The 286,813-nt window shown below is 48.1% G+C and overlaps 4 protein-coding genes and 3 non-coding genes across 17 annotated transcripts; 3 read left to right on the forward strand and 4 right to left on the reverse strand.

Moving 5' to 3' along the window:
• Nucleotides 1–563: 563 nt before the first annotated feature.
• On the reverse strand, nucleotides 564–9,901 carry PPP1R15B (protein phosphatase 1 regulatory subunit 15B). 2 transcript variants are annotated; one of them, XM_074977600.1, is made up of 3 exons: nucleotides 8,776–9,899; nucleotides 8,023–8,118; nucleotides 564–3,694 (listed from the first exon to the last, which is right to left on the reverse strand). In XM_074977600.1, exons 1-3 carry the CDS (start codon nucleotides 9,544–9,546, stop codon nucleotides 3,482–3,484), a joined length of 1,080 nt encoding a protein of 359 aa, XP_074833701.1. In that variant the 5' UTR covers nucleotides 9,547–9,899; the 3' UTR covers nucleotides 564–3,481. The 2 variants fall into 2 exon arrangements, with proteins under 2 accessions (XP_074833701.1, XP_074833700.1); XM_074977599.1 differs by having other exon boundaries at nucleotides 8,023–9,901.
• Nucleotides 9,902–11,747: 1,846 nt separating this feature from the next.
• Nucleotides 11,748–11,853, forward strand: LOC142002074 (U6 spliceosomal RNA). The gene has a single exon (XR_012642614.1). It is a non-coding gene; the product is annotated as a U6 spliceosomal RNA (small nuclear RNA).
• An 8,024-nt stretch (nucleotides 11,854–19,877) lies between these two features.
• On the reverse strand, nucleotides 19,878–91,807 carry PIK3C2B (phosphatidylinositol-4-phosphate 3-kinase catalytic subunit type 2 beta). 5 transcript variants are annotated; one of them, XM_074977410.1, is made up of 33 exons: nucleotides 91,533–91,806; nucleotides 69,309–70,329; nucleotides 64,601–64,701; nucleotides 63,043–63,197; nucleotides 61,480–61,600; nucleotides 55,919–56,030; nucleotides 54,840–54,919; nucleotides 54,520–54,583; nucleotides 51,575–51,721; nucleotides 50,709–50,742; nucleotides 49,627–49,822; nucleotides 46,101–46,223; nucleotides 42,627–42,794; nucleotides 41,604–41,715; nucleotides 39,659–39,801; nucleotides 36,028–36,216; nucleotides 35,425–35,518; nucleotides 35,216–35,310; nucleotides 34,782–34,962; nucleotides 34,123–34,230; nucleotides 33,467–33,559; nucleotides 31,695–31,824; nucleotides 30,372–30,508; nucleotides 29,564–29,733; nucleotides 29,063–29,219; nucleotides 28,487–28,596; nucleotides 28,073–28,274; nucleotides 25,941–26,065; nucleotides 25,010–25,127; nucleotides 24,050–24,131; nucleotides 23,251–23,357; nucleotides 22,563–22,691; nucleotides 19,878–22,054 (listed from the first exon to the last, which is right to left on the reverse strand). In XM_074977410.1, the coding sequence occupies exons 2-33, from the start codon at nucleotides 70,239–70,241 to the stop codon at nucleotides 21,866–21,868; spliced, it is 4,905 nt and encodes a 1,634-aa protein (XP_074833511.1). In that variant the 5' UTR covers nucleotides 70,242–70,329; nucleotides 91,533–91,806; the 3' UTR covers nucleotides 19,878–21,865. The 5 variants fall into 5 exon arrangements, 4 of the variants coding, with proteins under 4 accessions (XP_074833511.1, XP_074833512.1, XP_074833514.1 ...); XM_074977411.1 differs by lacking the exon at nucleotides 91,533–91,806 and adding an exon at nucleotides 90,945–91,049; XM_074977413.1 differs by lacking the exon at nucleotides 42,627–42,794.
• A 5,768-nt stretch (nucleotides 91,808–97,575) lies between these two features.
• On the forward strand, nucleotides 97,576–97,648 carry TRNAK-UUU (transfer RNA lysine (anticodon UUU)). The gene has a single exon. It is a non-coding gene; the product is annotated as a tRNA-Lys (tRNA).
• A 257-nt stretch (nucleotides 97,649–97,905) lies between these two features.
• On the reverse strand, nucleotides 97,906–97,978 carry TRNAK-UUU (transfer RNA lysine (anticodon UUU)). The gene has a single exon. It is a non-coding gene; the product is annotated as a tRNA-Lys (tRNA).
• Nucleotides 97,979–99,207: 1,229 nt separating this feature from the next.
• On the forward strand, nucleotides 99,208–130,373 carry MDM4 (MDM4 regulator of p53). Of its 6 annotated transcripts, none has more exons than XM_074977303.1 (11): nucleotides 99,208–99,338; nucleotides 104,576–104,682; nucleotides 109,907–109,981; nucleotides 112,589–112,722; nucleotides 113,861–113,910; nucleotides 117,419–117,486; nucleotides 118,276–118,375; nucleotides 119,603–119,763; nucleotides 120,412–120,549; nucleotides 121,091–121,171; nucleotides 123,836–130,373. In XM_074977303.1, exons 2-11 carry the CDS (start codon nucleotides 104,608–104,610, stop codon nucleotides 124,388–124,390), a joined length of 1,437 nt encoding a protein of 478 aa, XP_074833404.1. In that variant the 5' UTR covers nucleotides 99,208–99,338; nucleotides 104,576–104,607; the 3' UTR covers nucleotides 124,391–130,373. The 6 variants fall into 6 exon arrangements, 4 of the variants coding, with proteins under 4 accessions (XP_074833404.1, XP_074833407.1, XP_074833405.1 ...); XM_074977306.1 differs by having other exon boundaries at nucleotides 118,279–118,375; XM_074977304.1 differs by lacking the exon at nucleotides 99,208–99,338 and adding an exon at nucleotides 99,784–99,931.
• Nucleotides 130,374–166,743: 36,370 nt separating this feature from the next.
• On the reverse strand, nucleotides 166,744–168,912 carry LRRN2 (leucine rich repeat neuronal 2). Its single transcript, XM_074977607.1, has one exon. It carries the CDS (start codon nucleotides 168,910–168,912, stop codon nucleotides 166,744–166,746), a length of 2,169 nt encoding a protein of 722 aa, XP_074833708.1.
• Nucleotides 168,913–286,813: the final 117,901 nt, after the last annotated feature.

Here is a 286,813-nt window from a genome sequence, read left to right on the forward strand (position 1 = left end):
GTCACTTCACTGTTAAAACACAAACACTACCTATCTTGACTAGGGAAGTAAGCATATTACATTCAGCATTGAATACAAGGAGAATTACAACAAACAAAATGTATTACACAAATCTGATCAAGATAAAGTCATCTCTGTTCCAAAAAGGGACATACTCTTGACCACATGCAGCCTGAATCCTAAGCTTTGTTTTGGCATAAAGACAGACATTTCAGCTATAGAGGATCCCTTACCATGAGTAAGAGTTACTGATTTGGAGCGAAGACTGCCAACTTACATCACTCTTTTTCCCAAGCGCTCAAACCTCTGATCAAGCACACAGCAGCTTGGTTTAAGAAATAGCAGCATGAAACTGCTCATATAACAAGCTTGTTAAGGAAAACAAAGCACTGTCTTTCTCCTTTACAGCAGTAGCGCATCAAACTTCTGTATACATTTACAGATTTATTGGACCACATCTGTAAAACAAGGGTACAAGCTACACAGAGCTGTTCAGTAGACCGATTTGCAGTTCCTCCCCACATACCTCATACAAGAATCTTCAAAGAAACAACATGGCAATATCTTGCAAATATCTTTATTTCAATTTACAGATTAGTTCTGAATAATTGTATTATATACAGAAATATAACTTCAGATATAAAAACCCAACAAACTGGATACAATCAAATTAAAATCTGTATAAAGCCAATTTAGAAGGTTGTCAGGCTTACCTCTTTAAAAGTATATAAAAATAAAATCTGATGATTACAGTTTTGATTTAAAGTTTAAACTTTATGGGTGTTCTTAAGTGAACCACTTACACACACAACAAGCCTTCCATATCCTTCAGATGCATTTTAGGGAAAGGAAAGAAAAGACTACAATTGGTTTGCTTTTGCTTAAGAGATTTTTATCTTTCCAGCTGTCTATAACTGAGTTTAGTGCCAGAATCCCCCTTTCCACTTTGCACCTGCTAGTCTGAAGGGACAATTTAGTTAGAAATGGTTAACCATAGTTATGTACTTCAAAGACAATGTTTATTGTTATGATGAAGATACACGGAAAAAGTTTGAGGTGCCATCAGTTTAAAAATTAAGCAGAATCCTTATACCTTAAACAGATTAGAATTAAAATTGATAGAATTCTAGTCTAATTTAATTTTACTTGATTAAGAACAATGAAAATGCAGTCAGTCATCTTCACTTTCTAGTTCCTTTCTTGTTTGCTCATTATTGCATCAATATTTGTGTTTCTACAATGCTTTCACATGATCTCAAAACACAAACAGCAAAGAATTCAAACTGCACACAACCACTGTTAGGTGGAGAACAATCAATTTTAAAGGGAAATAAAACAACAAACGTGAGGGAGACTGGCAAAGCTGGGAAGTGAACTGAACCTCATGTATTTTAGCCACACCTCCATATCTCACTGTTTACCTTGCAAGCACTATAGGGAAACTGGTGTTTTTAAGAGTTGATGCCATTGGATTTTTTTAATCAATGGAAGCAATTCTACTATCTTAACGTTTCAGAAGTTTTTACATAACCCAATTTTGAGTTTAAACTTGAGAGCAGTTCTTCAATTGCTAGAAGCTGAAACATTATTCAAAGTCTACCAAAAAGAGATTGCACCAAGACACTAATTTAAGGCAATCTGCAGAAAAAAAAAATCTCGTTCATGCTGGCTAAACAGGGATTAAAACAACAAAACAAGGTTGTTGTATAGGCTTTTCAATAGCTAATTTTACAGCCATTCAAGCTGGTCAGATAAGCTCTACAATAAAAGTAGACCTTTAATTTTACATGTAGAAAGTGTCTGAGTAAGTCAATCTCATTCAAGTAAATCAAGATTTCTGTTTACTACGAAGATGTATTTGAGGCAACGAGTTTATAACAGTCAGGAAGCATTTCTGAAACTGCACATTGAGACAGTCACAGTGAAGGCCAAGCAGATTACATGAGATTTTAAGCTCTGAATGCTTTGTGAAAGACACAATGTGAAGACATGAATGGCAAAAACCTTAGATGAAGTCTTCATTTGATAGTGCGTACACAGATTTCTTGTGCAACAATTTGGAGTTAGACATCCCTCATACAGACCAGACAATTACATCAGTATTTTCCTGAGCCACCTCTATACCAACTGTACATGACAATAGATTAAATGAACCACACAGCAGCTACTGCTGTATTCTGTTTTACACTTTAATAGGCTGATATTTGAAACTTCATCTACATTGCAGTATCTTTGTGTTTGGAGTTTGGTAACAGCCATTCAATATACTTCAGTTTTGCCAGAACAATTAAGACTTTACTACTAGTTTAAAACAATAGATAGCTAATGGCTGAAATAGTAAATTTAGATTATGACTAAAGAAAGCATTTTGCTTGAATTTTTCCTTAACTGTTAGTTTCCACATACACAATGTTACACTATTAGTGAACTGAAAGTGCTGAAGCATGGTGGTATTAATACTGGTTTTCAGTAAAGGAAGTATGTACAGGGTGTAGCTTTAGAGCTTGATGACTTGGTTCAAAGGATCAAGATCTTTATGTATGCTCCTGATAGAACTGCCAGTAGCCCAGCAGTTACTCTTTAGTTATTCCACTTTTCACTGTCCTGAGTGGATCAAATGACACAAGCCGTCAAAGTGAAAATGAAAGTATTACTGGCACTTGCTTCCCCATGGCAATCTAGGCTCAGACTGTCACCCTCAACATCAGTATATGTACTATATGTTGTATACACTAATCAGGTTAGCAGAGCTTTCCAGAGATGTGAAAGAATGTGGGCCTAGCACACAAGTTTGATAAGTAGCAGACAATAATTTGATATTGAGACAAATAAATACAAGACCAAAAGTACAGGCAGTTTTTTCAGCTCTCCTGTAATCCAAATTTATACCAAAATATTTAAATACATAATCAAAAGTGTTATGTAACAAAGAAAACCTTATAACTGAACTCTTAAGACACAGACTGTTAATACAATTACCCAGAAAAACAGCAAATCTGTTTTACAAAAGTTAGGAAAAAAAGACAACTCAACTGCTGCAACTATGAATATAAAACTTTAAAGCAGAACTGTAATCACTGGGTTTTGAACCCTATAAATATTTCAGACTTGTTTTTTCCAAAGTGCAAAAATTGCAACTTAATCACCCTTTTCCTTCATATGGCAGACAGAAGCATTTATGGACTGAATTTTACCTGCACAGTTGAAATACAAACTGCTTTTAGATCAATACAATCGTACCACTCTTGATGAATAAGATTTCTTCCCTTTCCATATCAAATCAGGACATAATTAGGCTTATTTCATTGGCTGGACATTAAATGTGGAAGTGGTATTAAAGTTATGCTTGGCTTGCTTGGCTCCCTGTTACAGACCAATGCAGGCAGCTGCCACTTTTCAATTTTAAGAGGAAGAAACATCTCAAGATGTTCCTGAGTTTATTACAGAACAGCACAGCCACAGTGCTATTAAATTTAGGGGACTAGAAAACATCAAGGATTTTATAGTATGTTTCCTGAAGTCTATTAAATATCCTCTGTCTATGCTCTACAGTTAAGCAGTAACCAATAGCATCTTCTGTTTCTTGAATTCGTTTCTGGAACCTGCATCCATCCCGTGCAAATTCTTCCCAGGGTCCTTTCCGGTCTTCCTCACTGCTTACATAATACTCAGTAACTTCTTCAAGGAATGTTACCTGAAAGAGAAGATATTTATTAAAGGAAGGGTGCTCAACCTTTTTCTTTCTGAGCCCCACCCCCCCATACCCTCAACATGCTGTAAAAACTCTGTGGACCACATTTCCTACAAGTGTTTTTCTGCATATAAAAGCCAGGACCAGCATTAGGGGTAGCAAGGAGGACAACTGGCCAGGGCTCATGCAGCTAAGCTGCTCAGGTCTGGGCTTCAGTCCCTTGTGCGGGGCTTTGCCCCCACCAATCTAATGCCAGCCCTGTTTGGCAGACCACCCTGAAACCAGCTCATGGTCCTGACTCCTGATTGAGAGCCACTAAATTAAAGCACTGGACAATGTATACAAAGCGATCACCATATTGGCATTTGCAGTTACCATTACCATATTTTGCCATGATGGTTCTTAAATTAAGAACTGTTCCAAAAAACCTAATGAAAACATAATTCAGTGTTGACTGGCTTGTTGACTAGAAACACAATAGGTTGTAACAGGACTTTTTACACATGGGTATATTCTAGTTTCTCTGCACAGGTAAAAACAGTATCTCATTATGTGCCTCTTAGTTTTCCAACAGTCTTAAAATTGAGATCCCAGCTACCTGTCATTAAAGACCCATACCTGTGTTCAGAACAGGGATGATTATTCCAAGATTCTTGTAAACTTGGACGACAGTTAGCCCTGCTCTACATTATAAACTTGTTAGTATAACTACACCACTTGCATTCCCAAGCAAAGCCATTATATAGGTATAACTCCCAATGTAGACAGCATTATGTCAATGCAAGGGATTCACCTCTCAGGTAGGTGCAGCTGTTACAGGAAAAGCTCTGCCATCAGCCTAAGTCTTCCATGGGCACAACCACTGTGCTGATAGTGCTTAAGTGTAGACAAGCTTTTATATTTAGAACCCTGCATGAATATAAAATTGGTATCCTCATTTTCACCTGCAAAAATGATCTCAGGATATCTGCAGATATGCACATATTTGCAGGGTTCTAGATTCAGAATACATATCAGCATCCATATCCACAAAAACAAATTGTGGATATCCACATCCAGATATAAAGCAGAGATACACAGATTTGCAGATCTCTAGTTATAGCCTGTAAAATGTTCAGAAGCTATTGTTTGCATCTCTCTCCACTACCCCCTCCTCCAAAAATATTTGGCCAACATCGCTACTTTGGCATGCTTCAGGAGGAAAAAGCACTTCTATAGCTTAACAAAAGGCACAAACATCTAGACAAATTTCCAGGGCAAATAGATTATGTATTCAAATAAAACCACAATTGTGGTGGCAATGTGGGTCTGTTACATTCTCAATAGCATTTTACAGTTTAATTTTAAAGCTGTATAATTTGCTTTAGTCAACTAGCCACTCACCCAAAGAAGCACCTTATTTGCAACCTCAAAAACATTGAGTCTTTTGCCAACTGCAAGTTAAAGTCATGCAAATGCAGTGACATACTTTGTGGGGTGAACAGCCACCAGTGGCAGCCACCAATATAGCTAGCCTATGGAGTTACCCCATGTGAACAGGCGAAGGGGATATAGGTAGAAGCACAGCTTATCTTTGCTTGAAACAAATGTAAAACACAGTTGCAGGCTGTATCTTTACATAGCTACACTAATGTTCTGATACAGCCACTCCAGTAGTGCCAAGATTGAAATCCCACATGCATGAGGCCTTAGTTTTACACTTCAAGACCACTGTATACAGAACTTCCAGGAGATTTCAGTTACAATTGTCACCCCAATCCCATATCTATCTCAACTTTAGAGAGGTAGCCATGTTAGTCTGTCTCTTCAAAAACAAGTAGTAGTCCTGTGGCACCTTATAGACTAAGGTATTTTGGAGCATAAGCTTTCGTGGGCAAAGACCTGCTTCTTCAGATGCTGGCTTTTTGTTGCATCTAAACTTTGGGCACTGGCAGTAAGATAAAAGCTTCTATATATAGTGCCCTACTGGGCTATCAAAGGGATCATACAAGGACTGATCCAAACATGCCATCAAGTGTAGTCTAGAAACTCAATTTTAGCCTTACCTCCCCCAGTGGAAGTCAGGTCTTTACATTAATTCAATGGAGCATGTTAACAGATAACCTGTTCCCCTATAAATTAAAGTGACTTCAAATTTTTGATACTTTAACATACAACATTTTATTCATTTTTCTGCTGAATTAAAGACTATATTCTGCACATTGCCTTGAAAAAGACACCCTCTGTCACTTATAAGCAATCTTTGGGTAATAGATCAGCCATACCTAATTAAATATATGCTTTCAAATAAACTGGATAGTTACATCAGCCTGTCCCTTTGTGGCCTACTAATTTCATCCCTTTTACATCAGGCTATGACACCCCTTGGGTACAATTACCAACTTTTGTAATATCAAGCTAGATATTGCATACAGTTCATTGTTCATTCACTGTGTTACTAGGAAGGATTACACAAAGGGGTTGAAAATTTGGAAATTACTACCACAGACAAGTAAAATAATCGAACTTCAAATTTCATACAGTCCAATAGAATATTTTTAAAATCCAGTATGTGACATACAGCAATAATCTGAACAAAAGAATATGAACCTTTATACACGTGCACCAAGCTCTTTAGAATGCCTACACCAAGCTTTAAAAATAAAGTACACCCCAAGAACAAAGTATCTACATGGGAATTAGTTCACACATCGATACACTGATTGCTAAACCAAGAATTGCTCATATACAGAAACATTCCTGCTGCAATTGCCACTAGCCACTTTGTGGATGTGCAAGCTATTTAGTGTGCCTGTGTGCGCACATACACTTTTTAAAACTAGAACCCTTCCAGGTGGATGCTGACCTTTGGCTTACAAGTTGTCCATTACATTTTGCATGCTTTCAGCATTACATGAAATGAACTGTGAACCAAATAGCTGCTTCTAAAAACGAAAGTGGTTTTCTAGAACTTTTTTTTCAGTCTCATCTCCTCCCTGTTCCCACCACAGAGAAAAGTCAGTGTTAGATTTGTATGTCAAGTTTTTAATGTTAATCTGTTGCTGCAACTCAGCTAGTTTTTTATAAATGCCGCTATACCAAAATTGAACAGTTTCAAATGATAAAGAACAATTTACAATGAAATGTGAACAGAACCAGACCACTGATATGCAAACATGTACCTCAAATAACTGTAGGAAAGTTCATGTACACAGCAAGTTACCAGTGCATGCTCCAGGCCAGCTGATTCAGGCACATCTTGTGAGATTGTCAAACTGCTATGTAAGTTCAGACTCAGAAGCCAGAGCTTTGGGATCCCTAAATGACACAGTCACACACAAGTTGGAGTCAGCCGATGAGTCTGGATCTGATTGGAGAGCAGTATTAGTGTTTTAGGTCCCCATTTTTCTCATCTTCAACAGTAAGCTAGATGGGGACAAAGGCTGAGCCACTTTCTGCTAAATAGGTGAAATGCTAAATTCCCATGATCATGGTAAAGGGCTAACTATGAGCCTAAAACTATGTGAAACAGCTCTAGTTTATGTATCTCATTACAACAGCATCCACAGAAAACTACCAACTTCAGGTACCCCTCTCCCAGCAAATTAGCAGTTGCAAAAATTTTGCTAACATCAGGGAACAGGAACCCAAGTTTAGCAATAGCTTGTCTATTCAGCATCAAAACACAGAAAAAGCAAGGAAACCCAGCATTAAAATGAAAGGTAAGTGCCAGAACTCAGAAGATTACAGAAACAATACTTTGCTAACTCACATCATACTAACGCATCAAAAACTACGTACACTCAGATATTAATTTAACAATTAGCACCTAAGCTTGCTGGGAGAGGGATCTTCTACTTGCTATGGCTAAGTGCTACCACCACTGACCTGAAATGAAGAAAATTTCTCCATGTGTGTTTGCATACTGTCCTAAACTGTGGAGCCCTGATCTTAAGTGAGGTCCCCAAGTACTACAGTAGAACCTCAGTTTGAGCATCAGAACTACAAATTTACTGGTCAATATAGACCTCATTTGGAACCAGAAGCACATCCTCAGGCATCAGCTTAGACCAACACACTCACATTAAATATAAGCTAAGAAAATACAGAGTAACTTTCAAACAGGATTTGACAAGGTAAGGAAACTTTGCTTGTTTCCTTTAAATTAAGATGGTTAGAACCAACATTTTTCTTCTGCATAGTAAAGTTTCAAAGGCATATAAACCAAACGTTCACCTTTGAAAGAACAATTTGGTCAGTTATAAATAACCTCCAGTCCAGAAGCGCTGGTAAAATCCAAGGTTCTACTATACCCCGCATTACATCGTTAAGTACATAAATATGAAATATACCTTTTTTTTCTTGGTAGTTGCATGCTTCTCTCCAAAAAGAATGCCATGCTGTATGGTATCTGTGACCCCACAGTTATGGTTTTCCAGCAGCTGAACCTGACAGGTGAATAAGAGATTGCACCGTGAACTGACCAAACCCAGCCCTGATGCTGCTTCTAAGTCATGCTTCCCTTTCTTTTTTGCAGTCTGAAATGGGGCCTTGAAATTGAAAAGATTATAGGGATCATCCGAATTACAGAATGAGTTCCAAAGTTTCAAGTTATCTTCTTCATCTGCACTATTACACTCCCATTCATCTTCCTCTCCAGAACTGAGGACAGGAGATCCTGGAAGGCTTTCAGCCCATGAAGAATCCTCCTCTACATCGGACTCGCCAGCCAGATCCTTCTCTGAATTATTAACAGCAGTTTGAATGGCAGCTGTGAAGTTCTGAGGGTTGTAAGGATCCAAACTGCAGAAAGAATTCCAAAGGTGCAAGCTAGCAGAGTCAGAATCTGAGAGGGGCCCCTCACTATCAAACCCATCATCATCATCCCCCTCCCAGTCTTCCTCACCCTCTGAGCTTTCCTCTCCACTGGACGTAGCCCTGATAATGAAGTCTATCAGTTTGTTAGCACAGGCAGGCCTAGATGACAAGGGAAAGTCTTGCTCTATATCAGAGTCATCTTCCGCCGGGAAGTTCTCTCTCTCGGCTGTTCCCCTCTCAGGGCTCCCTACTTCCTGTTCTACGGGGCTCCCTCCACCTTCCCCTACCATATTGTGTTCAGGCAACTCCCGGGGGCCCCTCGGCTGCCAGGCATCGCACAGGTGCTTTAGGTCCTCTTGGCCGTTACCCTTCCGCTGCTGCTCCTCCTCCAGGCTGTGGTAGCCATGGTCCGGCTCAGGTACGGGCAGGAAATTAGTGGCCAGCTGTCGCTGCTGGAGAAATTCCAGGCGCTTGGTGCGGAGGTGCTGGATTTCCGGGAGCCCCTCACGGGATGTGGGTCCCCACCAGCCATCCGCGGGGAGCTCGGCGCTCAGCGGCTGGGGCAAGTGGCTCTTGTCCGTGCAGCAGCCTTGGCTGTAGTCGGACCCCAGACTGCCGCTGGGGCCCAGCACGTAGGAGACCAGGTCCACTTGCCGGACGCTGAGCCGCGTCAGGCCGGTCCGCAACAGCCCCGCAGTCCACAGCGGCTCGGCGAGGTCCAGGCTTCTCTTCCGCCCCACCTCTGGGGCGCCGTCTGGCCAGGGCAGCTCCGCGTCGGCCCAGCTCAGCGAGGCGCTGGCCTCGGACAGCAGCAGCAGAGGCGCGGCCGGCGGCTTCCCCGCCGCGGGGCACAGAGCACTGCTCAGGCCCTGGCCGGGCAGCAGGCGGTGCAGGAGACCGGGCAGCGGGGACAGCAGCTGCGAGAAGAGCCGCACCCAGGAGAAGGGGGCGCTAAGCTGAGGCTGGGCGGCCGCGGCTGGAGCCGGGGGGCAGGGGCCGAGCTTCAGCCAGGGGAGCCCTAACCAGGAGCCGGCCTGCTCCCGCTTCCTCGACTCCATGACGGGACCTCCTCAGCACTTTCCACGGCCCGGCCGCTTCTCCGGCGCCGGAATCCAGCTGCTGCCTGCAGAAGCTCGGGCTCGGCTAGCTGCGTGGCGGCCTCCTCTCCGGCAGGGCTCCATCCTGCGGCTGGCCGGCAGTCCCCTCAGGCGAGCGACGGCACCATAGAGCCCTGCCCGCCCGAGGAGCCGCTCCGGCCCAGCCGCCCTGAAGCGGCACGAAGAACAAAATGGCGTCGGAGCCGCGAGAGCGACGGTTAAACCGCCCACCCGGCGCGAGACCAGCACTGGCGTGAGAAGCGCGCGCCGCCAACTCCCACTGACCTGACGGGACGTTGGCAGTCGCAGCGATCGAGGGACGGGACCGCTCTCGTAACTTCCGGGCAACTGCCTCACCGCCCCTGGGCTGTGATTGGCTTGAGGCCGGACACGAGCCCCGCCCATCCGAGCCGCAGTGCCTCCCGCTCCCTGCAGGGGAGTTGCATCAGCCGGGAAGTGAAATGGGAGAGCGCATGCGCTGCACAGCCACCGCCCCGCACGCACGGGGCGTGAGGGTTGTCTGTTGGCACGGCAGCGACCCCTCTGGACAGCCTGCGGGAACTGCAGTTATTACTGTCCAGTGTGCAGCACCTCCTAGCTGCATCCTAGGCACTCCCTTCCTTCTGATTCTACCTGCCGCTGGTTTCCCTGGGGAGCTGCGCTGCAAGCTGCCTGCTCTCCTGTATCCCCAGGCTGCAACTCCTTGCCTTGGGGCCAGCAGGGCCTGCAATGCACAGCTGTGGCACTGACCACTGTGGCGCACAGCCTGTCTTGGCCTCTCATTGTCAGGGGTCTGTCCCACTTGGCTGGGATTCCTTGGGCTCCTGGGAACCCCCTTAAAAAGCAGAGTTGAGTGCGGTTCCCTCCCCTGTTGCAAGTAATGGGGTCACCAGGTAGCTGCTGCTGTAGGCAGGGTCTTCAGATACATGCTCACTGTATTCTCTTGAGCCCATGTCTGGTCCCTTGCTACTCTCTGGCTCGTTAGCCTCCATGCTGGCGGTACCTCTTTGGCTTACTCCTATACTGCAAGTATCAGAGGAGTAGCCATGTTAGTCTGTTTCTGCAGAAACAAGAGAAGTCATGTGGCACCTTATAGACATGTTTTGGAGCATAAGCTTTCATGGGCAAAGACCTGCTTCGTCAGGGGCTTTTCCACCAGTGACCGTGGCAGGACATGCTGATTTTAGCCTGCAATCGTAGCAGTTAGAGTTAACGTTTCTCAAAGAGCCACCCATTTCCCTGAGCTGCCTTATTACAGATTTCTGGCAAAGCCCCATCTGTCCTGGGGATCAGCTAGTGTGTCACAGCCACTTTGCTTTGGCAGTGGAGCAAAACATTGGGAAGAGGGGGTGTGTATCTTCCCAACATTGAAGAAGCCTTGTTCTCATGGAGGGACAGCCACACAGTCTGGGAAACACTGCCCTAGAGGCTGCAAAACAGACTGGTAAATAGAATCTGGAGAAAAGAAATAGCCGTGCTCCACTGTCTGATTGCAGTGGAGCCGAGATTACCTTTGTGTCCTGCAGTACATTCTGTAATCTCAGTTTGAACAAAGAGGAGTCCTGTGGCACCTTAAAAGCTAACACATTTATTTGGGCATCTCCTTTCACGGGCAAAGACCCACTTGGTTAGATGCAATTTAGCTGCTCCAAATGATCAGATTTTCATCTCCTGCTTTCTTGGGGGAGTTTGTTCCATAACCAGTGAGGCCATTATTCCTAACATTCATCTCAAATTTTCTTCTTATCCCACTTCTATTTATACCCCTTGTACTGCTTAGAATTTGCAGCTCTTCATAGGCTTATGAGAACCTCCCATCTGAACTCATGTTCTGCAGTTCAGCCAAGCTACATTGATTAGTCCTTTATCTTAAATCTATTGACTCCTTTATTTGTAGATGTGGATAAAAGACACAGTGACCATGAAATGAAATAGAAAGTGTGTGGAAAAAAAAGCATCTTGTGGCAAGTACTGTTATCAGCTAGGATAGGGTGAGGTGGCTCTGCACACAGTGATAAGAAGCTGGTGGCCACATTATCGAAGGGCACATTCACCAAGGCTGTAGGGATTAGTGTGAGCAAGTTGCAAGAGGTCCACCCCACTCAGTCTTTTAGGATACAGCTGGTTAAAGAGAAACAAGAAGAAATTGGGAAAAGGATCAGATAATTTCCCTGCAGCACGTATACTAAAATTGGAATGACACAGAGAAGATTATCATGGCCCCCGTGCAAGGATGACATGCACATTTGTGAAGCTTATTTAATTGGCTACTTGGTCTGTCATAGGCGTACTATGGGTGTTTTGTAAAAAAACAGGAAATACCGTATACAAAGATAAACTGTTCAGTGACATGCCAGGAGACTTTGGCTCTCAGGGACAGAGGTTGCAGATATAAAATGGCAACATTGTAAATGAAAAGACAGCCACACTGAGGTTTTGCTGAGCTTGAGGAAGAACTAGGAAGCTGGGAACTCAGGAGTGCATGGAGCTCTTTCTCACTTGAGACAATATGTAGTAGAAACTGCACCTGGTTATCAGTGACTGAAGGATGACTGCGTACTAATTAATAGTATCTAGTACTTTTAAGCAGTGTTGTACAAAGGACAGCTATAGTTATTCCTGTTTTCAGGTGGGGAAACTGAGGCACAGGGCAGTTAAATGATTTGCCAAAGGACACTCAGTGGGCCAGATCAGGAACACTGGATTTTATGCACCATGACTAGTTGTTTTTGCAGCATCCACCGAGGTCCACAGTGAAGTCAGGCATTGACTGCGCATGTATTCTCTCTGCATGCTGCACTGGCTCAGGCCAGATACCCCATACAACAGGCCCTGATCAAACTGCCCCAAAGATTACAGACTCAGTTTCTGTAGGAAAACCCCGTTGTCAGATTTATTGATTTAGCTTCCCAGACCAGTGCCGACAGTGACAGCAGGACATATATGACTGTGACAATAGATGTGGTTCAGTGAATGGCAGGACTTTCCATTCTCCCCTCTCTGTCAGACAAAGACACAAACCCCGTGACCCCTCTTTTATACACTTACACCAACTAGTTATGTATTGCCTTTCCGACAGTTAGTTACCACCCTTTACTTCATCCATGTAGGTCTAATGAAAACATCTCTATCCATCATCCTGCCCTTGTCTTTAGAGGGGTCAATATGTCTTTGCATCATCTTTGGCGTGTGCATTTATACCACAGGGCTGTCATGGGGAAGTTCTGGCTCCAATTGTTGTTAGTCTCTTATGGTGGGTCTGGGAAGACTAGACCCGGAACAATGATTGAGAAATGTAGTTTTATGATTGAGCCTTGGAGGCACTCCCAAATCATTAAAATAGATGGATGATATGGTATTTATATTAGTAGCATGTATAGAAATATATGTGTAACATGTATGGGGTCATATGACACTGCCTCATATCCAAGCATAGCAATCCTTTTCCAATCTGGTGTTGTGGCAATCTGGTGTTTTTCACTTTGTTTACTTAGCAATACATTTCTATTACAGCAAATACATTTATCACCCAATGTTACCTCTAATTTTTTTCATTCATGTGTGGAATAAACTTTTATGTGACCCAGGGCGTGTGCCATAGTGCACCACCAAGAAAAACAAAAACCTATCTGGGGGCACTCTGTTAATCAGCTGGGTGACATCTGAATCTCTACTGAGTGGCTGCATAAGAGCTCAGCTTATAAGGAACACTGGTTACCACTGGTAGCAATGTCAGAAGTAGGCCGTGTGTGTTGAAATACTGGGCTGCACATTCCTGCTGTGTGTCCCATAATACAGGAGAAGTGAAATAGAAATTTGGAGTAATGACACTACAAATGAGGTTTTTATATATACATTTATTGGCTATAGTTACTATAAGGAACTGTGCACCCACTTTACAGGTTACCCTTATTGCTGGTTGTCACCCTCTGATAAACTTTGCTGGACAGGAAACAGGAAGAGCTAGCTTCTCTGCCACTGGTTGCATTTGCTCTGATTGTAATACACCCCTACTTAACACAGGCACAGCAGTTTCTTATACAAGCTACCTTCCAGCTAACCTACTGAATGGACTGTAGCCAATTTATCACGTCACTGTCAGGCTCTGGTGTTACACAGACAATAAACAAGATTGTTTTGAATAATACGTGCCTTCGTTAGGATGCATTTGTTGACCCCAAATTGTGACTAGTGCTAAGAGGGGATTTGTTTACATAATTTGTAATTACTGAAGAAGTGGATCTTACCCACAAAAGCTCATTACTGTACCTAATCAGTAAAACTGTGAGTCTTTAGGTGCTACAGGACTGCTTGGGGGTTTTTTTGTTTGTTTTTTTGTGAAGCTACAGACTAACACGGCTACCCCTCGGAGACCAGTGTAATTGCTATGTAACAATTTGTTTATCAATTTGTTTTTTTCCCTTGCCCTGTTGTTTACTGCCATTAGTTTGTTAATTTTTACCTGTACATCGGCAAAACAGTTTAGCACAGTTATACACGCTCTGAATGGTATACAGAAATAAAACAGTTGCTTTTACCCAGTAGCCAAATTTATCCATATTTCAGTGCTAAAGATTTAAAGGCACTCACTTTGCTGAATATTATAGACAACTTAAATGACAGTTTTACACACATTCCTGCTTGTGGTTTTTAGCTGTTTTCCTTCTGAATTGTCCATCTATGGTATAGTTGACCAGTCCGTTATTTATAAAGCATTTCATTTTTCTTTTCTAGTTGCTCTGGGTTTCTTCCACCTGTGCTGCTGTCTTTAGGATGTGATATCTTCTGGTGTCTTTGGTCTGTGAGATACAACTTAAAACAGCTTAAGTTAGTTATCATAACATTTCAGTTGTTTATTTAAATTTCTCTTGTTTTCTGTAGTGTAAGATTAATATGAAGAGTAATTTAGTTTGCTTACAGTGTAATAGGGACCAATTCTTTTATAACACACACTATACTTTTGCAATTGCTAGGAGACAATCATTTTCAGATGAAGAACATTATTGATGTTACAGTAAATATAATTTTAGCTGCTAAAATAGATGCTCACAGTCTTCTGTGAAAAAGTGTATTGCTTTACTGTGCTCTGCACTCTGTTTAACAAAAAACAGTTACAAGTAACAGATTTTCCACCTAACCTTTTCAGAGTTAATTTGCTTGTAATACTAGTTCCATTTTTGTTAACCGTTCAGAAGCACAAACTTTATTAACCCCTCCTTTCTTTTAACATGAGAGAACAAATAGTAAACCAAAATTAATTTTAAATATAGGTCAAATACCTAGAAATTAAACTTTCAGGACACGTAGTTGTGTTTGGGAGGCAAAGGTGGAAACCTATTCTAATTGTTTGGTTTGCTTTATGCCTAAATAGTTATTTTTAAAGAAACATTGTTATAACTGTGTTTAATAGTGCAAACAAGATTATAAAAACCCATGTCAGAAATTGACATTTTGTTAATGTTACCTTTACCCGAATGTTCCGGTTGCCCCTTATATTTTTTCTTTACATTTAAAAAAACCTGTCATTCATAAAAGAATTTTGCGTGCAGTTGCATTACTTGTTAAGGCAAAAATGTGTTGTATGTTTAAAATTTTTGAAATTTGCAAAAATCGTTTGAATTCCTAATTGGTTATACCCCAAATCATAATCTTAAAATAGGTATAATTTATATCTTAAAAGTACAAAATTTTTGTTTCAACAACATTAAAAACAAAAAAGCAGTCATACAACATGCACAGTATGCATCACAGAACAACATACATGATATACAATACAAAAAATGTTCAATGAAAAACACATGGCACCAGAATTTTACTTATAACTGTACAAGCTATGGCATTAAGAATTTAGTAATTAAAGCAATACCTTTATAAACAGAAAAACAAAAGAGTTAACAAGCAGATTATTACCATTTAAAAACTTTTAATAAAACTTGACAACAACTAAGTTATTTTTAACGCTGGTCGTATTCATTTAGTAACATAAGGCATTTTCCTGTACTTTATTTTAAAACTCTGCTATATGGAAATAAAGCAAGCTCCTATTTCAATATTAGACAGCGGTTAAGATTAGAAGCAGTCTGTATTTCTATTGCTAGGCAACCATATCTTCAGTAAAGTTAGGATTACTACCAGCTGTTGCATTCCTGAAGGGTTCAAATAATTAATTTTCTGGATTTATTTAAAGTACAGCTGTTGCCTTGTTTTCTTTTTGTTTTGTTTTCAGTTCCTTTATATTTTGGAAGTTTCTGGTAAAACTAAAACTTTTAAAACAAAGACAGTGTGTAGAAAAGGAGAGATACCTGAGCAGAGAGAAATTAACTCTGTCAAGTTATTTTAAAGCACAGGCATCCACAGCAAGCTCTAGCAAACCCAAAAATGGATATGAAGGAAAACGTAACCAGTATGTAAGAATGTTCAAGAAAGGTTATATTAGCACTCAGCAAGGAGTAAGGGCTCTGTGGGTTAAAGGCGTTGGGAACCAGAATCCCTGGTTTTTATCCTCTCTCTCAAAGAACAATAGGGGACCTAAATTTATTCCCCTAATGTCTGCATGCCAAGTGGATCCCAGGAGCATTCTTGCATACTGTAGTTAACTGGTTTTTGGCTAATGCTTTAGTTGTAGGCGCTTACCTACCTAGTCTCGGTTTTTCACATGGAAATTTGTTTTTTTTATTCATCCCCCCTGTGATCAAGTCACATTTCTCCTCTCCTAATAAGCTCTGTGAACTGTTCCATTTTCCCCTTTATCTGATTTAGCAATCCAGTGTGAGTATTATTTGCTATTTTCCCCTCTTGTGCCCTTACTTCTCCTGTTCTGACAAAAGGCACTTATCTAGGTCTCAGTTTAAGGTTCACCAGAAGCTGGTTTCTCATCATATTGTGATGGGGGCAGTGCAGTAGCCCATTTCATTTCTTAATTGTGCTAAGGCCAACTTTTTCCATTTCTGCCCCCAGTCTTCAGGCACTATATAGGTACCAAGAGATACAAAGACTGTGTGAAGGCCAACATTGCTCATGCTGGTTTAAAACCAGATCAGCTAGAGCAGCATGCAAAAGACGGAACAGGCTGGCGTGCTCTCGTACGACAAGTGTATGACAACTTTGAAGAGCAGCAATGCATACGCCTCATTGATGCTCATGAGAGGAAGAAAGTAACAGCAGCAGCCGCACCAACACAGCCAGGACAATTCCTCTGCCCCCACTGTGAACACCCATGCCATTCAAAGCTTGGACTCCTCAGCCACATGCGAGTCCACAACCGATGAGCCTGTGCAAGCTGAAGATGTCATTGTCAGACACAACGGACTACCTCCAGATAGGTACCTGAAGCACATTGTTGGCTACTAACATTCATAACAGAGGACAGCAGGCCTCTTTTTGGCAGATGCTTTCTAGCTGTTTCCAAAGTTTTATTCTGTTCCTGTGCTTGTCGTCTCTGGACAGCTTGTAGCTCTGCAAGGACAGTGAGACCATTCCCGGGCTCTGTGGCTTCTCTGTTTCTGTTATTTGTCCTCCCAATTTTGTGGTGTGTGTCTTAACCATTAGTTTCCAATATTTCTTTAAGGCTATAGTCTCGGCCCTATCCTTACAGATTCTATTCCCTGTTCCTTCCCTGCTATCCCTTTAAAATTCATATGGATCTCTTTTGCTGGCAGCCCAGCGCATCCATATCTTCTTAAACTCTGCAGGAATGTGCAGAGAGAGGCTAAGGGTGTTCCCTAGCTCGTAGCTTTCTTCCAGGTTAGATCATGATGCCTCCAGCGGACAGCTTGCTTACTTACCAGATGAGCAGTCAGGGGCACTAGTGACGTCTCTCACTGGCTGCATGTGTTCACCCTGTATGCTTTACTGCTTCAGGTCACATAGCCCATACAGAAAACCCCAAGGACCACAAACTCGGTAGCTGTAGCAAAGGCACTTGGCCAGATTTGTTGGCCAGAAATGGTGTTCCCTGTGTTTCTAGTGGTGGTGCACATTCTCTCATGCATTGGTGCACATAACAAAATTTATTCTACTGATGGATGGAAAAAAAGTTACCTGGAACCCTGGCCACAGTGTGTGATCCCTTGCTCCCTGGATTAATGTCTACAGCAAGTCTGTGACAAGGGACACAGCTCAGTGAATGACAGGACTTGCCCTTCCCCCTGGCAGGCCCACTGAGGAGGGACAAAGGGGACAGCTGCCCAGTGCCTGTTGCTTCAAAAGGGCTCAGGGATCCTGGCCATTTCTACACGAGCAGCAGCAGTGGGATCCCCAGATAAATAGCCACCAAAGCTCTGTGCGGTGCACTTTGGGTAACTTTGAGGCCTGTCATGGCACACCCCTTCTGAGAGCACACAGCCAGGACCCATGACGTCTTGCCCAGAGGTTAGGCTACTCTGCTGCCCCCTCCATCCCACCCCTCCGCTGGACAAAAATGCACACCCCGTGACCTCTCTTTTATACATGGATACAAACGAGAGATGCATTTCCCCTCCAATGTGGTTAGTTACCACCCTTGTACATGAAGTTTCAGTGAAAACATCTCTGTCCCTGAGCCTGACCTGATCTGATCTTTAAGAGGGTCAGTGTGTCCTTTGGTGCATGTTTACACCTGTGTCAGGGTGTGTTGGAATGCATTTACCGGACTGCTTAGTGATTAGGGGGTACTCAGCCTCTCTGAAAATCAAGCCAAAGCTTTCTCACCTTGAGCACCTAGAAATTAAGGTACAGCCTTATCCGGGCATGCTCAGGACTTGCTGGACAAGGGGCAGTCCAGGGCTTCTGCACCCAGAGAGCTCTGCACCCCAGGGCTGCTGCAGCCCCAGCCTCCTTCCCCAGCCAAAACTCAGCACTTCCACCGACAGCGTTCTGCCTCTGCACAATGAGGAATAAGGCCTTTGTCGACAGTTTCTGTCAATGAAAAAGCCACGTAGATGCTCTGGGGGGCCTTTTGTCAACAGCCAGGGCTTCCACTTCACCAGGCAGCCCTGTTTGCTGAGCTTCCCGGTTGCCGTTCTGTCGAAAGAGGAGCAGCTCAGCCTGGCTGCTCTCTGTCGACAGGGCAGAACTCTCTTTCGATCTACTTTTGTGCGTGACCGTGATTTGTTGAAAATGTTTTGATGGACGATCTCTTCTGACAGTAACTTCCGGCGACAGATCACTGTAGCGCAGACGTAGCCTTCCAGTCCGTGGTGGAGAACATATGTGCTGTAGCATGTGCCCTAACAGCCCCAAGGTTCCTCTGCATTCCAGTGATATGTGGGGAACGTGCTGTAGCTGTGACGGATGCAGAGGTGTAATTGGAGGTTGGGAAGTTTTAAGAAGGAGGAATGTTTGTATGTGGGGTTGGTGTTGCTGTAGCAACACTGTATATAATAAAGCCGCCTGAGCAAACACAGTGGCCTGTGTGGGCTTTTCCATTCTCCACCCAGCAGACCTCGTAGGAAATGGATACTGCGAGTGAACGTCTACGTCCCAGTTAGAGAGCTTTGCTCCTTCCACCTCTGCTCCACACCCTATGTAAGGTTGGTTCTCTTTTAATATGGCTTCGGTGGCGGAAGCTTTTTATATTTTGCTTTAGTGCTAGTGAGCATTGGGTTGACAACTCAGGGGACTGGCATCCTGTATGACAGAACAAAGTGCCACAGGGCAAGATTTCCTCCCTGGGCCCCCCTCAGTGTGCCGCAACTGACAGAGGGATGAAAAGGGGGATTCGGTTCCTGGCCTTGCTGCTGAGAATACAAGAGCCAGCGCAATGGCAGTTATGCAGTAGGGACATCTTCCCACTTGAGAATGGGTTTAGACCAGTGTTCCCTGTAAACCGAGCACCTGGGCAGCTGCCCAGGAGACAGTCGGGTGCTGCCCAGCTGATTAGCAGAGCGCCCACGGCTGGCAGTGTGTGTTTCTGCTGGTGGAGCACATCCACACATCTCAATGCACATAAAATTTATTCCACACATGGACAGAAAAAGAGAGGGAATTTTGGTGGAGACCCACCTAAACCATATCACCAAGGCAAGTAGGTAGCTGTCTCTGGTTTCACCCACAACTGACGGTGTTTGGATTTGATGCCACAGAGGCAAAAGGCTCCATACCTCATTCCCATTCTCGAGCACATCCCGGTAACACGGAGAGACGAGGCGTCCACCTGCCCTTAGCTGGGCTGCAGTGCAGCACAGCTGCTGTCTTGCCAAGCAGCAGCCTGGCCAGTTTAACCAGGGAATGCGGAGATTGCGGCCCAACCGGCAGATCCACTCTTGTGTCACCAGCCGTGGGGATTCACCACGCAACGGGTTCTTCCATTGCATTTCATTGCCTTTTATTTCAATGCCACCATTTTACAACAGAGTGAGATACAGGTATTGGAAAGGTGCCTCTCTAGGAGCCCGAACTACATCCCAACACAGATTATGGGGGAGAGAGAGCTGACTGAAGAACTTGGCTAAGTTCAAAACCATCTCCGTAGTGCACCTCTCTCCAACCCACCTGTGGACATTGAGAGACGCCACCCTCAGATACACCTGCATGGAGGGAGGGAGGGGGGAATCCTTTCCTCATCCCCAGCTTATTAAAACCCACTCACCTGACTAAATACAATATTAAAAACTTTTAATATAAAGGTAAGTTCATACTCTCGATCCTGAGAAACATTTAGTCTGTTTACGTAATTCTCACTGTAAACAAAGCCCCATTGACCCTCGGGAGGGAGGAAGAGGAGGAGAATAGGGAGGAAGACAGCTTGTGGGGGGGTCATCTCTGTATCTCTTGACCTCTGCAGTTTAGCACGACCCCACAATTCTGCCTAAGGACGGAACCCTCTCTCCCCTCTCCGAGGCCAAGGGAAAACGCGCACCCTTTGAAAAACGGTTGTAAAGGGGAATCAGATCTTTACAAATCAAACAAGGTGAAGCAGCAGGTAGTTCCTTCCCCCGCTATGGAGACGCGCACAAGTGGAAAGTAACAAAAACAAATGGAACAATCATATCTTCCGCCAATGTTTGTCTCCCCTGAAAGGCTGATGAGGGGAGGAGCAGACCCTCTGCTGACACCTACCCAGAGTGGAGGAGTCTCAGTAGAAATGGCATCCGTATTCAATTCCAGCGTAATTCTTTAGCCCTGCTTTGACTGGCCTTGCACAAGCTCCACCCCTTTTGGTACAGGTGGGGTGGCGCGCCAAGTGACCAGCTCCTTCATGTGGAATCTCAAGCTCGGAGGAGCAATGTCCAGAAGTCATCCAAAAGATACATACGATCCTTTCCCACTCTCACGTTTTGACTGCCTCTGCTCCAAAGGCAGAGCACAGCAGAGCTCAGCCCAGCCCCCTCACACAGTCTCTGCTGCGCTTCTCTCTTGGAACAGTTCAATCCCGTGAGCAGGAGAGAAGGGAGAAAGACGAGACCAGGCAGTGAAGTATGGTAAAAATTGTGCTCCTGAATCCCCAGCACCACCATAAGGCCAGCATAAAAGACCTTGGGGAATTCAGGAGAGCGCCCTTGGAATCACAGTGCCTACTGCTGGAGTTTTCCCAGGCAGAAGGGAAGATAACCAGCCTGGTGGTTCGCAGACTTGTAAGCCCTCTGGCAGGAATCCAGAATGGGAGGCTCTACACTTGTACACATTACACAGCTCTCCTTTGGAAGCAAATTCTCAGAGATGGACAGAGGAGGCAGCCTGGATCCCAGCACACCACCTCCTAACTCCACGACAAGGAGCGTTTTATCTGCTACTTGCAGCCTCTGCAGCCCTTCCCCACCCTCCCACCGACATTCCCATGGATATATACAGTCTTTCAAGATAAACTCCCAAGGGAATGTCCAGTAAGAATCTTACTGATGACGTATCCCTCTTCCTGCTGCACCCACAGGTCTCTTCTCATGAAGGCCTCATGTCCTATCTGGACACAAATTACTTTTCATTATTTTTTAAAAATAAAACTCTCAAAGAAATAAAACATGTCCCTGCTATTCCCTGCCACTTCCCCCCGCCCCAGTTGTTGCTCCCTTGACACAAGGTAAAATTAAAAAAAAAAAATCTATTGCAGCCTTTTGAAATCACAACAGGATCTCCTATTGCGATGCTGAGTTCCCATATCTATGGGGAAAACCAAAACAATCCCTCCCCCCGGCTTCCCAAACGAACACCTTCATCCGCAGAGAGCGCGCTTCTCTAGCTCCTGCTTGCAGAAAACAAAATCCATCTGGATCCAGGATACAACTCCTGGGACTCTCACTCATTCCCACGGCCTAGCACTAGGCTGGCATGGTTCCAGAGACATGGCTGCTGCTGGCCGCTCTCCTCACATGGTCCCTTGGCTCCTGGAGCCCAGCTCAAACCAGCCCATCTTCTCTCGGGTCAGGTCAAGGTCCCGTAGTTTAATGCAGACCTCCCCGAGAAGGAAGTTCTCCCAGAAGCTTTCCTCGCTGAGGACACTCAGGCGGAGTTCCCGCTGCTGAAGGTCTCCCTTGGGAATCCCGTCATAGACAAGCTGCAAGACAGAGAATGGGGAAGTCCCTTGCTGGTCGGAAGGCAGCCAGGAGAAGGAAGTGTTCGGCGACAGAATGGGGGCATTGCTACAGCTACCCGACTCCTGTGCCTCAGCCAGGCTCTGGAGGGAGAGCATAGCTCAGCCTCCCTGACCCATTTGGGGCTTGGCCTCTGCACCGGTCTGAGAGGTCAGCTCATTTGATAAGGTGCTGAATGTTCCTCAGATATCAGAGCTCTTTGGCCCCTACTGACTCAAGCAATCCAGCCAGTACCCTGTGGTGGCAGGCAAGTGGATTCCACCCTGTGCTCCCCACCCTGAGAGATGATTAAGATTCACTTAGCTGGCCTCTAGATCGAACCAAATCCCATCACAGTTCAGTGCTCTGTCCATGAGCTTGATAGGGCCTGGGTCAGTCCTGCCTCACTCTCCTCTACTATAGTCACTGGGCCAATCACCTCCTTACTAAGCTAAGCATGTCCGAGGCAAGCCAACGGGACTCGTACGGTACCATTTCATTGTAGGTGGGGTTGCAGGTTTTCCGAGCCACTTTGGTTTTTCTCTTGGTGGTTTTCTGGGGGTCGGGCAGGAGATAGATCTTGACGTATGGGTCAGGGTCATTCCCGTCCTGGAGGGGCTGCTACAAGAGGCAGAGAGCAGACAAACCCCAGTCATTTCCATGGCAGCGGAACACAGAGAGGCGCCTGCATGGCAGGTATAGCTGCTGTTGGCAGGGCAGAATCCCGCTGCCGCTGCCCCCCCGACAGTGCCCGATGTAACACCCCCCATTGCAGGCCCCACCGCTCCTGTGCGCCACCCCTGCTCTGACTCCTTACCCCTTGATCCCAAACAAGGGGGCCGAGGGGTTACCTGGGGCCAGTCAGCGGGAACTGCGGGGGCGCACCACTTCCCACTGCTGTGGAGAAGCGAGGTGTGCGGGGGACTGGAAGGGTGGCATGGCATGGCATGGCGCGGCGCAGCAGGATGGGCCAGGCTGCCGCTCCAGCTGCCCGGCTGGGGGCAGAGGGGAGGCAACCTCTGCTGCATCTGTCCTTGGCCTCAGGAGCCACCCTCCCACCCATACATAGGTAATTTGTGGCAGCTTCAGGGAAGCCCCCAAAAGTACAGGGCTGGGGGTGGTCACCCCAAATTATCCTACAGATGAGATGGCTCTGGCTGTTGGGATACAAGGCACCTACCAGGCCTCGGATGTGCATCACCATGATGAAGAGCTTGTTGTTTTTGTAGGAGATGGAGAGTTTCACCTCCCCGCCCACCTTCCCAACGGGCCGAGACCAGGTGGCATCTGGAAAGAGGCAAAGGACAGAGGTGGTCCACAGTGAATACCAGCACAGCACCGGGGTGATCTGCAGACACCTGCATGGGCCAAAGACCAAGCAGGGACACAGCTGGGCAGCAGCAATTCTCAGTCACAGGCCCGTTTCCTTGGAAGATGCATATCAGACATTCCCCTCACAAGAGGCTCTTTTCCCCTTATGAAACCACTACTTGGATTCTCCTCCTCGTGCACCATCAGCTGGGGTGAGGAAGGAACTGATCACTCTGGGTTTTGGTGCAGGCTGAACCTCTCTAATCCAGAACTCTCTTAACCAGCAACGTCTGTACTCTGGCATGATTTTAATCAGCTGGATGACGCTTATCAGGGGTGTGGCCGAATTTCCTGTGGTCCCATAAAGTTTGTTTCCCCCAGGCTGTCAGTGTTCTGTGCTGTTATTTAGCTGTAAGTGACCCCTGAATATCTCCTAAGAGCCCAGCCACCAGTGTAAGTGTTGGTAATGTGCTAGGCAATATTGACCTGCAATCCAGCAAATTCTCTCGTCTGGCACCAGTCAGGCCTCCAGGGTGCCAGACGAGAGAGGTTCAACCTGTACAGCACAATATAGATCCACTGCGGGGAAGTGTTGCACCTTCCCTTTGACACACCCAATATTGGCCTCCATACCAGACTGATGGGCCATTTCCAATGAACAGTGATACCTGCGGGCTTTGGAGCTGGATTGGTGCCTGCAGCCTTCTCATCCCGTGGGAGGGGGTGGAAGAATGTATACACAAGATCACACTGCAAGGCAAGAAGAGCACAAGTCTGACTTGCATCACACAACAGAGGCTCTTTCTGCTCCATCTGTAGCATGCCCTGCTTGCTTCAAAGCAGCACAGCACCTTCCAGACTCTCAGTCCCCCAGCCAGAGGAACCACTCGCCACTTGGACGGGGTGTTTGATCTTTGAAGCACTTTACAAACTGGAATGAAGTTAAGATTTACAACTCTCTGGGAAGAAAAGCAAAGTCCTGGCCCCCATTTTAGAGGGAGAAACTGAGGCACAGAGTGAGGACTTGCCCACTTCTCAGTAACACAGTCTGGGAAAGAGCCCAGGAATCCTGTCTCTTCGTCACTTACTACACTCAATAGCACAGTTTCCCAAACTTAAACCATTCGTGTACCCCTTTCGGGGCTTCGGCCTTATTGGTGAACCCCCCTACAAGCAGTTATCTCCTGACTTTTAGTAATTTATTTGCTGCTGCGTACCCTTTGAAATCCTTTTGCATACCACCAAGTGGTACACGTTCCGCACTTCGGGAAACATCGCACTAGACAATACTCTCACCTAGATCCAGGCCCACCAATGGGCTGAGGGGGGGAAATGGGGCAGCTGCCCTGGGGCCCGGCATTTCAGAAGGGCCCAGAGCTCCAGTAGCACTGAAGCAGTGAGGGACCCTTTGAAATACTGCAGAGTGCTGTGCCACCATTCCGTGGCTCTGAGGCAGTGTGGGGAGGGCTGGGCTGACTGTTCCTTCTCCCATTGGCCCTGCCCCTTTTGTGTGCAGGGAGCCAGGTCCTCCTTGCTCCCCACAGCTGCTTAGAACTCATCCCTAACACTGGGTATTCCAGACCCCTTTCTCCGCCATGGACTGAGAGGTAGTGGGAAGAGACCCTTACCTCAGCCACCTCAGGCGCTGAGTGGATCAGATGCCAGATGTAGCCGTTCAGCTCCTCTTTCCTCCTCTCGGCCATTGCCTCGCCTCGTGACCGGCTGATCACAAACCGACTGGGGAAACTGACCAGTTGTGTGTGTGTGTGAGAGAGAGAGAAAGAGACAGAACAATGAGCAAGCCCTCAGTGGAAGGCAGCAGAATGCACTGCTGATGCAGTCCTGCCTCTAAGCAAAGCACTCCTACCAGAGACAGCCAGAGGAGGTCATGGGCAGCCTGAGGCACATCGCACCACTGTGGTGCTTAGTCAATTGTTTCTCATCCACAGAATCTACAGGACGCTCTGGGCCAGGCTGGATGGGTGCTGGCAGGGAAGACTGGAGGATTGACTGGGTCAGGAGCAGGGTTCTATGGAAGCTGGGTGCTTGGGCGGCCACCCAGGAGAGATTCAGGTGCCTCCCAGCTGACGAGGAGAGTGCCCACAGCCACTCTCAGTGGGCAGCCTGCGTTTCTATTGGTGGTTCAGATCTGCACATGCCTTGGTGCTCATAACAAAATTTATTCTGAACATGGGTGGGAAAATCAGAGGGAACCCTGATCAGGAGTCCCTAAAGCCAAGAACAGCTGCACCCTGACAGGTCTCTCTCACACCAGGAGAATCAAGGAGAGCTCAGCCTGGAGGATGCTATCCAGGGCCAGGGAGAAGGGTAGCAGGCTAAGTCAAGTGACACTGACGGAGGAAAGGCAAGAAACAGCCTGGGTGGGGAAAAACTAGAGAGAGACTTGCCCTTGTAGGTGCTGCCCAGAGGCAGGAAAAGCAAGCAAGGTAGTCGTGTCCCCTCCTAGCAGGCACCGGCCCCAACCAGCTGTTCAGTACTCAGCCCCATTTCTCTGTGGGCGGGCCAAGCCGGAGGCAGGGAGGAGGGCAGCAGGGCTACCTGGGCAGGTGAGAGGAAGGGAAGATGAGGCGTAGTTTGTTGTGTAGCTCCTGGAACTCCTCAAAGGTACGCTGGATGTAGGAGACATCGCCAGGGCTCTCCCGCTGCACCTTCACAATGTACGTCTGCAAGACAGGGAGGCAGAGCCTCACTCATACCAGTACAGATTGGGAATCGCGCAGCTAATGCCTGGGTTAACTCAAAAATCAGACCCATGGTGCATGCCCCTCAATGCAGGGAACCTGGCCATCATCTCAAGTTGCAATGGGGGAGGTGTAGGAACTCTCTCACTAGGAGGCTCCTTCTCCTTCAACAAGGAGAAGTGTCGAGTCCTGCACCTGGGGCGGAAGAATCCCAAACACTGTTACAGGCTGGGGACCGACTGGCTCAGCAGCAGTACGATGGAAAGGGACGCAGGGGTTATGGTGGATGAAAGGCTGGATCTGGAGTAAAGAGTGTGCCGTTGTAGCCAAGGAAGCTAACGGCGCCCTGGGGTGCATTAGGAGGAGCATTTCGAGCAGATACAGAGAAGTAGTTATTCCTCTTTATTCAGCACGGGTGAGGCCACAGCTGGAATACTGTGTCCAGTTTTGGGCCCCCCAGTATAAAAAGCATGTGGATTTGCTACAGCAGGTTCAGCGAAGGGCAACAAAAATGATTAAGGGTCTGGAGCACAAGACCTATGAGGATAGGCTGAGGGATTTGGGCTTGTTTAGTTCACAGAAGAGAAGACTTAGAGGTGATTTAATAGCAGCCTTCAACTTCCTGAAGGGGAGCTCTAAAGAGGAGGGTGAGAAACTGTTCTCAGTGGTGTCAGATGGCAGAACAAGGAGTAATGGTCAGAAGTTGAAGAGGGAAAGGTGTAGGTTAGATATTAGGAAAAACTACTTCACCAGGAGGGTGGTGAAGCACTGGAATGCGTTGCCTAGAGAGGTGGTGGATTCTCCATCCCTTGAGGTTTTTAAGTCCCGGCTGGACAAGGTCCTGGCTGGGATGACTTAGTGGGGGTTGATCCTGCTTGAAGCAGGGGGCTGGACTAGATGACCTCCTGAGGTCCCTTCCAGCCCTATGATTCTGTGAGGCTGGTGAAGCACTGGAATGCGTTATGTAAAAAGGTGATGGAATTTCCATCCCTAGAGGTTTTAAGTCCTGGCTTGACAAAGTCCTGGCTGGGATGGATCCTGCTCTGGGCAAGGGGTTGGACTCAATGACCTCCTGAGGCCCCTTCCAGCCCTAGGATTCTGTGGTTCTGTGACATTAGACAGAGGTGAAATGGTCTTGTTCAGCATCACTTCAGACACCCTTCATGGCTGGGGAAAGTTTTCAGGAACCTGTGTCTGAAGGGAGGCACAAAGTCAAGTATCTCTCAAGGCCTTGTGAAAGGGTAAGTGCAGAGCGCTGGGTTCTAATCCAAGTCAGGAAAGATTTCTCCAGGCAGCATGAGGCCCCAGATTTCCTTTTCTGCAGCAAAATGGGTTTGCTGCCTTTAAATCATTCAATCACCCTGGCAAGGCCAGAATCAGGAAAACCTGACAACAGCTTTAATTTGGTTTGTGTCTCTGCTCAGGGTCATGCTTACCCATACAGAGAACATACAACTGCATAGGGCACCCAAAATTTTGGGGCACCACTGTATCTTCATGTCCACCCACCCACCTCTTCCTATCCCTGTGCTGTAGCTCTAGTTCCTCCAGAGAGGAGCTAGTTAATTTCAAAGTGACAGACCTGGCCAAAGCTATTAGCAGAACCTGGGAAAGAGCCATTCAAGTAGTAACAAAGACATTTAACTGGCACGTGTTTACCCCTGTCTGCTTCTGATTTTACTGGATCAGTCAACAGGACATTAGTTTAAAATGTGCTTTAAAACTATGTGTGTTGCTGAAGATTATAAAATCATCTCTCTAAAATGTCATCCCTGCTCTCCCAGCTGCCATCAACATAGGGGCAGGTTTAATAGTACTGTGTAGGGTCCCATAAATCCTAAAGATGATGGTGTCTCTGCCCCTGGAAAACCACTGCATGGCAGGAGACGGGGCCTTCCCCCAGACCCACCCCCAGCACAGAATCCCTTTGCCAGGTCTCTGATCCATCCCCCGGCCCCTCTTTGGCAGAAGTCAAGCTGCAGCACTCACATAGCCCTTGCTGGGGTTGAAGACCTTCTCGTGGCGGCAGAGGAAGACGTCGCGGATGCGCCCGGAGGTCTTGAGCGTGTGGACGCGGGGGGCGAAGGAGAGCATGGGGCGGGCATCAGAGCCGGTGAACTTCATCTGCGCCAGGTTGTGGATGAAGAAGTTGAGTTTGGTGGCCACACTGCCCAGGCTGGACTCGATCAACCTGCAGTGAGGGAGGGCAGCATCTCAGTGAGGCCAAAGGCAGCTGCCATTCATAGCACAAGGACCATTCAGCCAGGGTTGCTGGCTCATTTCCTAGGAGTTGGGGGCACAGCCACTGAAAGCCCAGCACTGGCGGCCCCTTCCTCCTCTCCCTGGTGACAGAGAGGTGTCTCCTTCCCCTCCTGTCCCCCAGCGCCAGCTGCCCCCTTTTACCTGGTGAAATAGGTGGTGGCATCAGCCTCGGAGTCCTGCGGCCGCAGGGCATCGTAGACATACTTGAGGTCCTCGAGGTCAGAGAGCTCCGGAATACCACAGGACAGCATCTGGAGAGCAGGGCAGCCAGGTCAGTGCCAGACTCCCAGAGGTGGGGAAGGAACAGGGACAGCGAGATGGAGCCGCTGATCCTGGGGCTTCTGAGATAAACATGAGCCATGTGTGGCCAGGATGTCTTGGTCAGCACCCCGGCAGAGAGGTAAGGGGACCTCCTCCCTGTAACACACATTCTTGGTGCATGGGATGTTCATAGCTCTGCCAGGTGGCACCCGAGATCTCAGGGTAGGGGGCAGAACCAGAGGGGGCAGCTACAGACTCAGAGGGGGAAGGGAATTTCCCAGCACTAGAGGTGGCAGGCATCTCAAAGCTTGGTCACGCCATTGCAGCAGCTGAGGATGCCACACACAGGCCTGGATGTGGAGGAGCACCTGCTCCTTGGAGGCTGGATGATAGTGAGACCCAGTGAGAACAACACCCTCCCTGGGCCTGGACTGGAGCAGCCCCTGGGGTTCTCACCAGGCCCAGGAGGTTGAGGAAGAGGTGGGTGTGCTTGCGGATCAGGTTGTACGCCTGGCAGCAGAGATCCACAAAGTCATGGAAGCGGCTGGAGGGTTTGTCACCGCCGTTGATGACATAGGCCATGTCCGAGGTGAAGACAAAGGGGGCCCGGTCCCTGCACGGGGGAGAGACACACACATGCCCAGATCAGCACAGTGGGTCTGGGGTTGAGCAGACAGATGGACTATGGGACAGTGAACAGACAGGTGCTCCAGTCTGGCCTGCACCCATTGCAACACACCCTGGCACAGCTGGAAACAGCTCGGTCCTTTAGTAGTTGCACAGCAAACTTTCCACACCACTCTGCAAACCGCAGCCCTGTCGTCTTGCAGACACACATTTGCCCCAGCACAACAGTTGCAGAGGCAGGATAGCTGGTCCAGAGCTAAGCTCTGCTCCAGGGCTCATGCTATGGGGCCAATCCCACCCCTGAGCCAGGCTCCTTGGGGTGACACCCACCTTTTGATGTTGCCAAACATCTGGGCATGGCCCAGGAACCTGCCGAAGTCAATGTGGAACATGTGGCCGGTGGTTTTGAGCATGATGTTGTCGTTGTGCCGGTCACAGATTCCCAGCACGTAGGTGGCCACGCAGCAGCCAGCGCACGAGTAGATGAAGTTCTCTACTGCCTGGGAAGGGAAAGAGCAGGTGAGGGGGGAAGAGCTAGAGAGACTTTGAAAGGAATGGAGAGTAGAGGGAGACAGCGTGGGAATATTCATCCCCTCACCTCCATGGAGGGCAAGCGGACACTTCAGGTTACCCAGCTCCCTCTACCTCCTTCCACCAGGAACTCACTTTAAGTAACAAAGCATTAAAAATGCTTTACACTCGAGCTATAGGTCCTACATTTTAACAAATCGGCGGGTACAGATTCCCAGCAATGCAGGGCTGGATAGGACCTCAGGAGACCACCTAGTCCAGCCCCCAGCGCAGAGTCACGACAAGGAGAGTTAGACCGTCCCTGACAGGCGTTTGCTCAGCTTGCCCTCACCTGCAGGCTCCAACCAGGAGCACAGGTGCAGCTGGCTGGCTCGGTTTATGCCAAAGGGCGAGACCAATTTTACTTACGGAAGGCCCCAAACAAGGCAAAGCACTTGCATGAGCCAGGCTCACGATGCGTCCATTGGCTGCTATGTGGTGGGCTTACAGGCGGTGAAGCATTGGTGGGCGCATTACCCCACGCTGCAGAGCCTATCTGCCTCCCTCTGGCCCTGCTTCCTTCCCCGCCAGAGGGACTTGTCACCCTGCTGCTCTCCCGCTCCCTTACCTTCTCATACTCGTCCTCCTTGGGGTTGTGCTTCTGCAGCCAGTCTGCCAGGGGCCGATCCTTGAAGGAGCCGGTCACCCCATGCTCCACCTGGATCTTGCGCAGCGTCTCAGCGTTGGGAATCATCTCCACCATGCCTGGAAGTGGACGCGGCAGGCACAGGGTCAGCAAGCACAATCTCCATCCGGTCTACCCATTCAAACCCTGGCCCACCGCCCCAGAGGGCAAAGGGAGATCCCCGCTTGTGTCACCAAGGGCTTGGCGCCCCTGAGAGGTCACCGTTTGAGCCAGCTGTGACTCATTTGCAGGCCGCACTTTGAGATTCTGATAGCAGATCCTCAGCAGCTGCACCGATCCAAACCAGCCTCTGGAAATCAGGCTGCAAGAAACTTCCACGGCATCTGCCTTTGATGGGAGAGATGTACTGCAGCCCCCCTGGATGGGAAAGGCTCTGGGAAGGCAGGACAGGGACGAGCAAGATACATCCCTATAGATTTAACTGGTGGGGAGAGAAACAGGAGGCCAGAGGGGTCTAGGCTGGCATGTGGACTGGAGCTCCAGCCAGGGATTATCCCCGTTGCTGGTAAATGGCCCAGAATGGCTGGTGTTGCAGCAGGACACAGCTGGTGGCAGGTCTGGGCTGGTCATTCCTGTGGCAAGTCTGGGGTATCTCTACCAGCTCCCAGGGCACAGTGGCAGTGAGCGTCCATGCCTGGCTGCTCTAAGGGAGATGGGACATTGAGAGCCTGCTTGGAGATGCAGGGAAACGAAACTGTGAGTCCCCGCCTTGTGGTAAGCCAAGGCATTCAGCTGTGTCAGGTGGCTGCTGTGACAATGGCTCGGTCGGGGATGGACAGGCCAGCACCGATGTCTCAGGACTCTGCAGACGCTGGGTTTCCAAGTGGAGTTTACTACCCGCTGTGTAGCTTTGGCTACTGAGGGACACCAAGCCACCCTGCAGCTGTCTGCCTGTGGGATGCTTAGGGGCGCACGCTGCAACAGGTCTGGTGGACTGAGCCATCATCATTACCCCCTGCACCTGCTGACTGCGCAGCCATCATGGAGGGATGCCACTGCAGCAGCATATGCCCTCGAAGCACCCGTATCCCCTTCCCCCGCATGTCAGAGCCAGCATCCGCACTGCAGTGTAGACATACCCAAAGGGACAGGCACTGGGCTCGTGTGCTGCTCCTCCTAGCTCTGCAGCCAGGAATTCCCCATAGTCTCCCCCTGCCGAGGACACCAGAGCCCCCGAGGAGAACTGCACCCAGCAGAACACCCGGGGGGGAAGCAGGAGACAGTCACACTCAGGCTTTGACTTACCCCGGCCCCGGCCGGTGGAGAAGCAGCGGAAGATGACCATGCGCATGTCCAGGCCCTCCTGCACCCAGATCTTATTCATAATCCGGATCATCTGCAGCGTCAGCATGTCCTGCCGGAGGTCGTCTCCACACTAGCAGCCCGAGGGTGGAAGGGGCATGGTCATAACCGGGGCGTTTCCAAGAAGCTAACAGGTCACTAACTGTTTTCTCTGGGGCTCCCTCTCGCAGGGGCCATCTCGCACCCTCCCCACACCGAGGTGCCTTTCAGATGTAACCAGGGCACTGCCAGTTCTGCCCCTACCCAGCCCCGCCATCACAAACCCCAAGGTGTAGGACTGGTCTCTTCCACGGTGCAGTGGGGGCTGCTCAGGACTCTCTTTCTGGGGGGCCATGTAAGGATATGGCCTTTGTCTGTAGCCACATTGGAAGGCCTGAATCCGGAGGCCTTGATCTAGAGCCAGACTGGAAAAGCAGCTGCCATGGACTGAAAAGCAGGGCGTCACATCCTCACATCCCATCCAAAGTGCATTAAAATAGGGCAAAACCAGGCTGTTAAGAAGGGGACCCTGTCCTGATAACCCCCCACCAACACCAGATAAAGCAGCAGATCTCAGGATGGTTAAACAAAACTTAGTTAAACAAAACTTAGCCATTTCATTTGGCAAGAAACTACTTACTCATAGTTTGGGGTTGTGGAATCCTCTTTCTGTGACTATGGTCCTCACTTTCCTACTGTTTATCTGTATGATCTCTGTTTGGGTTTTAATGGGTTCTGTCTGCTGTACAATTAATTTGGCTAGGTGTGAATCGACTGAGGTGGTGGGGTAGGATTGGTTAGCTAATTCTGCTACAGGACGTTAGGACTGGTTAGTAAAGGTTTAGCAAAATCATTGGCTAAGCATCACCCAAGTGTCCCTGTAGGAACTGGGGCCCAGAAGGACGTTCTTTGGGAACCAGCTCAGGACACTGCCAGACCTCACCCCTGTGCCAATGACACTGGAGAAAGAAGAGTCCCCCAGATGGACTTGATTCTGACTCGCCATCCAGACTAGTTCATCTGCCTTGTTGGGAGCGCTGAGCACTGTATGCTGAGCATGTGCGTGGGTTTTGTTACGGTTGTTGATAAGAAATAAGAGGTTAAGTAGATGGTACTGTGTAAGGCTCTTTCTCTGGCGACAGAACCTGCAAACCCGCAGAGTGTAAGGTTCCTGAGCCCTAGCGTGTGTGAACGACAGGGGATTTTGTGTGGGTAACAGACCAATGTGATTGTGTGGGAGCCTGGAGAGAGTGAATATGACAGGAGAGGTGCTAACAGTGGGGTCTAGCCTGTGGAATAGGGAAGGGTGCAACATGGGACACAAAGCTGCACTGAGCCTCAACCTGGGGGAACAGATTGCAGGCAATGACGCTGCCCAGGCACTACACAATCCAATCGGCTTTTTAAGCCTTTGGCTTCTGGGGCAGGGACTCTGTGGGTGAAGAACTGGCCTCAAGTGCCTTCGGCCGATGGCCTCCAGAGAGCCTGCCTCAAGAGCATTGCTAGATGACCTGGGGTTTGTCACGCAGCCCTGCCTTGTGGAGCAGCTGGTTCCCAGCACAGCTCAGAGACCTTTGCTCCTTGTTGTTTGACAAGCAGCTGGAGAGAGGCAAAGTTAATACGTGGCAATGAGCTCCTGCCTGCTTTGATCCAGAAGCCTTAGCAATGGCTGTTTGATCAGAACCGCCTGTGCTGGAGGCAGACACAGACCCAAGGAGATAAGCAGCAGGACTCACCTTAAAAATAACGCGAATGTTCTCCCCGAGGGCGTCCACATTCTGGAAGGAGAGCTTCAGAGGCACGGCATTGGAGTTGAAATAGGAGCAATCCTGCCGGCAGGGAGGGAAGGAGCAGACTGTCAGGAAGAACCAGAGCTGCTGGGGGTATGAACCTCCCTGCAGGCCTGAGCATCCTAAGATCGTGATCTCAGTCTTCCTGGGGACACGGGCCCCTGCTAGTCAATTCCCCATCAGTAGGACAGCAGTAACTCACCCCCTGCAGGGATCAGCTGCTCTGGGCCCTGGCTATAAGGGATGTGCAGAGCCAGCTAGATCGGCACTGCAAATGGGGCAGGCAGAGGGCTGGACGCACAGTGTTGAGGTAGACAGAGATGGGTGCATGGGATAGGGTGCAGATTGGGAGCCCAGCGGGAGTGCTGGGGTGAGGGGAGAAGAGACAAAGGGCTGGTGGTCAGGAGCACATGGGTCCTGGGTGCACAGAATGGATGCTCCTTGCAGAGTAGGTAGCTGGGAGGGAAGAACTGATGGATGGAGAAAGTGTAGGGTCTCCTCATTGGAATCCACCACTTCGCCACTGGGGAACCTCCCCCTCCACAGCAAGGGGACCAGCAGCCCAGTCCCCGTTCCCTTCTCACCCCGGCTCAGCCACTCACCCGCGGCACGATCCCTTTCACCAGCAGGCTGGGGCTCAGCGGCAGGCGGCAGGAGCCACTGACGCTGAAGAACTGATTCACGTCCGCCAGCCCCTCTTGAAGAATGGCCTGCCAGAGATGTGGGGAAGGGTGGGCCCAGCCTCACACGCACATCCCCTCCCTCTAGCTCTGCCAGACCCCTCGCTCCAGCACCAACACCCCCAGGGAGATCAGCTGTCACTCCACAGCCCCTTCCCAGCAGCAGCCTCTCACCCTCCACCCTCACTCTCCCCCCAGAGGAGCAGCTCCAGGCAGGCTGGCCTGCTCGCCTGCAGCTGGAGGGACCTCAGGGAATTATAGGCCAGGAGCCTGGGAGAGCTTTGGCACGTGGGTCAGGTAGAAAAGGGCCCTCAGTGGGGATGGGAGTCGGAGGAGTCGGAGGAGGAGGAACAAGGCTCCTATCTCATGGCCCTTCCACAAGCAGCCGGCACTCCTGCACGGCTCCCTGCAGCACCTTCCCCGGGGAGAGTCGGGACTAGAGCAGCTGGGAGGTCCCCCGCGAGCCGGTGCTCTGCAGACCGAGGAGAGCTGTCTGTAACCCAAGCCAGCAACCCCTTGGGCTCTGGTTCGTATTGTCGGCACCGCCCCGGCCCTGCCAGAGGCAGCGGCTAAGCACTTACCTGTCGTGAGGACGGAGCGGCCTCCCGGACCTGCTGGGCCAGCTTGGCCAGGGTGTTGACCAGGCAGCACTGCCGGTCAAACTCCTCTCGCAGGCCCCTGCCGCAGCAGCAGAGCAGGGCCGCCAGCAGGTACTGGTAGCGGATGCTGAACTGGGAGTCCTTGAGGCCGTCCTTCAGCAGCCTGGGGGAAGGAGGGTGGTGCGGAGAGGTCAGGACTGCAGGCTGGGGGCTCCAACCTCTCTCCCCTACTCTCAATGGGGCTTGTACCTCAGGGGCTAAGCAGCAGACCTGGGGGGACACCCCATGGCTGATAATGTTAGCTGTGGGATGCCCACTCTCAGGCAGCGCCCACCCCCGCCAGCCCCCAATGCTTGGGCAGGCCCCAGCTGAGTGCTGACCCCTCCCCAAGGCCACAGCACCCACACCAACAATACCAGAAGAAGTAGTGGGTGATCCTCAGGTCGCAGATGGCTCGCTTCATAAGGAACCGCACCAGGGGGCTGTCCAGGTAGCACTCATATTTCAAGGCCTGGGAGGGGAGAAGCCAGGACATTCCTCCGTCAGCAGGCAGGACGGACGGACAGGCCTGCCTCTCACTTTAGGCCATGCTCGGCGCATTGGGCTGAATGACTCAGTGACTCACCTGCACCAGCTGTGGCAGGTAGTCCAGCAGCTCCGCATCTGACATGGAGTCGATCCAGTGCACAGCTGTCCTCCTCACCTCCTGGTCCGGGAACCTACGGCCACAAGCCACATGTCACTGGGAAAAAGCCACCCTTCTCCACAAGAGCCCAGTCCATGGGCCTGCAGACAGACCACCAGGGTCCCTGCAGAGGCCTTGTGCTGCTGTCTCAGCCTTCCCCGGGGGGTCCTGGGGAAAGCAGAGCTTCGGCCTTGCACAGGGAATGGCACAGAACAGAGACGTCAGAAATACCCTGGCCCTCTCCTCCACCCTTTTGTTTTTGGCAGGGGGGGATCAGTTTCGGGGTTGCCCCAGCTCCCCTCCTGTCCTCACTCTCAGGCAGTGGTTGTGGCTGCACTAATAGCCAAAAGGTTGTGTGTGGGCGACAGCCTGTCTGTGACCACCTGCCCCCAGCATAGTTTCAGCGCTGCGTGGGGTTCTGTGGTTCACAGGACCCAGACGCATCGTAATGCAGCCCCCGGCTCAGGGGCAGAACCCACGTCCCCAGTGAATGACGGGGCGAGGACACGAAGTGGTGTCCGCCCGTCACACATCCACCCTTACGTTGCATGCAAGAGCCCCAGGGCGTCCTGGTGGTTCATGTAGGTCCATTGCTTCAGCAGGGCGTAGATGTCCGGCAAGCAGGCCCACTCCCAGCTGGGGGCACTGGTGAGCAGCAGAGGCAGCGAGCCAGGCTGCTCATGGCAGTAATAGCGCTTCTCCCACAGTCGCTTCCGGTCGGCGTCCGTCAGCCTAGGGCAGCAGGAGTCGCACGACAGAGCTCAGTCCCTGGGAGAGCCATGTGTCTCCATCCCCCCCTGCACCAACAGGGCCCAGAGGAGGGTGCTTTGCCCAGGGTCACTGGGCCCTGTACACAAAGTCTGAACCTGATCTTGCTGGAACAGGGACTGGCTCTAGGTCTCTCCGGAGGTGGACAAGACATAAAAGGCCATTGCACTGAGTGGCCACAAGAGAGCAGTGAAGTCACCCAGGACAGCCACTTGGGTGCCTCTGCAGCCTGCTGGCGGGGCTCCCTGTGAGAAGACTGGAAAAGAGCTTGAAAATTCCTCTCTTTCACCAGCAGAAACAGGCCATTAAAAGAGATCAGCTCCCGCACCTCGTCCCTCTGTATCCTGGGACCAGCCTGCATACAACCCCACTGTGTAGCATTGCCTGACTCAGTCCCAAGTCCTGATCAGGCAGCGGAAAACTGATGGATTCAGGGGGCCAGCACTCCTCTATTTTCTTCCATCCATGGGCAATATAAATATTCTTCTGTGCACGAGGCATGTGCGGATGTGCACCACCCATAGAAACACCTGCTGCCGGCTCTCTGCTAATCAGCCGGGCAGCACCTGAATCTCTCCTGGGTGGCTGTCCAAGTGCTCGGCTTACAGGAAACAGGTCAGCGGGCTGGCTGGAGGCAAGGGGCATGGATTCCTCCTGACACGGGCTGATTTTCAGTATGCACTGAAACTGGGGAGGGTGAGGCAAGGAGCATTTCAACCCCTCTCCCTGAAAGTCCTGATCAGGCTGCCTTTCAACCCAGAGTCCCGGGGCTGCACAGGCGTTTCCATTCCTGTGAGTGCAGGGAGCGAGAGTCACTTGCTCCTGGGCTTGGCTGTTACAACACTGGGAGGTGCACTGGCAGAGCGGGTGGGTGCTGCTGAGGGCTGGAGCAGCAGGAAGGAAGATAGGGAGCGAGAGGCACTGGCGGAGTTGGGCGTGTGGGAAGCCGACTTGCCCGGCTCCCAGGCCCAGCTCCATTCCCAGACACTCCCTTTCGTGACTCCTCCAGGGCTGGCCTCAAACAAACAAAGGCAAAGGAAAGTGAAAGCACTGCCTGCCTCGGGGAAGGTGGGAAGGACCCACCCTGACAATGAACCTGACGAGCTCTGGAACAGGCGGGCCGTGCACTGCCCTTCCAGAGCACAATGCCAGGAAGGGCTGGGGGCCTCCTGCCAGCTCTGAGCACTGCACCCTTTTCCTCCAGGGAGTGTTGCCTTTCAGGCCAAGAGCTACATCACGTGTGGGGGGCGACCACGTGGCCTGGCTTGGCTGGCAAAGCAGCCGGGAGAGCAAGGCCCTTTAATCCCACTCTGTCCAGGACAGGAACAGCCCTGGCTGCAGCAGTCAGGCCAGCAGGAATGGGCTCCTACACCTCTCCCCGCCCCATCTCTCTCCTCTGCCACAGCGGAACCTCCCAATGCCCCCAGGAGTCAGGACTCAGGGAGTCCTTTGCAGGGGACAGGGTGGGCCATGGTGTTTCTGGGTTGGGACCCAGAGCGGGAGGGACGAGGCTGGAGGATTGAGCTGGGCCACACTTGCCCCTGTTTGGAATTTATTGCTCTTCTAGACCCAGCTGTTTTGGGAAGCTCAGCCCTGCACCACAGCCAAATCCACCCCACAGCTGGGCGAAGGGGTGTAGGTAGAAAAGCCTCTGCAGACCCTGACGCCTCTATCTCCCACCACAACTTGTCACCGTCTCCTCCTGCTCCCACCACTACCAAGTTCTGTTGCCTCTTTCCCTCTCATGTCTTCAAACCCCACCCTACCCCAGCTGTTCCCAGCTCGCCAGCCTCTTGCCTGCCTTCCCCACCCACCACTCATGGGCCTCGAGCAGAGCAGAAGCCCTGGGGGCGTTGCAGAAGGCCCAGCACTTTCGCTGTGCCAGGTAAGTCACAGGTAGTAAGTATCATTGCTAAGAACAACCAGGATGCTGAAGCAGAAACTGTGCCCAGCCCAGGAGCAGCTGGCAAAGAGTTGGGTGCCTGTGGGTGCCAGCAGGGGCTGTTCTCTGCCCCAGCAGCAGAGAGCAGGCTATAGGGAAGAAGCGGCAGCCGGTGACCTGGATTCAGCATTTCTTCTGGGATTTGGCCTTTGGGGATAGGGCTTCCATGGAGGGCACACCAAGGCAGGGCAGGTGCCGGCAACCCACGCCTACCTGAAGCAGGGAAGGGAGTGAGGATGCAGAAGGGCCTCTGAGCTTCGGGAGGAATCAGCTCCCCAGAACAACAGGGGTGGGGGGCCGGAGAGGTGAGGAGGTGGGGGTGTCAGGGCTCTGTGGTGCTTACAGATGGAGAACTGGAGGAGGCAGGAGGGGAGGTGGGCCGGGGGTTGTAATGATGGGTGGTGGCACCCCCAGCAGGCCATGCAGGGCAGTTGGCAAGAGGGACGAACACCCTGGAGCACACAGGCGGGGAAGACGGAGGGAGAGGAGGAACCTTGCTTGCTGTGAGCCTGATCCCAAGAGACTCACTGGGACCTTTCCCTTCCCACTGTCCCTCAGAGAAGAGGGCAGGTACCACCCCTCTCCCTGCCCCCCTCCGGGGGATCCTGCACTAGGGCTGAGCTCAGCTTGCAGCGAGCTGCCCAGCATGTGGCCAGCAACACTTAATGCTCCCTTTTTACAGACAGGGCTGCAGGGCTCCAGGCAGAGGCACAGGGCTGGGCCAGCCAGCTGCCCTAGGCAGGGAGCAGGGCTGGGTGCCTGGGAGGAGGCTGAACAGTTGATAGCTGGAGACACCTTCCTCCTGCACTCCTCTGGAGAAAACAAACAGTTTCTTCCCCCTGGGCCATCTGCCTGAGTGCCAGGCTGGGGCGCTCAGGGGAAGGAGAGAGAAGCAGCCTGCAAACAGCTGCCTTTGCTCCGGGAGCGTGGGGGCAGCAGCCCATCCAGAAGACTCTCTCTCAGCTCAAACCCCATCCCTGACCTCAGCCCTGGCCTGTCCCTGGGGGCTGCCCAGCTCCTTGTGTGGTTCTCAGGACCAGCAGTGCCATCAGTGGGGCCCCAGCCTGCCAGAGACAAGGGTCAGGCCCTGACCTGCCTCCCCTCTAGTTCTGCTGCTGCCGGAGGGCTCCTGTGTGGTGGGGCTGGCCTGAGAGTCAGAGTCCCACCTAGCCATGGGCCCTAACCCACAGTGTGCTATGGCACAGGGAGTTTTTCTGCTGCTTTCAGCTCCCGATTGGGGCTAAGAGACCCTCCTCCTGCAGAGAGACAGACGTCGGAAGACAAAACCCAACAGAGATGCACCCACGCCAGCCAGCCCCCGTCCCAGATTTCTACGTGCAACTGAGTCTTTGCACAGTGCCCAGTGGCAGGCTACAGCCAGGCCAGAGGAGATGGTGAGAGCATCTCAGCCAGGTTCACACCCCCGCATGGTGCACGCATTCCCCAGTGAGCACAGTCTCTCACCAGTACAGCGATTCCTTCTGCATCACCTCCTTCAGCTTGTGCTGGTCCGCCTCGCCCAGGCTGCCAAAGTCGTACTTGGGGCTGAACTCGGCAGCCGGGGGGCTGGTGAACGTCACGTTGAAGGTGGAAGCTGGGAAATCGATCTGCGGGGTGGGAGGAAGAGCGGTTCAGAGGTCACCCAAGAGGCGCTGGGAATGGCAATGCCCGCTCGCCCCGTGCGTCTGCCCCGCAGTTGGCAGGGCGCCCCAGCTCCCGGGGCTCTGAGCACTGTGCAACGGCCGTGTATGCGCTCAACTGGTCACTGCAACGCTCATCACCAAGGCTGTGAAACTCGGCACACCCAGAGGGGGACGTGAAGCCTGATAAGGGCAGGATTGGCCTTGTGTCCGCCTCGCAGCCAGGCTCTCCCAACCCCGTGAACCACAAACTGGGAAGTGCTGGGAAACTTCCGGGCCAGGGGCACTCGGGGCCGACAGGAATAAGGATTTGAGAGATAAGAGGATCCTGCTCACCCCACTCTGTGCAGTGTCCCCCCAGCTGACTCACCCCGGCCCCTCCCAGCGTTCCCTACCACGGAGTCAAAAGAGCAACTTCTTCCTCTCCCCTGCAGCCTGCGGCATGTTCTGGATGCACAGGTGGGAAAGGGGCACCCAAGGGCACAGGGCAGGCTGCCCCCTCTGACCGGCGTGATCAGACCCCGAGTCCCACTGCACGGCAAGCGACCAGCAGGGGCAGGGAGATGGAGGACCAGTCCTCACAGCCTTCCGCTGTGCTGAGACATTACTTGCCATTGGGCTGTGTCGGGGTAAGAACATCCCCTCCTGCCTGGCCTGGCCAAGTCCCACTTTCTGCCGTGGCTCTAACACACTCGCACTGAGCGCTGCTTCACCCCAAGGCTGAGCTGGGACAAAATGGGCAAGTTTCCATTCTGACCTTTCTCAGAGAGCAAGAGGAGGTGAAGCTTCCCCAGCCCTGGAAAGCTGCAGCCTCGCCCTGCCACTCCTCCTGCCTGCAAGAGAAGGGCAGCTGGGGCAGGGCTGGCGCCTCCAATGACAGGTCATGCGGGCACCACTCCCCACTCGCTCTGGCTGATTTTCAGTTAAAACCACGATGGATTTGTCCTGGGCTTGGGGGAAGCCGCAGCCCCTTGGACGTGCATCAAGGGGATCTGGGCAGAGAAATGGCAGCTGCCGTGCGGGAAAGAGCAAGCACTAAGCAGAGGCCGAGTGAGCAGGGAGAAGGCCAGCTGGGCGCTATTTGCACGGTAATCCTCTCACTTTAAGGCCAGCGCCAGCAACCTGCACGGAAGACCCAACCGGAATATTTGTCTTCCACCCCTGTTTCTTTCTGCTCCACTGACGGCTCTTTGCATGTAGGGCCGACTGCTGAATCTGCCAGCCCTCACAGGAACAAGTTGAGCGCAGAGAGAACACAGGTGCAAGCAGGTGGGAAGCAGAAAGGGAACAGCCCTGGGGAAATCCCAGAGCAACTCTGGACCAGCCAGGAGACCTTGAGGGCTGATGAACTGGTAGGTTGGTGCTCCTAGCCCAGGTGGTACAGGTACGTTTTGCTTCTGACTACTGACTTGGGAGGTGCCCACAGTAAAGCATGCACTGCGACGGGGACACCCTCTCCACCTCCCTGAGCAGGTCTTTGGCACAAGCAAAAGGACTGGCTCCCCAGGCTCGGCCCCAGGTTTCATGCACAGCCCAGCGCACCTTGGGACAGGGGTTTTCAAGAGTGGCCAACAATGGGAGATGTCCAGCTTCAGCTCCCTGGGGCCTGATCTGCAGAGAAGCCTCCCGGCTCTACATGATTTCAATGCCCAGCGGCCTCTGAGAAACAGGCTCTGGGCAGCTGCTATTGGGTCTCCCAAAACCGAGGGCTCCAAAGCCCCTTCTCCCTTGGCAGGTTTCTGGCTGCGCAGGTCGGGTTGGATGCTCACCTGCAGGATAACACTGTCAGGCTGGTTGAAGTTGGGGGCACTCGACCTGGCACTGGAGTTGTCCTGAGTTGCTGGCCACAAGCCCAGGAGCTTCCGTCCGCAGGTCAAGACCCTGGAGAAAGGAAGACAAGAGGGCAGGGATGGGCAATAAGGCAGAGGCAGTTTGCCAGGGTTAGCCCCAGGCGCCCCTCCAGTGCTTTATTTACCTGGGTGCCCAGAGGCAAGGCTGCTCACAGCTCCCCTTGGCCACAGATTGCCGTTCCCGGCCAACGGGTGCTGGGAGAAATCAAACAGACTGGCACACTGCTTTCCTCAGCTCCCATTGGCTGGGTAAAGCAATCCATGGCCAATGGGAGCTGCAAACAGCCTTACCTATGGACATACAGGTAAATAAACCCTCTGCTGGCCTACCAGGAGCTACCCCAGGTAATCCACAAAGCAAGAGCACAAGCCAGTGGCTGGAAGATGAAGCTGGTCAATGCAGGTGAGAAATAAAGGGGGAAATAAGGTGTAACTTTGTAACCATTTACCAAAGGCTGGGAGTCTGCTGGATTCTGCACCATCAGCAAATTTTAAATTGCTCTTCAGTGTTTTTCTGAGTGACTTTCTCTGGGGATTACCGGGGGCCAGGTGTCTGGCCTGGCTCGTACAGGAGGTCAGGGTATGTGAGCACAATGGTCCTGTCTGGCTGTGGAATCTATGAATCTAGAGCCTGGGGCATCAGGACCGGCTTTGCTGAGGCTGAGAAAAAGGAGAGGACCTAGGGGGTTGGTCTCCTGACTAGAGGTGGCTTCACTGCCCAGCCTCTCCACGGGGGGGAAGCCTGTAGTGAGTTGGGTTTAACAGGGTGACACAAGGGGCAATTCAGTGACTTTGAGGCCAGGTGGGTGGGGCGCTGCCGGCACCAGGAGACCCCAGGGGCTGGGTATCACAGCAGGGTCGGTGCCTTCACTAACTGCCCTCCAGCATGTCCTTTGTGCCCTGCCTCTTGCCCAGAAGGTGGGGTCGGGAGGGAGCACGTACTGCCTGAAGTTGAAGAGTGGGGTGGTGACCCAGCCCAGCACCTCAGGGACCCGCCGCTGCTTGTTGGTCTCGGATGAGCTTCCCGGAGGCGGGATGGGCACAGCGTAGAGGGTGGCGCTCAGCAGCGTCTCCCGCGGTAATCGGTTCACTTGGATTGGGAAGCAGATCCTAGAAGAAATCACCCGGAGAGCTTGAAGTTGGTGCTTTGGCTTCTCAGCCAGGGGCTCCCTGTGCTCTGTATCAGTGTATGGGCCCTGGTAGCGCCTCCCAGCCACAGGGCACCAAGTGCTGTGTCGGGTCTACCCAGCAGCTGAGTGGGTGCCACCTGGCGCAGGCAGGCAGACACGTCCGCAGGGGCCAGGGAGCAGCTCACGCGAGCCAGCCCACCCGTGTTAGCTCAAGCAGCGCAAATGCAGCCATCCACCCACACTGGCTGCTGCGTAGATGCACCCCCAGCTGCACTCAGCACTCCGCAGGGGGAGCTGCCCTTCCCAGTGCTGGACGGGGCCTGCATGGCCCTTCACTGGTCTGGATCCCAGAGCCCACCCCGAGACTGCAGAGCAACTTCTGCTCCACCGAACTTCAGAGGGACTTCCCGGAACTGAGCCTAGGAGCCGGAGAGGGAATGTTCAAGCCCCACCCAGAACCAGTGACCCCAAACCTGACCTAGTGGTTTCCCTGCCACCTCTCTATGCTGCCCACTCCCCATTACTGCCATGTCTGAGCACCTCACACATGCACAGGCCAGACCCCCAGCCGGTTTAGGTCGCTGGACCACCCTGGGCTTCATTGGAGCTCTGCCAGCTCACACCAGCTAATGATGGCCCCCTCACTAACACGCCTGGGATCTCCGTTGGGCAGGCAAGGAAACCGAGGCCCAGAGTAGGGCTGAGATCGGCCCCATGTCACACAGAGAGCCCCTCAGAGAGGGGAATCTGGGGGCCCTGCTTCCTAATCTTGTGCTAGCCCCACAGGCAGTCCCCTCAGGAACAGGGGCTGAGAGAGGAAGGAAGGGGTTCCAGACAAGCTTTGAAGTCACAGGGAGACGAGGGAAGGTGGAAGGCAGATCGGTTCAGAGAGAGCTCTGCTGAGCTCCCTACGGTCACTGCGACCCTGGAGAGCAGACACTGAGAACTGCCTTGAAAAGCAGAGCAAAGGCCCAACAGCAAGTCATGAAGCCACCAGGGAAGACAGCCACGCTGCACCCTTACCTAGGAGGTAGGAAGGGTCTGGGAACATTAAATCCCCCCCGCATGGCTCCCAGTTGTGGGGAGGGAGACGGCCATGGGTCCTAAGTAGGATGCAGCTGGGTGGCTGCATCCCTTTTATCTCTCTGGTCTACAGAGGGGAGAAGGGGCTTGTTCCCCCTCCCTAGGGATTCCTTTAGCTCCGGCAGTGGGTGGGAAGAGTGGAGGTGGATGAGCTTGGCTGATCAACAGCCGGGTGAGCCCTGCAGGCCCCATCTGAAGGCACTGACCTCCACTCTAGGGCATGCCTGCAGGCATTTCTGGAGGGGGCAGGTGTGGCTCTAGGGAAGCTCTCACACCCCACCTGCCTAGTCAGCCGGCATCTTAGTGGGTTTCACCCTGTCCTAGAACACAGACATCAACTGGGTTCTTTCCTCACGCGGGCCCACAGGCTCTCGTTTCATCTCTCCCCAGCCCCTCCCCTTCTTATTCCCCCTCCTACTCCCCACAACAAGGTCCAGTGGGGCCACTGATTGGACACCCCTCCAACCCCAAGAGTCTGCCACTGCCGCTCCAAAACTGCCCAGTGTTGGGGAAGAGGACACAGACAGACAGAGACACACTAACCTTGTCTTAGCTCCTTTGCCCAGCCCATGCAGTCACTTTACAGGAAGGTGCCCCCCGGAGGTCCGGGAGCCAGACCTGCAGGGCTAGCAGAGCCCTGGGGCACGCTGCCCCACAACCGATCCATGGCTACAGAGGGGGCAATGCTGGCCGAGGCAGCTGACTCCCCTGGCTGAGGTCAGCCAGCAAAGAGGGGATATGGAGGCAGCTCAGTACCCATCTGGACCCAAAGTTTGACCCCCCAACACACAGCTTTCAGGGGCAGAGATCCACACGCAGAGGGTCTTCTAACAACACCCCTCCATGCCGGAACTCCTGCGTCTCTCTCCCCTGGGTCCTTCTCCAGGGACAGGTTCTTTCTAAAATTATCCTTCTCCCCTCCCCTTTGCCGGCTCAGTACAAATGCCCTTGCAGCTGCTGGGACTATTTTTGGATCAGATCCCTTTCCCGCAGAGCAGCCGGAGCCCCCGGAGCAAACAGGCCCTGGGCACAGGGTTAAAAGAAAAGACCACGAGCAAGAGTGGAAGCAAAGAGAGCTCGCTTCTCCCAGGGGAGTGGACACTCCTCAGAAGTTATTTCACCAGGACCTCACATGTTTGGCATGATGTGCTACGTACTATGTCTCCTTAGTCGCTGCAGGGCTCAGCAGCCAAATCACCCAGGATCCCAATGCGAAAAGCCAACAGTGCTGCAGGGCCCTGCTTAGTCATGCTGGTAGGTGGGTCCAATTAGCTGTAATGCACTGGGGCTGGGCGTGGCTCTGGGTGCTCAGAGGGAGACTCCTAGGAACAGTTGGCTGGGGGCGGAAATGGGGGTTCATGCGGTGTTACTGTGTTAGAGTTACCAGCAGGGAATGGTCCAGAGCAGGACTAGGTTTGGAGACTAAGGGCCATGTTTTCTCAGACTCTTCTATCTAACCTGAGCACCAGGGTCCCCCTGGGAGCTGTGGGGTGCTGAGCATTCTGGGACACCTTGTTCTGAGCTCTCTGGCAGTGCTGGAACCAAGCTGGGTGTGTGGTTCACTGAGCGTGAGGCTGGGACTTGCACCGGTGTTCCCTGGAAGCCAGGCGCTTGTGTGGCGGTGCAGGAGAGAATCAAATGTTGCCCAGCTGATTAGCAGAGCGCCCCCAGCTAGGTTTGGCTTCTGCTGGTGGTGCACATTCACACGTAAAAATTTATTCTGCCCTGGGATGGAAAAATTTCACCCTGGGATGGAAAAGATTAGAGGGAACAAGGACTTGTACGTTGCAGAAGTTATTTCACAAGGACCTCAGAAGCCTGAGCTCCTGGGGGGAACAAGTCATTGGCATGTGATCTGGGTTGGACCTGCCCCATGGATACCTCCCTGGTGCCCTCTTACATTGGCAGCACCTCTAGGGGTTAAGCCCCGCTGCCGTTCATGTTTCTTGAGCGGCGGATCCCTGCAATGCCCTTGCTTTCAGGCAGGTGTGTTAAAAGGGAGCTGTCGTTCCCCTGCAAGATCTGGTGAGGCATTGAGCAAGCATGGAAGTAGGACAGCTTCTCCTTCCCCATCCTATTCCACTGGCCCAGCTCAGCTCTAGTCACTTAGCCATGTGTTCAATCCCGAGGAGACTGTGGCCAGCCCCCCTCCCCTCCTCAGGCCAAAGGGTGCAGGTCAGAGGGAAGCAGGGAGCTGCCTTACTGCTGGTCCCAGATGATGAGGTGGAAGAGGTACTTGTACACATGAGCCTTTCTGGTCTGCAGGGGGCTGCAGAGGGCCTTGCCACCATGGGTGAGGGAGCAGGAGAGGTAGAAGTCTTCGTAGCTGCAGTGAGAGAAAATCAAAGGGAGCGATAAAGACAGGCCTGCAAGTTTAGCAAAGAAGCTCAGAGGGTTCATCTCTGCTCTCTCCAGTCTCTGTAGCATGTCTATATGAGCACTGGAGCCTCAGGCATGAACCCACAGTGATCCTGTCTGCCATGCAGGCACAGGCCGTGCGGAGCCTGCTACCGCTCCCCGGAAGTGCCACAGGGCACACCGATCTCTTCCCACTTCCACCTCCCTGTCCTCCAGTTCCTCACCTCTTCCTTTGTGGCCCCTCCTTCTCAGCCCCTGCCCCTTCCCTCCTCCCATCTCACAGTGGCACACAGGCGCAGCGTGTGCAGGAAATGGTTGGCTTTATTCCACACCGAGTAGACGACAGGTGAACCCGAGCCTCTAAAATGTACTTGACAGCTTTCCAGGGGACCCACTGGGATTGTTTAAGCTGGGGGCAGAACTCACAGGAAGAGGCAGAGATCTGTGTAAGTCTCTCTCCAGACTCAGTGCCCCACTGCCTTGTACCCCAGGGAGTCCTGAGTCTCTGTGTCTACAAAACGCAACCAGGTCAGACTTCTCCACTCACTCACATTACGGGGGAGTTGGCTGGTTGCTTTGCATAGGGGGTAAGTGGCACCACCAACTATGAGGCAAGGGGAGAACCAGGCCTTGGATCCTTAGCCTGACTCTGGAGCCACATTCTCAGCTGGTGTGACACTCCATGAAAACCAGCAACCCCAGAATCTGGCCTGTGAATCCGTGAAGCTGGGCTCAGAGATCTGGGGAGGCCAGCTTCTCCCTGAGGGTTTCTGGAGCTTGCCTACGGGGAGTCAGCAATACTGCCCAAGCTCTTCTGCTGTGGTCTGCAGCTGGACTCAAGAGGCCTGGGCACCTCCCTGACAAGGAAAGACAGTGGAGGCTGAAGGGGAGAGGTGATGCTGAACAAACAGATTTGGATTCACCACCACCTTCTTCTCACCCCAACTGGTTCATCTGCCCTGAGATCAGATACACACCTCCCCCAAGCCGGGGGCTGCATGTGAGCTCAAACTCCATGGCCCCTTTCAGCCCAGTCTCCTCATCAGAACATTTCAGCTCTGGCCGAAAGGCAGTGGTTGTGGAGAGGAGGTGGTGGGGGAGTGGGGAGCCCCCTTTCTCCACTGTCTCTGTCGCTCAGCCAGGGGATCTGCCGCCCAGGCTGCTCTCCCTTTGGGAAAGGGGTGGGAAGCAGCAGAGAGAAGGCCCAACTCCTTCCAGACGGCCGGGTCAACATATGCCACTGAATGCCATAGCATGGGGGTCTCCCAGCACAAGGCAGCCCTGTGACAGGTGCCAGGCGTGGATCTGGGGAGGGCCACAAGGTGACAAAGGTCAGGGGATGCCTGAATTTCTCAGGCTACTGCCTTTGTTCAGAGTCAATCACCAACTGGAATACATTAAAGAGGGGACAAAGGCGAGGGGTCCCTGGAGGGGTGGCTGCTACGGTTGCCTCCTCCTACCCGCGATGGCCACCCCCTCCTTCGGGGGCTTGTGCTGCTGAAGCTGCAGAGCTCTGTAAGGCAGTCGGCTGGAGCCAGGAGTGTGGTTTACCAATGGGTGTCCTCCCTGCGTTGGGTGAGACACACGCCTCCAAGGCCAGGCTGCTAACAAAGGAGCATCTCCCGCACTCCAGCACCACGTCTCATTGTCCTCCTCTCCAGCAAGGGGGAAAAGCCCAGACGGCCATTGGCTGACCAGGCACCAGCCCTTGCTAAGAACAGGCCCATCTGGCCCAGTCAAAAAGGCTGCAGCGGGCGTGAGTGGAGGAGGCGGGGGGAGGGACTGCAGTGATGGGAGCTCTTGCAGAGCATTCCAGTGCAGCCTGCACAGACAGGGCTGGGCTGGGCTAAGGCGAGCGCTGCAGAGTCTGGCTGGGCTGGTCTCCCTCCCTGGCTTTGCCTGCTCTCCACAGCCTCTCTCGCTGACTCCTCTCCCTGCAGCAAGGGGGAAAGCTCAGCTCTCCCCACCCCCACCAGCACAGCACCAGAGGGCTGAATGCCCGGGGGTTCTGGCATGCCCAGCTTTGACCCTGCCTAAGCCCACGGACCGGGTGCATTCTGTCCCCATCGCCAGTAAGGAGGGGGCAGTCTCTTTTTGCCTCTGCAGTATGGCAGGGAGGAGACACCCGTTCCATGAAGGAAGCTTCACTGCAGTCTTTCCAACTCGGACTGAACCCCTCAGCCAGCTCCCATCCTATCTCTGAAGGGTCTACCCCAGCCGCCTGCTGGCACTAATACACCCCCCCATCAGGGTGCTCTCGACAGCTAATATTGGCCTTTCCCAGCTCTGAATGCTATGGTCCATTGCAATGCCAAGGTGCTGACATGGGCATTGTCCTCCAGCCTTCCCTGGGAGGGCCGTGCACATTCCCAGCTCAGCACGCTGGCCAGGGTGAGAGTAACATGCTGTGTTGGGGGTGGTGGTGTAAGACACACATTGTGTGTTCACTGTAGCCATGTATCTCCAGTAATGCCTAAGCTGGGGTGCAGGTTATGGAACGGAGCTGATCAGTGGCCCTACGAGTGGCCATTGCCAGAGGACCCAAAGGCAGTTGTGCTAACCTCTGCAGGGAAGTCCCTAGTTGTCCAATACTCTACAGGTTGAACCCCTCTAGTCCAGAACTCTCTCATCCAGCAACATCCATTATCCGGCATGACCGTAATTTGCCTGAAGACCACTTATCATGAGTGTTGCCAAATTTCCCACGGCCCCATAAAGTTTGTTTCCAGTCCTGGCTCTCAGTGTTCTGTGCTGTTCTTTAGCTGTAATTAACCCCTGAATGTCTCCTAAGAGCCCAGTAAGCAGTGGCAGTGTTGGTAATGCTGCTAGACAATATCAGCTTCCTGTGGAGTGGCAAATTCTCTCATTCAGCACCAGTCCAGTCCTGAGGGTGCCTGACTAGAAAGGTTGAACCTATACCACAAATGGAGACGTCTTCCTGACCTCTAGTAATCATGCCCTGGAGCATGAGGACCAAGTGTTCTCATAAATTATGCTAAGAGACTGTGGTGCCACCTCCATTTGTGCCGTGTCCCCTCCCAGGCCTGTAGCAAGCTCTTTCCTGTGCTGCCTGTAGCATTCCAGCCTACCAGATGTGAGAGAGCAATGAGGACCTGGGAGGGTAGTCAGCCCAGATCCCCTTGGTCAAACAGGTAGGGCAGAGAGGCTTAGAATGAGTGTAGGACTGCATACACTTAACACACCTTTGCACGGGGCAGCTGGCACAATGGCCTCAAACCCCTGACCTACAGGGAGAGACCGTCCTGGCTCGGTGGCCACAGACCAGATGGAGATGTAACTTCAGACAAAGAACCCCACATCTGGGCAGGGATCACCCCCAATCAGCCTTCCATGCTGCCAAGCCCACGTACCTCGCTGCCCAGGTGATCGGGATGCGGTGTGTGGCATAGACGGTGAAGGAGAGGGGACAGGTGAGGAGACAGGCCTCCTGGCTCAGATGGTGCTTCCTGTTTCCATGCACCGCCGTCTGGAAGTCTGCGTTGAAGGTGTTGCAGTAAAGCTCCACCAGGTCCAAGATGGCAGCCGTCAAGGTCTCCACGACCTTCTCTGCAAGGAAGTGCAGACAAGGCGTGAAAGGAGGATACTCTGGAACACCCATGGTGGGCTTTGGCAGGGAGGTCTCCAACTGTGTTCCCTGTAAGCTGAGCACGTGGGCGACCTCCCAGAAGAGACTCAGGTGCCACCCAGTAGATTGGCAGACAGCCACAGCCGGCAGCGTACATTTCTATTAGTGGTGCACATCCGCACATGCCTCCATGCACAAAACAAAATTTATCCCACACGAGTGAAAAAATTAGAGGGACTATTCGTCTCCAGCACTGCCAGACCACACTGGAAGCTCCAGTTGCCTCTATCCTGCTACCGATGGCCACAACTTACATGCCCCGCTGCCTGGTGACATGCCTACGGGCCCAAACACATTGTGGGGAGCTTTGGGGGAGCTGATGAAGCTATCTGAAGACAATCTGACTCTGCCTGTGGATCAGTGTTTTCCTAAGCTGAGCACTTGTGCAGCTGCTCAGGAGAGATTTAAATGCCACCCAGATGATTAGCAGAGTGCCTGCAGCTGGGTTGTTTGTTTCTGCTGGTGGTGCGCATACACTCTGGCCTCAGTGCACATAAAAATTATTCTGCACATGTATGGAAAAAAATCCACCCACCAATGGAGAAGATTAGAGATAACCTTGTTGTGGATCTTTCTCAGGGAGACCAAGTAGGGGGCAAAATCCTGCTGAAAACTGAACGCTTCAGGGTTTTTAGTTGGAAACGCTGGGGTGGGGGTGGGGAGGAATGACAAATCCCCTCCTCCCCCAGGCCATTTTCCCCAAAAAGTTAAAAAAAAATCCTGCCCCACTCTAAATAGGGGGAGAGGGGTCTGAAGGTCAAAAGCCTCAAGAACTCTGCAGCTGAATGAGCAGAGAAGAGCAATTACCCCGGTTTTCCCTCACAGCCAGCACTTTTGGATCCTGTGGAGAAAAAAGAAACCAGAAGAGCAATGTTAAGGTTATTCCAGCAGCTGGAAGCAATCATCCAAGCCAGCTTCTTTACATAACAGCGTCCCAGAGCCCTTCCATTCCCTGCCACTCTAGCTGCAGCCAGTAAGGAAATTCAGCCAGGGTCTCAGCTGCTCGGGAATGTTACACGTGGGATCTTAGTGAGGGGGGGTAAAAAATGGATGAAGTGGGGCCAGATTCCCTTTATCTGCACCCCACTGCACCCCATTGCCTTCCTGGTGCAGAAAGCCAGGTTCTCACACATGGGCTCTTTGCTCTGGAAGGGCTGCTCTGTTAGAAGTGCAGAGGTGCCCTACAGCTGAAACCCAGCCTCGGCCTAGGACACATGAGCCGGTTCAGCTGCGCAATTCCAGGCTCAGTGGCACTCACTTCTGCAGGAGGGAAGAACAGTTCTCTCTGCTGCAGGAGTCAGTACTCTGATCTTGTGCTGCGCAAGATCCCGATCCCTAGCCCGTGGCCGCTGATCATGGCTTGGTTGGCTTTGACCTCTGTGGGCCCAATCCAGTGTCCTCTGAAGGACACCTGGTGACTTTGGATCAGGCCCTAGGAATGCAGCCTCTGGAAGTCCTGCTCCCCCCTCTACTATTATGCAGGGCTTTGCCAGACTCAAGAGATGAGACTCCCGCCCTTCCCCAGGGAGATTATTCCATAGCTGAGGAAGGTTTCCCCAGCTGCATGCCCAACTCCTGCTCTCACATACAGATAATGCCCAGCCTCAGCTTCCCTTTGCCTTCACCCCTTTTCTCCAAGTTCAGTCCCCGCCCAGAGGCTCCTGACTTCTTACCTTCTGGATCTTGGGCTGCATGCGAGAGGGGCAGGCTGGCAGCTGGTTCAGGGCTCCAGTGATTTCCTGAGACTCCACGGCAGCCAGGGCATTGCAAATGGCCATGACTGACTGGATCACCCGCTCGGCTTTCAGCTGGAAGTCTCCCTGGAAGGAGCAAACTTCAGGCTCAGGCTCCACTGCACAGAGCAAATAACTTGACTGCTGGGGTAGGCTGACATGAGCGCTACCTCATGGGCTTACAGCAGGAGCCACACGCGTGCCTGTGATTTAACCACCTTTGTTCTGGATCTTAGTAATTGTACCTGTTCTAGAGCTGCTTCCACCAGGGGATCTCAAAGCACTTGACTTAACCCTTGCAGCCACCCCAGCAGGTAGCTACGGTCTATCTTCATCTTACAGAGAGGGAACCAACGCGCAGGGCGGTGAAACGACTTGTGTGAGCAGAGTCAGTGGCAAAGCCATGGGTAGACCCCAGAAGTCTGGAGGCCTGTTTCTCTGCTCTGTCTCGTAGTTGGGGCTCACTCTTCTAGATTGATTTCAGCCTCTTGTGTCTGTGAAGCTGGGCTGGAACACACTGGCTTTGTTGAGGGATCCCTGACTGGAAGGAGGAGGCAGAGATCCAATTTGCTGTGAAAGAAGCTAGGAAAAATTCAGGTTCAGATCCAGGTCAGCAATCCTTTTACAAGGGTGCCCAGGCCTTCTGAAAACCAGATAGGCTTATTGGCTTTACGAGCCTCAGGGTTAGCAGGAAAAACCTGCATGGGCCTGACAGGCAGACACGCACTGGGTCACAGACAGCAGGACTGAAAAATCAAGGAAGCAACTAACCCCCCTGCCCCAGGCCAGAAAGCCTCCTGAGGCTTTCATTACAGAAAGCTGCTGAAAGCAAAGGGCTGGAAGTCAGGAAGCTTTGGCCCCATTCCCATGAGCCACTCCTTTCTTGTCTTTGTACAATGGGGAGAACGCTGGCCCACATGCGACGGACTCTCCGAGGTCTGTGCATGGAAGTTGTTATGCAGTGCAAAGAACTGTCAGAAGCACCAGGACTGGCATAGAATCACAGAACACTGGAACTGGAAGGAACCTCAAGAGGTCATCGAGTCCAGTCACCTGCTCTCACAGCTGACCAGGCACCACAGATCATCTCCAACATATGCTGATCCAACCTGCTCTTAAATATCTCCCATGTCATAGATTCCACAACCTCTCTAGACAATTTATTCCAGTGTTTAACCACCCTGAGAGTTAGGAAGTTCTTCCTATTGTCCAACCTAAACCTCCCTTGCTGCAATTTAAGCCTGTTGCTTCTTGTTCTTATCAGAGGTTAAGAAGAATCATTTTTCTCCTTCCTCCTTTTAACACCCTTTTAGGCACTTGACAGCTGCTATCAAGTCACCTCAGTCTTCTCTTTTCCAAACTAAACAAACCCAGATCTTTCTGTCTTCCCTGATAGGCCATGTTTTCTAGGCCTTGAATCATTTCTGTTGCGCTTCTCTGGACCCTCTCTAATTTCTCCAAATCTTTCTTGAACTGCGGTCACAGTGCTCCAGTCGAGGCCTAATCAATTCAGAGTAGAATGATCTCTCGTGTTTTGTTTACTATACTCCTATTAACGCATTCCAGAATTATGTTTGATTTTTTTTGCAACAGCAACACACTGTTGACTCATATATTTAGCTCGTGGGCTGCTATGACCCCTGAATCCCTTTCTGCAGAACTCCTTCCTAGACAGTCACTTCCCATTTTGTATGTGTAAAACTGATTGTTCTTTTCTATGTGGAGTACTTTGCATTTATCCTCATTGAACTTCATCCCATTTATCTCAGATCATTTCTCCAGTTGGTCCAGATCATTTTGAATTATAACCCTATCCCTCCAAAGCACTGGCCACCCCTCCCAGCTTGGTGTCGTCCACAAACTTTATAAGCATGCTTTTTAGGCCATTATCTGTCCAAAGCAGAGACCAGCCACACTCGCACCACTGCTCTTCACACACAAATTTCACTGGAGGAATGGAAATTCTGATTAATAAAACAGACAAGTTGTTGCAACTCTGTGTGTGTGTGCGCGTTTGTACACTCTGAGACCCAATCTACACAACAAACGTTTCCCTGGCATCACTGTTGATCAGGGGTTTGAGAAAATGTTGCCTGTGACGGACATGGCAAAAACCCCCCATATAGATGCAGTTACACTGGTGAAATGGGTGTATCTTATTTTGCTCCAGGAGGCTGGAATAAGCTATAACAGGAAGGTGCAGTTGGGCTGGCATAAGCGCTAGCCACACTCCAGAGCCTGGTCTACACTTAAACTTAGGTTGATGTAGGTGTGCTGGTCAGGGATGTGAAACAGCCACATCCCCGACTGACACAGCTATGCTGCTCCAGCACCCAGTGTGAATGCAGTGGTGTTGACGGAAGAGTGCTTGTGTCGACCTAGCTACCATCGCTGAGGGAGACTGAGTTGGTACAGTGATGGAGAAACTCCTGTAATCTTAGACATGGTCCAGGAGCTATTAATGTAGCTACACCAGCAAGGTCTTCTGACTGTGGATCTGGACCGAGGTCAGTTCCAGAGTGGTTTATTTCAGGTTAGTTTAACCAAAATAATGGCTCCCTTAAGCGGGAATGTGTGTCCACACAACCCTTGTGCACTGATTCAATGAAATCAGGTCCAAAACCTGTCAAATGGGTGTAACTTTCTCAGAAGGACATGGCCGAGATTACAAACACAAGCTAGCCTGCTATAAGGCAGGTGTAACTGAACAAGTGTGTCGATACTGGGGCTTGTGCTGACTCCGCTAACGTTCTTTTGACAGACGATTTAAGTTAAACTGGAATAACTCCTATGTGTAGACAAGCCCAGACCAGCCTCTCACCCCAACTGCTCAATTGGTGCACTCTGTACCAGCATGGGTCCTGTCCTGAGCAAGCCACACTCACCTCAGCTGTGAGGAAGGCATCGACCTCATTGTGGAAGGTGTCGAAGAGGAGACTCAGGGCCTGCCTGGAGAGGAAGAGAGAGGACAGAATTCAGCACAGACCCAGGAAGACAGCGATGTAGCCACAGAAGCATCTCTGCTTTGTTTCTCGTCCCTCTCACTTGAACAGCGTTCCCGTACAAGCCTGGGAACCAGTGCAAGTGCATTGCTGCCTGGATCTGTGTATTTTCCTCCATCATCCTGCTCAGCACACACCATCCTCCCCCAGCGGGGACTGTACAGGCTCCCTCCGCACACCGCCACCTCTCCCCTCCTCTTCACCTGCTGATGGTCTGCTTGATCGGTCTCTCCTGCAGGTGAATGTAGTGGTTGAGCGTCGAAGGGCTTTGGTCATCATTCACCTGTAGGAGAAACAGAGCTGTTCAGCTGCTGCTGATCCGTGAGCATTAACTCCTCCTGATCAGGGATGCTGGCTCTATCTAGTAGCACTCTCAGCTGATACCAGAAAGACTGTCTGACCTCTGCAAAGCCACTGAAGTCATTAGAGATACCAACCTCTCTCTGAAAATGAAGAATCATTGAAGATCTCAACTGCTAAGTCCATGCCTGCTGAGAAGCACACAGGGGTTCCTGGGCTTGCTGGGATCATGGAGGAGGGCCAAGGATTTCTAGGCAATTGTCACTAAATTATCATAAGGGACAACCTATGCTGACAATAATCCAGGAATGTTTCCTGGCAAGAGCTCTGCAGGGCTGGGGAGAAGTAACCCCAGAGCCCTGTTGGGTGGTACATTTGAAACTAGCATGGGCAGATGCAAGGGACAAACAGTGGGTAGAGGATGAAACAGATGCAGCTACTGGGTCTTTTCCATGTCTAACATTCATGGCTTCCTCTAAGAGTCATGCCAAGCAAATCACTCTGGACACCCATCAGAGGAGCATTTGGGAAGTATTCAAAGATGCACTGCTGGAGTGTAGAAGCTGGATTCCTGAAGCAAGCCCTGGGTGCAATGGAAAAGACAGGGTGCAGGGAACTTTTAGCTGCGGGTGAGCAGGGTCAAGGTGTCATCGGGCAACCAGCCCCAGAGCTGTAACCGCTAGATGGGAGCTGGTGATGCAGCAACTTGCAAGGAGCATCTTGTTCTTTGGAGGAAGGTTTAGTTGGACAGGATGGGGATTTTGAGGTCATCGGGGAACATTTTCAAAAGCACTTCAGTGACTTAGATGCCTAAGCTCCATTGTAAAAGGCAGCCATCATCTCTCCCTAATGGCGTCACAGTCCCCCCCACCAAATCAGCAACCCTGGGATAGCCTGCAGGGGAGATGAATGCACCAAGCAGTAGCAACAACATGCATCGGTTCAGTGCGTTCTCAGTTCCCCTGCGAGAGCAGCTGCTCACCGTCCTGGCAAGGTCGCTGCGCACTGCCTTCCTCTTCATCAGCTGCAGCCGGATGTCGACGTCAAACTTCCTGCAGTGCTGGATATATTCGTGGCTGCCCAGGGCATGTTTGCTGAAAGGAGGAACAAAAAGAACAGCTGTGATTCGAGATGCCACTCCAGCCTGCAGCATGAGCTTAGAAGAGAAAAGCCTGGAAATGCAAGAGCTGGGTTCCCTCTCCTTTTTTTAATTCATAGGTGGAATAAATTTTATACGGTGCACCAAGGCATATGGGTATGTGCACTGCCAGTAGAACACATGCTGCTGGCTGTGGGCGCTTTGCTGATCAGCTGGGTAGCACCTGAATCTCTCCTGGGTGGCCGCCCAGACACTCAGCGCACAGGGAACACTGTGCAAGACTGCCTTTTTGATAAGGATCTTCAGGCCTCTAGGGGTTGAAGCACAGCACTGGGGAGCAGGAGAGGCTGGGTTCCAAATCCAGCTGTGCCATCGTATGGCTGGCTTAGGCTGGGCAAGTCACTCTTTCATGCCCAGTGCCTTGGTTCTCTCCTCTGCCCCTCTTTAAAGTAGACATGATGGGGATTAGCTGGTACATTCTACAGTTAATAGAGAGGCACTTGTCCTCCCAGCTCCTCACCCAGTGCCCTGCTGAAAGGGTGAAAAGGGGAACTTCCCCAGTTAATATACACCATGGGGATGCAGAAGGTCAGATGATGAAACTGATCCTTCTTGTCACATATGGGCAGCCAGAGAAGCACCGCATAAATAAGAGCAGCCTGGTGCTAACTTACAGGGGCGTTGGGCAAAGCTCTACAACACAGGACGCCCCAAGGGGGAACTGCCAGCATCTCTGTGAGACTGGGAAATACAAACTCAGTAAGACAAACCTCAGATATAACCAAACTCTGGGTCCAGCTTGGACCAGCTGAAGGGCCTTATCGGGAAGCGACAAGAGCTGAAACACTCTGGAGGCAGCTGGCAATGCAGAATCTCCCTACTAGCTGCAGCAGAGAATCAACCATTGCAGTTTTCACAAGCGCCCAGGAGCAGAGTGCCAGGTGCACAGGGAAGGGGAAGCAGAGGTAAAACACCTGCAAGCTCAAGGGCAGGATGGCCTGGAACTAGGAAGGTGCAGGAGGGAGTGTGCAGACAGGGGCATGTGGGGGCAGTGCAGGTGCAGACCCAGAAAGCATGTCAGGGAGAGAACAGAGCTTTATGCTGCAGTTTGCAGAGCTGCCCAGGGAACACAGACGCCCCGTTCCTATTAAGATGAATGGGAACCGGAGACTGAACTGCCCTCGGCAACTCTGAAAATCGCAGCTTGATTATCTAAGCTGGTTAAGACCCCTGGCCTGGCACTTCAAATATAGAGCAGGGCAGGAGGCCTGCAACTCCTGCTACCTGGGCACACTGGCAGCCCAAACCTTCCTTGCACTCTGCCACAGTCCAGAGACCCAGCTGGCCCAGCCCTCACCTTGAACTCCTCAGCCAGAGGGAACAATGCAGGAGTTGGGGGAAGCCGTAGCAGGAAGCCCCTTCTCTCCCAGGCTGCTCCAGCAGGAAGCACAGACTGCATCCTGACCTGTACTGTGCACAGAGCTGGTGCAACTGCCATAACATAACCAGGCAAGGTCTGGGGGATGGGCTCGGAGGGCTGAGGCTGGGATATCTCAAGGCCTGGATGGGAGGTTGTGGTTGGGGTCACTGGGGCAGAAGTTCATGTTATATCAACTTACCCTGGCTTAGGAGGGACCCTTCACAGGGCGTCTGAGAGAGAGGGAGAGGTGGGGAGCATCTTTGCTCTGTCACCAAAACACGCTGTTCCCTGCCAAGTCATTGCAAAATGCATGCAGCATCATAGCAATGAGCAAGGTATGTTGCACAGCGGAAAAAAGGACTAGTCTGAATGCACCTGGGCTGACACTGGGTCCCTGTGACGGTTGGTGCTGTAGGTACACATAAGATACGCTCCCTGTCCTGAAGAGTTCACAAGCTAAACAAACAAAGAGGAGGAGAAAGAAAATGTTGTATGGATGGGGAACTGAAGCACAGAGAGGGATGAAGTGACTTGCCCAAGGTTGCCTGGGGAGTGACTCTGTGGCAGAGCCAGGACTGGAAACCCACTTCTCATCAGAGCTTTCTCCACAAGACCCATTCTCCTCCCTCCCTGGAGCATAACTGGCATCAGACACCTTCTTATGCCGGTGCAAACATTTTCAGCGCTGTCGCTCTCTGCTGCCCGCTGCATCAGACTGTGCTTTGGGTGCAAGGAGAAGAGAAGAATCTGTCTTCTCTCTTTGTAACCATACACCAGATCCCTTTAAAAAATAGCGGAGGAGGAGCCTGCAGATGACAAGTCAGGAATATTATTCCATCATCTGATGTAAATTACTTTTTCCGAGGGAGGCTGTTTCTGGTTAAGGCTCCTTCTCTACAAAGGAAGACAATTTTTCTGCGGACAACGACAGCGTCAGAAGAAAAAGCCCAGCGGCTAATGAGAATTTGCAGCTCATCTGAGTCCCTTAGTTCAGGGGTGGACTGGTCTTGCCAGCACTCAGCTGGCAGTTTTCCCCTCGAGGATGGCCAAACTCCTGCTGGACACAGGCCTCTCCAGCAATCCATTGTGGCTCCAATGGCAATCAGAGGAGTTTTTCTATAAGGTTGCATTTAAAGCTATTTAAATGTTTGGTAAATCTGGCTGCTGAGTATGCATGGTTTGCATACAGACCTCTCTAAGACAGACAGACAGACACACACACAAATAAGATATGAGGCTTATTCCTCAGCCATGCATGAGCTCGGTGCAGATAGAAAGCAGGGCGAAGGTGACTCTCAGACGAAGGGCTGTTTTAAAGGGCTGGTGCGACCAGGACCATTCTGCCAGATGGGCAAGACATGCTAGAGCACAACCTTGCCCCCTGCCCAATCTGAATCATGCCAAGTAAAGGAGCCTACCAGGAGATTCCCCTGCGCAAGGCAGACTTCCCAGCAGCCCCCTTAGGGCCCAATTCTGTTGCCAGTCAAGTCAATAGCAAAGCTCCCGAGGACTTTTCTAAAGCAGAATCAGGCCCCTGAGACAGCTTGTTCCGGCTTATCATGTGCCGTTTCCAGGAGATGTGTTACTTGTGACAGAGAATGAGTGGGACAAAGAGAGAGGGTGAGATCTGGAGCTTCTACATCTGTATGACTTTGCATCCAGAGAATATCTTTCACCCTAAAGGGAGCTTTTCATGTAGCGTATCTGCAGAAAAATAAAAACACTTCCTCCATCCATGAAATGCAGCCACCTCTGGAGCGGAGGCAAGGTAAAAAAAAAAAGCCGGGAGAGAAGCTTGTACCAGGGCAAATGGCTGCGATTACAAAAAGCACCAGGTGGTATTTAGTGCCTATGAGTGGCAGACAAGGACCACGGCAGTAAGCCTTCCCTGTAAGCTGAGCACTTGGGCAGCCACCCAGGAGAGATTCAGGTGCTGCCCTGCTGATTCGCAGAGCACCAACAGGTGGCATCCTGTTTTTCTACTGGAGGTGCACATCTACTCATGCCTTGGTGCACATAGCAAAATTTATTTTGCCCCAGGATGTAAAAAATTAGAGGGCACCCTGGCAGTAGTACTAGATTCCTCTCCCTGGGAAGGATGAAGGATGATCCTGCTGTCTGAAACCTGTGGTTTCAGGGAGTCTAGTAATGCCAAACCTGAGACTTAGCCCACCAAACCATTCACATACACACTCATCCCTCCCTTGCTGCGGAGACAGACAGCCTGCGGTTAAAGCTACCAAACAGCCTGCCAAGGCTGCAGAGGAGCAGGAAATAGCCTTGAGAGCAGAAAGCTTTCATTGCTTTCCATGCTGGAAAGCAAACCGAGCTGGGTGGTTTGTTCACTTGGATCTGGTCTCCTGCACGCTCCAAGCCAAACTCGGCTGAGGACTCTATGTGGTTTAAAAGTCTGTTCACTGACAGCCCAGCCGGGATAATAGGGGGTTTCACTGGCCAGCTCGCATTCTTCATCATCATTACTATGCCGCAAGATCTGAGGAGGCAAAACTAAAGCCACCTTAAAGTCCCACCAGCTGACACTTACTGGTGATGAATGACAAGTCGCATGACCTCAGGCACTGGCCCATCAGTGCCCTAGTGTCCCCCTGAACATCCTTGTTCAGCCAGGAGCTCTGAACACACAGGAGTAAGAGGACACCAAAAAAAAGCCAACCTGGGGAACTGCAGATAGCCCGGTGGCAAGGAGCTTTCCCCACCAGTTCATTGTTGGGCCCTGCTACAAACTGAAGGCCATTTGAAGGCCCATGTGAAATCAAGACAACAGAGCTCAGGTCTGCTCCCAGAGGACATGTGTCCTCTTCAAAAAAATGAGCCACTGGTTTTAACTGGCCACCCCAACAAGGATAGAATGGGCCACGGACACTGAACAAAATCTACTCCTTCCTAGGTGTGGTCCCAGCAGGACAGACACGACAGCAGGGCAGCATGGGAAACACTGCATCCACACTTGTCCTCTGGACATACAGGGGTATCAGTCATGCTGCCACCTTTCCCGATAAGATTATTTATTATCTATATTGTGGGAACCCTGAGGAAGCCTAGCCCCTATTGTGCTGTGTGCTGTGCAAACACAGAAGAGAGACTGCCCCAGGGAACATACGCTCTCTTAGCTCCTTAATCCCCACTGGTTTCATTTTACCTCTGACCTCACTCCTGTGCTTGCATCTAGCTGGCCTCCATTCTCATGGAGACAGAGGCTTTATCATTTCAGAAGTCCCCAGATTTCACATAGGCTTACCCCCACAGCTAGGCAAACGTATTCCATTAAATTTCCCCCTCCAGGGGTTATTCTTGTTCTTTGTTTTCAAACAAACCCCTGCATTTTGTTTGACATTTTGCAGCTTTCCCATGGGAGGCAGTACCAGCACCTTTGGGGCAGGGGGTGTTTTATAATAAAAGCAAACTGTTTTCAGCAGGAATATTTGGCCAAACCAAAGCTTTTTCTGGATTTCCTTCCCCCACCTCCTCCAAATTTACCTTTGCCCTGCTCAGTCAGCCACAGCTGGTGACCTCTTCCCAGCTGCTTAAAAAACAAACTCCAGAAATTAAGTTCTCGGCTTGATTGCCTGCCCCAACCACTTTGCTGAGTATCAGCAGGCATATTCAAGAGCTTTTCTTGGCCACTCTCTGATTTTCTCCAAACATGAACTCCCCTGTGCCTGGGGTCAATGGGAGTTACTTATATCCTGCCACAGGAGGAGAAGGCTCCTGCATTTCTTGGCAGGAGAGTCAGGGAATGGCATAATACCCGCAGCTCCTCACATGCATTCAGATAAACCCAGCTGTTGCACAGCCGACTGGGGAACCTGAGAGGTGCTGGGCCCGAGAGCGAGTGGGGGTACATCATTTGGCTGCGCGAAGGTAAGACATGTGAAAGAGCAGAGAGAGGAAGACGTTCGGGGGCACCCCTTTTCCTGCCTAGATCACAGCCAGGATTCGGTCGTGCTCTGCTACACCCGACGCTGGTGCAGCCGGGCAGGCTGGCCGCCCCTTGCTCACTCACTTCTGCAAGAACTCCTCCAGGCCACAGAGCTTGAGCACAAAGTCATCCACGTCAATGCCGAGCAGCTCGTCGTATGTATAGCACAGTGTCTGGTAGATGAGCAGGTCCACCGTGGAGGAGCCTGGAGAGGGTACAAACCCAGTGGGCTCAGTCTTGGGCCCAAGCCCACCGACAGGAGTTGGGGGGGAAAGGAGTCAGTCGCTTGGGGCCTGAGCCCTTTAAATCGCAGATGGAGAGCTCCTGCTGCGTTCTGTGCGGCTTTTGTGGCTTCCTGAGGACGCAGGAGCACTGTGCTCCAGGCAGGCTGCCCCTGTCCCTGCCTACTTCTGCCCATGGTCCCACCCCTTCTGCCCTTGGCCCCACCCACTTCTGCCCTTGGCTCCACCCCCTCTGCCCTTGTCCCTGCCTACTTCTGCCTGTGGTCCCACCCCTTCTGCCCTTGTCCCCACCCCCTCTGCCCTTGGCCCTAGCCACTTCTGCCCGTGGTCCCACCCCTTCTGCCCTTATCCCCACCCACTTCTGCCCTTGGCTCCACCCCCTCTGCCCTTGGCCCTAGCCACTTCTGTCCATGGTCCCACCCCTTCTGCCCTTATCCCCACCCACTTCTGCCCTTGGCTCCACCCCCTCTGCCCTTGGCCCTAGCCACTTCTGTCCGTGGTCCCACCCCTTCTGCCCTTATCCCCACCCACTTCTGCCCTTGGCTCCACCCCCTCTGCCCTTGGCTCCACCCCCTCTGCCCTTGGCCCTAGCCACTTCTGCCCGTGGGCCCACCCCTTCCAGATCAAGGAGCCTCCCCACACACACACGTTGCCCATGGATCTGGGGTAGCTGTCGCCTCCCCTGATTGGGCCTCTATTCCCTGAGGCTCCCCATTCCACCAACTTCTGTCTCATGAATGACAGAGACTCGTCTCCTCACAAGCCTGCTCTGCACCTGGTGGAGTCATGTGAGGAGGTGTGTGCTCCCTGCCCAGAGCCCTGTCCCTTCATGGCAAGGCACCGAACCACCTCTAACCCATGCAGCAGGCTGTCACCGAGGGCCACCAGTCAATGGAGACACTCCAACTAACTTCCCCGGGCTTTGGGTCAGGCCTGTGATTTAAGGCTCAGCCTGCCCTCCGCACAGCCAGGCAAGCGTGTTCAAAAGAGGAGCGGAGACCTGGGTGCACGGGTAATGATGGAGAGTGAAAATGAGCAGAGGCATTTGCACCTGGATCTCAACCCCCTCTGGCCTCCTCAGACGCAGCATGTGGTGCAGCCCCTCGCAGGGGCAGACAGAAATTCAGTGCCCAGGGTGTAAACAGGGCCCATCTCTAGCACACATCTGCCCATGGGGGCAACACAGCTGCTCTCCCCTCTGGGAGAGGAGCCGCAGTCTGTCGGCTCACGTCTGTCCCACAGAAGCTGGATTAGCGAAACCACCACTTTAGCCACCAGCGGCAGCCGTCTTAGCTCCTTTGTTGCAGTGGGGACTGGAGGAGGGCGGGTTCTGCAGAGCACAAGGATGCCCTGTTCACAGGTGGACACAGAAAGCACCACACTTACCACCCAAGAGGGGACTTACAGTCACAGGTGAACGTGAGCGGCTCCTGAACGCTATCACACACCACAGTCACCTTAAGGCTGACACCGTGGCCCAGGTGCTCAGGACTGAGGTTGACTGTGCTCCAGACAAAGCCAGTGAGGGCGTAGTCCTGGGTGCTGTAGCCAGATCTCAAGCTGCAGGCAGAAGGCAAGGGGATAGGAAGAGGAGTTAGAGACGCCCGCCGCCTGGCACCCATCTCACAAAGGGCTCTCTCTCTAACCAGATGGTAGATCCTCTCCTGGCCTCTTCTCCTCCCTTCACAGCCTTGCTCCAAGTGATCTCAGCTGCTTCCATGGCTGACACCAGTAACTCCCACATCTTCCTCTCCCTCCATGCTGTCCTGCATCTCAGCCTGACTCTCCAATATCTCCTCTCGGGTGTCTCGTGTCCAGCCAGAGCCTCACATGGCCCAAACTGAGCTCTACCCCCTCAGGACCGTGCCAGCTAAGTCCTCGCACTCCCTCTTTCTCTGTCACCATCAGCACCACCTTCCTCCTAGCAATTCAGGCCTGTAGCTCAGAGTGTGGTGGGGGCAATTTTGGACTCCCCGCCTCTCTCCAGCGGAGACACCAAGCTCCATCACCTGTTTTTCTTTTCTCCCATTGTGCATCCTTGCAAGCCAGCCCTCATGCATGGAACGCCCTCTCTAGATGAGCCTGCCGAGCCACCTCCCCCTCCAGACGTGAGGCTGCCCTGCCCATGGGAAATTGCCATTTGATCCTAAGTCCCCCCGCCAGGGGAGATGACAGATGTGCTTGGCCCCTGGGCAAAGGAGGAGGGAGGGAGCAGCTCTTGGAAGAGGCAGGGCCTTGGGCCAGAGGGACAGGGCTGGGGACAGCCAGCACTCAGCGCTGTCTGGCACTTGCCACCCCTGGCTTTGGAGGTGATTAGAAGGGTTCCGGCTATTGCTGCTGCCACAGTAACACCTGCAGCATCCAGGAGCCCTGGGCCCTTCCTGAATTGCCAGGGCCCAGGGCAATTTCCCTCTTTGCCCTCCCCACATTGGCTGGCCTGTCCCCTACCACCTCCTCTTTTTCCCTCTCCTACAGCCCGTGGCAACATCTCTCGTTAGGGAGAGGAGCCTTGGATGCTAAGAAGATCTTAACTGTCCCTCTATAAACCTCCCCCCAGCCCCAAAAGGTTAAACAGAGTGAAAAAGGGCATCCCTATGTTTTCTCCCTGAAAGCCTCATTTACCACTGTCAGCCACAGCCAGAGCGCCTCCCCCACTGCGGCTTTGCCAAGGATTCCAGTCACAGCCCAGCACAAATGGGCTTGTGTCTCATCACTCGCACCCCAGTAATGACGCTTCTCCAGCGCCTCTGCAGAGCTGCCAGGCAGCACAAGCAGCAGAGGAAACAAAGCCTATCTTCCTTCTCCCAAGATCAATTAAGCCACAGTAATTAAAGCCCCAGGGTACGTCCGCCACCAGCACACTGACAGACCCCAAGTCATGGCTTTGGGCTCTGGGACAGGCTGGCTCTGGGGAGACCCCAGAAAGGCAGCTGGAATGTTTCTCGATCCCTCCCAGTACTTACACATCCAGCATGTGGCAGAAAGCTGCCACCTCTTCATCCCTCTCCTCGGAGACCTCGAACAGCTCATAGCCGTTAGCTAAGGCGTGCGGTTGGGAGGCAACCTGACGTGGAAGACAGCAAGAGATGCAGAGATCGTAGGAACAAGGCTCAGGAAAACCGCAGCCATTGGAGTGGAAGGGCTCCAATTTCCCACTCCACTCATCCATTTCCAACTCACCGTGGGATGCTCCTGACTTTCTGTCCCCCATAGCGCACATTGGGTGTGTCTTCATTGCCATCTAACCTCAAACGCATGACCAAGACACAGTCCTTCTGCTCAGCTGAGCATAACCAACTGAGCTCTGCTCCCCTGCCGTCCTGCCCGGCACCCATGCTGGCACTGGTTCCAGTGCCAAGAGACACAAAGACTTCTGGGTACGAACCCCATAGTTCATAGCACCATGACTCACTCAAGTCATGCCAGGGTTGCTTTCTCAGAGTGCTGTGAGGCAGCTTGGCTGGCCCTGTCAAGGATTGTGGGCAGAAAGGGAGAGAGGCCTGGCCAGCCAGCCACACGCAAACCAGATGCAAGCCACTGTGGTGTTACTCCAGTCTTGTTATAGAGAGAGGAGCTAATACACTTATAATACACTAGGGCTCTCTCCTTTTACTAGAGAATAACATAAGATGCTGCATGTCCGGGGGGAGTGTAGCAACTAGTGCAGATTGAGATGTTTTCATTGTATAATTTTAATAGTTAAATGAAATTGGCTTTTCAACCAAAATTTAAGTTTCTGTAGAAAATTTTCCTTTGCATTCAAACTCTGTTTTTCCAGTTACAAAAAAAAAAAAAAAAAAAATCCCTGCTTTCAAGAATTTATAATCTAAATGAACGAGATAGGGAATGATGCAAAGTGACTTGCCCAAGGTGATGCAGCAAGCCAGTGGCAGAGTCAGGAATCGACTATAAATAGCCCAGTGCTCTCCCCCGGACCATGTCGGTAGAAATAAAGTATATTCAAACATCAAAAGCTAACGAAAAAACTTCCTGGTGTGTCAAACAATGAAATGAGGAAAATCTCCCCACTCTCCCACCACCTCTTTAAAATCTCTCTTCCCCTCCTTCTGGTATGCCAGCTGGGCCTGCAGCAGTCCGCAGAGTGCCATGCTCAGTCTCGCGCTGTGTGCGCACGGGTCTCAGAGCTTCACTCCCTTGTCCTCAGCCAACAATGGGCCCACTGTCAGAGCAATTAACCCACCCAATAGTGAAGGGGAGGGAGAGAAAGGGAGAGAACACAACAGCCACTAAAGACCATTTTAATGCTCTTTTCTAATTAGTTTCTGGCTCCAATGAAACAGAGAGTGACTTACATAAACCCCACCCGCAGTCGCCAGCTGCATCTTTCACTGACACAGGAGAGAGGGCAGTCCTGCAGGATTTTGCAGGGAAGGCAGCTTCACTGGAATTTGTATCCCTCTGGTCCTGGAGGCATGGATCTCGGTATCACACCCAAGAACGACCCTCCCTCTGAGACCGAAACACACACACCCCATGATTAGTGGCTGATACATGTGTTGGCCTACGGTGGGCCCAACACAGAGCCTTGGGAAGGAATGTGCTGCAGCCTCCTTTGCAGCAGAAATCCAGTGAGGGCAGCACTGGGAAAATATATACAGGTTGCAACTCTCCCATCCGGCACCCTGAGACTGGACCGGTGCTGGGCAAGAGAAGTTTCCAAACCACAGAGGTCAATATTGTCTAGTAGCATGACCAACATTTTCATAGCATACTGCGCCATTAGGAGACGTTTAGGGGTAAATTACAGCCAAATAGCAGCTGAGAACACTGAGAGCCAGGACTGATGGCTAGAAACAAACTTTATGGGACCGCGGGAAACTTGGCCCCATTCATGATAAGTGGTCGTCCGGCTAACTAAAATATCGCTGCATTATGGATGCTGCCAGATGAGAAAGCACCAGATTAGAGAGTTTCAACCTGGATATGTGAAGAGAAAGAAAGCTAGGTTAGATCTAAGGGCTATTTTGGTATCCTCCGCCCCAGCAGGAAAGCAGTCACATTGCTGCTTACAAGGAGGTTCCTCCAGGCTTTTTCCTGAGGATCTCGTGACATTTCACAAGCTGACAGACTCACTGCCGGGAAGAGCTGATAAAACAGTCAGGGCTGGAGATATAGCCCCTGCCTAGCTGGGGAAGCCTTTGCTGGACATCATTTTTAGCTTGGACTTTCTCTGCACTTTATAAATAGTACGAGCAGTTGTGATGTCTGAGGCTGCAGTTCAAGGAAGTACATAGACACCTGTGTCACAACAGGCCACCAACGAGCGGCGATGTATAGGCAGCGCCACAGTGCCCTGGTCAGATTTAGTTCAGGATTTGAAAGACAAAAGCTTCGTTTGTTGGGGCAGCAACCCCAGTCAATAGGGATGGATTCCCAAAAGAGCTGGAGCAAATCCGAACAGGCACCTGAGGCCCGAGAGCTAGAGACCTACAGCTGAGTCTTCAAATCAAGGTCCAGAGCGCTAGAGGTTAATAGCAATTTCGAAACAATAAGGATCCTGGGATGGTGCGAGGAAAGGGTTGTCCCCACCGGTGGTGGTGCACCTGGGTTGTGGGGAGAGCAGGTGCAGATGGGGGACAAGGGGTCTCAGAATTCACAGGTGTCTCCTAGACCTGTGCTTGTCAAACTCTGGCAAGGGAGGGTTTGCAAAGACCCAGCTGATCGTAAAGGCTCTCGCTCATCTTCTCTCTTTCCAGCTGAAGGAAACATGTCCCCCCTGTTGCTTTCTGATGCCAGCAAAGGCCACAGCTGCCCCAGGGAAGTTAGGCAAGGACTAATGGTGGGGAGGTGGGTGATAATGGGGGGGAAGGGAGGAGATGATGAGCCAGTTCACAGCAGGGAAGCTTTGCTTGTGCCCCACAAATTCACTTGGTGGCTCTGGCCACACCCAGAACTGCACAGTGGGAGCTGAAAGGAAGGAGAGAGAATCAGTGCTTGGAAAGGGGGAATGTGCACGAGGTCTCTCGCATCTGGGCGGATCGTTTCATAGCAATATCACAACCAGCTGCGGACTGGGCTGTCAGGGATTTGCATAGCTTCTCCCCTGCTGCCACCAGAGGCTAATTTCCTTGCTGGGGTCTGCGCTCTGGGAGGGTCGAGGCAGTCTCATGATCCAACACCTCTTTGGCAATGTGTTTTCAGAACAGGATCTTACTGATGCCCACGGCGAATGGGGCCTGAGCCAATGCACAGACATCTTTAATAGAGATGCAAAACAGCACATTGGACAAGACAGAACAATACAGAAGCCAGAGTGAAGCTGGCTTCCTTACAGCGGTCAGGGGACAAAGAGAGGGATAGACACATGCACAGATTTATTTGCACACTCTGATGTATTTGTCCACAAGCGCAGGCTGCCTCCGTACAAGACCACACCACAGCTCCTCTACCGTGCCTCGCTTGCCTTCATTACATCCGCTCCCTGGCAATCTGTTCTAGTAGGCCTGGCATCAGCCGCGTGCAGGGCTTCTTCACAGACATATCATGAGCCCTGATCTGCCAAGCCAGCACCTCCCACCCCACTCACCCCTGCAAATGCAGTCCTGACTCCTGCAGCCCTTTGACTCCTCTCCCACTCCTGCTCTGCCCCGGCCAGTGTTCCCTGTAAGCTGAGAGCTTGGGAAACCACCCAGGAGAGATACAGGTGCTACCCAGCTGAGTGGCAGTGCGCCTACAGTGAGCTGCGTGTGTTTCCACTGGTGGTGAACATCACCATGTGCCATGGTGCACACAACATTTATTCCACCCTTGATGGAAAAAATTGAGGGAATGCTGCCCCTAGCCCTTCAGTTTGGGGATCTACTCAGCAGCTCTCACTTCTGGGGTGCTCTTTCCAGTTCTTCCAGTGTGGTCTCCCACGTACACCTGAACAGACCCAGGCTTAGGGCATGGTGAGCAAGGCAGTTGCCTTCAACCCTGCACCTTCCGGGTCCAGCACTCCAATTGACTATAGCATCCTCCACCCACCAGCAAGCAGGGTTCCCTCTAATATTTTCCATCCATGGGCAGAATAAATTTTGTTCTGTGCACCACAGCATGTGCAGATGTGCACCACCAATAGAAATGCATGCTGCTGGAGGGCGCTCTGCTAAGCAGCTGGGCAGCACCTGAATCTCTCCTGGTTGTCCACCAAAGCACTCAGCTTACAGGGAACACTGCCGGACAGGCCCCACTGCCAGCATGCCGCCTTGGGCACCACCCGCCAGGTGCGCCCCGGTGGGCTGCTTCTACAGCCCTCTAACGTGATGGTGAAAGGGAAGAGGACCCTTCACAGGTATGTCTGTACTGCACACTAAGCTTGGTCTTTGTGCCCAAGCTGGTTTCCACTCACACACAAATCAGTCTGACTAACTTGAGCAGGCCCTCCTGCCAGGAATTGCCAGCTCAGGTTTACCATGCAGTGTGGACTCTCAAACATGCTTGCAAATGCTGAGTCCACAAGCCTGGGGTCCCCAGACCAGGTTTACTGTGCAGTGAAGATAACCTCGTAAGGCCACTCTAACAGAGGTGTAACCCATTCCCAACAGGAGCCCAGAAGTCAAGCTTAGGAAGAACAGTTGTGGATGGGGAGGAGCAGCCTAGAATCAGGACGGGGGTTCACACCTCCTCCTCTCTGCCCAGCCTGTAAGAAGAAAGCCAAAAGCTTCTTACCGGATCCACTGAGACCCTAGGGTTCTTGTTGGGTGCCACATTGTTCTGGTTCCCAAACTTAGAGATGTAGGTCCTTGGCGGGAGTTGGGGTGGCATGGTCTTGCTCCGTGCCACTGGTTTTCCAGTGGTCTCCTTCTCGAAGATGCTCCTGCCTTCCTTCCAGCCCCAGCTGGAGTCTCTCAGCAGATCCGTGTCATAGGTAGATTTCAGGTTGAGGCGGGTGATGGCGTTGTTGATGCCATCGTAGTCCATGGCGCCATAGGGGTCTTTGTCTGAAATCCTGCGGCCTAGCAGTTTTCCATCGGCCAGCTCGTGGGCCGAAGAGAACATGTTGATGTCTCGGGGCCGGGGCCCTTTGTAAGACAGTGTGGAACTTTTGAGGGAAGAATGATTCACCTCTGAGGAGCTCCAGATAGAGAGGCGAGGGGGTAGAGGAGGAGGGGAGAGCTTCTTGGGGGAGCCATCTTGGCATGAGGTCCCATTGAGAGGTTTGCTGAGGAAGTCTTCCTCTGAGCCATCGAAGATGTACAGATAGTCACTGGTGAGAGGGTCCTGCAGCCAAGGCTGGCTCTCTGCCTCAGCGGGTGGGGCCAGTGAGGTAGTGGTGTTGGTGCCCGGAGCTCTAGAGCTCCCTTGGACTGAGGAGGAGTTGTAATTAAGGGTGGGGTCTGAGCCAGAGAGGCCTCGCATTATTTTGATGCTGTGGCAGTCATTCCTGACAGCAGGTTTGTTGTAATGCACAGCTGGGTCATCCCAGGAAATGAGGGACCGGTCAGTATTTTGCTTGGCCTGACTCTCCTCTTTGTCCTGCCTCAGGCGGGACAGAGCATCATACTCCATCTGCAGGGCTTCAGCCAGAGCCAGCTCCTTCCGGCTGATCCCCACTGACTCCAAAGACTTCCAGTGCTCTCCATTGCCTCTGGTTGCAGACATCTCTCAGGGGAACAAGTACCAGGGACCAGCTGCTACTTCCTCCCGGACTCAGGCGTTAGGATCAAAGACATACTGCACCACCAGTGACCTGCAAGGGAGAGAGACAGTCAGCATACCAGAACACTGACTCCTGCTTCACAAAAGGCCTATAAGGACCTCACATTGATATTGTGCCTCACTTGCAGACGTCCTGAGAGCATTCACTTGCCCCGTGGCAGTAAGTGTATTCAGCAGAATCTCAGGGTTACTCAAATTCATTCACTTCCCCTTGCATCCCAAGTGTTGTCAAAATTAACTGACCCCATGAACCACAGGGGTGATGTCGGATGGAAGATTGATGAGTGGAGGGGAGCCCTTGGGTGAGGCCTCCTAATGTACTCTGGGGCTCGAACTCTGTGGATTCCAAACTTTACATAAGAACAGCCACACTGGGTCAGACCAAAGGGCCATCTAGTCCAGTGTCCTGTCTCCTGACAGTGGCTTATGCCATGTGTCCCAGAGGAAGAGAACAGAACAGGGAATCATCCAGTGATGCCTCCTCCCCTGTCGCCCATTCCTAGCTTCTGTCAAACAGAGGCTGGGGACACAGTTCTGCCCATTCTGGCTAATAGCCACTGCTGAGCCTAACATGCATCAATTTATCTAGCTCCTTTTTGAACCCTGCTAAAGTCCTGGTCTTCACAACATCCTCCAGCCGGAGTTCCACAGGTTGACTCTGCTTTACATGAACAATTACCGCCTTTTGTGGTTTTTAACCTGCTACCTGTTTATTTCACTTGGTGACCCCCAGCTCTTCTGTTATCAGAACAAGTAAGTAACTTTTCCTTATTTACTTTTTTACATGATTGAGACAAAGAGTGTTGTGTGTATCGCCTGCAGATGGATTTCCCTCTGCACTGCAAGCTCCTTGGGGTAGGATTGGTCCATTACTCTGCACCACACCTTGCAAGATGCAGCCCTACTCTCAGGCCAAGTGTTTTTATATTGACATAGTTGTCCCGAGGAAAAATCCTAGGTGGGGACAAGACATGGGCTGCTTTTACCTCCATGATGGAGCGTAAAGGGGTGACTTGAGGTAGAAACTACCGGGGCTCTAGTCCCCACTACCTTCAGGTAAAATACACCTTTTGTGCAGTCAAGACACAGCCTTCCTTGGCCCCCTCGCACTCCCTCCATACAAATAACAATCAAATGGCTGAGTAGAAGGCTACCTGATTGTCATTGATCATTGTGGCTCTGCCACCATTATGGAAACCCACGGCAACAGAAGGGAAACATAACAGGGTCCCAGGAGATTCTGGGATGGCATGGTTTCTACTAGTCAGTGTAAACCATGTACAGCGTAGGCCCTTTACATTGCTGTCAAGTCACAATGGCCACTCAGGGAATTCTGTCCTGTGACTTTAGATGTCACTCTAAACCCTTTGTCCAGACCACTGAGTCCCATGCCAGTGGAGTTCCACTCTTTGTTCAGACAACCTAAACCCTTCGGCCAGGGGGGATATTTCCCAGCAGAGATTGTTCAAAACCACCCAGGGGATTAGGACACTCAGTTCTTAGTTGTATTAATGGGTTGAATTATCTCAGCTCATTTTGTCCATCTTGACTGGAATGAAGCAAGCACACTTGTGATACTCTATATCAGTGTTTCTTAACCTTTTTTTAAATAAAATACCCCTATTTCAAAAAGAAAAGAAGTTATAAATACCCCCAGTATCTACAATTTTCAGACACACAATTATTTTACTCCACCACTGCAACACATTTGTTTAAACAACTTACTCATAACTGGTTGGTTGGAACAAATTGCCTATAGGCAACAAACTTGCCAGCGGACTTATGACTGTGCAAAAAGGATAAATAAAAAAATTAGATGAACATAAAATTAGTCCATTCTTTTTTATTTATAAAAAGGGTGAGAAACACTGAGTTAAAATACTCTCTGGGAGAGCTGTGTGTATCCCTGGGGTATACATACCCCTGGCTGAGCACCACTGTTCTGTATGAACCAAGACTAACCAAAGCCAACAGCTCATGCACGACAAACACCCTGGATCGCAGGGCCTTGAAAACACAACATTGACTTTGCAAAGTGCAGATGTGAAAGAAGACAAAAGCTGGAGGGTGGGGGCAGTGACATGCAAACCACCTTCCTCCTGCTCGGCCCCAGTCCTAAACATCTTGACCACAGAACCCTATAGAACACAGCCAGATTCCCCATTTCCTCCAGCTGATCCAATGCCCTGGCGCTCCACTTTCAGAACTGCAGACTGCCGAGGTCCTGGCCGGCCAACCCAACATTGCTCAGAGGCGGGAGATTTACCTCCTCCTTCCCTTCTTAGCAAAATAAATACCTACATGGATGTTAAACAGGCAAGCAGAGCAAGACCAACACCCCAAGAGATGGGAGACTGGCTAGGTCAACCCCTGGAGCTGGTGGCCAGCTCTACATTTTCGCTCTGCAGTCGAGAGAGTCCAGCTCTTGATCTTCATAAGGGGAAAGGCAGAGGATCATGAACAGAGAGAGACCACTATAAAATAGAGCTGTTCTTTAGCCACACACTCCCAGCCCTGCAGGGAACAGCCTCTGTGGGCAGGTTACCAGAGTTCTAAAAAGGGAGAGTTGGATACTGCCCCCTTTAGCCTGACTTCAGGGGGCTGGCGAGGAGGAGATAATACATTACAGTTGTGTGCGGGGGGGGTCCATGTGTGCGTACACACCTCTACCAGATGGAATCAGAGATGATCAATTGTGGGTCCTACCCTCATACTGCTACTAGCTACCAGAGAGTCTCTTCTCACAGCAACAGAAGGGGGCTGCACTTTTGGACCAGGACATTCAAATTCTCTCTCCATTTCATGAAGACGCCCAGTACATGAGGAATTAGGACCCGTTACATTAGTTTGCTCTGGATTATAGAATACCATGTCATTGGATGCTCTGAGCCTCTGACTGAGTCATTCTAGCTAGTAAAATCCACCCAGGTCCCATGCCCTTTTCCATGCTGGGATGCCACATAGCTAACCATTGCTTGAAAGGCGGGTGTGCCAGTGAGTCATGGGACGGTCACTCTGCTCGTCAGGCAATAGGAACAGTGAAATGTGTGTGGGGATTTTATTCCCCTGGTTAGGTTGCATGTGTCTCCTACTACCCTGTGGCAACCCAAGATGTGTGCCTCAGCTTCCCTAATGGGTGATAAATGCATAATGGTGATGGGAGTTTCGTTGTGATGACTTCTCACATAGACTCAGTGGCCCTCGTGCCCTTTGTAAGCTATGCAACCAGGTGATACCCTTCTTCCCGAGAAACAGGACCAAGGACGAAAGAGGGGCCTGGCTGGTTTGAATTTGATCTGGGCTATTGAGTGGGGCACTCCTCTTGCCCCTGGACCTCACCTTTCCATTGGTAAAACACACACACCCCTCCCCCGAAACAGAAGATGGCAACAGCACAGTCACAGCGTCAATTCATTTCAGGCTGATGGGCTTTCTACAGCTGAACCTTTCTGGTCCAGCAATGGACCACAGATGTTGCCAGACCAGAAAGCCATGATGGCTGGGAGTAGGGGCTGACCAGGAGTGTGGAGGCAGAGGGGCCAGTGGGCTGGCGCCTGGGGTCAGGAGTATGGTCAGGACCAGCAGCCCTGGCAGCTCCCACCCCCAGGAGAGGCTAGAGGCCAGCATCAGAAGGGCCAGCATCAACTTCCCCTGCTCCAGCAAACTCCCTTGTTTGGGACCAGAATGGTCCTGAGCGCACAAGACCAGGGATCCAGCCTGCAGTAGGTGTAGGTCCACTGACTTCAGCAGAGGGACTCGAGTTAAGAAGAGAATCAGGCACAAGAGATTCACTGTCTCTTCTCAACAGGAGGAGTCCACTCCCAAGCCTCCTCCCTGGTAGTCAAGCAGAGCCCCAAGCACATTAACATTAACAGACTGCGCTGAGCATAGGGACTGGCTGGCACTGGAAACAAAGCGGCCACCCTTCTGTGGGAGCCAAGCTCTGAGCACATGAATTGGAGGCAGTAAAAAAGCACCACTCCCTCTGCCCTGAGAAACCCAGCCAGCCAGCCGGGAACAGCAGTGAGGAAAGGGGGCCAGACGTCAGCAGGAGACAAACCCAGGGACAAATTTACAGCAGAGACTGAAATGAGCTCACACCCTGCTCAAACCACATGGCTGGGTGGCGTCTGACAGGACAGGCAAGGGTAAGGGAGATCTCCCTCCAGACGCCCCAGCGCAGCAGTGAGGTCACATCTTGGAAACACGCCCCAGAGCTCCTGAAAAGCAACCAGAGGGGAGGACAGGAAATCTGGCAATTCCAGTTTCCATATACCCACGGTGACAGGGACAAGCATGGGGCTAATCAGCAGTCTGGGGACATGGGGTGATTACAGGAGTTACAAACTCTGGTCAGGCAGACGTTTGGAATGAAGAGTTGCATCAAAGACAATGGAATGGAGGTCGGGGCAGGGGACAGGCTGCACAGACCCAGCGGGCAAGTCAGCTACAGTGCTGGGCACTGCCTGCTCCTGACTGAGACCTTGTTTCCTGACACACAGAGACTACTTGATCCCCTCGCCACATGTATCTCAGAGCGTTGGTTTGTTCCCTCTGCCACCTACATGTCACAGTCCTTTGTCCCCGTAACATGCCACCAAGCGCAGAGCCGCTCAGGCCCTGCGTCACATTTCAGTTTTTACATTCCACAGACGTATTTTCTCACACATGACAAAATAGTATTTTTTTTGTCAGAATGTAACTGAATTGCCCGTCACTTTGCATTACATTAGACAGGTTGGTGGGTCCCTGCAAATTCCAGGGATGAAAAGTGGGGGCTGCCATAAAAAGTTTGCTCACTCCTACCCTATGCAACAAGGACTGGAGAACCAACACGCTCCTTCAGCCAGTAACCTGGCACTGAAGAGGATCATCTGAAAAGTGAGTGATGTAACCAAGAGAATGGAGCAGACAGTACCCCTTTGCACCCTGGACTCCACTGGCTTTCTATAAAGGCTTCTTTAAAATGGTTTGTGTGCCAGCTCCCCTGTGCTGCTGAGTCATAAGCAAAGCACGCTGATGCAAACCCTGGGTTAGTAAGGTCAGCGTCAGAGCTACAGACTTTCTGTGAGAGCTCTCTATCAGGCAGCATGCACATGGGTGCAGGCAGCATGCATAAAGTCAACGGCAACTGAAAAGCCTGGGCTAACTCCCTCTGTGTTCTGATGGCCCCAACTTGCCTCCTGGTTACCCTCCAGACTGCAGCTGAAGCAGCCTTTCATATTTATCTGATGATTCCCTGCGCAGGCTCAGCAGCATAGGACAGAACTCGGGGGGCGGAGGTGGGGGAAGGAAGGGACTGCTCCGAAGTCCAATACATTCGATACAAGAAGCTCCCTGCAACTTCAGCGGCCTCCAGACCATGTCCTGTGACTCAGTGAGATACCGCAAAAACAATCAAGAGAGGAGAGGCTCCTGAACATGGTAGTCACACCTGCCCTTCTAGCAGAACGAAATGGCCCCTGCTCATGGTTTCATTACTTTGCCCTGGAGTACAGCCAGTTCGGAAGTTTATGACAAATTGTTTCTCATCATAAAATGCCAGTTCATCAAAACTGAAACTTTTCCTGGGAAAGGGTCACTTCTGGTGATGCTTTTGACGTAAGAACTTATTTGCAAAACATTTTGAAATTATCCAAGTGTTTTAATAGGGAATTATTTACTTCCAAAAAGGGATTGTTCTGAGCAAGTGCTTTGGCTTGCATTGTAAACCAAACTTAATGAGGACCACAAATTAGACTAGCGAATGATCACAACAGACCCTTAGGGCTTTGGAATCAATGAATAAAATGAAAAATTCCAGACTTCTGGTTCCAAATGACTTTTTAAAAAATAAAATTAAGCTAATTATAACATCAGAACTTATCAAAATGAAACATTTCTACAGATCCAAACAAAGGTGGATTGGATTTTCCAGATTTTCAATTCATGAACATTTTCAAGATTTTGCCCTGTAGAACTGATTCAAGAAAGGAAAATGTTTCAATACCTCTGAAGTTTTCCCCGGATCAGAAAACCATTGCTTGTCACCTCAACTCTGGTGGCTTTTCCAAAGCACAGGGAGTGGAATTAGGTATTTGAGGGCTTCTTTTAAAAGTCAGCCCTGAATACCTAAAATTTACCCCTGCACAGAGGGCCAAAGTGAGGCCTAAGAACAAGTTAAGCGTCCAGCATAGTGGTGCTACAGTCTGGTGCTGGTAAAGCCCTCTGTAGAGCTCATCTTTCAAAAGAAGGTGGCTCCGTCTAGAGCAGTGTTTCTTAAACTGTGTTCCACAGAACACTGGTGTTTCATGAACAACTCACAGGTGTGCCAGAACTCTTTGGGAAAATACACTGACCATATCCATTTTCTGTTATTAAACCCAGATACAATGCTACTTCTTCAGTGCTATGACATCTGATTAAATTACTTTGTTTTGTTTTCACTGTGAATTATGCTGTTTGGTTTGGTTTGAGGTTGCTTTAGGTCTGACAACAACTTTTGTTTTGAAGAAAACATTCAGAGGTGTTCCACATTAAAAAAATATTATTGTTTGGTGTTCTGGGGTGTCAAAAAGTTTAAGAAATACTGGTCTAGACAGGCAACCACTAGACACAGGAATTGGCTCCTCTTCTACTAACTTCCCTGATTACCCCATGGAAATGTCTAAGAGTTCTGCACTGCCGCAGAATGGACTGGACAATCTAATAGGTTTTTGCCCTCCTCCCAATTCCATGTGTTCTCTCCAAGTCTCAACTCGGCTGGGAACGCCTGTCTTTTTTCTCGGTCTTCTTTGCCAGTTAGGTAAGCATCCGTCTGCATTTCCATTAGAAACCCTCCCTCTACCTAGAAAGCTATTTAAAAATTATACATCAGTCTGAAATTTGGCTTGTGAGATCTCTGCCGAGGAATGAAAGAAGCTGGAATCAAATGGCAAAGGAACACAGAAGAACAATTTTTCCTTCATACAAACAGTAATTAAAGGAATAGATTTCTGACTTTAAATTTCCTGGCATTTGTCAGGATCACATCAAATCCAGAAGTCTTGTTGCAGCTTACAACTAACAGATTTTATGGAGCATAAGCTTTCGTGGGCAAAGATCCACTTCGCTAGACTTTGTCTACTACATGTGTCTGACGAAGCAAGTTTTTGCTCACAAAAGCTTATGCTCCAATAAATCTGTTAGTCTGTAAGGTGCCACAGGACTTCTTGTTGTTTTTACAGTGGCCAATGGCATTCTTAAAACAACCCTTAGGCAAATGTATACCCTGGAAAGGTATATGGTTAAACAGACAGGCTGGGGAAAAGAGAGAGGGATGGGAGACTTAGGGTGGGGTTTCCAAAGCCCATCTCTCAAGGCCTGGATTTGGGTGGTATTGATCAAATTTATTTCTCAAATATCAGAGCAACTGGTTCAACCCACAACTTTCCACAGCTGAAAACAATTAACAGCTGCATTTAGTCTGAGAACAAAAATACAGGATTTTAATTCAACAACAACCACCCCATCTGAAAAATCATGAAAAATATTTAAGTGGACTTGGAGTTTAAACATTTTGGACCAAATCCATTCCTGGTATGAACTGGTGCAGCTCCAGGGACATTAATGGAGTTATGTCCACTTGCCGCTAGCATGAATTTGGCCCTTAGTGTTCAGAATTCTAACTGCAATTAGAAAAGATTTCTTTGGATCACCTGGGTAGGGTGGAGGGGTGGGGACAGAATTACTCACTGGAGCTTTAAAAGAAGTTTATCTGAGTGCTTGTTGGCACACAAAGGTTGTACCACTTTAACTACACTGGTGTAGCTAGAGCAATGGAACTGCCTGAGTATGGATGCAATTCTATTGGCATAAAAATGTTTTTACAGGTTGAACCTTTCTAGTCTGGCACCCTCCGAACCTCACCGGTGCTGGATGAGTGAATTTGCCGGATCATGGGAGGTCAATATTGTCTAGCACATTGCCAACGCTTCCACTGCTGGCTGGGCTCTTAGGACACATTTAGGGTAAATTCCAGCTAAATAACAGCACAGCACACTGACAGCCAGGACTGGTGGCTGGAAACAAACTTTATGGGACTGCAGAAACTTGGCCACACTCATAATAAGTGGTCATCCAGCTAATTAAACTCATGCCAGATTACAGATGTTGGTGGACGAGAGAGAACCAGACTAGAGAGGTTCAACTTGTACCAGTATAGTTTATTCAGGGGTGATAGTAAGTACTGGGACTCACTGGTATGCAGCTTGGGACAGATGGGGTCCTAGGCAAGGTGGGGGGCAGCTCTGGGCCTCTGGAAGGGGATGGCCCTTAGGTGGGAGGGGCAGGGCTGAGGACCAGATTCCTTCAGCCTGCCCTTCATGGAAACCTGAAGGGCTCCCTTTGTGGTAGTGGTGGCTGGGAGCCTCAGTCACTTTTAAGATGCTGGACCCTGGGGCAGCTGCCCCTTTTGTTTCCCCACATCCCAATTGGTGGTAAGTTCCAGCAGCAAAGAAAGCACTACCACAGCATCGCTTTCATGTTGGCCATGTTCAGACCAGTATAGCAGCCACTTCTTGGCAGTACACTGTACTGGTCTGTACCAGCCCATTTTCTCCTCTGAGCTTCTTCCTGTACAGGAAGGGGAATGAGCTATGCTGGTATGAAGCACCTTTATAACAGAAATGCTGTGTCCTCCCCACAGGGTGTACTGAGAGGATTATTCTTATTGAAAAACTAAATAAATAAATCAAAATCATCTCTGCTGATAATTCTGCCAGTACAAAAATTGGGGCAGAGATGAAGTCTAAGGCTCTTGTTTACATTATAAAAGTTTATTAAGCACCAGCTGATGATGAAGAAAAACATGTTTACTGAGGTTTCCAAGCTATTGAACAGAATGGATATTTACGAGATGGTTGTTAAAAGCCAATGAATTGCTGTCTCTTACAATTCCCTGATTGAGTGCAATACAAAATAGCATGTAACAAACATCTGTATCAGCACTGAGGCCCCATCACAGTAGGACCAGTCACTGCCCTGAAGAACTTACAGCTATTTTTCCCCAGTTATATAATGGGGATATTTATAGTAGAATGCTTTGAGATCCAGTGAGGAAAAATGCTCAGTAAGCAGTAGATGATAATATTACTTCATAGAACCAATGTACCCTCTAATTTTTTCCTTCTATGGGTGGAAAACATTTTGTTATGTGCACCGAAGCATGTGCAAATGTACACCACAAGTACAAACACACACTGCCAGCTCTGGGAGGCTGTAGGCTCTCTGCTAATCAGCTGGGTGGAACCTGAATCTCTTCTGGGTGGCCACCCCAGGTACTCAGCCTATAAGGAACACTGACAATAACAGAAACCCGCCTAAATGCTGGGCCGGTAACCATATTTGGTACCTCTCAGGTGAAATGGACCTGCTGCCAGGCTAGAAAAGTGATGGCTTGATCCTCATCACATTTAAGGAGGATGGTGTGGGGGGCAGGAAACCACATCCAACCCTTCTATTGATTTTAACAAAGAATGCCAAGACCTAAATATTTGAAGGTTTTTTGCTCAAGGGAAGGGAAATTTCATTTCCAGCACCAGCTGCTGCTGAACGCAATAGTGTGAGAGATGAAAACCAAGGAAAGGGGATGTTGCTGCCAGGCTGCAGTTAAGGGGGAATTTTCCTTTCCAGCCCAGGGGATCCGCTAGAAGCCAGAACTTTGGCTGCCAGTCAGAGAATACAAATCCTGCCTGGCTCACATCTGGCTTATTACTGGCCAGCCGCAGAATGGGCTCAGTTTCTTGTTATTTCAGATACAATAACCAACATGCCCTCTAATATTTTAATATAGAGGAATAAATTTTGTTATGTGCACCAAGGCATGTGCAGATGTGCACCACAAGTAGGAACTTTTTCTCTGACAAGTTGCCCCAGCAGGGCTGCTATCTCAGTAGTACCTGACTATATGATCCAACGATATCGTTTCACTATCAGCAGCAGGCTTTGGATCAGGCCCATACCATAGCCATGCTGGATAGGGCCCACGGTTCATGCTTCTGCTTGTCTTCTACTTCTGATCATGCCCACCATCAGCTACTCCTGAAATCCCTCCATGGAGCATTAGGGAATAGGCTTCCCAGATGGGAAGCTTTCTCCTGATCCTCCTCAAGTTATTGGTCAGGTTAACCCTGAAGCATGAAGGTTTCTATATTTTTTTATCCAGTTCGGTACAAGTGGAAGCATTGTTATTATTGATAGAAATGTCTAATGCAGGGAGTGGAGACCATAAGATGCAATTTAGGTGGCAAACAGCAGCTCAGAAACTGACACCCATTGGCATGAACCATTTGCGGCAGGATGTCAGATAACGAAAGCATCAAAATCAAGGGGCTGGATTTTCCAAAGCGCTCTCCCCCATTGTTCCCACTGTACATGGGTTCAGGGGGAGGACGGATTCACTATTGTTCTCAGCAGCAGGTGCTGGGGGTGGAGCCCTTTTGAAAATCTGGCCCTCAGACTGTTTAAAGGTAATTAGCAAATGGAACAAGGAGAGGATGAATTGTCTAATGAAATGTTCATAATTCACCCAGATCCACAAATATGTTTGGCCATGAGGTCTGCATCACAATGGACCCCTCCCATGCCCCGGTCTGCAGATGGATCCGTAAGGCACATGATACTGTAAATTGCCAGACAGATCCCCTCCAGGGTTGACCAAGGTCATCGGCAGAGGAACTTGGTGGGGAGGCAAGGAGGCAGACAGAGCCAGGCTGAAAATTTAAGGGGAGGGGGGTGGAGAGAGGCCCAGCCCCCTTTTTACTTTGCTATGCATGGCTGAACCGATTGCTTGGCACAGCTGGTGTGACGCACAAGAGGGAAGCCTGAAAGCCTGAAGGGGCAGTAGGCCCTTTCAGCCACCCCGAGCAGAGAGTTCACCTCCCACACCACTCCGCTCTCTCGCTCTCTCACACGCTCAGAAGGGATGGTCTCCTTCCAGGCCGCCAACAGCTCCTGCAAGAAGATTTACAGAAAGATCACATAATGCTGATTAAAGATCCCGGATCTGCAGCCCGGGGGACCGGTGACCTCCGGCTAGGCTCAGATACAGCACAGATGGCTGTGGGGCAAACTTCCCCACACTGCCCTCTGCCAACACGCCTGCGCCCTGCTCTGCAGGGAAAACGGATGTAGAGGGGAGCGACCTCTCCACGGCCACCAGGCATGGCCGCAGCTTTGTTTCTCTAATGTACTTGCTTGAAATTCTTGGAGGGGTGAGGGGGAGTGTCACTGTTTGTCCCCTGCCGAGTTTCTTCCATGGGGCTCACCCCATGGAAATCATTTTCCTTGTCCCCTGCTTTAGCCTGCCTTCAAACTAGGGCTCTACACAAGGACAGGTACAATTTTAAAGGGCTGGGACAAACTTTTTTTTCACCTCTTTTTGGCCTTTATGAACACCCTGCTAGCTGCACCTGCTGCATTAGCGAGTCCATTGTGTGCCACAGCATGTCTGCCTACCAGAGTGGATTATGGAGGTGCCGCAGGGGTCCCCAGAATGGCAGCAAATCCAGAAGAGCAGAGGTGGGGTCACAATCAGAGTGACATTACCCAATTCACCAAGCAACCCGGCTCCTGGCCAGACTGCCGAGAAAAAGGGAGGATGAGTTTTGCCCTGTCCAAACTGATGCACATCAGAGATTAAATAAAGGAGGGATGTGGGGTGAGGACAGGGGAATCCATCTGGTTTAGGGACCATGCCTCTGCACAGGGGAAGGGTTAAACCAGCCCAACTGCAAACAGCCTGCCATGTGCCTGCTCTGCTCTGCTCTGCTCCCAGCAGCTGAGCACCACCTGCTCCACCCGGGGGGGAAGGGCCAGGGAAGCCAAGCAGAAAATTGTGCTCAAGACTGTGGGAATTCACAGCAGAGTGAACTCTCTAGCTGTGAGTCGTCCCCACATCCCCACTCCCCCCGGCTCAGGCCTGGAGCAGATGCAACCCAGAGATCGGGTGGAGAGACAGGCGCTGGGGTAGGCAGTATCAGCTGAGCGAGGAAGAGGGAGTCAGTGCAGCCTCATCTGCTGGGAAAGAGACCCTGGATGCCTGAAGATGCATGTGCAACGTGGGCTTCCCTTCCCCCAGCTTTTCAGAGGCAGCCGGAAGCATCTCAGAAGGCATCAAACATCCAAGGTCAAGGAGGCAGAGCAAGCTCAGGAGGAAGGCCTGTGGGATCCAGGGAGGTGGAGGCTATGCCTTTAAAGGGGAGACAATTCATACTCATTTATAAGCAGGCAGAGGGAGGAGCAGGCCTGAAAAAGGCCACAGCTCCTTCAGGCTGTAGCTTCTATCCATCCTGCAACGTACCGCTTCTATGCAGATCTCCCTCCAGGGCCGCAGCTCAGAGCTGGCTGCCTTCTGCTTGGACTAACAGTTACTTCATTTACAAGGTTTGTTCCCAGGGTGCAGTAAGCCTCTTGGCTGGCAGCACTTTCCAATGGATAGAGCACCATATGACAAGGCAGGAGAGCTGTGGGCTAGTCCCAGCTCTGCCACTTGCTTACTGTATGACTTTGGTCAAGTCACTTCACTTCTGGTGTCTAAACTGTGAGGTAGGGTGTGTGCATAGTGGAAATGCTTCCTTGGTCTGGCTTGTCTATTTAGATTGTAAGCTGTTCAGAGCAGGGACTTTCTCTTACCATGTGCACATACAGCACCTAGCACAATGGGGCTTCAGTCTCTGGGTTCTCCTGTCATATGAATAACTGGAGGATGACCCCAAAGTAAAACAAGCTCTGTGCCCTGGAGAACCATGCCCTTCCACCAGCCAGAGAAGCCTGACACAAGATGGAGACCCAGCCTTAAATGATTGGAGTCATGAACATCTGTATAGGAAGGAAGAAAATCTCTCTCTCCATATTTTAGAAATGAGCATCTGTCTGTCTCTCTGTCTGTGTGTCTGTCCGTGAGTCTGCTTGTTCAAGAACTCCTCCTAAAACGTAAGCATAGGACCCCCAGATTTGGTATGCAGCTTCCTCTTATCCTAATTTAAAGCAAGGCCAGGGTCTGGGTGTGCCAGGACAGGGGAAAGTGCCTGGGACTTGGTTATTTTTAAGAAACAGCGAAAGGAGGGCTCTGGTAGCAGGGACAGCCATTCTGGAGAGGCCAGCTGCGGAAGGGCTCTGGCTGTTCCTAGCCACCTGACCTGGTGATCCTCCCTGCCCCAAGCAGCCCCAGGGAGCCTCTGCCTGACCAGCATGGCACCCTGCAGCCTTAGTGCTGGCCCAGGGAGTGCTGAAGGGTAGCCTGAATGCTTCCTCCACCCCCATACACACACAGTCCCTGGGAAGACGCTGGCAGGAAGAATGTGCCCAACCCAGGCTGACCCAGGGACAAGCCTGAAGGCAGGATGTCCAGTCTCCTTCCTGCCCCCCATACTACCAGAGCCCTGCCCTGAAGAACCCAGGAAGTCTTCTAGTAAATAAATAAGTAGCAGGCGCTTTCAAGGAAAAAAAATTATCCAGGCCCACAGCTGAACACAAAGGTGTTTAGCAGGGCGAACTCAGTGCCCAGTTGGCTTTTCTTTAGAGACTGCCTGTATTTCATCTGCAGCACACAGTGAGACACATGCATTGGTATCATATGGAATAGTTCCACCACTGGCTCTACAAGAGATGGATTGTGAGGGTGGGGTGGGAGGGAGGGAGACAGAGGGAGAGGAAGTGGGGGCCTGGGCCTGATCCAAAACTCAAGGAAGGCAACAGAAAAAATTCCCGTTGATGGATTCAGGGTCAGGCCCTGAATGGGAAGAGCAAAGAGGAGTGGAAGAAATATCAGTGGAAGGACTGGGGGTGTGGGGAATAACAGCAGTGTCTGGAGGACTTGGGGGTGGAGATGGTTCAAAATGCTCCATCAGACTGCTGGGCAGAAAATGACTTTTACAACAGCAGGGAGAATTTCACATGAATAAGTATCTCTTCTTGGCTTTTCACCAAAGTTTTGTCAAGTTTTGGAGGGTGTTTTTTTTAAAGAAACCCCAAATATAAAAACATTCCCATGTCTAGCAACAAAAATTAACAAGAAATAAATCAAGTTTTCAGTGCAAACTCCAGGATATGTGAGGAAAATGCCAGTGAAAAGGAGAGTTTTCCTTTCTGCCCAGAATTCTGGCAGTAAAATAGAAAGATTTCCGAGCACCCCTCCTCCCAACAAATGCTACACTCCTGACCAGCCCTCAGGGCCAGGGACACCCTGGAACATCTCTGTGCCAAGGCCCTGCTCAAAACTGGGTCAGAGATGTGCCTGGAGTTAAGTAGGATTGTTACTAACTGGCTTGGTGGCACAGAGCTATTTTTTCTCAGTCCTGCGCCGTTACGCTGAAAACACAGAGGGAGGCTGCTGTGTTAGAACATGCGGTACAGTCAGCACTTGGATTTTACAAAGTCCAATGACCATTTATGCCAACTAGTTTTCCCCGACTTGTCTGGAAGGGAGGAATCATCACATAATGGAATGAACACCAGTGAAGAACCAGCTGATGCCCCTTCCTATTCCGATGCCATTGGGATCACTTTGTCGCAGGGCAGGGGGAGGACAAGAAGAAATGTCATGCCCCAGGCTGCAGCTCAAGCCCTAGACCTGCTGTGCACACTTTGCAATGCTCAACTTTTGGAATTTTTCGACTTTGGAGAACACCTCAGTCAATTCACACAACCGTTCAAGGGTGGATGGCTGCACCAGAACTTGGGTCAGTTCTCCAGCTCTCCATAGTCAGACTGTGTCCACTGATCACTGCATGGTTGTAAATTGCGCATTCCTTCCCCAGCAGTGAAACTACCAGGATCTGCCCCAGGGCCACATGCCCCATGTCTGTTTCTATCAGAGCTATTTAAACAGCCCTGATCCCTGCAGCTATCTAGATGCTAATTACTAGTGTAGCAACATCTCTCAGCAGATGACAGGAACCGGTCTGTGCTGATGAGTAATGACGCTTCAGAGGCTCACAAGAGTGTGAAATGGATCAAGCCTTAGCAGCTCTCCCTTGAGACCCTAATACCTTTTCCCTCTGGCCTACTTTTTGAAGGCAACCATGGATTTTCAGGGCCTCATTTGTGACACCTGACAACATATCTGCTTTGCTGCAGAGGGCAAGAGCTCTGTACCTAGAAAATCAGGCTCCTTCAAAAGGTCTCATGTAGCCCACACAAAATCACTACCTGCCCTTTGGAAATCTTAGCTCACAGCTTTAGTCTCCCTGCCTTGAGACAGAGACCTCTGAGTGCTAGCCTGCAAGGTGCAATGCCCTCCCTGAAGCCAAGAGGCATTGGGGTTGTTTTAGCAATGAAGGGTCCTGTGGCACCTTATAGACTAACAGAAAAGTTTTGAGCATGAGCTTTCGTGAGCACAGACTCACTTCATCAGATGCTGGTCTTGGAAATCTGCAGGACCAGGTATAAATAAGCCAGAGCTAGGGTGGGGATACAACCAGAGCCTTCCACTGGGGACAATGCTATGCTAAAGCAACCCAGAGATTCTCCTGCATTGCTCTATACACACACACACACGAACAGGCAGGCAAAAGACAGCACGGTTTGCCTCCAACCTGTAGCAGTATGTTTCTTCCTCTTTAAGCCAATATGTTTCCTATTAATAGTGGTGCTGAGTTGAGTTCAATCCCAAGCCCTCCCTGGAGAAGGCAGGCAGGATGTGGATCTGCTGATGACATAGGCTCTTCAATCATTTCTCTACGCATTTCCATGCTGAGGAGGAAATCCTGCTGCGGGAAGGCGGGTGGCTGGTCGTGACAGGATGGGGAACCCCTGCGCCATGCAGAGCCAGGGATGGGAGGCTTCCAGAGCACCTGGACTGGACTCTGCCTCGCTGGCAGCTGAGCAGCTCCATGTGATCACAGCCAAACAAGCATGATGCAGAGCAAGGGGCAATTGTGAGTTGGCACCTCTAGGCAACAGCTTCAGGTTTTTGTAATGTATAGCCCCACATTCGGCCACTCCTTTATGGGCCCCTTTGTAACTCATAGGGTAGATGGAATCTGCAGCCTATGAGGTACAAGGTCTGCCTCCTCCTGCTGCAGTGAGATTCCATCCCAGGGCTGAAGCCAATCCACATAGCAGAGACTCTACGAAGTTCTACCCATGGGCTCTCTCCATTTTGTAGCACAGTTAGGAACTTATGCCACCTACCATTGTGACTAACAGGAGGTGCAGCTGCAGGGCTTCATAGCTTGAAGGCTTTCTGACAACATGCCTCTCTCAAAAAACATGCTCTAGCTCAACTACATGCTATGGGCTGGGTGCAGGGTTCCCCAGGGGAAGTTCTCGGTCTCAAGTTATGCAGAAGTGGGATTAGATTATTAGAAAAATGGAGATCCCATCTGGCCTTCACACATGTGAATCTAGACACAGGGCCATCTCCTCTCCCGTGTGGGAGCCATCCTGGGAGTGTTTGATGGTCTGACCGCCCTCCACAATGGTAAGGGCTCAGTTCTGTGCTGCACAGGTACAAAATGCTGCACAGATAGGTGCAAGGTCTCGTAGTCTGGGCCAAATATCTTGTTAATATAACGGCGATCAGGCAAAGCCAATTTTTCCCTCTGTGCCTCCCTTCCTTGCAGTGTAACCCTGCATGCTTGCAAGCAAGGGAGCAAATACCATAGAGGATCTGTGATTTGCTGATGTTCAGTGCAGAGGGCTAAGAAGAGCAGTTCCCCTTCTGCAGCCTCCACTTGCACCTGGATGCAACAGAGCCTGCTTGGCACGTCACACAAATTTGATAGGTCAAGACCTACAAGGCATCAGAGCTGTCATTGGGCAGGGATGGCTAGAGTCAGCAGAAACAGGGCCTTGGCTCCTCTCAGCTTTTTCTATATGTCAGTGATCTCTCATCTCTCTGTGCCCAGGTGCACTGGGTCTGCAGTGCTGCTCGGCGTCTGACTGCCCAAGCAAGTCAGAAACCTTCTGCAAGCCGCCCACTCCCATTTCCTGCGCAGAAGTTTCCGCTGTGTAGCTCAGCGGCATGTGACGATTGATGCCGCCAGGGAAAGCACCTTCCTTTGATTGCAGCCTCAGGCCAAAGACACATCTGAGGGCCAAGGCACAAAGACCTCAGGGCCAGCTTCTTGAGGGATCAGCACTTAGCATCAGGGCAGGGGCTCCAAACCAGCTCTGCTGTGGTTGCGATGCATGTAGCCAGATTGTCAGAAGAGCTCAGCAGGCTGAGTCCTGAGACCTACCTTACCCCTAGCTAATCTTAAGCAATCAGATCTGCCTGAGCCTCGGTGTACACACACACTCCCTCCCCTCCAGTGGTATTTCCACTCTATGCATGCCTGGGAGTCTTGTATCCCTGCTCACAGCCCCTTTGATAGAGTGGAGTCATTCAATGCTCAGGAGGTGTACAGGACAGAAAGGCTATTAACTGCTTTTGTTATGTGCGTCAAGGCATATGGGAATGTGCACCACCAATGGAAACACAAGCTGCTGGCTATGGGTGCTCTGCTCATCAGCTGGGCAGCATCTGAATCTCTCCTGGGGGGCCACCCAAGAGCTCAGCTTACAGGGAACACTGAACATAACCTTTAGCTCCCCTCTGGAGCTTGCTGTGACTCTGAGACTTTGAAAGTCTGATGTTGCTTAGACACAGGCAGAGTCCATTCCCCGCCCCGCCCCGCGCCACCCCACCCCACACAGAGATTCCCTCATCCCTTCAGGAAAGAGCTACCTGCAAAATATCAGCTCTCTCCCAATAACATAAGCCCATCGACAAGGAAATAACTGTTTTATGCTCTCTGCAGGGGTTACAGAGCCATGTCACAGAGCAGTTTGCACATCACATAGAAGAACTGGCTCTGGGCAGCACTGAAAGTGATGGAGGGGTTGAGCCAGTTCTCATTCCATCCCTCTCTGGGCTCCCCACCCTTCTCTGAGTGTCTGCAAATACCACTGCCCCTCTGGCACAGACAGTGCTGGGCCAAGGAAAGGGCCTGGGAAAGGGAATTATGAAGCTGTGTGGCACAGCTAGACCCAGACAGAACAAGTCACAGCAAGAGTGTGAGAAAAATCAGCAGGAGCCAAGCTTAAACCACAGTTACAGATTGGCAGAGACAGTCCCTTCAGTTGTTCTCTCTGATCTCCATCTTCAGGCATATTTCCTGCTTGCACTGCCCGAGTGGGACTCTGCCACGTTCATTGCCACAGCTGAAGAACTCTCAGCTATCAAATCCTTCCTGGTTCTCTTGGGTTTGGTGGTGGCTGCAGGGGTCGGGACCCTGCACAATCCACACAGGACTTCCGACATCCCAGGCCCAAATCGGACCAACCAAGCCGACCAAGGGCTGGATGCAGGTTGTTATGCCTTAGCAATGCTGCTCTAAGCGAAGGCCAATGGGAGCTGTTCTCATTAACACCAGCGACTTCCTGGCTTTGATGCTCTTACGCCTATAAACATCCAAGGTAAAAGAGTGAACAGTTGGCCTTGCAGCCTGGCCATGGGATGGTCCATTTTGGGCCCATTGTGTGTACAATAGTGTGGATTTCCCTTTCAATTTCCAACTGGTTACTCTGGCTCAAACTGGTGTAAGTGACGGGGGAGCAGGCCTAGATGGATTCCGTATTATGCATGCACACACCAGACTGGATGCAGTGATGCTGGCACAGGTAAATTACAGAAGGCTCGGTCTCAAAGGACGGCAGGGCCCTACTTCTGCCAGGGAGAGCCCTAGCTCACAGCGGGTGCCCCCTAGAGCCCCATCTATCCCACCAGTGGATGCTGTTGAGGGTTACGTTGCATTAGCATATCCCATGCTCCCTGGAAGGAGAAGGGTGAGGCTGCATGCCTGTCTACCGTTACAGCCCCTACCTCCCTACCTGCTACCCCTGGAACTCTTAGTCAAGCCCACGGGAGAGTGACTAGCAGCATACTCTACAGTGTTACACATACACACAGATGTAGGCACTACAGGCATGTAGATTCTATGGACAAACCTGATCTATCCGTAGAGAAATATCTGATGGGAGTCGGGGGGTTGTTCTTCTGGTTGCCCACTGAAGCACACGACCCACAAATGCTGATCCCACTTTACCTTTTGTTTAACATTATCCATTCCTGGGAAGGTGCTGAACATGTGCTCATCTGTCCAGCTATATTGGTGGGGCTGGAAAGCCTGGTTTGCCAATCACTTTTATCTAATAGCTACACTGCTATTATTGACATAAAAAGCAAAGATGTATTTATCAGATCACACCGATGTCAGCTTGCTGTAGCATAGATCCTGCAAACAGTTGAGCACACACTTAGCTTTCGCCCTGTGAATAGCCCTATTGAATCCAGAGGGTTACCATGAAGCATGTGCATAAGAATTTGCAAGAACTGGGCATAGGGTATTTATTCTATTCCAAAGGCAAGAAAACATCACAGTTTATTGTGACACAATCAACATTGTGACAAGTGCTTTCTTTTGCACAATCCGATGTCTAACAGATGCATACATGCTAAGAAAAGGAGCCTTTCTGAACAGAGCTAGGACTCTGATCTACGCCCCTGGTGAGTTGGAAGAAACATATATAGACACTGCTCCAACCCAGCAGAAAGCTGGAGCAGCTGGGAGAGTCTGGCATCATTAAAGAGAACAGAAAATCTAGAGCTGGATCTCTCTATTGCTCAGATTTTGCTGACAGGCAACTTTATAATTTGATGTGGATTGTTGTATTGTCTTGCTAGTAAAAATAATGCCACTTCTTCAGGCTGACTGAACATTTTAAAGGGCTAGGTTCCAACAACTTGTTCTCATTAGATTATTTGGTGCGCTCTCCCAAAATCCTCTTTTATTTTGCTATTATTTTTGGGGTTTACAGTTATGGAAAAACAAGGCTGGGCTTGATTTTTTTGGACTGTGCGCAGGAAATGAGTCACAATAACCCAGTTTTTTATTCAATTTAGCACCAAAACTTTCTCTTAGTAGGTCAGGTATGGTTTATTTTTATGAGGAAAAATGCAAGAGTGGCTCTTTACCCAGGGATTTTGCTATCATTTTAACCAGGCCTATGGTAGAATCCATATAAATTACAGATAAACCAGGCAGGCATCTGATGAAGTGGGTCTTTGGCCATGAAAGCTTATGCTCCAACAAATGTGTTAGTCTATAAGGTGCCACAGGACTTCTCATTGCTTTTACAAATAAACCTGTCTTTCTACACATACAGTGCATAAATAATCTCCTTTTATCTCCCTTAAATGCAATAGACAAACATTCGTTTCATGCAAATGAGGACTGGAATGAAAATTATCCCAGAAAATCTTTTCAGAGGGTAGCTGTGTTAGTCTGTTAGAGGTGTAAACTTTCATGGACTGGCCCATTAAATCTTCTGCCTTAATACATTTATTAGTCTGCAAGTTGCCACAAGACTCCTTGTTGTTTATGCCGAAAATAATGTAATTAACCAATGGGAGACTCCAATAAGGAGTGGAATTGTACAAGTTTCCTAACAGGGACCAAATTCCCATGGTGCTTGCACATCACCTTTAAAAAATGACACACAAAAACAGATCCCAGACCCTACAGTTCTTTCAAGACCACCATGCACTTTCCCACTTCTTGGAGGAGTGTTTTATTCCTGGGGCATAGGAACCAGGAAAATCTTAACAAGGAAAAAACAAACAAACAGAAAAGATGTTCTCACCCCCGCCTTCTAGGAAAGCCACAGGAGAGGGGAAGACACAGGCGCAGGATCTGCACTGCTTTGTTGTGAAATGTCTCTCTTTTTTTGCGACCCGGTCTCCCTCCTTTCTGCTGGGAGCTCAGACGGCCTGGTAAGAAGGCACAATGCCAAACAAATGTCTCCAAGGCGATCCTGGGCCCGCTGCTCCACAGCTGGGGTGGTGGGGGTGGAGGAAAATAAAAGCCACTTTCGCTTCCTATGAATAATTCTCCCAGCCAGCTCCCCAGCTAGGGAAGGAGGTGGAAATAAAACCTTGGATGTGCGTCCCACCCCCACAAGCATTCCCCTGCAGCGGGGATCGGTCAGTCCGTCCCCTCCCCCAGCAACCTGCTACCGACTTCTGCCTTTGGCTGCTACATTGTCTCCAGGGCTGGGACTGTGGCGGAAGAGCCTTTTCTTCCTCTCGGTATTGTTGCACCTTCAGTGTTTCCATTTTTAAACAATTCCTTCCCCGGGTTCATCTCAAGCGCTGCCTAATAATCCCTGTTCGCTCTCTCCTAGTCAATTTCACGTCCCCCTCCCCACAGCAGCCACCGGTCAGTTTCTTACCTGCTGTTTCCACCGCAATTTCCAGGGCCGAGGAGGAAAGATTGCAGGGGTACTGCTGGGGCGTTCGTGCTCCCAGTTACTCTTCCTCCCGGGGATCTCTGTAACACACGCTCCCCTTCTCCCAGGGTACGCGTCCTCCGCCTGCTCTTGTCCAAAATACAGGCGGGTGCCTCTGCGAGACGAGCGAAATGAAAGGCGCCGGTGCAGAAAAGCGTCCCCACGGCAGGAAACGGTGAAGTCCTCGGACTGCAAAATCCTCACCGAGCAGAGCAGAGCAGAGCGAACTAGGCACAGCCAGAGAGCGAGCGAGAGATGCAGCCTGGGGGAGACAATAGAGAAGAGGAGAAAGAGGATGTGCCATCTCCTGGAGACCTCGGGCATTGCACCGCGGAAAGCTTTTTTTTTTTTTTTTTTGGCCAGCCACATGCACGCTGACTGCCCTCTGAACCAGCTAAAGGCAAATGAGCTTCCTAGGGGCAGGCCGCCCCCCTCCCTCTCTTTCCTACCCCTTTCTCACTGCGCGTGGGGTCTTGGTTAGATATTGTCCTGCAGGGACAGAGCTCTGCTGTTACCCAAATGGTGCTGCAACCTTGTTTTCTGCTCCAAAGATACTTGCCCCAATATCAGGGTCCCTTGCATTTAAATCGCAGAGGTGGAAAACAAATTTAGATTGGTGCTGTCTAAAACTGCCTAGTTTCACTAGTTCTCTTACTGCTCTCAGTCACCTCCATAGCACCAAGGATGGCAAAACACTTTACATTACAGGAGTACTCCAGCCCCAAGGCCCCTACAGTGAGTGCCACACAGACATACCCCTCCTCTATTATATATCAGAGAGCATGTGTGCACCTGTCTTTCTGTGTCTCTGTCGATCTGTGAGTCCCTTTGTTCAAGAGTCCCTCCTAACCAGGGATTGTGGTATGCAGCTTCCCCGATCTGAACCTGAAGCAAGGTCAGGGTTGGGTTGTGCCAGGAGAATGGGATGTGCCTGGAATGGGATTGTTTCTTGTCAGACAGAAAGGGAGGGATGCAATTGCAGGGGCAGTTATACTAACGAATGACCACAGAAGGGCTGAGAGCACAGGGCACAGCTAGAGCCCAGAATGATAACAGGGGGTGTGGGGAAGAGGAATTGCCTCAAACCTGAGGAGCAGCTGCTCACTGGCAACATGGCCCCTGCCAGCCTGGGGAGCAGCTGCCAGATGTCCTGCATGGCCCCTGCCACCCCAGGCTGGCCCTTGGGAGAAGCTGCCAGGTGCCCCCCAGCCTTGAGCAACCCCCCAGCAACTCCCAACCCCCTGTCCTGACCCCTGCACTCAAGCCTCCTGTCCTGTGCCTCTCCTCATACTGCAACCCAGACTCCTGCACCACTCCACACCCCTGCCCTCTGCCGTGAGCCCCATGGCACCCACAGCCACAGCAGGCCCCAGGGCAGGACAGGAGAGGGGGCTCAGCTCCATGTCCATGTCCCAACCATGTGCAGCAGCACTGTCACAGCAGTTCAAAGGGGCTCAGCTTGAAGCTCCAGCTGCCATCACTGCCAAAGTAGCAGCAGTGACACCAGGGTTCTGGACTCCTGTGAAATGCTGGGCCCTGGGGCAACTGCCCCTTTACTCCCCAATGATGGACCTGCTTGAGCCCCTCCTCACACCCAACCCTGACTCCTGCATCCCCCACACCTTCAGCATCCAGCCCTGAGCTCCTCCTCATCCCCCCATCCCTGACTCCTCCAGGCTCCACAGCCCCAGGCGCCTACACTTAACCTCCTCCCACCCCATGAGCTCATAACTAACTGGGCATTTATTGGCCTGATCTCACTCCCAGCCCATCTGAGTTTACAGTCATAAGCTCCTTTGATTTATGGGCTGTTTGCGGTCAGCACATCACCATCTTATTATTCTAAGTGCTTTGTGCCTCTTCCAGTCTCCCAAGACATCTTCCCACACTCAGCTCATCCTCTGACTATGATGTCTCTATACTTTTGTGTACTCCCACACTGCCCCTGATTTGCAATGGCTTGACTTTCAAAACAACAAGAAGTCTTGTGGCATCTTATAGACTAACAGATATTTTGGAGCATAAGCTTTCGTGGGCAAAGACCCGCTTCATCAGATGCATCTGATGAAGCAGGTCTTTGCCCACGAAAGCTTATGCTCCAAATTATCTGTTAGTCTATAAGGTGCCACAAGACTTCTTGTTGTTCTCGAAGCTACAGACTAACATGGCTATCTCTCTGACTTTCAAAGACTCCCATTGACTTCAGTGGTGCTTGGGGGTGCTCTGTACTTTATAACCATGAGCCGCTCTCCTAATTAGGCTCTACAATTGTCAGAACCTTGGCTTAGCTTTTCAAAAATGCTCAGCTCCCCAAACCAGAACCAGATTCTCCAAAGCTCTGGGCTCTTGGCTGGGCCTCTAATGGTGCAGATCCCCTGTGCTGTTGTTCTCAGTGGGAGCTGCTGTGTCCTTTTGAAATTCTGTCCACTACGTGCAGGCACCTAACAGGGAGCTGAACGCTTCAGGAACTCTGTCCCATTGTCCTTATAAGCATTTGGTCAAACACCTACAGCATGCTGGGGATTGCCCATAATTACAGCTTCTTCATGTAAGAAAGACTCTTCCATGAACTAAGACCACTTGCAGACAGTTCTAAGAGGTGTGAGAGAAGACCAAATTGTAGAAGTCCACAATTAAAGTTGTAGTTTTATACCTAGGACCTTTCACCCAATGTTTGTATAGCAAGTCACAGTTCCAGTGACTTTTTAAATAAAATATCTTTCCTTCCATGTAGCTAATAGTGCAAAAAAAAAAAAATTCTGGTACTGTCTGCCCCCTGATGGAGAAAGGTAGCAATTGCATTGGGGGAAAAGAAATACAAATATTGGTATACGATCTCAGAAGGGTAGCTGTGTTAATCTAATATTGGAAGAGTCTGACTTACTCTGTGCTTGACTTTCACCCTTTCACTACAGCACCATGAAGCTGATTAATTATGGCAATGTACTGATAAAGCTCTGAGGTCACTGTTCTCACTGCTGAGGTAAGACATGAGAAGACACCAGACCCATTAGAAATGAGCTAGCTACCCATCCTTTTCCTAGGGTGGGATAGTTTCCTGCAGTTTATTTCTCAGCACTTTATTCAAATTAGGTTGAAATACCCCAAAAGATGTGGCTTCCTCCCACCTTTGAGGAAATGATGCCTCTGGGTAACACAGTTTGTCTTTCACAGATTCAGTGTCATTTCCCTTTACTTAGTTCCATTCCCTCTGCCAAGCTCACTTTGATTGTCCTCTTTGGGCTGGAGATTGCCAGCCCAAAGCCAAAGGGGATTGGATTATTCTAGCTAATAGTCCTAATATCCACACAACATGTCCCCTTTTGTTAATTTCCTCATGCACAGCTCACCACCCACCCTCATCCCAGATTCCTGATTCTGGAAGTCTGCGGGTGAAAGGTGCTGTATAAATATAAAGCATCAGTATAACCCCCATGATACAAAAGCTTGGTTTATGTTGGGAAAGTAGGTCAAATTTAGGTGACATAGGTTGATTTTCTAAGCAATCAGCTCACACTAAAGTGTCTGAAGGGCCCCTAAGGTCGATGTTTGTATTCCTGGTTTTCACAAGGAGCGAAAAGCCAAATTTAACCTTTGATGGTTGACCTTACAGTAGTGCAGAAGGAGCATTGTGAGATTTTGGCCTCTTGGAGGTGTCCCACAGTGCCCCAATGTGACCACTCTGGCCACCACTGTCAGCTCTGCTGCTCTCCAGGGGTACGTCTACACTGCAGAGTTATTCCAGAATAGTTTATTCTGGAGTTATTGTTCTAAAATAAGCTATTCCAGAACAACGCATCTACACTACAGGGAAGCCCCAAACTAAGGAAATCTTCTTCTGAAACAGTGTGTCCACACACATTAAAGCCTATTTTGGATTAGAGCTCCTGGCACTGTAGCTTTCTGAACAGACCAGATTTCCTAAAGATGCATGTGTCACACGCTTTTTGCTGTTGCATTCAAAAGGGTGGGGGAGGTGACAAGTGCTGACCACAGACACCCAGGCACTGGGACAAAACCCCACAATGCAAGGGGGCAGCAGGAACTGTGGGATAGGTATGCACAGTGCATTGCTTGCACAGTTGAAGTAGCCAACCCCAACGGGGACACATTCCATTGACTTCATGCGCCTGTGTCCATGCACCTTCAACCTTACAAAATCAGGTGCTACAAAATCGACCTTAACAAATTTGACCTAATTTCTTAGTGTAGACGTATGTTGTGTCCATAACTCACATGACTGGATTGGATCCCAGAGAAAAGCACCTCATTGCATTTCCTTACACCTCTTACAACCCACTCTCCTAATCCAAGACACTCCAAGCCCAGTGGCATTTAAGCTGGTCAAGTCCCCCTCCATTTAGTGAAACCCTGATTTAATCACATGAAAAATAAACCCTACCTCCCTAGGCACCCCATCCCTTCTGCTTAAATAGAACCTTTTGCTGGCATCCCATGGAAAACCACCCAGTCTGGGGTAAAGCTGAAGGAAACTTGGCTTGTCTCTGCCCATGGTTGTGCTTTTGATGGGCCTAATTTAAAAAAAATATGATTCAGCATAGTTTAATATTGATTTATGCACCTGTAAAGATATGACTTACATGTTGTGCATCGAAGAATTCATCAGCATCTGTTCCATGCACTGAAGATGGAAATTCCTATGTGTTGTATTTTCATTGTTTTAAAAATGCAAAGATTTTAGAGAGTCAGGGGCTGCAGTGGAAAAGAGAGCAATTTACAGGGTTTTGAAGCGACCCCAGGAGATTGAGTCCAATCCCCAAGGCCCAGTCCCAACCAAATCATGCCAACCAGGGCTTTGTTAAACTGGGATTTAAAGACTTCTAGGGAAGGAGATTCTACCACCTCCCTGGGTAACCCATCCAGGGCTTCACCACCAGCCTACTGAAGCATTTTTCCAACATCCAACCTAAACCTCCCCCACTGCAGCTTGAGACCCTTGCTCCTTGTTCTGTCATCCATCACCACTGAGAACAGCTTCTCTCCATCCTCAGTAGAAACCCTCTTTTCAAGTAGTTGAAAGTTGCTATCACATACCCCTCACTCTTCTCTTCTGTAGATTAAATAAACCCAACCCCTCAGCCTTTCCCTGTAAATCATGTGCTCCAGCCCCCCATCATTTTTGTCCCCCTCTGCTGGACTCTCTCCAATGCATACACACCTTTCTGTAATGGGGAGCTCAAAATTGGACACAATAGTCCAGATGGGGCCTCACCAGTGCCGAATAAGGTATGTTTGTTATGGAGATATTGATTAGCAGCAGCTGTATATTGATGCCTTGTAATTATACAGCACCTCTCATCCCCAGGGCTCTCAGGGTCAAGCACCAAGGACTGGAGGGGGAGGGAAAAGGGATTGGAAAAAGTGCATCAGGAAATTATCAATGGGGAGAGGTGATACAGATGACACGAATGGACAGTTATGAAAGTTACAGCAAACTAAGACTTTTGAAAGCAATCAGAAACCTGCGGCGTCGGGATAATCCTACATCTGTCACTGCAGAATTTCTTACCCCTTCTTGTAAGGCAGCTGGTGCTGGCCACTGCTGGAGGTACGTGGCACCTGGATGGAACAGGCATATAGTTCCTTTTGGGTTTATGGCAAGCCCCACTTATTTCCAACGTGCATGAAAATGCAGAAGCTGGAACTGCCATAATGAAAGAATATGAATTAATAGTAAGCACTGAGTAGGTACCAATTTTCATACTCACAGCACAGTGCAAATTACAGCCGCATCCTGTGAACACTTCCACGTTAGGAGCCCTTGGAACCAGTCATTGCACGTTTAGGGCCTCAGCTGCTTTTCACCGCAGAAGCCCGAGGGCCTGCTTGCTGGCTCGCCGAGACATGAATCTACTTCGAGCGGGAATTGCTGAAAAAGCTAGTAGAAATGAAGCAAGTTTAAGAAACCAGGGGAATGTTTGCAAAGAACCATGTAGGACGCATGACAAGCTCTCTCTTTAAGAGCGCCCGGATAGCTCAGTCGGTAGAGCATCAGACTTTTAATCTGAGGGTCCAGGGTTCAAGTCCCTGTTCGGGCGCATAATCTTTTTCACATCCGCAGGTAAATGGGGCGATTCTAGGGAGGGGAAGCAGAGCTGTAAGGCTACAAATCCAGATTTTTAAAGGACAAATGTCCTTGCACAGAACCGGGGGATGTGGCAAATCTCTGCACAAACTCAGGCCAAAGTGGCAGTGGAACAGGACTGCGGGGTTGCAGAGGCTGCCGCAAGGAGAGACACAACAGAAGGTGGAGGAAAGTGGCATCAGAGATTGAAAAATTAAAAAAACTAGGATTCGCCCGAACAGGGACTTGAACCCTGGACCCTCAGATTAAAAGTCTGATGCTCTGCCGACTGAGCTATCCGGGCTCCTTGGGGGAGGTGGCTGCTGGAGCAACTAAAAGAGCTCAACGGAGCTCAGTCTTTTTTTTTTTTTTTTTGCAAGAGGGAGGAGTAATGGCTGCTGACGAGTCACGCAAAGAGAGGGAAAAGTGCGCTACAGATCTCGGGAGGAGGAATCAACTCTGCAAGGGTGAGGGGGCAGAGCTGCCCCAATAAACCCTGCAATGGAAAGCGTGTGATATTCCAGGGCGGTCCTCACAAAAAAAGCTCGTGGCAACCCTCTATAGCATTCAGCCCTACTCCCTGCATTGCTTTGCACCGTAGCTGGGGAGAGGGACAATCCCTGTGCACACTCGAAGTGCATTCATTTGCACAATGGCTGTTAGGGGGCACGGATCCCTGCACACATCGGGGTGCTCTTTTTTGCACAGTGGCTCTGAGGTAACCGATGCCTAGACATACTGTAGGTGAAAGGCTTTTTCCAGTGGCTGCGAGGGCACACATCCCTGCACACACTGGGGTACACTGCGTTGCACGGTGGCTGTGAGGGCGCATCATCCCTGCAGGCACTGGGGTGCACTACTTTGCACGGTGGCTGTGAGGGCACACATCCCTGCACACACTGGGGTACACTGCGTTGCACGGTGGCTGTGAGGGCGCATCATCCCTGCAGGCACTGGGGTGCACTACTTTGCACGGTGACTGTGAGGGCACACATCCCTACACACTGGGGTGCACTACTTTGCACGGTGACTGTGAGGGCACACATCCCTACACACTGGGGTGCACTACTTTGCACGGTGACTGCGAGGGCACACATCCCTGCAGGCACTGGGGTGCACCGCTTTGCACGGTGGCTGCGAGGGCACACATCCCTGCAGGCACTGGGGTGCACCGCTTTGCACGGTGACTGCGAGGGCACACATCCCTGCAGGCACTGGGGTGCACCGCTTTGCACGGTGGCTGCGAGGGCACACATCCCTGCAGGCACTGGGGTGCACCGCTTTGCACGGTGGCTGTGAGGATGCACGGCTGAAGTTGTGCCCACTGCGGTCCGCTGTTCTGCCTGCGCCACGCTCTCCGCCGGGGCTGCCTCACGGTCCTCCAGCGGCGTGGCAGCGCTGCGACACCACCCGTCTCCCCTGCCACCTCTCCGCTACGCGCAGGCTTCCTCCTTTCTAGGCCTGGCTTCCGGTGTGCTCTATGGCGGCAGTCCCTCTGGAGAAGTCTCCCCACGCAGTCGCTGCGGAAGTGCCCGCGCCGCCATGTTGGCTGGGAGGGGAAGTGGAGGCCTGGCCCCCCACTAAGATGGAGGAGAGGAGCCTACTGGGGGCCTAGGGCCCCCTCCGGCCGCAGGGCGCCCTGGGGCCCATGGAGCAGCGCTAGGGTGAGCCCGGGGAGCGGCCTGGAGGGGCGGGGAGGCCCTGAGGCCTAGCCCTGCTCGCAGCCGGCTGGCTTGGGGGCCACAGGGCCTAGGCTGGGGCAGGGGAGTTGTGGCCTAAGGGCAGCAGGGGGAAGGGGCAGCAGACAGGGCGAGAGTTGCCCGCCTGGGGGACAGGCCCAGCTTGGGGAGGTGTCCCTGCCAGGGGAAGCAGGCTGTGCCCCAACGGGGCTGCGCAGGGAGGGGAGTGGAAGGCAGTGGAGGGGCGCCCCTGGCTTTCTGGGTGCCCTGCAGAGGGCACTGGCGCACAGCGCCTCGCTCAGATGCTGTTGGTGTTGACTAGTTAAGTTGGACGCTTTCACCGTGATGAGCTTGTGTGTGGGACCAGCTGTTCATGTAAAAGAAAATGTCCCACCTGACAGCAATCGTCCTTGTTCCCAGAGCCAGCGCACGGGTGTTTGGACTGTGGTGGTTTCCCCTTAAGGCAGAGGTGGTTGGCACTGTGCTGCTGTTTGACGTGAGTTTTGCTGCAGTGATAAAGAGTGTGGCTCTGTAGGTACAGTGCCCCTTGGGGTAGGAACACCTTTCCAGATACTAAGGTGTGTTTCTGAACCTTTTAAAAATATTTATATGGTTAGATTCATTTTCTAATGGTCCATTTTAAGGCACTTTTAAAGTTGTTTGACCACATGTGGTTTGCTGTTAGCTGATGTTTGCTATGCCTGTTCCATCAATAAAACACAAATGATTGTGTTTGCCATTTGCTTGTGTGTGTTTGTTTTGATATTTCCCACCCCCTTTTTTACTCTACACCATCACATGCCTCACACTTACCTAAAGCATGACTTGGTACTTTTGACAGCCTTTGGAGGAACTGCTGATAGGAACATGTCACTGCCTGATTAGGAGGGAAAATTAAGGCGGGGGCGCGCGCAGATCTGTACGTCATTGGATGCGCCGAAATTTTGACGTTGGATGCTGGCACGCCTGCCCAGAAATGAACGCTGGCAAAAACCCGTCTGTAGTTTAGGAACTAGCCATTCTGCTAAGTGCAACTTAAAAACAAGGAAGCATTTTAGGAAGGGATTCATAAGGATTAAAAAAAGATGAGATAAAGAATACAGTTTCATAACTATCTTGTTGTAAAGCCTGTGTGTGAGAGAGTGGTTTTTAAAACGTGATCCTCCCCACCACTTCCTGGAGTTGTCTTGGACTTCTGAAAATGATCAACAGAAATAGGCAACATGGGGCTAAGTTTTTGAAAAGATGTTCCTCAGGCTTATTTAAAACAAATTGAAATTAAATGTATTGGAAATGTCTGGTCATTTGTGTGTTGGGTCGATGAAGCAGTTTCTGAATATGTCAGAGTGAGATTAGCGGAAGGAAAATATGAAGTCCAGATCTTCTTTCTGAAAGGGAACAGGGACAGATAGGTGAGAGAAGTAAGGGGTATAGTGTTAAATAAGGATGTAGTAAACAGATTTGAAGACCTTTTTGTGTCTGAGTGTGAAATGTTAACTGTACTGCTTTAATCTTAGGCTTTTTTTTTTTTCGGCATGTGTTAGCATGTATTAGGATTCTATTATTATATTACTGCCTGTGGTGCCCCACAGTCACTGGGTGGCAGGCCAGGACTACTTATCTCTTGAGAACTCTGTGGACTAGGGTTCAAGACTTTTGCTTCTTGATATCCGCCTTGTTTTGCTAATGTGCTGCCTATAGTGAATCAAGTTCCTTTGTATATAAGTAACGTTTAAACAGCTCACTGGAAGGTAGTAATTGTAGAAAAATGTGAATGCAGAGATGGTTCAGCTGGCTTTACAACCTTCGGACCTAGTCTAGACCTGGGGAACAAGGTTGGACAGTGAGTGGATTAAATGTTAGTGACCGTCCTTCAGTACAGCTGCCACTACTGCTGTTGCACAGGTGGAAGTTGAATTGGGGGAATTCTTAGCAGAAAAATCTGGCCTAGACATAATGAATGGCCATGTTTCTAACATATATAGGTGGGGAGTTGAACTGGTTGACAGATTTACAGCAAAGCTTGGTTATAGTGAAAGCTGGCACTAAAACACTGTTCTGAAAGTGGCACAAAAGTACCTATTTGCTTCAGTGTATTGTAGTATGTAAACCTCTGTTCCAGTAAGCCTATACCTGCTTACCAGCAATTTCTCCTGCGGAAGATGTGATTCAGTACAAGGGGATTCCCTGTACTGTGTCTCTGCTGCTTGGACATATGTAGTTCTTGGCTTCAGTTGCTTTTTCAGTGTCTTTTAAATGAGGCATAGAATGCCTATGGCACAGCAATGGTTACATTAGTTACAAAGCTGTAGCTGATAATATATGTGATATATAGACAGTTTTTGTGATGACCTTAATAGGTGTACCTGATAAAGGAAGGACCTATTTTTAAAATCTAGAATTTCTATTTTAAATTTTTCTATTTAGAAATCTCAGTGGTGATTGAAACATTGGGTGTAAGAGATGCTGTAGAAAACATCTGCAAATGCTTTAGAGTTATACACACCTAATAGCAAAAGGAGAGAGGAATTAAGCACTATAGTGCAAGGTAGTAGTGATTCTGGGGACATGATCCTTTGAGCATGTTTGAAAGATACTAGGAAAATAACCCCCGAGCAAATATAAATGTTAGTGCCAGCCACAGAAAACTACTTCTCTGTAGCTTCCAAAGCCCTTTGTGACTTACAAAAGTGAAAGAAATAGGGATAATCTTAGCATATGTTTTCTTCCATCCTCCAAAATGGAGGCATCAGGGTGCATTGCTTAAAGCACAGGACTTAAATCAGAGAGACCTCTAGGCTATTCCTCCTTGCTTTGCCACTTGCTACGTATGTGACTTCTGTCACATCACTATGTCAACATCAGTTTTAAAAATCTTCAGTTGTGTGCGTGTGGGGGGGTACAACACTGTACTGTTATTGCAGGTATGGTGGGGGTGTGGTCTAGTGCAGTATTTTTCAAATTTTTTGATAAAAGGGACTGCCTTCCTAAACTTTATCAGAGAAATTGCAGGGACTGGCGATGATGGGTTGTAGGAAAACACTGTCTAGTGGACTCAGCATTAAGCAGGGAGTCAGGATTTGTGGGTTCTCTTCCCAATGTGGCCACACCTGCTGTCCGCTTTGTCTGTTTCCTCCCAACCTTGTCTATAGGTTGAAAGCAATTCAGGACAGGGACTCTCTGGGGTGGTGTAGGTTGGTTGGTTGGTTGGTTTGTTTGTACGTACAGCAGCTGGGACAACGGGGTTCTGATCTCAGTTGTGGTTTTGAGAAGCTACTATAAATATGAAGAATAACTTCAAAACCATGATCTTGTAACTACTTCCTACAAGTGAACCCTTTGCCTGTGCAAAAGCTCCACTGACTTAATATAATATACTTTGTATATTTGAAATTTGATGTCAAAAGTTATTTTACATGTTGTGTTGTTAATCTGGGTATTTTAGAAACAATAGGGACAAGCAAAAATAAAACTTAGAGGAGAAACCTTTCACCAATTCATATTAATCTTCAGTAGTAATCAGTTTCTTTATCATACAGAATCCTTTGGTTGAGGATATAGAAAAACAAGTCTTTCCTGATACTACTTGCAGTAAGTCTCTACAAGTCCCCGCTGGTATAGTAGGACATGTTACCAGTAACAAGTGGTGTCTGGGTTATACAATCAAAGATTATGGTTCTGTGATTTTTTTTCTTTGACTCTTTGAATCCAAGTCACCTTGCTAGGATGTCTGTTGTTTGTCCAAGTAGTGTGGAGATTCAGATGACTTTTAGAAAGGAATCACTTGTCACACTGCCCTTTCAAAGGGAAAAACACATTAGGATAGGACTACTGCAGACATGTTTACAAACAAAAACCAAAAAGCAGTCCAGTAGCACTTTAAAGACTAACAATAATTTATTAGGTGATGAGCTTTTGTGGGACAGACCCACTTCTTCAGATCTTAGCCATACCAGAACAGATTCAATATTTAAGTTACAGAGAACCAAAAATAGTAAGCAAGGTTGACAAATCAGAAAAATATTATCAAGGTGATTTCACACCACTGAGCGGAGTCAAGTTATTTTTTGATTCTAGACTAGCCAAAAGGTATGTGTGTTCTCTGCAGAGTTAGGATGTCTACAGGTACAGTCTGGTGAAGGTGCTTTATGGTGTTTGGCATAAATAAAAAAGCCACCACCATGACCTGCGTTAGCTATGTGTAGACACAGTGTTGAGAATGGACTGAATTCAGGAGATGTGGGTTCTAGACCCAGCTGCGCTAGTGGCCTTGGACAGGTGCTTTTTCTTGTGTCTCCTTCTGTAAAGGTTAATAATCCTAACCCTGACTAAATAGGTATGCTGTCAGAATCAAACCTCATAGCTCCATACACCTCTGAAGGCACCAAAAAGGGAGCTAACTGTTGCTTTGATCAAAATCTTCCCCTCCCAGGCTTCTGTAACAGCTGTGCATATAGAACCTATTTAGAACTTGGGTGTGGTTTGGAGTAAAAGGGGATGGGATCACCAATGACCATTGGAGCTTTTTGTTCAGAAGGTGTTTCCTTCAATTTGAAGTGGATTATAAATTACTACTAGCATTTAGTTATCCCTCCCACTGTGTACCTCCCCTTGCTGACTCATGAAGCTGTTTGTAAGGATTGCTAATGGGGTTAAAACAGTGACTTAGCTGTTACTGGCCACTTTGAGTCATTAAGAACTTGCCTCAACATGTCACAGAAGACTTTCAGTGAACAGGCAGGTCACAACAGAGAAAACTGTCTGGGATTCGCAGATGAGCGTGGGAATACCTTATCCTAGCACTCCTCTCCCAGTGAGCAGTTTCCTAGAGCACAGTGAAAGGGGGCATGGGAAAGTGGCCCCAGTATAAATCAGCCTCAGATATTTGAACAGAAATTGTGAATTTCATAAAAGCAAATTGAAATCTTGCTGCTTGGTTTCTGAAAGCTTTCTGTCTTAACTGCTCTTACAAGGCTACCTGTCCAGGTAGGTGGACAGCTAGATTTAACTTACCTATGGGGTAATTGGTTTTGAATTGCTCAGGTTATTGTCAACCCATAAAACAATTGCATGGCCTGGTGCAATATTTTTATTTTTTTATGTCACTTTTTAGGATGTACATGCAGGAGAGAGTGATTTCCTAGAGCTTCTAAGAGGTGGAAGTAGTTCAGCTTAGGAGCTCCTGATTCTGATTTGCTACTAAACCAATTTTGTTGTTTTAGTTTATACTGTAGACAGCTACTTCACTGCCAAAATGACATCTTCAACCTCTGAACAGTATCCAGCATCTGAGAATGCCTGCAGAATCACACTTGGAAAAGCTAACCAGGTAATTGCTTGCCCCGAATTCTGACTCATGGTTTTCCTCTCTTCTTGTAAAAAAATAAGGCCAGTGAAACCCTAAGTACCTTTGACTTCCTGGCATGTAGCCTTTTGTACAGGGTGGAATGAGTGGTCTCCCATCAATCAGTGGTTTGTGAATATTAACCAGCGGTGCCACTGGTGTGGATGAGAGATAGGTAATATAGGACTTATCTTTGAAACAGCGGGGGGAGGGAAGTGAGGTAGGTTAAACTGGCCACACAAGAAAGTGGATGATGATTGTATTCCCATGTTTCACACCTTTCTTAGGCTATGGCTACATTAGTGCATTTATAGCCACCCAGCTGTACTGATGCAACTGCACCTCTCTGTAGGATCTCTTGTGTAGTTTGCTCAATGCTAGTAGGAGAGAACTCTGCCATCAACATAATTCATTTACCCTCAAGAGATGGCAGTAGCTATTGGTCTGCAGAAGAAGCTCTCTGCACATTATTGTTTATGCTAGCATCATTTGTGTCACACAGGGAAATGGGCTGTCTACACCACCCGAGTGGCATAACCTTCAGAGTTCCGTTTTAAAAAACTCTGGACTCTGTGTAACTGTTGAATGCGTTTCCTCAGAATATGACAAGACACTCATTTGTTTAACCTAGTTTGTAAAGCCAGTAACATCACTCTTTCTTGGGGCTATCTTGAGTGAACACTGACCATGTACTGTTCCCCATACCAATCTTGTCCCAGGGCATTGGTGGAGTGAGTGCTTGTGTGTCATAATATGACTGCCTTAGCAAAAATATTCAAAGCCAGCGTGGCAATTGTTAGTATACAGTGTGGAAATGTGGAGAACTGGCACTGCATGAACATGTTGGCTGGCCGTCAAAGAAAAATCTGCAGTGTGAGCTATGGCTAGAAGAATGCAGTCCAGAAATTTGAGTGGGTTCTCCAAGACACGTATAAAGCTGTAGCTTGAACTCTCTTTCATTGACAACCGCATGAATCTGGCCAGAGTGGGGAAGGGAGGCTAGGGGCAGGGAGTGTAAATTAGCTTCTGAAGTGGCTTGAACTCCCCCATATACTTCTTTTATAAATGGTAAAATCCATGTGAGTCCCATGTAGAATTGATTAACATGCTTCTTTATTCAGCTCATTCTACTGAAAAAAATTGTAAATAAGCAGACTTTGTTAGTGTAGAAATATTGGCTTCCTACACCCATTATCTTGAGGAATATGGAATGACTTAACATTCTCATCTCTATTTTTGGCTTCTTTGTGGAAGCCAAGGTACTGTTTTAAATAGTCACGTTAATGTAGGCTCTTTTTGCTAAACACAAAGGAGAAGGTGGGGGAGCAGTTACTTAAAATGAGACAAATTCATGACAGGAACTCTTCGCTTGGGAAAGTAAAACTGTCTTGTACTTGCTTTAATTGAGCTCATAAGAACACACTTTCTTAGTGCTGGCACAAGCTTTTACTTCCATTTAGCTTAAATTGTAAAGTCCGAACAACACGCCCAGATTTATGGCATGAGTTTGGATGTTCCTTGCTCTGTTTGATTTGGCTTTAAAAGGTGAAGGATTTTGTTTTGTTTTTTAATAGAGTGAATCTATCAAGGATAACGATGTGAGAGTAGATAGCACAAATTAGTTTAAAGCAGAAAATTTGAAAACAGTGCAGAATGGGATGAGTTCCTAACGGTGGAATTCTTGGCTAATTAGTTGGTTGACAGTAACCAAATTCCTCTTACCTCAGGCAGGAAACAGAGGACCACTCTCATCTGGGGGCTAGGATGTAGTGTGTTTGGAAATTCTGAGTGGAGCCCCTAGTCCCTTCCAGGAATTGGAGGCTCTTTATTAATTGTATTTATATAGGAAGGGAGCTGAGCTATCACTTGACACAGCTGAGCGCACCTTTGGTGCAGAGAAGATAAAAGGGTTCCATCAGGGAAGAGGTTCATTGGTGTGCTTCAATGGAAGCAGCCTTTGGCTTTGTCTACACTTCTAAAAATTAAAGCACAGCCATGACAGTGCTTTAAAGTGATAGTATGACCGAGGCAGTCTCTCCCAGTCCTCTGTAAACTAGGGATTCTCAACCTATGGGTGGCAATAAGATTTTCTGAGGGTTGCGGGCTGGGCTTTTAAGGACCCATCTTCAGCTCCTGAGCTGACCCTCGTGGCTCCCAATCCCTGTTGTGTGGTGCTCAAATGGAGTTCAGTTTACATGATCTAACAGCCTGTAGGAGGGATGCTGCCCAGAAACCAATTGAACTGAGTACCATTTTAGCCTTTGGGGAGTGACCTGCAGAGCCCAATGGGGGTCAGCAAAGCAATAGAACTCACCTGTGAGGTAGGTGGTGGGGCAGCGTGGCTTAAGTTTAAGCCTGGTGGGCAGCAGCGGGGAGCTGGTCAGGGCTCTCCAGCTTTAAGCTGCCGGACAGCTGGGGATCCCCCTGCACCCGGTTGAGGTCCCACAGCTAGCGCTGCCAGCCAGGGATCTGCGCCCCAGCTGGCTGCAAGCCATGGGACAGCAGGGGATCCTCCTGCACCTGCCCAGGGTTCCGCAGCTGGTGCCACCAGCCAGGGTTCCATGCCCCAGCCGGCTTCAAGCCATGGGATAGTGGGAAATCCCGTGAACCCATCTGGGGTCCTGCGGCTGGCACTGCAGGCCAGGGCTCCGCACCTCAGCCAGCTTTGAGCTGTGGGATCCCCCCCCATCCCCTGGTCAGGGTTCCTGCGGTTGATGCTGCTGGCTGGGGCTCTGTGCCCCAGCTGACTTCCAGCCGTGGGGCTGCGGGGTTCCTACCCCGGCGGGGGGGCAGTTGGAAATCTTTTACGGGACAGGCAGCCCTGGCTGGAGATTGTATGGGTGGCTCTGCCTGTCCTGCATAAGATTCCAAAAATTTGGCAGCCCTTGCTGAGAGGGGATTAAGCCTGGGGGGCGGGGGGCATGTTTTTTCATACCTCTGAGCCAGAAACTTGCAGCGCAGTAAAGTGGCAGTTGGCAGCGTAGACTTAGCCTTTGATAAGTGGTCAGAAAACAGTAAAGAGTGTTGCATACAAAAATCCTTCCTGCCACAAAGTGAGTGGAAGTAACTGGCTCTTTGTATTCTAACCCATGTATGATCTCTTCTCTTCTCCATCTGTAGTGTGGGAATAGAGCTTGTGTGTGCAACAAGTACAGAGAGCTCCTACCTACCCCACTACCTCTATATGCTTGTGGAATAGCAAGGTGCCACAAGCCTAATGAGAAGACTGGACTGGACCGGACCAGCGGTTCTCTTCATCTGTAAATCCTGTTGTCTTTCAAAAATATCATTAGTCTAACAGAATCATTGCTTCCAGCTGATCTATTTGAGCAGAAATAACTAGACCAGGCTAGAAAGAGCTGTTCCCTGCCAGTGTTTTTTTCAGAAGTTCTGTTTTTCTAGCCGTCTGAAGCCATTTCAGACATGGTAGGTGAAAGTGGCCATAGTCTTTTAAAAGACTTCTCTGGCAGTTGCTGTGGCATTATTGTAGTCCTAATTGGCTTTTTGCTAATGCTGAAAGAGAAGGAAAGAATCTCTGGCAGACAGAACTGCCGTAAAAACCGCAGTTTGTGTGCCGAGGGCCATATTCTGAAGGCAAATATATTGCCACTGTCTGCCTGTGCACACCGATGACTTTTTCTTTTGAGATAGCAATATGTAGTCTTTATCCAACATCAACATTTCTTGCTAAAGTTAATCAGTGAATGTTTCCAAAGGAAAAAAAATGCCACTGATCATGCATATAATCCACCCATACCATCCTACATTTTAAATCCATCACCTGTTGTCTCCTGATATTCAGTACTAAAGGATGCAGCGGGTGAATGGGAGAAAAGTTTAGTGTAGCAATATTGGTTGTTATGTATAAAGCACCATAACATCCAGCTGCTAATTTGAGCAATCAAGTTGGGGCACCTTGACATTTTTGTGGAGAACAATACTGGGTTATGCTGTGATGTGTCTCTCTGAGATTGTAGCTGTGTTCTTCCATCCCAAGTGCAGAATTTTGCTCTGGACCCTGTTCCTACCCTCCCGTGTATCAACCTAGCTTAGTGTTCCCTGTGAACTTGCTGAGGGTGCAATCCATCCCCTCATCCAAGTCATTAATAAAGGTGCTGAATAAAACCAGCCCCCAAAACTTTGGGGCACTCCACTTAATGAGCTGTTGAGTGTGATGATCTAGCCATCTTCATATCCACCTTATTACTGGGGACTGATAACTATTTAAAACTTGCCAGTGCTTTTTTCTGACATTAATAGCTGTCTCATCTGCTGAGATTTGTTTGGGTGTGTGTGCAGCGTGGATGTAACCAAAGGGAAACTACACTGAAGTAGATTCATGTTCATACTTGTTTGAGTGTGCGCCTGTGACAAGGAGTCCCACTACACCACAAATTAGTACAAAATTCATAATTCTGGTGAGGGATTGGGTAGAAGTTTGGGGGTCTACAGAGTGCAGAATCAGTCCTTTAAAGCTACTTAACTTCTTATGCTGCACCTTGTATTTTTCCCCCCTCACAAGTTCACAATAGCCAGATATTTCCTGGGTCTCTGCAGAAGGGACCTGGTCTATTCCTCCCATTCAGTGAGCCAGATTCAAAGCTGGTGTGGCCACAGCATTATCACATGTCTAGCTAGTCAGCCTTTAAGAGGCTTGTCCTCTGCTAGGGACTGATTCTTCAGTCCTTACTAATATGATCAAGTCAGTGGCGCAGTACAGATGACTGCCATCTGCAGGATTGGGCCTCCTGTTTTGCTGGCTGTGCTAGTATTTTATAAAGATCAATATACAGTAGAGAAACTGCATTGACTGAGTTTCACGTATAACTAGTGAATCATTACAGCACCTGATGAGGTTTGCGTGGGTAGGCCTGTATTTGTTTCAAGCAGGGCTTTGAATAGCCAGAAGGGTCCATCTGCATGAAGCTTGTTGTCACATACAGCACTGTCTTTTCTTTAGGAATACCTCAGCTGCAGATCATTAGCTCTAGAATAATATAAATGGATCTTTGGGATGGTCTCTCAAAGTCTGTGTCCCCTTGGCCAACATTTCGCTGTGGAAGCACTTGTCTGGACTTGCTATAACAATTGCCAGGAGATTTGCTCCCAGAATTTATTAGTGACATAACTGATGGCTATGGACTAAGTTTTGCTAAGAAGCTCACCACATAATTTAGCTCTGTTTAAAACTATGTATTCTCTATCTTAGGTACGACCGAAACTGCCACTCCTGAAGATTCTGCAAGTAGCAGGTGCACAAGGTGAAACCTTCACATTGAAGGAGGTGAGCCCAGCACTCTACTCTGATAGTTAAACCAAGAAAGTAACTGTCGTATTGCTCAGTTAACAGATAATTAATGGGACATCTTGTGAATTTCGCATCCAGGACCTTGAAGATGGAAAATTATTCTATTATGAATTATTGGTGTTAAGGTAGTGCCTAGGGCCCCTCTGCTTTGGGCACTGTGAAAGCACACATGCATTGGAGTAATCCCTAGCAGGCTAGAGAGAACCCGAAGTTTTGTATAAAACATGCTACACCACAGTACCTAAAAGGCACTGGGTTAGGCATTGGGGAAGCTGGGCTTTCTTAATAGTTCAGCCACAGGTGTGGGTTGCGGTCAAGGCCTCCTCCCTCAGGCCTCGTTCTTGCAAGGTAGTTGGTGGGGTTGTTGCATCACAAAAGTCAGTGTGGCTTCAGGTGGACATAGGCCCTGGAAATCAGTGGGTGCAGAATTGGGTCCTTGAACTCCCTGTGCCTCAGTGCTTCTCTCTGTAAAATAAAGCTACCTTATACATGGGGATATGGAACCGACTTCTTTGAACATAATGACTGAGATCCTCAGAAGTGCTTAGGCTCCTACTGCCCATTAAAATCAATGGGAGTTAAGTGCCTAAATATCTTTGTGGAACTGGACCAAAGTACTTTGTGATCCTTTAATGGAATACCTGTGAGAGTTCAAATTATGAAGGAAAATTATTATAGATTTTGTGAATCCAGGCACCGCTTTGAGAGAGATGTAATGGATAGGTGCACTATTGAGAGATTGTCAGGAACTTCTGTGCAATTGTTTTACTATCATTCATTGCTTGAAAGTTCTTAAATTCTACTTCAGTAGATATTTCCTCTTATGTTTCTTTTGAAATGTCACTTTAATCTAAAACACCCTCTGAATTCATTTAAGATTAAAATGCAAAATGTATACAAGATTAAAAAAATGACACTGGCTGTGATTTACAGGGGTATCCTGTCAGCTGAGAATTAAATGCGGCAGTTTTTCATTATGAATGTGTCAGATACCCCTGCAGAGCCGTGTGACTTATTTTAAATGCTTATGCATTTAAACAACTTATTTAGAGTCAATTTTTTTTCCCCCACAAACAAGTTGAGAGCTTTAAATTGAGAGTTTTACGCATAGGTTGCTACAGTACACAGAAGTCAGTGTTCTCGTAGTGAATAGAACCACTGCAAGCAACTTCTTCAGTTGCATTTATCTTTGTTCAGGTATCTCATTTTGCTTGTGTTATGCATAAACAATTCACTGTTGGATGCTAACTTGAGTTCACCTAAATATCCTTTTTGTAGCCAGTTCTGTGGCCTTAGACTTTAAGTGGTATGATTCCTCTGCTAAAGAAAATTTTCTTTCCTTCTGTGTAGTTCTAATGCAAAGAATCTTGCTTTTATGATCTTTACTCTGCCTGTGCCAAGCGGTACCTGCCTGGACCAGGGCAGTAATTGTGGGTTCTTCCACTTAACCAGTGATATTTTGGCCTCTCTTCGTACTCAGCCACTACATTGTCATGCCCTTCCACTTGGGAGAGAAAACACAGTTGAAGACACACTCTGGTGGTTACAGAGAAGTACCAGCTGTGCAGCAGGGGCCTGCTGCATCGCCACTAGCAAACAAAGAAAGGGTATTTTCTGAATAGCTGGTGTGACTATGTGGGGTGTCAGCTGAGTTATTGTCCCAGCCGGCTGGGTTCCATTTGGCTAAGAAGGAGCTTGTGAATAGATTATAAATAACTTCAGCCTCATCCTGTTCTCTGCTGTAGTCTGAGACAGCAAATAGGTTTCTGTTTTGTTTACTGACATTTTAAGTGGCTGGGATTAATGAAGGCATGTTGGTGGGTAAAATCTTTCCATTTAATTCGATACAGAACTTGGAGTTATTGTAAATTGGCCAAGACTACGCTTCCCTTTTTTGATGGATCACTTGGAACTTAGTGCTTTGATTAAATGCCAGCGCCAAATAAACTGCTCTTGAATTTACTGGAATACTTGTTCTTATAAAGTGCAGAAACCTGCATCTCATTTTGGGAAACTCTGTGGCACCATCTTATGAAAGAGTTTGAGGGTGCAGAGAGAAAATGAGGAATAGAAGGTGAACTTCATTCATTTTTTAGAGATGCGAAGGGACCTCTCCTTAAAACAGCTTGCCAGGGTACTCTGGCAAAACTTTTATTTTTTTTTTAAAAATCTGCTTAGATCATGAATCTGGCTCAGATAATCTCCAAATTGCACTCTGATTCAGAGAACAAGTGTAGCCTTGTGGTGTTCTGGGGTTTGGGAAATCTGGATTCAAGTCCCAGCTTTACCACTGACTCACTGTAAGGCTTCGGACATTGTAACATCCCCTCTGCGCCTCAGTTTCCCCATTTGTAGAATTGTCAGTATCCCCACTGCTTGATGTTCCTCTTCCTGCCCATTGTGCTGAATAGAAGGCTCTATAGAATGTCTGTCGTAGATAAAGAGGTGGCTCTTCAGTAGCACTGTGCCCTGTCAGCTAAATGGAAGCGTAAAGGAAAAGAAGGAAATGAAGCACAAAGCCCTGGAAGCCTTCCTGGTAGTGTCAAGTGAGGATGTAACTAATATTATTTTACCTACCCACAGGTCATGCATTACCTGGGACAGTATATAATGGTGAGGCAGCTATATGATAAGCGGCAGCAGCACATGGTGCATTGTGGAGGGGATCAGCTGGGAGAATTGCTGGGAATGGAGAGCTTCTCTGTGAAAGATCCAAGGTAAGAAGAGATGTGGATTTGCAGTGTGCTCACCAGGGGTGGTGTGAGAGTGTCCACCATCCACCATGATTAGGTGTTGCTGAGGGAGGGGCCCAGCTACAACATTGTTCCTTTCTGTGACATAGCTGAGACCTCCATGGTCCACTAGGTTATTATTAGTGCCCTGTGTTGTCATTTGGCATGCCTGGATTTGATGTCTGGTTGAAGGAACAATTCTTCGCTGTCTGGGTGTGGTTGGACTAGTTGGCGTAACAGGTCTTTCCTATCTCTGAGTTTTGTAATTCCCAGTGTCTTGTTTCTCAGTGCAATAGGGGCATGGACTGGCGTGGAGGCGGCGTCTTCTGCTTCTCTGGCTGTTGGAGGAGAGGGATCGAGTTTTATAATCACACCCTCTGTGGCTTTTATTGGAGGGAAAGTTTACCTTGCTGCACTTGTTTGTTTGGGGAGAAATTTGTGTGTTTTAGCAAAGGCTTTGCCTGCTCTTTTCCAGTTGGCCATCTGACCCTGGGAAGGCCTCATACTAAACTTGTGGCATGAATTCACTTCTGTGCTAGTAAAATGACTGATGTGAAACACCAGACTACACTGGGGCTTCACAGATTACAACTGGTTAAGCAAGAACTCCTGAATTCAAAAGACAAAAAACTTTGATATGGAGAGATGTAACGAATAAGAGAGGAAAACAAATGGCCAAGAAGAGGTTATCTTTTATGTAACGTTTTCAGTCTCCTAAAAGGGGACAGGTGGCTAGGAAGGGGGAAAACCCAGTGTGTTTTCACACAGTGATTGTATTAGATGAAGGCCTGTTCTATATGATGAGTAAATCTGGGCTGATAATGTTTGTACTGCTTTGGGGGCTCTTCCAAAGAGGGAGCACCTTTAAATTACAGTTCCTCAGAATTATGTCACGAGGTTTGAGTTCTTCCTTTACTGAGCCCTCTCCTGGTTATATTGCCCATTTAGAGAGCTACACTGGGTGCCTACAAGGAGGTTGTTGCTGCTTTATGCTGTTGCATAGTGGTTACAATAGGGAAGATATTAGGAGGCTTCACGTAACACGGAGAACTAAGTAATAACAAGGAGAGGCTGTCTTACCCTTTGCTGTGATTGTACTCACTGGTCCTCTTTTTCTTGGCAGCCCAGTTTATGACATGCTGAAAAGGAACCTGATTTCCGCTACTATTACAGGTAGGTTTCTCCTTGTACAATCAAGTGTATTCAGTACAGTGTTAATTTAATTTGGGTAAGTAATGATCTGTAGGAATGAGAAATTTTTCTGGAGTGAAAAATTGCGTGCAGCAGATACAGTCGCGTGTATGTCTGCAAACAGTTCGTGTGGTTGGAAACCAATTAGCCCTTTTCCTGACATGCCAATATGTGGCTGGGGATAGACCTCGAAAAGTAGAAGACAGTTCATATCCAGAGCGCATCCTGGAAACTGACAGGGTTATATGCTAGGTGTGAGTGAACTGGCTTGGCTAAAAATACCTCACTGACAACTTAGCTCATCTCTCCACCTTCGCAAAAGTACAATTAACTGCTGTGTGGCTCCCTACTGTTGCTTTTGTCTATACCAGTGGTTGGCAGCCTATGGCCTGCAGCCCACGTGGCCCATTGGTGTTCTGCATGTGGTTCACAAGACCTTTCCTTTGCTGTTGCCCATGTGCAGGGTTGCCAAATGTTGCTGGTTTCCATCAGCATAGTTTTTTCCCCTCCTGGTATTACTAAAGGGACACACATGTAAAGCAATGGCATGTGAAGTGAGGTGCGCTCTGATTGCATGCAACATTAACTATGAGAGCTGCGTGCTCCCTCTGTATGCAATCATAGGGCTTCTGTGGTTCACTTGACACACCCTGCAACTTATAGGTACACAAGAGCAGTTAGCAAAACTACCCTATTCCAGGAGACTATCTTGGTTATGACAGTCTCGTGGCCCACTTGAAATGAAGGAGGGCCACTCGTGTGTCCTACCCCCTAGTCCAGGTTGCCCATCACTGGTCTGTACTTTGTGATCTTAGTTAGGACTATGCTTAGGAGGTGTTGGAATCTGACAGAATGACCTGTTACCTTAAATAATGGAGTTTAGTGTCAGAGGTCTGGATAGCTGCCTGGCCTGTTCAACATCACCCTTACTCTGTCAGTGAATGGGGAAAGCTTATCAAATCCTCCACATAAAAGAAATTCAGTCATGAGTTCAAACAAATGTTGCTGTTTTTAACCTAGTCCCTTGCGGTTGTTTTCCAACTTGTCACAATCTGCCAATTAGCATAGCTGTTAATGTCTGCTCCATAGAGAATTCATACGGAAGTAGCAAGGTGGTGGATCATGAGCAAAGTTCATTGATAGAATTGAGGTCAGATGCTGTGCTTCCCAGAGCTCTAAGCAGTTTCTTGCCAGGAACAGTTTTCAGAAATCTGTATTTTGCCGAAACAAGTAGCGGTGGTTGCAGATTTGGAGGCCATTCCAGAAATTGTGGCCAAATACAGTATACTTTTCCCTGAGTTAGTATGCATCACTGCTTCTGGAGATAATGCGTCTGTAAAGGAGAACCTGACTGAGCACCATCTAACTGCCTATCTCTATCTGCAGAATAACTCTGAGAGTGCTAATTTCTATGGTGCTGAATCCCTGGCTTATACCTGAACAGCATATTTGAAAAGCAAAGGTCCTAGGTTAAACTATCTTCTGCTAGCTCTGTCCCCTGTGCTGGAGGTGTGTGAGTGCCTTTGTTCGTGTGTGTGAGCTTGCATTCGTTCGTTCTAGTCATAATATAACTATTTTTAAACTTGTCCAAGGAAACGGTGTTCCTTTAACGAGTCAGTCACTGAGGTATATCGGCACATGTTTGTTTGTGTGTGTGTGAGTACAAAACGAAACAAGCTTGGCAGACTTGGCCCCTATTTTATGTGCACACTTGTGGATTCACAAATGTCTAGGGTGAGTGCTTGTGGATTTAATTTTTTTCTCAGCACATGGCAACTGGAAACATAGTAAGATTCCATAGCCTGTCCTACTTCCTGTTCTCTGTGAGCAAGTGATATTCACTGACCAGATTGCTGCTTCTCAGTGCCTCACTCTGCAAATTATCAAAGCCAGTTCTGTAAACTGAATTTACTGCTGGGAAGGTTGACTGTGGGATAAGGACATATATAGTGTTTTTCATCAGTAGATCTCCAATTTCAGCCTGACTGTTCCCTGTATGCCAGAGTCATACATCATCTACTCAAGGGTACTTCCTTGAAATTTCATGTTCAGGGTTTCTATTGATGCTGGCAAAGAAATTTTTCCAGTATGAAAGATGTTTTTCCACTCACTGAAAGAATCGTGTGGTTTATATATATAATATTTATTAATAAATGAAATATGTTCAGACAGAGTTACACTTCATTATAAAGCCATTCTTCCTCTTTTGACGCTGTGGAGCCACAGCAATTATGGATGAGCAAGCTGAATTCTCTCTTGCTTCAGGCGACATCAGCTAATTTCTGATTGCAGAATCTTTACTGCTTATGATGATGGAAGAAGCACAAGAAAACAGCTGGATTTTCAGATTTGCTTTGTTGGTCGTTAGAAAAATCAACCCTGGGCTTGTAAATAGAGCATATTTTATATGGATGTGAGTGTGGAGAGGGTCTGGCATCAAGCAACATCATTTTGCAGTCACTTTTCTATCGATAATGGCACTTCATATTATCTTTGTGTTTGTGTTGTGAAGTGCAACAGGCATGGAAGCCTGATCTTGCTCCCCAAGAAGACAGCGTTGCCATGGAATTAAAAGGGAGTGGGAGCAGTCACTGTAATTGCTTTTCCTATCACCCATTCTGCTCGTTTAGTCTTTTCTAAAACACAACTCTTCAGTTTAGTTAAATCATTTTCATTAACGTCATTGTTTTGGCTATAAGCTTTGACTGTAAGGGGCTTTTTTCAGGGGAGATGGTTAACCTTTGGGAGCAGTATATTTGTTGGCATTAAATTATATCAAGGACATGTACGCTGATATTGAATGCCTAGGGAGTAGCCTACCAGGCAGCGTTCCCTGTAAGCTGAGCACTTGGGCAGCCACCCAGGGGAGATTTAGGCGCCGCCCACCTGATTAGTAGAGAACACACATGTGGCAGCATATATTTTTACTGGTGGTGCACATCCTCCTATGCCTTGGTGCACAAAACAAAATTTAATCCACCAATGGATGGAAAAATTAGAGGGAACTCTGCTGCCAGGATATGGACCATCCCTCTTTGGTCTAGTTGCCTCTTCCTCTTCTTCAAAAATCACACCTCCCCACAGCTAGTCTCTGTTTCCAGTGAAAGAGAGCTTAAGAGACCTTCATTAACTTTCTGCCTGCATCCTGGCCTCTTGTATTAGGGAGCAGGCAGCTTGCAGGGTCAGGGCAGGCCAAGTGAGAGGCATCAGGATTCTTACCTCCAGTCAGCTATGATCTTCCAATGGCCAAAGTCACTTCCTGCTCCTTAGTCCAATGTCCTCTTCATCCAAAACAAAGAAATAAGCAGTCTCCCTATAATAGCCATTTGGGAATTGACCTGCTGCGTAAGCCACCAGAATCCTGTCTTTGTAAAGTGTTGCACACCTGTCTGCCAACTTTGGCTCGTTGGTTGCTTGCTGAGGGCCCTCTGTGTCGTGAGAATGGTTATTACCAGGGAAGGTTTTTTCTTTTGTTTTACCTGCCATATAGATGCTGCACAGACTCTTGCTCTCGCAAAGGATCAGAGCGTCGATAATCCAAGCCAAGACCAGCTGAAGGTAAACCCACTGCCTGGTGGTTTCTTTTGTTGTACAGAGCGGCCCCTTCTCTGTACCTGTGCATGGTGGACTGCCAGAACTTTTTACTGCTTGACTGGGAGATCTTCGCCTTCCTTAAAAGTTCTTGGGAGTCCACAGACCAGGGACAGAGTGACCCTTCTCTGTTCTCTTCATAACAGAGTTCCATTCTCTGGGCGCGTTTCTCTGGGGTGTAGCACTTCTTGTCCTCAGTCCCTCCAGCTTGCATTGTCATTGGGGGTATTGTGTGCCTTTGTGTGTGTGTGTGATTTTGTTTCTCCCATTCTCGGAAGAACAGCTAGCAAATGATTGAATTTCCTAAAAGCGTCAACTGGTTTTGCTTCGTGAGGTCATTTTTGAAAGCTTCCAGGCAGAATCTGGAAACCTGGGAAAAATCTTTGTCTAGTCCTAACTTTTTTGGGGTATATGCATTGGGATTAATACAATCCAATATGGGAAGTGCCTATGCAGTCACAAATGTGGGGACAGTGGGGATGAATATCACAATTTTAATGCATTAAAGATGGCAACTTTTGTTTTCTTGCCAATCTCGAGATTTTTCCTGGGTTGAAAATACTCCACATGTTGATAATAGATCCATAGTAGTTTTCTGGGAAGGTTAATATTTTGTGTTATACTCAGAAAGACCTTTTCTTCTATGGAGCCCTTTTGTGTTGCACTGCAGCTGGTGACTCAGAGTAGAAGTGCTACATCCCCTTGTCTCTATAAGCTCTGATGGGCTAATAGGTGTCTTTTCTGCCTTCCTTCAAGCAGACTAGCACAGAGGGAAGCCCTGACATTGAGGAAACAGAGGACAAAACTGGTGCTTCTGCTTTGTCTACCTCACAGCTCAGATATGGAAACTATGAAGGTGAGTGCAAGTTGTTTCCCACTCGAGGGGCAAACACAAGCCCACCTGTATGTTGTGAATACAACACAAGGTGCTCTGCATGGCAGGAGCTGATTAGAGTAGGGTCTTTGGAGACTAATAAAAATACTATTGTGGAAAGTAATCTTCCGAAGTCATGATTTTATGTGCAAAGAAATAAAAGAGAACCATAAATAGCTGCTGTAGGTATTATATAATGTATCTACTGTTTTGCCCAAATACTTAACCTTATAAATAAACAAACACTTGGAGAAAATGGCAGGTTAAAGCCAAACAGCATATCTATCACATAGCAATGCCACAAAAATCTTAGGGTATTTTAAATGCTGAAATTACACTTGTATCAATTTATCTTCCGTGGGAACTTTGTCTTTAATTAATTGTAATACACACTGAGCTGTCTGCAGTCAATACCCACAACCTTATCAGAGAACTGACTGGTAATAGCAATAAGTTTTGCTGTATTTTTCATCCATCCTCAGCTAGAAAATTCCTCTCTTGACATTTGTTTTGATGTCTCTTGAAGTGTTCTTGCAAGTTCAAGAGCATGTGTATTACCTAATATGGTGGGTTTGTTTTCTTTTTCCCTCATTCTCCCTAGACGTCAGTGGGTCTGGTATTTTCAAACTTTCCTCTGTTTGCAGGCTCTTTTGGCCCAAATGAGGCTCGGTAGATATTTACCTGATTGTTGGTAAAGGCAGTCCCTGTCTGTACCTGCAGGCCTGAATAAAGAGCTGGAGTGAAAGTTGTTTGGCAATAAGGCCCTTCCATGAGTTTGGGAACAAAACTTGGAATCCATGGGCTAGAGTGAAGCAAGGAGTGTGAAGAATGGTAGATTTTATATGTGCACCTGGTTTCGTGAGCATCTCTGTGTAGGGTGTGTCACTTTGAATCTGCAGCGTTCAAGGAGATGATCCAGGGATTCAGTGTGTCTGTAATCCATGCATGCACACACATGTGTAACCTATAAATAATGCATTAGTCTGCAAAGCAATGTGAGTGTTCAAAAGCATCTGTGGTGCAACATCCCAGTGTGATGCTGTCATAAATACAGCCAAGGGGTTATTAACCTGGCTCAGGCAGAAAAGTATAGGGCTTAAGATTTTATAATACACAGTGCAATGGACTTGGTTGAGGCTGGGTCCTGCCTTGCTGGTCTGACAAACCACATGTGCCTGTCATGACTTACATTCCACTTGGCTTCTGCAGACAAAGACTCAATAGAAAACCTCACAAAAAGCAAGAAACCCAAACTGGATCTGGTATTTGAGGAGTGGGACGTAGCTGGCCTTCCATGGTGGTTTTTAGGAAATCTGAGAAACAACTACGAGTCCAGAAGTAACGGGTCAACAGACATACAAACCAATCAGGTAACTGGACAATTTAAATAGCGAACGATGCAGTGTATTCTTTCCCCCTCCATTCTGTGTGGGTCAAGTTAGTACTCCTATAGTTAGTTCCCCCTGCTACAGACTCTATTCAGGACTTAAAACTTTTATCCAGACATCCATCCAATTAAAGGCCTTTTATGAAGGTAATGTTTGTTTTGGAGTGCCTGGACAAAATGTCCCCGTTCACCATTGTTTTCTTCACTCATGCATGGGCTGCCATTCTGCAGGCCAGAGTGTTGACTTTATTTCAGGGATGCCATGTACAAACAGCTTGTGAAGGTCGTTGGGATAAAAGTCACTAATGGAAAGATATGTGTAAGTGTGGTGGTTATCCTGTGTGAACGGTTAACAAGGGGACTGAATTGCAGAGCTGATCAGAAATGGACGCTTGTGAAAGTTTGTTTCCATTTTCCAGTGTGTACTACTGCATTGCTTGTCACCCCAAGAGTAGCTGAGTGAGTCTCTGTGTGGGGAGATGTCTGATATAAAAGAAAAGGACTGTATTAGGGCTGCAGTTATGCCCCCCTCACTCTTGTTGAGAGCGCTGGAATTCTATATAGTGAGACCTGTTTAATCGCCAATATCCTGATGCATATCTATTTTCCACCCCCTATCCCTTTCTAATAGGACATAGACACTGCCATTGTTTCAGATACTACTGATGACTTGTGGTTCCTCAATGAATCTGCCTCTGATCAAGTCAGTGTTGCTGTCAAAGTGGAGACAGTGGATTGTGAAGAAGTGGGGAAAGAGAGTGATAAAAAGGTATCTCCTGGTGATACACAGTATGGCTGTGCTAGTTGATCTGATTTATGTTGCAATCATTTGCCATTCATTTTTCTTTGAAAACAGGCAGTCCAATGACCAGCCAATTTTCTAAGCCTTACGTAGTAAAGAAGTCTGCCTTTATAGACTGTGATGGGAAGTCCACTAGAATCACTTTTCTGAGAACCTGTCCTCTATGGGGAGTCCTTTACCTCTGCTCTTTTTGACCTGTTGAAATCAGCTTAAAATCACATTTCTGAATTTTTTCGCAATCATTACTACAGCGGCTAATTGGAGATTCAGCACGGAAAAAGAATTAAAGGAAAAATATTTTTCTTATACTTGGTTGTGAGCACTTTGTGCGCAGTCAGTTTCACAATTTAGGCTTGATCCTGCAAGATAAAGTCAGCAAGAGCAGTCACATGGGTAAAGTTATCCATTGGCATATATGAAGGGTGCAAAGAAAAATCCATAAACACATTTTTAAAAAGTCATAAGTGAGATTTGTGTACAATTCTAATAATTTATTTAATCTTCCCAGGTAGTTGAAGAAACTGGTAATGATAACCTTGAGGATTCCCAGAGCCTAAGTGATGACACAGATATAGAAGCTACTTCTGAGGTACTTATCCTTCAGTTCAGCATTCCACTCTGAGGCTTTGTCTACTCTGGCAATTGAGCAACAAAATCTTTGTCTTTACAGGTGCCAGTGTAAACAAAGCAAACACCGTGTCCTCTTTCTCCCCTCATTCCTCTCCCCTCCCTTGTTGTGCCCAGGGATTGCCAGCCCACGAGAATTTCATTTACAGACAAAATGGGAAAAATGTACAGACAGACATTTTTTATGGATGTAATTTTTATACTATATTAAGACAACATAAATGTCCAAAAGTGACAAGTACTTGTTGTCATTCAGACATCACAAGAACAATATGCTGTTTAACTCACTTTCATTTAATTAGTCAAGTTGCCAATGTGCTGAGGCTAACTTGGCAGGATAATGTAGCTAACATCACGTGGATCATGTGATTCGTGTTACATCACCTCAACCATTGACATAAATAAACAATTGAAATGTCCAGTTTCCACTGCTCCGCAGTAAAATGGCTGAGGCAGCACAGAAGAAATTTAATTGCTATGGAATAGTTGCTGTTTTTTGAAATTTATTGCACGTTTACGAAATTTACAGATACCTAATTTTATTTACAGACACATCCCAATTTTGGCTGATTTTTTGCAGACTGTCCATAAATTTATTGACAATTGGCAACCCCCATTGTGCCCCTCCCCTTGCTCTCTGGCAAGGCATGGAAATCTGTTCCCAAAAGTGCCAACAGTGTTTACACCACAGCGAGGTCATTAAAAGCTGTGTTGTGTAGACACACCCTGACTGTGCTGTGTTGTGTTAACCTTTCAGAAACAATGATAAGCACTCTGTAACCAAAAAATGCATTCCTTTTGCTCAGTCACCTGCATGAAGTTTTAAAGGCATGTACTGGAAAAGGTGTCTGTTTAAATATTGACAGCAGGTTGGAACAAAATGCCCCCCTTTGTTGGTAGCCTGAAGAGTGGTCAGGTATTAAATGGGCCATGGAGATGGAAGGTGCCAGTTGCAGAGCAGTCCCTTCAATCCAGGTTTAGGCAGTTTTGCTGGGAGGTGTGGGAGAGAGTTTGCCTCTGCCAGTGATGAAGCTGGTCACTGACTAGGTGATTCAGGTTGACTGTAACAGAGAATAAAGGCCCCTTACACTTCCAGAATAGCTCTTACCAAGCCAGCACTAAATTAATTAGAATTAAAAAAAGGTTTTTATGGGAGGTGAAAGATATAAATATGAGTGTGTGCGCACACTTTCCTGGGGCCAAGTCTGTTGTGCAGTCTGAAAGGAAATCTGAGTATTATTGGTGAAGGTTCAGAAGTATAAACTAAGCCCCCTGTAGCCAATGAAATAGCCCGATCAGAATTCTATATTCCAATCCATTCCACTGGTTCCTGAGAGCTCAAAGCCAGCTGCTAAACTGCTAATTGCTTCATGGTGGTCCCTCAAATGGAAGGAGAATCTAGTTGTCACTTTAATCCGTTTGAGGTACATATGTGCTCCCTGTCACTGTAGCATCTGCGTGTATTTGTCCTCAATACCCCTCAAAGTTAAGGTAGTGCTGGTACCAGCATGTTGCAGGTGGGAATCTGAGGCAGAGAGAGGTGAAGTGGCTTGTGCAAGGTGACAGAAGGTGTTTGTGGTGGAGCAGGGATTGAACTGGGGTCACCCACAACTGAGTTAACACTTAAATTTCCCCCTTCAGTTTCTGTGCCACATGGAAAAGTATTGTCCCTTTTGACTCTTCTCCTAGAGGCATTCTTCCTAGTATATCTTATCTGACACCAGATCGGTCTTCTGTCATCTGTGTGCTTTTTTTCACCAATCCTAGCAGGCTTTCTTTTGAAGCTTTTGCTGTACACCAGCAGAAATAGATTACACTGCATCTTGCAGAACCAAAAAAAAATTTGAGCACAGTTTTCTAGATCATGCTGACTTGATAAATTGGGTTGTCCCTGGTGTAGGATAGCTGAATTATGGCTGTAAACTTGAACAGCCATTGCTTTTGGTATAGGAGGTAGTCAAGTAAGCCACTATCAATTGTGTAGATCCACTAGATGCTAAATAATTAATAATTCTGAGAAACTTACCTCCCTGAATTGGGTAAAAGTATCTACCCTTGAATTCAGGGTGGGGCACTTAAAATTCAATAAATGGCACAGAATGAGAACTTTATTTTCCTCTTCCTTATGAGTTGGGAGGTGTGAGAAGACAAACTCCTGAGCAGAGAGTATGAATCAGTAGGTGTTATGGGCAAAGTGAAATGCTTCTCAAGCCTAGTTTGCACTGTGTGGTGGATCGATGCAATCCATTGGTTGTTGATTTATCACGTCTACTGTAGATGCAATAATCAGTCTCCGAGCTTGCTCCCATTGACACTGGTACTCCAAAACAAGAATAGTAGCTGGCATCAACAGGAGAGCAGTCACTGTTGACCTTACCCCACAAAAGATGCTACAGGAGGTATATCAGCTTCACTTATACTTTTTGCATAGCTGAAATAGATCAATGGTGCAGGTAACTGTAGAACTTGAGGCTCTTCAAGTTGTCGCTTTCTGTCATGCATCTGCCAGCCTTGACTCAGTGACATGCTACTATTTTTGATGCTGTGTCCCCCATATAAATGAAAGCAGCCTTAGTAAGAATGCCCCGACCCACCATTGATCATGTCCATTCTGTTCATTCTTTAGGACTGCTGGAAATGCACTAAATGCAAGAAGTTTAACTCTCCAGTCAAACGGTACTGTTTCCGCTGCTGGGCCTTACGGAAAGACTGGTACTCGGATTGTCCCAAACTAGCTCATTCTCTCTCTCTGTCCACCATTGATACTATTCAAGACAAAAAGGATGATGAGGGAATTGATGTCCCAGATTGCAGAAGGACCATGTCTGCTCCCGTTTGCCGATCCAAAGACCTGTATCCAGTAGAATGCAAGTCTCTTGTAGACCACGGCAGCTCTATGGAGTCCTTGGGTTTGGAACAAGAATGCAAGGACCAGGAGCCACAGTTGCATTTTAGTGAACACAAAAAGGAGGAAGAAGTAGAATGCCAAGACAGCATCAAAAATGTATTAAATCCTTGCCTTCTATGCCGGAAGAGGCCGCGGGATGGGAATATTATCCATGGAAGGTCTGCTCACCTAGTGGCTTGCTTCAGATGTGCAAAAATGTTGAAGAAAGGTCAATCACCTTGCCCAGTGTGCAAAAAACAGATTCAGAGGGTGATCAGAATCTTCATGGGATAGCGGGGCTACTGCAAGGTGCTTCAGGGATTTAAATAGTAGTGAGTCAGGGGACAGCTGCCACAAGGTTTACGTTTTTAAGGTGCTTCAAGGGAGGCTAACTCTAACTCAGCTAAAGAAGGGTCCCCAAACTGGCTGTGCAAGTTGAGGAACCCCTTTAATGGCATGAAACAATGGTCAGTTTTTAGCGTAGTTTTTAGCATCAGTTTACATTGCCTAGGGCCTGATTGTCTGTCAGTAGCATCTGCCCCAGGTTTTAGAATTTATAAATCCTTTACTTTCTAAGATCTGCAGATGATGATGTCATGTCTTGTTTCGTAACTGATCCCTGCTGAAGTCAGAGGGTTAATAAACAAAATATGTAACTCTGGGAGATGGTGGTGGGGTGGGGGGTTGGGGGGTGTTAATGCTCTGCAATAAGATAAACTCCATGCAGGACTTGCAAGTAGAAAGCACATGGTGGGAGGAGAGTGTATCTGTGTAGACATATGTATGCTGGATTCTCCAAGGATCAGCATTCGTAAGAGTAGCAGTGAATGGGGGTTCCAACACTTGTGATTCTCTGCCGTATTTTGTAAGATAAGGTTGAGAGACTCCCCAAAATCCCTAAAGAAAGACAAACCTCACCAACTTTTAATCAATGTGTAAAAACCACCTTGATAATTTTAGAAGCCAGGCAAGAGCAAGATGTCCATTCTTGCTTTCTCACCAGATGTCTTTAATTTATTGTTCACTTTAGATATAGTTTTGGGGGCTGGTTCCCTAGCAGACCTCAATGCTAATTGACCTCTGCTGTGGATCTGGCCTTAGATTAGGCATGCGCTTGCAGCAGTTGTGCATGTCTATGGGAGCATTCTGGTGTTCATCATTAGCTCCTCACACCTCCAGCTGTTTTAACTGCGTATCTACCTTTTTAATCTCCATTTGAGGAAAGTCTCCATTTAATGTGCTAGAGAGATTTACTAATGTGCAATTTTGAAAAATACTGCCTTTCCTGTTCGTGTACCACCTGACAGCTGGTTTAAGCTAAGGAACTCTGTTGCATGGTGTTAGTCAGATCTGGACCCTCTTCAATTTGATTTAGTTTCTTATATGTTTTAGCGCTTCTGAGAATCCTTCTGTGGCATTCTTATCTATACAGTGCAATAAAGGGTCCATCAGCCGTTAGACCTCAACTAGAATTAATAGTTTTGAACTTGAATTAGAAGAGCGCACATCCTAGAATCTGCCTGGATCTTTCTGCACCCCCATCTGCTGGAAGGAGATCCAGGAGCTGGACATCTGTGACAGTTCCCTCAAGAGTAGCATCCCACATTGTCCCTCGTGGGGGTTGGTCAGAGTTAGCCCATGTGGAGAAGGCAGTGGGGTACTTGTCCTCAAACCTTGGGGATCTGTGGACAAACGGGTCATTCACATTCCACTGGACCCCCGTATTGGAGACTCCCAGTTACAGCCATTTACCTGGGGGACCACTGAGAGTTTCAGTAACTTTCATTGAGAAGGTGGAGAATCTCTGTGCCACCCTTTTCCACTCTCCTCGGGCCGGCCCTATCTCTGTCCTGTTCCCCAGCGTGGACCTCAGCTCATATGCATGTGCCTCTGCAGGGTGTGAGGGGAAGAGAAAATGATATGTAGAACTCTAATCAGGTGTGAAGCATATATATATGGGCCTTTGTGCTTTCCTGACCTGCTGCCATTTCCCTTCTCTCTTGCAGAATTAGTCACCGATGTACCTCACTATTTAGAAGAACTTACTCATCCCCATACCACTTCAAAACACACTCCTTTCAGCATTTTTGTTTCCTACTTAAATAAAAACATATAACATGAAGAGGGCAGACCTCTGGTAGTCCCATTTGGCCCATTTCTGTTTGTCCACCAGAGGATTGCACTCTGCATTATGTTATCCAAGACTTTGCCCAGGCTTGTTTAAAATAGCTCTTGGGTGGACTCTGTCACTTGTGTTTTAAATGCCAAGAAAGGTGCATTCATTTTAGCATTTCTGACATCCCAGTGTTCTTATTTCTACATCCATAGAACACTCAATGTGGGGTTGTGTCTTCTGCTGGGAAGATGATGCTCTCCTCTGAAGAGGTGGATTCTTTGATCTACAGATGTTTTCCCTTTCCAAATATGAAAATCCAAATACCCGCCTTCTGCTGTAAAGGGTCTGTCCAGTGCAGGTTGAGTGGAGGTGTCTACTGCTTGGGCCACATAGACTAGCCTGACTTCAGCATGTGATTTTTGGGGAAGATTTTTGCCTCCCCCTTCTTATCCATCACTGCTAGTCATTGCAGCTTATGCTGTACATCAGTCTTATTGCCCTGAGTTTGAGGGTACACAGTTCAGCTGGCTCTGAAAAGCCTCAGGTGGCTTTCCATAGTCACAGAGAACAGTAGTTTCTTCTGTCTCCATTCCTTTTTGATGTAGGTTTTTTTATCATAGTCTAACTCCATCTCTCTAGTAGTGAACAATGCAGGTACAAGCCACCCACAAGGTTCCTTTGAGCAGCGCCTAGCTGTCTGCTGCTGAAGCAGTTCTGATCTTCAGGCGTTCAGATGGGAAGGAAAGAATGCTCAGTAGTGACTGATCAGTACCCTCTTACCCATGCGGTATGCTGTGGGGGCAGTGGCTCTCCTCTGACTTAATCTTGACCCTGGGAGGGAAAGGATATCTTTTCCATGGTGGTAATCCATGCTTTTCGTCTTTCCCTTTTCATTTGTGGTTTTTTGTTAGAAAGCGCTACTTCATGGTGTAGGCTGACCCAGCCCCAGTACTGGATGTGCTAGCTGACTAGCAGTACATCACTAGCTATAAGTAAGACTAAGCAGAACTGGGAACCATTCATTCCATGCCACTAAATATTTGATACTCTTTCAGATGGTTCTGAAAGCTATTTTTCCTTCCCTTTTCTCCACTCAAATTATTTTTTTTAAAAAAACAGTCTTCACCATATGTACCTAAACCCTTCCTAACAAGCCAGCTGTGCTTTTCATATCTGCAGTGGCAGGTTCGCAAAACCCGACAGCACCAAAATGACGCTTAATTTATTATTTTTGTGTAGACACATTGGGGAGACGGGCGATGTGTGAAATCAGCTATCACTGCCAAAAGTACGCCAAACTTAGTTGTTGTTCTGCAGGTCTATTGACTTGATGATGTTTTACTGTGTGATGATTATTATGCCTATTTTTATTGGCTGTACGTGTACAAATGGGATGAGTTTTGCTTTTAAATCACAAGTTAAGTCGCAGCACACCCAACTGCAGTTTCGCAGTACTGTTTTGTAACCCACAGGCCAGGCCCCCTGCTGGTGTAAATCAGCATAGCGCCAGTGGCAAGTCAGCAAAGTAATTCTGACTTGCACCATTTGGTGTTCTGGCCAAATATCTGAAGCGCAATTGTTGTTTCCTTGCTGAATGGTAATTCAGCTGAAGCTGACATGCCTTAGCCTGCCTTATGGCCAGAATAGATATAGCTGGGTTTCCTTGCAATAGCACAGACTTGGGGAACGGTTGGTGACCAGCTAGCCGCCTGGATGTTAGTGTGCTCAGCCAGGGAGACCTGAAAGGTTGCCTTCTGGATACTGTGAATTTTGTTTTCCCACTTGCCGCTAAAGCAGTGCATTGTGGTAAGTGTTCTGTTTGAATAGTGCAGACCCACTGTGTTACGATGTTGACCAAAAAAACCCCTAAATACACTTTATTGGGTCAGGTGGGGCAAACAGTACCCTTCCTGAAACCCTGTTAAGGTGTGTAGTATATGCAAAGCTTCAGCTACGTGCCTCTATTTTATGGCTTAGTGTGCTAAGGTATCTGAGGGGAAATCCCCCTGTGTCAAAGGAAAGCTGCAATGAGCCTTAGGCAGTTCAGAGATCTATTTTTATTATGTAGCAAATACAAGAGTGGTATTTCAGATGCATCAGCTTCTTTTGTATCCCAGTATAACTATTTCACTTAAGGGTGTGGTCCCTCTTCCCCCCACCCCTGAAATAGTTGTACTGGTGCATTGTCTAGGGCAGATCAAGGTATACCAGTATAAAGGTACCTTAGACAGATGTAGCATATTCCCCTCCCCATAGATACTTACACCAGTGAGATTGTGTCCATGCTAGGAGGATTGTACTGCTATGTAGCAGTATATTTAGAGTGGTACAGCCTTTCTCTATGGACAAGCCCTAATTGAGTCATACCTGCTGTTTTATTAAGTTTTTCCAACGGGAAGTCTGTTCTTAGGCTTTGGTTGCAGAGGCAGAACCCAAAGTACAGTAAAAGTGATGTTATCCAGCCCTGTACCAATCAGAACGCTCTATGACCTGCCATTTCTCATCTTCACTGAAAATCTAGTTTACAGTGCCTTTGGCATGGGGCCAGCAGGCTACGTACCTGGCTCCACGTGGCACCCCAGCAGCAGAGACATAGCCCTGCTGCTCCTATGTGGATGAATGGCCATAGGGGCTCTGTGCTCTGGTTCTACAGATGCCATTGGGTAGAAACCATGGCCAGAAGGAGCTGTGGGGGCAGCACCTGCAGGCAGTGTGCAGAGCCACCTAGCCAAACCTCTGTCTTGGAGCAGCAGGGACATGCCATTGCTTGTGGGGAGTCACCTGACAGATCCAGCAGTTCAAAACCCCTCCTATACCCCAACACCCAGCCCTCCTCCTGCAACCCAAACCCCTCATTCCTAGGCACAACCACAACCCCATGTGGAGCACTCAACTCCCTCCCCTTTCATGCAGGCTGAGCCCCTCATTTCTGACCCCACTCCAAAGCCTGTGTCCCAGGCCAGAGCCTGTACCTTCTCTCACATCCCGTCTGGCATCAGCCCTGAGCCCCCTACCACACGCCGAACTCTTAGCTAACCAGAATATTTGACCGACACCCCCTATTTCCCCAACATGCCAGATGCAGCTTTTACTGACCGACACCCCCTATTTCCCCAACATGCCAGATGCAGCTTTTACTGGAGCTCAGTAACATGCTTAGCTCTTTGGGGCTATAGATCTCAAGGCGCTTTACAAAAGGAAGTCAGCATTTTGCACAGGGGAAGCTATTACAGGCCCCAGAAAGTTCGCTGCCTAAATCCAGACTTGGGTGCTTTAAATCAGTGCTCTGTTTTTTCTGGCACTGCTGCATACCTGGATCTCTTACTGACCTGGATCTCCTACTGATCCATATACCCTTTAAATAGTCAATATTTCTGCAACCTCAACTATTTAGATCAGTGTCCCTTTTTCGAACCCAGGCTGGAAAGCATTGGCCAAGGAGCTGAACACGGGAGAGCAGTACAGCTGTCTGAGGTTCTGTTTCTGAAAAATAATTGGGTAATGTTATGCATGTTAAACTACCATTAATATATTTTAAAAACAAAACTGCTTTGAAAATGATTCCTTCTCTACATCCCAAACCATCATTCAGCTTTCCAGGTGGCAGCTTCCCCTTTCATTCTTCACTGTTGTGTTCAGATCACTTACAAATGATTGGTGACAGTCTTTCCCTCTGATACTTAGTAAAATGCTACAAGAATTAAGGTTCTGTGCAGAGCAGGCCTCCATGCAATACTCTTGTATAATCATCTGAGAAGGTGTTTGAAGATGACTGAAATATGGAGGGTGGAGGGAAGGGTAGCATGAACGTTTTATGCTCTTACATAACAATAAAAAGAGAGCTGCTCTTCCAGAAAAGGTAATTTCTTACTAAATCCCCAAAGCTGCTTTCCCATTTTGTTCTTAAATATATTTTCATTCAATAAAAGTAAAATATCTGATACATACATTCTCTATTTGCAGCATAAGGCTCACTAAAATCTATTGTTTTATATTTGCACTGTTTTACAATGCTTGTGCCCAGCTAAATTAATGATTTGTTTGTTTCCCATGCAAAATGTAATTGAAGTTTGAAATCTCGTAGGAGGGTAACTTAGGGTTTAGTTTTTAATTTGTACTATGTTCTGGCAAAGCTTAAATAAAACCTTTGTACCCAGTAAAGCAACCATGTTTATTTTGCTTTGTATACATGTGCAGTTTAATGGATCACAAAGAAATCCTCAGCAGCTCAACACCTCCTTGTTTTCAGACTTGTAGGAGACTGAATGAGATGATCTTGGAAACAACTGGACTGGACTAGAGTACCATTGATACAGTAAACTCTTTCATATCTGGCATTCTATCGTCCGGAACTTTCAAATAACCAGCATTTTACCCAAAAATAAATTTTAGTTGTTTTCCATAAGTACAGCATAGTGAAAGTAAACACAGATAAATCCAGCAAATGCACTGTAAGTTTACAGTGTACAATACTACTGTTGTTGGTAAATAAAATACTCTGCATACATTTGTTTTTAATATATAATCTTGTTTTTCTTCAGTGTTGTGCATTGCTAGGTATGCCTTTCTATTATCCAGAATATCCAGCAACCACCTCCCAGCGCCGGGGTTGCGGGATATGCGGAATATGAAAGAGTTTACTGTACGACAGAGGTCCTTATGGCTGATTGGGGCAGGAGGTATGGTCTGGATTCACATCTCAAATTGCAAACTTCATTGATACTGTGGGCTTAGACCAGATGAAAAGCTAGTCCTGAGCTGTCTGTGATGGAATGGATTGTAGAGAGTGTTTTGCTGAACCTGAGATGTTGGCAGCACTGTCCCTTTAGAAAAGGGTGGGCATGGAGGAAGCTTAGATATCTGGAAAGAAACATGCTCGTTGATAGAACATGGCAGTGTAAATTTCACGTAATGAGGTATCGAGCTGTTTGCTGAAGGGCACCAGCTATTAAAAGCTATAATATTAGGAAACCTTAGCTTCCAAATTTACAGCAAAGCTGGCTTCTACGAGGTACATGGGCATGCGTGTGTGTGTGTGGGGTACATGCATGGGCATAAGTTGAGTTGTGCAGTCCACTCGATTAGGGTTATTATCTCCTATTCCTGGGGGTGTAACTGAGAAACTCAAGACAGCATTAGCTGTGCTGTGGTTTTAGTAGAGTCACAAAGGGAGCGGGTGGCATCTTTTTGTGACCATTTTCTGCTGGTGAGAGAGAAGAGCTTCCAAGAAGAGCTCTGAGTAGCTCAAAAACTTCTCTCATCAACAGAAGTTGATCTAGTAAGATGTTCTCTTCTCTGTCTCTGCTACCCTGGGACACATGACTGTAATACCACCAGTGTGCTTGCATTGTGACATGACTTGTGGTCGCCTCCCTGCTGTAGTTTGGAGGCATTCAAGAAAAGACTGTCCCTGTTGGAGGACCTTAGTTTAAGGACCAGCAGGCGTCAGGGAAGAGGAAAAGCAAAAGCAAGAGGGACTTCATACACGTTCACTAGTCGCTGGCCCAGGGGCAGATGCAGCTTCATAACAGCAAACTAAATGATCTCTTTAAGAAGAAGCGGGGGTGGAAAGCAACTGGTCATGGGTGAAAGGTTCAGGAATTAAAGAACTGGAGACAGTTTTTTAGTCAGGGCACAAGGATGGGACATGGAAACTTAACCACACCTTCCCCTGCTCTGTCCTCAGTGAAAAAGATCACTTCCTGGGGGATCAGAATAAAGTTCGCTGCCATTTAGTCATTGTCAGGAGCAAGCGCTGCAGTCTTTTTTTCCCCTATGAATGCTTGTTGGTTAACATCTAGGTTATGACAACCAACCATTTCAGATGTGCCACCCAACAGCTGTCAGAAGATAGTAGTTGTGCTCACAAACTAGTGATTTACAGGTGAGTGCCTCTGGCTGTCCATACTCAGTCCATTTTCATGGTCTGCTACCTAATGCAGCTTTATCTGCACTTGGCCAAAAATGTCATAAAGCTGCTTGCAGTATAAAGCAGGCGGTAAAAACCCAAACCTTGTAAGGAACTTTTCTGCCTACCTCAGGGTGCTGATCAATAGGACAACTCCTCACAGCCGCAAGTGGCTTCTGAGCAAGAGAAATGGCAGTTTTACATGACTGGAGAAACATCTCTGTTTTCCTATTTGTCTAGCATTATAGGCAGCTGCACGCACAGGGCGGTTACAAATCAGTGTGCAGAGCTGCCATTGACATTTCTGCATGCAGATTTCAGGCAGTGTGTGATAAAATGGAATAGAGCAGTGTTTTTTGAACTATGTTCCATGGAACACTGGTGTGCCATGAAATACTTGCAGGTGTGCCACAAGCATCTGACACTTTCCATGTCGTACAATGATGGGCTATATTTTCTGTTATTAAACCAGATACAGTGTTACTTCTTCATTGCTACGATACCTGATTAAATTACTTCATTTTGGTTTTGCTGTACATGATGTGCTTTTGTGGTCTGACAACAATTTTTGATGAAAACTTGCATAGGTGTTCTGCGGTCTCAGAGTTTAACAAACACTGGAATAGGACCACCCATAAGTAGAATTACTCTCCTTCTCTGCTGTTGCTTCTGCACTTCCCTTCTTCAGGCAAATCATGCTGGACAACTACTGCTTCTCCTATATACCTGCACTGTGTTCTCTTCCCTGTTTGCTCTCCTCTTGCTGTGAACTATACACTTGTCACCAGTGACTGGCTACTTGTAAACAATACCCCCAGTAGCCCTTACTATTCTTGTTCTCCCTCCATTAGCTTCCCTGACTAGAGGAACTGTGCTGCAGCACTTTATCACTTCTCATACACCTACAGCTGTCCAGCTGTTTAGACCAGGCTTGCCAGAGGCTGGGAGAATCTATTTCAGTGAACCTACATCAGTTTTGTTAGCCATAAGCTCTGTCCTGCTGGTGAGGTTCCCTTCTCTGCACCAGGTTGAACAGCAGCTGCCAACCATGGGGACGCCGTGTGGATGAAACAAACCCTTTTCATGTCAAATGAAGCTAGAAAATTTATTAGCGTAAAATGGAATTTTCACCTTGTTAAGTAGATCCAACCAGTTCCTTTTGCTGTACTCATGTTAGGAGCAGCAGAACTGGCTTTTAATCCTCTTTACAGACAGGACCATCAGACTCTTTTGGGAGAAGTTGTTTATTTGTAGAGCTTTGCCTGTATTAAAAAAAAAACAAAACCCGGTCTCTGCATCTGTAAAAGTGATCAGCCTGCACAGATATAAAGCAGGTATCTGCAAATTTGCTGGATTCTAGTGACAAAATTCATATCTGCAAAAACGAGCCATGGTGTTGCAGGTCTCTAGCTATTTGGTATGTTAGCAAATGAGAGGAGGCATATGGAGCGTGTCAAGCACTGGACTGGGACTTGGGAGACATTGGTTCCTTTCCTGCATCTCCTACTGCTGTGCCTCTCTTGCTTACCCTCCCATCCTTTCTGTCACTCTTGTCTGTTTATAGTGCAAGCTCTTTAGGGAAAGAAACTGTTTCACACTGTATGTGTGTACAGTAACCAGCACAAAGTGTCCCTGAGCACTGTTGGAGCCTCTAATTTAAGACAAATAGTGATTAATAACAATGGCGTAGTGCAGGAAAGCTCACTTAAACTGCTTCAAAGCTGCTTGTAGGTACATTGCAATGGAGCAACTGGCTTTTTTCCAATCAGTGTCTTTGCTCTTTATTTACACTGGTGTAACTGAGGGCAGAGTCTGGCCCGTTGAAATGAAAGCATTGTCTATGCTGGAATATTGCCGAAAAGCCCCATGCTGGCACAATGCATGCACTGCCACCCACTCAGCAATTTGTAAAGCCAGTGAAAGCTGACTTCATCCCCAGAACTGAAGCAGCCCTCGTAAGCTAACAGCAGCTTGTCCTTACAGCCTGCCCCTCAGCTCGCTGAAATGGGCAGCAAAACAGTGTTCCCCATAAACTGGCTCCTTGTGTGGCTGTTCAGGAGCACCCCAATGCCACCCAGCTGATTAGCAGAGCACCCACAGCTAGGTTTGTGTTTCTCCTGGTGGTGCACGTTCACACCTCCCTCAGTGCACAGAACAGCATCTATTCTGCACTTGAATGGAAAAGATTAGCACCAACATTGGTGGCAGAGCTCCCACTGATGTCATGGAGGCCTTTAGCTGCTTTCATCACCTTAATACAGGTCTGTAGATAGGCCAATGCAGTGCAGAGTCTTGGGTCACTAGCAGAGCGTGTTGGCTTTGGGCTGACTGCTGTCTGAGGACAACTGGTCGGGCCAGCATGCCAGGACGACGCGAATTGGGGAGGGGACCGTATTCCATCCCTATTGCTATCTCTACCATCAGCATGGAAGACTCCAGAGGGAAACAGAGGCAAAAAATGGGAAGGAAGAGACTGACCGGGACTCTCCCTAGTGCCAAATTTAGATTTTGTTTTGTTTAAAAAAAAAACAGGAAGACCTCAGTGCAATAGGAAGGTTTGGTTTAATGCTAATTATTACAGTTCTAAGGCTGGGATTGAAATCTTTCCCAATGGTATTTGCAAGCCCAGCACGGAAGTAAGTAAATAAAGGTTGCTCTTATTTATAATTGTGTTTTGCATTGAGCTCAGGCCCCATTGTGCTGGATGCTGCACAGACCCATAGCAACAGACCACCCCTGCCCTGAAAAGCTTGCAGACTTGGGCAAGACAGGCAGAGGAGTAGTGTACTAATCTTATAGCTGGTAGCCAGAGGCACAGAACAAGTAAGTGACTTGCCTAAAGTTGCACCAGGAATCACATGCCTACATGATGGTACACCGGAGTAGGGCTCAGGAGACCTGGGCTCTGTTCCTGGCCCAGACAAGAGCATGCTGGACTACCGTGGGCCCCTTTGTGCTTCAGTTTCCCCTGTAAAATGCAGCTAGTGCTGCTCCTTTGGAAAGCATTTGAGTTGGGATGAAAACCACCACATAAAAGCAAAGCATTACTATTTGCTAAATCTTTATCCACAGCCTTCATCATGCAATCATCCTTCTGCTCTTGTCTAGCAGAACAACTGATTAATCTGTACCACTGTCCAGCTGGTGTGAACTGAACAACCTGCTGTACGAATGCAGTCTTGATGAGATTCTTAGAACAATCGCCGTAAGCTCAGGCAGGTGTTAGTAAGAGGAACGGCAATGTGTTTTCTGAGGGAAAAAAAAGATTTTTAAATTGCTAAAATCCCCATCACTTTAAAATGGATGTAGGAGCGGAGACTGGTTCAGCAGAGCCAGTGCCAGATCAGCACAGGGTTTAAAAGGCAACAGCAGGGGCCCCCAGATTGATATAATCTCTGTAGAAATTGATCCATCCAGCAGCTCTTAAACTTTGCACAGTGCTAGTATGGCAAAATGGCACACAGGCTGGTGGGTATATTGATGACTGCTAAAAGCTTTTGGGTCAGCAGTCTCGCCCTGTGCCTCTGGATGGCCAAATTAGGGTCTGTTCAGTGAAATTTAATGTAATTCCTCCACATTTGTGCCAGCATAAAGCTGGGCTTGAGAATGGAGTGTAAGTCCTACCTTAAATCACATATGAAATATGGTCTGGTAGCCTTGTTCATAGCACCAACTAGTTTTGCTGCTGGGCATTATAAATACACTACTTCAGATTGCTGGCAGTCTGGCCTGAGCATTTCAGTATTATAGTGACTCATGGGACATGAGCTGTTTGCAAATTGGACAAAAATTGTGTGTGTATTGCGGGGGGTGGGGGGGCACTGAGCCCTTGGAAATCTGGCCCTAGCCCACTCTGGGCCAGGCCCTCAGTTCACTCTTCAGGAAAATGGGGATTTTTTCCCCCCCTCTTTCCTGCTCTTTCACTGATCTATTCAGACAATAAGCTCTTCAGGGTAAGACCTATCTCTTGTCAGGCTCCTTTACAATGTATAGTATAACCAGGTCCTGTTCTCAGTTGGAACACATAGGTGATATTGGAGTAGAAAAAAAATAACTCCATTGTGCGTGTTTGCTCATTGCATGAAGGTTTTCCTGAGTGCCCCCATGCTAAGCAATCATTCCAATCAATCCAGACCAGTGCTCGGACAGGCAGCTAGTAAACAGAGGGTGTGGCACAGACAGTAGAGAACCTGAGCAAAAAAATCAGGGGAACAAAAGACACTTTTGCCTCTTGTCTTATTTCATACTCCCAGCTCTATTGACAGCTGTGAGATTCATGTTGACACCACCCCCCACCCCCAATTGGTTTTCTGGTTTGTGGTGTCAGCGAACACCTCTTTTAGAGTGCAGGTAGTTTGTCAGAGGGGTAGCTGTGTTAGTCTGTTTCTCCAAAAACAAGAAGTCCTGTGGTACCTTATAGACTATATGCATCTGACGGAGTGGGTCTTTGCCCACGAAAGCGTATGCTCCAAAAAAATCTGTTGTTCTATAAGGTGCCACAGGACTTCTTGTTGTAATTGTGTGTGTTAGTGAACAGCAAGTCTTTGTGTAGATGCTAAGACGAAAGGAAGGTTGTGTTCTGTTTGCCTAATTTAGACCTGCCTCAAAAACCCAAATCCCTGTACCCTTAGAACTAGAAGTCGGATATAGCACAACTGCTTAGGGATGTTATCAGAGGGATGGAAGGTGCAGCCAGCAAAAACTGAACTACCCCAGTTTGCTGCACTGGTGACGTGCTCATTAGATAGAAAGGGGTCGTTTATGATAGGACTTGTTTTATCACAAACCCTGCCCTGGTGCACTGGCCTTTTCTAATCCATCAGCGAGGGATTTTATCTGTAGCCAGAACCACCAGCAAAAATTGTCACACCGCAACATGCTTCCTGGGAAGTGGCAAACTAATATGGTTTGTGTTCCAGTGACTCCAAGAAACAGCTGCTTCCTGTTGTGCTAGGCAGTCAGGCAAACTGCAAGAACCAGGCCCAGAGTATAAAAGAGAACCAGAAAAGATACTAGAGGAAGAACTATTTCCATTTTCCAGGTAGGGAACTATCTGACAGATACCTGAGGGTGATTCATCTTGCCCCCTAACCCCCTATTTTGGCACTTACAAAGCTTGAGACAGCTGTAAGTCTCAATGAAAGCGATGCATGCATGTGAGTGAGAGACTGGGATGAGCGTGCTGGGGGGGATGAGGCCAAGTGAACTGCAGTCTGACAGCAGGTATAGAATAACATAATCCAGGTTGTGAAAGGGTCTCAAAGCCTGAAATGTTCATGTGCCTGGAACAGAACAAACGCTTCTTCTGTGCCAAGGGAGAGAGTGCAACCGCTGCAGTAAATTTCCCTCCAGCAAGGTTAGTAATATTAAAGAGATTCTCTTACTGGAGGGGAGGCTAAAAATTTTGGGCTACTGTAAAATCATTACAGTCTAAATTATAGTCTTCTCATCACTCCATCCCCATGGCTCAGTCAGCAGGAAAATAAAACTATGCTGCCCCTCCTGCTGAGTTGACCTTTGCATCTTCTGTGTCTTCACTACAAGCCAAATTCTGCAGCACTTAGCCAAAGTGCCACTGAATTGCTATTGCTAGGTGCGATCAGGGTCCTCTGGTTCTAGGTGCTGTACAGATGCACAGACGGCCCCTGCCCTGGAATGCTTATAGTAAGTGAACAAATCTAGGACTTTGGAGCTATAGAATCAATTCCTCACTCTGCCACCAACTTTCATCATGACCTCAGGCAAGTTACTTAATCGGCCTGTGCCTCAATTTCCCATCTGTAAAATGGGGATAATAATCTTTTCTCTAGCTTGTTTATTTACACTGTGAGCTATCTGGGGCAAGGACTGTGTCTTAGGCCTGCTCTAAACTTAAAATAAATAAATAAAAAAAACCAGAATGACTGAGCTGTGCTGCTTTGGGCTGCAAAAAATTAGGCACCTTCAGTGCCACGAGTAGGTCAACCTCACCCTTGGCGTAGACTCTGTTAGCTACCACTTCTCAGAGAAGTGAATTAACCACATCAGTGAAACAATTCTTTCTGCCAATGTTGGAGGCATTTATGTGACAGTACTGCAGCTTCATAGCTGTGCTGCTGTGATGTAGGCATACCCTGGCTCTGGGCTTGTGCTGCACTGTGCATAATGGGCCCCAATCTCAGCCTGGTGAAGTTACCGTAATAATACTAACTTGCAGGTGCAGATTGGGCACCAGGTGACTGTTGCTGGCAAAGCCGGAGTCAGTTGATGCCGAAGGCTGCATGCCTCATTTGAGTGCTGAGAAATAACGCAGCTGGAGTCAGTCTGGTCACCTGGGTGTTAGAATTGGTGCAACAACAGTACTAGAACTATAAAGAATGTGTCCCCAGTGTTTTCACTTTATTGAACACGTGAAAGTTGCTGCCTGCTTTCCTCTCACAACAGCTGTCTCCCACATTGCAAGGTAATATTTGAGCCTGTACATTGTCATTCTCACGCAAAGGCTACGTCTGCACATGCTGGGCAAAACTTTTGTTCAAGGGTGTATAACCCCCACCGGCACCCTGGGAACACCAAGGTTTTGCCTTGGCAAGTTCTTGTGTGAATTCTGCTTTGCTAGCCGGAGCGAAACTTGCTCCTTGGGGTTGGGAGTAGTTTGTTAACAAAATTGCCAGCAAAAATTGCCACATACCCACAAAAAGCTGCGTAGTATAGTTGTACGCCAAATCAGTGTTTCTTAAACTGTTCTGTGGGACAGTTGTATACCATGAACCAATTGCAGCTTTGGGGGGGCGGGAAGTGACCGTTTGTAAAAAATACACCGAAGATATCTGTTTTCAGTTATTAAAACCAGATACAAAGTTACTTCTTCAGTGCTAGGATACCTGATTCAATGACTTCAGTTTGGTGTTGATGTATGTGTGGTTGTTTGGGTTTTTATTTTATTTTTTTTTAAGAACGTGTTCAGAGGTGGTCTGCATAAAAATATTATTGTTTGGTGTTGTGGTCTCAAAAAGTTTAGAAACACAGCTCTAAATCACCAGCCAGGAGAGAAGCACTGTCTCCTGTGAAATGGTCTCCAGCAGGAGACCTGTCAAAACCAGTGGAACACCACAAGACAAAAGACTTTGCTGTTTCATCCACCATAAAGAGAAGACATGCAGGTGAATTCCTTCCATCAGCTGAACTGACAGCTCAGAGGAGCTGCAAAGGGACTAAAAATCCCTGACAAGGGGAAACTGTTGGTGGGCTGCTTAGAGCATCAAAGGTGAGGTTTTCCAAGGTGTAAGCAAGAGATCCCTGGAGATCAGCTTGAGTTAGCCGTAACGGGCATACAGCTCTTGCTTACTACACAAGCCTGTTACCTTTGGAAACTTAAGACTTTGTGTGTGTGTGTGTTTACCTGCTTTAACCTTGTAAGCAACACTCGTGTGTGTGTGTGTGTGTGTGTGTGTGTGTTTACCTGCTTTAACCTGGTAAGCAACACTCATTTCCTTTCCTGTTCAAGAATTGTTAGCTAGTGTATTATGAGGTTGGCTACAAACGTTGGCTTCAGTGTGAGACCCAAGGGTTGTCCCTGCCTCTTAGCAGTCTGCCCTGAGGTTGGTCCTTGAGCCATGACAAGGCAGTTTGAGAATGAAGGAACCGAGCGACCTCCAGACAGTGCAGAAAGTGAGGGTCTGTTAGTCCCACTCTCCTTTCCCTTCACAGTTGTACGGCAGCCCTCCTGGTTTCCAAAACTTCCCCTGCTCTCCCAGTGTTCGATCTGAGAGCTGGGGTCATACTGCAGTCCCACGGCATTCAGTGAGCACTCCCTGCCCATGCCACTAGCAATGCAATCAGGACCCAGGATGGTGCCTGCTGACTTGCCCTCAGTCTTTCTTTCTAACTCTTTCCCTAAGAGCTGCTGCTGGGAGGTATGAGTTTACTTCTCTTTGCTGGCAGCAGGATGTTTTATTTATCTCCTCCGTGACTTGATTGGGATTGAATGTTCTATAGGTGCCACTTTCATCCATCTTCTTCCCTTCCAATCTGGGTAACGTAATGACTGTGTCCAGATTAAATATTTACCATCTTGTCTGTACTCACTCGATTCCCTGTTCCCTTCCTCTTTTAATTAAAGATGAACTAGGTGGGCATCGGTACTTCTTCTGTGCCTTCAAACCAGCCTCCCTTCTTCGGTTTCTTTTTTTAAGTGCTTTGTTATACTAGCTCTGGCGGAGCAAGCCATAAATTAGGTCTGAAAAACACACACACCTCTCTTGCCTTGACGAATCTGTGCCGAGCTGAGCCATGGAACATCTAGATAATGTATAACTGGCGCAGCAGCAGTCTGCTGCCAAGACGGTTATCCCAGCATGGGCCCATGGTAGGGCTTTGCATTCTTCAACACACCTGTCTGTCCAGCAGTGTTTAGGGGAGGGGAGGATCAGATTACAGACAATCATCCTCCAAGGCGTCCGGAGCAGACTTGGGGGCCAGACTTTCCTAAGAGCTCCATTCCTAGTAAGGTACCAGAGCAAGTGATTTAGGAGGAGAAGCTGAAGGATTTAGGTTTATTTAATCTACAGAAGAGGAGAGTTGATAGCAGCTTTCAACTACCTAAAGGGGGATTACAGAAAGGATGGAGAGATGCTTCTTTTCAGAGCTGAAGGAATGAGGAGCAATGGTCTCAAGTTGCAGTGGAAGAGGTCTACAGTGGATATTAGGGAAAAAACTATTTCCCCAGGAGGGCAGTGAAGCACTGGAACGTTACCTAGAGAAGTGGTGGACACTCTGTCCCTAGAGACTTTTAAGTCCCAGCTTGGCAAAGCCCTGGCTGGGATGATTTAATTGAGTGTGGTCCTGCTCTGAGCAGGGGTTTGGATTTGATAACCTTCTGAGGTCTCTTCCAAACCTATGGTGCTGTAAGTGGCTAGATGAAGGGAGCCCCAGCACCCTGAGCTGTTCTGAAAAAATCGGTGTCACAGCAGCAGTCACTGGGCACAGCACACTGGACAGCACTGGACAGCCCCTGAGAGCCTCACTGAAGCAGGAAAGAGTCCAGGAAGCCTAGCTGACTGTCTTTTCACGTATGTGTCCATTGCGCCTCATTATGTCCCCCCGCCCGCTGCTCACCTGTGCAGAATGACACTGGATAAGAGAAATTCATGCCTTATGGGGCAACAGAGGCGTCAGGGCTGATCCAGCCCCTCACCCCAAGAACTAAGCTGGGGTGGGAGAACTTTTTGCAGGGCCCGTCCCCCGTCATTCCACTGGGCCAGAAGGTGGCACTGCTGCCCAAGCACCGCTTGACAAGGCAGTGCTACCATGGCAACAAAACAGGTCTCCCGTCCCCTCCTCTGAATAATTGAAGGAAGCATAGCCTTGGGGTATGTGGGCTGCACCGGGGTAATGGAAGTCACACTCCCAGGATCAGTGGCCTACCACTTCTAACTCAGATAGGTCCATTGTACCTGATACTGAACTAACATCGAGAAGTCCTGTGGCACCTTGTGGCCGATCTGATATTTTGGAGCATCAGCTTTTGCAAGCAGATGCATCTGATGAAGTGGGTCTTTGCCTACAAAAGCTGATGCTCCAAAATATCTGTTAGTCCATAAGGTGCCCCAGGATGTCTCATTGGTTTTTGCAGATACAGACGAACACGGCAACCCCCTCTGACAGTGAAATAGATAGCCATCAACTTAGGGCACTCTCACAATCTCTGGGACTCCTGCCAGGGTATTTCCAGAACATAACATGCATCCAGCCACACTGCATTTGTACACCAGCCTAACCAACCCCTAACATGACGCTCAAGCCCAGTGTGGATATCCATTTCAGCTTTATGAGCCAACATACCAGCTGAAGCTGTGGCCCTTGCAGTGTCTACTCTAAGCATTGAGATGTCATGGCAGCTTTTTTTCACTGCTTAGTTCAGTGTTTTCACCCCCCCCCCAGAGCCAGGCACCCAATTCAAAGTTTGCTTGATTTGTTTGCGCCCATCCCGGTGGCAGGTCTGCCATTTACAGAGGGCGTTGAGAAAATAAATGGGACAACCGCCCCAGGGCCTGGTTGTTCGAAAGAGTCCAGGGCTCCTGATGGCTGCTGCTGGTGCAGGGAGGCTGAACTGGGCTCCTTCTGCTACATGCCCTACCCACCCCACCCCCTTGCCAAGGGGTCCAGCAGTTCGCTCGCCCACCCATGTAAATATGATCTGTGCCTCCATCAGGACCAATGGTCTCGCTAATTTTTTTCCATTCATGTGTGGAATAAATTTTGTTATGTGCACTGAGTTATGTGCAGCTGTGTGTCATTAATAGAACCACATGGTGCTGGCTGTGGCCGCTCTGTCAATCAGCTGGGCGGCACCTGAATTTGTCAAAGGTGGTAGCCCAAGCACTCAGCTGCCAGGGAAAAACTGATCAGGACCATTATAATTACCCCCGATGGTCTTTTTACAGCAGGTTAAAAGGGCACAGCAATAATTCTGGCAGGCGAGGTCTTAAGGGCTTGCTCCTGCACAGTGTCAAACAATGCCTGGAAAGATGCTGTGGCCATTTCAACTATTAGTGCTGCCTTTGCAAGAGGCATCCAGCTGATTGCAGGAGTGGCCCCTATATGCCCATGTATGTGGCTCACAGAACTGTGGGTAAAGAAGTAGCAGCTACAGGTTAAATTCTTGTTCCTGTCCAAGTTAAGAAAAAAGTCCCTCTTCCTTCTGTGGTCCTAGATCAGGGTAGCATTGTATGAGGCAGGTACACAGAGGAAGATGCCAGCCCAACACAAAGAGCTTACTGATTAAATAGGCAGGGTTGCACGCAACATGGAGAGGTGACAAGACTCGGTGAAAGGAAAAAAAATTGCAGAACCAGCAACAGAACCGAGGTGCACAGTCCTGACTCACTCTAGTGTGTTAACCACCAGTAAATTCATCAGCGAGTCCCTTTGGATTTGTTCCGAGAGGGAGCCATAGCTGTAAATAGGTAAAAACAATGTAAAAGCCCAACAGATTTATGTGGGCATAAGCTTTTGTGGATTAAAGAAAACACTTTGTTAGATAGAACTAAGTGGTTTTTAACCCACAAAAACATATGCCCAAATAAATCTCTTGGGGTATGTCAACACAGGGGAAAGGTGGGAGGAGGGGCTGGCTCCGGAAGGCATGGAGCCAAGGGTGAAAGGTATGGGGCTTAGGTCAGTGAGCCCTGGCCGTCCTCATGTTCCCTCAGAGCGGCTTGCAAACCAGTGACACCGTGGTCCACGGTGTTTCTAACAGGCCCATCGGTGGGCCTGCCGGTGTGGCTGAGCCCAAGCATTTAAAAATCATGCATAGGGTCCCAAATAATTATGACCATCTTAAAACTGATGGGATCTTAAAAAGAACATATAAAGGATCTTCTTTGCCTTCTGCCTTTTGACACTTCAGTGGTCATGTTTTTTCCAACTTTTCTCCATAAACTAGAGGGCTGGGCATTTCCTTTCATTCTGAAGTGAAAGATGAGATGCTGCTCTGTTCACAACTCCAGGAACCAAGGATTTAAGAAACGCCCCCCCCCACAACTATCCCATGACCAATGTTTCCGCCAATCAATTCCATCCAAGTGTGGAATAAATTTTCTTCTGCACACAAAGCAGGTGTGATGTGCACCATCAGGAGAAACACAAAACCCAGCTGTGGGCGCTCTGCTAATCAGCTGGGTGGCATCTGAATCTCTCCTGAACAGCTCCACAAGTGCCCAGCTTACAGGGACCACTGCCCATGACACAATCAGGCATTTCCTTTCCCCTCTTTGGCCCTTTTGTGCCTCTTCCTCCTCCCTTTATAAAATCCGTGTTTCCACCCTGGGCTCCCTCTGGGGCTGGGTCAAATCAGAGAGCTGCCAAGCTCCCAAGAGAAACTCAGTGGTAGCAGAGCAGGCGATCTCCCTCCCGATGACTGATGCTGCTGACACCAGCCGATGGACCAAATGGCAGGCGCTGCCTTCTTCCCCTAAATCTGAAATGCAGAACATATGGCTCAGCAGATGCAGAGGGGTCTCTGGAGAGCTTTCATGCTATTAGGATTAATCAAATGTAAATAGAAAGAAGCGGCTTTTTCCCCCGCGCTGCTACAGTTCCATTCTCTTCCTTCTTCTTGGGAGGGTTTCGCCTCTGTGGATGGAGTCTCTCCATGGCACTGTAGCACAGGCCAGGGCACCCTCTCTCAGAAGGTCCACTTTGCACTGAGGGACTGCCAGGCTGCGAGGTTTTGGGCGGGGCATTGCAGTGCCTCTTCTGGCCCTTGAGAGCATGGCTTGTGCCAGTGAGGCTGTGCCATACCAGGAGAATCCTGGTCTGAGAGGTTAGAAGCACTTCAGGGCAGAGACGATCATTTTGTTCTGTCTGTGTACAGCACCTAGCGCCACTTCTCCACAGAGAGTGAATAACAATAATGGGTTCAGAAGGCCGGCTTGGATGCCCCAGGCCCGTTGGTTGGGTGCTGAGTTCCCGTGGCTGCACACAGGCCTATACAGCCGAATGATGGTTGTGCCTTTCTAATTGCCCCCTTTGTGCTTTCTCCCTCACTGCTCTCATGTTCCCACAGGGTTCCCTGTAAGCTGAGCGCTTGGGTGACCACACAGGAGAGATTCAGGTGCTGCCCAGATGGTTAGCAGAGCGCCCACAGCCGGCAGCGTGTGTTTCTAGTGGTGGTGCACATCTGCACACAGCTCAGTGCACATAAAATTTATTCCTAGCAATTACCAATAGAAAACATGCTGCTGACTGTGGGTGGCAGTGGGCACTCCACTCATCAGCTGGGCAGCCCTCTGAATCTCTCCTAAGCACTCAGCTTACAGGGAACACTGGGCTGGGACTCAGGAGACCTGCTTTGAATTCCTGGCTCTTCTGAAACAAGCCTCCCTGTGACCTAGAGGAAGCCCAGGACTCAACAAGTCATCTGAGTCACAGGCAGCCCTGTCATAGAGTCAGCTCCTATTTCCTGTGTGCATCCTGTCAGTCTAGCAGGTAAGTTCTTTAGACAGGTGCTCACGGTGTACATGCACATCCCCCAGCATGACAGGGCTCAGATCTCAGCTGGGTCCTCCAGTCCCTACTGCAGCACCCCACCACCAGCCCTGAGTTTGAATCCTGAATGTGGGCCTGATTTATTGAGTGAGAATTTCCTCATCTCATTCCTTGGTCCATGGGTGTGACACCTTTGAGAGAGCATAGCAATGAAGCAGCTATACAAAACCACAGGCTCTCCACAGCTGCTGCTTAATATTTTTAATTAGCAAACTTTTTGGCTTATATTTTTTTTGAATCAATATTTTATTAGGTAGGGAGCTGGGGTAATTTTTGCTAGTGGCATCTTTTTTCCACATGACTGCAGCCTGTACTGTTAGGAATAATTAACTTTTTGCGATTTACCTTTAGTGAGCTAATGAATCTTTAACGCTAACTGGGAATTTGATACTGGGAATTTAGTTAATCTCAAAAACTTAAAGAATTGTGAGGGGGGAGCAGAGGAAAGATAAGTGGGAGGAAAAAAACCCATAAGGAGGAGATGGTTTGGGGCTAAGTAGTAATGAAATTCAACTGATACTGCTTTAGTGGTGAGAAATATTTATATACAAAGGAAGATGTGTCCTGATGAAGAACAACAAGGGAGCTGGCTGTCAAGTAGTTACATACATTCATATCTCTTTCCTGCATTAATTAATCATAATTAATAACACTATAAATTAATAATAGTTTAGTAATAAGGAATAGATTACTCAGTTGAGAGCCAATGGGACAGATTAGAGCCAGCAGTGCTAATAAGGCAGTAGGGGGCACTCTTCCATTTGGATCAGCACAGGGCCCACGGTTCCAGCCAGCATGGGGCAGCTTTGTGCTACTGGAGGTTTCAAACAAGAGCACTAGGTGCTGTAAAAAGCCAAGCACCCAGCCCTAGACAGTCTGTGCTCCAAAGAGTTCACTGCCTTTGACTAAAGAGACACCTTGGGGAGGTCTGTGGGTAGAATTGGCACAAACTTTCCACTAGCTTTTCAAAAGAAGAAATTCAGAGCACTAACACCCCTGCTCTGGGCTTGTGAACATATGATTATTTTTGTCCAATTTGCGAAAATGAAGGCGGGGGGGGAAATCCTTCAATTTTCCAAGCCTGCCACAATTTTGTCATCCCCTAACTCCAGACACAATAGCAGCGGCAGCAGCTCAATACAGCAGGACGGTATTTCCTCAGAGACTCCGCAGGTGTTTTGCAGTTTAAAGACCAGCAACAAGCAACGACCGCCATAAACCTTGCCTCCTGCCTGCCTCTCATTAGCTGTGTCTACACGTGCACACTACTTCGAAGTAGCAGCACTAACTTCGAAATAGCGCCCGTCACGGCTACACGTGTTGGGCGCTATTTCGATGTTAACATCGACATTAGGCGGCGAGACGTGGAAGCCGCTAACCCCATGAGGGGATGGGAATAGCGCCCGACTTTGAAGTTGAACATCAAAGTAGGGCACGTGTAGCCGATCCGCGTCCCACAACATCGAAATAGCGGGGTCCGCCATGGCGGCCATCAGCTGAGGGGTTGAGAGACGCTCTCTCTCCAGCCCCTGTGGGGCTCTATGGTCACCGTGTGCAACAGCCCTTAGCCCAGGGCTTCTGGCTGCTGCTGCTGCAGCTGGGGATCCATGCTGCATGCACAGGGTCTGCAACCAGCTGTCAGCTCTGCAGATCTTGTGTTGTTTAGTGCAACTGTGTCTGGGAGGGGCCCTTTAAGGGAGCGGCTTGCTGTTGAGTCCGCCCTGTGACCCTGTCTGCAGCTGTGCCTGGCACCCTTATTTCGATGTGTGCTACTTTGGCGTGTAGACGTTCCTTCGCAGCGCCTATTTCGATGTGGTGCTGCGCAACGTCGATGTTGAACGTCGACGTTGCCAGCCCTGGAGGACATGTAGACGTTATTCATCGAAATAGCCGCTATTTCGATGTCACTACATCGAAATAAGCTACTTCGATGTAGGCTTCACGTGTAGACGTAGCCATTGTGATTTAAGAACAGTAACAGATTCCACTTTCCAAATTTCACTGGCAGGACAATTCCACAGCCACCCACCAGGCATTATCAGGGATTACGTAAAAAGAAAAACAAAAAGCCTCTCGCTCCAAATGTTCCGACAGCAAACTGCTTTCCAGTCAGCGAGTGCACCATTCAATTTCAGAAGCTGTTGGGTCAGTGGGTCTGGTGCCCAGCTGAGCCAGGAAGCAGTGGAAACGGCAGAGAAATTTTGTGTTTACATCCATTAGTCATGACAGATGGCAGAACAAGGAGCAATGGTCTCAAGTTTCAGAGAGGAGGTGTAGGTTGGATATTAAGAAAAACTATTTCACCAGGAGGGTGGGGAAGCACTGGGATGTGTTACCTGGAGAGGTGATAGAATTGCCATCCCTAGAGGTTTTTAAGTTTGACAAGGCCCTGGCTGGGATGATGTAGTTGGGGTTGGTCCTGCTTTGGGCAGGGGGCCGGACTCAATGACTTCCAGAGGTCCCTTCCAGCCCAAGGATTGTGTGATTATGAATCAGATCATAAAACCTCCAAACCAGGAACCTAAATACAGCTCCTTGTCTCTGTTTGTTGTGGGGTGAAGCAGAGGGTGTGGATGCATGCCAGTGGGTGTGAGTGCTGATGAAATCAGTCTTGCATTAAAGGCGCAGTCCCTAAAGCCCTGTGCGTCGGGCCCCAGTTCCTGAAGTCACAGGAAGAGATGGGAATCTCAGCTTTCATTTTTTAAAAAAATAGGAAGTTTCCAGCCCTCAGGATCAGAGGGAGTAGCTGGAAAATGAGCCCGGGTGTAACAGATGCTTGAGTTTGCAGTGCACCTGAAACAAAAGCTCCTAGAGGAGTGAACTGCTAGGTGCAGTTCAAGGACATGTGAATTCCACACTCTCTGCTCTGGGGGCCCTACCACACCCCAGGAGAGTGTCTGCATGTGGGTCAGGGAGGGAAGGGTGCAGCTGGCCTGGCCCATCTCCCCAAGCAGAGAACTGGCTGCTCAAGGGCTGGAGCTACCCTCTGTCTCTCTAGTAGGGGGGAGGGAGATCACTGCTGACGCTTCTGAGGGGAATAAGGGCTCCTTGATACTAACTAGGCATCATGGGGAGGGACCCTTTACTCACAGCTATACCACTCTAGGCAGAAAAAGCCCCATATCACACCCTGGACTACCTTCATTCACCGGGGATGAGCCCTTCCTCATGGGACAAAGACTCTTAGTTTGTGGCTTTGGTCAGTTAAGTGAATAGGTTGAGCTGGATTTCGGACCCTGGGCTAGATTCAGGGAAGGAACGTAACGCTGGGCCCTTCCCTTGGGTTTGTACAGGTACCTGCATTCACATCCTTGCCCAGATCTGTGCACTCCCACCCAGAGACAACCCATACCTATGTCTTCTTGCCCTGTTCCTGCCCCCCTGGCAACCCCCAGCAGCCCCTTGCCCCATGGAGCAGCCACTCCTCCTTTCCTCCCGCAACCTCCATGTAGGGCACCATAAACCACCCCCATCCAGGGTCACATCTCCAGCTGCAGCCAATCGCTGATGCTTCAGAGGAAGATACCTGAACCACCCCCCCGCCCCCGCCCAGCGCGTCTGGCCTGCTGTGCAGAGATGGAATAAATCCCTGCCTGACCCTTGCAAGCAAATGGCTGAAGCCCTGGAGCAAGAGTGTTAATATTGATTGTCTTAGTGCAGAGCCTTACACCTTAGGAGCAGGTTGAGGACAACACAGGCATTCCTGTTTCTTAGCATGGCCCTTTGACCTACACCCACCTGTTTCCTGAGGTTGATTGTTGCTGGTGTATGTGGCTGTGTGAGTGAGTGTGTGAGTCTGTGGGAGTTGCTGGTCTGTGTGAGTGAGTGTTCCTCAGCAGCTGGGTTAAGTACAGACAGAAGAATTCTTACACTGTGCCCCTCAGCACCAATGTTCTCTCTGTTTTTCCATGCATATGCAGAATAAATTGTATGTGAACTGCAGTATGTGCAGAGGTGCACCACCAATAGAAACACAGGCTGCCGGCTGTGACTGCTCTGCTGATCAGTTGGGCAGCACCTGAATCTCTCCTGGGCAGACACCCAACCACTCAGCTTACAGAGAACACTGTTCCCCACCCACATGCCCTTATTAATATAGGGCCAGCCCCCAAATATTGGGATGCCTCAGATCTCACTGTCCTGATTTGCTGGGTCCAGATGCAATGGACATTCTAAAATCCGCCCCCCGCCCAAAGGGCTGTTATGATAATGATCACACACACACACACACACACACACACACACACAACTGTCCAGACGGGGGCGCTGGCAGGGAGGAAGAGACAGGCTCAGGCAGACTGGGGAAGGGCAAGGCTCAAGAAACCTGGGGAAGAGTTGCCAGCTAGAGTCTCGGATTTTCAAGCCAGAAGGGAGACCACTGATCATCTCCCCTGACTGCATGCATAGCCCCATCTGAAGAACCTCCCGCTGGGATCCCTTCCTGCAGCCCAATAACTGGGCAGGAGGTGATGGGGAACTAGAACATCTGCCCTAGAAAGACACAGACACGTCGTCTGGATGTAAGGGTTTCGCGTCATGGGGAATTCACCACCTCCCTTTCGAAGCGGTTCCGATGGTTAGTTTCCTTCACTGATGCAAATATTTTATTTCCAGTTTGAACTTTGCCAACTTCCTCATCCAGCTGTCAGATCTCATTCTGCCTGTGCACGGCAGGTTAGAGAGCTCGCTAGTAACAGTGAGCTTCTCTTGGTAGGTCATAATTACAGAACACAAACAGGTCACCTGCTAGATCCAGACCCCATTTGGCCTCAGACCACCAGAGTCCTAGAGATCTTTTCCAGGAGAGGAGATCTTGCTAGAGTTCCAGGCTAGCTTTTACACCAGAGACACTTAACCATGCAGCTGCTTATCTAAACCTAAAAAATGGTATGATTCATGTGCTTTTTCTGCTCAGGGATGGACACATTTTTACTCCCTTTTATTCTCCTCAGTTCCCCAGGGCTTTGCTCTTTGAAAGGTGCCAATCATTTCTCAAACATTAGCCTCCCTCCTGCTTCCCCCACAGCAGATGTCTCTCCTTGTTTGTCAGTGGTGAATGCCTGTCAGAGGTCTACATTATTTATCTGCTCTGTAACATTTACTGGGATTTAGTGTTTAATAACTGTCACTCCAATATATCTTTCCTTAATCCCCGCAGATCGGTCGCTGTAGCAATTTTAAATATTTATCAACGCAGTTTGTGTGTTCACTGTTCAGGTTGCAATTTTCTTGTAATTAAAGATTTACAAGACACTACTCAAGATTTAGAAAGGATTGGTAAAGATCAAAGCTGTTTAGCAGTCGGGCTGGAAGTCACCAGCTTCCTGGAGGTATTGTGTAGAACCGGAGAGTTTGCCCTGTACATGTAATAGTGCAGATCCCACTACAGCAGAAGCCTCTTGTTTATTTTTGCCTTTGCTTTTTTGCCATCTTTTTATGGCCAATGTCAGGCTTTACCTTGGTGAATGTTTTGAGTGGGAACTTGTGGTGGCGGAGCTGGGAGTGGATACACTGCACAGTTCTGCTGTTACACTTCGCTCCTGCCCAGCCTTTCCAGCTCACATCTGAGCCACTGCAGCTCAGTCCAAAATCTTGAGGTTCCAGTCCCAGCGTCCCCCTAGCTCAATCGATGTCCCTTAATTGTGACCTGCAGCAGTCCCTTGTAAGCTAATGGACCAACACCAGCTGCTGAGGAACACACACACACACCAGCCAAAACCAACCCTCAGCAAACAGGTGGGTGCAGGTCCAAGGGCGATGCTCAGTCAGGGACTAACTAAAGAGCCCTCTCTAAAAATAGGATTCTTCTTGTCCCTTTGCTTCAGGGATGCACTTTTATTTCTTCAGAAGAAAACTATTTAATGCTAGGTCAGCACTTCAATTGCATCTTTTCCCCCCCGATCCCCAGGGGCCCTCTGAAGTTGGCAAACCTTGCTGCCTTCTGGGCTAGGGATCCATGGGGAGGCAAGGAGAAGTTTTGAGCATGTGACCTGCAAAGCTCTTAAGGGAGCATTTAGTAGGATGTTAATTCTGGTATCCTCTGGACTGAAGTCTAAGGTGAAAACAAGATTGGCTTCCCTTGGTCATGCTTTACACACAGGCAGCGCTTTCAAAAGATCTCAAAGCACCTTATGAATATAACATTCCTGTAGCTGAAGCCCAAAGAGGCAAAATAAGTTGTCCAAAAAACTTGTCTTTAGCAGAGCAAGGACTACAACCAAGATCTCATGATCATCAGCCCTATACCACAGCTACACTGCTGCTTTCTTCCCCAAGAAGGGAGTCTGCTGGACAATGAGCTGTATTTCAGTACATGCGTATATCAGCATCACTCGAGTATTATCTGTATTTCAGTAGCACCTCATCCTGAAGCAGCACCCCATTGTGGGAGGCGCTGTTGTAAGTCTAGAGAACATGAGCTCTGAGGGACGACTGAAAGAACTGGCCTTGTTTAGTTTAGAAAAGAGAAGACTGAGAGGGGACGTGATAATGGTTTTCAAGTACCTAAAAGGGTTACAAGGAGGAAGGAGGAAAATTGTTCTCCTTGGCCTCTGAGGATAGGACAAGCAGCAATGGGCTTAAATGGCCGCAAGGGAGGTTCAGGTTGGACATTAGGGCTGTGTCTACACTATCCCAAAACTTCGAAATGGCCATGCAAATTGCCATTTAGAAGATTACTAATGAAGCGCTGAAATACACATTCAGCACCTCATTAGCATGCGGGCGGCCGCGGCACTTCGAAATTGCCCTGGCTCGCCCAGACGGGGCTCCTTTTCGAAAGGACCCTGGCTGCTTCGAAATCCCCTTATTCCTATCAGCAGACCCTAATTGTCCTAACAGCAGGTAGGAATAAGAACATATAGGGGAATTTTTGAAGCTTGGAGACCAATCCTGGTACTGAGAGGAACTCCCAGTCCAAACAAAGGAGCCAGTGTCCTTGTAAAATTATCAGACCCCACTAACATTAACCCTAACTGCCAACTGTCTGCCAAATACCTAGCTATGCATGCAGTGAAGAATAGGCTGCACAGTGAGCAAAGAACCCAGGAGCCTGCCAGTTCTGACTCGTAGCCAGAGCACTGAGAAAGAGCTGAAGAGTGGCCAGGGTAGATTTGCCATTTGTACACGCAGCTGGAGGCACTCAGGTCACAGCTGATGCTGTTGACCAAAAGACTCTGGACTCAAGTGCACAGGATGCATGCACAGTAGCAGTGCAATTTACACAGACAAGCGTTCAGCCAGGAATTTTTTCTGTCCATGGGTTAACCTACACAGAGAGAGAGAGGCCCCTGGGCAGAGCTGGGGGGCAGACCGCACACCTCCCATGTTTCAGCCATATGTCTTCATCACAAAGAACACCACAGACTGAAATGAGGTGCTGGATGGAATAAATGCCAGCGAATGACAAGCGGTGACTCCCCAGCCGTCTCTTAAAAGCCTTTTTTTCCCCCTGCCCCCAGCATCGGACCCCCCTGCGAGGCAGAACGTTTCAATAGCTCATTACAATGCACAACCAGCATGTGGTTCTCAGTCCAACCGAACCAGTCCGTTAAAGCAGTCGTCTGCCCCCACCGCTCACTTTAGAATGTTCAAAGGTACGCTTTGAATTAAAATTGCCCATGTTCTCTGGAAAGGTCACCAGGCAGGGCTTGCACTGCCACTGTATTTTGTTGCAGTCATTCCTGCCCAAAGATCATATTAAATACTACACCACTGCCCAGGCAGCATTACTCATCAGCTCATCAAATGCTGGCCTTACAGGAAGGAGCAAGGGCAGGAAAAATCATCTCAGACTTGCTGTACCATCTGGGGAGCTGGCAGGCACTTGTATGTCTGCAGGGGACATGTCATATCTTCTTCTCTCACCCTCCTCCTGAGCACAGGGAGCCCAGCTCAGAGTCCCCTGGCCTACAGGGCAGCCCGATGGAGCATTGCAAAAGTTGATACGGCAACTGCCAGTGTTTGCACGGGGCAAAACCGATGTGTTCTGAAATGTGCAAAGTGGTTTAATTGCAAATCAGGACCATGGAGAGGTTATTCCTACCAAGCCCCAGAAAGCTTGGAAATAGACCCAGTGCTGCTGTCCAAGTCTTGGCACCTTTCAATAGTCATGACTGAAAGTAAATTGACCACTTAAATACAGCAGAGGCCAATTAATTGGGACAAACTAGGGGAGGTCCATTGTTCCCGTAGAGAGGTACTACAAGTCTAACTTTGAATCCTGAGAAGCCTTAGAAGCAAATAAATGAATTAAAACAATTCTGCCCTAATTTCCAAGTTAATTTAGTTCTCTGATCACTACTGTGTGGAAGGACCAGATCAGACATGTTTATTTACCAGCCTGGGCATCTCAATGAAGGGGCGGGTCCAGGAACACCTGGGTTCTCATTCCACCTCTGCCACTGATGAGCTGTGTGACCCAGGGCAAGTCACAGAACCTTTCTGGGGCTTGGACTCCCCACCTGTGCAATGGAGAAAATACTCATGAGATGTGGAGGTGGCAGATCAGGACGGGTTTCTAAAGCACTTTGGAGGGAATGAGTGCTGATACATGGGAACTGTCTAGGTTTTTATAATGTACATGATTTGCAATACAGTTTAAACCTCATTTGCCCAGCACCCTCAGGAAATGACCAGTACTGGACAAGAAAATTTGCTGGACTATGAGAAGTCAGTCTTCTCTAGCAGCATTACCAACACTTTCACTGCTCACTGGGCTCTTAGAAAACGCTTGGCTGTGGTCACACTTGGCCAAAACTTCGAAATGGCAATGCAAGTTACCATTTCGAAGATTACTAATGAGGCGCTGAATTGAATATTCAGCACCTCATTAGCATTAGGACACTTTCAGCTGCGGCACTTCGAAAGCACCACTTTCGAAAGCACGCGGCTCAGCGTGGCTACATGGGGGTCCTTTTTGAAAGGACCCTGCTCCTTTTGAAATCCCCTTATTCCCCTAGGAATCCCCTTTTCAAAAAGGACCCCCGTGTAGCTGCGCTGAGCCGCGCGCTTTCGAAAGCGGCGCTTTTGAAATGCCGCGGCCAGAAGCGTCCTCCTGCTAATGAGGTGCTGAATATTCAGTTCAGTGCCTCATTAGTAATCTTTGAAATGGTCATTTGCATGGCCATTTCGAAGTTTTGGCCAAGTGCGGCCACAGCCAGTTATGGATAAATTACAGCTCAATAACAGAACAGAGCCAGGACTGGTGGCTGGAAACAAATTTTATGGGACCGTGGGAAACTTGGCCACACCCATGTTAAAATCCTGCTGGAATATGAATGCTGCCAGACAAGAGAGTTCTGGATTAAAGAGGTTCAACCTGTAACCCCGTCGCACACATGGAAAACCCTGCTGTTGTTCTGCCAAGCCATCTGCAGCCGGTAGGTGCATTTCTAAGGAGAGGAAGTGGAAGGAGAGGGGTTAATTCAGTATGGACCTTGGTTAATTGTTATTGATGAATATGGGCCTGCCCAGAGTCATTCTGAGATCTCGGACGTGCCCACTCCGGGAAGGGAGCCTCGATGCCATGATGAGTAGCTAAAGAAAGGGGTGTAATAAAGAACGAAGCCCTGGGGCAGACACAGCGCGCGTTACATTGAGGGACCACATTTCAGCTAAGAGCCTAAGGAACATGGCGTGCCCACGTGGCGCAGTGGGGAAAAGAGCAGAGGAAAGGTTGTGGCTTCCAAAGAGCCGCCAACAGCAAGTTCTCCATCCCCTGAGCTCATAGGTTTGTTATGTGTGTTACAGCTGAGCCTTGGCCCCCAAGCTGAGCTCCAGGCCTTGCAGATGCTGCACAGCTCACTGAGGTCACCGTCAGGCTGGGGCCAGGAAGGTGGGGAGGTTGGAAGTTTGACCTTGACTAGCCACACTGATGTACAAACAACCTGAGTCGTGTCACCACACAGATTTCACATGGTGATAGCACAGCGTGGGCAGCAGCGGTACGGCTGAGCCACATGGAGGGCACCTTCTCCCCTGCCCCCCTAGCCCATGCACTGCGATGCTCTTTCACAGGTGCTGCCATAAGGAATTTCCCACGGGGTAGAGTGGAGGCAGGACTCAGCTGTTGTGAACAGAAAGGGGATTATTTGTGGCAGACACTAGGCCATCCTTGCGGCTAACCAGGCATGCGGGGTAAGGGGAAGGAGCCTAGCGTTTCCAAGGGGTTCAGGCCTCTGACCACCACCTACTTCAGCAGCTCTGGGCCACATTGAAATGCCCTGGCAGCACTGCTCCATGTGGGGCACGGGCTGGGGGCAGCGCTGCAGTCTGAGTGATACTAAGGGCTGGCTTCACTAGGCCCTGCCCCTTCCGTGGAGCAGAGCCAGGCCCTCCTCCCACCTTGCCCTGGAGCCCACAGTGGCTGTCAGCCCCACTGCCTGTGGTTCTCTCTGTCCCTTTTGGGTCACTTCAGAGGGACCTGGCCTCCTTAGTCTCTCATAGATTAGACTGCTGGATCTTTCCCCGGCTAGGGCTTCCTAGCCAAGGAGCAGCTCCTCCACAAAGCGATCAGAGCAAGAGCCTTTCCACATGCTCCTAGTTACACAGGGCAGCTGCAGGCACCTTCCACAGCATCAGCTTGTCTCTAGTGCTCCCAGCAATGTCACCCTCCAAAATCCAACACAATCCACCCACTGAGCGGAGCATCTGCCTGCCGCCTACTCTAGTGAAATCCCACGGAGTCGGCCTGTCTTGAAGCTGGCTGCTTGCTGAGCCTCCCATCTGAGCTAGCAACCTCGGAAACCAGTCTCTAGCGAATTCTATTACCCAGCAGTCAGGGACGTGCTCGGATCACCTCGGAATCCTGAACCGCAAAGCTGAATGTGCCATTATAGTTACGTCCGATAAGAGCAAGTGTTCTAAGGCGCCTCCTTCCTGACTGCTGCGCGCCCCAGTGCACTAGACTGCTCCTGGCCTGACTGGGGCCTCTAATTTATTATTTGTGTTATGGGAACCCAAAGACCCCCCAGCAGAGCTCCGGTACTAGGTGCGGTACATGTGCTGGATGAGACAGTCCCGGCCCTGAAGCACTTGCAGTCCAAACAGACCAGACCGGCCAAAGGTGGGCGGAAAGCATGGCGTATTAGCCTTGTTTCCAAGGCCATTGACAGTGGGTGGCAAAGTGGGCAGTTGCTTTGGGGAGCAGCAATTTAAAAAGCAGCAGTTGCCGAAACCCCAGGCCCTTTAATAGCTGCTGGAGACCTGGGTCATGTGGTTCTGGCAGCATTGAGGCGCTGGGGGCTCCTAGCCTTTCTCCTTCCAGCCAAGGCCCTGCCCCCACATTACCCAGGGCCAAAGTCTGTCACCAGCCCTGCTCATTTTGCAGATGGGGAGCCAAGACCAGGGGTCCCTCTCATTTTTACCATCCATGGACAGAATAAATTTTATGTGCACAACAGCATGTGCAGATGTGCACCACCCATAGAAACACATGCGGCTGGCTGTAGGTGGCACCTGAATTTGTCCTGGGGTGGCCCAAGTGGCTGAGACCTAGACAGAGATTAAAGACCCTGGCTGAGCAAAGCACTTAAACATGGGTATAATGGTAAGTACATGAGTAATCCCATCCCTGTTCAGCAAAGCACCTATTTTGGACAGAGAATATGTCCTTCATTAAAGGAAGAAGGCTAGAACACCAAGGCTGCAGCGCAGTGCAGCTGAAAGTGGTGGCCAGAGTGGTCACACTGGGACGGGGAACTGCATAGACAAAGCCTAACATGGTCTTTAAAATCTTCAAGAACAGGAATTCTACAGCCTCCCTACATAACTTGTTCCAGGGCTTAACTATCCTTAGAGTTTGAAATGTTTTCCTAATATCTAACCTAAATGTCCCATGTTGCCTGTTACGTCTTCTCCTACCTTTGGTGGGCATGAGAACAGGTGATTATCATCCTCCTTACAACCACCCCTAACATACTTGAAGACTCATTTGGTCCCTGTTCTGTGTCCTTTTCTCAAAACTATACAGGCCTCATTATTTAACTTTTCCTCATTCGTCGGGTTTTCTAAACCTTTGATCATTTTTGTTGCTTGCCTCTGGATTCTCCCCAGTTTGTCCATGTCCTTCTTAAAGGGTGGGCCCAAAACTTGACAAAGTGCTGCGATCTCACCAGAGCTGTGTACAGTGGATCCATTCCCTCCTGTGTCTCAAAAAGGTCGCCTCTGTTAATACAGCCCAGAATAATATCAGCCTTTATAGCAACTGCCTCACACTCTCCACTTCTATTTTGCTGGAATATGTGTTTTGCTGAGTTGGAACCCAAGTTTATTGCCTGAATGGCCTGTAAATTGTCTTGACTTTAAGCTTTAGCTGAGGAGAAATAGCTGGTTAGAAGCAGAGGGGCATCTGTGCCCAAAGTATGGTCAACAGAGTCCCTAAAACACGTCTCTTTTCAGGGTGACAAGAACAAAGCTGATCAAGGGCAGGATTGATTGCTGGCTGTTTATATTCACTGAGTCAGAGGCAAAAGACAAGTACAAGTGGCTATTAGGGCAGTGTGCATTTCTTTTCAGTTGCATTTCTTTGCAATGCATTTCTATGTGGGTTTGGGACACTTTGGAAAGTTGCCAACATTGGCCTTTGTATTCAGACGCTCTGACTGCAGAGCTTGGCTCCTAATCCACATCTGAAGTTTGCCAAAGGAGGAGGCTGGAAGGCAGTAGCAGAGTTAATGGTCCAGTTTAGATTGTTTTCTAAGGACTGGGCCCAAGTCACAAAGTTGAGCTCTGAAGGACCCTCCTCCCGCCCCCCCCCCGGCCCCCCCCCCCCAAGATTCAAGGGGTTTTGATCTGGTATGCCTGCCCAGGCAAGGCTGACATGTCAACTTGAGCCAATGGGCTTTTCAAGGAAAGGTGAGACATACTAGGAGAACCTGTCAATGAAAAGCCATTTTTCTTTCTCTCCATGGGATAACATCCAAAGTGACTTATTCCTGGCAGTCAAAAAATTACCCCCATACATCTACTCAATTGTTTCATTTGCACAATCCAGCCTACGACAGGCTGAGAATCCATAAGTCCCAATCATGAGGCCTATAAAACTTCACAGCTGTTGTAATTCAGAGCAAGGTTCATTCTCTGACGAGTCCTTCCTGATTAGCAATGTTATCACCCTGCCACCTTCCAGAACATGATCCATGGAGCTGTTTTTACGGCCAGTTCTCTCTCCTCACCCTCCCCTGCCAAGCCCCGAGTAGGTGAGCTTCGACTCCCTCAGATCCTGCAGTGGGTTTCCAGTACAAAACTGCAGGGCTGGAACCAGTGAGTGTTGCAGGTCAGGAACAAGGAGCAGCAACAGGGAGCGTAGGGGAATGATGAATACAAGAAGGGGCTACAGGGGGAAACCGAGGCACAGTGGCAGAATTGGGGGCCATGAGTCAGAACTGATGTATCAGAAAGGTGCAAAGACAGATCAAAGGGTTTCCACAGAGCTTGTGTAGTCCGCCCACATGACAAGTGATGCTGGTTAATTTCTTTAATTTAGGGCTGAAATCCCATTGCAAAGAGACTAGCATTTCTCCCAACCCCCCCTCATTTGTATGTTTTCCCATTCTAGTCAGAGAGATCTCAGCACTTAAACAGATGCATCTCCTTTGTCATCAGGCTGCCCCCTCTTGCATCAGTCAGAAAGACCAGGGCTGTTTGCTGTGGAAGGGAGAAAAGAGAAGGGCAAAGGGTGGTCAAAAATGAACAAGGGAAAGCCCAGACAGGCTGGCTCAGCTCATACGAAAACAATGAGCCACTCTGTCATTTCATAAAGCAGCACATTCCAAGCAGGTGCAAGGAAAACACAGTCAGAAGCAAGGTAAAAATAGGCAGTGACAGCCATGTGTGCGTGTGCATGTGCGCGCGGGCAAGTTATTACTGAAGCAAATAATTCAGGTTGTAAAAAAGAGACTAGATGCTTAAGGTGAAACTTACCCTTGTGCCCAGGAGTTAGTACAAAGCATGTAAGCCCTTCAAACCTGGGCTTAAGTGATGCGAAGATTTCATGCTGGCCCTCTGCACGGGGTGAATTTCACTGTGACATGAATGTCTCCAATAGTTACATTAGCTAGGATAAAAATAAGGTAGGGGTATCAATCCTCAAGTGTCAGGGAACACGTTGCCAGCTACGGGTCAGGAAGGAATCCCAACCATAGCATCCTTTACGGTGAATGGAATATTGGGAGAGAGGGTTACATCTTCCTCTTTAGGATTTTCCTCTTTGACCTTTGTCAGAGTAAAGATCCCAGAGCAGATGAAGAATTGGCCTCTTAAATTTCAACAGGAGGCAGGATACAGGACTAGGTCAGCAGTTATCAATTTGTTCCAGTCCACATAACTAGCCGAACCATTTGTAACTAACAAAGTACAGCCCTTAGAAAGTGATTTAACCACAGCTACATTTAGACCATATTTAGATTGTATGTAAGCCCTGTGGTTGGATTTGGTTGCATGTCCAGGACAGACAGGGTCCACGGAAGCATAATGGTCACGGAAGAAAAAAACTCAGGGGGTATGGAAAACATGCTAACAGGACCATGATCACAATAATCAAGAGCGTATTGCACTCTGTGCTCTTCAGATGAGGATCTCAAAGCATTTTAGGAAGGTCAGTGATTAACATTGTTCCCATTTCAGAGACTCCAAAATTAAGGCACAGAAGCAGAGGGCAATGTTTTCTGAAAAGCCCATTCATTTTGAGGGCCCGGCTGCAAACCCCTGGCATCAGGTAATCAAAGGAAGTCAGCACCTATTTAGGCACTGAAATTCAGAGTGGAGCCAGCTTTTTGTAAGTGTTCTGGGCATGGGCTGCATGATGGCTGCTGAGGTTATTTGAAAATGTTGACCCTGAAATTGATTTGCATAGATGTTGAGCCAGGGCAGATCAGCATTTCTGCAAATCAGCCCCCATGTACTTGCAGTTTAGGCTGCCAAACAACCAGGGCACACAAAAGCAATAAACACTTTTGAAAACAAGGGACTAAGTGACGTGCCTGAGGTCAGGAAGTGAGTCAGTGGCAGAAAAGAACAGCCTTTAGGTTCCCAAGCTGTAGTCCCTCTAATTTTTTTCCATCCATGGGTGGAAAAAATTTTGTTACATGCACCAACATATGCGGGGATGTGTGCCACCAATAGAAACACATGCCGGCTGTGGTCTCTCTGGTAAACAGCGGGGAAGCACCTGAATCTCTCCCAGGCAGCTGCCCACACACTCAGCTTACAGGGAACACTGCTCCCAAGTTTGAATGCCCTGCTATGATGACTTTAAATGCAGCTGTAACAAGTGCAGCTGGGATTTAGCTAGTACACTTGTGATCCTGCAGCAGACAGGAGTGGGGAACAGGAAAACACCCACAGAGGACAGAATAATTCCAAGTCAGTGCTGGCAAACCATTGTGCTATATTTTTGTATTAATTATTATATTCCGGAGCTCTTTAAGTATCACTGTGATGCCCAAAATCAGCAGAAGGCAACTGAGAAATAGAAGAAATAAACAAACACAATTTTCCGCTCACAGGAATCAGTGTTAGGTTAAAATAAACAAACCAAGCAGCTGTTGAAACCTCACCTCCGGTCTCAGTGTAATATTAGCACTAATGATAGTGATGATCGCAGATGTCCTTTCCCTACACCTACAAAATTACAGCCTTTAAAGAGGCTACATGTTTGTTTTGCTGGAGCGTTAACAACATTTCTGCCATGTGTAGGAACAAGTGCATTTCAAAAGGCAGGGGAGAGGGGTAAAAATATCACTCCCACATGACTGATTAATCAGGGAGCTTTGATATAATTGGGAGGTATGGAGTGAAATCAAGGACACGTCTACTCCTGGGAAATTTACAGGCTAATAGTCCCAACTGATCTAAAACAGATGTAGAATTTTTCGGTGTGAATTTCCCCAGCGGAAGAAAAGGCAGACGAGAAAAGATTTTTAAGCCCCAGCTCGCCGAGCTCTTGACTTCATACATGTGAGTACTGTAGTTCCATGGAAGGCACTTGGGATCACCCAATCTCCAAAGTGGCTTCTGTTCAGCAAAGACTTCAGGTACATACTCAGCTTTCAGCCTGCGCCTAAGTCCCATTGAAGTCAACGGCAAATCTTCAGTGGCTCCTAAGCATGCGATTAAGTGCTTTGCTGATTAGTGCTGGTTGGCTGAATAGCTGGGAAGAATGATTGTAGGGACTAAAGATCAGTGAAAGCTTCTGCCCAATAGGGAATTATCATACATCCGTATTTTTATTTAATTGCCTTGTCAAAGCCCTTGGCATAGTCTAGCCTAGGAAAGATTTGCTGATACCAGTACCACTAGACCAACAAACCCTCCTAGCGTAGAGCTAGCTTATACCAGCCAGAGACTGCTTTTGTCTGTATAACTCACCCAGTTCCCCAAACAAAATCAGCTTTAGAGACAAAACTGTTTTTTGTCCGAGGTATAACCATGTCGACATGAGGGCTTTGGCCAGCATACAAATGTCATAAAAATAACCACACTCCTTGCTGACATTGCAACACGAGCAAAAGGTTTACACGCTATCCTGGCCCTAGTGCACAGAAGTGTTCCAACATGATTTGCCCTGGTATCATTCGTGCCTGTGCTACTCCTTCACCCTGGTGGCTAACGTCTCAGAGTTAACAAGGGCTTGCAATTACCATGGGAAACATTCAGGTTGCAGTTTCATCCAACGTGGACAAACTCGCAGGTTCTCCTTTTGGTTCTGGGAATTAAACTGTTCTCTACGTTTTCACCATTTTTATTTCAGCCAGGAAGTGGCAACCTTCATGCACTGATGTCAACCCAGGAAGAATGGCTGTGCTTTGTGTGGGATGAGATATTCTGGCATTGGACCGAAGATACCTGCCCATTGCCTACTGCTAATGTTTTCCATCCATGTACAAAATAAATTTTGTGTGTGTACCAAGCCCTGGGCAGATGTTCACCACCGGTAGAAACACATGCTGCCGGCTGTGGGTGCTCTTCTAATCAGCTGGGCAGCGTATGAACCTCTTCTGGGTGGCTGCCCAGTTGCTCAGCGTATAAGGAACACCGCTACCAGCTGGGACAGGGACACAGTAATTGTCGTGTTTGTGTACCTGGTGGGGATGATCAGTTATTCTGAGCTTTGAAAGAGAACAATGGTGCCAGTCCCAGCTGGGAGGGAGGATCCAGGAAACAAAACTCCTAACCTTCCAACAGGGAGAGAAAGAGAGAGAGCACGCCAAGTTGTAAACCTCCCATCTGGATTTCAAACCCTCAGAGCTGACCCAATGGGTACCAGCTGGTGGATGGGCCCTCAGGCAGGAAGCTAATGGCAGGGCCCAGCTGGTGGGCAATGGATGCTATAGTCAATTGGATCACAGGGCCCTGCAGGAACAGGGCCCATGGCACCCACCTTGCCCTGAGGCCAGGCCTGCAGAGCCACCGGAGCTCAGGGCTGGGGAGCAGTACTGGGATGTAGGGTTGGACTACAGAGCTGATCTTAGGTGCTGGGCCATTGAACTTGAAGTTGTCTGTACAGGTTGCGTCATGCTCATAACTCCTTCGGTGTTCCTCCACCATGTCAAATAGTCCTCAGAGTTTTCATGGTTAGGATATTGCATTGCAGAGCAGGTGTATAGGAGGGCACATCCACCCCTGAGCAAAACAGCCATTTTCTTGTGCCTTCTCCCAAGCGCTCACATGGGGAGCAATATGTCCATTAAAAAAAAGAAACAAAAAAACCCCCAAAAAAAAAACACCCAAGAGTCATCTTCCAGCTTCTGTTTATTCAAGGAACAATATAACCACCATGATGAGTACAAGCTTCCCAGCCTTCTCCACCAACAGTCCTCACGCTCACCCTGGAGGAGCAGCCTCTGGTCTTGAGAAGGAAGCTCAGGCTCTTTGGCCCATTCAGTCTTGGGGTCTCTGTGAAGGCGGACAGCTAAAGGGTGCAGCGTGTTGCACCACGAGGTGGTTGTAGTCTCTTATCTCCATGTTAGTGGCTCCTTTCCAGTGACTGATGGGGAGATAATAAACTCTTGGGGTATTGTAAAGCAGGGATGGCTTTAAACAGGTGGCTTAAGGCATCCTCCCTGTAGTTGCAAGGCAAGGACAGAGCTGCAAGGGCTGCCATGTTTTGTTGCTGGGGAACTTGCAGGACCAAGCTCAAAGCCTCATCTGTTCCTTCATCAGGTCAAGCAAGGCAGGATGCCCATGTTGAGTTGTGCGTCTTAGCATTCCTGAAGAGGTCAACGCAAATTAGCCAGGGCCCATTTAACAAAGTGTGTGCATCCCCTGAAATTAAGCATAACTGATGGTGCTTGCAGAGTAGAGGGGGCAGCTGTGTGTGTGAAGGAGAGAGAACAAGACACTCACTCTCATGGGGGCTTCTTTTCATTGCTTTCCTTGCTGTTCACCTCCATGGGGTTAGTGAATTGCACAGGCTGGGACTTCACATCTCACACATACACACACACACATTGGACAAACTGGATGGCCTCTGCACCAAAGGATGAATGAACATAATCTGACATCAGAAATGGGAACACACAAGCCTGTAGGGGACCTCCCTGGGCAAAGACCCGCTTCATCAGATGCATGGGTCTTTGCCCACGAAAGCTTACGCTCCAAATATCTGTTAGTCTATAAGGTGCCACAGGACTTCTTGTTGTTCTCAAAGCTACAGACTAACATGGCTACCTCTCTGATACTAGTGACCTCCCTGGACATCCAATAATGGATTTAAAGGTAGTCAATCTTCTACAATAGAATTTTACCACAAGGTTACAGAGGGTGACATTTGAATTGGAATTCACTGACATATTTGACATCATTAACCTTGGCCTGAACCAAGATTTTAATTATCTTATGCATGACAAGGGCAATTTCCCCACCTTTGATATTCGCAGGAATGAGACACATCCAACTTAATTTGCTTCATTAACTGGTCCTACTAGTGACAGGTACCTTTTTTTCCCCCTTCTGCTGCCCTGCCCTCTGCCTACACTCTCTCCCTGCTATATAAACCTTGGATTCTGTTTTTCCTCTCTATTTTTCATCTGAGGAAGTGGATTTTGCCCACAAAAGCTCATAACCTAATACATTAGTTAGTCTCCAAGGTGCCAGAGGACTGCTTTTTATTTGTGAATCTACAAACTAATATGACTACCCCTCTGAGACCACACACACATGGAAGTTGCCTACCATTGTCTCCTAGGCTCAGTGCAGGAGAGCCAGCAGGGTGAATCTCTTGGTCTTTGTTTTATTTTTAATATCAGAACAACTTGGAGCCTCTCCCAAAGGGTAAGGGCATTATTATGTTTTTAGAGGCTTCAGCAAAACTTAGCCATGTACACTTCGGTCTCCATGTCTTGATTATTTGCTGGTACATCACGTTATGTTTCAGGTGAAATGTTCCCTCTGGCACTGTACTTTTTAGTTGAGGGAACAGATGTGGTTCAGAGGAAAGAGAAGGATTTATTATCTTAGCAAGAGACAGCTACAACACAGCCAGAGGCTGGGCAAATTTTCTCTGTGAAGCTCTTCTGACACCTTCAGTCCTGACCCACGGCTTCCTGCTATTCCACTGCACTGTCCTCTGTTCTTCCAGGACACCTTTTTTTTTTTTTTTTTGAACGGCAGCATTCCCTGCTGTTCCCATTCCCTGCTGGTCCAGACACAGCCATCTAAGAAAAGATTGCCAGCCATACTAGAGTCTGCAGTGATATTTTGATATGTAAGTGCTAAATCCAGGCTGAGATTTCTCTCTCAATGTCATTCCACAACATCAAAGGACCATGTGCAAGAATGGTAGAGTTCCCCTCAGTGCTCCCAACAGGTATCACATGTCCCTCAGTGGATGGCTGGTAATGTTTAACAGAGTGGTCACTGTGACTATAAGGTTCTGCTTCACAACACGTGGACTTCACCGAGCTTTGGCCCTAGCCGAATTTTCTGCTGTCAGAGCACATGCGGCCACAGGTCTTCACGAAGGTGGTGGTGAGAGTGCACAGAGCAGCCCAGCTATGCGTCTACTTCTAGTTGCTACTCATCTCCCTGTGCCTGTTAACTTGAAACTCTCAGTACATCAGTACGCCCCAAGGGTTGGTCTCAGACAGAAGATAACCAACTCACTAGTCTTCCACCCCCTTATGACCACCATCTTGTGCTGACTGAGAAAGGTAAAGCAACATTCACAACCGTGAAGATTATATTTCCTGGTGGGAAAATTGTTTTGCTGTGCATTTACATTGGCCTTTTTCTGATGGCTTCTTTCTAACTACCCATCTGTTTCTCACCTGGCCTTCCTTTTTGCTTCCCTTTTGGTGTTCCCCTCCCCTCCCTTTCCAAATTAAAGGCTTCTTAGAAATTTAAGAGTAAACCAATGATTTCTTTTTTTTTAAATAAAAATACTTCCATGCACCACTAGCAAAGGCAAGCTGGGTCTCCCAAGCTCACCGATTTAACATTCCGCGGAGAGCAGCCTCCCTTGGTATGGTATAATTAGAAACAGATGGGGGCGGAGGGGAAGGGCCTCATGCTGTCCACCGGTATGTTTCATTTACAATTTTAATTGCTTATCCAAGAAAGGGAAGCGATGACAGCATTGGAGACCAGAATTTTCATTCCCTTCCCACCCATAAAGCTTTGCCTCGCTATCCTCTCTGTGCCCGGCCCACAGTATAACTTGTAACACCCCTGGAGAGGAAAGGGCAGCTATTTAGAAGTAAGACACTATGTTCCTGGGACCTCCATCACTCCAAAGATTTCACCCTTCCACTCCTCAACCCCCACCCTACCTCTCTGCAGCAATGTTTTTCTAGCATGAAGCCTTCAAGCTACAGACCAACGTACAAAGATTTTTAGTTTTTCTTTTTGTACAAAAACAGAAAAGCAAGAAATTCCTCTTTTTTTTTTTAACATTATCCACAAAAGTTTACAAAATAGCCTCGAAATCAAGTTCTTGGGTTACAGGAGCCAGCTGGCTTTTCACGGCAGAATTCAGCCGGAGCCATAAAGGTGTCAGTAGCCCAGTAAGAGATACAGCATCTCCTTCTTGTTTCCTTAGACAAAAGGTCATCTTCTACCCTCCCCATTCTGTTTCTTGAGGTGGTGGCGGGTGAGTGGATAAGGGGTCTGGCAGGTTTGACTGACGGTTCTCTATGGCTGTACACACACAAAAATAAGTCCCAAAGGGAAAGGCCTTCATGTATTTCCAAGACAGGGCCCAGCCGGCTAGCAGACAAACAACTGGGCCTGTCCGACCTGGGCTGCCAGGAGTTTGGTGTCCTCTGTGGATTGACCACATGGCTGTTCAGGCTCTGGGCGTTGACTTTCAGTGACCCTGTCTGAGCCAAAGGTTCACTTGAGAACCTCTCCCTCCCCCGTAATGGCAGGTTGTCTGTAAGAGAAACAATCTGTTTGGCCAAACGTGGATGGGTGACTTGGGTGGGGCAGGGGGCATTGCACAGCCGGGATGTTGGCCGTGTCTCGTACCTCTTGCCATGCTGCTTTGTCAGTCACTCAAGTCCTCTTTTTGTTTTTGGTAAAAAATAGTTTCATTTGCCTTTTTCCCCACCTGTGCAACAACCACCCCCACTCCACGCCCCTCTGGAGGGTCGACCTTCACGAGTCCAGGGGTGTTGCTTGCACCTCCACAGCTAGGAGCTTCTCCCCAGGCCTGCCTTGATCCCAGGGTTTGATGAAAGGAGGGTAGATCACACGCACTGAGGAGGAGCTGGGATTCCATGGTGGGCAGAGCAGGAGCAGCTTTTCAGGGCTCCCAGGCTTTGGCCTGAAGGAACCAAAACCACAGTGGCCTACTAGGCTGACAGAAAGCAGCAAGACACAGAAGGCAAGCACTGTCGTAATGCGCGACCTGCTCTCTACATACCGGTAGCCAGCCTCTTTAGTCCTGGCATTCACGCAGGCCACCTTGGACTGCCAGTTTACAAAGGCCATGTGCAGACAGGCCCAGTACTCCGTGCCCTGGTGGAGCCGGGTGATGTTATACTGGTGAGTGCCCACAGGGATCCGGGCCACATTGGTCACATCCAGACTGGAGCTGAAGGAGAAGCTGGACCAGGTGAGGTTGGAGGAGACGGTGTTCAGATGGGGCTTCCAGGTGACAAGGATGTGGTAGGCCTGGACTTCCTTCACCAGGAGCTCTAGGCTGTCCATGCTGAGAGGAAAGGAACTGTTAACCATCAGGCTGATGCTCTTGGTGTCGGCACCAATGAGGTTATGGGCCACACAGGTATACAACCCAGCCTCCTGTGCAGTTACCTTGCGTATTTCCAGTGTCCCTTCAGGGTGCACCTTATACCTCCCGTTCTCCAAGTAAGGGATCAGTTTGACCCCAGCAGGTGTGACCCAGTAGATCTCTGGTTCTGGTTCTGCCAGGGCTCTGCAGTGTAGCGCGACGTTCTCACCATCTGCCACCTCCAAGCGGGAGGGGAAACTCTTGGTGGAGATGAGAGGCAGGCACCGGTCCGTCATTTCACGGAAAGGGACGTCTCGGATGTGCATCCTCTTCAGGTCTGGGGGTTCGGCACACAGCGTGGACTGGGGCTCGATGAAGCGGATGTGATTCTCGGTGCTGTTGACCCAGCGGATGACACAGTCACAGCGGATGGGGTTGCTGTGGATGCTGATCTCTTGCAGGTTGGGCAGGGCCTCTACTGTCTGCTTATGCAAGGCACTTAGGGCGTTGTTGTTGAGCATCAGAGTCTCCATTTGGGGCAGGTGATGGAAAGCACTGGGGTGGATGAAAGATAGCTTGGGATTGTTGGTTACATCCAGTTTGGTCAGCTCGGGGAGGTTGATCAAGGCAAACTTGTCTATGGACACCAGCTCCTCCATGTTGTTAAGTCCCAGCTCCTTGAGGTGAAGCATATTCATAAAGTCACTTTGCCTAATCCTCTGTAAAGGGTTTTTGTTCAGGTCTAGGAACTTAAGGCCTGGGACTTGCTGCAGTGCCCGCTTGGGGACATTCACCAGCCTATTGTCATAGAAAGAAAGGCTCTCCAGGCTTCTCAGCCCTTCCAGGGCAAAATCTGAAATCTCCTTCAGGTTCATCCCTGCCAGAACCAAGCTCCTGAGGTTAGACAGAGGCCTGAAGTTCATATCTAAGATAGCATCCACCTTGTTGCCACCAATCATGAGGATCTCCAGGCTGGGGAGTACCTGGAACCAGCGACTGTCAACTGTCCTCAAGAGATTAGAGTTGAGGTGGAGTCGAAGGAGGTTACTGAGGCCTGAGAAGGCCTTTGGGGAGATCCTACACAGCTGGTTGTGGTTCAGATATAGCTCCTGGAGGTTGGCCAGGCCAGAGAAGCTGTTATCAGACAACTCAGTCAGCTGGTTTTCTTCAAGGTGGAGGCTCAGCAGCTGGGGCACGTTCTTCAGCCTGAAGTCCCAAATGCTGGAGAAGCTATTCTGTGACAGGTCCAGTTCTGTCAGGTTTTTCAGATAGTCGAGCTCGCTCTGCTCCACCCTGGTGATGCGGTTGCTTTGCAAGAGCAGGGTCTGTGTCCCCTCTGGCAAGCTCTCAGGCACCGCGGAGATGAACAAGTCATTGCAGTCCACGGTGGCAGCCTCCCTGTACACCGACCTGGGTGTGTACCATGGTCTGATCTGACACACGCACTGCGGTGGGCATTTGACCCGCCAGGGCACTACAGGGATTGCTGTGGCAGTTGCCACACAGATGAGAAAGAAATTCATCTGAAAGTGTCTCATTTTCAAGGGGCAAGACTGACTTCCTTCCAGGGTGAAAACTTTCACAGGGCACATCCAGAGCTTGGCACAGGGAGAGGGAGTGGTGGAAACAGAAGGCCCCAGCACAGAAAACCTCCACCCCAAGCCTCTTTGACCATCCAGGGATGTTTGCGGAAGCGTTATTGTTTCCGTTTAAGGCGGCACAACTCGGTCTTCCTGGGAGAAGAGGTCATAATGCGCTTGGTGGCACTTGTTCCTTTATTCACAGTGTCACCTTTTCTTCTTCCCAAGGTGATTCATTTTTTCCACTCCACCGCATTTTTAAGGTTTCCTCTCAAGGTTGTTCCTAAGAAAACCAAAGCAACAGGTCATGTTAGAGGGAAACTGCACAAGCAGCTAACGAGCAAGATAGAGAAACATAGTCTAATCCAGGACAAGTAGTAGTGAGATCACTGTTGGCCTTCTGATCTGGAGTGGAGGAGCTCTGGTTTCAATCCCTGCCTCTTTTACAGACACCTTGTTTGACAAATTTTTGAATCTCTCTGCCACACCAGCTATAAAACAAGGCTGATAATCCTCCATTTCTCTTATCCTTTATTTATGTAGCTTGTAAACTCCTTGGGGCCAGGGAGCGTCTCTTACCATCTGAATGTAAGACACTTTTCATAATGGGGTCGTGAGCTCAGATGCCTCTAGGTGCTACTGTAATATAAATAACAATAATTCATTTCTTCATCTGGCTCTGCTGAAAACTAGAGAGGTCAAACTATGACCTCGGAACCCAACATCCTCCAGTTTTTTATGTCCTGCTCCAAGCTTGGTACCTGGCCCTTGGAATGAAACCAGACACTGCTTCTCTAACCTCCTTAATTTTGGGAACCTTCTCAATTGGGCCCATCTTTACTCAGCACTAAGTGGTTAAAATAAGTCAAGGGAATTCAGAATCCATGTCTCCAATTAGGGCCAATAGTGACTTAGTTATACTACTAAAATAATCCAAAATTTTGGAAGGGACGTTAACCCGGAAATATCTGGAATAAGTTGCCTGGGGAGGTGGTGGACTCTCCATCACTGGAGATTTTTAAGAGCAGGTTAGACAGACACCTGTCAGGGATGGTCTAGATGGTGTCTGGTCCTCCCAGGAGGGCAGGGGACTGGATTTGATGACCTTTTAAGCTCCCATCCAGTTCTAGTGTTCTGTGATTCTAAGGCATAAACCATCCGATGGCACCAGGAATTAACAGCCTCTGAGTGCCAGTTATGCCATCAGCCTAAAGATATTTAAGGTTTTTCTCGGAAGCTGCCAGTACTGGCTACTGCCAAAGGCAAGATATTAGATGGGCTATTCCCTACATACAGTAGAATTTGTATAGGTTTTAACAAGAGGTGGGAAGAATCAATGTGTCTGCAGCAGTGTTCAGTGACTGCTTGGTGCAGAAGATGTTTGTAAGTGCTCTGTTTATTACTTTGCACCCAGTACCCACTGGCTGTATATAAAAAGAGCTGCCCAGTGCCTTGCCCAGACCCTGTCTGGGCATCTCAGCCCTTGAAGGCACAGTCCCTCCCCCCGCCCAATACCACAGCTGAGGAATCATCTGGGAGGCAGATGAAAATGTGACCAGGATGATAAGGGAGCCATACCAGGACTGAATGCTCACAGAAAAAAAGTCTACTGGCATGAAACCAAAGTGAAAAGACTACACTGAGAGAAATGAAGAGATCCCTTTGCTTGTTCTCTTGCCCTGCAGGGAAAAAAAATCAGAAGCCTGAATATTGTCACGGGGTCGCCTCTTTTGCAGATGGGGAAGAGTAGGGCACATTCCTCCAATGCACACAAACTTTTTAGAGTGCAAGCTGCAAGCAAACCTTCAGATTTTCCATCAGGAGACTACAAGTAATGCGTAAGATTGCACCAGGGGCATTTTAATCAGACATTCTTTCTGGTGCAGAGAGATGTATTTTCCTTTGAAAAGCCTTGTTTCCCATCAGCTACCCAACCCCAATCACTACAGTGCTGCTGTGATTATTCTTGGGTTCCCTAAGGCGCTCCTGTGGAAAGGCAGAACATGAGTGAATGGTGTTGTGATGGCTGGTTGCCATGAAAGAGTCAATGTTTGCTGTCGGTTCTGTGCAGTGGTGTCTAAGAGATGGCAGCTATTTCCTGTTCTAGCTACTGGTGTCTGTGTGTCTGGGGGGGTGAGGGGAATGAGGTGCTCCTGACATCCCCCTGAGCTGGTAGGAATCTGAGTTAGTACCATTGGCCCTCAGTCCAGTCTCATTCCTCCTTCTCTTTCCAGGTAGTTAATCTTTGCTCCTTCTTCCCCAAGGTGAATCAGATACACTCAAATCTGGTCCCACCCAAAGCCCCCTCATTCCCCATCCAATTTGCAGGAAAGAGACAGGGCTGCAATGGCTTGAACCAAGGCGTCCATTTGTGGATGGTCATGATCACAGATAGGTTACAAATGGTAGGGAAAGAACATTATGCCACCCCAGAGGGTTGTCTTGCATGAGCCCACTCTCCTTCTCCAGCTGCCTTTCAGGAGCCCACCCAGGCATCCACAGCAGTGTTTGAATCCAGGGCCTTGAAATCTAAGAGAATGAGTCTCAACCCCGGCAGCTAAAAAGCCAAGCCTACGAGCTGGAAGCAGGAGTTGGTCCTAGATCTCTTGTGTGGAACAGTGTAGCCAAACAGCCAGATCCCAGAGGAACACACTCAGTGCAGGTTGCACATGGCTTTCTGCTGTTGTTGCCTTTGGAGATACATCCCCCATAGACAGGGCTCTTCCTCCGGTCCTCCCGACAATTCTCCTCAAGTGCAGCCAGGAAGAAGGAATGCCCTGCCCAAAGCTGATGTTACAGCTCCGATTCCAACCCTATTCTGAGTACTTCTGCTGCCCAAGCAGCTCTGGAGCTGGGCTTCGTTCTGTTAACTGGGAGTTGACCCATGTTCCCCTCTCTGTGGTGCACAGGTTTCCATCAAGACCTGGTTTGGTGAACCCTGGCTCATAGAAGCGGGTTTATTTGGGCCCTGTGCAGTGATGTCCAGTCTTAAAGCCCCCTGCTTGGCAGTACAGAATACTTTGTGACTCTCACTGGCTACCCAATCATGCTGTAGAGAACCAATACCAACAGGTGAATGACATCTGGGGCCCATAAACTCATGCCAGTAGCAGCCTTTGTCTGCACAGGGCAAGATATCCTGTTCTTTGGAGAACAGTTTTATCATCATCTGTAACATTCACCTCCCCAGCTCTGTCAGGCAGAGTTCATTAAAACAGCAGTGGTGCAGCCCTGAGACAGATGGATTTTAACAAACGGCTCTCCCTGACAGCCTGCCAGATCCGCGCTCTGCTCCTGCAGTCTGTGTACAGATATGCAGACCCAGGGAAGCCAAGGAGTAGTCACCAGTCTGGCGTGCCAGGTGATGGGGAAGATGAGCAGCGGGAGAGAATGGACTGCACGGGGACTAGCCCTGGTCGGACAACAGTCTCCATGGCTCGTCTAGCAGACGGGGAAGAGAAAGCGAGAGGAAGAAACTGGTGGCAGTAAAAGTAGAAAAGGGGAAGGAGAGAAGGGAGGTTGATGGAATGGCTCATGGTACTCAGCAGCAAGTCTCCAAATAGGATCACCTGGCTTGGGCTTGCACTAGAAGGCTGAAAATAACTGTGTTTTTCCTGCAGGGTTGGAGCCTGCACTCTGAAAGCCCATGACGTGGGACAGTCCTGGCATCTGGAATCTAGCACAAGCCCAGTTACCTATGCTGCTACGTCAGCCCCACAGCCTGAGCTGCAGGAGCCTGGGACAAGTGAGTTCAGCTCTGAGCTTCACTGCCAAGGGTTTTTTTCCAGTGCAGATGTATCCCCAAGGGACAGGGATGGGTCTAGGGAGAACTGGATAAATGTGCCCTCTAATCTTTTCCACCCATGTGCGGACTTTTCCCACTCGTGCAGAATAAATTTATGTGCACCAAAGCATATGTGATGTGCACCACCAACAAAACCACAAGCCTAACCATGGGCACTCTGCTAATCAGCTGGGTGACACAGGAATCCCTCCTGCATGGCCACACAAGTGCACAGCTTACAGAGAACACTGGTCTGGATTCCATTCCCAGCTGTCACAGAAACTCCCTTCCAGACACACTGGGAAAACTTTATGCCTTCTGTACATCCCACTGTGCAATGGGGATTATTCTCCCCTCCTATGTGCAGGCAAATCTAGTATCTGGGAGGCGGTCAGAGATGATAGCGATAGGGTCAGCTACACACCAAGATAAAAGAAAAACAACAGCCACATAAGATAGTAAATTCAAATTACTTTGAGGTGCTCAGATGAAAGGTGTGAAGTTTCCTTACAACGTGGAATTGTTCCTATAGCTGGGATATCCAGCTCATATTCTTTATGGGGTGCTGAATCCAACCTGAAACTATATTACAAACCCAAGCAAGGTACCTTTCTGGGAACCACCTATCTTTTCACTCACTTTGGTGTCCAGAGTTCCCTGTAAGCTGAGCACTGGGGCAGCCACCCAGGAGAGATTCAGGTGCTGCCCAGCTGATTAGTAAAACACCCACTGCCACCCACAGTTTCTACTGGTGGTTCACATCTGCCCATGCCTTGGTGCACATAAAAATTATTCCACCAATGATGGAAAAAATTAGAGGAATGCTGTTTGTGTACCCTGCAAATTGGGTTGTGGTTGGATTTACACTAGAGGAGAAACCCCAAACAGAGAAAGCTGGGTGAAGAGAGGGGCTGGCATTTTTGCGTTGAGTTGCTCAAAGAAACAAGGCACCCACTGTGTGTCCTGCCCTGAGTTACAGCTAGAAAATGCCCTGGCTCAGCACTGCTTCTCCAATTCAAAGGGAGCAGCTCCCTTGCATAGCAGTGCTCCACAGGCTCTGGTTTGAAAAGCATGACTGTGTAAGGCTCTTGCATCTGACTGTTCCCACTATTACAGGGAACTGAACTTTCATCTGCAAGAAGCAGGGCAGCAATGCTTGACATTGGTCTGCATTGCCAGCCTTGCACTGTTTCCTTTGCCTATTTCCTGCAAACCCTTAGAGGGTTCATGGTCTTTCTGCTCCCCCTTACATAGGACCCCGGCTCTCCACTTAGCTATTCAGGCTGCTTACTCCTTGCCATTGCTTTTCCTGAAGGTGACTGACCACTGGAGGTGTGGAGACCACTGGAGGTGTGGAGGTGTGGACAGCAGGACTCTGTCCAGTTCTTTGTCAGGTTAGTAACATGCTAAGGGAGTGGGTGAAGTACATCCCTGTGATTGCTGAGATATCTGACACAGACACAAACACTGCAAAGGCGTCAAGGGAAAGCGGTGTCTGAATAGCAGCAACATTCCAGGTTCCTGGCCTCTTTGGGAGGCTCCACTATTCATATGAGCAGATGGCGTGGGCTGAGACTATATTTTCAACTCCCATTATTTTCCCCAGTTATCGGATACTGCCATGAAGATTGCTCTGTAGAAACCTGCGTAGGATAGTATGTTCTAATCAAATACACTGTGCACGCTGGAAAGCTGTGAGCTGCCCTTTAGGAAATATATATCTAATGCCCTTCTAGGCTGCAATCTGGAGCCAGACCCTCATTCTGTAACCCACCTCTCCACACCTTGGAAGAGGTTCAGATCTGGGAGGCTCAGGCATGAGTGTCTCTCTAAAACTCATTCACGTGATTGCCAGCTGGGCTTGTTGGGGTTTAAAATGCATTGTGGTCAGCATTCCCTCTAATGTTTTTCTATTGTGTGTAATAGATTTTATTACGTGCACCAAGGCATGCATGGATGAGCACCACCCATTGAAAAACATGCTGCTGGCTGGGGCACTCTGCTAATCAGCTGGGCAGCCTTTGAATCGCTCCTGGGTGGCCACGCAAGCACTCAGCTTAGAGGGAACACTGACTGAGGTATATTATTGTCTTTCTGTCTTTGTACAGATGGACACTTTTTATGGGCTCAATTCGGTGCTGATTTTGGAGACTATTGGGCCAGGCCTGATCTGCCTGTGCATGCATACCATGTACCCAACCACCTTCTGAACTTATCAAAAGTATATGGAGTGTCTGCATTCAGTCCTTCTTCTCCTTTTCTGTTCCCTGCTCTGGGGGCAAGTAGGATCTCTCGTCTTGTCCTTCTCATCAGGTACCCAAGGGGAACTTTTTCTCTATAAAAAACCCTCAGGCCTTTTGCTGTTCTCCCTTCTCCAAACACAGATTCCCAACTCACTGCTAAGGCATTTGAGTAACGGATCTGCCCATTCCATGCCACCTGCACGAACAAGTAGTGGAACGACATCTGCAGAGCTTTGAAGCATGGTGCACTTGCTATTGCTATGCCACTCATTGCATGGCAGGTACATGGTGACACATCCTTACGCATATGGCTACGTACTTACAAATGAGGGATACTAAATAGCTCAGGGAACTGAGAGCATGCTGTAAAGCCAGTGTTTGAAGAAAGCACTCTCTCTCACTGTATATACTGTACATAACCTAGCACAGTGGGTGCATTCATCCTGGATGGGGCCCCTAGGTGGTCCCATAACACAAATAATAAAATAGATTGTTATTAAACAGAAACTGATCTCGAAAGAGTTCACCAGCCAGGGATTAGTCCATGGTCTCTACTCAGCTTATCTTTAGCTTCTCTATTAAGTCAAATGGCTAAATCCATAATACGAACAGCCCAGCCCATACTCTGCATTGCTACTAATGAGGTGTCAGAGAGGGAATTGCTAATAATGAGCAACATGCACTGAAGAACTAACAGAGAGTGATGGATGTCATTTTCAGATTTGACTGCTACATTGGCTCCTTTGCAGGGAAGCTGACTGTAGGAGAGATCTTTGGGTGATCTCACTGTAATGCTGGCAGACCCAGCTCATCTGCAGGAGGAACTGAACCTGCAACCTTAGGCAGCTAAAGCCCTGTGCTCTACTACATGAGCTGCAGACCAGCTAGCTGTTATGCATCTACATACTCTCTAGTACATGGGCTCATTGCCTCTGGGGTTACACAACTACCACTATGTTTCCCGAGTGCCCAGCTACTGTCCCAAAGCACAGAGGCTGATTTCAAGAGCTAAAAGACTGTGGCAGAAAGCCCACTGGGACATAAGAAATACACCCCCAGGGCTGTGTGACATCCTTATTAGTACCCCCTGCCACAAGAGTTCGGCTCTACCAAGAGGGCCGTGTAGGAGGGGCTCAGTTGTCTGTCTAGGGACTGATGAGATTTCTTCATCTTTAGCAGAGCTCAGCTCCCCTATCCCACCGCGCTCCCAGAGGAGAGGACTTTGGGATCAGAGAGTCTGCTGAAGAGAAGCCATATAGACCTCTGGATTTTACCACATACCAGACATTCACAACATTTTGCTGGCAGGAGCAGGGCCCACCCATTTGCTGTTTTAATTTAACCATGGCCCACCTCCTGCAGCAAGCTTCTTTTTTCTAACCCCTGCACCTGCCTAGAGCCCACTGACAGTGAAGCCAAAGAGGGCTCCAACCTTATTTCCTATTCTGTATCAGTTCTGACATCAAGGAGTGGTGCTATGCTAGACCATCCACATTTGTGGAGTGTTTTCTTCATGCCCTGCAAAGCCCTGTCACACCCACAAAAAGCTTGTGTGTTGAGACAGAGAGACGAAGGGACGGAACACAGCTCCTTACTTCTCTTTGCCCTGGAGCTTCCCTGAGCTAAGGGGTGGGGGGAATTCTTGCCATAGCCCTCAATTGAAAATATTAGTCCTGCTCAGAAAACTAAAGAAGAAATCTTGCTTTTAGAAGCAGTATGGGAACAAGAAAAAGCTGCAGCTAAGCTAAAAGCAGTTCCCAAAGCTGTGCATCTACAGCTCTTAGCTATCCCTCCCACTACCCACAGTCCCTAGGGACTAGCTGCTGGGAGGGGCTGCTTTATAAAGACATCTGACTTGTCCCTCCTAAGTGATCCCAGGTGTGGTTCATTCTTCCTTTAGTCAGCAGCAGTCACTGGTTCGTCAGTGTGTAATCCCAGAGGCACTGAGACCCCTGGCAAGGGAGAGTGAGCCGCCTGCCTTTTAGGTCCTGCACTCGAGCACCTCGTTTTATCTCCTGAGGTCCCAGCTTCATTTTCTCCATCCAATGACCTGTGTTTGTGGGCCTTACAAATGGTTGCCACATGCTCCTGGGAAGGAAACAGGACAATTATTAGCCTTCTCTCTGCTGGCTGTAATCCATGTCCCTGCATTTGCTCCGGTCCCTGTTCATCATGACTGAGGGCGGAGGGGAGTGGGGGTTTATATCAGTACAGTGCGGCTCTTTCCCCATTAGAAGGAGACCTTGCAGTCAATGTTCCCTGTAAGCTGAGTACTCTGGCAGCCGCCCATGAGAGATTCAGGTGCCGCCCAGCTGATTAGCAGAGTGCCCCCAGCCTCCCACGGCAGGCACTGTGTGTTTCTAGTGGTGGTGCACATCCACACATGCCTAGGTGTACATAAAATTATTCTGCCCCAGGATGCTAAAAAATAGAGGGAACATTGGGTGAGACGGGGTGCACAGGCGGCAGCTGGAACCCTACTGGGCCAGCAGCTGCAGATTGGTCATACAACCCACTGAGACAAAGGAGGGCCACTCATAAGGCCCACTCACTTGGCTGGCCATCGCTGACCTAGGGTATGAATTCAAATCAATCTTGCTAGCCCAGTGCAAAAGGCTGCATGAAGGCTCTTATGCAGACATGCAATTGGCTTGTGGGCATTTAGATTTTGAATATTTAGGAACAGACTTCACTAAACTGCTAAAAGCCAGTCCTGGATCTGCATCAATTTACCTTAACGACTGAAAATCCAACAGAAGGAATATCGGTGCAGCCTTGGAGCCCTTAGTCCTCTAACTCAGGAAGGTGAGACTCATGCTTTGCCTCTGGGAATCCTGGGGAGTCTCAGGCCTTGGTCACAGCCAAGTTGATGTTGGCTACATGTATGCAGAAGCTAATGCATTATGGTACATCAGCCTGGGTGCTGACGAAGGCTGGGCTTGGAGATGCAAGTCTCAGCTCCGCTCCTTCTGTACACTCTGGAGTCCAACCCCTATTGTGGCTAGTGGTCCTGGGCCTGTCCCTCTCCCCTGCCAAGGCTATTATGTCCCTCCATCCCCCTGCAGTGCTGGGCAGCCCCCACTGCCCCTACCCCAGAGCCATGGCCCCAGGAGCAGTCCTGGGAGCACCCAGGCTGCCATGCAGCCCTAGCCCCAGCTTCAGTCCTGAGAGCAGCACTGCAGTCTTAGCCGTCCCAGCCAGTAGGCCAGGCAGACGCGCCATGGCTGGAACCCCAGCCTTTCCAGCCAGCCGGAGTGTGGTGGGCAGGATCCCCCTGGTCTTTTTGGGACCTTGCCTCTGTGACCCATTTATTAACCATCTAAGCATAGCTGTCTGCTCCATATTTTGTGGTTTCAGAGAAAACAGGACCCAGCCCCAGAACCAACCTTGGTTTTTGACTTTTAAAAACCTGACCAACAAGGCGCTGCAAAACACATCCTAACCATTCCTGGGGCTTTCCCCAGCTCAGAAAACAAAGAGAAGCAAGAAGAATGGCTTCTCCAATGGCTGCTGCAGTTTGCAGCTCCCCAACTCTCCCTATAAAACTCTTCCAAGCAAGTTTTAGTCAGCACTGACTTACTCTGGTTCCTGCACCAGAACTGATCCTTTCATCTTCCCTGCTTGTCTGCTGTGAGGGCATCAGCTTTCAAACAACCTCCCAGAAAAGCAGCATTCAAAGAGGAGTAGGCTGTATTGATTTTACATCTTTCCTTATGGACCTCATCTTTCTTTGAAAACCCCTGGGCATTTCTCCTCTCGTAAATCTCTCAGGCCATTGAAAATATGCTAGAATTCTTTCCTCTTTAAATTAAGAATACAGAAGAATTCTTGTATTTCTTCACAGGTGTAAAAAAGGACCCAGAAAACAGTACTTAGATTCAGCTTCAGGCCTACGGAGGCAAAAGTCTGTTGAGACCATTTCAAGCTCAATATCTATTGTTCAGTTTTTAATAGAAAACAATATTTTTCACATGACGTAATTAGACTGTGGAACTCTTTGCCACAGGAAGTCACTGAAGTCAAGAATTTAGCCGGAGTCAAAAAAGAGGACGGACGTTTATATGGATAACAAAAATATTCTGAGTTATTACAGTCTCAGAGGAGTAGCCGTGTTAGCCTGTAACTCTCAAAATGGCAAGTAGTCATGTGGCATCTTAGAGACTAAGACATTTACTAGGTCATGAATGCATCAGATGGGCTGGAATGGAAATTACAGAATGCAGGGTATATGTAGCCAGGAAAAAAGGAAGTTACCTGTGATTAGTAGGACCAATTAATGAAGCAAATTAAGCTGGATGTGTCTCATTCACAGCATGTAATGCCTTTGATATTTGCACTTCTACATCACATGCTGTGAATGAGACACATCCAGCTTAATTTGCTTCATTAACTGGTTGTAATGACAGATGACTTCCTTTTGTCCTCTGCTACGTATACCCTGGATTCTGGACTTTCCACATCAACCTATCTGATGAAGTTGGTTTTACCCACAAAAGCTCATGACCTAATAAATGTGTTACTCTCTAAAGTGCCACAGGACTGCTTGTTATTTTTAGAGTTATTACAGTTAATACTCATTTGGAGCACTGTTCCCGGCTACCCAAGAGAGATTCCAGTGCTGCCCAGCTGATTAGCAGAGTGCCCATAGGACCCTCAGTTGGCAGCAAGTGTTTCTACTGGTGGTGGACATCGCAGTACACCTTGGTGCACATAACAACATTTATTTTGCCCACAGATGTAAAAAATGAGAGGGAATTATGATTTAAAGTGTTACATTTTGCATATTAAACTTCTTGCTTCTGAGTTTAATCCATTTTCTAACTATTAGAGGTTAGGATGAAACCTAATATGGGGGCATATTTTCTTCAGAACTCTGCAACATATTCTCATCAGACCCAGCAGGTGAGAGCAAGTGATCATGCTAGCAGCATTGCTAAGCTCATTAGTGGCGTGCCTGTTCGTCTTGTGAGATGCTTGCAGAAGAGTTTAATGCTTTCTCGGGAACCCTGGGTGATGCAAATGGCTTGCATTTGTCTCATACTTTTCACTCTGACTGCCACACTTGCACTTTCACTCCAATAGCCACACCTTCCCTGGTATCCTCAGATTGTCGTTCATGGAGCTGATTCACCTCCTACTTACATGGGCTCCACCAGGAATAGTTCATCTGCTTTGAATTTGCATCCTGCCTTATTCCAGAAAAACTTTCATGTGCAGACAAGCCCTTGGCCTGTTGAAAGTCCATTGACTTCCATGACTGATTTAAGCCCCAATTCAGCAAAGCACTTATGTACAGGATTAAAAGTAAGTCCATGCCTAAATCCCATTGAAATCATTAGGATTTAAGCACATACTTTATACTTGGCTGAGCTACTGGGGCCTGCTGCTGTGGTGTCAGTGAACAGAGTCTAGATATGCTAGGTGTGTGCCTGGCAAGGGGTTGGCCGGTGTGGTAAAGGTGGGACACAGATATATATAAAGCAATCATTTCACTTGCCACTAAACAAAGGACACATCCAGGCAGTTGCAGTGTAAAAGCACACAGCAGTATGAGGGCAGAAAGTCACATCAAATACAGGTTGAACCTCTCTAGTCTGGCACCCTTGGGATCCAACCAGTGCCAAACCAGAGAATTTGCCACAGGAGGTCAATACCAAAATTTCTACTACTTACTGGGCTCTTAGAAGACATTTGGGGTAAATTACAGCTAAACAACAGCACAGAACAGTGAGGGCCAGAATTGGTAGCTGGAAACAAACTTTATGGGGCTGCAGGAAACTCAGCCACACCCATGATAAGCATCATCCAGCTAACTAAAATCATGCCAGATTATGGATGTTGCCAGATACGAGAGTGCCAGACTAAAGAGGTTCAACCTGTATTGCATCCAGTTGAAAATTCAAGAGGAATTTAGGGAGGCAATGGGGGAGAACATAAGTTCCCCATCTCCCAACTTTCTCTTTTATTTAAGGCACAGAGGATACCTGGACACAAGCTGTGTCATTGTTCCCAATCCCAACACTTGCCTGGGAAATCTCTGTGTTTCCTTTGGAGATGCCTCATCTCCATAGGGGTACATGATACAACAGGACAGACCCTGCCACCATCATGCAATTAGACTAGGCAGGAGGTACTGAGTCAGACCTCCACTTACCCAGAAACTTAACCTCAATTAACCTCAGCCTGCTCCTTCAAATATGTTTGGGTCCAGTCCCAGTCTAGGATCAATAACCCATCCAGGGCAGTGAGAGAAGATTTGGAATCAGTGTTCTATAACAAGAGAGGTGAATGAAGTGTTGGAGACTGCAGCTTTTTCCTCTCCCATGAGTCTCATTCAAGCCGGGCAAATAGATTTCTCACTTCACTGGCCACTCTGACAATTAAATAAATAAATAAATACATAAATAAATAAATAAATAAATAAATAAAAGACCTTCAGAAACAAAAGATCACTTTGAAATGAAAAATTGAAACACTTCTATTTGAAAATGTCAAAACAATTACTTTACATTTTTGAGGGAGGAGTTTGCAACCCAAACAAAAGGGCAAAGTCAACACCATATCACAAAACTTTCCCAGTCTGCTGAATCTGCTTTTTATTTATTTATTTTTTTTGGCCAAAAAAATATTTCAGATGGAAGTTTTCACCCAGCTCTAGATCTCCTCTTGTTTGTGAGTCACCCAGCCCCTGCCCAGCCTGGCATTGCCTCCAGGTTGGGAAGGAACCCAGCACTGAAGGCAAGAGGAGTAGGGATGGGAATTTAAGCTGAGAAAGGGTAAGGTAAAGCACGAAGTGTGTTGGGAAGGAGATGTTTTCACCCATGGAGCTGATGGAAGCTCTGCTGGTTGGGACACTGGCAAGCTCACTGGAGAAAGTAGCAGAGAATAATCGAAGTCCAACTGCCTAAGAACAACCTTGTACTAGTCCCCAGGCATCTGGATAGATATTCTAATGGGCCTTTTCTATTGTTGGTACCTATGGAACACCCTGACATTAATACATATAATGAACACAGATATAACCCACCACAGGGAGGTATTAGCTCTGTACTACTGAACACCTGAGCCTCTGCCACATGAGCTAAAGCATTAAGTTCTATGGTGCTAATGGGAGTAAACTCTTAGGACGTTACATTGCCCGGCCACTGGAGCAAGATGCAACACACACTGGGCACATGGCTTCATCTGGAGCAGTGTGTCCAGCTCTGGGCATGATGTTTTCAGGAAAGATATGGAAAAACTATAGAAGAACAATGAAAATTTGTAATGGTTTAGAAAACATGAGCCGTGAGGAAAGACTGAAAGAACTGTGTTTAGTTTGGAAAAGAGAAGACTCAGCGGGGACATAGCAGCTTTCAAATACGTACTAGGGTGTTACAAGGAGGAGGGAGAAAAGTGGTTCTCCTTAACTTCTGAGGGTAGGACAAGAAGCAATTGCCTTAAATTGCAGCATTGGAAGGTTTAAGTTGGACATTAGGAGAAACTTCCTAACGGTCAGGGTGGTTAAACACTATGATAAATTGGCTGGGGAGGCTGTGGAAGCTCCATCACCCTAGATAATGTAAGAGCAGGTTAGACAAACACCAGTCAGGGATGATCTAGATGGTGCTTGCTCCTGCTGTGAGGGCAGGGGACTGGACTCGATGACCTCTCAAGGCCCATCCCAGTTTTAATATCCTAGGATTCTTTGTGCATTTTCTTGTTATCTTCCTTCTTCCAATCTGAATTCATGGAGGAGGAGATGAAGGGCTTGTCTATACTACCTGAAGATTGATGCGCTGACAGTCGATCTCCCAGCGTTTGATTTTGCGCATCTGGTGAAGATGTGGCAAAATCGAGCTCTCTGGGCTGGGCTGTTGACCCTTTTCTCCACTCTAAGGATCATGGACAGCTCTTTCTCCCATTATTCTTCTATTTGTCCCTGGCCCGTAAGGGCCAAACACGAGGGACTGTTAGCCACGTGAAGCTACAATTTTCCCTTTTGTTGAGTGCTGTGGAGAAGATGGCGGTGCTGGGTGCCAGGTGGCTGGGTAGTCTAGTTGCTAGATCAGTGAGTAGGTGGGCCAAAGCAGGAATGTGGAATGCCAGGACCTTGAACCACTCCCTTGTTATTCCTTAAGTTTGGGGCATGGCCCCATAGTCCTAATTCCCTCTTAGCTGGCATCTCCCAGAGAGGTAGAGTGGGGTTTACATGATCCCATGGCTGCTAAGCAGCCAGACTTTCGTTCCTTCACTGAACCTCCTCCTGTCTCCCTGCGAGTCAGCCCCCAACTGAGCCTGGCCCTTGCTTTTCAACTCCCTCCAGGCCTGCCATTGGTTGCAAGTAAAGCACTGAGGAGCTAGCTGGGCCCAGATGCTCTCTTTAATCCACAGGATGCCAGGCCCTGCTTTCAGAGAATCATAGAATTCTAGGGCTGGAAGGGACCTCAGGAGGTCATCTAGTCCAGCCCCCTGCCTAAAGCAGGATTAACCCCCTATAAATCATCCCAGCCAGGACTATGCCAAGCTGGGATTTAAAAACCTCTTGGGATGGAGATTCCACCACCTCTCTTGGTATCACATTCCAGTCCTTCACCGCGCTCCTGGTGAAATAGTTTTTCCTACTTTCCAACCTACACCTCTCCCTCTAACTTCAGACCATTGCTCCTTGTTCTGCTATCTGACACCACTGAGAACAGTCTCTCTCCATCCTCTTTAGAACCCCCTTTCAGAAAGTTGAAGGCTGCTATCAAATTACCCGTCAGTCTTCTCTTCTGCAAACTAAATAAGCCCAAATCTCTCAGCCTCTCCTCTTAGGTCATGTGCTCCAGGCCCCTAATCATCTTCATTGCCCTTCGCTGAACCCTCTCTAATGCATCCACTTCCTTTCTATACAGGGGGCCCAGAATTGGACACGATACTCCAGATGAGGCCTCACTAGAGGCTTTCCCCACTCCCCCACAGTGGTCCTAGGTAAAGCTCCCTTGACTGTGTCCTCCATAAAGCATTAGGCTGTAGGGATTCACTCTCTCGCCTGTCCTAAACTGAGGCCATAAACGCTTGGTTAGCATCTCGGACAGGGAAAGCTAATAAGCAGTTAGGCTCCCCCACTACACTGTGAAAGAGCGAAGCAGAAGGGCTGCCTCTGACCCACACAATGGTGGCAGGAGGCCTTGATTGCAAGCAGCACTTCCCAGGGAGCTGGAAGACAAAGTTGCGGCAAAGGTCTGGGCAATTGCACCCGAGGGCGTCATTTTGGGTGGGCAGGTGTGGGGCAGCAGCTATGCATAACAGGATGCTGCTTGTTCCTCTTCCAGTTCCCCTACCAGGGAGCGAGGGAAAATGTACAGATGTCATAAATGACTCCTCTGGGCCCCTCTTTTCACTAGCCAGGAGCGAGAGACCAGTCATGTACTTTCCCCTTGCTCTCTGATAGTCAGGGGAATGGGAAGAGGAGCAAGCAGTGTCCCAGTACACCCAGCTCCTGTCCTCCAACCGTCCGTGCACCACCTTCCTTAAATGACGCCCAGGGTTGCATCAGCCATGTCAGGGTGGTTGGGAGTGCAGGCCTGGCTCCACGCAGCAGGGTGGCAGATTTTGAGGGTTGCATAAGCAAGCACTGTGCACTGTCCTAACGCCCTCACTGCTATGAATCTCCAGGAACTTTTAGTCCTCAGGCCACAGACACTTGGAACACTCTACCAATTCTTCCCAGTTTGGGTGGCTGTTTTGGTTCCTTAGGGGTTCTGCAAGAATCCTTCACTCATGCCACTCTGTGGCTACCCCTTCACCCACCCACAACAATCCCTGCATGCCCTCTCCTGTACTCTGTGCTCCCACGCCATGGCAGCCACAAGCCACACAAACACACCTGCAGAGCAAATTATGGCTGGCTTCTCATGCAATGTGTTCAGCAAAAGCCGGCCCTTACTGAGGCCCTCTGAAAGCACTCTGTACTTACAGGGTTGCCCCTGGCTGTCTCCAGGCTGGCTGAGCCTCCGAGTCACAGTGCAGAGTAATGGTTACTTGGTAATTGCAGAGGGGCAGGTCTTGATGCTCTTGTTCATGTTGAGTGCCACTCATTCATTGGCTGGTGTTCTGCTCTCAGTCACTGCAGTGTAAATCTGGGATAACAAAATGGACTCCTCTCGGACTATTCCAGGTTTACACCAGTGAGAATCAGAACAGAATTGGGCCATCCAATGGGGCTAGGCTACTGGACATGAGTAAGGCCTGGAGAATAGGGTGCCAAATGAATGTACAGGGCCGAATTCAGGCATTTAAAGCAAAGGCAGGTTGTCTGAAGTGCTCAGCCCTAGCAGCTCCCGCTGCTCCCAGTTTTGGGCACCTTGTGTTTGAAAATACGTGGCCTTTGTCTCTCCTCTCTGCTGTGGGGAAGATAAGGGATAGGCATGTTAGTCCAGCATCTAATCACACAGGTTAAGGGGGGTTTCAGGCTAGACAATGCCCTCACAAGGATGTGGTTTGCATTGCTCTCTGGGAGCAGAGGTTGACCCTCTACGAGTTCCAAGCCCAGGCCTGACCTGGCCAGATGTGCCAGGCCCCTTCCACCTTGGATTTCAGGAGATTTCCACTCCCATCATGTACCCAATGTGTTGATCCAGGTCAATAATGTGCCTAGGTCTGTGGCTCGGCATTAAGCAAACAGAAGGCAGGTTCTGATGCGAGGACTTGTCTTGCTGCAGGTTTAAACAGCAGTGGCAGAGAAAGCTGCCCATTCAGACGATGTCTAGACTGGAAAAGATAAAGCTGCTGTGCTGCAGCCTCAGTGCTTCAGTAGAGACATGCACTGTGCCGATGGGAGGGGATCTCATTGCTGCCGTTCATCTGTCCTCCACAGGAGGCAGCAACGAGATTTACAGAAGAATACTTCCCTGGATCTTGCCCTGTCTTGATTGCCACGGGCCCGGGGGCAAGGTGGAAGGGGGGCCTGGCTCCCTACCTGCAGAAGGAGTGGGGCCAAGGCGGGGGAGTCAGCCTTGCCCCCCACACTGTGCACGGAGCGGCGCCATGGTGCTCCGCAGTGTTTCAAAGGGGACCGGAGCTCTGGCCACCACCACTGCTGTTGCAGCAGCAGCTGGAGCTTCGGGCTGCTTTGACAAGCTGGACCTGGGGGCAGAGGCCCCCTTTACTCCCCCCACCCCATTGGTGGGCCTGGCTGGGTGCTCAGCTAGGTAGCTGGGCAGCATCTGAATCTCAGCTGGGCAGCCAGCCAAGGGGTCAGCTTACAGGGAAGACTGCCCATCACCCGTCCCTATAACAGGAAACACCCACCGGGGCGCACCAAGCCAGCGAGAGGGGCAGGGTTAATTCCTTCACTGCAATGAGTGGAAGGGGAAGGTGGAAGGGAGCCTGCTGGTTGTCATTTGTTCGTTACACAGTCTAGAATGAAGTATGCCTCATTATTTTGTAATTAGAAACTGAAGAGATGCCTGTAGCTAGCATGCAAAGTCATTTATTGTGTTATTGCTCGGTGCCAAAAAGTGGCTGCTGGGAGAAAGGGGAAGTGGCTCTGGAGTGGGAAGAGACACCTGAGAGGCTCCTGTTTGAGTCTGAAGGTCTCCCAGTTGCTGATGTGTTGCGCCGGGCGGGGTAGGGGAATCATCTTTGCAGAGGGGAGGATGGTGTTGGAAGTCTGTGGGAGTAAGAAGAGGGTTTGAGTGGTCTTCTCTATCCCTGGGAACGGGAAGCAAGCAGATGTCAACACTGCTAAGCTCTGATTCATGGCTTGCCGCAAAAGTGGATCTCAAAGCATGTTGCGCAGGTGGGTTTTGTTATCTCATTGCTGCAGAGAAGGCAATGCCCGTAGTGCAGTCAGCAGCCCCGTCTGTGACTGTGGAGTCCAAGCTGGGACTGGGAGTCAGAGAGAACCACAGGGTCTGACTCCAGTTACGCCAATAAAGAACCATCGTTACACTTGTTATCACTCAGCCCAGACACAAGATCAACCATGTGATTTGCCCAAGTGGCAAAGCTGGGCCCATACCTCCTAGAATTCAGGCTGGCTGTGGGTCCAGTGCCCACACAGGGTCTTGCACATCTCAGTCAGTAGGCATTGATTAGCCCACATCTGAATACTGCCCTGTTCTTGCACCTTCTGCTGTAGCAGCTGTTAAGCTGTTGTAACTTTCCTCCCAAGAACTAGCTGCATTTGCAGTGGCTTGCAAAAACAATGCTTGCAAAGCTGTCAGCTGCTTCGGGATGAAAAGGGCTATAGGAATGCAAGATACTAGGGTGTGATCCAGCTCACCTGCCAGTCAATGGAAGGACTCTAATGGGAGCTGAACCAGGCCCTGCCAGTGGCTCAGGGACACCTGTTAGGGCATTTGCTTTGAGCTCTCCAGAAGGGCACATGTTCACTGCCTGATGCCTGCAGTCTGCTGCTGTTTGTTTGCAGGGAGTTGTCAGCTCTGAATCTGGGTTTTAAGAAGCTTTTTAATGATTGTTATTGTCAGTTCCTAAGGCTGGCCCCACAGGGCTGCTTGCTGGGGTCGGTAAGAAATACAAGCACTGGCTGTGTGACTGGGAATTCAATGCCTGAGCCACGTGACACCTGCTGGAACTGAGGAGGCCCTGGCCATGCCAAGGAATCAGTCAGCTCTCGGCAATTTACTGCTGCAGATCTCGCGCCCTTCTTCTGAGATGCAGCCCTTCTGTTGCCAATGGCGTCAGGAGCTCCCCACCAGCAAACCTGAGTAGCAGGGTCTGTTCTCGCCTGCTCCCCATAGAAGCACCACCAACAATGCCAGAGCTGAAGAAAGCAGCCACCCCACTTCCTGCCGACTGCCTCATGATATCCCCTTCTGAGGCATTTGTGGTACGAATGGCCTGGCCTGCAAAGCTGGCGCAGCCCTAAGGTCATAGGTCACTCACAGGTGACTCGCAGGATGTAGGTGACTCACAGTAGCACTTGGGAGGCACATTGCCAAAAGTGTAATTGCTAAATGGGACGCCCCACAGCATGCCTCCCAGCCCCTCTGGGTGGCCATGCCCCCATGGGCACCAGTCACACCTGACCCAGGTCATTGAATAGTCAACTCCCTAGCCCAGGGATCCAGTTGAACCTGAGTGCCTCACGCTCAAATGAATTTCCCCCTCCTTTCTTCCTCCAGTGAGAGGCGTATTAAGGATAGGAGCCACAAACGAGGGAGTGGCACCTTCCCCAGCAGCTGGACTGCTTTTCTGACTGCTGCTTTCCCCTTCTGTTTGAAACTGCCAGTGTCCCAGCCACCCCTGCTGCAAGGTGAAGCTGCAGGAGCTGGCAGCTGCTTTCCTCCTCAATCCATGAGCCAGGTCAGCCCACCTTGTGCCTTGATGCCCACAGAAGCCAGTGGAAAGATTCCCATTGATTTCAAAGGGTTTTGGTTGCACCCCTCTGGCCCAACATGCCCCACAGAGAACTAGTCTGTGTCTATCTCAATCTTTAATGCAAAGATCTGGCCCACCTAAGAACGTAAGAGCAGCCACACTGGATCAGAGCAAAGGTCCGTACAAATAATTAACCAAGATGCCAATCCCAGCCTTAGAGAGTTCAGAGCCTAGCTGTGAGACAGAATGCAAGAGGTGGATGATATGGTCAGTGCATAGACAGAGACAGGTTATAAAATACCCTTAAAATATAACTGCCCAGGGAAACCAAGAGAACTATGGTATCTGATCACCTTAACTAGAGTATTTTTTTTTTATTCACATTGCCCTGCCCCTTGTGCAGTCACTAACGCTGGTGCAAAGCAAGTGTTTACAGTGGATGTGACTGATTGCACAAAACAACATGGAACATGGCCAGTTGTATTTAACTTATGTGTATGGTGTCAAACAGCTTCCATCTCGTGCATTTCTTCTTTGCTGCTGAAGTGGGCTTGAATTCATTTTTACAATTAGATCCTAGTCACCTGTTCTATCTGCCTTGGTAAGTTAATGAGAAAATCCTTCTGAGCATCAGGCAGAAAAAGGAGAAAAAGAAAACCCAAAGTGGTAGGGGTTTTTGTTTGCTTGTTTGTTTTCCGTTGCTTTATAACCTTGCAAATGTACCCCCTTCTATTTAAACATGGCAAAACAAATAAATACTAGAGGGGTAGCTGTGTTCGTCTGTATCCGCAAAAACAGTGAGAAGTTCTGTGGCACCTTCCACCTCTGATAGTCTAAAAGGTGCCACAGGACTTCTTGTTGTTAAAATGAACAAAACTCTTGCACAGCAAAAGAGATGAGCTACAGACAATGCACTGGATGGGATGTAGTTTAACTAATCCCATAGTCTCTTGTGCCAGAGATGTTCGCAAACCCAGGGCAGAGGGTGGCTTTTTTGATCACATTGCTGGAAGAAATCATAGGCTATGTCTGCTTCAGCTCCACTCACCAGCAATGGGAAGGGTTCTCCTGTTGCTACATTCAATGTGCCTCCCCACCAGGCGGTAGCTAGGTCAACAAAAAATGTGTCCTTCAACTTAGCCCTATCTACACCAGGGTTACATTTCCTTGACTGTGTCACTCAGGGGATGGATTTTTCACTCCCTGACCAACAGACGCAGGTTGATCTGGTTGGTGTAAACCTGGTCTTTGAGTCTCGCTCTCCACACCTTGACAGAGTACAAGGAAAATGCATGGGACATGCAACAGTGTCCCTACCTGGCAGGATAATCCTTCCAGATTTCTAAGACCTGATTGACATTAAAAGTTAGGGTGACTGTGCCAAGACGTTCAGAACTGGGAAAAATCCACACTCCTGAGCAACACGTTGAAATGTACCTAATCCCAGGTGTAGGCAGTGCTAGGCTGATGGACGAATTCTGCCATCACTGTAGTTACCGGCTCCTGGGGAGGAGAATTAGCTACACCAATGCAGTAAGCTCCTCCCCGCATTCTCCTAGGTAGCATCCACATTGAAGCACTACACCTGTTCCACTTCAGCCTTGTATTAGACGTTGGATCATTGTGACCCATGCACTTTAATCACGATGGATCTTTCCTGAAAAAGTCTCACATGTGCCTGCAAAAGTCTCTCTCTCTCTCTCTCTCTCTCTCTCTCTCACACACACACACACACACACACACACACACACACACTTCATCAAAACAAAAGCCTTTGTGACAGAAAAGAGAAATAAACAGGTCAGGGGAGCCTCTTGGTATCACTCCAAACAGAACTCAGGGCACAAAATAGCCCTTAAGAGCGAGAGGATCTGAGAGTTTGACAGTAACAAATAGAGAGGTCAGGAAAAAGAAGCAGCAGAGATTTGAAGGGTCACTGCTCACGCCCAAGGTGGCTAGATTTCATCTCCACTGCCAGACAGGTTCAAGAGCTTGAAGGGGGATGGTGAGACATTGGCCAGGTAACCAAAGGCTTTTAGTGAAAACAGATGTTCTGCTGTCGTCCATTCCCAACCCACTCTCAACACAGAGGGAAGTGATTGCAGAGTGTATAGAATAAATGGGCACAGACAAATAACGTAATTTCCACTTTTCCTTACACAGACACCACTTCTCAATTTTTAAGTTAAATTTTGGGGTGCATTTCAGAGCCCAGAGCAGCACAGGCAGGAGAGACACAAGCTTCCTCTGCACAGCTCAGGATCTGCAGCTCAGCTCTAATGTACAATCTCTTTCCCTGCTTTTCCCATCCTACCTGCCCTGTGACACCCTAAGGCACCTCATTGACCACACTTGTTGCCATTTCTGGCTCCTCACCAGTGGCTGCAGACCTGTCAGCACCTACAGTCCTGCCTTCCTCTATGCAAACCCTGCTCACACCCGTGTTCCCTCTAATCTTTTCCATGCATGTGCAGAATAATTTTATGTGCATTAAAACATGTGCGATATGCACCACCCATAGAAACACAACACCTGGTTGTGGGTGCTCTGCGAATCAGCTAGACGGCATCTGAATATCTTCTGAATGGCCTGCACAAGCTCACAGCTTGCAGGGAATGCTGGCTCACACCTCCACCTACTGCATGGGTCATTGAAATCACTCACTTCTTTTTGTTTTCCAAAGGCATCATCCAGCTCCTGGGCTCAGCTGCTATTGGTGCTCCTGTCATAAAGGATGAGATTTAGCTACAACAATCCCACATGTAAATATATACCTCATCTTCACTGCAACACACCGTATGGTGAAAACAACAGGGCTCAGAGGTAGGAGGGGTTCCATGAAGCTGGGAAGCCAGCATGCTCCCAAGAGGGCAATGAAAGAGTAGAATGAGGTGGCTGCAGCCAGGCGAATGGGACATGTGGTGGGCCTGCTAGCCCCAAAGTCCGTACACAGGGGACAATGGCATCACAGCAGACTGTGCCATCATCAGGAGCGGGAGGGGGAAAGGAGAACCTGCTCTCTCCCAACTCTTCCTCCTGGAAGGAGGTACTTGAAAGAGAAGAACAGAAAGAACCAGCTAATCCGTGGTTTGGAAGCAGCAGGGAGTAGATATTTTAACTGAAAAGAAGGTGAGCCCAGCCTGACACTGCCTGCTTTATCCCTTCCATTAACCACCTCATTAAATACACCACCCAGCCAGTTCCAGGGTTTCCATTTGCCAAATAAACTGTAAACACACTTCCTCGACCTGGAGCTTTACGGCACCGAGCTGTTGAGATGGTGCCTGTAAGCCTGAGCCTATGTGCCTGGGAGTTAAGAAGAGACACCATTTCTCCCAGGGAAGTTCACCAGGCAGTCAGCGCTGGAATAATTCCATGACTGCACAGATTTTACAGCAGCCATTTGTCCCTCCTTACTGTGACTACATGAGTTTTCATTGCATCAGAATAGACAGAGCACAGGACCGGCTGTTATGAAAACACAAGCCTAGAACTAAAGGAGAACATCTAGCATCTGGAATACTACTTGGAATTAGGATCTAATCTGAGCCTCTGCTGTGGCCTTTGTAATACCTTAGTGCCACAGAGCTCCAGGCTTAGACCAGCATCCCCCTGTGCTAGGTGCTGTATGCCAGAAAAGAAAGTCCGTGCCCCAAAGATCTTACAGTTGGAGTAATGTCTGAAAATCACAGCTCTCTTCTATGTCTGTGGGAAGCAGCCACCACTAGAGGTTGACATGGACAGCAAAACAATAAGCACCTTATACCTCTACAGTAGACAGGTAATACACTAATCAATAGATTGCAATTAATAAATCATGATCTTGCCTCGTTTGCACAGTCTAATTAGTTCTGAGTTTTGAGGCTGAAATCTGCAGTAGGCAAAGATCTGTTGAGGCCCAGGGGACTGGGTTGGAATGCTTCCTGTACCCCCAAACATTGCTTATGCCCGCATAAACAAAGCTTTCCTGTCCCTTGAACAGAGCAGTTGCCTGTTTCTCTAAATTAAGCTTTTTTTTTAAAATGAGCATAGGTTATTGGCCTATTGTCCATCTCCTAGCATTGCATACAGGTGGGCTGCTTTCCCTCTGGTGCTACTCTTTGACTTACTCCTTTTCACTAGTGCAGTCCCACAATCAGCCACCCAAACCATCTGTGGACCCCCAGCAAAGCCAATTCTGTTTTTGAGCATCATTTTTATTTATCTTTTTTTTTCATGGACCCTCTGCAATGCCCCTGCAGATCTCCAGGTTTCCACAGAACCCCAGCTTGGGAACCACTGATGTATCCCACAGCAATTTTCACTGGGGGGGTGGGGTGTCTAAGGCAGTGGTTCTCAAACTTTTTGGCCCATGGCCTATGTCGCTCAATGCAAACCTTTCTGCGAGCCACCGGCCAACCACCCAGGATAGCAAAATTCACTCTCTTAGTTCTAAATACCGTAAATACTAAAATTATTTCTAGTCTACTGGAGCATAAAGATGTAGCTAAGTAGCTGTAACATGGGAGGGACACAGGGCTTTTCACCGCAGGGGGAGGGGGAGGAGTCCTGAGCCCAAGGACCATGGACCACACTTTGAGAACCACTAGTTTAAGGGATCGTGCACAGCCTTTTCCATTCCACACACACACACACACACACGCACAGCAAAATAAACTAAGATCTGGAAAAAGAGAGAATGGAGCAACAAGTTAACAATAGCCAGAATGAGAAAGACCCGAGAAAATGAGAGTAGGAGAATGAGAGGAGAAGAGGCAGAGAAATAATGAGAGCGGAAATAAGGAAGAATGAGCAAGACAGACAACGAATGAAAGAGAATGAGAAATGACTAGAGATAATGAAAGGGAGAGAGGAAAGAATGGGAGTAAGAGAGGCGGAGGAGAAAGAGCGGTGAGATCAGGAGAGAAAGAACAAGAGAGATAACAGTGAAAGACAGTGGAAGCCGTTTTCTGAAAGAGGGAAAAAAGTGCAACGAGAATGAGGATTGATGGGGCGCAGAGAAGGGAAGAGTCCTCTCATCAGCAAGTTTGCCAGATGAAGCTAGGAGATAAATCACAGCAAGGAAGGAGCCTAGGTCTCGGTGTCTGCTCCAGCTGCCTCTCTCCCTCTGTCATCTGTCTAATAGCCCAGCATCGGGAGATAAATGGCTGCAGCTGAGTCCGTCAACCCCCCGCTCTCGCTTTACTGCAGTGAGAGGGGGCTGTCCTATACTTGACTGGAGCACTGCCTGGCTGGCGCAGGGACTGGCTGGGTGGTGTGAGGAGGAGAAGCTGCCCTGCAGATGCTTATAGAGCACTGAGAGGGTTTTTTCTCCTCTGTCCATTTGCTCATGGGTGGATTTGTGGTGATGGGTTTGATAGTGCGTCAACAGAGAGAGAGAGAAAGAAAGGCAGATAATGGGATAAATTCAAACAGCAGCGATTCAGTTGACTTCCCCTTTCACCTCTACCAGGTCTGAACTGGGCCCGGAGATCGAAAGCTGCCCTGATGAGATAAAACAAGCCAGCTCAGCTGGGAGGTGGACAGATTTGTGAGCTGACTTTTTAATCCATCTGCCTGGCCAGAGTTCCACATGCAGGACTGACATCCCAGGCAATCAAATCCATTCAAAGATCTCCAGTCACATCTTAGAGGCCAGGCTGGGCTGGGCCCTGAATATCTTAAAAGCCTGTTCCCCTTAGTTAAATATTGGAACAGTTGTGTTGTTCTGGGTCTCCCTGGCTTTTCTTCTTTTTCCTCGGATGTTACAATGATGAGCACCATACATGGATAGATAGGTAGATAGATAGATGCTTGCTTGTATTTATGTTTTCAACATATCTGTTTATACAGAGGCTACTGATTGTATTTCTAACTCAGTGGGGCTATGGCCACACTATAGTTGTATCCCGAAATAGCAACTCCATGGCTAAATACCACATTCAAAATAGCAGCACTATTTCATGTGCAGTATTCCAGTTCCAGTAACCCTCAACGTATGAGGGGTAGCACAAACTTTGAAATAGCTGCTTATTTAAACTTCAGTGCCATGTGGATGGCACCAAGTTTGAAATAAGCTGACATGAAATAAATTATACAATTTGCGCTGTGCAAATTGCATACATTATTTTGAGTTACTTCTACAGTGTAGCCATAGCCTGGGTAAGCTAAAAGATGTTACCTGCAGGAACTAAGAGCATTAGAGAGTATTAACTGCAGTAATTACTACGAGGCCCCAATATTACAAGAGTGCAGGTAACAATTCTTTTGATGTTTTGCTCTTATGGAAATAGCAGAGACTAGTCTGACCTGGCTCAAGAGGCCTTAACAGATAAAGTACATGAAAAAGCATAAAAACATCACAGAGAGGTAGCCTTGTTAGTTTGTATCTTCACAAAACAGAAAAGTAGTCCTGTAGCACTTTAAAGACTAACAAAATAATTTATTAGATGATGAGCTTTCGTGGGACAGACCCACTTCTTCAGATTTTCCAGATCTCAGGAAGTAGTTCTGTCCCACAAAAGCTCGTCCCCTGTTAAATTATTTTGTTAGCATAGAAGAGGACAGCCCTAGCCTGGGAGAGGCCATTGTTACTTGAGCCAAGAACTAACAAGAGACAGCAACCAGCCAAAAGCCTTGTCTGGGGACCTAAAACCCTGTAGAATTTGCCAAGGTCTCCATTGGAAGAAGGGTGACCACGTGGTAAGCTGTATAGGCTGTTTTCAATTGTGTTATTGCAGAAATGCTTTGGCACCAAAATACATGACTGGATTTTGGGAACAGCCTGGTCCTGGCATGCTGGCTGATGGCTCCGGTGAAATTCTGACTCTTCTTGACGTGCTTCAAGGTGAACTGCGCTATTTTAAAGAGCAATCCCCAAAGGCCCAACACAAAGCTTACAAGCAAAGAAATGAAAACTTCCAGCTACCAACAGGAGATGGTACCACACCCAGCAGGCATCTAGCACAACAATCACACCCCCAAGGAAAGTGCACAGCGGTACGTCCCAGGAGGGACCCTAGCATCCTCTTCCCCACATGCTACCCTGCACCTGACACAGAACACACAACTTCTCCCCTATCACCTCTGTTCTGCATAACCCTAGCTATAAACTGCAGCGGGGCGGGGGCAGAAGTCAAACGGGCTCTAGAACCTGGACTCCCTTTTCAAATTTTGAGGGAATCTCTCCCCATCAGGGATGAGGCTACTTTTATACCACTTTTGCAGCTGCTTTGTCTAACAGCATATGCATCCCTCTATCACCATAGGTGAGCCTCTCTCTAGTGTTCACTAACCTGGTGCCTCAGTTTCCCTTTCTATAAATGCTACTGAATTCCTTTGTAAAGGGTTCTGAAACCTACTGATGAAAAGTGTATCATATTTCAAGACATAGATACTTAGACAGAGACACACACCTCTATATCCCCAGCCCTCACCACCGCTCTGGATGCTCAGCAGAATGCATGAAGCCATTCAGAGCTTGTCCCTGGCCCTAAATCTTCATCTACAAAAATAAAAGAAATTAATATTCATGACATACACTTCAGGTGCAATATGGAAAGGGGCTGTCTCTGAAGGCTCAGGGTGGATATTAAGGGGAAGAAGCTTCCTTTCTAGCCGCGTTCAGCTGAGTAATTAATGACCTATTTGGATTCCTACCATACCCAGGGCAAAAGCAATGTTCCTGACTTTGTGCAAAACATTCAATGAATGCTAGTGGCTGACCCCGAGTAGCCTCTGCTAGTTATTCAGTAATGATTTGTAAAGTCTCCAGATGAGCCATCCGGGTTAATACTGTTGGTTAACGAATTTCTTCCCATCCCCAAAGCCTCTTAGGTGGAGGGGTCGGTCTACTTGTATGCAGTATTTGACTGACACCTTCTGGTTTCCACCCTCTCCTTTCAATCTCAAAATGTTTCCAGGGAAGCTACCTTCATTCTAAAAATAGAGCCTGGATGAGTCTTTGAACTCGAGGCTGAGGGGCAGATAAGCCAAAGATATTTTTGCAGAGGAATGTGTGGCCAGCTCCTACGGAACAGGGATTAACTGAGCTGAACCTCTGCCCAAATCCCAATACATAACCTCCCAGAGGTTTAAGACGTTTTCCCCTTCCCTGTCTTCTTCACTTGTTGCTGATCCCCTCTGCTCTGCAGGGTCCTGGCCAGGGTGCAAAGCCCACAGGATCTCAACCAAACAGGCCAGATCTACCCGTGAAACTTTTGGAAATACAACAAAGCTGGTTGGTGTGTGCAGGTGACTTTTTATATTGGCAAAATCCCTATTCTCCCTGAACTAAATAGGGAGAGCAATCCCCTCTTAGCTGCTTTTCATAAAAGGCATGCACACAGTTAAATTGGCACAGAAATCCTTTGCCGATTTATTTTGTTTGGGGAACCAGTATGAGCTATGCTGGAAAAAAGAGGCCTCGTGCAGACAGAAGTAGTGCCTACACTAGACTGGTTCAGCCATGCTGGCAAACCTTTTCTGTGCCATATGCCACACTCTGGGCCTGATTCTCCAGTGCCTTTTTTCCTTGTGCAGTCAATTTCATCAGAATCAGGCCCAGCACAAGTTAGATTGAAAATGACAGCTACTGCACGGTAAACAAATCCAAACAGCTCATTAAATCACACATGTTTTGGATCAGCCACCATGATATTAATAGTATCTGTTACAGACTTGTAAACCTCGAATAAATGTTTGTAGCCACCCTCTGTAGCTTAACATACAATAAGAGTCTTATTAAATCTCAATTAAAATGTGTAGATCAAGTACTCAGCTGCGGCTAATGCTGACAGGTGTTGCATGTGATTGTAACTCCTCAAGGATCATGACGAAAAGCAGATATGCTCTTCAGTTATCACTTAGTAAATCAAGAGAGCTGTCAGGGTTCTTCTAACTTACAGAGTATTTGGGGTGGTCAGTCACCTAGGAAGAAATTCATCCCTGTGTAGATGCCTAGGTATCACTCAAGTCCTTCTGTAGGACTAAAGTGATGCCCTAGAAAAATTTCCATACCTTGAAGAAGCACCTCAAAGATTTCCTTGTCAGATTCAGATTTCAGGTATCCAAGTGTAAATTTGAAGAAACTCAACTGACTTTACTTGAGTTACTCCAGATTCCAGTCCAAGTTGAGAACAGATGGTCGCCCTAAAAACTCAGCTCTCTTCCTGGCAGTTTTACACTGGAATAACTTCACTGACTTCAGTGGTTTTCCACCAGTTTCACTGAGAGGAGAACCAAGACTTGAGTGAGTAATTGTCAATAGTGGACCCTAGAATAACCATCTTGTAGTAGTAGTAGCAGGGGCCCTCCCTTCCCGTTCACAGAAACCAGCATTAATTCCATGAGGCATACATGGCAATTTGGTTGGGGAATCTGTCCACATATAATAACCAGCTCCAATACTCTCCCAAAAATATGCCAGTCAAACCTTGGTTTTGTGATTAAAAATTGCTCAGCTACAACTCTCCAAAATATTTGACATTTGTTTGAAGGCCTCTGCATTTCCTGACTCCAGCCAGGATCAGAAACAGCGTAACCTCTCAGATGCCTAACCCTAAACAAGTCATGGGCAGCACAGGACAACACTCACAAAACATACACTCATGGTTTGCTGCTTTCTCTTCGTTGTTGGAGGTGTGAGAGTCCTTCGTCCCAGCAGGGTAGCTGTGTTATCTGTATCCACAAAACGAGAAATTCCTGTGGCATCTAAACTAGCAGATTTATTTGGGCATAAAGATTTCATGGGCAAAAACCTGCTTCAGATGCATCTGACGAAGTGAACCTTTGCCTACAAAAGCTGATGCCCAGATAAATCAGTTGGTCTTAAAGGTGCCACAGGACTCCTTGTTGATTTTGCAGATACAGACTAAGACAGTTACCCCTCTGACAGTTCTTACAAATCAAGTTTGTCTTCAATGCTATTTATTTTACTAAATTATGGGAATGCCATAGCTATAAACATCCAGTTGCGCTAGATGCTGCACATACAGTTAGAGATGCTCTCAGCATTGGCGATCTTACACTCTGAATAGGCAAAGCAGGCAAAACATGAGAGAAAGATAGGCTTATTGTCCCCATTTCACTTAAGCCCAGAGAGATTCAGTGTTTTGCCCACAGTCACAAAGACACTCCGTGGCAGAGTGGGATGCTGAATCCAGCTCTGTTGGGTCCTAACCTTTGGTTTAACTACATCCTTTACATAAAAGAGGTTTGTTCTCTGTCTAATGCAGTTTTTGCTTGGTTAAAGCTCTGAAACGGGGAGTCAGGATAGCTGGACTGTATTCCCACGCACTTTGTGACCTTGGGTAATTACTCGTGGCTTTGGTTTCAGACATATAGGGTAGCCACAACTCTAGCTGAAGTCAACATGAGCTGCAATATGATCTCTGAAAACTACTGACCTGCAGTCTCTGTGCACTTCAGTATTCCCATCTGTTAAATGGGGTTACTCTAACCGTGGTGTCGTGAAGTTTAAATCACTGAGTCAGTTGCTTTGAGATGCCCTTGTGGCAGGTGCAGGAGGACGAAGTGTTGTTATTGTGACATTCCAGGGTGCAATCTAGACCAATGGGGGGTTGTGTCACCACTTGCTCTGCAATCTTGCTTGCCTCACAATGCATAATCATTGTAGCTCCCAATTTGGCTGCTCACAAAGGGTATGTCTACACAGCAAAGTTATTTCAAAATAACTTCGCTAGAGTCTACACAATGCAACTACTATTTCAAAATTATTTCAGAATAGTGGTTGGTTATTTCAAAATTCATAAAACTCATTACATGAGGAATAGTACCTTTTTCAAAATAGCTATTTCGAAATAGATGCTGTGTAGACAGGGAATAGAGCCTATTTTGAAATAAACCAGAGTGTGTCCAATGGCTCTATTTTGAAATGGGCTGTATTGTGCATAGACATATTTTGAAATAGATCAGTGCCATTTCGAAATGCATTTTGTTTGTAGCAGCATTATTTTGAAATAAGCTGTTCTGGATTATCTCTTTGCTTGTTTCTACACAGGCCACTTTCTTTGAAAGTGGCATGGTAATACATGGCCTGAAATAGGCTAATGAGGAATGGATGCAAATTCCCCACACCTCATTAGCATACGGTCATGTGATTTGGAGTCTGGAAGACTGTTCTTCTGGACTCCAAAATGCCATGTAGAAGCGCAGCCCCTGGGTGGGTCTTCTGGAAGGAAGTCCTTCTTCCGGAGGCCCCTTCTTCCCAAAAATTTTCGGGAAGCAGGGGCCTTTGGAAGAAGGACTTCCTTCCAGAAGCGCCCCTGGGGCCACGCTTCTACACAGCGTTTTGGAGTCCGGAAGACCGGTCTTCTGGACTCCAAATCACATGATGTTATGCAAATAAGGCATGGGGAATTTGCATCCATGCCTCATTAGCATATTTCAGGCCATGTATTACCATGCCACTTTCAAAGAAAGTGGCCTGTGTAGAAACGGCCTTCCAGAGCAGCTTACTTCAGAATAACACTGCTGTGTAGACATACCCAAAGAGCCAAACAGTGTGCAGCTCACACCTAAGAGTCTGTGTATATAGCTAAAACCCAGCCTCAGCAACTCTGACCCCAGCAAAATAAAAACCAGCCACATTCTGGCTTCCACCAGCCTTGATTACTACTTGCTGGGTGACTCCAACATACTCCCAGCCCCAAATTGTCCCCCAAATGTGTGTTCTGCACTGCCCAGTCCTCTCCTGGGCAGTTCAGATGAGATAGGTCCATTACCCATAGAAAGGTCAATATGCAACTCAGTTTGCTGCTATAGCTGGTGTTACCAACCAGTTCCATTTTAGCAAAACCCTGGATTTCATCTGAGGAGATATGAACAGGGTTTTTGTTAAAACCACCAAGAAAGAAATGTTAACTGAGTACAAATATAGGCCTACAGCTTATGGGTTGAATGAGGCCCATTGGGGTTCTATATGCAGCCCACAAGACATTGTGTTCAGCTTTGCCCACGTGCTGGGTTGCCAGATGCAATTGGTTTCTGGCTGCGCAGTTTTATTCCTACCAGCATCACTGAAGTGACATGCACGTAAAGCCCAGGAGCTGAAGTGAAGTGCATGCCTGTTGCACAGAACACTGACTGTGAGAAACGTGCTTTCTCTCCCTCCAAACAAAGCTAGTAACTACAACTTAGTAAACTAGACTTGGTTGAAGGTAAAAATCCTTCCCACACCTTCCCAGCAATAAGGCTGGCCAAATTCTTAAGTCAGAACCCCTCCCCAAGGCTACTGCTTAGTCTTCTTTGGTGAGAAAGGGAAAGATAAGAGACTCCCTGGGGTGTTTTTGATTCTCACTTTTATGTTCCAGTCACCTTTTGAAATACATCTTCCTTAGGAAAGCAGTCAAGTAGCACTTTAAAGATTAGCAAAATAGTTTATTAGGTGAGCTTTCGTGGGACAGACCCACTTCTTCAGACCATAGCCGGACCAGAACAGACTCAATATTTAAGACATGGAGAACCAAAAACAGTAAGCAAGGAGGACAAATCAGAAAAAGATTCTCACCTTGATTATCTTTTTCTGATTTGTCCTCCTTGCTTACTGTTTTTGGTTCTCCGTGTCTTAAATATTGAGTCTGTTCTGGTCTGGCTATGGTCTGAAGAAGTGGGTCTGTCCCACGAAAGCTCACCTAATAAACTATTTTGCTAGTCTTTAAAGTGCTACTTGACTGCTTTTTGTTTTGATAGTGTATAGACTAGCACGGCTCCCTCTCTGTTATCTTCCTTAGGGCTACCCCTAGTAAAGCTCCTTCCCACTGTGAGGATGGAGACATGGAGCCTCACAATGAAAGGGTCCCTGTGGTTTGTTAAAATGCGGGTCCATTTGTTCCCATCCCCCTCTGGTGTCAAAGAATGGCCACTTTGCTGGTGATTGCCCAGCAACTGTGAAGACCCCTGGCTAGAGGGGCCAGCTTGTTCTCGAATAACAGGGTTAACCCCTCCCCCGCCTTGCCTGGTAAATACCTGTCAGTGAAAATTGCTGCTGATGTTCATACCTTCACATCTAATGTTGTTACACCCATTTCACCGTGACATTACCAACCAGGGAGTTGACACTTTGCAAATAATACTCCACTAGGCATGTTATGTGCAAAAATTATTGCAGTAGGTGTGGGTAGGGTGTGAAGACAGGGTTGCACTGGATCACCGCTATGATTAAAGCAAGACCTGGACCCACAGCCTGCAGACACACCTTAGGAGCAGAGTAAAAAATGTGTCTAACCTCTCCTGTATCATGGCAACTGACTCTCCTGCAGTGGCTGTAGTTTTCCTAATCTGTATGCACTGTCACAGCCTCATGCTATCCATTGGGTTAGCACCATGGCAACAACAGGGTCTTTAAACACAGGCGTTTGTGCTGTGATCGCAAACGGCATTAGGCAATTTAATTAAGGAGCTGGCAAAGGAAAAAATAACTTTGTCAGTTTTATTAAATTCCATTGTATTATGCAGTGCAGCATCTCCACTATCTGTGTAGAAGGATCTGAACATGCTTCCCCACCTTTTCTTCTTTTTCAAACACAGCTAAATAAAGTGCAAGGAGGGGCTTGGAGGAGAAAAAGCACCCTGTCACTGGTTTGTGGAAAATCCCTGTACTGCATTATCTCCGTGTTGGCTTGGCTCCGAAAAGCCATTCCAACCACCATCAGCCTCTCTCTGCTCCCTCCAGCAAGACCTACAACACACGCTGCCCTTCCTTCTGGCATTGGTAGCCTAAAGTCAGTAAAGATGTCTGCCCTGAGGCACAACACATCTCCTTCTTTGACCAGCTAGAGAACAAGGCATGTTATACTGAAGTGGGGTTCCTAAACTCCCAGCCCTGACACTGAGTTGCTCCATGACCTTGGAGGTATTTGGCACCTAACCAGTGTTTCCTCTAGGTTTTTTTTCCATCAGTGGGCAGAATAAATTATTTATGTGCACCAAGGCATGTGCAGATGTCACCACCAGTAGAAACACCTGCTGCCGGCTGTGGGTGGCTATGGGTGCTCTGCTAACAGATGTGTGGGCAGCCACCCAAGCACTCAGCTGACAGGGAACGCTGCACCTAAATCCCACTGAGCTTTTTGCCTAAATACCTTGTGGTGTTCGGGATATTATTTCTCCATTGTCTGTCCCAGTTTCTGTCTCAGTAAACCAGGAATGACAACACATGTTGCCACCCAGGAGAGAGTCAGGTGTCTCCCAGCTGATCTGCAGAGCATCCACAGCCACTCACAGCCAGTAACGTGTTCTTCTATTGGTGGTGCACATCAGCACATCACATTTATTCCACACATGGATGGAAAAAATTAGAGGGATCATTGGTTAGAGCCCTGCCTGGGGGTATAGCAGATGTGATGAGAGGTGCTTTGCGATTATGGCACGGGATGGGGGATCTGGGGTTGAGTCCTACTCTGCCACAGATTCCCTCTGTGACCTTGGGAAAATCACAGGAGGAACAACTTTTCTAGACTTGCTCAGCAACCTCAACTGTGGTGGGCTTTTCTGAAGCTCAGCACGTTGGGGGGTGTAGTTCTTTAAGTTCTCCTTCCATAAAGTGGAGGTTCCTTTCTCCCACCCTTTGTTTGTCTTGTCTACTACAGTTGTCAGCTGTGGGAGAGGGCCTGTCTCTTGACACAGGAACCTACAGCACCCAGAACAATGGCCTCTTGATCTGTATGTGACCTCTAAGCACTACAGTGTAATATGAAATATTAACGTCAGAATAAAGATGTCTGGGTAGAAGCCTCACTGTGATCTCATTGGGAGTAGCAGCCCCAGGCAAAATTAGGTGGAGTTATGACACCAGCTATCACCAATGCTGCATGATTCTAAGATGCCAGCCAAAACCCCAACCAGGTCGAGTGAGAGCAATTCTGGAGCGGCTGTCCTGGCCTCAGTCCCGTGAGCAGATCAGAGCAGCACCTGCATGGTGACAGCTTATAATCAAAAACCACCTAGGTTCCTGTCCAATGTGACATCCTTGCTAAGAGCAAAGGCTAGTCTGTGGCAAGGAAGAGTGAAGGAATTGAATTCTTTTGTGCTATGCATCAGCTGGTCCAGTGTGAAAACCTTCAGAGACAGTAAACTATAACACGTCCCTTTCACTGCACACACAGGAATTAACTCCTCACAATCAGACAGGGAGAAAAGAGGATCAGCAAAGGGGATGGGAGATAAAACTGAAGCAGGACAAGAAGGGAAGAGAAAGGAAAGGAAAAGAACCTTCTCCAAGAGGGAGTCAAGAGAAAAGGAAATACAAAGAGCATGACTGAAGCAAGGCAGTGACTTGTTTTTGCATGGGTGCTGCTGCCTGCAATGACATACAGATTGATGATTAATAGTTTGCTATAGTTTCATTCCTTCCTGGTTGGAGGCCTAAAAAGGCTGTACTGAATTGCATGGGTATACCTGAGCAGATGCCACAGCCCTCTTTGGCTAGAATCAGCTCTGCTCAATTGTGTCATAGGCCCAGCACTGCTAGCAGGTAGTGAAGATACTCTGTTAGCTCAAGTACTGAGGGGGCTCAGGGTATCAAAGCCGAGAGCTGCAAATTCTACTGCTCACGCTGTATGCGAACAAGTGCGAGGTTTGAATATGCGAGAAGACTCAGATCATTATACATGGATAAGCAGGCCTCAAGGTCTCTCTTTTTACCTGGGGAACCGGGGGCCATCTCATTTTATCCCTAAGAATCACAGGGCCAGTCTGCAGGTCATACAGTTAACTGGACAGTCTCTACGTAAAAGAATAAATGCACACAAATCAGATATCAGAAATGGCAATATACAAAAACCCGTGGGAGAGCACTTCAATCTCCCGGGCCACACAGTAGCAGACTTAAAAGTAGCTATCCTACAGCAAAGAAATTTCAGGACCAGACTCCAAAGAGAAATTTCTGAGCTACAATTCATCTGCAAATTCGACGCCCTCAGCTCAGGCTTAAACAAAGACTGCAAATGGCTGGCTAAATACAAAAGCAGCTTCCCCTCCCTTGGTGTTCACACCTCCAGATCAACTGCTGGTAGTAAGCCTCACCCTTGCTGACCGAGCTAACCTTGTTATCCCCACCCTTGCTCTGGCTTATATATACCTGGCCCTGCAGATTTCCAAGACCAGCATCTGAAGAAGTGAGTCTGTGCTCACAAAAGCTCATGCTCAAAACTTTTCTGTTAGTCTATAAGGTGCCACAAGACCCTTCGTTGCTGTTACAGATCCAGACTAACACGGCTACCCCTCCGATACAGTTAACTTTGTCGTTTGTACATGTGTTGTGAAAGCAAATGGAAGAAAAGCCGGCTGATGTCTGCTCTGGTTTCCTTGAATAAATAAAAGGCTGGGGAGTCAGAGTCCAAGCTGCAGCTCATAGCACAATCATTCTTTACTCTGTCAAATTCGCTTCATTTAACAAAATTCATGCTGCTTTGGGCTGCATGACATTGCCTTTTTGGAAGCTTCACTAATGACCAACAAACCTGCTGGGGCCTATTACAAATTGAACTCTTGGACACTTTGGACACTTAGGCTGCAGCTTCACTGGGATAGCACAAGTGCATTTCTCAGCACCTGTGTTAGAGGTCCAGAGCTTTAACAGACCATAAAAGTAAGCATTGCTTGCAAGAATAAAGAATTTCCAGGATAAAAACGGGTAAGAAACTCAGGATACATCAGCATCACTAAACAACACCCAGAGTCGCAAGTTTCAGAGCCCAGGCCAAATGACTCCAGCTTGTGGGGCTTGTGCTATTGCGCTGAAAATAGCGTTGTAGTTCTGGCTCTGGCTGGGGCTGGGCTCTGTTATATCACCAGTATTCCCGGTAAGCTGAGTACGTGGGTGGCCACCCAGGAGAGATTCAGGTGCTGCCCAAATGTTTAGCAGAATGCCCACAGCACCCACAGCCAGCAGTGTGCATTTCTATTTGTGGTGCACATTTGCACATGCCTCCCTGCACAGACTAACATTCATTCTGCACATGGATGGGAAAAAAGAGAGGGAAACCTGGACACACACACACACACACACACACACACACACTCACACACACTCTAACGCCCAGAGTCTGAGTGCCGTGCAGTCGAGAAAGTCTACACACGACTACTTTTGCCCCCGTAGCACAAGCCTTGTGAGCCCAAGGTAGGTGATGCTCTGCGTGTTTAGCCAGCACTGTAGGGAACCCTGCACAGTACAGATGAGGGGTAAAATATCTGAAATTCTCTAAGTGGCTTCTGAGTCTAAATCCAATTTTCAAAAGTGACTTTGTCACATAGACCCAGATTTCTAAGGGAATTTAAAGGGTCTTAGGCTTTGTCTACATTTGCTGTCGAGCAAAAAAAAACTTCTTTCTCACGGGTGTGTAACCCCTCCCAAAAACGACAAAAGTTTGGCTGTGGCAAGTGTAAATGCTACTTTGTCGGCAGGAGTGCTCCACTGCCGACGAAACAAAAGCCTTTTGTGAGGGCTAGGAGTATTTCATCAGCAAAAGCACCAACCAACAGCACCCACATGCACTGACTTTTAGTGGCAGGGCCGTGTCAACCCAGCCTTGCCACTATAAGCAGCGCAGTGGAGACAGAGCCTCTTAAAATCAGTGGAATGGCTCCTAAGTGCCAAAGTCAATTATGAACATGGGATTTAGGCTCCTAAACAACATTCCCTCTAATTTTTTTCTATTGTTATGTGCACCCAGGCATGTGTGGATGTGCACCACCAGTAGAAACACATGCTGCCTATAGTGGGCGCTCTGCTAATCAGCTGGGCAGCATTTGACTCTCTCCTGGGTGGCCACCTAAGCACTCAGTTTATAGGGAACTCTGCTCCTAAATCACTTAGGTACTTCAGGAAATGCTAGTGATGATCCTCAAAGCTTCGAGTTATGGCATCTCCATGCCTGGATTTCAGCAAAAGCCAGTAACCAGGGAAACAACACTAACCACATTCAGACAGGTTTTCCAAAGCACTCAGGGCCAGGTTTTCAAGTCCTCAGAACACACAGCTGTGGCCTGATTTTTCAGAAGCCCTCGTTCCACTGTGTTGTGTGCTGGCTGTACTGAACATCCTCCTGGCTGCTTCGTTAGGTGTCTAAATAGGAGCTGAGGTCCTTGGCAGATTGCAGCCATAGGGTCAGAGCACAGAAGCTAACAGGAACCTTTCCCAATGCATTTTGTTTGGATAAGTTCAGTGACGCCAAGCTGTCAGCTCTGGCTCTGAAACAACACAACTGAAGAAGAATCTATTTCCCTGACTCCACAATAGATGCAGGACACTGTTCATGATAATGCCAGCTATAAAACCGAGAGAGATTTTACTATCTCTTGTTTGCATGTGTGGTGGATCAGAACTCCCCACACATCTGTCAGATGGAGCAAACCCCAGCCTCTTTTAGAAATGCAGATTAGCTTTGTGGAAAGGGTGCAGCAGGATGGCAGCTGACCATGTCTCATGGTGTGTTCCACGGTTGTCCTTTGGCCTCAGAAGGAGTCACATGACCGTGGAGAGGCAAGAATAGGAGAGAGGAGGATTTCCTACCTTCACAGCCACTGGAGAGCTGAGACCTGGGAACAGATTGACTGCCTCACCCCAGATCTTTATAGGGAGCAGGCATGCAGAAGCCGGGGGAACGTGGCAGCCAACATCTAAAACCAAATTGCCCATCACTGCACAAAACTTGTTCTCTGGGCCACTCCTTTGCAATTACTTTTGTGCTTATATAATAAGAACTGTAGAGTATCTTCCGAGCATCCTCTGCTCCTGGAACAGTGTCCCTGTGTGTCTTTGCCCGCTTGTCTCTCTGTGGCTTCTCCCCAGGTCCAGAGCCTCTCAGTATCTTTTTCTGTCTGTGACCTTCTTATTCTCAGCCATAGTAAATATTCATTTGTTACTCATTGCACAAGATAGCTCCTAGAATCCCCAATCTAGGCACTGCACAAACAGAACAGAGACGATTTCTCCCCAAGGCTTCCATCCAATATTTCTGCTCATCTTTCCGTCCATGTGCAGCTATTTCCCATCCATGTGGAGAATAAATTTATGTGCACCAATGCACATGTGACTGTGCACCACCAGTGGAACCACAAGACTTAGCTGTGGGTGCTCTGCTCATCAGCCAGTGCTGCATTTGAATTTCTCCTGAGCAGCTGCACAAGTGCAACCACTTGGAGAGAACTCGACCTACATCCCAAACCAGCCTCCTTGACAAGTACAAGCTGTTTAGGGCAGGGAGTGTCCTTTTTGTGTTTGTACAGCACCTAGCACAATGGGACACTGAGAGTCGTTGAAGTCTGCGGGTGCTAACACAAAGTAACTATCTGATTACAATAACCTACCATCTCTATATCCAGGGCTGGATTTCCAGTTAAGCAGACACATGCCTGGGGGCTCTGGATTTGTAGGGGTGCCTGAAAGTGAAAAGTGGGCAGCCAGGCTCCTGGCACAGGCTGGTAGCTGCCCAGTGGGTGAGGCTGCGGTAGAGTGAGCATTCTGTCCAGCTGGGGGCTCTGTGAGCTGGTCCTGGGTAGGGCAAAGGCTGAAGATGCTGGGCTCCTCCCAACTCCTTCCCAAGCTAGACCAACCTGCTGCCTCCGCCCCATTTTGGTTCAGGTCCATCTCAAGAACAGCAGTACCAGGGGGCAGCGTGATAAAGCCAGCTGTGAACATTAGAGGCCCGCAGTGCCCGGGAGGGGTGAAGCATGACAGCAGCACTGTATTGGATGTGCCCCTTAATTTTTAATATTCGAGAAGGCTTCATGCATCTGTTTGGTATTCATGAGCAAGAGGCTCCACCCTCTACTGCCACTTAACATGCAGACGTGAGGGACAAGTCATGATCAAAGCTAAAGGATCCCTTGTTCAAAGCAGCTGTCATGGGCCAGGCCCAGCCTGTGCTGAACAGCGCCCAAAGGTCCCTCTCATGGTGGTCCTGCTGCAAATGGGGCATTTTGGGGTGTGCTCTTTGGGTTTTTCTCCCATTCTCCCCTTCTTCTCCAATCCTTCCCTCTTCAGTCTCTCCAGCTGCTCCCCTTCCTCCCCCAGTTCCATCCCTTTCCCTTCCCCTCACGATGAGGCAGAACTCCTGGAGCACTGTTGTCTCCCAGTGCCTCCTGCTCAGCTGCCATAGCTATGGAAACAAACCAGTTTACTCTCTCTTCAACGTGCCCTCTGGCCTGCTCGTTGCCTCCCGCGCCAGCTCAAGGGTCCTTAAGGCTTGTGTCAACCCGTGTGGTGCCTCCACTTTGGATGGGTCGCCTGAGGGGCAGGAGGCAGAGCATCAAGGCTGGCCTCTGAGTAGCCAGCACTTTGCATCTGGCAGGGCTGACTTTGGGCAAAGCTTCTACCGCTATCTGACAGCGGAATATGCCAGCACCATATGCTGAGAGGCACCACTGGCACTGGCTAGGGCAAGGACCAGGAGGGCAGTTGCTCTGCCACTGCTCAGATGCTTTTCATGCTTCCATTCCTAGTCCCCTCCCAACGTTGCCAAAGCATCCCAGTCCTGACCTGCTGCATTCCACCATTCCAGTTCCCGGCTCCCTCTAGAGCTCTGCTAATGCACTTAGTCCCAACATGCAGCACCCCTATTATTCCAGCCCTGGGCTCCTGCACTCAGTATGACTCTGTACCTCAGCTTCCATCTGAGTCTAACTCTGAGCTGCTCAAGCCCAGTTCTGCAAATCATTTCCATCTTGTCCTGCCAGCCTCCCCCACACAGCCTCCGCGTCACCAAAATATTTCAAGCCTGCCCTGCAGCAGCCCTTCTCAGTCCAGTCCTGTGCTTTTTCCTAGCCTACCCTGCCACATGGTGGGTGTGAATAAGAAGTGGACAAATATTTCCCCAGGAAGATCAACTTAAGAGATCACCCAACTCATTTTTCTGGAGACAAAGGTCTCCAAGCTCCAGCACTATTCTAAAGACCATGCTCCAAACCCCAAATCAATATGCACGGCTTCTTTCCCAGCAAACAGGTACCCAGGCCCACACTTGCAAGGTAATAAGGATGCCTGCAGCATACATATTGCTTTCCCTGTTACTGTTGTGGCAAGCCTATCAGATGGAGACAAACATTCCTGGGCCTGTAACGAGGGCCTCCAGAACACTGCTGCACAGTGAGGCTCTAAATAATTCAGGCAAGATCCTGAACTGCCTAGAAAACGCCTCCGAGTCCTTCCTAATGAGCTCAGCACAGACAATCCATCCAAGGCCAGCTAAAAGTGGGAGTGGCTGGGGACTAGAGTGCTGCAGAACTCATGCACCTCTGTGAGCACACGTCGTGCAACTCGGGAGGACGCTCCTGAATGATGAGGGAACACTCTGTCAAAGGAGGGGGAACAAAGAGGCTGTCCCATAAGAAGCAGCCGATGTATGGAACTGCATGCTGGGAGCTTGTAGGCAGCTGGATGGATTGCCTCAGAGCTGGTCTGAGCCACCAGCCTTTGAAAGAACCCTTCTTGCAAAGGGAAGGGGACGGGCCTTGCACAAAAAGCAACTCGCTGTGCTAACGTTTCAGGGAGCAAGCAAGTGGCACGTCTGCTTGCAAAATGAATGCTTGGAAGGGGACTCGCTGGCCCAGAAGCAGGCTGAGACAGATCCTCAGTGGGTGTGAATTTGCAATGGAGCTTTGTCAATTTACACGAGCAGAGGCTCCAGTTCTGTGCAGCTAACTGAGCCGGGGACACTCTGGGAGGCTGTTAATCACAGCTGGAAGTTGAAGCCAGGTAAATTCCACCTAGAAATAATAAGGAACCAGTGCTGAACAATGAGCATGATGAGCCACTGGAACACACTCCAGGGGAAGCAGGGATTTGCTGTGTGTTGGACTCCTCAAGCCAGACCTGGATGTCCTTCTGGAAGACATGCAAGTTTTGTCATCGAATGCATGCTATGGGGCACATTGCACGGGTACATGGGTGAGAGTCTATGGAGGCCAGAGTAGATGGTCCCTTCTGCACTTAAAATTGTAAATCTAGCATATTTTGCACTTCTCATGTTAGACTCAAAGCACTCCACAAAGGTTAATGAAGTTCCTTATTCCCATGTCACAGGCACACAAGGAAAGAGAACCTAGCAGTGCCTACTTAGGATACAGGTGTTCTACCACATGCCTCTGGTTGCCTGCACAAACCAGTGCTTCCTGTAAGCTGAGAGCTTGGGCAGTTGCGCCAGAGAGATTCAGGTGCCACCTGGCTGATTAGCAGAGTGCCAACAGCCACCCACAGCTGGCAGCATGTGTTTCTATTGGTGATACACATCTGCAAGTACCTTGGTGCACCTAACAAAATTTATTCTGCCATGGTTGGAAAAAATTAGAGAAAACAACTGGACCCAGACAGGGGTAATGTGCTTGTACTCAGGTGCTGATCTGTATCCTCTGCCAATCTCCTCCCTGCTAGGCCACATGAGCTTGAATCCCCAGCCAGAAAGGCAAAGCAAGCCCATTTCCTGGGGTGGTCACATACAGGATCCCTGGCTGGCTGGAAATGTAGTTCTATACAATGTAGTCCTGCACTTGTCGAGGGAGGCAAACAGAGGAGGAGGGACAGTCATGCAAGGATTGGAACAAGTTAACAAGCACTGGGAAGTCAGTGCATTTACTAAAAAGCCCATGGCAGCTCTGCACCAGTGGTGCCATTCCTGCTGGAGGCAATGAGTGAAGTGAGGGGTAAGGGAAAGCTGTAGAGTCCCAGCAGACGGCTTCGCAGAGACAAAGGCATGTTTGGCGGGTGGAAATCTGGATTGCTTGAAAATCCTGTCTTCTTGGATGCCAGATCTTAGGCCCAGTCTGCACAGAAAGAATTTTACCAAGATAGAAATGCTGGTATAAGCTCAAGTGTGGACACAGTACTTTCAGGACAACTGTTCCTAATACTGGAATAGCATATGCTGGTTCCAGACCTAGTATAAGCATTTTTATACTAATAAAACCACATCCACACTCAAGGGAAGGTTGTCAACATTACTGGCATAATTAAAGCAGAAAAACTTTCCAATGCAAATGTGCCCTAAGATTCCCTTTAAAGACACAGCCGGCTCTTCTCTACCCTGTCTTTGAATGAACGACTCTCCATGATCTTCGCACAACTGGTGTTTCCTGTGCCACTCCATTCAGGGTTCAGAATCAGGCAGAAGCTGTAGAGCTATGGCATTCAACATGCTAGCCACATGTGGTTCTTTGGCTGGTTGAGTGTGGCTAGTTGGCTTGAACAATAAATATATTTTCAAACTAATGTGGCTAGTTCACTAGGTGTCAGAACTGGTTGGACACCACAGCTGTAGAGGAGGCTCCATGAGCAGAAGAGAAGAAAGGCATTTGCACAGAACCTTGCAAATTCCTTTGATTTGTTTTGGCTTGGGATTATTGCTCTAGAAATATTTCCTTTCAGTGTAACTGTAGCTGACACCTGATGGACACTTCCCATTTCCTCTCTCTGCCACAGGTGACTGGTTACAGTTGGATCTTAATAGCCAAAGGTAGGGAGAGGTCGGGCTGCTTTTACCAGCAGTAGATTGCTGAGAGCTTTCTGCTAGCAGCCGGGAGTATTAAGCACCAAATGGTTAGTTTAAACAAATGATGAGGCATGTCTAGTGAAGAAAAGGTGAAAGCGTGTGATTTTGGAAAAGGAAAAGAAGAGATGGTGCAGTGAATGATGGAGAGCAGGGCGAAGCATGGAGCATGTGTTTCTCCCCGTACTACTTCAATCTTTGAATCTTCTTGTGTCATCAGCGTAGAGAGCTGAACAGAAACTCAATACATTATGTAGAGGCATGGCAGAACTTGTTGATTTTTAACCAATTTTTTATCAGTTTAAAGTTTCCCAGTGGTGCAAAATTATGGGGTTTGAATGTTTTATTTTCATTAATTTAGTTTTTCCCAGTTCAGGGAAAGGATGAGGGGTTGGTATCAGACCAGGGAGGAATCAGCAATTACTTGTGGAATTTGAAATTCAGAACAGTAAAGCTTTATAAGTGTTAAAACACTGGTTGATGACATTGCATGTCAAAATAGGAAAAGGAAGGATCCTTAAATCAAATGCTAATAAGTTTGCAGGCAGCATGCTTCTTACTTCACTGATCTGTACATTTAGACTAGCATTGATGGAAACACTTTTTAATAGGTTTGTTTGTGCACTGCAAACCTGACATTTACTGAGTTGAAATAAGTAAGACATGTAAGGAAGGCTGAGACCTTCCACTGGCTCTCTGTATAAGGGTGGGTTTCATCCCAGAGACCCAAAGGCTTCCCAGCTCTGACATTCTGCTGGTGGGGCAGGAGAGTCTCTCTCCACCCAGTGTGAGCTTGTCTTGCAGCCTCCTCCATCACAGCCGCATGGTGTAACAGGTGGGAATGTGGCGGTCTTTGGCTAGGCAGCATTAACCCCTTAAAGAATTTCCCTCCCAGCTTTTGTCTTCCTCTTCCACCTCTTCAAAAGACTCCTCCACCTCCTAAACTCCCCACACTTCACTTGTGTAAACTCAATTGCTCACTGATCCCCCCTCTAACCACTGGACCCCCAGTGCCCAGGGCTCCTCCTTTAATCCATCTGGCCATTGGCAGGGGCATCTGGCAGTGTTTCTTGTAAGCGGAGTGCTTGGGTGGCCATAGGAGAGCTTCACATGCCGCCCAGCCGATTGGTAGAGTACCCACAGTACCTGTCAATAAGCTTTATGGGACCATGAGAAACTCAGCCACAGCCATGAAAAGTGGTTGTCCAGCTAACTAAAATCATGCTGGATTATGGATGTTGCAGACTGTGAGAATGCCAGACCAGAGAAGTTCAATGTGCACTTGCCTTTCCAGAAACTTAGGTCAGGATTGAACAGCTGGATTTTCCTAGTAGTTGCCTTGCTCTTACAAGAACAATCTGATAGGATTCTCCAGCACTAGTCCCACAAGCTGTAGCAATAGCATGCAGCTTGACTAGAGTCTTCTGGATTGTTACTGAAGAGCACTATGGCATTTGTTCAGGGAGCAGAGAGCTGAAGTGCTATTTGGATCAACTGGTTAGAATGGCCTCAGCCATCAGAATGTCAGAGGTTCTAGACCACTTCATCCAAGGATTATAACTGGGACAATCTGACTGGTCTGGTTATCTCTTTAGAAAAACCTTTGCTGTAGCATTTTCATTCCTGGCTAGAAAGACCCTGAAGAGCAAAGGACTGGGGGACGAGAAACAAATTTTCCCACACTTTTCTGAAGCTCAGAAAAGAATTCAGATTTTGTCTGACATTAGGGCAAAAAATAATCATTGGCTCCTGGTTTTAGCTGAAAGCCACATTTGGTTGACAAAGATGCATTTCCTCAGGTTTGCACTTATAGGTCTTTTTCTTTGCAGGGGCTCAAAGTGCTTCACAGAGAGAAATGAATGATATCCCCATTTGCAATTGGCTCGGAGTGAAATGACATTGTGAGTCTGTGACAGAGATAAGAACAGGAGTCTGGAATGTTAATTCCACATGTCTGGCTCTGACCATTTGGACACATTCCTTCCCAGAATAAAGAACAGAGCCCAGCAGTCCTGGCTTCTCTGTAATCTCCAGAGTACATCCTCAGAGCCAGTGAAACAACCCTGAAGTCTTGGCTTTCAATCTCTCATTAAGGACCAGACCTGTCTGGGACAGCCAGTAACAGAATTCAGGAGACTTAGCACATTCAAACCCCAGCTGTAACCAACATTCCTCTATTTTTTAACAGCCATGGGCAAAATAAATTTTGTTCTGTGCCCCAAGGCATGTGTGGATGTGCACCAGCAATAGAAGCACATGGGTGGGTGGCTGTGATGCTCTGCTAATCAGCTGGGCAGCACCTGAATCTCTCCTGGGCAGCCGCCCAAGTGTTCAGCTCACAGGGAACAATGGCTGTAACCATTCGATACTGTTGCTTATATTTGAAACTGAAACATTTTCGGTAAGAGGTCAGGTATGGACAGAGAGATGAAAGAGGGAGACCCCTGGGCATCCACCCCAAACCTGCCCTACAGGCCAGCCAGGAATGGTACAAAAGTGGATGCTGTGTGCTCAGCCATCAGCACGAGACACTGAACAAGACAAACATGGGCGTGTTGAGAGCCCCAGCCCCCAGCCTCGCAAAGCAGAGCAGACGTGAGTCCCAGATGGGCCTGTCAATGCCAGCTAATAAAAAGGATATTTCACACATCAGGCACTTTGCACACACTTTAATGAGAGCAAACAAAGACGCCGGGATGCAAATTAGGAAATGCAGAAAAGCAGCTCCCAGGACAGACACTGTTCTTCACAGTAGGCTGAATCCTTCTCACTTCCACCAGTTTAGTCTCATGGGGTGAGATATACACGAGAGTATCATGGAGTCAACTCAGAGAATATTGCCCTGGCCTCCTCCAGTGCAACCCCAAAACGCTGGACTCTGCAACTAGCAAAGCAGGTGCCATTCAGTAAAACTCTGTCCAGTTCATGCCACCAAGATTTCTTATGAGAAACAACTCCATCTCTTTCAACCCGGCAACAAACATTGCTCTTGTAACGGGAAAGATAGATTATTTGCAGGTGCTGCTTCCTCAGCTTCACTTAGTTTGGCAAATGTTTAGAGAGGGTCCCCAGTATTATCGTTCTCCCATCCCTACATTTTCTAGAGTTTGCTCAGAACTGAACTTCCCTTTGGCTTATGTTGGCCAAACCAAAACCCAGCTCAATCCTGGTTTTACCCATCTTCAAAGTAACTGTCTATCCCAGATTCCCTAACCCTCCCTCACTGGGACATTTGAGCAACTACACAGACAATGCCCATGTGAGTAATGAAAAACACCCTAGAATATGTACCTCCTGTGGCAAGGCCCCTCTTTTCCTGACCAGCTTTTGGTCTGGCAGCCTTCCCCACTTTGGCAGGATTTGGCTTGTAGCTGGTTTCCGGGGGTAGGGAGCCCAGCCACTCCTTCTAGGCCAACTGCCTGCCCTCCCTCCTTCTCTCCCCTGCTGTTTCTAGCTCTACAACTGTTGGTACTTCATAGGTCTCTTCCTCTCCCGCTTCTCCTTCTAACTGGGGAGGCTATCACAGGCTTCCAGGAGGCCTGAAATGGAATCAGCTGGCCCCAATTTGCCTTGGCCAGTTCCCTACCAGCTGCTTCAAATTGTCCTGCAGCCCTCCACCTCTAAGTAGCAGGCCTCTCACCCTTTGGGGCTGTTCTTTCCCTACTCTTTAGCAGTCCTCTGGCCTGACTTTGTCACACTCTCCGTTGCCTTCTAAAACAAACCATTGAAATCCCTGCTAAGAAGACACCATACTCATAGATTCAAACAGGTTAAGGTCAGGAGAGCCCATTAGATCAGAACTCCTGCCTTGTCACAGGCCATTAGTTTTTAACCTGTCACCCCTGTACTGAGCCCAGTAAGTCGAATTTGGCTAAAGCATCTCTTTCAGGAAGCCTCTTCAGCTCAAGACTGAATGCTTATCGAAGTTTGTTGTGCCCAAGGGGGCTTGGGTTGATGTTGTGAGGACATCATTAGTGTTCCCTCTAATTTTTCCATCTGTGAGTGGAATAAATTTTGTTACGCACACTGAAGCACATGCAGATGCGCACCACCAATGGAAACACATGTGCCAGTTTTGGGGGCTCTGCTAATCAGCTGGGCAGCACCTGAATCTCTCCTGGGCAGCTGCTCAAGCACTCCACTTACAAGGAACAGTGGTCATCATACCTGTCTGGCTATATAGGAAGCCTGTCTGTAAGGAAAGGGCATACAGGTAACCATAAACCATGACAACCCAGCCATGTCAATGGGAAAAAATCCTGTTGGCTTTGAACCAAGCTTGTTATGAACTGGAGCCCAATATGTTCTCATCTGTTGGTTGTGTTCACAGCACCCATCATCATGGCCTCCCATCATCAACACAAGTCGTCAGCTCTAATGCAATGGAGAGAGCAGCCCAATCAGCCTAAGCATGTATGCTGCAGATCCTTTTTCACGAGTGACTGACGGGCACAGCATATCACACGTCCGAAGTGGGACTGTGTCTGCCATGAAAGATTCATCTCTGGCTGAGAGACAACAAACTCTGTCCACCTGCCATGTATGACGCTGCTTACAAATGGCTTCTGTTAGACAGTAGGAACCCAGAAGAACCAAGAGAGAGACACACACACCATGGAGATGAGAAGTTAGTACAGGCTGAACCTCACAAGTTCAGAACTCTTTAGTCTGGCAACATCCATCATCTGGAATGATTTTAATTAGTTGGATTACCGCTTAGCGGAGTGAACAAGTTTCCCATGGTCCCATCAAGCTTGTTTGAAGCCACCAGTCCTCGTTCTCAATGTTCTGCATGGTTATTTAGCTCTAATTTACCCCAAAATGTCTTCCAAGAACCCAGCGAGCAGTGGAAGTGTTGATAATGCTGCTAGACCGGGGTGGCCAACCTTTTTCAATTTGGGGCCATATGGCAATTTTTTATACATTCTGGGGGACAAAAACACAATAGACCCAAACCCTCCACCCCATCCGTAGGCTTAACCCCTCTCAGCCCCAAGCTCAGGATTAACCTACCTGAGGCATGAGTTCTGCACATTACCACTGCTTCCCTGCCGCTGCTCCTTCGCCACGGCCACTGCCACCTCCTCCTCAGAGCGGCTGCACAGCTCCCCCCAGCTCTCCTGCTCCCTTCCCCCACCTGCAGCATGGGCAGCTGCCTGCCCTGCCACCCTGAAATAATGGAACTCAATTTAATTGGTTTAATGGCCAGATCCCTCCTGCTGGCCAATAAACCAATTAAATCGCATTCCATTATCTCAGCCATGGCAGGGCAGGGAGCTGGAGGAGGAGTCATGGGTGGCAGAGTCCGGAGCCACAAATGGCTCCTTAAAGAGCCACATGCGGCTCCAGAGCCGCAGGTTACTGACCCCACGCCTCACAGTCAGCTATCAAAATGGCACTGCTGCTGGCTTTGCAGTCTGAATAAAAAGGCTCCATGGGCTGGATTCTGGCCAGCTGTCCATGTGTTGGCCAACCATATGCTAGACAATATTGACTTCCTGTGCTTCAGCAAATTCTTTGGTCCCAAGGGTGCCAGACTACAGATTCAACCCATAGGTTGCCTGCGGCAAATAAGAAAGAAGAGAATAAAAAGGGGGTAATTAAGTCCCATTGAATTCAGTGGTTGCTTACAGTTAACTCCTATACTGAATATCCATGCTTTCCCAAACTGGAGCCTGAAAATGTCCGAAAGAAGGAAATGGAAACATCATCTCTAGAGTTAATTTTTCTCTTCCATTTTTCCTTCTGGAAAGGTTTCATGCCATGCGGAATAAATAAAACAAGCAGATATTACAAAAGGCTGCAGTACTAGTGTATTAGACACCACAGCACTGTTGCAGGGCACCTGTCAGCACCAATCGCTAAGACTGATGACATCGAGAATGAACCTGACATTTCCAAATGTGCTGTTTTGATAGAGATGTCACTCAGAAGAGCCCTAAAATAAATAAGTAAATTAAAAAAAAATCCGATAGGAACTGGAATGTAAATGCAAAACATTTGTCACCTTTATCTTAACGATTTAAGATTTTTCTGCCTGACAACAAGGCAATCTGGTGCATTCCATGTCTATCTTCACTGCAGCAAGACCTGCAGCAGGCTCGGTGCAGCTGACTTAGGCTTGCAGGACTCAGGCTGCAGGGCTGAAATCTGCAATGTAGATGTTCTGGTACGGGTTGGTCTCAGAGCCTGGGCACCAGTCTAAGCCCCAATGTCTACACTGAAATTTTTAGCCATACAATCTGAGGGCTGTGAACCAGAGTCAACTGACTCAGGCCGGGGTTTTTTATTGCAGTGTAGACATGCCTTCTGGGACTAAAGCTGGGGAGAAAGAGTCACATACATAAACTGTTAAGTACTTGGGATGGAAAAGAAAACAGCCAAGTAATGCCAGCAGGAAAGCTTTATTTAAGACACAACTGAAGTCCATATTTCCCCTGCCTCCTCTAAATCCGTTGGGAGGAGACAGTCATAGGGGAAAATATGACAGCAATTTATATGATCATTGGTGTGGTGCTTGAAGGCACTTTGACAATATAATCAACCCTGCCTTGGGAGAATCCTAAATATCTCTTGGGAGGATAGGCGCAGGAACACTAGCATCCTGAAAGAGTCAAACATGTCCAGCATTGAAGAAAGCATCATTCACTAACTACTTTGTTGGAGTGGTCACATGCTTTGGATGTCTGATCAGTGCCTCCCAAAGCAGATTCTGTTTTCTGAGTTGGAGGAAAGATGAGGGAGGCTGGGGGCCAGCAGAAGCGATATAAGGACATGCTGAAGGCACACATGAAAAGTGCAGCATTGGTGTCAACACATGGGAGAACTTTGCCCAAGACCGTCCCCAATGGGGAATGGTAATCTGTGAAGGGGTGGCATAATTTGAGAGGTCCAGCTGCAGTGCAGACGAGGAGATGGGGACAAGAAGAAAAGAGCATCAAAAACTTCCCCCAAGAGCTATAAACACCTGCCCCTTCTGTGATAACATGTATAACTCCAGAATTAAGCCACCAACAGACTCACAAATAGGAAAGTGACATGAAGATGTCCTACTTGTTATTCAATGACGGCCAACAGAGAGAGAAGAGGTGTTGTGTATTTGTATCAGTAGCGGTTCAAGGCCCTATTGTGGTCTGCATTGGATAAATACGTAATGAAAGAGAGTGCTACAAAATGCTTACAGTCAAACCAGAGATGTAAAGGGACTTGCTCCAAGTCTCATTTTAGGGCAGAGCTTCGAGCAGACTGCAGCTGGCCAGGAAGAGGATTTTTCATCTCCTGGAAACTGTCTTCGACATTTTTTACTACACATAGGAATGAAAGCAAGAAAATTTCTACATTTCCCACAAAATGAAAAGAAAAAATTGTTTCAGCTCATGCTAATTGTTTCATTTCAATAATGCCTGAACATTTCATTTTGATTGCAACCTTTTAAACACAAAAGAACACACACACACACCTTTGTTTTTGTTTCAAAAGAAAAATATCATTGCTCCATTCTGAAGAGGCTGAAATGGGACATTACTGAAACACTTTATTTCAGTTTCTTTTTCCAAAACTGTTTTCTCAAAATGAACACTTTTTTTTTTGAAAAACTGTTTTGGCACAAAATTTCCAATGAACTTTAGAGTTCAACTCAGGTCTCCTGAAGCTGTTACATGCACCAGTAACTAGACTAAACTGTGCTATGATGGTCAAACTGCATTAGAGCCCTGATTCTGTATCTGATTCTGCCAGCATGAACCTGTGCTTCAGTTCAGAGCTCAGTGGAAAACCAACAGGGCTACACTTAGATACAGGGACTTTGCTGGAGGGTCAAACTGCAGGATCGAGGCATAGATCATTATAGTCTTGAGATTTTTAATATTTACCCATATACAAGCCAGTTAATTTGGTATTATTCTTGCACAAGAAAGAGCCATGGATAATTATATGTAAACTAGTGCCTGGCTGCCGCATGACCATTAGGAAGCAATAAAAGCCTGTTTGTAGGATCAAGGATGTTTACAATTGTTGAATTTTGAGTGTAGGAGAGTAAGTGTAGGGAGGCTATGACAATACTTGCCTGGAAGATCGACCTGCTCAGGGTTGATCTTCCAAGCTTTAGTTTCGCACCTCTTGTAGGGATGCACAAAACTGACCTCTCAGGGGTCGCAGTCTACCCCTGTACTCCTTGCAAGATGCCAGTAATAAGGGAGGTGCCTGGGAGAAACAATCCCATCAACGGGCTTCAGTAAGGATGGCCAAGAAAGCTGAGCATGGACACATTGATTCTAGCCACGCAATTGCCATAGCTAGAATTGTGTTTCTGCAGTTGACCTACTTTGCCTAGTGTAGACATAGCCAGATTTACAGAAAGGGTCTGGGTATGAGGACTGATAGATTCTCTTACCAACTCCATCACCAAGTTTCTGCGTGACATCCACCGAGTTACTTAACCCCACTGTGGCTATGTCTACACTAGCCCCCGCCTTTTGAAAGGGGGATGCTAATGAGACACCTCAGGATATGGTAATGAGGTGCTGCAAAGAATATGCAGCACCTCATTAGCATAATGGCAGCTGCGGCACTTTGAAACCAAATAGGAATAAGGGGATTATGAAGTGTGCGGGGTCCTTTTGAAAAAGACCCCATGTAGATGAGCCTCACACGATCAAAAGTGGCACTTTCAAAGTGCCACGGCTGCCATTATGCTAATGAGGAACTTGATATTCATTGCAGCACCTCATTAACATTTCCCAAAGTGTCTCATTAGCATCCCCCTTTCAAAAGCGGGGGGCTAGTGTAGACATAGCCTAAGTGCTTCTGCTTTTTCCCCTGTAGAATTGTTGTGGTGAAGTCAGGTAGAATTCTCTTGCAAAGTACACAATACTACACTTGGACTCTTGCAAAGTGCTTTGATCCCCCCTGGATGGACAGGCGAAGTGTCATTATGCGTCTGTGAATCCTTCCCACAGTTGTTGCGACAGCATCATCTGAATACATGAATTAGCTAAAAATAATATCATCGTATTTTACTGCTCCCCTAGCAGGGAGTTGGCAAAGAACGTGGAGGTTAGAGCTTCACCTTGGAAATCTAGGGCAATGACTAATTTCAGGCAACAAAATCCCACTCCATTCTCTGGGGCTGAGAGCAGATATTGTCCATGCGGTGGGAAAGAAAAATATTCTCCTAGCATAAGGAAGGAGGGGGCAGGAGCGGATGAGCTCTGCACATTGCAGGCATGCTTAGCATGAGTCCAAGGAGGCATAAGGCAGGGAAGAGATAACTTATCCCCTGAATAGCTCAGGCAAAGCAGATTCCAGAAGCTGTGGATGAAGCAAAGGCAATAGATGCCTCAAGGCCTGAGTCTGAGCTCCTCACTCCATCCCTATCCCCAGTGAAATGGAGGGGCCCGCTCCTAGCACGAGGGACTGATTAGCATAAGTAAGGATGGCAGGGCCTGGCCTTCAGTGTCTGTGCTGTGGGCAAAAGCAAAAAAACAGGGGAAAGAAATGCTCCCTGTCCCTAGCGCTGACAAAGGTGGATCTGAACCACTCTGGCTTGGTGCTGCTGCAGGAGGAGGGAAAGGGCTCAGAGCTCAGGGTGTTCCATTTCCCCCGCCTGCTCCGCTCCTGCGGTCCTCACTGACAATATCTTCCTTGCTCCCCGCTGCCGTAGAAGCACAAGCTACAGCCACAGCCCAACTTCCCCTCTTCATTGCTTCTCTTTGCACTGTCAAGTGCCTCCTGGAGGAGGCTAATGAGCGTGGGCCCAGGGAGATGAATGCTTAACTGGTCAGCCTGGGACCAGACCCTCCAAAAATACTAATATTGCATGCACTGAACTCCAGCCTGGTAATTAGCTCTGCACTGCCTTCCAGGCTGGAATTACCACTTCTTGGAGCCACCCCCAGCTAGACTAAAGGCAGGCTGGAACAGTTTATAATAGCTGCAGAGATTAACCATTCGAAGCCCAGAGCCAGGGAGATATCACCAGTGGCTGGTCCCTCAGACCCCAAGATGCTCCATGGAAGGTCAAAGCATTGCTTATGTCTCACTACGATCTGCAGGGGTAACCTGGCACATAGGGCTCAGACCTCTCCCTGCACAGGGTAAATCAACCTCAGCCTGGTTAAAGAGCAGCTATTGCTCATGGGGATCTGTGATAAACAACTTGTTTAGCAGCAATGACCATGATTAGCCAGAGCCAGCCTGCTCAGCACTGAGGTCTGATCCTGCTGCCCCAGAAATGAGTGGCACAATTGCCATTGGCTTCAGTGGGAGCAGCCCAGAGACCCTGACTACTCCCTACAGCCCTCCTTTCTTTGTGCAGCACAGAGGGAGATGACAGTGTTCCTGGTAAGACGAGCACTTGACCTGCCACTGGGGAGAGAGCCAGGTGCTGCCCAGAGGATTAGCTGAGTGCCCCCAGCTGACAGCGTGTGTCTAATGGTGGTGCACATCCACACCTGGCATGGTGCACATAAAGTTTATTCTACCTATGGATAGAAAAAAATAGAAGGAAGATTGGATGTGAGGCCCTGGTCCTCCTTTTGCTTGTGCTGGTGTAAGTCAGGAGTCACTCCAGAGAGGCCAATGGTATTATGCCCACATGAGAGGAGGTTTATTATTACAGGAGAGCCTCATGTGCTCTGTGGTGCAAGGCCCTGGATATAGACCCAGCGGGAGTCAGTCCCTGCACTTATGAGCTCACAGTCTAAACAGACAAGCCAAAGGAAGGACTGGGGGAGTGATGCAAAGGAGATGAAGTGACTAGCTTGTGGTTCCATGGTTACACAGGAAGTCTGTGTCAGAGCCAGGAATTGGACTCTGAGCTCTTATCTCCCCCTGGGCTGCACTAACCCCTAGGCCATCCTTCCTTACAGCCATGTGTTGTGTAGTATGGAGGTTGGGCTGCTTCAGTCCTATTATTTCACACACACACACACACACACACACACACACACACACACACACACACACACAGATAGAGCTCTCCTTCCGAAGTCTGAATTCACATTGTGGAGGATAAGGACGAAGTGGCAAAAGGTCTTTGGCAAGGCAGCCCACCACATAACCACTGATACTGGAATGACAGAGATGCCATAAGAAAACCCACAATGTGTATTTTTCCCAGAATAAGAAGCATAGATTGTTTGACTCAGCGTGAGTAAGTATTTGACTTGGAGGGAGCCTGTCCAGTGCCATCCAAACATCCAACTGCTTGAATGTTTCTCCCTGTTGGCTGAGAACAATAAACTGGGAATTTTCCTCAGCTCATTCCAAACTCCAAATGCAAAGGGTGTTATAAAGAAGAGAGAGAAAAATTGTTCTTCTTGAGCTCTGATGATAGAACAAGAAGCAATTTGTTTAAATTGCAGCCAGGGAGGTTTAGGCTGGACATTAGGAAAAACTCCCCACCTATCAGGGTGCTAAACATTGGAATAAATTGCCGGGGGAGGAAGTAGAATCTCCATAATTGGAGACATTTAAGAGCAGGTTAGATAAATATCTGTTAGGGATGGTCTAGACGGTGCCTGGGCCCTGCCTTGAGCACAGGGGACTGGACTCGATGACCTCTCAAAGTCTTTTCCAGCTCTAGTGTTCTATGTTTCTATGCAACTCTAGCATTGGTCTTTATCTGAGGGAGCTGGGCTGAGTGGTTGTGCCTTTACGTACAATATAGTCACCAGCATTCCCTGTATGCTGGGCACTTGTGCAGCCACTCAGGAAAGATTCAAATGCTGCCCAGATGATTAGCAGAGTGCCCACAGCTAGGTTTTTGATTTGACTGGTGGTGTCTTGGTGCACATAAAAAATGCATTCTGCACATGGATGGAAAAGGTCTGTGGGAACCTTGACACATCCCAAAGACCGTGCCCTAAGTAGCATGTATCTATGATGTAAGCTTATGGCATGTAATCCCAACCTGCTCTACCACACGTATCCTGGGCTATATTAGAGCAGCAGTGTATATAGGACATTTACACCAATCTCATGGGATTCTCTGGAATTTACATCTCAAACTCCCCTGTAGCTCACACACTCAGAGAGGAGTTGATTAGCACAAGTGCACCATGGACAGTGATGTATGAGCTTCTGAGTTATAGCCAGCAGCAAAAACAGAGCAAATTTTGCAGGATATTTCCATGGGCAGAGAGAGAATCATGGCTGCCTGTTATGGGATGGTCTCTGATTGCATGGATAGCGTATCCAGTATGTTTTCCCTTGTGCTTAGAGGACAGGGGTTATTTGCTGAAAGCATCAGTCTCCAACAGGGTGGGAACAAGTGTCCTTCCTGAGGTGGAACAAAATTAGTCATGGCCAAAGGCGCCAGAAGGGGTGAATTCATCAATGAGACTGCAACCAGACTGCCTGGATTCTATTAGCTCTCAGCTAGACTGAAGCTGTGCCCTGATTACAGTCAGGGATGTTGCACTAATACAAACCACTGGGATGACATTGCTGCCTCCCAGAATTCCCATTAGGCTTCAGTCTCATTGCTAATGAAGAGCTTTTCAGGCTGGCCTAAGTTTCACCAATGCGGAGGATATCTTATGTCAGTTTAGCCTGTCCGCACAGTGGGACAGTAGACCGGGGACCAGAATCTCCAATGTAGACAAATCCTCAGACCCAGTTTGGCATCATTTGAGCTTTAGTTCTCAGTAGAGGCTGGACTGTCAGCTTTTCTGGCCATGTATTAGCTAGTGTTTTGCCCCTTTCTGCCACTGCCCCTTTGAAAGGTCCCCTTTGAAGTAAGACCCACTGACAGTAAGTCCCCCTTGTATTCCAGGAGGTGGTTTTCCAGAGTGTTATTCCCCGAAAGCTCCCAGCACAGCCAAGTCTGCATTGACAGAGTGATTTACTGCCCCAAAATTATTCATTCACATGAAGAAATCTTTTATTTTCACATCATTTCTCTTCAGGGAACTAAGTCTATGTTTCTATGGAGACCAGTGAAGATTCTGTCTCTACCCATCAATTTAATACCCAGGGTCCTGTCATTGAGGCTCTTTCCAGAAAGTAGGGGGCAGAGAGGAGGAGAGGGATATATATATATATATATATATATATATATATATATATATATATATTGCCATCAGCCCAATACAGCTCAACAGGGAAAAGCAGAGTGCAGTTTAGCTCTGCTCCTGAGCCTGGAGATGTTGAGCTGGGCTGGGGAAGACAGCAGCAGCAGGAAGAGTGTTCTGAACCAGGCCATTTTTTTTTGGTGACCTTTTGAGAGGAATTTTCATTCACAAAAAACAGTCTCTCTGGTTAACCCCTTTGCTTAGGGACTACAGTGTGCACTCTGCACAGCAACGGCTGCGATAGCCCTGAAGGGGAAGAGCATTAAAGATGCATCTCACTTCTTCACACCCAGCTGCTAACCAGCTATTCTACATCTTCGGTGTCCAATATGTTCACCGCTCACCACATGCAGCGAACAGGACACCACAGTGTGGTGATTCTGGCTCTTGGAGCCTTTAAATGTGTCTCCTCCCAGAGCCACATATGAGAGCCACCCACCTACCCACTCGCGCACATGTCCCTCCGGTGGGAGAAGCGCGTGGTGGCTCTGGCGGCCCCAGATGCCCTGGTGGCCGCTTCTCCAGCGTCAGCAGCTCCTCTGGCCACTCCTCCATTCCCAGTGACTCTGGTGAGTCACTGGCATTTATTTAGAAAGGGGTGGGGGGTGTCTGGGGATGCCTGGCTCTGTGGGAGGGCGAGGGCATTTGTTTAGAGTGAGGGGGCTGTGGCGAACATAGGACGACAACCACAAGTGTTGAGATCTTTCAGTTCCTATAGGACACCACTGCTCTACATCTATGCTTCCTCTAATCTTTTCTGTCCACGTGAAGAACAATTTTATGTGCATCAATGCATATGCAAATGTGCACCACTCTGCCAATCAGCTGGCTGGCATTTGAATCTCTCCTGAGTGGCTGCACAAGCACACAGCTTGCAGGGAACACTGCTCTACACCCTGCCCAGCTTATAACAATACCATGCTCTCTCTTTCTGTCTCCGGGCAACAGTGACACACTCTACTACAATTGTACCTGTGCCAACAGTCCAAGTTACAGCATTCCAATTTGTTCCATTTTGTATTGTAGACGAGAACTTAGCTGTTCTCCTCAACTGTGCTAAAGCCTGGATTGTGTCCAAGGCATTACTGCATTTCTGGTACACAATTAAAACTAGGTTATGTCCCAGCTGCAAATGGAAATAACCTAGCCTGGCTGTAAATGGAGGATAGCTTGTTTCTGAGTGATGATTTATGGAATATTGTACGATGGTGATATAGCTGTCCATGTGTTTAAACTGTAGGTTCTTTGGGGGCAGAGACAGGCCACTCTTCTGTGTTTGTACAGCACAACGGGACTTTGGTGTTGGTTGTTCCCTAGGGAAAAATGTAAGATAAACAGCCATAATAATGTATCAGAGGGGTAGCCGTGTTAGTCTGGATCTGCAAAAGCAACGAGGGGTCCTGTGGCACCTTATAGACTAACAGAAATGTATGAACATAAGCTTTCATGGGCAAAGCTTTGCCCATGAAAGCTGATGCTCATACATTTCTGTTAGCCATAATAATAAAATACATCAAGCAGAGGATCAGTGTGCAGATCATAAGTAGCGTGTTCCCAAATTTTGAAAAGCCGTGCACGTAAAATGACCCCAGTCCCTAGAAATGCCTGCATCCTAACTCTCCTTACCTTCTTGCTGATCACCAGGCTAGATGTACTTGGAGGAGAAAAAACACCCCTAAGACTAGATATCTTAGTGGAAACTGACAAAATACTATTTTCCAAAATAGAGTCAATCCTATTTGCCATGAATGAGCACGGAGCAGATATTAATCCATTCACATAAAAAACAAAAGGGAAAGTGGCAGTATCTGGAGTAGCTTTCAAATATGCCTATATGGGTTTAAAGGGCTGTTATAAACCCCTGAAATTCTAAAAGCATCGTTTGAAAAAGCACTGGAGAAGACAAAGAAAGGGCAGTCAAAGAGCAATATTCAGGACAAAAATCGACCACGCAACTGACATGCAAGTTTTTTGTCATTGCAAGGGAGAGAAAAAATATATCAGTCGTATTTATCTTCCTAAAGTCCCCCTCAGGCAGCTGCCCTCAGGCTCCACTGATGTTAACGGAGCCACACCAATTCATTCCAGCTGAGAATCTGTCCTTATCTGTTCAGCCTCAAAACAGCCAGAGATTCTGACATGAACGCCCAGCCTCTGTTAGTGGCTGCTTGTCTGTATGGAACAGAAAACCATTTATTGTTTTCATTGAGATCCATCCCAGAGGCACTAGATCTGGGCCCTAGACTGGGCTCAAGGCTACATAAACAGGCCAACACTGACCCATTTTCAAATTTACCAGAGAGATAGCCGTATTAGTCTGTAATCTATCAAAACAGAAAAGAAGTCATGTAGCACTTTAAAGACTAACAAAATAATTTATTAGGTGATGAGCTTTCATGAGACTGGTTTACAGAGAATAGGCTTTTGGGAAGGTTTGAGGTGTGTTTCAACATGGAGCTGGGAGTCAGGAAATCTAAAATATTTAACCAGCCCGGTTTTCTTAGCCAACTTACAACATCTGTGTGCCTCTGTTTACCTCTCTAAAAACTAAAGATAATTAAGTAACACAGGCTCAATTAGTATTTGTAAATTACTTCTCTGCTTGGATGGAAGTCATTCAACAACTGCAGTGAAATATTAATGGAGGTTGGGGTTGTAATTCAGAGATGTGCTTGATTATTTTCAAGGCTCTTATAAAAATCAATTCTCTCTAGTGAACCAGTCAACTGGTTCCTCTTACAATTGGATAGAAGGACACAGCTCACTAATTCAATGGTTCCCTTCCCACTGACTTTTGTAGGTTTTTGGTTAGTCCCTTAGAGCTGAGGTCAGCTGGCGGATAGGGCGCCATGTGCTTCGGGTTAGCCTGTTGCCCACAAAGCAAAGAACAGCAAGCAGGAATGTCATATTGCAACACAAGATTTTGGTCCCTGGCCAAATAACAATAAAGTGGATCTAAGAGGATCGTTTTGGCCAGTGTCCTCTGTAAGCTGAGCGCATGGGCAGCCACCTAGGAGAGATTCAGGTGCTGCCTAGCTGATTGGTGGAGTGCACATAGCTGCCCAAGGCCAGAAGCATTTGTTTCTTTTGGTGGTGTACATCTGTACATGGATGGAGAATGTTTCCCACACATGGATGGAAACAATTAGAGGGAACCCTGCTTATGGCCCCCAAAATATCCCATCATTGTGCAATGGCTGTGTAAGTCAGGTGTGGGTTCAGAAGCACAGAGTGACTCTGAGTCATGAATCCATGAGTTGTCATTATCTAAATGCAGGCGAGCACTGCCAGGGACACAGCCTGTCACCAGTGATGCCTGAGGATGCTGCATCAGGGGAAACAATGTAGCTTTGATTTGGTCAATCTAGAGAATATATGATGACACCCTTGATTGAGTGTGCTTATGGAAAGCAAGCAGCTGCTTCCTGGCAGGGGATGGGGACATTATCATCTTCCCCCTGCCCATTGCACTGCTGACCATGTCATGCATCTGAGAGACCACAGAGATGAGAAAACTCCAGCCCTGCACGGATACATAAATGAAGATCCACATCCGGTCCACATTGGCCAGGCTCAACTCCTCATCCAATCTGCAATCCAGGTTTTACTTGCGTACGTACAACAAATCACCTGGGCTATGTCTACACTAGCACCCCCCTTTCGAAAGGGGGATGTTAATGAGACACTTTGGGATATGCTATTTGGTTATAGGAATAAGGGCATTTTGAAATGTGTGGGGTTCTTTCGAAAAGGACCTCGTGTAGATGATCTGCGCATGATTGAATGAGGCACTTTCGAAGTGCTGCGGCTGCCATTATGCTAATGAGATGCTGTATATTCATGGCAGCGCCTCATTAGCATATCCTGAAGTGTCTCGTTAGGATCCCCATTTCGAAAGGGGGGTGCTAGGGTAGACACAGCCCTGGAGGGGAGGGAGGAGGGAGTACAGACGGTCAAGGAGAGGGAAGCATGATGCACAGAAGAGGCAGGCAGGCAGCAGAAAAGAAGGAACTGGGAGTGAGCGGCAGCAGAGACTGGGACCAAGGCTCCACATGTCAGTACTCACTGAGAGGGAGGAGTGGGCCTGGGCAAGGCAGCATTTGTCCCCTCCTGCAGGGAGATTTTGTACAGAGCTTCTTGTATCCTTTCCCTCTCAGCAGTGCAGGGGGCTGGTCAAGAGCCTAGCTGTAAATGTAGGATGCAACTGGTCAAGAGCATGCTTTTAGACTCTTATCCAGAAGACAGCACCTGCAGCAGCACATGCTGGGGTATTCATTCAGTACTGACTCAAGGAGGCTACTGCAGCAACTAGTTATGCCTTCTGCTAAGAACAAATTAATGCTCCTACATAATAAGAGCTCTTCAGAAAAAGACCCCTCCTCAGTCTTTTTGTTATTGGTTGCAGCAAACCTGTGATGACAACGAACTCTCTTTCAGGATTCCTTAATGGAAACAACTTCCCGCTCATTGCTTTTTTTAAAGCAACCCAAACTAATGTCAGTACCATTCCCCCGTGACTTCAGTTGTACATTAAAGCCAATTTCCTACCTGGTGAGATTCCACCTGATTGCCAGGACAACCTTTTTCATCTCACTGACCCCAGAGTCATTTGTTTCTCTGATTCTCCCCCATTGCCTATTGAAGAGCTGAAGATGATTATCCCGCAGCTGAGCCCCACCACCTGCTCCCTCCATCTTGACCCAAGTAGCGGCTAATACGTTCTAAAGACATCGGAAGCTCAGTTATCGCTGCTTCGCGTAGCCTTTTGCATGCTGCTGGTCAAAGCCCATCTCCTTTGAAGAGAGAACCAATTAATATCGTTCCTGGAAGGCCCGAGTTGTCTAATATGAATCCAGCTAAATTTAGCTTGATCTCCAGCCTTCCTTTGATGTCAAAGGTGACTGGAGAAGCTTTCCCTGCCACCCTTTAAATTGGAGGTTGTCATTTAATCTTCATCCTGATCAAACTCCTCTAAAATAGCCCCCTTCTCCCTACATAAAATATTCATACTGCTCACTCCCATCTGCCAGGCATGTGGATTGAGTATCCTGCTATATGATTCTGAAGCATGGACCACCTACTTGAACCAGGAGAAAAATTGAACAGCTTCCATCTTCGCTGCCTCCACAGAATTATGAACATCAACTGGCAAGATAAAGTTTCAAATGCAGATGTTCTATCAAGATCTGGCATACCCAGCCTCATAGTGATCCTCAACAGCAGAAAACTACAATGGCTTATGTGAGAAGAATGGGTGACGAACATCTTCCCAAAGAAATCCTCTTCGGTGAACTGTCATGTGGGGCAAGAACAAGAGGAAGACCAAAGGTAAGATTCTAGGATACATGCAAAAATGCCATGAAAAAAATTCAATATGGAACCAAAATCCTGGGAATTTACATAATCAGATCGAAATACCTGGCAACAATTGCTACGACAGGGCACATCACCCTTCTATAGTATATGTGCAAGCCACACAAAAAAAACTTTGTCTTAGAAGGAAAAACTCTCATACTCAAGAATTTGGAAACAGACTGACATGGGGTTATTGCAACTGACTCTGCAAATCCAATATTGGACAGATAAGCCATGAGACAAGCTGCAGACTCAAACACTGCCCACACATTCTCACCACTGCTGCTAACCACCATCTCTCAAGATGAAAAGGGGCCATAGTCATCCCCATGACTGTGCAGTGAGCTGCAGACAGGTCCTCAGATAGGGTGGAGGGGGGCAATTGAACAGGGGCCCAGCGATTCAAAGGGGTCTGAAACTCCCAGCTGTTGTCCCTGCTACAGTGGCAGCAGCAGCAGCCAGAGCCTCAGGCTCCTTTGAAATGCCAGGGGAGCGCCACTCCCCAAGGCTCAGGTAGCAATGGGGAGGTCCCAGTACTATGTTGCAGGAGGACCAGCTGGTCAAGACCCTGCTTTTATGCTCTTATCCAAATTCCAGCTTGGATAATTACAGCCTCTCAACTTCTAGTTTTAATTGGGTCTGTGTGCTGTTAAATAGCTGGTGCACCTCTCCTCAGAAATGGCTGCATTTCAGAGGGAGGGAGAAGGGACTCCTGCTCTGAGCTTTTATATCTGTCTGTAAAGTACTCTGGGAGCCTTATATTTTGTTGCTTTGCATCTCGTGCAGTCATTTACACACATGCAAAATAAGTGCAAAGTTTATGCAAAATGTGACCGTTCTGATTTGGAAGCATGTTATGGTCAGTTGCATTGGTTTAAATGAGTGCACACAAGGTGATGCACAGGACTGGACCATACCCTAGATTTCTTCAGAATGAAAGATGCAAAGGATATGATATTGGAATTTGGTGCCCAAGTTGCTAAATTTTCAAGACCATCTTCCCTGCCTGGTTTATGTTAAGAGGGGAGAGAGGGGATGGGTGGGGAGAAAAGGTTTGTGAGCATGACATTTTGCAAGCCTCAAAGGTAGTTCAAGAGTTGCAAATGTCTCAAATTCCACTGGCTTTGCCCATCCCTGCTTCTACAGACACTGCCAAATTTCCATTGATGAGCCACTTGGTAGTCAAGGTCCAGGGTCTGCCTGCTTTAATAGAAGTTAAATCCTAAAGTGAGAGGTAAGTGAGGGTGAAATCACAAGTTTATTTGAAAACATAGCTGGATCCCAGAGGAGGTCCAGCTGATAACATGATAGCTACAAGGGGAGAGAGAAAGAGACGTGGAGAGACATACAAACAGGGAGCAAGTCCAAGTAAGAAAGGAAAAAAATACAGCATGTTAGCAGGATGAAGATTAAATGACAAGCTCCAAATCAAAGGGCTTCAGAGGAAGCTAACAAACATTGACAAACCAGAGCCTGTGTGCACAGGCAGTCGATTCCCGGAAATAAAAGTTTTATTGGCAATGATATCTGAAAACAAACAGCCTACACCAGCAATTAATTATTTCCACCAACCTGTCCCTGTGTTCTCAGCCTCTCAGGGAGAGGAAGCTCTGGGACAAATGCCTCCTAGTGTTACATTCTGCTAATGACATGACTACAGCAGGTTAGGAGTGGGGGTAGCTGAGGGGGAAGGAGTGTAAGGGAATCACTTAGCCTTCATTACTCCAAATTAAAATCAGAAGTGAGATGACAGTTACAGTTTGTGACCAGCTAATTGTTTCCCTCAGAAACTGATCATTCTGCAGACTGGGGAAATTAATGGTTCGCAATCCCAGGTGGATTGATTTTGAACCCTGTGGAGGAAATTAAAATCCTTGGAGCGAGAACAGCACATGTGGTGCATGGGGAATCTGGCCTTGCTCTGTTCAGTGCATGGGAAATGCAGCACCTTGGAGAGCAACAGGGGCCTTTCTCCAGCTCCATCTACACTAGGCAGGTGAGTAAATTGCAGATATGTAATTCTAGCTATGGCAATTGCCTAGCTAGAATTGGCTTATCTGCAATTGACTTACTTGGCTGCCCTCACTAAGGAAGGTTGATGGGAGAAACTCTCCCCTGGACCTCCCTTACTCCTTGCAATAGCAATACCAAGAACTACAGGGATGGACTGCCGACCCCTTGATAGGTCGATTTTATGCATCTCCACCAGGAGAATGTTTGGAAGGAAATCCCTTGTACATGTTCACTTCAGGGCTGTGATCAGAACAGGATGTTGAGGGTCTTTTGTTGGCCGAGTCCCTGTTTGATCCTGGACAAATCTCTTCACCTTTTGGTGCCACCTTAAGTATCTGTAAATCCCTCATTACCACAGTATTTGAGAGCCTGACAATTTTTAATCTATTCTCTCCCTTGAAAGAGGGGACTTGTTTTCTCTATGTTTAATCGATTGTGACACAAAGACACCAAGTGACTTCTCCAAGTCACAAGGTCTTTGCCAGAGCAAGGTTTATGAACCAGATCTTCTCAAGTCATAGCCTATAGACTGCTCTCTCCACTGGCTATTCCTCTGTTTTAGTTTTTATATTTATAAAGCCAGGATAACAACTGTAGCTGGTTGCATTTTATACATCCAGACTTTTTTTTTTTTAAATTTGCAGGGCGGTATGAAAATGGCTTTTCAAACAAACCAAATATTTTTTTTTCATTTTTATCTTTTCAGATGAAAGCCAAAATCTTTCGGTAAAAAAAATTCAGATTTTGGTAAATTCTTAGCTTTGTTTTCTGATGTTTTATTTATTTATTTTGCCACCAAAAATGTTTTTTGAAAATAAAAACCTTTTGGCATTTTTTGTGGGGGGGGGTTGTGGTGGATTTTTTTATGTTTGTCCATTTACTAGCTTGTTTTTAAGCTGAACTTTCTTTTTCTCTGGGTATTTTGCAGAAAAACCTGACACATTTTTTCAGATTTCCTACTAAAATACTTGGCATGTTTGCACCAGCTGTCCATGTTTGTGTACTGTAAACCAGGGGTGCGCAAAGTGGTGGGCAGGCCCAGGGTGGGGTTTGAAATTTTGTGAGGGGGGCACAGCATGATTGGCTGCTGGGTCACAGGCTCATCCATCTCATTAAAAATGTTGAAATCAGTTCTGTTTTTATGTCTGTGTAGTCACATTTCTATACCACTTAATAAAGTTTTTACACTCTACAGACTTATTTTCTTACACTTGCTGAAAGATTCTCTTTTTCATATGAACATAACTGAAATTTCCATCAGTTTGGATTATATTAGACAGATTGAGGGTCCCTGCTAATTGCAGGGATGAAAAGTGGGACCCTACGTAAAAAGTTTTCTCATGCTTACACTGGGTGGCTCTGTGTCATCCCCTAGTGGCTCAAACCCACAGGGAATCATGAGTTGCTGCAGCCTGTAAATGACCAGAGTAGTATCTTTTAGCTTGAGCAGCACTAGGCTCCTGTTTTTAGATCCAGAAGTCAGAGGTTCAATCCCTTACTTCTCATGACACAGTCCAAGGCATTGTCCTGTATTTGCAAAGAGCTCTGAAGTCCCTGTGTGAAACAGAACATGCGTCTCCTACTATTCGTTATAAAGTCACCAGCAGTGTGTGGCATGAAACCCTAGCTGTCATCCTATCACTAAAATAATTGAAGACATTGGTTGCCTGGCTGAGAGGTAGAAATCACCTGCACTTTGTTAGAGCATTAAAAAACAAGCAGTCCTGTAGCACCTTGCAGATTAGCACATTTACTTTTTAAGTAATCAGCTTTTGTGGGTGAGACCCACTTCAGATTTTCAGAGCATGTCAGCTTAAAAAGATGCATTTTCACTGCCCCTTTTCTAACAATGCATTCGTGGCTCTTGAATGCCTATTTCCTTTGCATTCAAAGGAGAGAATCTATGAAGGTCTGTGAGTCAGCTGGATCCAGCAGAAATACCCAGCCTGCCTAGTGCTGAAAGATGGCACAGTGGATTTGCCCTTTAATGTACTTACTCTCCCACTCAGCCAAAGGGTGGGAGAGGAGATAAGAAAGCTGCTTTCCTAGTGAGAAAGCTGCAGGGCTCTTAAGCACAACCAGGCATTGTTGCTTTAACATCAAAACAGCACTGAGTTAAACTCATAAACAGGATGACATCAATCAAATCTTCCTTGCCAGTTTCTTTCTTGTCCTTCATCCCCAGGGAGTCAAGGGAAAGGGTTGTTACAGACTAGCACTATGATGTAATTATAACCCTTAATTGGTCTGTCAGGAAGAAGCAAGGTGCCAGTTTTAATGAAAAGGAGGACCTTAAGCTTTTGATTCCAATTTTTCTGCCTCAACTCAGATCTGTGCAAGCTATCTGGAGTTTGCTGAAGTTCTCCGACCAAACTTTTACTTTCTTAGCAGATGCCTTTTGGAGATCTAAGCCAAACTCCATTGAAGTTGACAGGAGTCCATTGATTTTAATGGGCTGTGGATGAGAACATGAAATTGTGCTCTTACGGTGTGTTATTCTCTCTGGGTGAATGAATATTTGGCTTCATTCCCACCTGCCTTTTGACTGCAGGCATCAGGCTGAAATTAAAATACCTTAACTTGCTTTAGAGAAACCTGCGATCCAGCCCTTCAGCTAGTATTTTGCTTCTTAGGAGCACGAGAGGCAGCATGGTTGCACAATTAACACATGGAACTAAACTCTGCACCTTCTGAATTTGATTCCTAGTTCTGCCACGTGCCCAGCATGTGGCTTTGGACAGCTCACTTATCCCCTTTGACACTGAATTTACTAGATGATTTGTAAAGTGACTGTTTAGCATCTAGCATAATGGGATCCTGATCTCGATCCATGCCTCTGCGTGCTACTGGATAGTAAAGGAGCAACATTGGTTGCCTCTGGAAGGAGGTTAGGCCAGAAGAGCTGAGATATGCCAGACAACCTGCTGTGTAGGGCCTTGGTCTGCCTTCTTGTTTCATAAAACAAAGCAGCAGATATGTAGCACTTTAAAGACTAACAAAATGATTTATTCGGTGATGAGCTTCCATGAGACAGACCCACTTCCTCAGATCAATCTCATTTCCAATACAGACTGACATTTATAAATATAGCAGGCCAAAAAAAAGAAAGCAATAAAAACTGACAAATCAAATAGGATTGAAGGAGGGAGGTGAGGGGTGGGGCATGTTAATTGTCCTGCCTGAGATAATTACGAGATTCAAAGAAAGGGAAGCAGTCCTTGTAACGTGTGAGGTAATTGATGTCTCTGTTCATACCATGTGTTAATGTGTCGAGTTTGAATATGAACTCCAACTCACAAATTTCTCGCTCTTTAAAGTGCTACATTTCTGCTGCTTTGTTTTACTGGAGTACAGACTAACATGGCGACCTCTCTGTTCCTGTTTTATATTCAGTGAGAATCGAGACCTTGATTTTGGTGGCTCTTCCGATGGGATTATGCTGGTTGCTGGAGCGGAGAGGTTATGTGACACTCTCAGAGGTTGCAGACCTTCCTCTGCTCCATCTGCTTTGGCAGACACCAGAGCCCCAGGTGGTGAGTCATAGGGACCCTATGGTGCCTAGGCTCAACCAAAATTTAGGTACATGGGTCCACCTCCAGCAATGTTTGGGCTTAGAACCCTCTTGTCGACAGGAAGAACTGGGGCAATATCTTCAGTGGTTTTCAGGATCCAGGGAGCCTGGGAGGATAGCTGGGGGGCCTGGTGCAGACAACAGTGAGTGACCCAGCCCCATCCAGCCTTTTCCTACTCTAGCAATGATGGGAACTGGCAAGGCAGGGTGGGGGTGGAGTGGAGCAGGGCAGGCTGAGGCCAGATTGCTTGCTGCTGCTGGCACCAGGCACCCTACCTTTTCCCTTGCCATCTTGGATGCTTCTTCAACCTGAAGTGTTCTCAGCACCACCAACAACAGCACAAACCTGGCACCCATGCCCCCCAGGGTTTCATCAACACTTCTTTGTGCTCTTACACTGCCTCCTGCCTGAGGAGCTCCAAACAACATGGATTACATTGAGAGTTCAGAGCAGGGGTCTCTATTCTGCTCATTGCAGACTTCAGGCTAGTGCCAGCTTTCAAATCAATCTTCCCTAGTGTCCAGGCAGGATTGGATGGTGGTCTTCAGCTCTCTCTACACATAGTGACTCACAAGAAAGGAAGGGAAATTTTATATCAACAACATTTTCTGAAGAACTTTTTGGTGGGGCGAAAAATTGTCCCATTTTCAAACAAACTCTACATTTGCACATAATCAGAGAGGCTTCAGAAGACACATGGGAGGTCAAAATTAGCTCTATTGTTCTGTTTTATACATGGGGAAACTAAGGCACAGAAATGGGATGAGTCCCCTGAGGGCAACTAGATGAATCTTGATCAGGGTTAGGCTGTGAATTGGGATGCCTAAATTTGTGCCTGCCCTACACGAAATATCTCAAAAGAGACTGGTTTGCATACAGCAGCAGTGTTCCCTGTAAACTAAGCACTTGTGCAGCCACTCAGGAGAGATTACAGTGCTGCCCACCAGATTAGCAGAGGACCAACAGCTAGGTTTGTGTTTTTCCTGGTGGTGCAAAATTTCACGTCTCAGTGCACATAACAAAATTTATCCGGCGCATGAATGGAAAAAAATCCACACATGGATGGAAAAGATTACAGGGAACACTGGACGGCAAGTGTTCAGCACATCTTGAAAGCAATGCCCCCTGAAGGCATCTCTCACCGAGTACCCAAAAATGTACAGTCCCAAAAAATCGCTAGTGACTTTTGAAAATTCTGTCTCCAGATATCATAGATATATGGTGCTGGAAGGGAACTTCAGGGCTGTGAAAAGGGCTGCCCAACTCCCAGTCCTGAGGTGTAACACCAGCTGTCTGCTACTATTTAGAAAGTGGCATAAATTGTAGCTACATGTTTCTCTACAAAAGTTGGGTATTCTTTCTTACAGTGCCTCTAGCTGATGGCTATTTTTATATCCTCTTCAGGGAACCAGCAAGATTAGAACAATTTCCATGAATAACTGAAAGACTAGGGTCTCTACGAACATCCGTTCACAGACCCATATAGAGAAATCAGCCCTAAATTTTACACACTGCACATTTCCTCTCTGGAGCTGTGTCTACACGTGCATGCTACTTCGAAGTAGCGGCACTAACATCGAAATAGCGCCCGTCGCGGCTGAACACGTCGGGCGCTATTTCGAAGTTAACTTCGACGTTAGGCGGCGAGACGTCGAAGTCGCTAACCTCATGAGGGGATCGGAATAGCGCCCTACTTCGACGTTCAACGTCGAAGTAGGGACCGTGTAGACGATCCGCGTCCCGCAACGTCGAAATTGTGGGGTCCTCCATGGCAGCCATCAGCTGCGGGGTTGAGAGACGCTGTCTCTCCAGCCCGTGCGGGGCTCTATGGTCACCGTGTGCAGCAGCCCTTAGCCCAGGGCTTCTGGCTGCTACTGCTGCAGTGGGGGATTCATGCTGCATGCACAGGGTCTGCAACTCGTTGTCGGCTCTGTGTATCTTGTGCTGTTTAGTGCAACTGTGTCTGGGAGGGGCCCTTTAAGGGAGCGGCTGGCTGTTGAGTCCACCCTGTGATCCTGTCTGCAGCTGTGCCTGGCACCCTTATTTCGATGTGTGCTACTGTGGCGTGTAGACGTTCCCTCGCTGCGCCTATTTCGATGTGGTGCTGCGCAACGTCAATGTTGAACATCGACGTTGCCAGCCCTGGAAGACGTGTAGACGTTATTCATCGAAATAGCCTATTTCGATGTCGCCACATCGAAATAGGCTACTTCGATGTAGGCTTCACATGTAGACGTAGCCTGGGTGGCTCCCACTCTAAACTGAGCACAGCAGCAAAACAAAGTGCGCTGCACTCCAACATGTGCCATGTCCAGTGATCTCTTTCTCTCTCTGTCACACTCCATTCTCATTAATTAGTTGTGAAGTCCCAGCATGCGTTCACTAAATGATGGACCAGCGTGATATCCTCATGGCATTTATTATTTAACAGCGAGGCTGGCGTTCCTGTCACAAGCCTGGGCAGTTGTCAGTCCACACGCAAACTGTATTAGCACAATTGCAACAAACCCCAGAGGAGCTGCTAAACTGGGAACTTAGCCCAACTGCAGGAAAAGACCCTCCCCTTCCGCCAAACCAACATGCCCCAGAAGTTCCATCTGCAAAGAGCTAAGGGCAAAAAACATTTATTCAGCCTTGTGTATAGCAGAATTTGTCTTTCAAAATGGGCTCCTTTTATAGCAAAGGGCTTATTTCCTATAGGGTAGAACGTCACCTGGCTCTTGCTTTGAAAGCCACACTGATTAGCCATCAGGGGACAGATAGGCAAGAGTCTTTGGGTGAACCAGAATCTTAAATATGAATCCTGCCCTCTCCCCCTAGTTTTGGAAGACTTCTGATTCAACTACAGGTTGAACCTCTCTAATCTGGAACTCTCTCTTCTAGCAAACTCCATAATCCAGCATGATTTTACTTATCTGGAAGACCACTTATCTTGGGTGTGATCAAGTTTTCCACGGTCCCATAAAGTTTGTTTATGGCCACCAGTCCTGGCTGTCAGTGTTCTGTGCTGTTATTCAGCTGTAATTTACCCCTAAATGTCTCCTAAGAGCCCAAAAGCAGTGGAAATGTTGGTAATGTGCTAGACAACGTTGACCTCTCTTCACCAGGCAATTTCTCTTGTCTGGCACCAGTCAGGTCTCAAAGGTGGTGGATGAGAGAGGTTCAACCTGTACCTTAATGCTCAATCCAACTCTGTGTTTTGACCCCAGGTTGGATTCAAAACCAAAAGCAAGCTATACTCTCCATCAATTTCAGGGGCTACACTCTCTGAAGAGGCACAGCTCCCCTCTACAGTATATACAGCAAGAGCTACAAACAATATATGCAGCAGAGAATTTAGCTGCATATATGGCCCAGGCTGGTAAAAGAGAAATCTCTCACTGCAGATTTTGAGAGAGTGCCACTCTTTGGCTACGTCTACACATGAAGCCTACATCGAAGTAGCTTATTTCGATGTAGCGACATCGAAATAGAATAACGTCTACACGTCCTCTAGGGCTGGCAACGTCGACGTTCAACATCGACGTTGCGCAGCACCACATCGAAATAGGCGCTGCGAGGGAACGTCTACGTGCCAAAGTAGCACACATCGAAATAAGGGTGCCAGGCACAGCTGCAGACAGGGTCACAGGGCGGACTCAACAGCAAGCCGCTCCCTTAAAGGGCCCCTCCCAGACACAGTTGCACTAAACAACACAAGGTCCACAGAGCCGACAATTGGTTGCAGACCCTGTGCATGCAGCATGGATCCCCAGCTGCAGCAGCAGCAGCCAGAAGTCCTGGGCTAAGGGCTGCTGCACACGGTGACCATAGAGCCCTGCAGGGGCTGGAGAGAGAGCGTCTCTCAACCCCTCAGCTGATGGCTGCCATGGCGGACCCCGCTATTTCGATGTTGCGGGACACGGATCGGCTACACGTGCCCTACTTCGACGTTCAACTTCGAAGTAGGGCGCTATTCCCATCCCCTCATGGGGTTAGCGGCTTCGATGTCTCGCCGCCTAATGTCGATGTTAACATCGAAATAGCGCCCAACACGTGTAGCCGTGACGGGCGCTATTTCGGAGTTAGTGCCGCTACTTCGAAGTAGCGTGCACGTGTAGACACGGCTTTTGAGGCCTAAGTTTTATAAAGCACAGAATACAAAGTTTCAGCAACAGCAGAGCTAACTTTGCATCCTGGCTTACTGCATACTTCACCCTCCGAAACTCCATGCAAAATTTACTCCAAATCCATACATGGTTGCTGTTTCTCTTTGGAGCATATTGTATTATTCCACAGGGATCCCACCAGAGCAGAGTGAGCATTAAGTTCTTTTCCTTTCACATGTGATATGAAGCACAAATGCCTGCTGAATTTAAAATGGATTGCTCGGATGCTTTTCAAGTTCAGGAATGAACAAGGAGTGTTACCAGAGCTGCAGCCATGAGGTTTGACAGCAATATGAGTTCATGAATTAAGGCTCATGATGATGACTGTGTAGCTATACATTGTGACTGTGTATCTATGGAAGCTATGACAATAATGGTAATTGTGAGTGGATATGTGCATATACTTACATGTACCAGGATATTGCAACATTCATAAAAGCATGGGATTCTCTTTCTCTCTGTGTATGTGTACGCTGAGAATTTTGACATATATAATTTTGTGCCACATATTTTTGTGACATGGAATTGGCATATTTTGTGTAAACCCCATCTGTATATTGCCAGTATATGGTAACATCTTATTGATCAGTGTGATACAATTAAGGGAAATAAGCTATTTCCACACTCCGGCAGCATACAAGAAAGAACAAGGTTCTGATTAACCATTTGAGTTCAGATTTTCAAAACATCATCAGCTCCCATTTAAGCACCTAAAGAAGCAAAGTTGGACATAGAGCTTCTGAAAAATATGATCTCAAATGCATGGAACCTGTGAGCAAAATGTCTTGTGATACACGTGGATTAATATAAGTCCTTCCTATTGCCTGCATTTATTTTTACATTCTTCTGATCAAGCAAATGAGCCACACCCAGAATACCAGCATGCAACCAAGAACTGTTCGCCCCCTGCATTAAAGAAGAAGAAATGTGAGGGGCTGTCTGAGTCTGATAACCTGTCTGTTGGCTGTTTCATAGTAAGGTATAACCATCCTTCCCTGCATACCTGCTCCAATGGTGTGGTGCTGCTCCATATGGTGAAGACAGACTCTCTGTAGCCCAGCTGGTGTGCCCCTTATTCCTAAAGCAAGATGATTGATGACAAAGGTAATTTTTCTCTTGCCTTGTATAACTGCAGGTGCATTATTGCTACATCAGCCCCAGTGACTATCCCCAGCTGGCCTTTTGCACTGGTATGAAGACCGCATTCCCTCCACACCAGGCAAGTAAGCGGGAGTGGGAGAGGGAGAACTGGGATGCTGGGATTCTTACAGCCCTGCTATTTTGTGATGCTTTCCCCCTTTTCCCTGCTGAAAAGCCAAGGAGAGGCATCAGCGCTGAAAGCAGGAAGTAACTGTCTAGACAGGAGCTCCAGGCAGTGTCACAGCCTTGCCTCTGAATGCAGCTGACTGCGTGCTCTTGGAGAAGTAACCATGAACTGTGGAACTGAAAGGAAAAGAAGATCGGTGGCACTACTCAGGGAGGTTGGTCATTTTCTTCTGCAGAGTCAAAACAGAACATCCCCTGGAACAAGATGCAAATTCCACCACTCTAAGACAGCAAGACATCAAGGTCTGTAATTCTGGTCAAAAATGGCACCATGGCATCCCAGCATCCCCAGAGACTGGACCCTTCCCCCACAGGGGCAGAGGAATTGCCATATGATCAGACTAGTGGTCCCGCTAGCCTAGAATTATCTCCCATGGATAGTAATCAGTATCAGCTGCAAGGTCCTCTGTAGTAGATAGTGATGACTTCTGAGCTGACACCATGGAAAGTTTCCTGCAGACACCACCACTGTTTATGCTAATTTTTTTCCATCTGTGGGCAGAATAAATTTTGTTATGTGCACCAAGGCCTGTGCAACTGTGCACCGCCACCAGCACAAACACATGCTGCCAACTGTGGGCAGCTATGAGCACTCTGCTAGTCAGGTGGGCAGCACTAGAATATTTCCTGGACAACCACCCAAACACCCAATTTACAGGGAACACTGGCTCACATCCCCAGTAGTGAGATTGGCTCACACCCTGAAGCAGGAGGATTTATCGTCCTTCCCCTCCTCTTGGGCAAGGTGCAGCACTGGGCATATTTCCAGAAGCTCTTGCTCCAGGTGGAGGACAGGCTTCCTTGTGAGGACTTCCCCACCACACCCAAAAATCCTGGAGTAGGGGGAATGCTGGGCTGGGAAAGGTGCCTTCAGAGTATGACTGCAGCATGCAGTATAGTGGTAACTCCGAGCAGTGCTGCAGCTCAGTAAAGCTGCTGCAACTTAAATAAACCTGGACGCTGCATAAATATGATGCTGGGGTCAGAGGGAGGCTGATTCAGCTTAGCCCCTTCCACTGTTCCCTGTAAGCTGAGCACTTGGGTAGCTGACCAGGAGAGATTCAGGTGCTATCTGTCTGTTAAGCAGAGTGTCCATAACTGGCAGCACGTGTTTCTATTGGCGGTGCACATCTGCACATGCCTCGGCACATAAAACAAAATTTATTCTGCACAGATATGGGAAAAAAATAGAGGAAACACTGGCCAGTTTCTCCTTCTGGATGCAACTCTGGGTTCCCCTGGAAAAGGCAGAGCACAGAGTCTCAACCCTCATGCATAAAGTTAAGCAAGTGTATAAATATGTGCACGACAGGGGCCACTTCAGGCAACTCTCTTACAGACGCATTTTCTCACACAAGCCAAGAATAGCACTGAATTGTTCTACCTTCCTCCCCTGCTCTACCCACTTAACAATGCTCCTGCCTCCTACCCAGAGATATTTTAAGCAGGAATTTTCCAGTGCTGCAGTGCTTTGATGTCAGTCTTTTGAGATGACTAAATCTAGGCTGTTTAATTTTTTTTTAATCTGGGGGAGGAGTGGGGGAAAGATTATTGAACAAAGTCAGAAAAAAAAAAGTTCCTGGGTGTACTTAAAATCTCAGCCTTGATGGAACCTCTTATATTATTTTTCTCCAGAGATGCAGCTTGTTGGGAACAATATTTTTTAACTAAGTAGCACACACCAGGTGGCAAGTGTCCCCAAAAAGACCACAGCAAGCAGGCAAGATTCAGGAGGCTGCTTCCTCAGAAGGCCTTGGTTTTAATGGTGGTTTCACTTTCAGCAAAGGGAAAAAAGGCTGAAAACTTAAAAGCATAGCTTACTGGCATCTGCAGAAATGGCCAAGAGGTCTGGGATTCTGACTTTGCTGCTTGGACAGGGAGATTTGGGAGCAATAAGCCAACTAAGGCACTGAGCATTAAATAGCTCAGAGGGCTGCACTGTGACCTCCACTTCTTTAGGAGGAGGGAAAGCAGGCCTAGCTGATCTCCACTGAGGTCGGGGCTGTTTCCTTAACTGCATTCCCTTCTTCTATTGCTTGCAGTTTCAATGTTTCTTTGCTTTGCATCCTGCAATCACATTCAGACCCAGCCTGAGTTAACTGCTTCTGCCTCACTTGCTCATTACTCCATGCCCCTTTCCACTGACATGTTCTATTCAGGGGGAGGACAGTGTTCCTGATTTTTTTTCCATCCACAGGCAGAATAAATTTTGTTACATGCACTAAGGGGTGTGCACATCTGCACCACCAGTAGAAGCACAGGCTCCCAGCTGTGGGTGGCTGTGGATACTCTGCCAAACAGCTGGGCAGCACCTGAATTTCTGCTGCCCAAGCACTCCGTGGGAGGAAATACAAGCATGGTGGTACCTACTTCATAGCAAGGAGATTGTCTTGAACTCCTGGAGAGCAGCAGGAAGCAGGAGCTGCAGGACAGGTGTCACGGTGTGGATACTCATGCTTAACCACCCCATGTAAGCTTGTCCATTGCAATTTTCATCTCCTTTGTCTCTTCATTTGTGGACTAAATCGGCCTCTTCAGAACAGAACAATCCCATCGCCTTCAAGGTGGATTCACCAGTAGCTTGCAAATAGAGGATGACTGCTACCAAGTACACAAAGAAGGGTGAAATGTAAAAGACCCTCACTGCACTCTGTACACCCCGACCTTGCTCAGGACAGTGGTGCGGACTGAATGAAGCTAATCTTACTTGCAGGGCACAGCAGGAGTAACATCAAGGGACTGACTGCCAGCAAGTGGAGTTTCCAATTAGCTGGGTAGCTTTTGTAATAGCAGGCAAGAAGCGTTAACCCCATCACTATATACATGCAAAGCGGGAACCAAGCAGCAGCTACTAGAGTGCAGCTCAGTTGGGTTAATCTCTAAAAGCCACAAGGTCAGAGGACAGGAGAGAAACGTGATTTCGTGGAAGTGACTCAGATCAGGCTAATCTCTAATTAAGAAAAATTGTCTACCATTCTCCTCCTGATCCCTTCTAATCTCTTTGGTCGATGGGACTGGGAGAGTGGGGATGGAACCTTAGGGCAGCTGTCACTGCTGGCGGCACATGTTCACCGGCAGCAAGGAAGAGTGATGCTGGGTATGGCGAGACTAAGAGAAGAGGTCCAGCATCGTACAGGACACACCTGGGGCTAGGTTCTCAAGAGACCTCAGCATTTCAGCTGCTAAATATGTGATTGAATTTGCAGCTGAGCCTAGATCACTGAGTGTGCTCTGGTGGCTGAGATCTGCTTAAATTTTGGGGTAACATTTTCAGAAGTGACTTAGGCACCTATGTACTGTATTCCAAAGAGGTGTAGGCAATTAGGCTATGCCTGCACCAATGTTCCCTCTAATTGTTTCCATCCATGTGCGGAACAAATGTTGTTATGTACACAATGGCATGTGCGGTGTGCACCACCAATAGAAACATATGCTGCCAGCTGTGAGAGCTGTGGGTGCTCTGCCAATCAGCTGGGCAGCACCTGAATCTTTCCTGGGAAGCCACCCAAGCACTCAGCTTACAGGGAACACTGGTCTACACTGCGTTGTAAACCTAGAGCTCTGGAAAACAGGCCTCCAGACTCACTGTGTCCAGGCTGGCACTTGTGTGTCCACACTGCTGGACTCACAGCAGTGCTGACATGCCCATGCTAAACACACACCTGATTCAGACCTTCTGCTGCTTCGGACCTAGGCTTGTGTCCACACTGCAAAAGAATAGGGCATGGGCCAGAGATTCAGCAGGACTTGGTTCAGATACTGCTTTCCCATTCCCCAACAGGTGGGCCCAAAGGACTTACTGACTTGAATCAGAAAGATTTGTATGTGGACAGTGCAGGGGGAGGCTTGGGCTCAGAGCTGAGCCAGGTGCAGTGTAGACATGCCCTGTGCAGTGTTCCCTGTAAACTGAGTGCTTGAGTGGTCACCCAGGAGAGATTCAAATGCCACCAGCTGATTAGCAGAAGCCCAAAGTGGGCAACGTGTTTCTACTGGTAGTGCATGTCTGCACATGCCTTAGTGCACACAAAAATTTATTCCACCCCGGATGGAAAAAATTAGAGGGAATATTGCTTTGGGGCCGAAGTCCTTCTGACCTTCAAGGAGATCCAGGAAATATTTATTCTACAGACTTCTGTCAGCATAACTATGTGAGTTGGGATGCGAAGATGCGTATTTCCAACCAACGTAGCTGTGCCAGAAGTTTCTAGTATAAACATAGCTATTCTGGCAAAAATTTGCTTTTACACTTTCAGTTTCACTCTGATACAAAGCACCACTTTGCTGGTAAGCTAGCAGCATCCACAGCAGGAGCTCTTTTCCCATATAAGATAATGATATTCTACTAATAAAGTGCTCCAAGAGCAGGCATAGCTTTAGTCTCTGAAGTTAGAGAGTCTGTCTGACTTAGGTCCTTTTGGAAATTTTACCCCTGGCTTCTAGGCAGGTGACCAAATGGGAACTGAACTCCTTTGGCTCTTGAAGTTTTAAAAGCACTGTTGTGGGAAATCTTGGCAAAGCCCTGGCTGAGATAATTTAGTTGGGGTTAGTCCTGCTTCAAGGAGGGAGTTTGACTTGATGACCTCCTGAGGACTCTTCCAGCCCTCATCTTCTGTGATTCTAAGCCCGTCATAAAGGGATAAGAACTCATTTTCTTTTCCCAACAATGGCCTTTCTCCCTCTGACAATTGACACCATTTCACTCAAAATCACCCATGTACTGGTATCTCATCACCTCCCGGTAGCTTACTGATAATATGCTGCTTGCGTCCCAATGACATGCTCAGGCTGATAGGGCCAGAAACTGAATTTTTCTCATCATTGGAACCATGGACCGCATCAGTGCCAGTTCCTTCATTGCTCTTCCCAGTGTGCCTCACCCCAGACCTGAAAAGACCAGCTTCTAAGGGCAAGAAGACTGTTCAGTCTCCACCACCCACTCTGTTCTTGGCCTCGTCTGAGGTAGCTAATCCCCATGATGAGGTCTGAGGTGCTAAGGAGGACCAGGATTCCAATCAAACTCCTCCCACATCAGCAGCTCTCAGAGCCTGATTCTCCTCTCACATTGGCGACAAACTGGCAGAACCTTCAGTGGAATCGATGCAATTACTTGATGTCCAAAAGGAACCTCAGGAAACATGGGTTGGAGCTGAGAGGTTGGATTTGACTTGCATGACACAAGACTTGCTCTCTGCATCCAAAGATCTCAAGATGCTTTACAGTGCCTCATAAAGTGGTTAAACGATGTCATACACATGAACTTAGGTGCTAAATGACTAAAAGACTGACACAGACTCACTATATGACCTTGAGCCAGAGCTGGGAATAAATAATAATAATAATAGTTACCTAATTGCCACCTAGATCTTCTGCAGTGCTTTTCATCCATTGATCTTAGTACAGAGCAGTCTGAAATCCACTAGACCAGCGCTTCCCAACCTTTTCACTAGTGTAGATTCCCAATCACTGCCCCCACTAACCATTTGCAAATCCCCGTCAAAGCCAATTCTAGCCACTGTGTGTACTTCATTAAATGAAAAAGGAAACCACAACATAGATTTATGGACAGCAATTAACATTATAGGAAGAGATTTAATTTAAAAATGAACATTAATTGTAGCTTTGCACTTTATTTAAAATTTATTTTCCATCATTATTTTTATTTATTTATATTTTTGTGGCCCTCATGCAATAGGGTCACCGAACCCCAGGTTGGAACCACTGCACCAGACTAGATTATCACAATGATCCCTCCTGGCTTTAAAATCCATGAACAAATGCCTTGATTCAGACCTATAGATTTGCTAAAGATAAACTAGGCAGGCCAAGGTACAAAGAGTGCTTTTAGCAAGACTGAGTGGCTCAGACTCACCCTGGGAACTGAGGCACATCACCTATCCTGCTGAAATGAATGGTAAAGTTTATGAATAACTAACAGACATACACTCTGGTACAATAAATCTAGAAAAGATTCCCAAAATCATATTAAATATGAGTGAAGAGAAGAGCTCATTGGTCTTAGCAGTAGTGGTACATTTTACTGAGAAGATAGGATTTAGATTTTACTGAGAAGATAGGATGAAGATAGGAAGTGTCTGCAAGACTAAAATTCAAGCCATGCAGGACATGTACTATTCATTGGTGTCTGAAAATTCCCAGAGACAAGCAAACAACGAGTAATCCTGTTAATATTGCTGGAATGGCATACCAGCACCTTACTGTGTGACATGCCACTAGCAGCCAGATGGGAAAGAAGCCACTCAGCGTGGTCCGTAGAGGGTTGTTTAGGATGAAACCGAGCACAGGAAAATTGAGATTGAATATTGTGGGTAAAGTTTCTGACAGCAAGGTCTAATAAACTGTAGTGGTGTTTCCCCAGTGGGGTGGTGAAAGCTCCTGCACTTGGGTTGTCTAAAGTTAGGCCCAACAAAATATTGGCAAAGGATTTTGCAGTGAGCATCACACATCACAAAAAGCTCCTCAGTAGGCTTAAGTGATGTAGATTCGTGGATGTCAGCTGAGCTGGACTGATTTACAGCAGCCAAGGTTCTGGTGTGAGGTTTGGTGAAGACAAGAGACTGTATTGTATCATTACATAATAGAATCATAAAATACCAGAACTGGAAGGGACCTCAAGGAGTCAAGTCCACTCCCTGCCCTCACAGCAGGACCAAACACCATCTATACTATCCCTGTTAGATATTTATCCAACCTGTTCTCAAATATCTCCAATGATGGATATTCTACAACTATCCTAGGCAATTTATTCCAGCTTTTTTTAGCTGCATTACAGTGGCTGATGAGTTACTGGTTCCAGAGAGAGCTAAATTCATTGCAATTTCATGAACACTATGACATGCATATCTGTGTGTAAGCCAGGAACTGAGCCACAGCTTCTGGGTCCCAGACCAGTGCCTTCAATTGCGATCTTTTTACTTGGCAGCAAGCCTTGAAATGGGCGTACTGGCTAATGCTCAGACTAGGGCTCTGTAGGCTCCGTTCTCTGTTGCTGTGGTCACTCACACCAGTGCAAAATGAATGTAAAAGAGCATCAAATCAGAGTGGTGACATCTTACAACTGATCTGCATTGGAGTAAACAAAGTACCATGCAGGACAGAACAGAATCTGCTTTTATCCCAGTCTGTATGGGGCTCTCTCTCGCCCTCAAACACACACACTCACTTAAAGTAAGACATAGACTTATTCTATACACATAGACAATTTTCTTTGCATAGGCTCCCTTCTCCCATTATTTTGTAAGGCACCACACATGGAAGTACAAAACTTACACATTCATGCCCAGGGTAGCCCTCATCCATGCACTACATCCACACTGATAGGTCACACTCCTGCCAGACTTCCTACACAACACATCCAAGCCCTGCACTCCCATACCCCCCCAACACACCACAGTGCAACCACATACCCACCTACTGTATATTACAGCACCATATACACACTCACCATCCTATACCCTCTCCAGTACACCCTCCAGACACCTCAATACACCTACACACCACACTTGCACCTACACAACACACTCACACCCATACCCTCAAATGCATCCACCCAGACATCACAGTATATGCAAGCCTTACCAACAATGAATACACCACACACGCCAAGGCAGAGCAGATCCACACTCAAAAGCCCACCAACAGAGCACCCAGACACCACACCCACAACAAACACACTACACCCATGGTCACAAACCCATCCTAACGTGTACCCCAATCTTGTGAGGGCCTATGAGGGCTGAGTGCAGTGTCAGATGGTAATGCCAGTGCTGTTGCTGTTGGTAGTTGCCTGTCTTCTCCTTCGGTCTCTCTGGTCCTGCTGTAATTCTTATGATCTGAGGACAGGCTCCCCTGCTGCACAGCACACCCAAGAGGTACTCATCTTTCCAGCAGCTGTTTCTCTGATTAGAACCATGGGGTATTCAAAGCCAGCTTCCTTCACACCTCCCATAAACCAGTGTGAGATCACCTAGACTTACCAGAGCTACCTTTAAGTCTGTCCTCTCAATGCGTGGCAGCCTGGGCTTCAGCGTTGAAAGCACAACCCATCTGGGACCTTGGTAACATACACGGGCAGCTAGTCTGTGAAGAAGCCCACGCTGCTGCTGCTCCACCACTACAGCTGGCTTAGGTCTAACACACCCTGGGACTGCCGTGGAGACACACCCTCGATATTTTGCCAAAGCCCAGTGTTCCAAACCCGTGCATCAGGCTCCGAGAATCACGGCAGTGGTTTAAAACTCCATCAAGCTTTTAAAAAAGTTATGCATTTGGAGGGGATATGTCTGTCTGTCTGTCTTGTCCGTTTTTCCCTCTGCTGTTCAAACCCTTAGGGTAGGCTTGCCGGCCGGCAGGGAACTGTGGGTTGGTTGCATGGGGCCCCAGAGTTCCAAAGGGGCCTGGAACTTCAGCCACCACCATTGATGCTACTTTTACAGGGGTGGCAGCCAGAGCTCTGGGCCCTTTTGAATTGCCGTGGCAGAGCCATTTCATGCAGCTGGGAGGAAAGTGGGGGAGCCGAGCTCTGTGCTCCAGGCAGCACTACTGGCTGACTGCCCTAGGCCCTGCCCCTTTCTTCTTTGCCCCAGAGCCCACGGTGGCTGTAGGCCCCACTGCCTTAGACATCACACTTTCAAGCTGTTCTCTGTCAGCACAAGGGCTAGGAACGTACTACTGTTTTAAATGACAGCTGAGGGATATGGACTATCATTCATGGCACAATATCAACCACAATGCCCTGCCCATGGAAGCAAATGATCCAGCCAGCAGATCAAATGCAATGGTGGATCCTGGTCACATACTGCGCAGACGCTAAGGAGAAGAATGAAAGCTCGCTCTGTCATAGTGATTCCCCCTCAGCGCTTAGCGTGCTGGTTGCCCCATGCTAAAAGAGTGGTGCTGAATCCAGAGCAAATCCCTTATGAAAATCCTCTGCTCAGCTCTTCCCAGCCTCGACAAGAACAAGGATTCTATGATTTCTGTGAAAGTACACAGATTTACCCCCAGCATCTCTCCATACACTGGCTAATGAATCCCTCCCTCACCCTTTGTTTCACTTGGGGAGATGGAGAGGTATATCCATTTGGAAACGTTGGCCGTGCACATGGGAGGAAGGGGCAGATTCCCCACACAGCAAAGCAGGGTGAGATGTGATACTTACTCTGCTGCTTTCCTAGCTCAGTTTAATTACTATGTCTGGCAGTAAAAAGGGTTGAGCTAGAGGGAGGTGGGGCAGACAAGCCAATCTCTAACGGCCAAAGAAAGAGCTGTAAATTACCACAAATGCCAATAAGTCATTAGGAAGGGCAAGAAAAATGTACGGTTGCCATGGCAACTGACATTCATGGCTTTTGGCCAGTGTTCCAGAGGGCCATATGCTTTCATTCCTCAGGTGTGTGTGCAGTACATGACAAAAAGAGGAGCAGCTCGGACCTGCACTGGGGTGACAGATTGGGAAACAAAACACCAGGCAGAAGGGAGTTTGCGTTGTTATTAAGAGAATACGTAGGCCTGGCACGCAGTCTCAGCAGGAAAAGCCAAAGCCTTTGTTATAGCAGCTCTTTTTCTTGCTGTATGCACACGTGGATGTGTACATATGTGTATGCATGTCTAGGAGTGCATGCCTACATTTTTGTGTGTGTACATGCTTGCACGAATGCATTCATATGCACGGGTGAGCGCTTGCCTATGCTCACAAGTGCATGCACAGGTGTCTACAGGCACAGGATCCAGCCCAGTGTTTGTGTGTTTCAAGCCCCAGAAGAGCAGTGCATCAGCTTTATCCCAACAACAGATTATGTGCATACACCTCCATGAGGGAAAACAAGATGGGGCGGGGGCAGGCGAAAGGGCTGTTCTTCAGGGTCAGTCGTTACCTCAGAACACCTGAGAAAGAACTCTGCCCCTCCCCCCTTCACTCGCATTCCTTTTGTCTCCCCTGTCTATGCCCCCCAAGGACAACATCATTCGGGGCCTGACCCCTGTGAGGGGCTGAGCGCCCTCCATGCCCAGCTCACAGGCCCCTCAACTGGCGAGTTGGATGTCTAATACTTATGCAGGGGAAATCTTCCCATTTCACCAGCCTCCATTTTGTGTGTGTGTGGTGGTGATGGCTGCGGGGGGGCAGAGTGAGCAGCACATTGAAGAACCAAGAGCGCTGGGAAAGGGATACAGACCTTTTCCCCTCGATGGGTACGTCTACACTGCCAGAAAAATGAGACACACCCCAGCGAGCCTCAAAGCCTGGCTCCTTTGCAATGGAGCTGTGAAGCTAGGAATAGCAGCGCGGACCATTGGGCTGGCCTGGAGCATGGGCTCTGAGACACCTCCCCATTCCTGGGCTTGCAGACACCCAATCAAAACCTCTACCCTGCCATTTTCAGCCTTGTGATGCTAGACCCAACAACCAAAGTCTGCCAACCTGGGCTCTGAGGCGCACTGCCGTGTCGAGGCCTCCGATGTCATCGCCATTCCGTGGCTCTCCAGCAGCCTGTGAGAGGTGCACACATCAGTCCCAGTGGGGAGGCAGCCACTGATTAAAACCACCATTTGCCCTCTTTCTTCTGCTGTGTTGGCTCTCTGAGGACAGAAGCCAAGGACAAAATGGGCCCTGAAGACTGAGCTCCCCTCATGCCCCTGGATGGGACCTGTCATGACCTGAGGCAGTTAACGTGGCCAGGTGAGCCAATTAACCACTTAGGCTGCACCTGGAGCCAGGGAGAAAGACCTAATTAGGGATGAAGTGCAGCTGGACAAGACTAGGAGGGACCTGTATATATGTCAGCACCTGAGGGCAGTCTGAGGCTGCAAAGAAAGTTTGCCGTTGCAGTGAAGGTGAGGTAGGAAGGTGCCCAGGGATACAGTAGTACAGTGTAGGTCTATGCAGAAGTCGAGTGCATGTCATTGGGTCCATGGGCTGGAAACCAGTGCAGGGGGCAGGCCTAGGTCCCCTACTGGCCACAGGGAAAGTGGCACCTTGAAGGGGCAGCGATTGAGAAGATTGCCTGCAACTGTGAGTCCTGAGGCTTTGAGATCCTGACAGGAAAACTTTGTCATGACCGGGCCAGAGGGCTGAGTCAGGAAGAGGAAGCAGCAGCTCCCAGAGCAAGAGAGGGGCTGCAGGCTGAGTGAGAGAGAGACAGAGAGTGCACCCAGTGGAAAGGAATATCAATGGGCGAGAACTGATTCCCGGAACAGCTAGGAGAAGGCACCAGCAAGTGGTGAGTAGAGATCCCTGTGACATGGTCTCCCTCTAGGGCAGAATGAAGCATTCTAGCAAGATAACAAAAGGTAACCTGTTCTCCTGGCACTGCCTATACTGTATATGTGCTGTGCCTTTTTGGATCCCTTAGTTGATGTTCCATGGCCTTTTGTACAGTGGGGACCATTCAAGAGAAGAGCCCAAAGATGGTGCCTATTTGTTAATAAAAGACATGAGACCCAGCATATTCTAGGCAACATACCATTGGAGACTATCACAAATAAAAATAGTAAGAGGGCCCAAAAATATGCCACCATTGCAGCGTAAAAGAGCCTGTTAGAGACAAAAAGTCATTCTTTAGAAAATGGAAAATGAATCCTACTGAGGAACATGGAATGGAGCAAAATCTTTGGCAAATCAAATATAAAAATATAACTAGGCGAGCCAAAGAAGAACGCTGAGCGCAACTGGCAAAAGACACAAAAACTAGTAGCAATTTTTTTAAGTATTCCAGAAGCAGGAAGCCAGCCCCAAAATCTGTGGGGGTTGTGAATGATCAAGGTGCTAAAGGAGCAGTCAGGGAAGAGAAGGCTGTTGCAGACAAGCTAAATGAATTCTTTGCACAGATCTTTACTGTAGAGGAAGTGAGGGACATTTTCACATCCCAGCCACTCTTTTTAGGGGACAAATCGGGGATGATTTTTGCGGTCAGTCAAAAGGGTTTTGGGACAAACAGATAAATCAAACCATCATGAAGAACAGATGGTATTCACCCCAGAGCTCTCAAGGAATTCAGATATGAAATTATGGAACTACCGTGTTATGTAACCTCTTGCTTAAATTATCATCTGTACCGGATGAATGTAAGATAGATAATGTGATGCCAATTTTTTTTTAAAAAAGGCTCCAGAGGCAAACCACGCCATCACAGGCCTGTAAGATTAACTTACTCATGAAAGCTCAAAACCTAATAAATTTGTTAGTCTCTAAGGTGCAACACAATAGTTTGCTGTTGATTCACAACCAGTTTGTTATTTATTGCACATTGGTTGACACCATAGTAAACTATCTCATACCAAAACAATATCAGTGTTGGGGAAGAGTCAACGCTGCTTTTTGTAAAGGGAAACCATGCCTCAGCAATCCATTAGAATTCTTTGAGGGTGTCCACTAGCATGTGGATAAGAGTAATGCAGCTGATCTAATGTACTTGGACGTTCAGAAAGCCTTTGAGAAGGCCCCCACCAAAGGATTTTAAGCAAAGTAAGGAATCCTGGAATAAGAGCAAAAATCCCCTCACTGATTAGTAACTGATAGGAAAAAAAATATACTGTAGAAATAAACAGTTCTCACAGAGAAAAAAGGTATATGGTGGAGTTCTCCAACCATTGTACTAGGCCCCATGCTGTTCAACATTTATTAATGATCTGGATTAAAGGGTATACAGTGAGAGGACAAAATTTGCATATGATACAAAATAACCCAAGATAGTTATACCCAAAGCTGACTGTGAAAAGTGACAAAGGGATCTCAAAAAGCAGGGTGAGTGTTAATGAATGCAAAGTAATGCATGTTGGAAAACATAATCCCAACTATGCATACAAAATGGTGGGGTCTAATTTAGCTTTGACAACTCAAGAAAGATCATTCTGGATAATTCTCTGAAAATATCTGCTCAGTCTACACAGGAGACAAAAAGGCTAGCCAAAAAAACCCAAAACCATTAGAGTAGCACATAAAGACCGAAAATATCATAATGCCGCTATATAAATTCATGGCACATCCACTTCTTGTATACTGCTTCCCTAAAAAGGCACTAGAATTCGGAAAAAAGAAAAAGGGCACATGACTAAGGGTATGGCACAATTTCCATACGAGAAGAGATTGAAAAGACTGGAACTCTTCTGCTTAGAAAAGAGAAGAGTATGGGGTGATATGCTAGAGTCCTATAAAGTCAGGAATAGTTTGGAGAAAATGAATAAGGAAGTCTGATTTATCTCATTTCACATAACACATGGGAATGGGGGACACCACATAAACTTAAGAGGCAGCAAGTTTAAAACTAACTTGAGTAAGTACTACTTCACACAATGCAGTTTCACTGTGTGCATTTCATTGCAAGTGGACGTTGTGGTGCAATAAAAATCGGGCTCCAAAAAGAATTAGTTAAGCACATGGAGGCTATTAGCTAAGATTGCCACAGTTGCAATTCATGTTCCCTGTAAGCTGAGAGCTTGAGCAGAGACCCAGGAGAGATTCAAGTAGCACCCCCAACTGATTAGCAGAGCACTCACATCTGGCAGCATGTAGTTCTACCAATGGTGCACCTCCACAGATGCCTTGGTGCACAAAAAATGTATTCTATACATGGATGACAAAAATAAAGGGCACATTGAACCCAACTCCATATTTTGGATTTTCTTAAATCTCCACCTGCCAGAAGCAGGAAGTGGATGACAAGTGATTGATCACTTGATAATTGCCCTGTTCTGTTAATTCCCTCTGAAGCACTGGCCACTGAAGACAGAAGACAGGATACTGGGTTAGATGGACCACTGGTCTGACCCAATATGGCTGTGCTTGTGTTCTCCATAGCCACCTGTATCCACCCCAGACCAAAAAGCACATTTGCGGGTCACACATAAAGCTGTTAGAATAGATATACTGGCTATAAAGTCCAAGGTCTTCCCCAATTCCTGCCCCAAACTCCTGGTTCATTCCATGCAGGGGAGAGTGGGAAGAGGGCACAAGAGGGTTGATTTAATCATGCAGCTTGGGCAGATGAGACAGGAGCATGGCAGCAGAGACATGGCCTGTTGTAATGGGAAATATGCAGTTTGAATTGTTTATATCAATTTAATTTTCTCACCCAAGCCGCAGTCTCCCCCTCTCCCACCATCAAGGGCAAACACTGTGCTCCTGTGCCAATAGCTTGAGGGCAGCCAGAGTGAGTTATGGTATTCCTTCCCGCAAGCGAAAGATACCGAATCACCCTTCACGGGTGAGGAATTCTGTTTATTCTCAGGAAATTCATTTCCAGTTTATTTTAAATGAAACTGTCTAACTCTGAGCATGTGGAGACAAATTGTAAAGGAGGGACCAGGGGAACGAGGGATTTACCCTGCATAACAGCTGGCTGTTTTCATCTTGGGGAGACCTGTTCCATGGCATTATTTATATTCAGGGATGCTGGGCTAAGGAAAGGCAAGACTGGAAGCCCTGCCTGATGGCTTATGATGAAAAATGGCCCCAGTTTGCTGTTGGGTGCAGAGGAATTGCAGAAAGAAGAAAGGAACATTTTACGAGCCACACTGCATCCAGAAATCACAGGAAAGTTCTGCATGCTATACTGCTCTGTATAGACTGAGAAGGAGTATTGCCTGGTGGTTAGAGCAGAGGCCAAAGAATAGTGGTGAGAAGGTAAAACAAGTGATTAGGTGAATTTACCTCATATAAAAAGGTATAGGGCTGAGAGGGGTGTAATGGGATCGCACATTAGCCAGTAATGTATATTCCAATGCATAAGCAATGTCATAGTGGCCTAGTTTTTAGGGTACTCTTTGAATAACCTTTTAGGGAAGGAGTGCATGCAAAGCCTGTTTGACTTGAAGTTTAGTTATTGAAACATTCTGGATTTGCATACAGGAAAAGGAGCCAATTCTGGTGACCTGCAAGATATAATCAGGATAAACAAGGCAAGTCCTAAAAATCCCTACCAAATAAAATAATAGCTTTGTTATTGTTAATAAACAGGTTGTGTAATCTCCTGTGTCAAGCAGAATCTCAGCTTTGATCAGATATTGTTGTTATATAATAAATCAGAGGAGAGGGTGTTGATGGATCTAAGCTGTCATCTTGCATATGCAAAGTTTGTGCTGAGACTTAAGCCTTTGTTCATAGACAGCCTTTGTTGATGTAAATGTACCCAAACCTTTGGCCTACCTACCATATCCCACCCACTCGCTGGGGTAGGGCATTCTATACCTGTGACATAAACCTGTTCTGGGGATTTGAACTTATGGTTAACAGTTGGTTTTGTCTGCTACTGCAAATTGGGGTTGTCTGCTTTCCCAGGCTCAGAAAAGTGAGCGGTGGGCCTGGTTGGCGGACCCTCTAATATCCTTACAAATAGGATTTTCCCTGCCACTCATTCACTGAGTGGTCTTGCTGCACAAGTCACATGTGGACGGATTCTAAGGGGCAGCACCTGCAATTTGGGGCAGATATTTCAGAAGTGCCCACACCCACCGGTTCCCTCTGCCACCTATAGCTGGATTTTGCAACCCAACAGCCAGTGTTGTGAACTTCCCTGGGAAACCTGGCCATTTTCCATGCCTGACAATGCCCAAATGGGAGCTGAGGTCTTCAGGGCTACATCTACACTAGGGGAAAACTTTGGAATGGCTATGCTACTGGTCAAATCAGAGAATACTAATGAGGTGCTGAAATGAATATTCAGTGCCTCATTAGCATGCTGCCGGCCATGGCGCTTCGAAAGTGCTGCGTATCACTCGCATGCAGCTCGTCTACAGGGGCATCCTTTTCCAAAGCACCCTGCAAACATCGAAATCCGGATGTCAACATTGGCACAGTCCTTTCGAAAAGGGCTCCCGTGTAGACAAGCCGCGCACGAGCGAAACGCTGCACTTTCGAAGTGCCATGGCTGACAACATGCTAATGAGGCACTGAATATTCATTTCAGCACCTCATTAGTATTCTCTGATTTGGCCATTAATGTGGCCATTTCAAAGTTTTCCCCTAGTGTAGATGTAGCTCAGATAATCTTTTCTTCACAGTGAGCACTGAGTGTCCTAAGATTTTGGCCGTACCTCCTTTGGCCTGATTCTCCACAGCTGTACACCCTGTGTGTCCCAGTGCGTCTGTGCAAAGTCAGTATATACTCATTTTTCACTTCCCACAGGAGAGACTTAGCTCATTTGTCTTTGCAAGATTCTTTGGGATCCTTGGATGAAAAGAGTTATTGAAAAGAATTTTTTTTATCATTGATTGAAACCAAAGGACACAAGAGACTGTGAGTTTCTGGACAATAAAATCCTACAATAAGATCTGACTTCACTAGAAAACCTATGCCAAGGTCAAGTAGCATCCCAGCCACCAATGCACAGTACACTACATTAGCATGTAATAATTTTGCTTTCAGCTTGTGCTGACTGGCCATTTTCCATCTGCCCTGCTTTGACCCCTGAGCTGTGAGTGACAATGACTTGCTTCTTCCAGCACTTCTTTTCCAAAGCTCATTTTCGAGAAACACTTTAGAAAAGTGTCACCTCTTGCATTGTGGGCTGCTGTCTTCCCCACCCCTCATTCCTAAGCATCAAATTAAAGAGACCTCTTTCTTCAGTGAGGACAGCTGGATTAGAATGAATGTCCTTGCCCTACCTTGCCCCCTGTTTGATATTTTTTCCCAAGGCTCTGCCCTCCAAAGCACCCACAAATCTAAACAACTTGTTCCAGTCCTAATCGAAAACAGAAAACCACAGTTCTGGCTGTCACGGGGATGCCACAATGTTCTCTGAACACAGTGGGCCAGTATCTTAGTTGGTGTAAGGCAGTGGAGTTCCAGTGAAGTCATCACACGCAGGGGGTAAAATTCCAGTCTCTGAAGTTAAGCAGAATTTTGCTGTTAATCTCAATGGGGCTAGAATTTCATCCACCAGTTGGGGTCTCCACTCAAAAGTTTCCCTGAAGCCAGTGAGGCTGTACCAACCTACACCAGCTGCGGATCTGGCTTACTGCACCTACCAGTGTAGAGTCATTCTGTCCTTCCAGCAGAAGACACTGACCCCTCTTTCATCTCCTATGGGAATTAGAAATGCACTGCTGGGCATGGCCTTATACATTTGTGAACTGCCTACAATCATGCATGTCTGTTACTTTCTACTTCCCCATGCCAATGGACATAATACCTGCTGCTAGTCCTGATACTGCATATGGCTTTCAAAAATATCACTTAGCTTGTCTGATTTATAAACGCTGCTTTCACCTGACATCCTGGGTATTTATTTGTGTAATTATCTCTCTTGAACTTTCATGAGAAGCCTCTCACATTTACAGTTCCCAGTGACAACAATGCAGCTATGCTGGCTTGCACCATATGAGGTTCTGGCCTGGCAGAAACACATCACGGCTGTATCTACACTTGCATTCTTCTTTCAAAAGAGGCACGAAAATGAGGGAAATAAAAATGCAAATGAGATGCAGATTTACATATTTGGTGCCTCATTTGTATATTCTTCTTTCGAAAGAAGAAAAGCAGTGTAGATGCAGCTCTTTCAAAAGCAGACCCCATCTTCAAAAGCACCCTTCTTCCCTTTTTTTAATTTTGAAAGAATATGCAAATGATGGGCCCAATATGTAAATCTGCTCCTCATTTGCACTTTCGATTTCCCTCACTTGCATTCCCCTTTCAAAAGAGGTTTTTTAAATGCCCCATGTTGGAGATAGATTCTTTACTAAGGCTTTGAAAAAACCAAGGCAGGTAATAAGTCTTTCACAGAAAACTTGTCTTAGTAGAAAACCATTCTCCCCCATCCTTGAACTTTAACAAACAACTCAAATTTGGTCAATGGAAAAGGGAAAATAAGACAGTCGAGCTCGACATATTGTATGTCAGCTTGAAACTTGGGAAGAATTTTTATGGCTGGTTATAAACTCCGCAAACCATAGTCTTATAACAGACCTTAGGATAGTTTATTAACTCAAAGGAGCATCACCAGAGTTTGTATTGGATCAAAGGATACCAGAGGCTTTATAAGGTGCCATGGGAGGAATGGCTTTGGTGGCAAATAAATAATTCATCATGTGCAATTTATTGACGAGGTTTGTAGCATTTTCCTATTTGGGTGAAATGCTCTCAATGTGCAGAGCTAGCTAAGTCCAAAGCACCACTTAAGTTCCAATTAAGCCCTTTGTGCATTGTCTGGGAACAGATCCTAATTTCTTCATATTTATTTATTATTCAGAATTTCTCACCAAAGAGATTCTGCACATAATTCAGGTCCCTTCCAGTTCTATGAGGTGTGTATCTCCATAATTCTCACTCCACACATTCTTTGCAAACAGTTCACTGGGAGTCAGTATTCCCTGTAAGCTGAGTGCTTCAGTGGCCAACCAGGAGATATTCAAATGGTACCCAGCTGGTTTGCAGAGGACCCACACCTGCCGACAGCTGGCAGCATGTGTTTCTATTGGTAGTGTTCATCTGCACATGCCTCAGTGCACATAATAAAATTTGTTAAAAATGAGAGAGAATATTGCTGGGAGTGCGTGGTATTTGAAATTCAAGCTGTCTTCATAGGACATATCAGGCCATGCTTCTGTTTCTCATATTGGATGCGCCTAACTCTTACAATCGGGTTTCCCCTGCAAATAGCTGAGAGTAAAAATTCTTAACCCTCTTTCTGGAAATAGACTTCAATATTCCCTCACAAAAATGCCTGCCAGTAAACTCATTGGCTGGAGTATTTATGAACACAGCCAAACTGAATTCAGTTCAAAATCTATCTCTCTCTCCTGGGAGCTGTCTGCCCCTAATTCCAGGTGCCCTGTGGTTAGTTAGACTCAGGTGTGGCAAAACCCTCGACCTGGCTGCTCTGCATCAGCATTCTCTCTATTTTTTTGCCATCCATGGCCAGAAGAAATTTTGTTAGGTGCAGATGTATACCACCAATAGGAACATATGCTGCCAGAAGCTGTGAGTGGCTCTGGGTGCTCTGCTAATCAGCTGGGTGGCACCTGAATCTCTCCTGAGCGGCTACCCAAGAGCTCAGCTTACAGGGAACACTGCTCTATATTGGCCTGAATTTCACTCCAAGTGAGTATGAGCAGCAGGTTTGGGTCTGTTGGGCCTGGTTCTTCTTTTCCTAGTTTTATGCTGGGATAACTCTTTTGGCTTCGGAGGAGCTAATCTTTTCATCTCAGTGAGCTGCAAGATTATCGTAACCAAGGTGGTCTCCCATGATAGGTTAGTTTTGCTAACTGTGCTTGCCTACCTAGAGTTTTGTATGGTGTGCCGGTTGAACTCAGGCAGCACTTTGGATACAGAGGGAGCCCTTGGCTCTGACAGTCAATGTTGTGTGTGATCAGCACACACCTCACTTCACGTGTCCTTGCTGTACCTGCATGTCACTTCAGCAATATTGGTAGGAAAAAAACGTGCACAGAAACCAGAAGAATCTGGCAACCCTGCAAAGGGGCAGTGATAAGCAAAATACTTCATAGGCCACATAAAGAACCCTGGTGGGCCGCCCACCACAGGTCTGGGACCTATTTGGAGGCAGTTCTCTAGCCGGTGCCAAGCAGGAAGTCCAACTGGGTGATTAGAGTGGTCCATTCTGGTCCTGAAATCAATGAGTCTATGACTAGTCAGCATAACAAGGGAATTGGCCCCAGGAGAACTTTGCAACATGGTACTGCAACAGAGGCGATGGGACAGTGATGCCAAGGGTATGGAGAGCTGAAACTGCCCTTGTTCCCCCTTCAAGAGGGTGTGTGTGAAAAGAACTGTCCTCACTGCAGAACTTTCATCCCAAACTCAGACCGAAACATGTTTCAGATGTTCAGGCCACACTGCGAGCTAGTGTGAAATCCTCAGCTTGCACAAACATACTCACCATAGCTGGATGGGAGCTGGCACAAGTATAAACAGTTGTGGAGCTGCAGTATCGTAGTTAGATGCAGCAGCAGCAGCCTGTCTTAGCTATGCAGAGTATGTATCTCTGGGATTGAGGGGCAGGGAAGAGTTGTACTCAGCTCCCCTGAGCCATGTGGCCATTGCAGCTGCCTGGACTTCTGTGCCTATGCTATTACTTATATTCATGCTAGTTCTCCTCAAGCTACCAATCTGAGGGGAATCACACTCTCACCTCACCGTTTAGATGTATCTTGAGACACATTTGGATAATTTCTTCCTCTCTCCCCATCACTTTCTTTTAATTTTGCAGCAGCCTCTGGGCTCTTGGTTTCCAGCTGAAAGTAGAAGGGCTGGAGAACCATGAGTAAATCTGTTCTTGGGACATTTGTTTTCCTGTCTAGCTGTCTGACTGAATGCACTTGTCCGTCGTATGCACAAAGAAATGAGGATCACATTGATTCCTCTCCTAAGAAACTATGACTCAACTGTCTGCAGTCCCAAGCAAGGTCACTTCTTGGTGGCCATCTTCCAGAAGAGGACAGTGACTCAACTAGTCAGGAAAGATCTGGGTAAAGAAGGACCCTCACTCAGTGCACCAGGCCTGACATAACTTTATCCTTTGGGAAAGAGTCCCATCAGCCCTACTGTCTTCAGCTGAGAGGGCAGTATGGGGAACCTTCCAAGAAAAGCTGCTCCAAACAAATCCCTCAGCCTGATTTTGCCATCTCACAAGGTTCAGAAATGGACCCAGCCTTCAAGGTGTTTGTTTTGAACAGTGATGGGCAACGTAGGCTAGTGAGTGGATCACATGAGTGGCTGTCCTTCATCTCAGTGGGCCTCAAGTTTGTCGTAACCAGGGCGGTCTCCCGGGATAAATTTGTTTTGCTAACTGCTCTTTTTGTCTCTGGAATTTGCAGGGTGTGCCAATTACTGTAGCAATGCTTTGATTGGCTGCAGAGGGAGTGCATGGCTCTCACAGTCAATGCTGCGTGCAGTCAGTACACACCTCACTTTATGTGTGTCTCACTTTAGTAATACCAGTTGGGAAAAACCTACCTGGACAGAAAGCAGTGGAATCTGGCAACCCTGCATCTCGCAGGTCACCCCTAGAATCTTGATGGGCCACATGTGGTCACTGGACCTCAGGTCACTCATCACTTGTCTAGACCAAACCCCGATCCTTCTGAGGTTTTTCCCATCCCTGGCTAAATTTGTGTATCATGGTCTTATTTCACATTATACCAACTAGGGACGGCCAGGAATATGAGTCAGATCCTCAGATGGGGTAAGTCAGCATTGCTGCAGTGAGATAAAATGAACTGAGTCACTTTTTACCAGTCAAGGATCTGTCCCTGGGAATTCTTTCCCCATTTACTTCTAAATGAGTCAAGCAATGGGGCTGCCACTACTTATTTTGGGAGGTGATTATGCAGTTTAATAGAGCTCACTGTCAGAAAGTTGTCTTCTGAAATTTCAGCAGAACTCTCTCCTATTGTGACTCCTGGTTATATTTTCCTTGAACTGAAAACTCCTCTTTTTCCTGGGTGTGGAGAACTTAGGCGTTTGCCATGCCCAGAGCTGCAGACACCATTTTTTTTCTGCAGACATTTCCTGCTCAATACCACTGGGAGCTCAACAGGTTTCCAACATTGCCAGATGTGCCTATGCAACGGAATGTGGCGGCATCGCTGGACAGTTCTGTATCCTAGTTCAACATCCCGCCTCCCTCCAGGCTCACAACTATCTCCCTGCTGCCTGGGACCTCAATGCATCTGCAGGCACGTGTGATAGACAATGTGGCTCAGTGCCATGTAATGCATAACAAGATCAGATGTGTTCTGGTTGGGTACAAAGGGTCCTACTCAACAAAGCACTCTAATTTCCATTGTGCTAGTGGAATTTTATCAGGCTTCTAGTCACACCTGCCTCACAAAAAGTGGTGGCATTATCTCTACTCCTTCCCTACAGATAGACAATCTCCTTCTTTCTACATTACAGCCTCAGGACTATAGGAATAGATAAAGGGCAGGATTGAAATATAAGTGTGGGGACATAGACATCCCTTTGTCAAAAATAACCCAGATGAAAGGACTGGGATTCCTAGCAGAACAGAGATATTTAGCTGGCCTCATAACTGTGTTAAATGTCTCAGACTACAGACCCACAAAGTCCCTCCTCCAAGGAGAGCAGTTATTGGACAAAAAGAGTAGCAGGGTGAGTGCTTGCCTTGCTGCTTCCAGGCTGGGTCCATTCTAGGGATGAATAACAGCCTTGATGGGACTGTCTGTCAGCTACCTTTCTCCAGCAATAAATGCGCTTTGAGGGAGTCAGAGTCTTCCTTGCCTTTCATCTGGGGCAGCTATGTGCATTAGTGCTAAAGTGAGAGTGGAGTGCCTGCATTCACACACCTGTGCACTATCACTGCACAGTCAGTGAGCCAGAGCCTTCTGAGGAGGCAATGTTCGACATCTGTTTTGAAAGGGAGCACCGGCTGCAGAATGATTGGGAATCAAGACCTTTATTTAGAACCCAGCTTAGCAGTTTGGGTATACTGGCTCCTGCCTCAGCATGGGGAGGTTAACTAGATGGACCCAGAAGTCCATTCCGGCCCAACATTCCTGGGTTTCTATGACCCATGGAGGAGTGGGATCCATTGGAGTGACATAGGATGCTGAGCCAGGAATAGGAGACAGGGGAAAGCAGCTTCCCCACAACTATGGGGAGGAAGCCAAGAACGAGAAGTCAGAGGATCAGACTGGGCCTCCCATCCAGGAGTGGGAAGCTGGGACAGGGGACAGAACAGTGAAGCTAGACTTCCCTGAACACCAGAGCAGAGAAGCAGGCAGGCCTGGGGAGTTGACTGAATGGCAGGATTGTGATGCTGATGGCTTCCTGACCCTGCTGTGCATATCAACTCAATCTTCTAAAGGCAGAGGGTCCAACCCCAAATACTTTATACAGGCAGAACTTGCCATGGTTTGCTAGGCATTTGCCCTGCCCCTGGGCTGCCAGATCCGGCTTTCCATGGCTGCAAAGCAAGCCCCATTGGGCTGTGGACTGGAGCTAACAAACTGCTGAGCCTCCTTATACAGATTCAGATATAAGTGGAACCTGACCCAGCTGAAAAAGGGGCCACCAGAGCCACGTATTTTTACCACTCCTTGCTTAACATTTGCTAAATGCCATGAGTGCGGCTGGAACCATCCAAGGCTCCTGGGGCTCATTTGTACTTCATCTGCCAGTTCAGGAATAAGGTTCTGCACTGTCTGCCCTGTTGGTTCAGGACTTGCATGCGTAGCTGTGCAAGAAGGGAAAGGGAAGGAGATTCCCACATTCATTGCTGCTGCACCTTCTGTGCAACCACCTTCCATTACACATACACACACATGTGACACCTCAGGCCTTTGGGAGGCTGCACGCAGAAGCCTGAGTGCTCTCCATTGCTCTCTGAGACCAAAGGGAGCTGTGGGTTCTCACACTATCCTTCATTCCCATTCCAGTCCTGGATTAGGGCACACTTGGGAACTGAGCAGAAGGTAGCCCTAAGGTCATGTCCACTAGCCCACGGCCTCCAGCCTGTGCAAGACCTTATGCACAAAGGACATTCTCCTTCTGTTCACTGCCCAAGCTCTAATATCCACAGCCCTCATGCACTCCCCCATCCCACACACATTGGGAGAGGCTAACACCCAAGGGCTGAGAAACCCCCGCTTCGTCCCCTGGCTTCCTTTCCTTAGTTCTTATTGGCATTGCAAGGGGGGCCCTTGCTGATATCCCCAAGGTGTGACGCTTTCTCCAGGCACAATCCCATCACTTCTGGAGTCTTAGCCGGGTGGGACTAAGGGAATTGCTGAGCCTTTACAAGCCCACTTTTGTTCCAGCACAGAGTGAGAGGCAGAGCAGGAGGCAAAGACCTGGTTCTTGGCCAGGCATCAGAGCAAAGGGGAGGGAGGGAGAAGACAATTGATGTCACTGCTGTGCCTAGCAACCCTGGAACCACAGAACCTTATTTACACTGAGCACTCAGGGACAGGGCTGCTTCCTTCCCACCCCCCTGCAGCCTGAGCCCCGACTCTGTTATGGAGGATTCCATAGCTGTGCTACTGGGAGCAGGGGAAGCGGGAGTTCTGTGATGGAACACAATAACAGAGGGAAAACAAATCCTCATCCATCTGCTAGAAGCAAGAACCCACAAAAACCTCCCAGCTCACCCTTGCCAGGCACGTGATTATGGAGTGCACGGCGCTGGCCAGCTGGTGTCACAACTCCTCTGAAGGGGGCTGGGACTTTTAGCTTGAGAGGTAGAGACAGGGTGATGAGTGCCTGCACAGGGTGTGTGCCCCTGTGAGGGGAGGATATGTGCATGGAATGCGAGTGGTCGAAAAGGGTGCTATAAATACACACATAAAACAGCAAGGTCTTCATTGTCCTGCTGCCAATACTGCGGGGCAGGAGAGGGGAGCAGGCACACTCACCCAATTCCCAGCTTGTTTAACCACCGCTGCTATAGCAGCCTAATGGGACTGCTCCTTCCTGTGCTTAACACTGACCTGTGGGCCTGAGCCCTAGCTACCCTGCTTCCCTCTCTGGGTGCTGAGTTACAGACAAACAGATGTCAGCAGGGGCTTTCATTTCCCTGGGCTCTGGAGGGCTGGTGGTAGGTGGTTCCTTGGCTTGTTTGCCTGCTTCTGAAGGCAGAGAACCCCTTTGCAAATGCATGGAGTACGTTCACAGCCCTGTTCCATAGTCTACATCCCATGTATTCCAACGTCTGGCTCCAGGATCACTTTTTACTTTTCTGTCTCATGTGCTTTCCCCTCGGCCAGCCACCAACTGAGCCTGTGCTGACAGGAGGAGGGGTGGAAGGCTAATAGAGAGGAATGGGTTATTTAACACAGCCTCTCTCCCTTCTCTAACTTCTCTCCCTTAATTGTTTCCATGCATCTCTCCCACGAAAGGGTTAATGTGCTGGAAATGTTGGTTCCTGGCCAGATCACATCCTCTTGGTCTTCTTATTCCAGGTTTCATTCCGGTCTCACTGACACCAGGATAAGCCCACTGCATCTCCATTGCTTCCACGGGAGTATTCCAGATTTACACCTGGTACTGAGATCACAATCTGGTCCTGGCTGCACTGATTCTGGGGGTGTTTCCAGATTTACACCAACATAAAGCAGATTAGAATCAGGCCCTTAACATCTGTGCCACAGAAAACCTTATTGGCTGTCTTATCCATCCCTACTTCAGTCTCTTTTTCCTTCTGCATTCATCATACCCCAAAAGAAACCCTTGGGCACCACTGTGTTCCCCATAGGTACACTGTTCCTCCCTGTCCCCTGCCCACTTTCTAACTCCACATTTAGCATCTGTTCTAGAAATAGGAGTGGAAAAGAGAAAGAAATGCCACGGGAGAAAAAAAACAAAACAAAACAACTCTTAGCTTCCCCATCGGCAGCAGCATGTCACACCAAATAGCCATGAGCAAGTACACTCATCCTTTCCTTGTCTCCCCGTGCCTTCTGTACATTGATGTGGCCCACTCCCAAATAAAGACAGATCCCCACTTACCCTTGGACTCTCCTTTGATCTCCCAGTGCTGCTGTCATCTGCCTGTCTGCTCCCGCACACGGACATGCACGCATCAGGTTCAGACGGTGCCCCAGAGCTGACAGACAATGGAGGGCTGCGGTTTCCTTTGCAGCTGGTGTAATGGACCAGCCAAAGCTGAGAAGATTCCTGTTCTAGGTCCCCCCACCACCCCCTTTATTTCTTTTCTCAGAGAGGAAGACAGGTGGATTTCCCCCTCTCTCTCCTTCAGCTACTTGTCTGGAGGCAGCAGGGAGGGACCATCTTTCTTCCCCCTCTCCCGTCTCATTTGTAAGCACACACACTCCACTCTCCTTGGCTGTCAGCAGCCTCCCACCACCTCCTCCTCCTCTTTCTCCATCCTCCCTCCTCCTCCTCACTGGAGCCTTGTCACTGCAATGTGCCACCCACCTGAATCAGCTCCTGCTTGCTGTGCCACTTAACTCATGAGGCACCAGCCAGCTCTGCCTCATAAACAAGGAAGCCAGAGAGCCAGGAGACCGAAAGGCGGCTTGCAGAGGTAGGGAGGGATTGCCAGCAGGGCTGAGCTTCACAGCAGAGGCAGGAGCATCAAAGGACTCAGCTGCCACGAGTCCTGTTTAAAGCAGCATGAAGGCTAACACCTCACAGTGGTTTCTCTGCTTCCCTCAACCTGACCCAGGGCTCTCTCTCTGTGAGCTCCTCCTCTTCCCGCACTCTTGCAGCTAGTGAAAAGGAGGAGACGTGACAAGCCTTTGTGGGATGAACTAGCAATTGGTTTGTGCCCGTTCAGCTTGCAGGGCCCTAGTCCAGGCCTGCCCATGGCTCCTCCTGCTCCTCTCACCTGACACCAGTGTGTGGTGACATGGCGCCACACTGCCCTGGGGATCTTTTTGTTCCTCAGTGTTAGTGTAGCAACCAGTGTCATGGCACCAAGGCACTGTAGGGTTCCCCACACCATTCTGGTGTCGTGGTGGGTTGGCACTGAAGTAACTCATTGGTGCCAAAAGATCAGCAACCTCCATGCTGCAAGGCACCACAAGGGTCCTGCTACGGCTGGCCGCATCCTGGTGACACCTCCCACCTTGAAGCAACGAGCCAGTTCAAAATGGCACAGCTCTGTGGCATCTGGCCTCCTTCTGCCCTCACCTCACCAATCCAACATGATTATTTCACCTTATGGCATGCTGAGAGCTCTGCCTCCCCGCCCTCACCCACCCCGCTTGTTTGGGTCATCATGGTGTCTTGGCAAGGGGGAACCTTCCTTTTCCTTTGCACCAGACTGGCTCAGAGTGAGCTCCATTCTTCTGCCTCGACAATGAGGCACTCTGGACCTTGGCATGGAGTTGGCTGAAGCTCCTTACACTTCTCTTTGGTGGGGGGATTTCAGAGATTTGCAAATTGCAGACTCCCTTCTGCCCCCATTTGCTTCCCATCATGCAGCAACTTCTAAGGCTTGTTGTGGATCATCTAAGAAGAGATCATGTCTCTTTCCCACTGAGCCATTTGGAGACAAACTGTGCCCTGGAGTCTTCCTCCATCTAGTCCCAGGTGGAGTCAAGCAGGCCTCGAACAAACTGCTTCTGGCTCACACCCTTGCATGGCCCTCTTAGAGCCCAACTGAGTTAATTCAGGTCTTGTTCCCTGTAATGACATCACGTGCTCTCTTGGCTGTTCATGGCAGGAGTATTGCAGAGTTTACATCAAATTAGGCTGGACAGAAATCAAAGCTGGCTCTGTTCAAGGCCTAACCTCTCAGAAAGGAAGGGAGTTTCAGGGTGTAATGTTCTCGCTTGGGACCTGGAACACCTGGACTGAATACCTTGCTCCACCACAGGATTCTTGGGGAGTGCTCTTTGTTAACCGTAAAGTACCATGTGTCTGGCTGAGGGAGTCAGGAAGCTGCTGGATTAGCCAGGCTATTGTTCACTTGGTGAAAGGCAATGGCATGTGCCAAACCAATGGAGAAAGGGACCTACGAACTGGAGGAGAACTCCTCTCCCCAGCGCCTGTGGAAATCCATAGAGATGAATTGTCCTTCCAAACCCTACAGCTGACTTCCGTCACTTTGTGCCTGTGCTAGGCACCTACACCTGCGTAGCGCTCCACTTCAGCAGTGATTTAGGCACTCTTTGTCTGTGTGTGAGTGAAGGCATGAAGTCAAGGCAACGGAGAACAGGGCTCTTTGACTCACAACAAGGCAGCGGTGAGAGTGTGGATCACAGACTGCTGCGCACGTCACCGTCAGGGGCCTGCTAGGGCTGTGAGTTGCCTTGTCTCTGAACACATACACACCTATGACAGGCTAAAGCAAGAAGCTGCTGAGCCTGGCACAGACACAGTCCATATAAAAGACCCCAGCCAGACGTAAGAGTAGAACCAGATGGAGGCCTGGATGAAATATAACAGCTCACTGAGGAGCTGAGTAGGGTGGAACATGCTTCAAGCTGACTAGACAAAGGCCATGCCCAGAGGCAATTGTTGGAGGACTTCAGATTGCCCTTCAGGCCCTTCTGCTCCTTTGTGTGCATGAACTGACAAACTGGAGGAGACCTATACCAGTCCGCCTCCACCCCAGACTTTGTTAGCAAGCTCTTTTCATCCCTGCCAGCCATGCAGGCAAATCCCCTGCTAGGTTTCTGTGCTTGTCTTGAAAAGGATTCTGGGTCCATGCACTGGAAATCCACGCACCTGGACCTGGCTACAAGTTTGGGAGTTTGCAATGAGCCCTGTGAAGCAAAGGATTTATCGGGTCACTCCAGGAGTCTGTCATCTTGTGTGATGACTGATTTGACGGCACTTAACTCATCTGGGACAGAGTCAAGGGCATTTTCTTAGACCAAAGATCTGACTGACTTTAATTATGGTCCCCTCTGACAGGTCACACCTTCTAGTGCCAGGGAAATTGATCACTGCAACCATGAGAGGCTGCTATAATAAAGCATGTGATTTACTATCAGCCTAACGAACAAGCAAACCAGGGCATCTTGTGAACAGAGCCCTCTTTGTCCTGAGATGTTAGAGAGATAGGACCTAACCCTGCACTTTAATAGAGGTTGATCAATGTTTTGCTCCTGACCTTGGTGGGAACTTCACCAGGCCCCACTATTTAGCCATCTTTCACACAATCTATACTGGGAAACTCTATAAAGAGTTAAAAGATTAAAAAGGGAAGTTAGATGTAGATCCCCAAACCCCTGAGATTTTGGTGTCCAAAATCCTATTCCAAATCCAGAGCTGAATTGTGCAAGTCTTCTATATTTTTATAGTGGGTGGAATCATAACCCTAGTCTGATATCCCCACACCTCTGTTCTAACATGTTGAGCTACAGATGCTCCAGAGGGGTGATGCTGAATCCCAAAGAAGGACCCCTTCCAAAAAGTCAACCACAATTTAGGGCCATAAATTTAGGACACACAGGTTCCTGGCTCTAATTGTCTAAGCTTATTATTGAGTAAAGGCATGGCAGGATCAGATACAGGCAGAGGGAAAAGTAACTTAAATTTCTTACAAGTACTGTCCGAAAAACACATACACACACTGGGAGCAGGTGCTCAGGGCATGGAGTTGGGAGGGATGCAACTTGAATGTACCTGTAAGAAATTTAAGTGTGGGGTGGACTGCAGGGGTTTGAGGCATATGCGGGTGTGGAGCAGAGGGCTGAGGGATGGGAGTAGGGTCTGGGTGAGCTCAGGGAAGAGGGTGGGGAGGTGGGGTTTAGAAGAGCCAGGACAGGGTCTTGGAGATGGGGGGATCAGAGCTGGAATGTGGGGGTGCAGAAATCAGGAGTGGGGGTATGAGGAGGGGCTCAGGGAAGGGAAATGGGGTGTGGGGGTGCAGGTGTCAGAGTTGGGAGTGTGAGGTGGGGCTCAGGACAGGGGTTTAGGTGTGTGTTTAGGGGGAGTGTGGAGGCAAGGGCACGATTTAGGGAGGACAGGGAGATGAAGCCAGGGCCTGGGCAGACTAGGAGCATAACCAGACATTCTGGTACCTGCATGAGAGATACCCCTTCAGATGAGCAGTTTGGATAACCTCACCCTAGGGGCTAGACTGTCTCTGTGGATGAGCGCCAGACAGCACGAGGAGAGCATCAGACAGTCAGATACTTGTGACACAAAAGCTCCCTGCTCAGGGGCAGCCAGTGGTCCCTGGGCAGCCCTATGGGAACCCCTGTTATGTGGGGGAAAAGTGCTGTGCACATGCATACACCCACACACTCACAAGCTCACATACATTCAGGCCACAGGAGCCCATCTGTCCCAGGGGAAACTATTTAGACCCTAGTGGATGCAGTGTGGGCAAGTATTCTTCATACTTGATGGCCTGCTATTGACCCACCTGCTCTAAAATTTAATCTCACAATTTTGCCATGTGGAGTGGGTGGAAAGCACTGCAGCCCCGCTTTAGTTCAGGGAAGGGGAAGGGGCACACCTGCCTTTGGAGGAAATGCACCACGTCTAATCTGCTCTATTCAGGTTCTTACACTGTGCCCTTCCTTGCAAAATCCCAATGCCTTCCAAAGTGTTATCTGAGAAGAAGGGTGGTGCAATGGTTAGAGCACCTGGCTAGGGCTGCTTTCCATTTTCTGTTCTGTCACGTATTTCTTCTGTGACCTCGAGCCAATTACTTAGCCGCTCTGTGCCTCAGTCTCCCATCTGTAAAATGGGGCTAATATAACCCTGCTCTATCTCACAAGGGTGTTATGAGGATACTTTAATGACTGTGAGGTGCTCACATGTTATGGTGACAGGGGCTATATAAGTACCTTAGATAACCAGATTCCAGCTGTGTTAAGTCAGGGGTGAGCAAACTTTTTATGTCAGGCCTCACTTTTCATCCCTGCAGAGCCACCCAACCTGTCTAATGTGATCCAAACCGAGGGACATTTCGGCTATGTTCATATTAAAGAAAAAAAACTTTTGGCATGTGTAAGAAAATAAGTCTGTAGAAAGTATTATTAATCAGTATATAAATGTGACTATGCAGACATAAAAACAGCCATAGATTTCAACATTTTGAAGGAGATGGATAAGCCTGAGAGCCAGCAGGCAATTGTGCTACCCCCCTGAAAAAATTGTATGCCCTCCCTGTCCCCACAGAGGGCCTCCTCCCGCTTTGCACACTTCTGTGTTAAGTAACCTATCAGTCCCTAGAATAGCTCTTACCAAACTAGTAATACAGGGAGGCCGCATCCAAAGCAGGGAATAAATGTATGTTGCGGGGGCGGGAAGGGGCAAAGAGGGGATTAAGCTCCTCTGCAACTCAGAAAAGTTTGCATGTCATTTCGGGGTGAGTTCTGTCTTGTTTCTAATGCAAACCAGTTCACCCATCCCTCCAAGCAGAGCAGGTGCATTCCACTCCAGCTCTGCATGCATGGAGAAGGGAGTGAGGCAATTGCTTGCACAGCATCTGCCCACGTTAAGTCCGGTTGAATTGGTACTTATCAGTCTTTCGCTTCCGTGAGCAACGAAGCTCTTGAATTCACCCGAGAGCTTAACCCCCTAAGTGCCAAAGCCAGAGCAAAGAGTTAGGCAGGCAGGCAGCCAAGCCAAGATCCCAGGTGCTTTGTTTATTATAATTATTAATAGTTCAGTTGCAGTTACAGGCTCCAGTGGAGCTCCAGGCTAGACAGAGCTGGGGTAATCCAGCAACGGGTTGTCATTTCATAGGGGCAGGTTTTATACAGTATCTTGTTGTGTGGCTGGCTAACATGATTACTTCAGGAAGAAAATTATCCTGCCTCCCTGTAGCGTACTATATGACCAGCCAGGATTGTGATGTAGGAGGTTTCTTTCCTTCCAGATCAGTCTCAGATCAGCAGGAATTGCCAAGTGTAAGTTAGGAGGATTCACTGCCATGGTGTCCTCACAGGTCCCTGGCTCCGTTGACAATAACCAGAAGGCTGCTTGCACGTGTGTTCAATGATGTGAGCTCCGCCCCGCACCCCGCACACAACCCCCTTGTCCGGGGCCCAGCAAGTCTATCAGCTCTCCTGGGAGAGATGCTCAGGATTCTGCATCACTCCCTGTGCAGTGAGGGGAGGAATGCTGACCAGCGTTCCCTGTAAGCCGAGTGCTTGGGCAGACACTCAGGAGAGATTCAGGTGGTGCGCAGCTGAACAGCAGAGCTCCCACAGCCTGCAGCGTGTGTTTCTACTGGCGGTGCACAACTCCACATGTGGTGGTGCACAGAACACAATTTATTCCACCCATAGAGGGAAAAAATTAGAGAGACCACTGATGCTGAGCCTTTTGTGCGTGTCTTTATCTGCATTCTTGGGTGGGAAAAGGAAGGCTTTCCTGTGGGCAGCAGAAGGACATCCAAATGTAACATTTTCGTTGGAGGCCACTGAACAAGGAAACACTTTCACAGCTGGGCCCTGATACTGCCCGCTGCCAGGACCTCACACGTGCCTGGAGGAGAGACAAGTTTGTGTGTGACTGGGCGCGAACTTGTGCCGGAAGCCTCTGTGCCTGCCCCCTCATTCAGGAACACATTGTTACTGCACATTCAGCCAGCTAGTTTCAGCCAATGACTAATGCACATCATTTTCTAGATGCTGTCTCTGCGCAGACAAGTACTTCCCAATTGAGGTTCTAATTGTGTGTGATTTTAGCTGAGATGGCGCTAATTTATTTTCTCTGCCGCTTTAGCAATTCTTATGCTTCTGCCACAGTGGAATTCACCTGGAATGTACTCTCCAGGAACACAGGGTTAAAAGGTTATCTCACTGGAGTTGCAGCTTGAAGAAATCCAAGGCAGATCTCTTTTCAATAACCTTTTACAGGTCTCTGGCTTTTCTCCTCTAAGCCATCAAGATTGTCTCTGGGAAGAATGCAGCCACCAGTCTTAGGAAACAGTTGCGGTTACAGAAGCAATAAGATCTAAGGAGTTGAATGTGTGAGTTCTGATCCCTGCAAAATATTTAATTTTCCTGTGCCTCCATTTCCCCCTCTTTAAAAAGGGGATGATACTGCTTTGCTTACCCTGTAATGCCAGAAACTCACCCCTGTGTTGAGGGCCCTTAAGAGTCCTGTGAACCACTGAGGACCTATTTTGTACCCCAAATCACAAAGCAAATCACAGTCAAAACCATTGCACTTCTTGTAGTTTTGCAAAGAAACTCTCTAGGAGCCATAAGCCAGTGAGTCTGTTTCAGATTTTCAAACACGGAGGTGAAAGGAAGCCACACGAAAAGCCAAATCCTGAGCACCTCACAAAGACAAATAACACCTAGTAACCAGGCATAAAAGCAACTTGCATTTCTTACACATACTGGCCCATCACAACCTACCCCCCACCCCCACGCCTTGGGCAGGGGTTCAGGGTGCAGGGGATGGAAGGGAGTTGCAATACAACAGCATCTGTATGAAATGCAAGTGTGGGGGGCTCAGAGCAGAGTGTTGGGGTGTGGAGGGTGCAAGAGTCAGGGCTGGGGGCTGTGAGGGACTCAGGGCAGTGAGTGGGGGTTTGGACGGTGCAGGAGTCAGGTCAGTGGGCTGGGGGTGTGGGGCTGCGGGAGGCAAGATTGGGAAGTGTGAGTGGCTCAGAGCAGGGAGGTTTGGGATGTGGTGAAGCAGGAGTCAGGGTAAGGGCAGAGGGTGCAGGAATCAGAGCAGGGGACTAGGAGTTGGGGTGAGGGTGCAGGAGTCAGGTCAAGAGGTTGGGAGGTGGGTGCTTATGGGTCAGGTCAGGGTGCGGAATGGTTGGGCAGGCACAGGGCAGGAGTGTGGAGAGGTGCAGGAGTCAGGGCAGGGGGTTGTAGAGTGTGGGGGTGTGGGTAAGAGTCTCAAGGCAGGGAATTGGGGTAGGGAGGGACTCTGAGTATGGCCACCTGACAGCTTGTGCTCTGGGGCTGGCCAGAGCCCTGCCCTGAGCTGGCCAGTTTCTTACCAGTGAGCTGTACTGCACTGGGGCACAATGGCTTACTCTCACTTTTGCTGGCAACAAATAGGTGAAAACAGGTTAGAGACATCAGGGCTTGGCCTGTCCTCCTTGTACTACTAAGCTCCCAAGCTAGGGGATGTTTATCGCAGACTGAAGACCAGAAGGGACCGGTCTGATCCTCCAGGATGAACTCCTGCATAGCACCAGCTGACAAATCCCACCTGGTGATTCCAGCCTCCGACCCAGTAACAATGAAGACAGAGCAAGAGTGATAGAATCCACTCCACGATACCAGATGTGGTGGGCTTTCGTACACCTTCTTCTGCAACAGCTGTTGTTGGTCACTGGTAGAGACGGGACAAAATGGAGCACAGTTTGATCCAGCTTGGCAATCCTTATGCCCTCATGTAGCAGACCTGCTTAATGCCTATGCAGCACTATCTGGAGAGATAAAGAGGGAGGGTAAGTGATGCAGAAGGCCTCATGCTGTACAGGGGTGAATTTAACTTCAAGAACAGTGTTCATTTATATGCTGACGGATGGAACCTTTCCCTGCACTTTTCTCTTCCCCTCAATTATAGATGGTACCCAGGAAAGCTCTGGCTATGGTAACACAGACTGGGCAATGAGAGCTAATAGGCAAGGAGCTCTAACACCATTCAAAGCACAGTTCAGTTTTATTTGCACAAAGGAATCTCTATTATTACTGTTATCATTTTAAGGAATTAAAAGTGTCTATCTTGGCTCCATGCTGGGGGAAAAGAAATAAACTGGCAGGGTTTGGAAGGAGTAGTCTGCTGCCCTTTTTCCTCCTCAAGGCCCAAGGAGTCATCTCCCCTCCCCTTATGCTTCTCTCCCATGCAGAATAAACAGAATTGCTTACCAGCAGTGCCAGGTAAGTTATTGCAGGCCTGTCACTTGTGCAGGGTAAAGTCATAACTCGCTCAGGTCCTGGGTGCTCCTGAGTTATAGTGTTTCTTATGCTAGTGGCAGAGCTGTTATATGTTACCCCTGGCACTCAGGGTCTCCCAATATGTTTTGTTTTAAGCAGGGATCAATAAGCCGTCCTCCCTTGGCAATGACACTGAGAAATACTGATTGTGTGAAATACAAATGGGCCGTCTCCGCCCAAGCCCTGAAGCTTCACCCAATCAATCTCCAGTAAACAGATATTTTACAGGACCTGTTATGTGTTCTTCTGTTCTTCCTTTCTTTCCCACATCTCTCTGCTGGGAGAGCACTTACCTGGCTCACATATCTCCTCCGCTCACCCAGCTTTGATCCATAACTTTCCCTCTGTGGTCAAATTAAATGCTCCATGGGGTTGGAGTCATGTAAGTTTAAAGAAGGCTTTTTAAAGCCTGTGTGCAAGTTGGGACTGGAAGAGCTGATATGGTAGGAGGGAGGCAGCATCCACCAGAAGGCAGAGCATCATTTGCTGCGTTGCCCTGAAAGTTGCAGCACACCGGAGAGCCTGGGTTTAAGTGACAGAATGAGAAACCACACTGCTCATAGAAATGGGGAGGGAGAGACCAGGCTTGCAGGAATAGACCCTTCTTCCTGTGAGAGTCACACCAGGGGCTCTGGCCTGGAGCCTGCGAGTCCTTGCAGAGGAAGCAAACCTGTTGTATGAAAACAGGCAAAATTCCCATCTGTGCAGAGGGCTCCCAAACGGAAGCAGGGCCTTGTTGTGCTAGATGCTAGATGTTACCATGCACAGGTAACAGGTAACAAGAAGACTTGGTGTAAAGGAGTAAAATGGGAACAATCGGTCCTCGAAGTGGTATTGAAGTGGTATGTAGTTTGCCCTCAAATTTTTTCCATCCATGGGAGAAATTATTTTTTTCTGTGCACTGAGGCATGTGTGGATGTGCACCACCACTAGAAACACCTGCTGCTGGCTGTGGTTACTCTGCCAATCAGCTGGGCAGCACCTGAATCTCTCCCAGGTGGCTGCCCAAGCGCTCAGCTTACAGGGAACGTAGGTGGTATGTCGTAGTGCCACCTATGCAGTCTGGTTCCTCCCTGTGACATACCACATCCATTGCTTCCCCTTTATCCACCAGGCTTGTTATCCTATCAAAACCAAAAAGCTGTCAGGTTGGTTTGAAATGATTTGTTCCTGACAAATTCATGCTGACTGTTACGTATCACCTTATTATCTTCCAGATGTTTGCAGATGGAATCATTAATTATTTGCTCCGTTATCTTTCCTGGCCTTGAAGTTAAGCTGACTGGTCTGTAAGTATACAATAAGCAAGAAGTTACTAACAAAACACACCAGCTAAGCTTAATATTCTAAGAAACAAGTTACATGCAATTTCTCACCCTGACAGCAGTTCTCATCATCTTTTTCACAAACTAGGCAGCCTTCTGGTTTGGGATCGTTCCTTCCCCCGTTTGGTCTTAGTTGTTTTCAGCAATCATCTTGGTGATAAGCAAGTAGTGTCTTGGTATTTCACAACTCCCCTATTGCTTGGTTCCATGCATATAAATAGATTTTGCCAAAGGCAGGAATCTTTTGTGCTCAGCTTCAACCCTTTCATCCCCTGTCCCATGGAAAAGTAGAACTTTCAAAATAGGTTCCAGCATCAGGTGATCTGGCTGCATGTCTTGACAGGACCAACCTGTCCAGGCTTACCAGAAGAACAAGACTATTCGCAAATTATTGTCTTGATCACAGGGCCAGTAAGGTCTTTAAGTACTGCTAATGGCTTTCACTAGCATACCTAAATTAATAAACATTTTTATGCTTCCTATTTCTAACATCAAATACAGGAATGAGATTTGCACACAAACAGAACATACTCATTCAGGGGAACCAGCAGCCATGTAACAATTTAAAGACTAACAAAATAATTTATTAGGTGATGAGCTTTTGTTGGATGGACCCACTTCTCAGATCAACAGCATTTCCAGTACAGACTGACAGTTATATAGCACAGAGGTCCCAAAAAATGAAATGAAAACAGACAAATCAGATACATGGAACTGCGAGGTGGGGGTGGGAGGTGTTGAGGAGGAGAGATACTAATAGTCTTGCCTGAGATCATTACGCATATCACAGGAAAGGAAACAGTCTTTGTAATAGTAACAGAGAGGGAGCCGTGCTAGTCTATACACTATCAAAACAAAAAGCAGTCAAGTAGCACTTTAAAGACTAGCAAAATAGTTTATTAGGTGAGCTTTCGTGGGACACGAAAGCTCACCTAATAAACTATCGGAGGGGTAGCCGTGTTAGTCTGGATCTGTAACAGCAACGAAGGGTCCTGTGGCACCTTATAGACTAACAGAAACGTTTTGAGTATGACCTTTCGTGAGCACAGACTCACTTCATCAGATGCTGGTCCATCATCTGATGAAGTAGTCTGTGCTCATGAAAGCTCATGCTCAAAACTTTTCTGTTAGTCTATAAGGTGCCACAGGACCCTTCGTTGCTAATAAACCATTTTGCTTATCTTTAAAGTGCTACTCGACTGCTTTTTGTTTTGATAGTCTTTGTAATGCGTGAGATAATTGCTATGTCTATTGAGACCAAGTGTTAATGTATTGGATTTGAGCATGAACCCCAGTTCACACATCTCCCTTTGTAATCTGCTGTTAAAGTCTCTTTGTTGTAGGATGCATATTCTCAGGTCTTTAACAGAATGGCCCATCCACTAAAATGCCCCCTGCCAGGTTTATGTGTATTAAGGTTTCTATTGTCTGTTCTGTGCCCATGCATTCTTTGGTGAAGTGGTTGCCTAATTTGTCCAATGTACATAGCAGAGGGGCATTGCTGGCACATGATGGCATATGTAACATTGGTTGAGGCACAGGATAAAGAACACTTATCTTGTAATTAACGTGGTTAGGTCCAGTAATGGTATCTCCTGAATAAATACGTGGACAAAGTTGGCAATGGGGTTTGTTGCAAGGAAAAGTTCCAAGATTAGTATTACTGTGGTATGGCCCGTGGTTGCTAGGGCGAATTTTCATTAGGTTAGGAGGCTGTCTATAGGAGAGAACAGGCCTCTCCCTTAGAGGGGAGGGATAGCTCAGTGGTTTGAGCATGGGCCTGCTAGTCCTAGTCTTGCGAACTCAATCCTTGAGGAGGCCATTTAGGAGTCTGGGGCAAAAACATTAAAATTAAACAAATTGGCTATGTCTACACGTGCCCCAAACTTCGAAATGGCCATGCAAATGGCCATTTCGAAGTTTACTAATGAAGCACTGAAATGCATATTCAGCGCTTCATTAGCATGCGGGCGGCAGCCGCGCTTCGAAATTGACGCTCCTTGCCGCCGCGCGGCGCGTCCAGACCAGGCTCCTTTTCGAAAGGATGCCGCCTACTTCGAAGTCCCCTTATTCCCATGAGCCCATGGCTCATTTGCATGGCCATTTCGAAGTTTGGGGCACGTGTAGACACAGCCATTATCTGAAAGAGGGCAGGGGCCTGGACTTGATGACCTCCTGAAGTCCCATCCAGTTCCACAAGGAAAAAAAAAGGAGTGTAGCATCATGTCCTAGTATAGGTTGTCGGTGTTTGATGATGCGGTGCAGGAGTTTGAGCTGGGGGCTATAGCTAGTGACAAGCAGTGTTCTGTTATTGACCTTCTTGGGTCTGTCTTGAAGTAGCTGGTTTCTGGATACTTGTCTGGCATTCAGGGGATTACAAGCTCATCAGTAATAGGTTACATGCCCCATTTTGTATAAAGCATATTCAAGTTATGCATGTTCATATTCAAAAACATATTTACATCAAAAATATTGGGGTGCAACATCACACTACTAATAAAGTGAAACACATTGGTTTTACCAGCTGGGTGAGACAGATGCATAGCGCACTGTAAGATCAAAGATTTGAAAGCCCAGTTTCCACATTGTAAATTGATATTCTTGTGCATGCAGGTGGATTGAAAGGCATCCTGTGGGACGTGGGTCTTGAGGAGGGACAGAATGTAATTTGGAGGGAGCACAGGTAGCAATCAGCTGTGTTCTGTAGCTGCCTCATGTGGAGAACATATAAGCATCATGTCTAAGTCCCAAAGGAAGACATGTGCATCCATTGGTGCTGGGACTAAGGGGAAAGAGAGACTGGATGAATGAAGCTCTCCAGATACCCAGGGGCACATTTTAAATACTGACTGGTCCAGAGCCTCATCTGTGTAAACCATTGTTGCTCCATAAATGTTGAGAGCTAGGTCACTTTATGCTCTGATACACAGTAGTCTTCCAAGTTTTAGGTCCAAGGACAACTCCCAAGTCAGCTGGCAATGGGGAGAAGTTTGCCCTGTACCAGCCCAGAGGGAGCTAGAGCCCTGTATTACAGACTAAGCAACACAACGCTTAGGGCTTTTTCCATCAATGCATCTTCTTTGTCCAAGGTTGTATGCATTGCTCAATAAAAATTAGCCTGTGCCTTTCAGCACCCTAGCAGTGTGTGCAACACCATGCTGTGCAGACAAGTTTGCTTTGGGGACAAGTTACTGGAGTTAGAAAGATGCTGCATCCAATCAGTTCACACCCTGTTACATCACATTAGCGGTAGTAAGCCACCTGTTCCCTTGAGACTATTTGGAGAAAACTTTTTATCTCTTATCACAAGCAGTCTCTTCGGTGTGAAATGAATGGAAAGGATGAAAGTTCGCTGCTGTTTGTTAGTGTAGATGACATCTCCCATGATGTATTGTGTGGGCTGCAATGCGGGATATTGGAACTGAAGTTTGTGCACAAGGGGACATAGATCAGTATAGCTATAGCAGAGTAGCTATTGGTGACTTCATTCCATAACAGAGCATCCACAGGAGAGAGTTATGCTGGCATATCTACAGCAAAATAATTATTTAGTTGTCAATTTCAGCAGGTGTACAAGCCCTATATTGTCTGATGATGTAGTCTCTCAATCCCAATAAGTTTGTTCCAGTGAGCAAAATTAGAGAGGTTAACTCTGATCATCTAAGTGGTCTTGGGAGATGGACATCCAATGTCTTTGGACACATGGAAACAAATTTTTGCTGCTATTCAAATTTCAGACAATGGGAGAGAAACCAAAACACATTCTGCAGCCATTATGCCATTGTAGTAAAGAGGTCAGGTGGGGAGGGGGATTGTTCCTCTAGTTACTCTATTTCTTTGCTTTGTGGCTGTCTTACAGCTGCTATAAAGAGATCATAAATCAGGACTGATGCCATAAAACAGATGGAAAAAATAGTTTGAAGAGACCTAAAAAGATCCAAGTCCCTTTCCCAATGCTGGAAAAATAGCTCATTTCCTCCGCCTCCCCGGCCCTCCATCTGTTTTCTTCATAGCCACCTTGGGAGAGAAGTTACAGGGGCGAAGCGAAGCTATGGAGTCTCTTGTTAGAGGGACACACAGGCTGATCATGCATCAAATACAGTGTCCAGTTTTTATAGGAGGAGCTTTGCATTGTGGAAGTTTTGTATTGCTCCTTCTCTTCCCCCATACCCTTCTATCAATTTTACAGGCAGGCAGGTGGTGCAGGAGGAAATAGGAGGTTGCGGGTTTTAAAATCTAGTCTACAGAAACTAAACCACAGCTCACTGGATGGGGAAAAATGGAAGAAAATAGTGAGGGAGGCATCGGACACCAATGGGCACTGAGCCCATGGTTGTTGATGATGGTGATGATGATGGGTTTTAAAATACAATTGCTGGCAATGCTTGATATATTTAGAGCTCCCTTAAGCTTTAAGAAAATCAGGGTTTTTTACTGTCAGTCAAAAATTCAGTTATCAAGCTGCAGTGTCATCCAGCAGGGATCAGACGTGTTGCATTCTTTAGTGAATGCTGATCATTAACTTGCTTTCTGCCTGTGTGTTTTAGTTGGTGAGGGGCTGAGTCAAAATCCATTGAAGTCAGCGGAAGGTGATATGAATGTAGCTAATCAAATAGTAATTTGTGGGTTTAAGTGGTCTGCTTACTTGTTATGTGTTCAATGCACAAGGAGTAACCACATGCTTGTGCTTTAACTTTTATTTTAGTTCAGGGTGGGGAACCATTTTTTGAGTCAGGGGCTACTGACCCATAGACAAATCAGTCAGGGGCCACGCAAGTGAGAAACAAAACAAAACAAAAAACCCACCTCACTGATGTGGTTCCCGATTGTTGGGAGCCAAGGCTATGGGGTCTGGACGAGAGGGAGGGTGCAGGAACTGGCTGGGAATTAGGGGTCTGGGTGAGAAGAGGTGGCGGGGGCTGATTGGGGCTGGAGTGGGGTGCAGGAACAGGCTGAGGATGGGGGATGTGGGCTGGAGGGGGTTGGAGGAGGGGGTGGAGGTCAGGCAGGATGGGGTTCAGGAGCAGGCTGGGGGTGTGGGACTAGGTGGGAGGAAAGGTGCAGAAGGATTTGGGGTGTGGGGCCTGGAAGGGAGGGGTTACGGTGTGGTAAGGAGTGTAGGTGGGAGGGGGCAGAAGCAGGGTGCAGGTGGGAAGTCTGGGTAGGAAGGGCTGCAGGAGAGAGGTGTGGGGTCTGGGCAGGAGGGGATGGAGGGTTTGGGGCGTGGGGTCTGGGAGGGAAGGGTCAGGTTAGGAGTAAGAAGGAGGGTGCAGGAAGTGGGTAGAAGTGGAAGTCTGGATGGGAGGGGACAGTCAAGGGGCACAGGGCTTGGGTGATGAGGGTGCAGCTTGCCTGCTCACCTCCCAGATGCACATGGCTCTGTGTCCTCTCACCCCTGCTCCCAGGCACTGCCCTCAGCTGCTTGCCGTTCACAGGCACATCTAAAAGACAGCCATGGGCTGAAACCATGAGGTTCAAATCAGGACCTACCTGGGTCGGAATCTCACTGAAAGCTTCAGCAGGGAGGAGGGCTTGAATCTGAGACTGCCATTCCATTTTATTTCTGCCAGACAACAATGGGAGTGCTACCTACCTGTGTTGCCACCAGTGATGGAATCAGTAGCAGGGTGATTTAACAGTTCGTTGAACCTCTGTTCCAGCTAGGAAGAAGGAGCTTCGGATCTGCTTTCCTGTGCTTCTCTCCATCCCTGCCTGTATTTTTCCATTAGTGCTGCTGCCATCTTTTTAAATTAAGAGAGAGATACATAGCAAACTCTCTTCTCATCCTATTCACACACCGCAGCTTATAAACACCCCAGAGATCTTCCCTTTGTCACACTACATAAAGCTTCCTCAGCTCTGTAGCTATCAGCCACCTCCGCCCTCCCCCCCGGGATGGAGCCAGCGCCTGGAGTCTCTCTGTGCCGTCTTTCTCTTTGCAAAGTATCAACCTGTTGAGGTAAAGACCAGTGCAAGATAGGCAGAAAGTGACACCAGGTGTTCAGGGCAGGGGGTGGGGGAAAGGGATCTGGCTCCATTTGATTCTTCCTATGTACCCCTTTTTTGTGATTTTTTTGTGTTCTCTGCCTCAATCAAAGCTTCGGAATAAAGAGAGCCAGTGATATTTACTGGCGCTTTTTGTATTTGTCTGGGTTACCATGACAATGTGCACCACCTTCTGTCTCCAAGCGTGCCATGCATCCCCCCACACACTCTCGCACAACCCTCTGGTCTCTTTTTTTCCAGTTGAAAGGCAGGTTTCTCAGGCCTCCCAGCTTTGCCTGCTCCTAACAAGCAATAATGGGCTTGAAAACTGATTGGTATAAAACTACAGAGGGGAAAGCTGCCCTTACAAGATGTCACTTTCATTTGTTTTTCTGCTATTTCAGTGTTTCTTGTCCGCGCTCCTTGGTTCATTGTCCTTACAATGAAGGACATAAGACTGCCACTGGTCACAGGAGGGCCACTGATTGCAGGGAGTTTGGAAAACACCCTTCCCTTTCACCAACACAGGCTCCAGCTATGTAACTAATTCCTATTATTTGTAATGCATAATTGCCCACAGCCTCCAGCCGAGAGCTGGGGCCTGTTGTGCAAGGCACTGTATGTATACAGGCTAATAGAAGGTCTTGTCCTAAACGCCCTCCTGTTTTACACAAAACAGGCCAAGAGAAAATCCTGATTATCCCCATTTTACAGATGGGTGAACTGAGGTGCGGAGAAACTAAGGGCTGCTTTACAAAAGATCCCAGCACACTGAGTGCATAATGGACCTGGAGCTTTTTAGAAAACCTTCCCATAGGTCTATGTAAACCTCTGGGGTCCTGGTTCATGACAGGAGCTCCCCGGTGCTAGCATGATACACATATGTAAATTGTATGTCACAATAGCCGTGTCTACACGTGCACGCTACTTCGAAGTAGCGGCACTAACTTCGAAATAGCGCCCGTCACGGCTACACGCGCCGGGCGCTATTTCGAAGTTAACTTCGACGTTAGGCAGCGAGACGTCGAAGTCGCTAACCCCATGAGGAGATAGGAATAGCGCCCTACTTCGACGTTCAACGTCGAAGTAGGGACCGTGTAGTCGTTGCGCGTCCCGTAACTTCGAAATAGCGGGGTCGGCCATGGCGACCATCAGCTGAGGGGTTGAGAGATGCTCTCTCTCGAGCCCCTGTGGGGCTCTATGGTCACCGTGGGCAGCAGCCCTTAGCCCAGGGCTTCTGGCTGCTGCTGCGGCAGCTGGGGATCCATGCTGCAGGCACAGGGTCTGCAGCCAGTTGTCAGCTCTGTGTATTTTGTGTTGTTTAGTGCAACTGTGTCTGGGAGGGGCCCTTTAAGGGAGTGGCTTGCTGTTGAGTCCGCCCTGTGACCCTGTCTGCAGCTGTGCCTGGCACCCTTATTTCGATGTGTGCTACTTTGGCATGTAGACGTTCCCTCGCAGCGCCTATTTCGATGTGGTGCCGCGCAACGTCGAAGTTGAACATCGACGTTGCCAGCCCTGGAGGACGTGTAGACGTTATTCATCGAAATAGACTATTTCGATGTAGGCTTCACGTGTAGACATAGCCAATGAGAGCTACCCAGCTGTTCTAAAAATGTGGCCTTGACTATAAGGTCTGAGTATGGGAAAATTTGGCTCTGAGTGACTCACCCATGGTGACACACAAAGTCTGTGGGCAGGGCCAGGAATGAATCTGTATGTCCTGAGTCCCAGCTCAGTGTCTTTGCACAAGGCTGGCCTTCCTTGTAAGAAAACATAAGAGTTCCTTTCCTCTTGACACCACTGATCCTGGATAGGCGTTTGAAAGCTGACAGTAGACTGGGCTCTGAATTTTTCCCATTATCTCCATAACTAGGAGAAACCAAAACTCTGCTTCCAACATGAGCTGTGTGGGAAGTATCTTAGAAATCTGGATAAAGGTTTCAAGACTATCCCATCTCAGCATATTATCCACCTGAGCTGATCTGTACCAGTGTGATCCATCCATTCATCTTCACCACTGACCTGGCCCCAGAGAGATAGGGATGGGGATTTCTTTCTGTGGGCGAGTCTTGCTCCAGCCCACAAGCTAGACTAGCCACACAGAAGCCAAACCCTGATCCATTGGCCTAGCCTCTGTTGGTGAGAGCAGAGAGTTGTGTACATAGGAAAAGTCCAAGGGCCCTGAGAGAAATGCAAAAACCTTGTACAAGTTGAACCTCTCTAGTCCGGAAGTCTCTCATATGGCAACATCCACAATCCAGCATGAGTTTAGTTAGCAGGACAACCCTTATGCTGGATGTGGCCAAGTTTCTGGTGGCCCCATAAAATTTGTTTCCAGCCACCAGTCCTGGCTCTCAGTGTTCTGTGCTGTTCTTTAGCTGTAATTTACCCCTCAATAGCTGTGTCTACACGTGCACGCTACTTCGAAGTAGCGGCACTAACTTCGAAATAGCGCCCGTCGCGGCTACACGCGTCGGGCGCTATTTCGAAGTTAACTTCGACGTTAGGCAGCGAGACGTCGAAGTCACTAACCTCATGAGGGGATTGGAATAGCGCCCTACTTCGACGTTCAACGTCGAAGTAGGGACCGTGTAGACGATCTGCGTCCCGCAACGTCGAAATTGCTGGGTCCTCCATGGTGGCCATCAGCTGGGGGGTTGAGAGATGCTCTGTCTCCAGCCCCTGCGGGGCTCTATGGTCACCGTGGGCAGCAGCCCTTAGCCCAGGGCTTCTGGCTGCTGCTGCGGCAACTGGGGATCCATGCTGCAGGCACAGGGTCTGCAACCAGTTGTCGGCTCTGTGTATCTTGTGTTGTTTAGTGCAACTGTGTCTGGGAGGGGCCCTTTAAGGGAGCGGCTTGCTGTTGAGTCCGCCCTGTGACCCTGTCTGCAGCTGTGCCTGGCACCCTTATTTCGATGTGTGCTACTTTGGCGTGTAGACGTACCCTCGCAGTGCCTATTTCGATGTGGTGCCGCGCAACGTCGAAGTTGAACGTCGACGTTGCCAGCCCTGGAGGACATGTAGACGTTATTCATCGAAATAGCCTATTTCGATGTTGGCTTCACGTGTAGACGTAGCCAATGTCTCCTAAGAGTCCAGGGAGCAGTGAAAGTGTTGGTGATACTGCTAGACAATATTGACCTCCTGTGGTCCAGCAAATTCTCTTGTTTGGCACCAAGCAGGTCCTGAGAGTGCTGGATTAGAGACGTTCGGCCTGTACAATCTTTCCAGCACTATCAGCTTCCAGTCAGCCAGGCATGTGTGTAGTATGCTAAGGAAGATGTGCATGTACTGTCTGTGGCCTGCTGTCTCTAAAGGGTTAAAAGTGGGATGGCAGGCACTGGTCATTAAGAACCAGAAAGGACAATTGATTGCTCTCTCCATGGGTGAGATCAGTCTGGCAGGCACAGTGTTCTGCCTCTCTTCCAGCAGAGAATGTCGGTAATGATTCCCTGGCCTTACTTCTGTCTGACCCTGCAGCTGCTGCCTTCTTAACCGAAACCGATCCCTCATTAATCATCACCCCTGGCTCCTGCTATAGTTACCCCTAGCCTCAGTAATCCCATTAGCTTTCTCTTCCTGGCTCCCTCCATGGCCCCTTATCTGAGGCTTTTCAGAAACCCAGGCAGAGCTCCTTTCTCACCAGCACACAAGCACTTCTCTGCATTTCCAGTAAACCCATGAGGTGGGCATGCTGCCTTTTTTTTTTTTTTAAATTGGAATCTCTGCTGAATCTGCTAATTAAGTTCTTTGCTGGCAACTAATATTCTGCTGTTAATTCCTCCATGGAACAATTCCTCCGGCAGTCACAGAGGTTATGTTCACTGGCATCCCTCCATGGCTGCTTTTTTAAAAAAAAGAAGGGCCCTCTCTAATCACTCGGAATGACTCATCTACTAGCAGCCATCATTCTGTGCCTTGCTGATGCTGCTTTGGTGCTTTACAAGCCTGAAATGGAGACAGCTCAGGACCTTGCAGGATCAGTCCCCAATGCCCACTCTAGACCAGGATTTAAAGGTGTGACATTA

The sequence above is a fragment of the Carettochelys insculpta genome, chromosome 26 (assembly GCF_033958435.1).
Source record: "Carettochelys insculpta isolate YL-2023 chromosome 26, ASM3395843v1, whole genome shotgun sequence".
NCBI lineage: Eukaryota > Metazoa > Chordata > Testudines > Carettochelyidae > Carettochelys > Carettochelys insculpta.

Excerpts from the sequence above, each read along its gene's own strand:
- PPP1R15B (XM_074977599.1), bottom strand. The coding sequence starts at position 9,546 with ATGGAGTCGAGGAAGCGGGAGCAGGCCGGCTCCTGGTTAGGGCTCCCC. Across the intron at positions 3,695-8,022 it reads CAACTACCAAGAAAAAAAAG|GTAACATTCCTTGAAGAAGT; the intron begins GTATATTTCATA and ends CTTCTCTTTCAG.
- PIK3C2B (XM_074977410.1), bottom strand. The coding sequence starts at position 70,241 with ATGTCTGCAACCAGAGGCAATGGAGAGCACTGGAAGTCTTTGGAGTCA. Across the intron at positions 54,584-54,839 it reads ATCAAGCAGACCATCAGCAG|GCAGGCCCTGAGTCTCCTCT; the intron begins GTGAAGAGGAGG and ends CTTCCTCTCCAG. Across the intron at positions 22,055-22,562 it reads ACCCCACCTACAATGAAATG|CTTGTCTATGACGGGATTCC; the intron begins GTACCGTACGAG and ends TCTGTCTTGCAG.
- MDM4 (XM_074977303.1), top strand. The coding sequence starts at position 104,608 with ATGACATCTTCAACCTCTGAACAGTATCCAGCATCTGAGAATGCCTGC. Across the intron at positions 113,911-117,418 it reads GATTTCCGCTACTATTACAG|ATGCTGCACAGACTCTTGCT; the intron begins GTAGGTTTCTCC and ends CCTGCCATATAG. Across the intron at positions 121,172-123,835 it reads ATATAGAAGCTACTTCTGAG|GACTGCTGGAAATGCACTAA; the intron begins GTACTTATCCTT and ends TTCATTCTTTAG.
- LRRN2 (XM_074977607.1), bottom strand. The coding sequence starts at position 168,912 with ATGTGCCCTGTGAAAGTTTTCACCCTGGAAGGAAGTCAGTCTTGCCCC.